Consider the following 288358-nt stretch of genomic DNA (forward strand, 5'->3'; position numbering starts at 1 on the left):
ATTGATGCCGCATGTTTGCGTTGGCTCCACCTCGTACCAAAATTGTTCGGAAATAGCCGCAACAATGTTTGTACGGGGTGATCAATTTGCACAACGCGAGGACGAGCTGAAGTTGCACTGATGGACGACGTGTTCTCAGTGGGCCGCCGAGCTTGATTTACAAAGCCCGGTGGGCCTCATCAGTACCTGACAGGGCACAATCCAATACAAACACCCAATACGACCTCTTTATACTGACCTTGGCTGGAACTTTCCGTCTTTTATCGCCGTGACACGGCTGGTAGGTGACTGGAAGGGATTTTGTCTAAGAGGGGTTTTTTGTTTTTTGTTTTTTTCGACAGAGTTCTAGGACAATCGAAAAAAGAGGACCTGGACAAACGTTTGACAGATGGACAGAAAATTGGGTGGACATGTCCGTCCTAACGGGGCAGTGAAAAATCTCAAGGACCCACGCATGAAATTGAGCCGAAATTTGGACATATAGAAAAGGCCATGTTGGGCAACTTCCAATTTCAGATGGGCCATGCAAAATTGTTCCGATTTTTTTCTCTTTTTTTTTTTTTTTGCCTCTGCCGTCAGACATGGGGGAGAGGATGGTGTCAGAGTTTGATCATCATTTTAAGGAATCACCATATAAAAAGGGCAGTCAGACGAGTTATTTGGGTGGGAAAAAAATGCCCCAACACAATTTTAACTGATTGAAAGGGAGTTCAGTGGACATTTCTACCATGATCCACGTCCAAAATTGAACAGATGGAATTTCAGTTTGTTTTTTTTGGGGGGGGGGGGGGGTCATGGCTTTTATGTGGGCGGGGCATGGTGTCAAAGTTCAATAATCATTCTCATGTATATTTGCCACCTCAAAAAAATACCCACCTTACACCAGTTTCATGCACATTTCTATTACAAACAAGAGGCAGCAAAAAAAAAAAAAGTGCCTCAAGGACTGATGCTTGAAATAGAACAGGAAGCAATTATGTTTGAGTCACTCACTTTGGGGGAAAATTACAGGGCTTAAGAAAGATGGGTGTCGTAAAATAAAACGGGTTTTTTTTGCATCTAATGTGGGCGGAGCATGGAAGCAAAGTTTGCTGAATATTTGCCATCAAAAACGGGTGTCCGGTGCTGCAGCTCAGCGATGTAAAGGCAAAAATAATATTGACGTGGATATGCATCCATCCATTTTCAGCACCTGAATCAGGTCAAGGGAGGCTGCTGCAGCTTCTCCCAGCTGACTTTGGGCAAACTGGTCACCAGTCAGTCACAAGGAAGAGATAGAGACGAACAGCCATTCACACCATCAGTGAGTGAGAACCGATCCAATGCTGCCTCGTACACGAGTCAATTTTTGACAAGCCAGATTAATTTTTCATCATCCATTTTTCTGTGCATGTGTTAAAGATCTACTAGGGTTTGAAGCAAACAAGAAAATAACCACACCATGTCATTTTCTTTTTCCAGTGCAAAGGGCTCGCTTGGATACAATTAAATAAATAAATAAATAAATAAAAAGAAAATACCTTTCAAGGATGGCACAAAACTGTTGATCAGGAAACCAACATTCAGTCCAAGAACTCATTCTTGCGCATTTTGTTTTTCACAACTCACTCAAAATTTGAATATTGTTGAGGTTTGTCCTGGATATTATTCCAAACCCACAAAAAAATTAATAGGCCTCCGCATGATCCATTATAAGAACTTCATGACATGTTTGCCATTTAATAGTGATATTATAACTACAGTCATGTTTGCGGCACCCACAAATTTATATATTCTCAGAGTGCGCTCGGCCCGCAGACAATCGGTTGCCTATCCCTGAGCTCATGTATTCCACGAGCACTTGTAGTTGTCTGTGGCCACATAAAAAATAAATAAAAACTCTTCAAATGAGCGACCCAAGGTGCAGCGGGGTTTTGAGTCCTCAATTTGGCTGATGAATTTCGGTGAAGCGGCGGCATTGATGAAAGGTCTCTTCGGTGGTAACAGGGAGCTGGTCCTGTCGCCACAGGCTGGCTTTGCTTTAAGGAGAGTCACTGTGTCAGAGAGGCCGGTAATGAGGGCTGCACTGTGCCGCGAAGCCGCTCGCACTTGCGCTACAGTCTTGAGGTTAAATGATATGACAGGCTCGCCTGCCTTTAAAGTTCAGCGGGATTTTTTTTATTGCCAGCACTGGGCACAGAGTTTATTGAAATGCTAATGTAATACGGCTGCGGGACAGCTGGAAATAAACTATCGCCACGATGAAGATTTTTTATTTTCTTTGAGCAATAAAATCTCAGAGAAATTTATTGCAAAAAAGGTTCTGCGAAAAAACATTTTTTGATCAAGAAAAAATAATTGACAAAAACGAATGGTTGGGTTAAAAAAAAAGGAATGTTTTGAGGAGACAGTCAGTTTCAGGGTTTTTTTTTTTTAATTTTTTAGAAACAATTATTACTTTTCATGAAAAAAAATGAAAAGGTTATATTGTTTCATGCATCCCTGCCCCCAAAATCTTATTTTTGGCCAAAAAAACCCCAAACCCAAATGCAAAAAAAAAAAAAAAGAAAGAAAAAATATATGTTTTATAATTTTAATAATAATAAAAATTTATGTCCAATAAAAATGTCAAAAACTGTTATTTTTTTTCCAAAATAATATTGCTTAGAAAAAAAGAGAGTACCGGTAATCTGAACAGTCATATCTTTTGAGAAACAAGTATCAGATTTCTTGGAGGAAAAAACTTTTTTTTTTCTTTAGAATACTGTTGATGATATAAAAATGTAAAATTTTGAATCCTCAAGAAAAACTGTTGCATTGTTGCCAAAATAACATTTTTTAACATAAATAAATACCAGAATAAATATTTTTTGACTGCACTAATTTATATCAGCAAAAAAATACCTCGTTTATAGCCTGAATATCTTTTTTTTTTGCCCTCCAGTATTTTACAATTAGTGCCGTTATTTAGTCTGTCACTCGTTCACTTTTATGGCCTCTTTACATGATGTTGTCCTTTCAAGCCAAACGTGCATTTATTTTAAAGTTTGTCGTAAAGCGTTACGGCTCGACATAATGTCGTCTGGCACGGTGCTCACAGTGAGCGCGTGCGCGATCTGTGGACAAGTGGACGATGGCAACGTGGCCATTCTGTCAATAGGCGGGGAGTCGTTAAGGTTTTATCGCCGCTCTTTAATCCTCTCAAAATGGACGCTCTTGCGCGTGGGGCCGCACACACACACACACACACACACACATGTTGTTTTGTTCGGGGTCATCAAGGCTTCCTGGGTGCTACCTCGTGGATGCGTTCCAGGCCGAGCGCTCACATATGCTCAGTGCTGGGAAACTTGCTGACTGCGGCGTAACAATGCAGAGCCCCGTGGAGCACATCTGTGAAGTTCTGGCCCTGGTCGACACAAACACACACGCATACACAAACATGCAGAGCAAGGAGGGTGGAGTGAAAAGTATATTTTTCATTTTTACTACTTTTTACTGAGGGTGGGTGGGGCAGGGGGGAGAGCCGCTGTGTGTTTTAATTGCTGCTGCAGGCTGCACTGGCGAATCACCGGTGAGCTTATTCATCATTACGAGTCTCCAATTTCGCTTGCTTTAAGGAATCAATGAACTCTCACACTTTGAAATAGTCAACAACTCCTTTGAAAAAAAAAAAAAGAAACAAATAACAAATAGCTCAAAAGTGTAATGTGTTTTAATTCGACTTCATTTGTTGACGACTTAAAACTGTTAACTAACATAATGCACATGGGTGTAGGCCACCGTTTTGGCTCTAATCCACAAAATGTTCGTCAAACTTAATGCCATAAGCTTCACAGTTTGGCTCCGACTCCTTCGATGTCTGCTCGTGATTGGGGCTCATTATGGAATAATTTGCGAGTTGGAGTTTGATCCATCCATCCATCCATCCATCCATCCATCCATCCATTCATTTTCCGATCCGCTTCATCCTTATAAGGCGCTGGCGCCTATCTCAGCTGTCTTCGGATAGGCGGGGAACACCCTGAGCAAGTTGCCAGCCAATCGGAGGGCACAGAGAGACGAACGACCGTCCGCGCTCACACTCACACCTAGGGACAATTTCGAGTGTTCTATTAACCTGCCATGCATGTTTTAGGAATGTGGGAGGTAACCGAAGTACCCGGAGAAAACCCACGCAGGCACGGGGAAGAACATGCAAACTCCACGCAGGAAGGTTGGAGCAAGGATCAAACCCGCAACCTCTGCACCGTGAGGCCGACGTGTAAACCAGTCAACCCACGTGCCTTACGATTGACACTTCAACCAAATTTCTTGTTAACTAAATAAACTGGTACCAGGGTTTTTTTGTTTTTTTGTTTTTTTATCTTCTATTGGATATCATTTGACCGAGAAGGTCTACTTAATATTATGGCTGGTGAGTCATTCCATAGCATACCAATGATCCTTGGCTCACTGTCTTTTGTTGGTACAATCTTTCTCCCAACACTACGCTTTCAACGATTTTGCTTTAGGAGAACACAAGTGTGTCCTACAAACGTACTACATGTTTTAGGTGTCTCTGATGAGTCAATAAGTGTTTTCCAATTCCCGCAGAGCGCCTTTTGCGCTCGCTCTGCTCCCCACCGGCAGCTCGCTTGGCCACACGTAAAATGATCGATGTGACAAATAGGGGCAGGTCCGGACAACAAAGGATTGCACCAAACGAGAACTCAATGAGCCTATTTATAATGGAGGCTTTGTCCATTCGAATAACGATCCCACGGCGCAGGGCCAGCCGGGTTGTTGCTGCAGACAAACAGCAAAATAACCCCTGGGCGGCGGGCATTGTGCTGTCGCGCAGGTTGCTCAACCACGCCGGTTTGGGTGGGCTGGTCATTTATTGTATTGTTTGTGCTGATGAATAAAGGGGTCCGTGCGAGATGGTCTTCGGCGCGGCACACAGAGGAAATGTGCAATGCTTTTAATGACGACATGCTTACATTGAAATCAAGGGAGGACTTCCCGTTCAATTCACTCGATGGTTCCTCGAGATTTTTTTTTTTTTTTTGTGCCCTGTTTTGATAGACATGTCCACCAAATTTCACATTACAAAATTGGAGAAACATTTTTTTTTTTCGAGAATGGGCCTGTTTACATGGTGCTACGCTCCACACACATGAGATGGCATAGAAAGAAAAGCTATGTGAGTTTAGCGCATCTCTCTTGGATACCTGCTTCGGATTTGGGCTCATTTGGGCCAATTCTGTATTTGCACTGAGTCAAAGTACAAGATCTGGAATGTGTCCAAAACTGCTTGCTCTCAAACAAAATGGCCAACTTTCTCGTAAATTATGCCATATAGGTTCTGTTGCAAATCCACCCAATTTCATGTCGACCGGTGAAACTGGCCATGTTTTGTAACTTGGTGCCTAAAAACTCTATCTAAAAAAATAATTTCTTCATTTTATTTACTTTTTTAACCCTTTCATGCACCCTGTAACCTAATAATATGGTAAGCTGTCCACTGTAGTAACCGCTGTCCTTGAAAAGGTTAATCTGTTTTTTGTTTAAAACACACACATAAAAACAGAAATAAGCATTATTTCTGTTGTTAGTTTTGTTTATTTCCATTGTGGTTGAATAAACTTCCCTTGACGATTGCCAATTTTTGCAAAGACTGCCTTTTACGAACGCTATGAAAAAAAAATGCTTTGTATTGGTGTTCCAGCTGGTTAAAAAAAAAAACCAAACCAAAAAAAAAAAGCGCACTCGTCATCATGTGAGCAAGAGATGACATTCCGAGGCTCATTCCTTCGAGTTACAGGCCAGGCTGCCTTGGACACGTTAGCGCTCCATTGTCGGGTAATTGAGGTCTTATCACTTGGCGAGATGCGGTCACGAGAAAACAGACAATCAGGCCGGCAGAGCTTTTTCTCAAACGGAGAGATTGCCATCGCCACCGCCGTATGATCGATACGGTGACTCAAAATGCAGTTTTTTCACAACCTTTTTTTTAAGTCATGTAACCAGCAGAGGAATTGATCATGCGGTCAACCCTTGCTATTATTCACAAAGAGCGAAAAGGTGCAAAGAGTGCAATCCAGCCCCTAAACATTTTTAAAACCCGAACATACCTGAAACTACGACCCCCGTAAAACAGTGCAGATGTCATGGTTTCCATTCCGGGTCCCGGCCTTCCTGTGTGGAGTTTGCTTGTTCTCCCAATGCCTGCGTGGCTTTTCTCCGGGGACTCCGGCGGTCGAGAAAAAAAAAAGTCCACTGTGAATCACAGGCACATGCTGCACAATATTCATGCCCTTCAATTAATTTCATGTCTCTTTCTGCCAGTGGTTCATGAAAACTGGCACCTTGTACAATAGAAATAAACACAACTCCTTGAAACTGTCGGAGTGATCACGAATCAAACCATAATTAGGCCTGGCCTCTCTCTTTCTCTCTCTCTCTCACACTCTCTCTCACGCGCTCGCTCCTTTTTTAATAGAAGCCATGGAAATGTAACACGGCCCCGCTAATGTCAATAAGTGTGTCACTGCATCCCACTGCTCTGTCTCGCCCAATTACATTAAATTAATATGGCATAATTACAGCGAGAAGATTGAAGGAGAAATTTAATGTTTCGCAGCGACCGGGTGATGGTGATGATTGTGGTGGTGGTGATGGGGGGGCTGTGGTAGGGTGGGGGGGGGGGGTAACATTGGGACTGGATGAGGGATGGCTTCATTTGGCCTCACTTGACTGCGCTGCGTGTGTGTGTGTGTGTGTGTGTGTGTGCGTGCGTACGTACGCGTTGACGTGCCTGAGTGATGCCGCCGCGCTGATAGCTTGTCAACAAAATTCACATCAGGCAGCGTCTGCGTTAATGAGCATTCTGACGATCCACGCTGCTGACTTTTAATTAATTCCAAGACGACACCTCGTATGACTCGCCGCCTAAGTGGTAAACACACCATCTTACCCACGTTGTACACGCAACAGCGGCCATATTTGTCGTGGTAGTTTGACGAAGTTGGATCCGCTGTGTCCTACTGGATGTTGCTTCAGCATGTACCGCGAGATAGTACTAATTCTTCCTGCATAGGATGTCAAAAAAACAAAACAACAACAACTTGGAATCGACTATATTTAGCTATTTCTCATCCAGCTGTGATTATTTTAACAACGTAACGTCATATGACAACGTAATGACGAAGAACACATTTGTTAAGATGGGATCAGACTGCATTGAGTCACTTTTCATATGAACGATCCTGAGAGCGGCTTTCTATTCATTTATTTATAGTTACCCAATCAACAAGACATTACAAAAAAAAGTGACCCATTTGACCCATTTTTCTTCCGTAGGAGACCGTGAGCATAATTAACAAGCAATATTTTTTTGGTTTGTTTTTTACTCAGACCGTAAAACTTGACGGGCTAGTGAGTTTTCGTCCATCACTGGAATCGTCGTTAACTCTCAGTCAGTCACTGACGGACTCCCGTTTCGCTGACGACTGACGGAAACGTACCACGTGCGCCAAAGCTGTAATGGGCTAATCAAGAGATGAAGAAACAGAAGGATAAAGAGATAGCTCGCCTGCGATCTGACCACCCATGATAGATTTAGCAGAGACAGGAGCATGCTTAAAATCACAATAAGGAAGACAGGCTGGCAGACCGGTGAGATTTAACGACGAGCCTAAAATAGTGGTGACGAACTGTAATTGAGTGATAGCGAAAGCACCGGTAAAATAATGTTGGCGAAGCAACGCGCTGACAATGGCAGTTTTGGTTTGGTTTGAAACAATGACGCACTGACGATGACGATCAAGTGGCCGAAAATGCAAAATAACATTTTTTAAAAAGTCACAAATCATTACTGGTCTTAAAGAGAGATTTCCAAATCTGTCATAATGTTGTCAGAAACACCGGATTTTTACCTCAAAATGCCCCCTCCAATACAGAAAAAATAAAAATAAAACTAACTTGATGGACAATGGCTTTTCAGATCAGGAATTAGCTCGGATGTAGCTTTCTTTTAGCCCAACAGAAACGCTTGCTTCAAATCCCTCACCGTTGTCACGGCTACGGCTGAGCGCTTCTCCGATGAATCGGAACCAAACTTGAAGCAGACGCACCGAGGCTGACAGCTCCCAGTCGTGCGTCTTGCAAAGAAGAGTCGCTTCCTCTGATTGACAGGCCAGTTCAGGCAGGTTAGTGGCGGCTGCGCTCTTGCATACCTGTTCTCGAGCGTGACGCCCTCTGAGGGAATGAGAGTAGACAATAACGCAGAGCTTCCCGCAGAGGAAGCAACCAACAATAAAATAAGACTGAGATGCAGAAGTGGGCAGTTTACCTCACATGGCATCAATAAGCAACCTGGGCACCTGTCCGTCATCGCCAGTCTGTCATTTTTTTTTCCCCAAGTCAAACCCAAGTGTAATCGTCAGTCGGTCACTCCTTCATGTCATTTTAACCGTACTCCCGTCATCGCTTCCGTCATGACATTTCGCCCGTCTGCCAAATCCGTCGATCATTAGGTTGTGTTAACTCACGAGAATGCCTCTCGTCAAAAATGACTCAAAGCTACTTTCGTATACCTCTTAGCTCATTAATTAATTGTTCTCTTGCCAGTCTGACTGTACTTGACGCATGATTCCAATAACATGCTGTAATGTCTTTTTGGTGAATACCGCCACCTACTGTACATTTATAGTCAATGCAGTATGCTCAAGTACGCCAACGTTATAACAAACACACAGGAGACAGGCGGGGGCGTGTTTCCGTAGGTCGTCAGTGGATATGCGCGTCAGACAGCGACGGACAAAGAGTTCCGTCGCCACTTGACATTGTTTGGTAAGTTTGTCGTCAGTCATCATTCGTCAGAAAATTGTCAGTGACGGACTGATGGACTGTCCACCTCTGTTGAGATGTGAGGATGTTTGAAAAGGTACAGTAGACTACTTTGACTCTTGCCATTCATGTGCAGGCTTTTCAGTTTGGTGCCAAAGACCAGTGCTACGGAACACAGCACGGAGCAACTTTGTTGCTGTTACAATAGGAAAAGGTTAACAGAGGCTTGATTTCTTGGTCAAGACGTGTGTGCCAAGAGGAGAATGAAACAGCAGTGAGGTCTGCCTTATTGTGAATTCTAGCGGGCGTTTGAATGGTGACTCATTCATTCACAATGTTCCGGGGGGAAGTGAGCTTTAGTACACGACGACGTGCGGCTGTCAAAACTTTGTATGAAAAAGTGCAATAACACACGCCAATAATCTTTTGTTTTATCTGGTTTTCAAATTCCCATTGTGAGTCCAGCTCGATACTTTTTGAGGGCATGACTTGTGCTACTTGTCACACATGGGAAAATCAAACCTGATTCATTCCTAATTGTGTTTTTTAATCAATCCTGCGTGTGGTCGCAGCATACAACCGAGTGTTTGTTTGTGGCTGAGCTAATGTATCAAACCCCGGGGTAATTCATTACAATTAGGGGCGACTCATTAAGGTAAGTAATGCTACCGCATCAGACCAACGGCAATCTAATCAAAGACACAAGTCGGGCCTTCACTGGGGGAAATTCATAATAGAGAAGGACAACAAAAGCTAAATGTCATTTGAGGGATGTTTGGAAGCACCTTGTTCTGACTAAATTGTCCCGCAGGACTGACACATGGACTGACACAGAATAACAATGAATACCGCAGTACACCTCAGATGGGAATCGCGTCTCACTGATTAAGGCCATGGCCAAAAAGAAATCATGTCCATGTATTTCTTATTGGTTTAAAAAAAAAAGAAGCCCATTCGCAAGAAATGTGGGTGTCCACACAGACGTTGAAACGCTGCAGTATGTATGCCAGGCCTGAGGTGGAAAGCTGCCATACGAAGTAAACCAAAACAGAGAACGGAAAGACTGGTTGATGTAAACATGGATTAACAACAATGGTGACGGACTCAAAAAGTCAATTGTGTGCACTGATAACAAATTTCCGCCAAGGCCACAAAGAAATCCCGTGTATGTATTTCTTATTTGTTTGTAAAAAAAAATAAAAAATAAAAAATTGCCGATTCGTAAGAAATGTGTGTGTCTACACAGACGCTGAAATGCTGTAGTATGTATGCCAGGCCTGAGGTGGCGCTGAAGCGCTGCTTTATGAAAGCACCGTTTGATGTAAACATGGACTACCTTTATGTACGCTGACGACGAACGCCCGCTTTGGAATGCAAGCCCAGATCGCAAAACCAAGGTAAGTCCAACATGGTGATCCACAAGTGTTATTCACGTCGTTGATCGTTTGACCGCATGGTTGCACAAGAAACATGTCATCGTCTCAGGAACGATATAATTTGCCGGTGTCGAGTGGAAACTTTTCCTCTTCAAAGCAATCTCACTTAGGCAAGCAACGCCCTAAGCGCGCACATAAACACAAAATGCATGCTTTTTGAATCGTGCGTTTCCATTTTCAACAATTTAGATCGGTTGGTAATTTGTAAAAATAACGAACTCACAGGAATTGACAAATAGTATTGATTGATGGCTTCGGCAGTCCAAGCAATGCAAACATGCTAATCAAGCTGCTTAAATTCAAGATGCTTTCTCCAGATACAAAAAAAGTTGTAATGGCTCTATTTGACAAGTTGGTCAATACCATTCCAATTCAAACACCATTAAAAATGTATCATAACAACAAGAAAAAAAGTCCCGATTACATTTATAAATATTTGTATATTTTCCAGGGTTTTAAAACTAAAGTCAGTCGCACTTGTTTCGTGGGCAATATATTTAATATGCTATGTACATTCAAGCATAATTCTACATGGCTCTCCTAATTCAAAATTCTTCTGTATGGACTTTTTTTTCGTAGTCAGCCGTGGAATTTTGTGCAATCCCGTATTGTTGGAGGTGCGTGAATGTGAAGCCATATCGGCGCGTTTGTTGTCGTAAGTGCAGAATACCTGGCTGCTTTTTTTTTTCCTGCGCTGACACAGGTGTTAACTTTTAACTGCTACTTAAATTTATATATATTTTTTTCTTTTCATCTCAACTGATGGTGGAGGTGGATCAATGTTATATCACTACATATACTTTGTCAGCACCTCAAGTGTGTGTGTGTGTTGGGGGGGGGGGCAACTAAACTAGTTTTCTCTCCATCTGTTGACCAACAGAAGAAAAAGCTCTGACTCAGGCATTGTTAAGCTCCATTAACTGAGAAGATGCCCCTAAAATCTGGACTCCAATTAAGAGCCAACGCTAATTAAAATCATTTTAGAGCTTAGAATGTGCTGACTGAGCTTTGTTGTTGCCGCGACCAAACAGGAATGACATGAACGGACAACAAGCAGAGTCCTCCTGAAGCCGTTAACCCTCCTGTTTGTTTCTTTGTCAAAAATGTTCAATGTTTGATGGTCACTCAAGTTAATATCTCAAGTAAAGTAAATGGTTTTAAAATTATCAAATTAAAAAAAAACAGGGCCCTTTATTTTTGGGGGGTATTTATTTTACCTTTTTTTTTTCTCCCATCACTTGTTGAGTTGTGATCTCTCTCTCTCTCTCTCTCTCTCTCTCTCTCTCTCTCTCTATATATATATATATAGATACCACTCGACTACCGGGCCGCCTATATATATATATATATATATATATATATATATATACACACACACACATACATACACATACATACAGTATGGCCCGCCCGGTAGTCCAGTGGTTAGCACGTCGGCTTCACAGTGCAGAGGTACCGGGTTCGATTCCAGCTCCGGCCTCCCTGTGTGGAGTTTGCATGTTCTCCCCGGGCCTGCGTGGGTTTTCTCCGGGTGCTCCGGTTTCCTCCCACATTCCAAAAAACATGCGTGCCAGGTTGATTGGAAGCTCTAAATTGTCCCTCGGCGTGAGTGTGGGCATGGATGGTTGTTCGTCTCTGTGTGCCCTGCGATTGGCTGGCAACTGATTCAGGGTGTCCCCCGCCTACTGCCCGAAGACGGCTGGGATAGGCTCCAGCACCCCCCGCGACCCTGGTGAGGATCAAGCGGTTCGGAAAATGGATGGATGGATGGATATATACAGTATATATATAGCAAAAATCCGAAAAGAGCAACAAGGAAGGTCAATACGATACCATGGACTGTACATTCAAACACAATTAAAAAAACTCCAATATAAATGAGGCAAGGCAGGTTTATTTTTTGAGCAGAATTCATACACAAGGCTATTCAAAGTGCCTTTCAGTTACAGCTACATAAAATTCAAAGAAGGCAAATTAAAATCATTAAGCTTATCAAAATAAGGAGTACAGATAAAATACTTTCAGTTGGCTGATGCCATTGAACTCAGATATCATCGTAGACATTAGTTTTCATTTGAAGAACCCTGCCTATGAGGTAACCTAAGACTTTTGAGCAGTATTGTGCCATCCACCCATATTATGGTACGATGTGCTTTTATATCATGCTTTTTTTTTGTTCGGCAATAATTTTTATGGGTTTCTACAGTAGACTGCGGCAAGGCCAAAGTGGGACTCATTTTCAGCCTGGAGTTTCAGGGCTGAGTCAGACTGGCCCAATTTAGTTTACGACATTTTAATGAAGCTATACAATTGTACCCTTATTAGTGTAGCAATCTAAGATAGCTTAACATTCCCGCGAATGCTACTCATATCGTATTTGCTCAAAAAAAAGCATGCAGCCATTGTTTGAACCGCTGATCAAAATGACATTTGAATGTGCTGACAAGATCGTGATCAGTGTTTCTTTGCATGACAACATAAATAGTACATTGGTTTGGTTTGGTTTGTTTATTGAACATAAAACATATATACAGTAATAATTTGACAGAAAATAAGGTAGATAAAAAAAGAAAGAAATCAATCTTCATACAACACAGTTATTATGTTCAAGGGAGTAGGAAGATTGGGTAAAAGGACAAAAATGGAAGGTATGTGTGTGTGTGTGTGTGTGTGTGTGTGTGCATGGGGGGTGTATTTATCTATCTATTATGTGTGTGTATATATACACAGTATATATATATATATATATATATATATATATATATAGGTATATTGTTTTTTTTGGGGGGGGCGGCATGGTGGTCAACTGGTTAGCATGTCCTCCTCACAGTGCAGGGTTCGATTCTTGCTCCTATGTGTAATTTGCATGTTCTCCCCGTGCCTGTGTGGGTTTTCAACGGGTACTCCGGTTTCCTCCCACATTCCAAAAACATGCGTGGCAGATTAATTATTGTTTGCCTTTGTATGCCCTGCGATTGGCTGGCGATCAGTTCAGGGTGTAGGCCGCCTACCGCCCGAAGATAGGCTCTGGCACACCCACGACACAGGAGAGAGAGAGAGAAATCCAGATTACTCACTCCAGGCCTGTGCAGGTTTTCCTCGATTTACCATAACGCACCATGGGCTTTGAGATATGAGCCATTGTTTGAGTAAATTGAAAAGAATACAAGAATCAAGGACCTTCCAATATTTTAATTAATATTTGTCTCGATTTAATTAATCATTTCAAAATTGGATCACAAACCTCCACAAAAAAATGGGCTTGAACAATGACCACAGATATTTTTCTAAATTTCGGAGTGGAAGTGTGTAGCGCCCCCGCAGGTAGTGGAAACCACAGTCAATTCGGCAGATGGCATCTGCAGCTGTTCCCAGGTAGACGAGCCGGCAGGAGATTGGCCGGCATTCCCTCCGGAAGCGAGGCCCATCTCTGCGGGAATTCCCGAACCGCGATATGCCACGCTGACGGCCAACCTCGCCGAAGCAAAGCTTTCATACTTCAGCCCCGTTTTCAACCGTGTGCTCGAACCGCCAAGTGAGCCGCGGGAGACGCACTTCTTATTTAATATATTCCGATCGTGACGCACGCTACCTGGCATAGCGGGGAGTTCAGAAATGACACGGGTGGTGACATTGGAGTCTCAATAATAGAACAGGACGTGACAACTCACGGAAACGAGTGACAACTCAAGGAAACAAGTTTATTGCCATTTGAAATCCCGAGGAGTCAGCAAATCACCCAAGCTAATAATAAAATTAATAAGAGGCGCTTGAGACTTCAAAGGCGGGGAAAAAAAATCATAACTTTGTTTTGACACTCCAAAGACAGAGGTTCAACTTTCACACCGACTCTCAAATAACTTTGAGTCCACAATTAGAATGATATTGTCTTTTTTTTTTCTTTTTTTTTTTTTATGTCACTCTTAATTTGCCCAGATGGTGAGTTTCAATAAAAGTAGGGGGTGGTGGTTTGGAACAGTGATTTTTTTTATTTTTACAAATATGTAAGATCATGTCGTTCCAAGGAGAATTTTAATGTTCACTAACTCACTCTATGGTGTTAAATTTTGGAATAATGTCATTTACGAGATTTTTTTTTTTTTTTTTTGCGGGTGATTTTTTTTTAATGCAACCATCTTAATCATTTGAAATTATGAATTGCTATTTGTTTGTTATATCAGCAATAACACATTTTTTACGATTCCGAAACACGTTTTTTGTCATGATTTAAAAAACAAAACGTAATCAATAACATCATTGTGTGACTAAATGTTACGTTTCATTCTAGTTTTAAAACATATGTATTTTTGTGACTTGGCATTCATGTCAAAGTTCGAGAGCCAATACTTCTTTCATTAATTCAGGTTATTGCATAATTAATTTCCTCAATGGTAATGATGCTTGTAGGTCAATGCTTTTATCGTAATAAAGCATGATAAAATGTTGTTACAGCAACGATAAGTTTGAACATTTTTTTTTGTTTTTCTTCACAATAAGGTCTAAAATCAATGTCAACTTATTACACCAAATTAACCTCATATTAAGTGAGGGCCCAGCAGATCTGCAATTATTTGGTCAATCAGCTCCTCTTTGGTTACACAATGAACAAAGAAACATATTTTGTTCTCCCCCGCCCCCTTCTTTCAAAGTGCCAAATCACTTTCAATACAATACAATAAAATACAATACATGCTGATTTATATAGCGGCAGCTGTAACAAAGCACTTAACAAAACAGTTGACATAAAGTAAAATAATAAACACAACACATAACATAAAACACGGACAGTCGACATGATCACTTTAAAAAAATCCGGATAAAATAGTGAAGGTTCACCACTCAAGACAAACTGTTGGCCTTTTTTTCTGCAGTTTTTAGCTGGTTGTAGTTGATTCACAACAAGGTAAAAAAAAAAAAAAAAAAAATTAATAAGAAATCTAAAAATATGATATAGAGTCAAACCTCATGAAATGGCTTCTCATATTCGTCAATATTTTTTTTCAAGCTCGTACATGTTACAAAAATACAAAAAAGAATTGTACATCTGTAAACTATGTCTTAAATACCCCGCACTCTAACAATGTTGTCATGGTTACAATTTTCTGTATGTTTGACACATACTAAGAAACCTTGGCGGAGGTCTCCACTTTGCCATCCTATTTATCAATACCTTTGTTTTGTTTTTTCCATTATTGCGGTTTTGCTTTTCAAGTGTGAAAGCAGGCCAGGGATGATGCAAAGTCACGTTTTATCGCTGGGATAATAAAATAAATAAATACATAAAATACATGACAAGGGAGCCACGTTTGAAAAGCAACATCAAGGAAAAGTGCACGTCCGGCAAACATCAATGTCAAATAGGAGAATTCTGCGGAGAATACAAACGAGCGCCAGAGATAAATAAGAGACTCACTTCACTTTGTGCGTGGCGTCGTTAGTAGCGTTGCATTCTGCTCAGATAATTTTGCTCTCATCACATGTTTGGAATTATACAAAGAAGGCAATTATCCTAGTTATTTTCCGTCACCGTGACTGAAGAGCCCTAGCAGCCCCCCCGCCGCCCCAAAGTACGATATCATATGTCATTATCATACAATTTACAACATTTGTCCGTATGCGTGTTGACGTCTGAGCGTCGCGGTGCGTAAAATTGCAACAGCGTTCCATAATGGCACTGGCAGGGAAAGCAAAGAATGAATCAATTAATCAACTGCAACTCACAAGCAAAGTAACGTTACAACTGTAATTACCACCAAGGTTCTGTTAAGTATTTTATTTGTTATTTTGCTTTCTGGCTCTCATGGTTTCAAGGCATTGATGGACAAGCCACTCAAATGTGATAAAGTGATCAGAATTGCTTCCTTTCGTAACCTCATTGAACTCATTTACCACCAGCTCAGTTCAAATGAATCTTTGCACTCTATAGCCGTCAATGGCATTGAATCCGCTGACAAAGTATTTGTTGACTGCAAGTTTATTTATTTATTTTTAAAAGCTGTTGCTGACAGCAATTCCAACGCCTTGTTCCATTGGTTGTTTTGATCGTGAAATGAGATATTGGCTCGTCGTCATAAACCACAATGTGATTGGACATCGCGTCTCGGTTCAATGCCCCCGCCCGTCCCTTTGCACGAATGTAAACATGTTACAACGGCACGAGAAATTCGTAGGTTATTGAACCAGGTTATGCCAGCAGAAATGCAGTAGAGAGGTTACGATTAGCTCGGCAAGTAAGCATATATTCACGTTTGTGCGCCATAAGCAGCTCAGGAGGCAAGTTTAAGCACATTTGCAAGAGTAATTTCGAAAACATGAGGAGAAAATGCAATGACTTAAAAAAAATTACGGGGATGGCCCAATTCTTTCTTTTTGCTGTGAAGAGTCCCCTCATTTCTTGTTTTTTAATCGGACTGGAACTGTCTGTGGTACCCAAGTCGGACTGGAGCTATCCATGGTAGGGTGACTAGTGTTCATTCGAAACCAGAGTGATTCATGGCACCTCATGAAACGGTGGGTGTCAAAAATCACATGACTGAACAAAGTAAGGGATAAAGCTGAAAAATGAGTTTTTAGTGGTTCCGATTATGCTAGACTTGTGGTAGTAATCAGATTTTATGGTTTAGTTTGGTTAAAATTTGGGGGGTTAAAGGGCACGGCTACACGGCTCTGATCGCTAGCTGCAAGCGACTGCTGATCGCTGTCAACACTGTATATCCTTTGACTTTAAAAAAAAAAAAATTGTGGTTCTGAGACTGGTCAAATGTGCAGCCTGTCGTGTACACCATCAGAAAATCTATAATAATAACACACACACACACACACACACACACACCCCAAACCTTTTTTGTTTTTCCCCTATAGTCCTTGTGAAGGACTTGGAATTCCATGTTTTTTTTTTTTGGGGGGGGGGGGGTTTGTGAGGTGGTCGGTGTCAGATTGGGGTTAAGGTTATCCTCGCTAGTGGGCAGAGCAATGGCCAGCCGAGTTGTTCGAGTCCATGGTGCTGGGAACTGTTTTGTGAAAGTTCTGATGATCCTTTTTTTTTTTTTTAATTCCGCAAGCTTCTGCAATCCTTTGTGTTGTCCAACAATAAATCGAGTGGCTGCCTGCGGTCTTTTGGGCCCCGAATATTACTCAGTGCCGTGACGAGCTGCCGCATCTTCTCCTGTAATTAGTCCGGGGGTTTTTTTCTTTCTTTTTTCGCGGTCCGTCGAGCCTGCTGCTTGAGAAGCGGCGGATGCGCCGAAATGACGTCCTCCCCAGTGGAAGTAAAGTGGAAGCAATAAGGCGCGACAAATAGTCGTGACGCATGCCGACGTGACCGCGGATCCCCGTGGACCGGCGGCCCGCTTCGCGGACTTTATTGTCATTGTTTCACTCTTGCTTTTCGTTCAGGTAACATCATTTAATGTATCTGGTTTGACGATTTACCAAGAAACACACTGATTTTTATTGAATTTTTTTGGGGGGTCCCGCTGATATGTGCTACACGATTGCTAAAAGAGCCAAGATTGGAGATCAGATTTTGAGCCTTCCTATGGCAGAATTTAGACTAGATTTGGACTCATTTGTGGTGTAAACACTGTGAAAACCAGAGCGCTATCTGGTGGTCGCAACCAAGAATTCAATTTGAAGTTGATTGATCCCACTAGTTTTGCTCATGGGATGTGTCACGATTACGGACTCAACATGCTGATAGCAAGTTGTTTGTTTGGTCACTTGACAAGAGACATCAGTCGTTCGCCACATCCTTTTTTTTTTTTTCTTTTTTTCTTTCACATGACACTCTTTAAGACGAATGGCCGCAGTGGATCTGCGACCCTCTGGTGTGTTTAATAAATTAGACATTGATGAATTTGTTAGGTCACCATCACCAATGGCTTCATTAAATGTCAGTCTCACCGGGCCATCAATTATTCACATTCCACCCCGGTGTTGAGTTGTTAAATTTCTCACCAAGTTGACGACGGACTGCAAAGTCCTGACATTGGAAAGTTAAAATCATGTAGCAGTTTAAGCCCCCCCCCCCATTTTTGGTTGTTGTTCTCCCCCCCAGATCGTGGTGTTGTCATTCATTCCTAGGAAGTCCAATATCAGAGCGCTGAGTATGATGGTGAAAAACAAGCAATTGGCACGCTACACTTGCACCACGTGAATATTTATGTGAGTGCCCAATCCTGGGGAGCCAGGATGTGTTTTTTTTTTTTTTTCATACTTTATGTATCTGCTGCCTGCTGATATATCTCCCGGCACAACTTTTCCAGATTGCCTCATCTATCATTTGAACTCGCATGTATAAAAATGTGCAATCCCTGCATCGGTCGCACTGTGGCAAGTGCAATCTGGAGGTTTTGTTGTTGGCAGGCTAAGGGAGGCCAAGAGGAGTATGAGGAGGCCCCCCCTCCCCTCCCCTCCTCTGAAATTCAAGATTTATTTTATTTTTTTTTATTCCCACATTCACTATGCCAATGCTTAGATGTTCCAAGTGGACGCAGGTGTAAAAATGAATGCAAATCCTCCCAGCGGTGTGAATGCTAATCTACCGTATATGCTCAAAGTGTCGTCGTATCATCCGTTCATATTAGCATGTAGCGAAGAACAAAATCTTGGTTCCACATCCCATTTGTGTAATATTTATTTTAACTTTCTATTCTCGAAGTATTTTGTTGTCACTTATGAACAAAAAAAATGATAGTCACTCTCTGTTTTTGTGGCTCTATTATGGATCACTTCTTACAAATTGTTCGGTTCATCGCTATTTTGAAGGTGGCTGTTGTGATGAATACCTGGTTGGAAAATGGATCACATAAATCATTTTAGAACAGTGGACCTTATTTTTGTTTTTGTTTTTAACAGTTTCTGACTGATTTTTTTTTTTGGTGTTCTGTTTGTGTCCTCCACCTGCTGCCAGGCAATTTAGTGTTTGATATTTCGGATCTAAGTAAATCAGGCCCTTCGAGCTGGATACGGACGATATCACCTTGGAGACCATGAGACAACTCTTTGTGCACTCCATCCTTTGAGCTACTTGGGGCATGTTACATGACCACCAACATTTTACCTTTCATCTTTTCCTGCCTGGCCATTATTTTATCCCATAAAGTGGCCCCAACAGCCCATTAAAAAGAAATAAGATCAGATAAGAAAACCTTTATTTGTCTCACAATGGAGAAATTCCGAATTTACAGCAGCAAAATTGTGAAAGGGATAAAGTAGAAGACAAAAAGGATCAAAATAAAATAATATAAGCATATATCAAATATAAATATATATTTATATCAGCATATATACAAATGACTATATTTGAATTTGTTTTTTCTAAATAAACTGCCATTTCATTTGGTGTCAATCTTGGAATTGTTTGGTTGGTGGACTGAAAAGAAAATTACAAAAAAAACAAAACATTTTCAATTTCATGTAAATGTTTGTAATTATTTACCCCCTTTAATTGTTATTCCCATCCGGAATGAATCATCAAACAGTCATTGTTGTCCTATAAGATTAGCCTTCTGTGTGTACATACAAGGGTGTGAAATGAAATAATGGTCCAGCATGTCAATCATCCACGGAAGTGGGCAGCGCTGGCCTGATGCAAATCAGGACCACTCCAAAGGTTGATAAACAAACTCAACTCGTCATCAGCCGTCCTTTTCTCTTTCTCTCTCTCTTGTGAACTTTATGACATTGTGCCAAACACTTCTCTAATTGATTGAAGAATATTTAAATCAATCAAAGCACAGCGATTGAGTTACTTTCAAGGACATGTGGTCAGCAACGGAACAACAATCAACGCCGACGATTATTGTTATTGTTGTGACGTGTCAGATCCTTTTACCACCCGTGCTTGTTTATTAGCTCCTCTTCAGAACGAAGGGGATTTCTAATTAGCTGAGATGATGGAAGCAGCATGAGGTCAAACGCTTGTCTTTTCAGCGTCGCCGTGGCAAGAATCGTTTGATTTTGAAGGGTACAGCCGAGTTGAGTGGATCAAAACTCAAGCCGTAGTACAACCTGTCAGACTTTGTTTTGCTACGCTCAATGAATGCTTATTTTGAGGACTGCGCAGTACGGTCATGTTCATCCCGGGTGACAATTTCCGCCGCCTGGAATTTAAAAAAAAGATTAATAATGAAGTAAAAATCTGGTCCTGAAATCGGTTTTACTTAGCGACATGAAGTTTGGTAGGCATGTCTATCGTCAGCAGAACTTCAAGTAATTCCCAAAAAGTCTCGCCCAGAAAAGCAGAGCTAGTCTGCCGTATTGATCAATCATTTTTCTGTTATTTTGGTTTCGATTCTCAATTCTGCATGGTAGTGTCGTTTGACGTTCACCTCCAGAAGCCATTTTCACTTTGCACCGTATTTGGTAGGCATGTTCATCATGATAGAGCTCATGAAAATCCCTCATGAGCCCAGAAGCAGGCAGGGCACCAAAATGGCAAAGTAAACGTCTTTGATTAAGTACAAACCAAAATCACCCAGCAGTATGTGGACAGCATAACGTAACCACAAAGAACAGGGGCGGGCTGGACGCCACAGTCTCAGAGCGTTTGACGAAGGAGAAACGTGTCACTGAGCAACCGGAACTTAAATACAGAAAGACGGGAGGCCACGCCCAACCCCGTGACAATGTGAAGCGCAACGGACAGCAAAGTGCAGGTGTCAAAGTCAAGGCCCGGGGGCCAGATCTGGCCCGCCACATCATTTTATGTGGCCCGCAAAAGCAAATCAAACATGTCAAGTTCCATGATGCTTGCTAAAGTTTGATCCAAAATTTCAAATTGTCATATGTAATCCACAATAACAGTCATTATTCTTAGCTTCTGATTTTAAAACTAGTTATTCATTAATTTGTTGTGCGCTGTAAATGTAATATGTGCAGGTGATTAAACATTTATATGGTTTCCCAAAATTCATAGGGAAACTGTAACTACAATGCGGCCCGCGACGAAAATGAGTTTGAAAAGTTTAAAGGACCCAAACCCAGTCACGACACATTGCCAAGGTCTTGAAATATCCACATTCCAAGCCAGTTCCACTTCGCAACATGAAAACTGATGCCCCCCCCCCCAACCCCCCAGCATCATGAGTAGACCCACAAAAAACTCCCGAGAACACATTTTTGAAAAGTCTCCCTAGTCTCTTGTCTGTTGTTTGTTGTTTGTTGTACGCTAACCAGATGGGTGACGCAAAACATTTTTCATCATGATTTTTCCACGTGGACTCAGCGCTTGGCGACTTAATGTAAAACGCACATTTCGAAAAACCTCTTGGAGCTTGACCAAACATCTCGAAAATTCAGTCTTCAACTTTGGTAGTCATTTCAATGATACTTATCAAGAAGCCAGGGCCCAAAACAGACTCATTTGGTTTCAAGTTGCCCCTTGAAGGATGCTTTTGGAGTCCTTCGAATACATACTCGCCCTGGAGATGTTCCAATAACTACAAAATTGAACACACGTGTACGAGACTGATGGCTGATGACAATGAATTTTTATCAGAGCGTGTGGGCGGAGCACGGCATGCTATTTTGATGACTCGCCATTAAAACGCAAAACCGACCAAACGGAGCATTTCAGCAAATGAGAACCCGACTGATTTTTAATGCGGCCCTTAAATACCGGATGAGCCTCGCGTGTTAATTCTGCGTTCAAAGTGGTCTCAGCGGAGGCGAGCGCATGAAAGCAGCAGCAGCAGCAGCAGCAGCAGCTGCGGCGGCGATGCGGCCCGTCGCCCGCCGCTGAGGAGGGAGGTCATCTGGCAACGCTTGAATCAACATCCCAAACGCAGCAGCTCCATCAAGCACATTAAAGTTGCCTTTCTTTGGCTTCTCCCGCAGGCTTTGCCGGGGGGAAACGGCGCACTCGCATGCGGGAGGCGCAACGTTACACAGGTGAGCTCATGCTAATGATGCTTTCATTAAGATGAGATCTTATCACACCGGCAGGACTTCAAGCGGCTTTTATGTGCAGAATATCTGCGGGAAAAAAAATGTCGGGTTCCTCATTTTAGTGGTAGCAGTCACCAGTGGCCTCTGGAGGTTTTCGGATCATTGCAAATTGCCAGGTATGGCTAGCACGGAGTAGGCCGATGAAATAGTCGAAGTATAAAACCACCACCGTTCAAAAAGACACAGGAAGTCTGCCATTTTGGTCGGAAGTGGACATTTTCGGGTCATTTCAGTTATACGGGATTTTGTGGATGGCGAACGAATTGGAACCACAACCACGAGGAAGACGGACGACACATAATAGCAAAATGTTTTAGTTTACATCAAGGCATCTTTGTTGTGTCTTTTAGGGGGTAATTTAATTGGGTTTTTTTTTCCCCTCTGGGCTATTCCCACACAGAATAACCAATCTTCTCTATTATCGGACAGGCGTCAAAGATGTCAACTCGTTTAAAGTGTGAATCCTCACGCAGCACCAAAAAGATGGCGCAGACACAAGAACAAACATCATTTATTGATACCAAATTCAAACTGTGCCCGTCAGGCTTGTCCGCATCATCTGCTTAACTCGAAAGAAGACAAACCAAAGTTTTTGCAACAGATTTCTCCAAATGAAAAGACGAAATTTGCCGAGTTAGTAATTGACAAAATCTGTTCCCATTTATCCAAAAGATACACAAAAGATAAAGCTGCTTACTGAACCGAATGCTAATTTTTAAAACCAAAGTAGCTGCCAAACGGTGATTTTTGCAACGCTGTTCCATCCCTCGTGTATTTCAATCCCCACATTGTCGGCGCGTCTGCGGCGTTATGTGAACGAGCGCGCAGACGGCGACAGCTCGGCGAGGACGCCATCAAGGCAATTAAGGTGCAACTCGTCACCGAGCGCTTCCTCGCTGTCAGGGAGCCCGACTGCGCGGCCCGCATGTTTAATTCAGGTCCAAATAAAAGCTTTCAAAACAAAGACAAATTTGCGTGGCTTGGCTTGGCGCTGGAGTAAAAAAAACGGAAAAAAAAAGAAAAAAATAACGATTGACACTTTGAGTGCGGCGACGTCCCTCACCGGTGTGCTTCTTTTCTGACAAACTTTCTCCCGCCTCTCCAATTAGAATGACTTTTGGATGGGTGTCAAGCGGCATCTCATTTCCAGGGAGAGAGAGAGAGCTGCTGGAAAATAAAGGTTGTTGTTACTCCCTTTGCCGCGCAATTATAGCCATTTTTTGTCACTCCCCGTACAAGATTATTAGCGCACTAAATGTATTTTTAAGACCGTGAGCCTTTTTGCTGGAATGACTCTCAAAACTCCTCAAAGTGAAACCCTCTCCAATTACGCGGTTTCATTTCACCTCCTCGACTGCTTTCGCTTCACCCTTTTTTTTTTTTTATCTCGACTTTCTGCAGTCACTTTACAAAGCTGAATAACTCGATAAACTTAAGCATTTAAATGCTGCAGATGACGCAAGCTAAATGCCAGGAAACCAAACCAACAAACCCAAAATAGCCGTAAAAGCACACAAAGTTTCACAAACATTTCGCTTAATTTAATGAATTGTACATTTTTCAGAGCCGCGGCCAAGGGACTGATGAGGTATGGGCAGTTGCTGAAGAAAAAGTCATCCGATATGTGTTCAAGCTATTGAAACCAGGTCCAAAATGCATTTTCAACAAACTTTGGTGCCACGCTCCGTCAATCCGCAATGACGAAAAATAAAACGAATTATTGATTGATTTTAGTATCGGCCATCTGTCTTTTATATGTGGTTCAAATATAGGAGCAATTTGAAAAAAATAAATCTCTCGGTCAAGTTCTGCTTTGAAAGGCAACCTGGAAATGGTTGAAATGACTCACAAATTGGCCACTTTAAACCTGAATAGTTTGTTTTCGGGCATGTTTTTTTTTTTGGAGGGTGACTTTTTGGATCAGAGAACTCATGATAGTCAACACGACCAAATTTTGCATAGTGAAACAATTTTCAAAGGATGAATTAAAAAAAAAAGGCATATCTCCAGCAGCTCAATTTTCCCCAAAATTCTACTGAGCCAATTTAGGCGGATATCAAACTAAAATGGCAGACTTCCTGTGTGTGTGTGTGCTTTTTTTCGGCTTTTTCACAGGTCTACTCATGACTTGGAACCAACATCCATCCATTTTTTTTCCGGTACTGCTTCGCTTCCCTAACATCGTGGGTGTGCTGGGGCCTCACCCAGCTGACTTTCCGCGAGCTATGCTACACCCTGAACTGGCCCGCCAGCCAATCGCAAGGCCTATATCGCCAATCAAACAATTCACACACACAGCCGCAGCCGCGGACCATTTATAGTTTTCATTTAAACGCGACTTCTGAACTGTGAAGCGGATGTACTAACCGGTCCGCTAGCATGCTGCGACACGCAACAAGCATCAGAGAATGACAGCTTCGACTGAGCAAACATGATGAACCCGGTAACTACTAACAAGGCCTTCTGACAAAAAGGGCAGCTGCTGTCACACCAACATGGGCTGCCTCGGGACCGGAAATTTCAAATTGATGATAGGATCTCATGGAGCAGCCTGCTCTGGTCGGTTCCCGTGATCGGCGTTTTGGACTGCCGTGTTTAGTGGATGCTCATTTAAAGCGTTTTCCCCGGTGGAGGTTCTCCCCGTGTTCCTCACACGTTATCATCATCATCATCATCATCATCCGCTTTCCTCTCACGTCAGATATGTGCGCAGAGGCCAACCCCCTGACAGCTTCGCGCGTTCATTAACACGTTTTTCTTACTCGCGGCGCTGAGACAACGACAATTAGCGATCTGCTGATTCTGCGCTTTGCGGCGATCCGGACGGAGAAGCCCCTGCGCCCCTCTGCCTCACTGGTAATCTCCCGCCGCGTTTACATGATTCGGACAGCCAATTAGTTTGGAGACGAGTCGACAGCGGTTGATTTCAAGCCGCAAATGCACTCGGACTAATTAGCAGCGCTGTTGTTGTATTTGACCATTCATCACGCTGTGTTCGGCAAGGCCTTTCGGTGATTAGTTGTTGTTGTTAAAACTTGTGCACGCAAGTGGGGTAAAGTATTAGGATGGGAATGTAAAGGCGGCGTATTATGCCCCCCCCCCCAGCCCCCCAAAAAGTGGCTTTTTAAATGATCGTCTGCAAATAGTTGGGTCTCTTGAGTGACGACACACCCCTTACAGTGTGAAATTAAACAAATGCATCGTCAGAAAATGTGTCTGAAAGCAAACAAGATGGATCAGATGGTCGAGCATAAACCCCTGCGGGATTTCAGAGAATCTCATGAAACTTCAGTGAGCAATGAATTGTGTGAGACTTCAGCCAATCTCGTGAGAAATCAGTGAAACATATGAAACTTCAAAATAATGTATTTTGCTCGAGACAATTATTACATTTCAAAACACTTGGTTTCTGTTACTTATAATGTTAGAAAACTGAGATAAATTATCACCAAAATCTATTTGGACATCTCTACTTATGCTCTAAAAATGTCACTATAAGCGGAAATGAGAGGCTTACTTTTATTTTTCATGCTGTCTGTATTTGTTTGTAATAAAACAAAGTAATAAAGGTGTTTAATTTTGAGCCAAGACACCCAAGGACGCTAAGCTCCACCTACACAAGGACCAGAGTATCGCACTGATGTGCCCACACCGCAGTGCTTGTTGGCCATCCAAAGTCATGAGAATGTCGCGGGGGGAAAAAGTGCCAGCCATTTACGGCACGAAATACTGGGCTGTGGGTAGTGTCCGCGCCACGGTTGGTCAACCACAACTCCTGCCGGGCTCACAGAGGATTAGACAAAACATTTGATGTCAAAAAAGCTAACAACGCTAAAATCCTCAGCCAAAGGCCGTGTCATATCTCCTCATGTTCATATCTATACATGTCATGCAATCACATCAACAAAACCAACAAAACGGTAATGCGATTTTAATTGGGACTCTTAAAAGCAGATACACATCATTTCGCAACATTCGGTACATTGTGAAGTTGGTCTCGGATTTTATTTCACATGGAATTAAAAGTCATAAAAAGTCTTCAACTGAATTTGCCTCAAGCTGTCATGCGTAAGGTGAGGTTCACTTTCAATGTTTTAAATGAGATTAAAAAAAAAATGCTTGCTTCCTTTTTTTGTCCTGGATGATTTTTAGTTTGAGTTTACCTCCCTAAACGTTTGCCGCCTAGTGGCTGGCGCGCCTCCATTCTGGACCTGAAAATAAATTGTACTTTGAATGTGTTGTGACTTATATTGTGTTCATGCAAGTGTGTGTGTGTGTGTGTGTGTGTGTGTGTGTGTGTGTGTGCGTGCGGGCGGGCGTGCGCCGCCGCACTGGCTTCATTTCCAGTCAGTAATGGAAAGCCAAGCTAATGAATACGAATTGAAACATCTGCAAGTGCATCCCTGCCTCATATTCTCTCTCTCTCTCTCTTTTTTTTCTTGCCTGTTGTCTGGCATGACGACATTTCCCCAAGCTCTTGGTTTCCCGCCATCAGCACGTCCATGTGTGTGTGTGTGTGTGTGCGTGCCAGCGAGAAGGTCACGTCTCTTGGTGAGCGCCTTCATTGTCCTTCAGCTGCCCCTCTGACACTAATCTAGATGCATCAATTTTAGCTGCATTGCAACGGCACGTGCCGGGGGATCAATCAATTGATTGTGTAATTTCATCAGGCACCCCACTCGGACGCCTCACCTTTAAAACGCCGCCTTCCTCCCAGCGCCGAGGCAACCCAAGCGCGACACGGCCCATTTGTCAACGTTCCCATTGAGAATGGGTGTTTAAAAATTGTTTTTAGAACGCGGCGGCTAAGGGTTGGGGGTCTCACGTGACACTGCTTTAGTCGATGGATTTATGATGAAGGCCAGTAGAGATGGGGGTCATAAATTTCACTCCGGCGTGATTTGTGATTCTTTTAAGGCGGTCGATCGAATAAATCAAAGAGGGAGGGCTCAAATTGCAGAACGTTGTTCGACTCAGTGTAAAAATGCAAAAATGCCCAACATACTCCAATTTAGTGCGTAAGGGACACAGCTCATTTTCAATGTTGACTGATGGCTCAAGGAAGACTCGCTGGAACTGCACAGCCTCTAATGGCCACTAGAGGCATCATGCCATAATTTACAAGAATGAAAATAAAAATATCACGACAGCGATGGTAGAGAATCGTGTCAATTGTTGAGATTTACACATTTATGAGCCAAACAGAATGGCATTAAATTACCAGTCAGACATTTTAAATGGTTGCAAAAAAAATAATAATAATAAAAGAGAAGGGGAGAGAGATCAAATCTCTTTAGGCCAGAGATGGGCACTTTACTCCATTTTGTGAAGGTTCTGGACCAGTCTGGAACAGGAACGGATCCCACAAACAAGATCAAGTACAAAAGGTTTATTTACAATTTAAAATCGCAAGACTGACAAAGTACAAAATAAATCGCTGGGAGCAAGCTAGGGTGAAATGACACTACGAGCAAAACGAGCTTGCAAAAGGCAAGAGAAATAAATAACGCTAAATCACTTCTCCAAAAATGACACGGCATAGCCAATCAATAAATAAAACTAAAAGCGCACTGAGGATAGCAGTATCAAAAACAAAAGAAGAAAACATGAAAAACAAAACAGACTACGACAGGACCAGAAACGAGATGCAGAGCGACGAATGTCTCGAAATAAACACTCGTACGTGAGACGAGAGCAAGGCGAATTATCCGACAACCGGTGACGGCTTGACAGTCTCTAACAACAGGTGACAGATAATGACATGATGGGGAACAAGTGCGGAACAGGAGGAAGAGCCCTCCGCTGCCATCTGCTGGAGACAATACAAAACAGAACCATGTCATATTTTTTTCTCCATCCCCTTCCGTTTTCGTCTACTCCCAGCCCTAGTACTTTGCTCCATACATTGAGCAGTGCCGATCCCATCTTGAATGGCGCCTTTTGCGACAACCCTAAGCAGGGTACAGCGAACCCTCATTTATCGTGCGGGTTACGTTCCGAAAATAACCCGTGATAGGCGAAATCGGTGAAGTAGTCTGTGTAGCCTAGTTTCGAAAGACTTGACCAGTCGCCCGATGTTCCTTTCGTCCCACAAAGTCACTTGGGTAAGCGACGTGGGTGCGTAGAAGAGCACACACGTGACCCGTGAGACCTTTTACGCCCCCTTTAGTGCGACTGCCACATTCACTCTCAAGGAGGCCGCCTGCCACGGTGTGCAGGGGGAATTCTGTCTGCCTCACCTCTACGGCTGCATGCGATCAGAATAATAATGGTGAACAATTCTCTGCCCTGAACAAACACTTTTGGTCATTTATCCAATTTTCAGAGCAAAATAAAGTAGCTACAGCAATGACTCTTAAAAAAAACAAAAAAAACCCCAACACATTGTTAACTCGGGATAGCCTGGAGGCATTAGGGGTGTTCACACGGCACACATTTGCTCCGGCGCTGCACCGATGTATTTTGTTACGATATATTTTGCACCGCAGCAAATTGTGTGGAGCGTTCACACGTACAAAGCCGCTGAGCGTGTCTGCAACGGCACAGCGTCGGTGCAGCCCCACTTGCGTTCACACGGCAGTTTCTGCAGCGGAGCAAAACGACAGAAAACAAATGAGCTGTCGTGTTGGTTCTTTTTAAAACGTATACACAACTCAAGCGACTACTGGACAGGCACGTCCTTCTCCTTCTCGGTCTCCGTGCCTTCTGCTCGAGAGTGACCGCCCCCGAAAACGTAAATCAACGATGACTTCAATGACACTCAGAAAAGCAAACACATCATGCGCCAAACAGAAAATCAAGAGAGGAAATCACTAAATAAATTATATGGGGGGCGGGGGGTTGTGAACACACAACAAAGGAACAAACTACACTAACAACTCCGAGACAGTCCAGTCTCCTACAAAAGCCAAGTCTTGTGTCATTATTAAACAAACACATGACGGAAGTCCGACAGAGCACGAAAGCAACACATTTTCGCCGTACGTAAACTCTTCACAAGCATTTGCTCTGGAGCAAATATAACCCAGTTGCGTTCACACGTGCAAATTTACATCGGTGCTGCTTCGCAAACGAGCATTTGCTCCGGACCAAATTTTTAAACCACCTCCCTGAGGTGGATCAAATTTGGTCCGGTGTAAGCCTTTTTCCGGGGCTACGCCGGAGCTAATTTGCACGTGTGAACGCTCTACTGGGGCAGCCCCGGTGTAGCACCGGACCAAATCTTGCCGTGTGAACACCCCTATTGTCTCGAATTCTTGCCTCAGCCTTGATTTAAATTTGACTTGAAATTAGAATGTGGCAAATTAAAGATATTTCTTAATCGTACAACTTCTTCACATATAAACGTAAAATGATATGATTTTCTTTCCGTGGTGTACATTTTCCAGTGAGGGCTTAATACACCTTTCTGGTACGAGGTAATTGCACTGCAATTACCATGATCTTTTGTTTTATGACATTTTTTTGTGGGAGGTGGGGGGGGGCTCACTATCATAAATATAATCCATTAATATAATGACTTTTTGATCGATTTAATTTGATTTCACTTCTTCAGTGGTTTACCTCCCTTTATAAATGGCACATGTTAAAAGTGGCATCGAAACTTCACATTAACATCCACTTACGTGACATTATTAATTAATATTGCTGCTTTTTTGTCTCTCCCAGAGCAAGTCCGAACTATAGAAAAAAAAACACACAAAAACATTACTCAGCCTTTTAGTAAACGTCACATTATGCAAATGGATTTTTTTCTTTTTGTCCTTGCCGCCGTGTATGAATCCCCTTTGCCGCCGCATGTTTTCCATCAACATGACACGACGCACTTTTTACGGCCGCCGCTTCCGCCCTCGCACGCATTTGCTCATCTTTGCACCCACCCTCAGCCTTTTTGACGATTTGTTATACTTACGTCTTCGAGCACCCCGCACTCACACTTTATCTTCAGCCAAATCTCTGGATCTCGCCATAGATAATAAATGAGTGGAAAATGGACTCCACAACAAAAAACAGGCATCTGCTAAATCCTGTGAATATGACACGGAGTTACCCGTGGAAGATTGTGTTTGTTAAAAGAGGATTTACGGTTAATAAAGTGATCTATTTTATAATGGCTCCAGTGCTTACTCTTCCAAAAATAAATAAATAAACACAACCTCCAGCCAGTAAAGCCTGAAGGGATTAGTCTCTAATTGTTGCCCAAACATTTATTTAAACGCGGCCTGAAATTAGACTCTGCCGAAGTGTAGCTCGACGGCATCCGGACATCATCTTTTCAATGCCTCGTTAACGCGCGGCCAATAATGGAAGGCTGAACACCCTTGAAAGAATTCTTTTCTTTTTGCTCACATTTGCTTGTCTGCTCTCAGCCCAAGACGCATTAGTGTGTGATGGATGATTCTTTTATAGGGATTTTTGGTGATTAATTGATCAAATCCGCCAAGGCCGTTTGTGGCTCACCGCTATGTCAAGTAATTGCTTCTTTTCAGACGGCTCAAGGTACAATGACTCGCATATTTTCGAACTTCACTGTTCGGCTCAAATGAAGACATCCGGGCTGTCATGTGGCTCTTTTACCATCCGTCACTCCTCGGATGTAAATCCTCGCTTTATTAACTCACTGTCGAAGGATGCGCTTGCCCTGTAATGAGAATTGATAAAATTGCTAACGCGATAACATATGGCAAAATAGCAGCTTTAATCAAGAAAGCGCTAAGGCAGAAAAAAAAAGTATGGAACATAATGCCATATATTGGGGTGCAAATTCTGATGACAGTTCAGTGCTAATGTGCTAATGCTTATTAAGCTAATAAATGGCAAAGTGAAGTAAGCACAAAGGCATCGCTAAATGGTAGTTTGGTCATGTTGCGCTAGAATACTGGTGTTGTGGGATGAATGTTCAAAGAATTCCAGGGAGTACCAAGGAATTTGTTTGGTGGTTGACACCAAGTCAACTATTGTCGGTGTAATGATCCAAAAAGACCCAAAACTGCTGACTTCCCGTATGACTTAAGGTGTGGCTTTTTGAAACTTGGTTGTACACACATAGTACTAAATACCATACCGCAATGTGATTGCCTTCGGGGGAGGGGGGGGGGGGCTGAATGTGGGACCTTTTACGCACCAAAGTAGCAAAATGGCACCAAGCAACATTTGCAGTATGCCTTTATCTCGTAACATTTTCAAGCTACATCATTTTAAAATAGTGGTATCAAAACTGAATATTTTATTGGGAATAAAAAAACAAACAGATTACGCCTAAAAAGTCAAATCATGTAACTTTGCTTGGGCCTTAAACAGAGCTTTACAAGCTGTTGCTCCGACATTTGTATTCCTTCTAAATCAAGTAAGGATGCAGCCTAACTGAAGTGGTAAGGCTCAACTCTCTGGTATTGAGTGTCACATTATAAAAATCCACCTATTCATGCTTTGGAATTAGTCGCAGTTCCAAGTGTCCACCCCCACCCCTCATAAAGGTGATTTGACGTTTAATTTGGAATGTTTTTGTGGTTCATTAACCATAAGGAGACCCATAGGAAGAAGGCTTGACTCTAATCTTTGACAGTTTTACAACAATTACGTTATTAAATGAAAAGTCACTTTCATGTTTTTTTTTGGGAAGCATTAAATGTATATTAAACTGGCAGAGCTTCGGTACTGAGTCAAAAAAACACCTGCTGCTTCTAATGGCGGCTGGTTCTTGGCACCAGTAAGCCATAAATGGCAAGCTGCTGTTTGTCGTTAGCGGTCATCAGACACGACAATAAAGTATTTCGTGCCCAGCATAAAGGAAAAGGATATTGACTGTGAGTACTTGATTTTCAAAATCTACTCCTAATTTGAAAATGAATATTTAAAGTTTGGTAGTTAAGCTCTGGGTTAAATTCAACACTTGAATTAAAATCAATGTACAGTATTTTGTGTTTGACTGTTTTACCTTTCATCGCTTTTCGCCTCAATATGTAACTCTAAATGCTTTTTATTAACAAAGTATACCGAGAATTTTGTTTTAAAGTGGCACACTGTTGAGGATTTTGTGAAGAAAACATGACAAGAATAACAGGATGAAACGTGGCACATGTTGTTTCATCCCGTATTAAAAACCCTCACTATTTTTAGAATTTTAAAATAAATAGCCACCCTATTGAAGCCTTGTCATTTTGGTGTTGTACCGGTCAAGGACCCGTCTGATGTCTATTCGTTTTGGCAGGGAGTTGCCTCGTGGATATGAGCACGTCAAACATTTGTGGCCCATTAACGCCGCCACAAATGCTCCAAGAGACTGACAAACGGCTCAGCCCCCTGGCTAGAGCTTGTGTAATCCAAGCGAAATGCATGTAGCATGAGCGTATTTCCTCTCTGTTGCCAATTTATGTCTAAATGACTATCCTTACACTCAAACTTTTTGGAGTCTGCTTAAATCCGAATGCCAGTAAAACAGAGCCCGGGTGCCCCGAAATGCCACAGGAATTAAAAGTTTCTTGTTGGACAACCACTGGGTGTTGTGCATGTATTGCCGCTATGCGTTGCGCTCGTGTTGAATGAGCGTGTTGATGCAGCGCACTGTGGCATTACTGTGTGACAGAGGCCACTTGCAGCGGGGAGATGAAAGAAGTTGTTTTCTATACGCTCGGCTGGTGGACGGATGTCTCACTTATCTCAAGGCCGACATATGGGAAGAGAGTCATGGGGCGCCATCAATCTCCATCACACATGACTTTATGTGTGTGCGTGTGTGTAAAAGAGGCCACATCAGACAGTTTGTCAGCCTGAATGATGGACGAATACAGTAGAACCGATAACATAGTACATGATACCTTCCACAGTGTTGGGACATTTTTTCTGCATAGGAAACAATGAAAATGGAAATTAAAAACAATTTCGGGGTCAAACTGTTGCCATCATAAAGAAAGTGTGGGCGAGGTTGCCGCCCAGCTAGGTCAATTTGAAAGGGATAAAATTACAATAACAGGAAAATGAAGTATCGTTTATTGCTCTTGGGCATGAGGCAGGCTACAATTACACTGAAGGACATAATGCCCAATTTGTATGTGAAATCCGAACTTTTTACATACTCGTTCACATGATGTAACAAATGCCACTTCTAATGTGAAATGTAACACATTTGTGATATGAAACGCATACAGACAAAGTGCCGTGCACAAAAAATAAATAAGACGTGTGTTTTTACAGAAGTAAATTTGTGCTCATTTTATCTCATATCGTCAAAGTAGCAAGGCGGGAAGAGGTAGAAATATTTTGAGGATATGAGACAAAGCTATTCCTTCTCTTCATTGAATAAAGACATCTACGAAAGGTGATGTCACGATATTGCTGTAATGTAAACTCTCCGCATGGCGGGAGCACTACTTTCACTACAAATGTCTACTTTCCGATTCATGTTTTAAGTGGGATTCAAAGTCAAATATGAAGACAACATCTGTGACTCAAAACAGCTTTTCAGTTTCACAGATGATATAAATCGTCTCTTGAGCACTCTCCCCTGCCCAAATTGGGCTTTTGAAGATGTATAGGTCAGATGTGTGCGGATGAGTGTTTATACTACAGATGCATACCAAACTTGTGCGATTTTAGAGCCACATTTGAAAGAGTCCCAGGTCGGATTTAAAAAAAAAAAGAACGAATTCTACTGTTGTTTTGACACAACACTCTATATGCAAACAATAATCATATTTATGTCATTAATGCTATCCCATTATGCCGGCAGTCTTTTTGACGCAGCTAATTGCAACACTGCATTGTACCGTTTCCTTTTTCTTTCATATGACGCCTACAAAGGCCCCTTCACACCCTATAGGCCGGATTTACAAAAGACATCAATAGACAGCGCGCTGATCTAATGGGGATCTAATGGGAATGGTGATCATGTAATGGAATACATTTTGGCCTGAAGTGAAGATGAAAGGCACAACATGAAACACTGCTTCAGAGCCGTCGCAGAGAGAGGGAGTCTCTCTGGCCACACAGCATCACACCACATGCCGCCATGCCGCACAACGTTACGCAACACGGGCCGACACGGTGAGCCGACCCGCATGTACGTTGGATCAAACACAAAATGAAATAGGATGATTAAAGCTGCAAGCAGATTGCACATCCTTCTTTTTTCCATGTTCACCTTATTCAGGTTCGATTTTCTAAATTCTACAAATTTCCATGTGCCCAAAAAAATGTATCCTTTTTTTCATTCTGCATTTTCCATTTCAAAAGTCGCCACTGATTCTAAATGACACATTCAACGTAATCGATCAGCACATTATTGTCATTTGCAAATCTAAGGGGCTTGATATTCGTAGACAGCACATGGGCTCTCAGGCATATAAACGTAGACGCATTTTGATTTCGGTGGCCCGGTGGTCCAGTGGTTAGCGCATCGACCTCACAGTGCAGAGCTTGTGGGTTCGGTCCCCACTCCGGCCTTTGTGTGTGGAGTTAGCATGTTCTCTCTGTGTCTTTGTAGGTTTTATCCAGGTACTCCGGTTTCCTCCCACATTCCAAAAACATGCATGGCAGGCTGATTGAACACTCAAACTTGTCCCGAGGTGTGAGAGTGAGCACGGATGGTTGTTCGTCTCTCTGTGCCCTGCGATTGGCTGGCAACCGGTTCAGGCCCCCCGCCTACTGCCCGAAAACAATTGGGACAGGCCACCCCCTTGCAGCCCCTTGTGAGGATGGAGTGGATCAGAAAACGGATGGATGGATGGAGAATATTAAAATCTTAACTGAGTTGATTTTAGTGGAAAGATGTACAAAGTCAGTTCTTGGACGCAATGTTGGTTTCTTGTTTAGCAGTTTTGTGCCACCCTTGAATGCAAGCGTCAGACGTGACTGCGAATGGTTGTTTGTCAAAGTGTGACCCTGTGATTGGCTGGCAACCAGTTCAGGGTGTAACCCCACCTACTGCCCAATGACAGCTGGGATAGGCTCCTGTGACCCTGAAGACCAGGTCCGTGCCCCCCCCCCCGCCTCCCCCATAGCACTGATGAAAAATTTCGAGCCCTTCCAGTATTTACAGAAGTTGTTCACCCGTCAAATATTTCCAACCCTAACCTTAACCCCTAATACTAACCATAACTTGTCTTCCCTCACCCTGAACCTAATTCTTAACCACAAGACTCTTATCCAATCTTCCATATGCATAACGGCTTGTCTTATATCTTTGAATTGCTCCCCAAGCAGGGAAAACGCACCTCTGAGAAAGAGCAAGAGCCAATCACACAGCATTATGTCAGATAATCACATGAAACGGAATGCTACATGTCGACGGTGGAGGTCAAGGCTCGCTTAGATCTTTTGAACATGTACAATCTGGCCAGGTAGCTGGTGAGCATGAATAATTCTGCATAATCGACACCAGGAGCCCCCTCATTCTTATCTCGCATGCACTCAACAGGCTTCTGGAACAAAGAAGGCACCTTGGTGAGTCTTTGCCAAGGATCATCATTGAGTATCTTTTCCAAGGGGCGGGGGGGAAAGGCAAAGAGACGACATGACTCTTTGGCACACGATAAGAGCGGAGGCTCATCACGCTGGAGCTGCTTCAGTCCACTTTTTACACAGGGTTGCTGTTTTACATTTAACACCGTCTCCTCCAGTGAAGAAGCTTGTCACTATGCCCTTCTTTGAAACGGGACTTCAAAAGTAGATTCAGTACAGTCGGTGAACTCGCTCGCTTGAGGGACCAAGCCCAAACTCGCTTGCTTTGTTGGGCTCACAATGTTGCCCTAAATGTCAATCATTCATATTTTAAAGTTGTTAAATTACTGTCATAGCTCCCCCAAATACAAATCGTGTTTTTCTCCAGTGAATAAAAGTATGCTTTTAGTCTTGATACTTCGGAGATGTTGGCAAAATAACCGGCACATTGCCAACTTGTTCAAAATGCTTTGGCAACTGTTTTCAACTATTTAAAAGGCAAAACAAATCATTTGAACGCACAGAAAGAAACACTTGCATCCCTTGCAAAAATGCATTTATTACACGAGTAACTCAACCAATCGGTTGTCAATACTTTTCAATTAGTCTCTCGTTGGGTTCTGACCTCTGACATTTCGTATGTGTTCCAATCGAGTCTTTGCTTGTACAACCAGGCCACAGTCTAATGAGCTACTTATTGCTCATTACAGCATAAATAGCCCACTAATTGTTGTCATTGTGCAGCATTTTGCGGCACCGCGGATAAAACCTGCTCCGCTAGCGTCGCAGACAAAGCTCGGCCCTCTTAATCGCATCGGTTATTTCGGGAGGCCTTAATTTATGCGACACCCTCATTTGGTCCCTCCGAGGGGCGGCGTGACATAACTCCGTAAGTCACCACTGACGCTAACAACAGCCACGGGCCGCTGGTCAGCTCTGTTTTTAGACGACTGCGGAAAGGCTGCAGAGAGGGGGGGGAAAAAAAAAGAAAAAAGATGTCACTTGTTTGCTATTAAGCGCTTTGTTTACGGCCTGAGGGCGGTCAGTGGCTCGCCAAGATAAATAAGCTTCTCGGGACGTCGCCGCTTTAAGATTGCGTTGCAATGATGGAGGTGATTTTTTTTTTTTAATACACAGCCTCATAAACATGCTGTCACTGCAGCACATTTAACTGCGTGTGTCATTTTAAAAGGACTTAGCTGGTGTATGGTTTCCATTCCAAATTTTCCTCACATATTTTTTTGGGGGGGGTCATACTGGTGGGTGCTGTCTTTGTCCCCTTTGGATTGGTCTCAAACAAATGTTGAGAGCTGATTGGGCTTCAAATTGCAAAATGAGCATTCAGTATTTACAATTGCGGTCTACAAGCTTCCAATTAAGGTCAAAAATCGTTAAAATGTGGATGGTGTCTGCCGCAAAACAACATCAACACCAAGGTAATGAGAGCATTTAAACAATTTTCTTCCAAATTTAAGGGATTGCTCTTCTATATCAAAGAAGAAAGAACCACTTTAAACTGTGTCTGATCCATAATAACGTGACAAGTTAGCACCTCCTCATTTTGAGTGCCGAGCCACAATATCCAGTTTTATTCTCGTCCAGAGCAAGGTTGTTATAGCTAACAAGAACAAATCAAATGACTAAAACTCAAATTGGTCAATCATTTTCATTAACAAAAGATACGCAGTACAGTGTATATATGAAAACGCTTTAAAAAAATCTTGAAACTGAAACTAACCCGAAACACAAACCCAATTCCTAAAGTAATAAAAACTAATAAGAACGTAGTGTCGGAAAATAAAACTACCGTATTTTCTACGTCCCATATGTGAAAATATTGACAAAATAGGCCATTCATTGAAGGTGCGCCTCATAATCCAGTGCCCCTTTTAGTGTGGAAAATACGGGAAATAAAAACGTCTTAAAATGCTAATCTCTTATAACCCTGTTCCAGAAAAAGAAGTGGCTTTGGACTTTACCCTGTTAGGGCTCGCGCAACATGTTTGGCATAGTTTTAACTCTGCCAAATATATTTACTTTAAGGGTCGTGCTTAAGGACCCAATTGGATTTTACCGTTCGCCCTAATTGAGCCCTGGTCCCCAGTAAGTGGTATTACCCTCTGACCCATCGAGCCGCCTCATCTATTCCAGAGCAAGAATCTGACTTATTTTGACTGATGTACAATGCTAGATGTCAAAGGTAGTGTTGGCGACAAAGTCAATCGTCATTTCCTTAAAATTATATCGGAGCCATTATTCTTCAGATTTTTAATTATATCCAAAAACAAATTTGTGTGGTAGCTGGGTTCTAAAGTCAAGTATGTCATGAATTTTGTTGTAATGCTTGAGCCTTGGTTCTTGGTGTGGCTGGGCTCATGTTAATAGCAATGCTCTACAGTTAATTGAGCATGCGCGGCTATGCTAGTTCAGAGTTAAATAAAGAGACGGCCCGGCGCAAAGAAGATTAGAGGCTAATTAGGCCACAAGTTGAGGGAATAGGGCTATGGGATGTCATGAAAGGAGGCTGTCAGTCAAGGCGGCGGAATTCAAGTCATTGTGTGGAGTACAAAGAGAGGGTTGGAAATGGGCTGTGATGTCATTTCAGTCGAAAGTTTGCCCACGCGGGCCTCAAGAAAGATAGGCCCGATTCAAGATTCAAACCCGGAAGTGCTGACACTGAGGCATCGCCTTCCATCCATCTTTTTAGTCAAATTAGTAAGTGTCTGAACTCAGGAGAGAAAATCTAAAGAAAACCGGAAATGACTGAGCCAGGAGGAGTGGCCAAGATGGTTAAAAGTATTTTAAAAGAGTATTAACTGTTTGTTTGTTTGTTTTTGTTTTTTCATTTGTTTTCACAATGAGGTCCTGATTTTTGACTTTGACATTTGAGGTCTGCACAATAAATGGTCTAAACATTACATTATGGTAGATCTTTTTTTTTTAAATTGATTTTATTTTTTCAAATCAATAAGATTTGCTTCTAAATAAGAAGATACATTTGCTGCAATACACAATATCACTCTATGAAAAAAAAACAATTGTCAAATGTTATTGTTGATAAAACTCTTGCTTCGGGTCCCTGCAATTAACCTGAAAAAATGCTCATCAAATCAAGTCATTGATCTCCCAAAATATATTTCAAGGCTCGATTTGTGTCATAATATTAATATGATCACGCCTATCATCAGTTTTACATGGCAACCATCACCTTGCATTATAAAAATACACAGAACCACTTGATATAATCGACAAAATCAAGAAATTGGCTGTCATTCTTTTCTGTACTGTCCTCCTCCACCAGCTCAATCCAACTGGAGCCTCTCTTTGTTTCTGTTCCGCTTACTAACATGCAAATGACCCGGCACGTAACGCACGATGAGTGAACTTTAGTTTCCCAGTGTGAAAAAAAAAAATAGCCCCCCCCCCCCCAAATGACTCACACGATTGTGTGCATCGGCCTCCATCAACAAGCGTTCCCCTCTGCGGCTTCCTATGGAAAATCCAATTTTACACACCACGGCCTTTTGGAGATGACTTTCCACGCCGTGCGCGCTGCTTTTATGAAGACATTGCAATTTTATTAAGCAGTAAATACAGTTCTGTGTCACATACTATGCATAGACACACATACAGGGTTCCGCAGGGCTGTTAAATAGTAGCACTTAAATAGTAGCCCACCCGTCGCGGATGGAGGGCAACTCCGAGTTGTTGCTAAAAGTGCCCGACGTTCACGATACAAAATGTCCACCCCATGATCCGTGCAAGCCATTATTTCCCTCCTGCTTTGATTTAATGTATGTTTTGCCAGGTAATTGTCGCAGTGAAATGTTCCGCATCTTGTCATAAAGAGTGCGAATGATACTTTTTTTTTTTTCAACTCTGGCTCGTAAACATGCCGGTGAGGTAACCCTGTGGCGGAGCACCGATGTCATTTTATTGTAGTTTTTTTTTTTTTTTTTTTTTTTAACAAATCCAACACGCCCAGTGTCATTTCATCGATGACACCGTCCTCGGCCCCGGAAGCCTTTTGTACTTTCATTCCTCACTTTTTCCTTACCGCATGGCTCCCGTTCATTTTTATTGGTTTGACTACTATTACATAATCGCCAACTTACTTATCAATGAGTATCTTCAGCCTGAACGCTTAATCGGACAGATGACACCTAAACCTGTGTTCACTGTCACCTTGCGCAATAAAAATGAACAAAATCTAACACCATGAATGTGACTGCTCCTTTCGCCAGTTATTCACCACCTCGTGCACTCGAACTAAACGGAACAACTATAAATCACCCAGGCAGTAAAAAAAAAAAAAAAAAGAAGAAATGAAGAAAAAAAAATAATGGCGTCCTGGTATCGTACACAACCTGTATGTCCCTGCTCCTCTCTCCATTTATGATGGTCGCCACCCACTTGCGTAGAGGAAATGAACATGGTGATTTGTGACAAGGAATCATGATGATAGCCAACACCTTTCAACCGTAGTAGGCTTTACTAAGATAAGATCAGAAAACCTTTATTACTCTCGCAATGGAGAAATTCCCAATTCACAGCAGCAAAGTTATGAAAGGAATAAGTAAAAGAACAAAATATAGGAGCTGCTGGAAAGGCAGCCACTCTCGCGGCACCATCTTGAAGTCAAAATAACAAAATAACACAACACAACACATGAGACAGTCGTGCAATCTTAATCATTATCATCAATCAGATTCATGCCCATTCAAAAAATAGTCGGCTCTGTTTATGCAGTGCATGTGTGGTATAATCCACACCATCACTGCACAGCCGAAATAACACAGGATGACTCGGAATAATCCCCAGTCTCTGAAAATTACGTCATGTAATGTCCACGTCCGATACTATCATTCATGTGATTGCCGCTCTCGCCAATTATTCACAATATCTACCACTTTATGTCGTCGAAATGAATTAAAAAAATAAATCAGGTTGTGATTTGTTGTTTCATTACATTTTGTTCACTAACTTCTATACGAAAAAAAAATGTATATATATTTTTAACCTCATTTGGTTTTAAGACACATGTACTCTAAATGAGGCAGTTCCAAACTAACGCGCATTCGTCTCCCGGTAATTTGCGCGGGGACACGTCCGCGCACATTTGCTCGTGTTTGCTAAATACCCATCAGGCAGTGATGTGGATGAACATCACTGACATTTTACTTACGTGAAAATGTAAAACGTGTCTCGTATTGTAGTTTTTTTTGGTTTTTTTTGGTTTTGTTTTGTTTTTCTCCGAGTGCCAGTGGATAGAACAATCCGGCTGTGAGATAATGAGCTAGACTGCTGACTTTGGAAAAAAGAATGGATGAATAGATAACAAAATTACCTGAAATATTTATAACCTCTGCCTCTTTCATCGTCTGCGTTCCTCATAAGGATTTAAAGGGCCCTTGTGGGACCTCTTAATTGAGTTTCCTCTCACAAAAGAATATGAAAGGCTTCATTTTTGTAACCGGTCCAACACTCCTACATTCTCTACACCTCTTTTCATCTGAAGAATGGACTGATTAAAACAGGGAAAGTTGGAGCGCATCATAATGAGCGATTATCAGGCCCTGGTTTTATGCGGCAGGTGATGTATTGTGGGGACGTTGGTTGACTCTGAATTTTGGGGATTTGGAAGTGAATTGGGTCCAACTCTTCCTAACGTAAAGCCGAAATAGATAGACAGGCATTGATTTAAGTTGGGGGAGGGAGCGCAGTTGCGATGGAGTTGTGCTCTGGGCAGGTCCTTCTCATTGCGCTTCTCGCTAGCAAACATAAATCCAATAAGTACATAAATTCAAGTCCTTCATCCGCATAGTTTGAATACACGCAATCAAAGGTGCTTTTAACACAGCGAAGTGGAATCCGTTGAATCCGTTCTTACGTTTAATTTTTTCTTGTATAAAAACTCTTTATACCATTAAGACACGCCCCTTAAATTACATGCGTCTTGGAAGCAATCTCTTCCTGTTAGCACAATAAATACTGCACCTGTTTAGGTTTGCCAACCTCATCTGTTCGTCCACATGATTGTTGAGCAAACGTTCACAATACCCAGACACAAAAGCATGACTCACATGTGAAGCCAGCGTGTTAATCATAATATATCTAGAACAAAACAACAAAAAAAGTCAGTGACTGATGGTGCTTTATGCGGAACAAATGCATCCATCCATCCATCCACTCGGGCGGACGTGTCCGAGGACAAGCCCACAGCGGATTTGCGTGGCGAGGCAAAGGAGCGACAGAACGAGAGACCCAACTCTCCACAGATCTCATTAGAATGGTCATAACATGGCAACAAGAGAGGAAGGAATATTCATCGAACCCCCCTCCCCCCCCCTACTCATAGCCTCCGCGCCAGCTCTTGTGTACCACCAAGCCGCCGTCTTGGGTATTCACCAAGCGTCCGTCATCAGAGCAGTGTTGAATATTACGCATGGGTGCAGTGTGTGATGTGAATTAAACTACCGCTCATGAACTATCGCAAGCCAAAAATGTATTTATAAAGCCTTTCTTTATGTTGCCGTTTAGAATGACCAAAATGACATTTATAACGAACAAAACTCAGGTACTCCTGTCTATACCTAACAAAATTACAGTGCCTAGTTGTAAATTCATCTACTTGTATATTTTGGGGGATCCCATCTTCCTTTTAATCACATAAAAATACTGCTTTGATGCCGTTTCGGGGCATTTGGTGCCAAGGAACTGAGTTGAGGTGATGGGAGGAGCTTCATTTATACATAATATGAAAGTATTTTGCCACCATCTTGTGGCATCTATAGGTAACTTTTGAGGTGCGCGCAAATGAACTTGGAGAGTTTCACGCTACAGTGTTGCATTGAGTTTCAAAGATACAAGCCGGCACTTGAGTTGCACGTTATGTGGAGTGCATTTTTGTGTGAAAATGAAACGTTTTCAATAACAGATTTCGGGGGTTTTGGGGAGAAGGGGTGAGACGGATTAATTGCATTCCCATTCATTTCAATGGACAACGATGTAAGATATGATTGTTTTGAGGCATACGTGTGGTCAGGAAATAAATTAAAACTGTATCACAGGGCATCATCGTATTACTTTCCTGTCATCTTAAACAAACAAAATAGCAACTGATATATTTAACGAGTAAAAATAAAGCGCTCGTGCCATTTATAATTGACAACATGGAGGTACTGCTTCAAACAAAATTGAGGTTTCTACCAATTCTAAATGACGAAGACCAAGCAGTTAAACTAAATGCACACTCACTATTTAGCAAGCAGATGCCTTTGTTATTTTTAGTCTTTCCAAAGTGAAGGCAAGTTGTCTTGCTTCTAGTCCTCTGATGTTCTCATTTTTTAAATTTAATTTCTCACACTTTTTGGACAGATATCACTTTTTTTTTTTTTTTTTTTACTAGGTCGTGTTAGCCTTTGCTTCAGTTAGCATTCAGGTTGCTTAAAGAAACGAAAACATGAATTTTCAATGTCGTTATCTTCGAAATGTTTGCACATTCATAACGTTGTGATTCTGCCGTCATTCAAACACAACATGCCACCCCATGGGGACTCTTAATATCTTTAAACTCACAAACTCTCTGTTGTTGTTTCTGATGTTACATGAATGTGAATGATATGCTAATTAGGGACGACGCGTCGTACTTTCATTTGGATTAAAGCATCAAAAAGGAATTGCGCTGTACAAAAAGAAAGAACTATCCGTTCCCCTCACATGAATGTTGACAATTTCAACACAGCCCGTGATGTGTATCTATATTTCAATTCGCGGCTCATAATTACACTGCCATTGTCTGCCGGCTTGTGTTTGTAATAAATGCAGAGCCACGATAATCTGTCTTGCCGTGATAGCTAGCCTCATTAACATGGGCGCAACATTTCGCAGAGTGTTTTCATGTAACTGTCCTGCAATAGGCTCGCTGACTTTTTTTTTTTTCTTTGAGCAATGTCTTCCTTGCAAGCCAGAATGTGAAGCGCACATGAAACGCTGTTTGGATACTCGCAGATAGGCCTTTTCTGACAAAAAAAAAAAACAAAATGCAGAGAATTGTGGTGACTGGTGGGGGAAGAAAAGAAAGGAGAAATATCAGGGTTACTCTTTTTTGGATTCATAAGTCAAAAAGCAAAATTGAGGAGTACTCTGGACATGTACATGTGTGGACGAGGCGAATTTGGGGAAGTCCTTTGGGGGAGGTCTTGTCTTGTGGGGGGTACTTCGGAAGTCTGTAGTACCAGACCCTCTAATATGGGCTATTTTGTTCAAGTATCTTGGTTGTTTTGTTCATGAGTGAACAAAACGTTCCCACCCTCACCTTTGTCTGTGCGTCAAGGTGCATATAAGCTGCCAAAATGAGTTAACTTGGCTGGGTGAGATTCCCCCCGGACTTCTCCCTGGTTTGGTTTTCCAGACTAAACTCAATCTCGTCTGATCTTGGAAAGTGCTGCAAAATTCCAATTGAATACATTTGCCTCAAAAGGTCGAAACCGGGGTTGTCCAACTCTGGTTCACGAGGGCCGCTATGCAGTCAGTTTTAAATGTCTCCCTCCTCCAACATCCATGCTTCAAACGATGGTCGAGTGGTTAGCACGTTGACCTCACAGTACAGAGGTCGTGGGTTCGATCCCGGCTCTGGCTTTCCTGTGTGGAGTTTGCATGTTCTCCCCAGGCCTGCGTGGGTTTTCCCCCGGGTACTCCGGTTTCCTCCCACATTCCAAAAACACAGCTGATTGAACACTCTAAATTGTACCTCGGGTGTGAACGTGCGCGTGAATGGTCGTTCGTCTCTGTGTGCCCTGCGATTGGCTGGCAACCGGTTCGGCTGCGTGCTGCCGTCAGTGCTCTCACACGCACACTCACGCACGCACGCACGCACCTACAACAGTCATGCAATCATCAGAATTGGAGTGTTTGGTTCGGCAATACGGCTGGCCTTGGCTTACTGATCCTTATGAAAAGTTTTTTTTTCTGGCGCGTTTCCTTTTCATTTTAATGACAAAAGAGACTTTCAACCTCTTTAAGTTTTCAATTTATTTATTTTTTTCCCTTAAAAAGGGCTAAATTCAATGTGATACGACTTGGAGTGCATTCTTCCAACTTTCAATTTGAAAATCAAGAAATAGATTAATTTTGAAGGTTAAAAACATATTACTAATATTGATGAGAAAGGGCATTCTCATGAGGAAAAAAAATGAATGTTTTGAAATGAAAGTAAATATTGCATGTTTCTTGCCGGTCACGTTCACAATAATGCCAAATAAGCTTAGCATGACTTATCTGTTCTAAAATGTGTATTTTCTGAGAAAAATATTTTACGTTTATTTAATTTAATTTATTATTAAAAATAAATAGCGGTTGGAGAATTTTTTTTTATATTGTAGCATTAAAAAAATTGTATGTGTGTCTCTTCCAGTGTATTGCCATTTTGTTTTATGCTAATTATCAAAATTGTACGATTGAATCACAGCCCTGATGTTTACACCTTAGTCCCATGACACATCATCACCACAAACTATATATACTTGTAAAATTGAAATAGATGGAATTTTTTTGTAGCTTAGCAGCAAAAACAAAGGACAAATCCCATTATTTTTTTTTAGGGTCTTTTTGTTTCATTGTATGTCCGGTTTCAAAGCCTCCCTAAAGGTCCGGCAAGGTGCTTTTCATCTGTCCGAAGCTTCTTTTGACACACCAAGTTCGCCGGGGGGGGGGGGGGGTCAAGCCGAGCAGGCGAAACCACTTGACACCAAAACATAAGCTTTTTCGGCCTTTTTGTTGGCTCGGATTTATTAAAACAGCCAGCTTCTGACAATTCTCTTTAGAAGCCAGTGACTCAGTTTTTTTTTTTTCCTTCATGTGTGCAATGACCCTCTGGAGGCTTTCAAGCGGCTCCACATGACTGACAGGTGGACTGATAACTGAAAGCAACCAGAGTTGAGGGATGGCTCAATACCAAGGAGTATTAAGAGCTGAAAATTGGAACTTCGTTCTCATGAGACGATATTTTTTCTTACTTTAGTTTTTTTTTCTAAAATGAATGACTCATGTACCCAAAATTATACGTACATTTTTATTTATTGATGTATTTTTAGATTGAGTGCTACTTCTGAATTTCAGGTGCTCACAATTCAAGTCAAGTCAAGTCAACAGTATTTATAGAGCACTTTCAAACAGCCATCGCTGCATACAAAGTGCTGTACATGGAGCAATTTAACATGCACAATAAACAGTAAGACAAATCGGTAATAAAGGCGGTAGAAAGCACCAAACAGTAAAACCAAGAACAAATCTAAGTCATGCTGAGTCGAATGCCAAAGAATACAAGTGAGTTTTGAGGAGGGTTTTGAAGATGGGCAGCGAGGAGGCTTGCCGAATGTTCAGTGGGAGGTCATTCCAGAGAGAGGGACCAGCAACAGAAAAGGCTCCATCCCCTCTGAGCCTCAGTTTAGTTCTTGGTACTTCTAATAAGGTCTGGGCCACAGACCTGAGGCGCCGGGCAGGTGTGTAGGGGCGGATGAGCTCAGAGAGGTAAGGTGACGCGAGATTATTCAGAGATTTGAAAACAAATAAGAGTATCTTGAAAATAACTCTAAAATGAATGGGGAGCCAGTGAAGGGATGCCAGAGTAGGAGTTATGCGCTCCCTCTTACGAGTACCAGTCAAGAGGCGAGCAGCGGCATTCTGGACCAGCTGAAGGCGCTTAATGGAGGACTGGCTGACTCCAAAGTAAAGGGCATTGCAGTAATCGAGCCGGGATGTGACAAAGGCATGAATTACTGTCTCAAAGTGTTCATGTGAGAGGAATTCGATACATAATTCTGAAATAACAATTTTGCTAACATTTAGGGTAAATCAAATCAACATCATTCTATAACTTTTCTCCACGAATACATGTTAATGACCCATCCATCCATTTTTTGAACCGCTTTATCCTCACAAGGGTCGCGGGGCGTGCTGGAGCCAATCCCAGCTGTCATCGGGAAGTAGACGGGGTACACCCTGAACCGGTTGGCAGCCAATCACGGGGCACACAGAGATGAACACCATCTACGCTCACACTCACACCAAGGGACAATTTGTTCCATTAACCTCCGTGCATGTTTTTGGAATGTGGGAGGAAACCGGAGTACCCAGAGAAAACCCACGCAGTTAAGGGAGAACATGGAAACTGCACACAGGAAGGCCGGAGCCGGAATAGATCACTGTACCTCGACGCGCTAACCAGTAGACCATTGCAGCACCGGTTTTAGGTTTATCTCAATGAAAATCTTTTCGAGTTTGAGAGACCCCATTGTGGCTGAGGTAGTTGAAATGTTACTTTCCAGTAATTTGTATTATAAAAGTAAGAATCCCATTTTTTCTGTCGTTGTGTTTTGAGCTGAGGGAAACCAAAATCGCATTGGAAAGTTGTCGACTGCGTGGATATTTTTAATATTTTTTTGTCCCGGATGAGTCTTCTCCAAACGCGTTCACCACATAGCATCATGACTTAAGCATCATTGTTTTGATGGTAATGAGTCCGGAATTAGACCGTTGGCCCACTGAACTCACTGTACAATTGCTCACCCACGAAATACTCCATTGGCATGTATGTAATTCCTCTTATCCTTCCGGCCTACTTTGGAGATAAGTGCTGATAGTCCGTGCCGGTAATGCTCATGAAATGCTTGTGATTATGCAAATGAATGTAAAACAAAAAAATACACCCTTTTTGGTAGAGAACACCCACAATTTGCCATGGTCCTCCGCAGATGGTGTGCATGATCCCAAAAATGTAATAAAATGGAACCGCCGTGACTATCTCGCATCCTCATCAACATTTAGAGTGGCAGGTCAAGCCTCTCATCACAGATTGCCTCCACCGTGGTCAAGTATCAACACAGGAAAGGGGCTGGCTGCCTGCAAGTTTTTTTTTAAACTTTTTCTTTTTTTCAGTTCTTTTATTTGGGGAAGAAAAAAAATGTGTCACAACCAGGGGTCCTTCAAGCACAAAGATTTTATCCAATGACCACCAAATTGAATTGATGTTTAGTCAACACATGGACGACACTACCGTCAGTTGCAAAATTGTTATATTTTCGTCATTGTGTGTGGGCGGAACATATTTGCAAAGTTTGATGAGCTTTCCATCAATCACGAACCTCAACTTTTTAAATATTTGATGAAAATGAATTTGTGAATTTGGAAAATCCGCTCATTAAACTGCAGACACAAGTCGACCGTTCTTGCTCGCTGTCTCACTCGTGCGAGTGGCCACAAGTGTGCACAAAGATATTGTAAATTGTATGTTTTACTTTTTATGGTCAATGCGAGAGCTCGTTGGTGACTTTGAGCAGGTTAGATATGACCCCCAGGTCGTTCTTTGCCTGGTTCTTGTTTAGCCTCATTTTAAATGTTTTCTTGAGATTTTCTCTAAATTTGGACCAATATTAAATAGATGGATGGCATTATGTTTCTTTGTTGTTGTTGTTGTTGGGTTTTTTTTCTTGTGGGGAGAGCATGCTAGCAAAGTTTGACGGTTCGATCAGAAAAAAACTCAGCCCCACATGGGCAGAACCAGACCAAACGTGGCGATACGGAATTTGATTGCCATGTCTATTTTGTGTTGATTCCTAAAAAAAAAAAAATCTCAAGAACCAATTCCCGAAAAGATGCCGAAAGTCTCTGCTGTTTCTATTGAAAATTGACATTTTAAATTCCTTTTCGGCCATTTTCACTGGTCCTTCAAAGACTTGCCTGAGAGATTTGGTCCAAAGTCTATCACATTTGAACTTCGTATACCAGACAGATGGGCGCTGCACAATTTGTCAGCTTGTTTGCATGCGCCATCGAATGCAGGCGAGCGGGGTGTCAAAGTTGGATGATCATGTCAAGGATTTGCCACGAATGGGCTTGTTTTGCCACTGCGCACGGCTTTAATTTACATGAAATCAGCATCATTCTAGTTTTATGAATAATTGAGCAGCCTGATTTTGACCTGCGTGCATCAATCAGCAGAAGTTTACCATCACTATCTTACAACGCGACACTCTGGTCTCCCTCTCTTGCAGTTCCTTCTCGTATCATCCAGATGTTTGGAGATCAATACTGTACCTCACATGCGGGGTGCTTACATACGTATCTGCCGCTCCCTGCTAAGGTTTCTTTTATCTAAAGAAAAACATGAACCTATGGTCCATGCATAATGCATGTTTAGGTGACATCACAGCCGCTGTCAATGATAATCAGATGGCACCCATAAGATAATTTGGGAACTTCCGAAGAGAATCATCATACTTTCAAATTTCTCCCCCGTCATGCAGCGCCGATTATAGTGCCATCAATCTGCAGCATTTCATATTTGCGATGCACAATAACGCCAGCAAAACAAGTGTTGCTAATATTTCACACTGAGGAGGTAAATCTGTGACTCAATGGAACCGTCCGTGATCGGCATGATTTCATTTTATGGTGATGTCCCAATTTGCTTTTTTTCATTTGTCCCGTGACATGTCACGAAATGTGAAAGAAAAGTGCGACCCTGAAAACAAACTTTAAAACATAAGAGAAACGGAGTCGAGCAGAGTTGTCTTTAACTTGTGCACAAGGAGAGTGAATGAGTATCATCCATGACAATCTCCAAACAGCTCTGGAAAACACTCTGCCCCTTACATCATATATTCCTCAATAATCGGATGGAAATAAGATCAATCAATGAATAAAAATAAAACATGAGTTAAAAAGTCTAAAATTTCAAAGAAAACATGGTTCAAAATTTGAACAAAAATCTGGAACCTGCATGAAGATGATTATTATCACCTTCAGTGGCTAATAATCCACAAGTCTGCACATTTCCACGTTTTTCGGCAGTTTACATAGCATTTTTTTGTTCGTGCAAAGCTATATCCAATATAGATAAAAAAACAGGTTTGTATTATGTTTAAACATAACTTTTGTTGTACCGTATTTTCCTAAAAGGCGCACCTAAAATCCTTCCATTGTCTTAAAAGCTCACAGCGCGCCTTAAAATCTGATGCGCCTTGTGTATGGTCATTACGGTAATATCTCAACCCCAAATGGCTTCTTGCTCGAGACATGCTGACAACGCAGAGTTCAAACTTAAGGTGATCGGCTATGCAGTTGAACACGGAAATAGCGCAGCGGCAAGAGAGTTCAACGTTATTGAGTCAATGTTATAACTTAGTGTTGGTTAAGTAAACTATGTGGCTGCTTTTTCAATACGTTTTACTGACATCTGATCGTTGTGTTGGCCTTTCCTTGAGCATAGCCCCATCTAGTGGAGGCATTGTAGATTGCTTCTTATAATGCGGTGAGCCTAAAATATGAAAAAAATGACAAAATAGGCCAGTCATTGAAGGTGCGCCTCATAATCCAGTGCGGCTTTTAGTGTGGAAAATACGGTCGTTTTATTTCCGGTGGTGGGGGTGTTTCTGGAATTTTTAACTCATTGTTAGCCCCTTTTTAATATAATAACTGCTCCAGAATCTGAAGGCCTTTTTTTCGTGAAACATTTTGTGACATAAGCTACTCACCAAATAAATGTACTTGGTTGTGTAATTTCACACTTGACGGGTAGGCAGGCACTCCAGAGACCCATTTGAATGTCTTTCGAACATCCGTCATTGCATTTATTGCAGACCATGTATTTGCCGTCATACGAACCACATTTCAAAAGCATTATTTGTGCAGTTTTCACTGCAAAGTACAAAATGGCCTCCAGCTGATGCAGGCGATTGTTTTATAGTCGTACTTGTCACTTTTTATTAACTAGTGTTTATGGAACATGATGTTGAATGGCCATAAATAGTCAGATGAGCACACGGCGAAACTTTAAATCTCTGAACGTGCATCTTGAGAAAAGTCTGCGGTGCAAAGATGAAAAAGTAAAAAAAAGAACACAAAGACGACGTGATGTGCTTCAAGGACGCCATCTCATTGCTTTATTTGTTTGCCTTCTCCGACTTCAACAAGCAACCTCTGGAGGCGGCGGGGCCATGTATTTTTGTGGATGGATGAAGTCCTCACAGGGGCTGCCCGGAGAACGCTCCAGGCGAGTGTCACTCCCCATTGGACGCCGCCCTTGTAAAAGCGCCGTTTCAAAATAAACAAGTCACGGGCTGACGTCTCCAGATGCTTTCATGTCACAGATTCCCCCCATTTCAACTCTCTTGACTTTGACAAACTCGGAAGAGCTTCTGGAGATGTGTCTGCATGTGACTGCCGTGCACAAACAAAACATGGAAGTCTTTTCATGTGGTTCATGCTAATTAATCAACGGCTACTTTGTTATCGTGTCTCGAGGGGCAAGGGTTCTAATCGGGTGGGATTTTTCCATTATACGTATCATTTAATTTAGATTTTTGCGGAGGGGGGGGTTGTTTTGTTTTTTATCCAATAAGCTTGGATGTGTTTTTAGAACATGCTTGTTATTTTTTGTTTGTTTAATGCTTTGTTTTAGTGTAGTATTTATGCAATTTAGTGTTAGTTTTATTTTATTTTTTAATTTATATTTTTAATGCTTTGTTTTAGTGCAGTATTTATCAGATTTAGTATTAGCTTTATATTATTTGTTATCTTTATTTTTTATTTTTTTTAGTATATGGTGTATTTGCCAATGCAAGATAAAAAAACGAGGTCACGAAGTATTGTTGAATAAAATATGATTCGAATTGACAGCAATAGAATGAACCCAGAAAGCTCATGTATAATATTAATTGGCAAAGATGAAAATGAAGGACATATTTGGAAATATTATTGCGGTCAGCATTAGTTTATTGATGTTATTAGAGAGGAGCGTTGGCGCAGAGCGCCGATGCGTATTTGGAACCGAGAGTCGCCGCTTGGAATTGAAATGGATTTCCATGGGACAGGAGAAGTGAACCAATCTCTTTTTTCGTCAATGGATGCTACAGCTTCTTGTTGACTTTGAAACTTAGCTTGTAGCCGACGTGTGCACATTTTGAGCATGACGTCTCTGATCCACTGGTTAAAGGACACTTTGATTCTCTCCTCTTTCATCTCAAACTGCTTCAAACAACAAAGCGTGTGACGGAAAAGCGGTTAGGACTGCACGACTGTCCAAGTTTTATGTTATGTGTTGTGTTTATTATTTTACTTTATGTTAACTGTTTTGTTAAGCGCTTTGTTACAGCTGCCGCTGTTGTGAAAGCGCTATATAAATCAGCATGTATTGTATTGTATTGTATTATTAGATTTGGTGAGTTAGTTTTTACTTTTAAAATAATTTTCTGTTCTTTATTTATTTCGTGAAGAATGTTTTAGTTTTTGTTATCTCGTTAGTTTGCTTTAATAAGAATGTTTTAGTTTTTGTTATCTCATTAGTTTGCTTTCACTATAATTAACCTTGTGACTGGCTAGCGAGAAGACACCTGCAGTGAGAAACTACAAGACTTACAGCTAAATACACTCAGAGGCCAAAATATTTGATTACAAACTAATTGCACTAAACTTTACGTTCGTCATAGAAAAATGGGCTATTCAGTCATAATTCAGTCATTCATAGTTTCAATATGTGCGACGGCATGCAGCATATATTTGATTGTTGTTGATTATGCCATTGTTGTATCAATAATACACACTTTTTTTTTTATTTTGAATACGATTGACTGACTAATCAGGTGGGATTTGCACCCCGTATACTTATATTGTCCCTCCCGGCATGGCGTAAATAAACACCAGGCGCTTACATATTGTGTATATACAGCACACATCACAAATACCAAGTGGGAAAAAAGCGCTTTTATTTCGGGGAGAAAGGAAAACAAAAGAAAAAAAACAAACACAGCACTGGGAGTGAAGTTTTGCGCTGCTGCGATCCCCTTGCTGCAAACTTCTGAGACACCCCCCCCCCTCCTCCCACCACCGTCTGCGTAATTGCACTTCACTCTCAGATGCCTCGCAACATATTTGATACATGAGCGAATACCCTGCCTCTAAGTTTGCCACTCTCATCACAAGTATTCCCTGGAAAGTCACAACACGAGCTCAGTAGAGCATCGATTGCCTGCTGGAATACATCTCGCATCGGAGGATGACATCATGGGTTGGGGGAGGGGGGGGCCCTCTTGTGAGACTTAACACCGGATGTGATCCAGTGCCGGAGTCGTACCCAACAATACCAAAGCAATCACGCTACGAGTGCACCAATTGTAGCTTTTCGGGACTCGAGTTGTGTTTCGTTGATTTACTGCGCAGTTAAAAGTAGCTTTAAATATGATTTGTTGCATCGCAAGTCTCGTCCGCCAGCTGGGGAAATCTCACACGGCAACATTGTTCCCTCTCCATCATGTGTCATAAAATGGACTCGCGACAGAATACGTGTGAATTATTCAGATTGACGGTATTTATATTTCATGTCAGATTTTTGTTTGGAGTGATTGCATAATTCAGATTGAGGAGAAAGCTTTCCGCTGCTAAAAGAAAGAACAATGCTCCGTTCGGAGTTTGATCCCTGTATGGTTACGTTCGGAGCATGTTCCAACAAAGTGAATCAAGTGACATCTCAGCTTAGGGTCCCCCCCCCCCCCCCATATGAAATAATCATGATAATTAAAGCTGAAAGCAATGATGAATGGGTGTTCACATGCTCAGCTGCATGGCAAATGTTTAAAATAACCATCAAACTTTAATGGCATGTGGAGCTCGCGTTTAGCTTAACGATTTAGCCTCACGCAGCCGCCGAGTTTACCTGATTCCAATCCGGGGCTCGCTGGGGTGAATTCCCTTCCAACAGGTTTGTCCGAGTCACGTTTGCTGAAACTCGCCAGACCCATGACACGACTTTCACGAAATTCGACCGTTCTGCATCGTCTTCCAAAGGCAGCTTCAGAACACAGAAACATTTTGTTTTTGTTTTTCAAGCATAAAACACCCAATCCGATGTTTGCTTTTAGCGCCTGGAACGCTTTTACACCTACGGTTTGTTTTCAAGCTTTCCCTCCGGATTAATAGAGCCCGGGCCGTCTACTCATCTTTGCCTGTGTTTTGGCCATCAGCCACGCCGGCATTAGCGCCAATCAGTATTCACGGGGGCAAGCGGCGGTGTCACACAAGCCATCAGGGAAATTTGCTGAGATACAAGAAACTCTCAAGAGCCATTAAAGCGTGACGTTTCTCCGACGAGTCGATATGTGACAGATTGATAAATGAACAAATTATCTGCGCGGCACTGTGGTCGTAGCTGAGCATCAAAAATCCTAACATATCAGTTTTTTTTTTTTCCTCTGACTCTGGCAGCTGTCTGCGGCGTCAGAAAGAGATTGTAAAAGGATGCTGACGCAAGGCTGCGGATTAATCACTATTCTATTGTGTCGGCCGGCCACTCCAAGATGGAGAACCAACAAGCTTTGAATGGAACGTTGGCCATCAATTGCCATTTCTCCTGAGTGTTGTGAGAGTGTGATGGCGTTGGAGGTGGAGGGGGGACTTGGGAGCCTTTGCACTACTAAAAGACCTCAGAGCACCAACATCAGCATCTGATTGTCTTAAGAGAAAAAAAGGAAGCGCTCACATCGTGACATATGAACGTGAGCAGATGCACACAATTGTGTTTTTTAATTTCCATGAATCAGTAATTTAGGCTATGAAAAAAAAGTACAAAACAATTTTGAATGATGCTCTTTCATGTAACGGCTAGTCGACTGTAAAGCCTCTTCTTTCTCGAGAGCATTTTGAAACAGTCATTAATGCCTTCGTCACATCCCGGCTGGATTACTGGAACGCACTTACTTAGCAGTCAGACGATCCTCCATGAAGTGTCTCCAGTTGGTGCAGAATTCCGCTGCTCGCCTCTTGACTGGTACTCGTAAGAGGGAGCACATCATTCCTACTCTGGCATTCCGTCACTGGCTCCCGAAACGTACATCTTAGACTTCTTTTCAAGTTCCTGTAATTTGTTCTCAGATCTCAGACACTATTCGAGGTACCGAGAACTAAGCGAAGGCTCAGAGGGGATCGAGTCTTTTCCATTGCCAGGCCCTCTCTTTGGAATGACCTCCCACTGAACGATCGGCAAGCCCCCTCGCTGCCCATCTTTAAAACTCGCCTTCAAACTCAATTTTATTCTCTGGCTTTTGACTTGATTTTTAGTTTCACTGCTTGTGTGCTCTCTTGTGTCTTTGTAAGTAATTTGTTTTATTGTTTGCTGTTGGATGAAATCTTTTTTTGCCCCATGTACCGCACTTTGTATACAGCGGTGGTTGTTTTCAAATGCACTATAAAAACAGTTGAGTTGACTTGAGTAATGGGAGTCTCCTTGCCCAAACTAGCCCGAATTAATAATGGAAAACAACGAGTTGTCTCCCTCAATATTTTCCCAAGGTCTTCGTACTAACACAGCAGCTGTTGTTCCACTAAAGCTACCTTTGCCCTGTGATTCCAAACCATATTCGTGTTCACAGATACTAGGAAAGAGAGCCATCGTGTATGAGTGAAGCGCGAGTGCTGCACCGCCTGAATAATAGCAACCACGGGAAGTTTTGGGGTCCTTTGCGTTTACCAGAACAGGCTGTTTTTTTCTGTAGACACAGTAAGAGATTGTGGCTCTTGGTTATTTCAGAACATCCCCTTCCAAGTAACTGTAAACATTTGGATGTGTGTGATCATGAAGAGGCTTGATGTTCAGTGGCCCAGCAGAGCCTTGTATGTTGCATTCCATGAAGTGCTTTGTGCAAGTTCACCTATTACTTTCAAGAAATTAGAATGTTCTTGGTGTTTCCTTACGACAAACAAACAAAAAGTTGTATTTTCCAGCATATCTTTGGATTCTTCACGAACAAGCCTCAAGCTTAGAAGCGCTTTGGCATGGCGGCCACGTCGTGTCTAGACCCCACACCTCTCATTCTTGCAACTGATTTGATAACGTAAAAAAAAGAAAATTATAATAAGTGTCATGCCCATGATGCAACGTCAAGCAGATCTGCTCATTTGTCTGTCTCGCCGAGAAATCTCAGCCATACAAGTTTTGACATGTTTGTCATAAATATTTTATGAGTGAGCCCGCAGGATCCTGCCGTCTAAAAGCTTGGATTTTTTTATTCATATTTTTTTTTCCACCCTCTCCAAACCACCCAAGGTCAACCTGCGATCGGCCGTATCAAGGACCGGCGCTTGTGTGATCGCCGCAGACAGACAAAACGGAACCAGCGGCCGCCGCAATGAAATCTGACATATAAAGGAAACGTATTCAGCTGGCGGTAGTGTGGGGGGGGGGGGGGGGGGGGGGGGAGAAGGTGCGCGTAACCACAAGTGCACTTGTTTATTTGCAGGTCAATGCGTTTGGCCTACGCTGCTGCCGCCGCCAGCTTCTCTCGCAGCTCCTCGGTTATTCTGAGCAAGTCTTTCCCAGTCTCGTTTCGCAATGCTGGCGCTTCACGTGAATAATTCAAGTGCACATTGTTGCCTATTGATATGGTCGGAATAAAAGGCTTTTTTTTTGTATGCTTGTTGGTTTATCCAGTGAGATAACTGAAATCAAACTGATCATCTTGAAGATTCCCATGAGTCCAAGGTCGATATTGTGAGGTGAAATTACTCTCTTAGCTGAATCTGATACTTCTGGTGTCATTGCTGTTTGTGTATTGGGTACGAACAGTCGGTCACATTCCTGAGAAGGTTTGAACAAGCTCCAACCAGATGATACACTCAAATGGGCCCCAATTGGAAGTAAGGATCATAGACAATTGGGTGACGAGAATTGACAAAGTGGGTTTTTTTTGTTTGCTTGTTTACACAAGCTAATGTGAGTCAGGCTTGGCATCAAAGTTGAATGACCCTGAAAATGATTCCCCCAAATGTCCCTCTGTAGCATCCCTTTGGAAAGTTTCAACAAAAATAGCCCCCCCAAAACCAGTTTCACAGATGAAAACTAATTTGATCCCGAACGTGACCCCACAAAATGTGCTTGGTAGTGACCCTGTGGAAAGTTAAGAACAATAAGCCCCGAACCACCAGTCTCACCGATCGACAAAAGTGGCATATAGAATCACAAAACCTCGCAAGTACACATGGCCAAAATAAAACAGGAGTCCATTAGGCACAAATTCCAAGACTCATTTTTGACCACCTCCTACTTGGAGATTCATCCAGATGAGCCCCCGGTCACAATTAGGTCTCCCAGACGCTAAATGATTCCAGCTTGAATTCATGTTTTATACTCGTCTGACTTTCTGCCATTAGCATCCTTCAACGCCTTAACGCAGGGCACTCCAATTCACACTTTGACCTGTTCTCGTATGGGAAAGGGTTAGAATATTGTGCTCCAATGTAACATAGCCCACGTCATTATGCTGCCGTAGCTGTGTGGGCTGACATAAGCAAACTCAAACTACCTGAGATATAAATAGACAAGAGTCCTGTCCGCCACCATATGTGCCGTACACGCTGAAAGATTTGTATTCCATAAGCTGTTAATAAAGCCGTTCTGTTGGGCATGATAATGAGATTCATATATTCACCCGCTGACCTTCTTCCGTTCTGCTCGCAGGGCTGCGTGTTGATGTGCGATGGCCGTAATTCAAGGTCTGGCAGGGATCTTGGTGTCACGGCGATTATCATGTACAGATCACATTATTATACATTTACTGCCCTCACTGTACAGATGGACAGGGTGCGTGCCGTTGGCAATCACCAGCTCTGGTCACACCGGAGTGGAATGTTATGCTGTTAAATGGCAATTCTGTCAGGATGAAATATTGTCCAAAGTCAGCATGTTTTTGTTCAGTTACAACCTCAGAGATTGATTGATAGAATCCAATTATGATCTTGAATCCAGAGTGGGCTTGGCGCGTGGGAATCACCCGTTGTGATTTTTTTTTTTTTTTTTTTACTCATTTTGCTAGCGACTGGGTTTCATTTTAGCGGTAACATATCACCTCATTGAGAAGCGCGCCTTGCCCTCCATCACAAGTGACATCCTGTCGACGGATGTAGCAGAGAATCCGGTAATTTTTCAGAATAAAATTTCAGATTACGAAATGAATAAAACGGAAGTAATGTCAGTTATTTATTCTTCCTGTGCGGCCTGGTAACAAATGACCCATGGACCAGTACCGGTCCGCGGCCCACGAGTTGAGGACCACTGAGTTAACACACGTTTCACACCGAAAACTCTCGACACAAACACTGTTCCGCCCTTAATATGCATTATTTCAAGAAATACATTTTCAATTGGATGGGAGTTACTATCAACCGTCCATCAGTGATCCAAGCCTCTGTTTTTACAAGTTAGCGTACAGTCTTGCTCTGTGGTATCACCCGTCGCTTACTTTAACTGCAAAGAAAAAAAAAATGTCATGTACACTCAGCTCCCTATAGGCAAAAGTTCCCAGTAAGGATTGACCGAAAATGTACTGGCCTGTTGTAAAAGTCAAGTGTACTGAAGCAGAACACCTTCAGGGTACCGCCCCACTGACAAGCCATGTCTCCATAAAAGTACAATAATATTCTTTCCCCCCCCCCCCCCCCCCCCGAGATGATGGACACAAAAGTTCACATGACAGCTTGCCAAAGCTGCTCTGAACCTCAGATAATCATTTCCGTTCTCCTCCTCGATCCGGTGTTGGCGGGAGATGAGCGCCGCTAGCTGGCACGGAAAAGACGTGGAAATGAAGCCAAGCAACTGACTTCTATTGGCATAGGAGGAGAAGCCACAGTTCAGAAAGGGAACACGGCGTGCCCCGCAAAAAAAAAACCCAAAACATTAAAACAACAACAACAACAACAAAAAAGAACAATTAAAATCTACTGCAAACAGAAGACGTGTCACAGTTGGCAAGTTGAAGCTCTAATAACTAAAAGTTCAGTCTGTTCATAAATATCAAATATACAAAGTTGCACAGCGAGCATCCCAAACACAACCTCTCAGTAGTGCCCTTTGGAAAGTTAAAAGAAACACAATTATTTTGACCAGGTTTTCGCTCATCACAAAATTCAGTTCGTGTCACTCTTATACACAGAAAGGTCTCAAGCAACCATGCAAGAAGAGGAAGTTGGCCATTTTAGTTTCCAATTTTCTTTGTACCATCACGGCGACACTGTGGGCGACGGATTTGTACGTCGGCCTCACAGTGCAGAGGTTCCAGGTTCGATTCCGGCTCCGGCCTTCCTGTGTGGAGTTTGCATGTACTCCCCGTGCCTATGTGGGTTTTCTTCGGGTACTCCGGTTTCCTCCCGCATTCCTAAAACATGTGTGGCAGGTTCATGGAACACTATAAATTGTCCCGAGGTGTGAGTGTAAGCGCGGATGGTTTTTGGTCTCTGTGTGCCCTGCGATCTTGTGAAGATAAGCAGCTTAGAGAATGGATGGATGGATGGATGTATACTTCATTCCATGGCTTGTACTTCGGCAAACTCTTTACGGGATTCCCCCAAATGATCCCCAACCTGAGGTTGCACACTCATTCAGAGTAAAAGTGAGCGGACCTCGCAACGGTACCTTGATGTGTGACATATTTCTACTCACTACCAACATATGATCATCATGACAGGGCACACTTTTAGCTGTGTTTACTGTTCAATCAAGTTGCCTGGTAGGAGTCAGCGATTTCTTTTTTGTTTTCGAGCAAAGAAACATTCCAGGTGGTCAGACAGGAGACCCGTCGCTGTGCTTTTTCGATTGGAATGAGAGAAATGAGATTATGCAATGTGTACGTGTTAATATTAAAGCCTTGGGTGCTGCTATCGCCTAGCTAACAGACAGGTGTGTGGGGGCGCGCGTGTGTGCGTACAGACAGACAGTTAGCCTCAAGGAAATGGTTTTTCGGCAAAACAAGAGCCATGTTAGATTCCGCGTTGGATCAAAAGGTCGATCCTTTTAGATTGATTGAAATTGGATCAGCATCAATATGTATTGGTTGATTCTACAGAGAGAGAGAAAGAGAGACCATGGAGAGGAGCTACTACATTAGCATTCGGTTTATTCTTTTGTCATTTTTATGTCTATGCTCACATTCAAACCCACACAGACAGGACATTAACATTACTATTAATGAACTCCATGATCGAGAGTGGTTGCTCAATTTCACTCTATGAGGAGGAGAAGAAAATGGAGAGGTCATAAAAGGCAGTCGCCTTTCTTGAAAAGCGGTCGAACATTTTGGCCTCACAGTCGGGGGCTCCGATTGACACCAGATACATGCCTACTGTCACTGTGGTCAAAATAAGTTTTCCAAATTAGGATGATTAGGATGCATGTTGATATTTGACCATGACAATCTTTTTCTTCCTGTGCTGTGGCTCATCATTTAAATAACCTGTATCAGATTTGGTTTTATTCGCAGACTTACCGTACAGGTGTTTTTGGAAGGGATTATTGCTCCTGCCCCCGTCCCCTGTTTTTTTCCGCACCCCTAGCCCTGGCTGTCGCACCCCTAAACCGCAGTTGGCACTACAAGTTCTCCCAAGTGTCATCGTTTTCAGAACAGACTCCAGTCTGAACTCGGTTAGACCTCAGTGAAGGTGTCATTCGAGTAGATATCAGGGATGTCTCTGACTGCTCATTATTCTCATCCGATTGAAAGGGCTTATGCCCTCGCGCGTCCGGTGGCCATTCCCCCCGAGAGCAGACCTTAATCCTTCCTCTTGCCATACAATTCCCCTTTTGCACCGCACAGTTGTTCAACTCTGTTTCCGAAGCAACTCTCTGGGACTATTCCAAAGAAAATGACAAAACGTTTCTGTCTAAAGTGTTTCTCGGGTCTGCTCATCACTCGGATTTGGCCCCCCTTTGACTTGCTTATAGCCGTCTTAAACGAGACGGCGCTGAGAATGTGCCATCATCGCAGATGAACAGCATTCATCTTCTCTATCGCACCCCGCGGCCCGTCGCAGGTTTATTAACCTCATTGTTTTGAGGACACTAGTTGGCATATTCATCTTCTTTTTTTTCATGCCACCATTCGTAATTATTATACACTCCTCCCCACTTTTGGGGGGAAAATGAACTTTTATTCATACCGTCAATTAAGATTGTGTGCCGTTTGTCTTGGCCAACCGGGAACACAGCAACCTGAGGAATCATTCCGCTAATGATGACCTGTCAAGCGTGCAGCTGTCTGGGATAAATCATCATTGTCGTCGCCATCTCGTATACAGAGACTCCCCAAACACGCGGGAAAAGCTCTGACAAATATTCGGTGGGGGAAAAAATAAAGAAGAAACCTCAAACTTTGTGCTGTCAACTCTGTGAAACTCGACACATCCAGTCATTAGACTGAATTGGGATGCCGCTATGAATAAACAGACATAATCATATGTACGGTATTGCATAGGCAAGCGACTCATTTGCCAATATAATTTTGGGTTTTTCTTTACAATAAGTCGCTTGCAAACTCTTTGCTCTCGTATACGACAGGGCCGTCAAACTCATTTTTGTCATGAGCCACTTTTGAATTACGACATTGAAACCACAAAAATATTGAATCGCATTGTCGCATTATTACTTTTACGGGAAACAAAATTACCGCAAAATCTCAGCGTCATATTTTACACATCACAGTTTGACATTTCGGTACATTTTTTTAGCAAGGATCATGCAAGTTGACATGATCCCGGGCCTTGAGTTCGACACCTGTGATATACGGTGTATATATTTTTCAAGGAGATGTACAAAGTACAACTAAAGAGGCATGTTTAGGAATGCTAATTTGAGGTAGGTCATAGCCTATAATTGGGGTAGCAATACATACTGGGGTTTACAGAAATCTCAAACACAGTCAGCCCCCCCCCCCCCTCCCATCCCCACTGTAAAGCAAACCTGACAACACGTAGCTGATAATGTTCCAAAAAGTGAGAGTGATAGGCTCCTGGGGAAAGGTCCTCAAATCCTGCGGCTACAGCAGCTGGTCATTTGTTTAAATCACCCAAAAAAAAAAAAGTGCATCTGGTTCCGGAAAATGAAAAAAAGAGTAATGTGGATGAGGAAAAAAAAAAAAGAAAGAAAGAAAAGCAAGCAGATGCAGCAATGTTGTGCTTCTGAATGTTTCAGGGCTATGAGAAACTGGATGTTGGAAACAAATGTTGGCCAGCAGAGGCCAGAACCTTCGTTTTGCATCCCATCATCATTTTTGGTTGGGACTTGCGTCATACTTAAAAAGTATAAATAGTTGGGTTTTTACACCAGCACTCAACCTCTAGCGGGCCTATCTAGCATGTGTGTGTGAACTGATGAAGGCTGCTCAGATGAGAGGAGAAACGTTGTCCAACTCAGCCGGAACATTTCAATTTCATGAAAATTTGATATTTTGGGCGAATGAGAATGTAATAATAATGACATAAAAAATATAAATATAGATTGCCTTCATTTTTGCAGCATTCGTCTCATAATTTAAAAAAAAGTAACAATTTGCGACATTAATATTACTTTTTTTCATACTGTGTTTTCAGTTTGACTTGACTGTAATAATTATTGCATTATTCTGATCATTCAAAAACCAAAATTTATCATGATACTCATTTCCCATCTGTAGAAATTGTTACGATGTTTTGTATGGTGCAATTAATTTTTTTTTTTTTTTTTTTAACATCGCGGTGTCTCTTCTTCGACTACGACTTTTTTTCTCATCTATATTTATTAGGAATGTGTGAACACACCAACTCATGGTTTGGTTCACACTTGTGTCAAAGGCTTCTACAATTTCGTCCCATCAGAGGTGTCTTTCTTTTTTTTTTTGGGAGACTGCCAAGCGGCGCCATCCATCTCGTGCTCGTCTCCACCACCATCGCCGTCTGATTAGTCCAATTTCAAATGTTTAATATCCCGAGATGGATCCTAATGTTGATTTGTCACATTCAATTACGGCGATCGTATTTAACCTTCAGCCCCGTGACTCGCTCACTCGCGCCAGTCCATCATTATTTGTTCAGCCAACTTTTAGACAAGTCTCCATGAACTTTAACCGCGTCTTTCTCAACTTGCTAACTTGATGCTGAGCTTTCGGCAAAGGGGGTCGGGGTGGTGGGACGTACCGCAGTAGAAAATATTTTGGCAAATACTGTATGTGTTTTGTTTTTTTCTACTGCTGTTTGATGAAACACTTTTTGTAATGGTGTGCTGGATTTTACATATTTTTTAATTCAGCCCTTGTAGCCAATTTTACTTGGCAACATAAATTTTGGTTGGCGTGTATATCACGAGTAGACACACAAATGTTTCAAGTCGACCACCGATTGGGTTTGAAAACCGCCGTTTGAGGCTCATTTTAGTTATTTTCAAGGAAGCATTTAAAGATAAAATCCTATTAGCGATTTTGTCCAATTGCTAGCAAATTTTGTGTTCTGCGCGAAAACAAAATAATTTGAAGAACTTGGCTCCCGCTTGAAATCTTTGATGATTCACACCACAGAGCCAATTTCACCATGCAATACATATTTTGGTAGACTTCTCAGTCCTGAATAAACCCACAAAAATCTCTCAAAAAACTTTGGCTCAAAATACTTTTTGGTGAATTTTAGCCATTTTCAGGATGGTGTTGAGTTTTTGTTGGATTTCCTGTTAACACACAGTTGAGAGATGGGCAATGCCAAGCATTTGAGTTTTTGTCTTCAGGACTGGGTGAAGCATGACGATTCACTCTGATGAATTGGCATTAAACACAAGAGCAAGCCCACCTTGAGTCCAATGAAGGTCTCCATCTGGAGACTTTCCCGACTGTCAGAAATGAATTGACGCAAAAGTAGATTGAGCCAAGTGTTATTGTCGTGTGAATAAGTCTTAGTTAAGAGTTGCGGCAGCTGCTTGAGTCGGCATCGCAGCGGAGGGATGTCGGAATTTACGGTCGGAAGGAGCTCAGGGGGCTGAAGGCAATTGAACATCTGCAATGGGAGGTGCGCACTTTACAACCCCCTGCGTTAAACCCCCCCACAACCGCGCATCCACGACCACCCCATTGTCTTGATACAAAAGCCGTGTTGTTTAGCTGTGGGCGTGCGTGCAGCGCAACAAAGCTGTGATCCTTGCACGCAATCTGTCATCTTGAACCATGGCGAGGCATTGTGTCATGATTGCGAAATGTGACGCCTGCAAGTGTAAGACGGTGACAAGAATGTCATCTTCACATTGGCCGTGAAAAGTCAGGCTGGTGGTTTGGCTCACTTTGACATTATATTATTTCAGTGCCAAAGTCATTTCAATCATGTGTCATCGAAAAAAAGAAATCGACTGATAATGCCGTGGTGACTGCACTGAAACTGCACACCATCGGTGCTTGTGATCACCAAGAGGTTCAAGTGTGACGGCAGCTGCCGCGTTGGAGGATCTGGCATGCTGCATTCTGTGTGTCCGCTCTGTAATATCTCCTCTTTCTTGTAAAACAACAATTATTGGTTTCTAGTGCAATTGTGTGTTTGGAATACAAAAGCAGCTCCGGCTTCGTGTTAATGTGACAGCAGCGGCCAGTTAGATGACCTTGTCTACTACATTCCGTGCCAAGCTGACTTCCTTTTCATGCATAAAGAGTTATACATTAGTGTTTTCGAGTGTAGCTTAACAAATGTTTGTTAGTAAACCAGAGATGGCACCCGTTTACTTGTAGCGTTAGTGTAATAGCGGCTACCATGTTAGCCAGGCGACCTTGTGTACTGCATTGCATGCGTCCGCTCTGTACAACCCCTCCTCTTCTCTGCTTGTTTCCCAGTAAAATTGTATGTTTATGACCCCAAAGTGGCTCAAGTGTGATGCATGATGAATAATCTGCCTCAATAACCCCCCCCCCCCCTTCCTTCCCAGGAATAAACTAGAAAGGCAGTGTTACTCACTGTCAAGCAAATATTTTCAGCGCTCCGCCAACACAATTGGCCATTTGGAGGCATTAAATTCACTCACGTTCACTCAGTGAGGTGACGCACAACGCTAACGCTAACGGGGTTGCGAGGGTCCGCCGGGCTTGCTATATAAGTAGAGTCATAGGTTAAGCCTGTGTGGGGCTTAAGGAAACCTATTTCTCTTATCTGCCTTGGTCACGAACCGGCAGCAATAACATTATCAAGGCTCTCTTGTAAGTGCACGGGAGCGGAATTACAGCCAGTGAGGAGATCTGAAACGCCACACGTCGTTGTCCAATCCCGCTCTAATCGGGCCATTGTTGGGTTGTCTTATCGGCGCAGCGTGCCATGAACAAAGAATAGCTTCGGCCCGTCCATAAATAATAACTACAAAGGCGCCGCCGTTAGGTGTTGTAGTTGCGCTGCCTTCCAATCCCTGTTCTGGTTTAAGAGTCCCTGCCTGTCACGGCTGGAGCAACAAGTCCCCCACCCCCCTTTCGCTGACTGACCTAATTTGCGAATATGTAAAAGGACATGCGATGCCACAACGTGGCTTGTTAAACATGCGCATTGGAACTTGTTACTTCTACATTGGCCAAAAAGAGCTTGAAGTACGGTGGTCCAAAAGGCCCAATAAAGGACTGTTACGGGAGACCCGTACTTCAATTTCACGGGTGAGTTCGTCTTGAGAAAAAAACAAAAAAAACAAGCAAGGTTATCGTCAATAACTGTCAAAAAGGAGCAATTGCTCGACTGCAATTTGTAATCCGTGTGCCGTAGGCCTTCGTTACGACCGTGCCGCACCATCAAATCTATGTTTAGCTATGGATATATGTCCAGGATGTGTTACACTGCCCCTAGTGGGCAAGACACCAGAAGGAGGAGCACACCATACGTTCAATTCACGCCTGAAATCAAGATGCAAAAACCGTGTCATTCTTTCCATTCTATTTCAATTTAAATGCAATTGAAGAGGGGGAAAGAAAAAAAAGTTTCTCTACTTTTGAAATGTTGCCTGTCCTCTTTACATTGCCCCCAAAACAAGATCAACGCGTCTGGAAAAAAAAAAAAAATTTGAAAGGCTGCTGTCCCCGTGGAGCTTCCTCGTCAGGTCATCATTGCGCACGTCTACGTTAATGTTGAGTGTGTGAGTGTATGTTTGATTGACATGAGACCGTCCAGTGAGAAATCACAGCGCTGTGTTTCCTGAGAGCAGACAAGGTGATAAAATCTGCTATTCCTGTCAGCTATGCACCGGTGAATTGTTCATCAGTTCACCACCTTTTTTCCTCTGAGACTTTCCCCCCTCTTTTTTTTCCCCACCTCCCCCCTTCTCCCCTCCCTCTCCACTCAAAAGCCGAGTTTGAAAAGGGGTGGAAGCTTTGGTGTGAGCAGAGAGGCCACGGGGGAGTGAATCCCAGCAGAAAAGCACACCGGGGAAAAAGAGCAGCTTCAAACGGACCGGGGTTGAATTGTAGAGGGGTTAGAAAATTGCAATGATTAAAAGTGAAATGTTTGTTTGAAGATAATGTTATTTCTGAAGAGGATTTGGAGCAAGAGACGCAATTGTGGGAGAGCAACTCGGAGGCATTTCCCACAATTATACGGACGTGTTTGCAAAGACAAATCGTCCAGGTCTGCTTTTTTTTTTCCTTTTGCTGCTCCACATCGTACTGATATCGGAAAAAAGGATTAAATAACTGTGCTCACTATGTGTATGTGTGCGCCTTTAAGAGGCGGGGCCTGGTGGGGCTGTGTGTGACATCAATGAGTCTGTGTGCAAGTTTCAGAGCGTGAGCTGTGGCCAACAGCAGTTCCTGCATAAGTGTTCATTGTTTTTCTTTTACCGGACTCATTGAACAGCCGAGCCAAGGTGCTTTTGGTATGAAACTTCACGTCAATTTAACCTTTAAATATCTTGTCTTTCTAACATATTCAATTGAATCTTGCTTGAAAAAGATTTGCCCAATCATTGTATTCCGCTTCCAGTTATATTTTACGCAACATCCCAACTGGGATATATGTAAGTTGGGTCTGTACGTCACGGTCACAATTGAATATTTTATGGCTACAATTGTTTTTGTTTTTGTTTTTTCTCCTCCTTTTTTGTAATGTCTGGGGCTCCGTAATCCTGCGCAAAGATCCCGTGATTGCGCCCCGCAGGGAAGCAGCGGCAACGGGTTAAAGAGGGCAGACGGCTCCGGTGTGAGCGGATAACAAGACGTCTATTTATTTAGGCGGCAGAGACACCGCAGGTGCACATTAGCATGCGCCGTCAAACGCTGCCGGGCCGGGCCGGGCCATCCAGCGCCACATCTGGACAAGGTTGTTACCTCTGCTTTAACCCCCACAAAAAACGGCTTAACACAGAATGTGGGTGTGTGTGCGTGTGCATATTTTAATTAATTTTTTTTACTTGAGTGCTTGGTGCTCAGGTACCAAGTGCTCCAATATATGACCCAACATTCGACAATCTCTTGCAAAGGAAGGGGTGATTGAACTATCTTCATTTAATCCAAGCACACTGCAGGATGGTTTGATTTTAAAGCAAATATCATTTTGGCCTGATTTTCAGCAAGTTTATTTTTTGGCTCTCATGTCCCACTTCTTGACTTCTTGCATCGGCACCAGCTCAGTGTGGGAAAAAAAAAGGATATTTAATTCAAAAATGCAGTTTTCTGAAAACTACGTCCAATACAAAAAAAAGTGATCCTAAATTGAAGTGTTTGGTTGACACATGTTTAAGCGGCCATCCCTAATGTGGCTTTGCGCCTGAATAGCATCCGTCCGAGAGGAGCGGACGGATTTCTGCGACACTAATTCTTCTACCTTCCTATGTCTTTGAGTTCCCCTCCGCTTGCACGGTTTTACATAAGCAACCCCTCATTGAATATTAATGTGCCCGCTCGATGCTTTTTGATGATCCGTTTCTCATTTGGATGAAGATTTACGGAAGCGCGCCTCGTTTTCACGCCGCCTCGCGCCCCCGCCCGTCTAAAAAAAGTCAAATGCCAACCAGCTTTTCGGACGCCATCGAGCGCGACTTCCTTTCTTTAATCTCTCGAATTCAGGATTAGTTTCACATTTTCGGGAAGACGCTCCCGTTGGGTTTGCGCGGCAGTTTCCGGGAATGCCGGCGTCTTTTGTTTCGACCACTGCGTGGAGACAACAGATGGAAAAAGCTTCATTCCGCTTTTGTTGTTATTTCCTGGAGTGGTGCAGAGCATTGTTAGGCCTCCCATTCAGGCAGGGAAAAACCTGCCTGGTAAGGTCCCTGTTCAGTCACTGCGGAATAAAATGGAGGCCCTGAAAACATCATTGCCAAGTTTGATATCCCTCAGCGGGGTGAAAAAGGTTTTGTCTGGTTTTGGTTGTTTTGTCCGGCTTTTTATCAGGCTTCCCATAAAGGCAGGAAGACTTGATGAGCTTCGACGAGGGTGGTTGGTACTAAAGGCTCCAAAGAGCTTTCAACAATACTGTATGTGATACGCATCATTGGCTGTTGGCAGTTGCTTTGGTCATGTTTTTGTTGTTGTTGTTGTTGTTTCTTGGCACTCCCCCATTTTATCGGATGACATCTGGCACCACATCAAGGCAAGTCGTCAGGAACGACATGCCCGCAATTCATGATGAGGGCTTAAAAGGCCTGTTCAGTTACCTGGCGTAAACGCGGGAGACGTTAAAAAGAACGATGGCTATAAATCGGAAAAGAAGTTCATCCTGCATCAGGTTCCCCGCAGGAAAAAGTAGAAGGGCCGATGAAGTCCAGAGAGCCATTCAGTGCCTGCGGAGTGAAATGAGTGAATGTGAAAAGGCACTTAATGGCCAAGTACGGTGGCTATTAGGGGTCAGAAAATGCCATTCCGCTTTTTGCATATATATATTTTTTCCAGTCAATGTCAGGTTTCTCTTCAAGGCTGGTAGGCGAGAGGAACCTATCCAAAAGAGATGATGAAGACTTTAAGGTCCATTCAGTCACCTCACAGTAAAAATGGTAAATATGAAAAGGCACCAAATAGGATCCGAGTCGAGACTGAGTATCCTGTCTGGCTGGCGGGCAACAGCTTTATCATCAGCGCCATTTAGAGTAATCCGGTATGGCTGCGAGGGGGCTACCTCGCCTCAGGCTGCTTCCCCGCACACCCCCACCCGTTAGCCGCGGCGGTGACATGTGAGTACACTGAGATACGAAAGGAGAGAACAAATAACTGGAACGGGCCTCGATCATCACGTAATATACATTTAGATGGTCACGATAACTCAGCCGAAGGGCGTCGTACTCATACGTCATGGTTAATAGTCTCCCCGCAACCAGAGGAAACATTTATTTGGAATGATTTACCCTTTGGATTTACCCTTCGGAAACTCTTGTCAGGGCCACTCCTCCACAAGTTCTCCATTTGAAAACGACCCTGAGAGTTTGAAATGTGGAGTGGTAAGTCATATTGCGTCCCGCTGAATGCAGTATTGATGCCTGCTGTCCCTCACAGGCTTCAAGCACTGCAACGGATCAATTTGGAGGAAGAATCTGCTCCCATCGCTCGTCTTTCAGGCACTCTTTCCCTAAATTATTTGGGGAAAATGCTTGTAAAGTTAACAAATGTTTTAAAAATGACACGAATAACATGAAACGAGCCTTCGTCCGGTCCAGTCAGTTTTATGTCATGCTGTACTGAGCTATGAACATGTTTTAGATTGTCGCTGAGTTGCCAATAGCAAGGTTTGAGCAACCAGAAGCCAGAAGACAGTTTTCTTGTTTTGTTTTGTTTTTTAGGAGAAAGGTGTGATATTATAATGAGGTATTTCCCAACAACTGCAGCCTGTCTCATTAGTATGCCGAAGCAGATTTCCTATTTCTCTACACCACTATATAGTGTGTGTCAAAGATGGGATGAAGACTATCGCAAGAGGAAAGGTCACAGCAATACACTTGCCCAGCTCAAATCGCCTATTTGGCGACATGGTGGTCAACTAGTTAGCACGTCGGCCTCCCAGTGCACAGGTGCAGGGTTCCATTCCGGCTCCGGCCTTCCTGTGTGGAGTTTGCATGTTCTCCCCATGCCTGCATGGGTTTTCTTCGGGTATTCCCGTTTCCTCCCGCATTCCTAAAACATGCAAGGCAGGTTGATTGGGCCCTCCAAATTTCCCCTGGGTGTGAGCGCCAATTCTTGTTTGTCTATGTGTGCTCTGCGAATAGTTGGCAACCGGTTCAGGGTGTACCCCGCCGACTGCCCCAAGACAGCTGGGATAGCCCCCCCCCCACCCCCCACGACCCTTGTGAGGATAAAGCAGATTTGAAAATGAATGGATGGAAGTCGACTATCTAATTTTGTGTGCCGCAGAAGCCGAAACGTAACGATGTCATGCGAATCATGAGGTCATGCGTACTGTACATGCACACGGTGGTACCATTCAAACAGTGAGCCTGTCAGCAAGAGGTGACTGTGAGCTCATGCAAAAGCCTCATGTGGCTAAATGTGCAGAGAAGAACGCAAGCTTTACATCATGCCAAGTAATCAAGACAAAAATCAACCCCCTAAAGTAAGGGCAATAGCAGCTGTGGTGCGGCATAAAAAGGAAGCGAGGGCAAGTTCAAGGAGTTGATTCCTTCCCAAAACTCCCGGAGAGGTTAGACTGTGAATCCCAATGTTCAGATGTCTTATTTCATATTCTCTCTCTCTCTCTCTCGCGCTGTGTCTCTCTCTTTTTAAACTAATAATTCCACAGGCTTTTCTTGTGAAAGTCCTTAATGTCAAATAAAGAAACTAAATGATAAAATTGAATGAGGCATTAAATAGAGTCTGGAGCTGCAGGAGCACGCTGGCCCGACATGATTTCTGGGGTGAATTCTAATAAGAAATAGATCCCGGGACGGCTTGCTGTGTGCGAGGGAGAGAAAGAGAAGGAGGGAAAGGAACTTGGGGAGTTCATTGGCTGTGTGAAAGTGTTATGAACGTTTTTTTTTCTTTTTTAAATAGTACACATGGCTTTTTGCTCCAATGCTAAATCTGCATTTTGAAGGGTCCTGGAGGGCGGAAGTCAAAAATATTGATGCAATTACAGCAACTACTCCTGCATTGTGAGGATACTGCTCATTTCAACTTGCAAACCAATGTCAGAATGGGGAGTCGCACACATTTCTGCCACGTCGGATGGCGTGAATATGCTCACAGCATGCCGCATGGTCGCATAATATCACGACTCTTGTTCAAATCATCACCCGGCCCCATTTATATTGCCCTTTGGAAGGTAATCGACGGGCTGGGTGGCGTTGGAGGGCTGGTGTGTTTTGACTGACGCCCAGCAAAAAATAAAAAATAATATCTATAATATCTCCTTCCGTGCGGCCCGGTACCGGTCCGCAGACCGATGGTTGTGGACTCCTCGTCTAGAGTGGCAAATTATTTTTAATTCAATTATTTAATGTGTACGTGTCGATGTTTGTAATTTGACTGTTAATCCAAACGAGTCAACCGAAGCGGCATCAACTTCATTAGTACATCCTGAGCTGTTGCTCCAGTAGAAGGGGTGGGTGGGGGGTGAAAAAAAACAACCTAATTGCGCTCGATAGCAGTGACATAAAATGAAATCAACGTGGCACACAAAAATAAATAAATAAAAATTGAGCACGTTTCTGCTGGGTGTTAATGTTGACAAGAAGTAACCCCAGGGGAATATATCGTCTCTCTGAAATCATCCCCCAGTAACCAGATAATTAAATCTACAGCCAGCTAGTGGCCTCACTTCGTCGACGTTCAACAGGCAGCGTGTTTTCTCTTGTGGCGCAGCGTGAAAGGACAACAAAGCAGGAGGCTGCATGCAGTTCCTCCTTGATTTATTTATTTCATTTATTTTGAGCAACTACAAGAAAAAAAAATTGCAAAAAATGTTCTTTGTGGTACTCTTGGAAGAAAAAAAAGTGCTCGAATGAATTATTGGTTACGCTCTTGCGAAGGGCAATATAAGTAGGGCCGGGTGATTATCCCCTTCCGGGACGGGGGTCACCACAGTGGACAGATATTCAAAAGTTACTGTTTCATACTTGCATGAATCTATCTACTATCGTCAGTATCGTTTTCGGTCTATTAATCTTACGCGACAGTACGCGTTAAGGTGTAGTTTGCATCGACTGATGGTTCGCATGATTTCACAGATGGCATGATCTCATGGTTAGCAAGACCTCAGAGTTGGCATGGTCGTCCATCATGTATCATCTCACACTTTGTTTGATCTTATGGTATGCATGTGCTCCAAGTTCCAAAAATAATCTCTATCCACCTATTGAAGTTCAAGCTTTACTTTAGACATGTTTCCATCCAAAAGGTTTCTCTTAGAGAAATACGATATGGAGACTATGTGTTCTGCTAATTGCCATGTTACCGGCCCTGCAGCGGGAACATTTTATTTCAATTTATTTTTTTTTGTTTGCAGCTGCCGCAGAAGGTGTTCGTCATCCTCTGGCTTAAACAAAGCCCATCTGCCATCGACTGCAATTGCCGTTGTTTTGGTTTGGGTTTTTTTTTGCCTTGGGTTATTTTTGTGGGGCCCATGCCAAAATAAAGACGTCATGAGATAACAATGGCCGTGGCTAGCAGCTGTGCAGTGATCTGCCTGTGATGAAAATGCATGTTTTTCATTTTGTTCTTGTGTTACGCGTGTCTTAATAACATACCTGTGACAATCTTTCATCATAGTACAAAGTGTTTTACGACAATTGAAAGTTATACTGTATATAGGGGGCGGATGGCATTTGCAATTTCCATAATATACATGTACGTGCAGTGTACATTCTCTCTCTCTCACACACACACACACGCACACAACCCTTGAGAGAGTAAGCGGTTCAGGAAACATAATAAATGTAAATATAATTTTTTAATTATTATATTTGCGGCTTTCCTGTTGATACGGCTTATCGGAGACAGCGTGGATACGCCCTGCACCTCTTGCCTGTGTCCGTCTTCTTACCACTTAATTGCGCTTAATTAGACATCAGGATTAGAAAATATTGCCACAAGACAAAATGAAAATGTCGACAATGCGGGGACTCATTAGCAGTACTCGTCCGGGGAACTAGCTTTGATTAGATTGTTCGTTTCTTCAAGGCAAATCCAGTCATACAAAGGCCGCCTGCAGCAGCCAATCTCACGGTGGCATAAGACATGCGATAAAGCTGGCAGTTTTTCCTGTAGTCATTTTTTTGGACTCCACTGTACAGGGAACATTGCTTTAATGGACGAGTGGGGGTGGTGGTGTTGGCGGGGGGGGGGGGTCTATTAAAGCCATTTTGCGGTTGTATTGAAACACTTATTTTTGTGTGAGCACATAACTCCTACTGTGGCTCCCGATACATTTTAGAGTTCTTTTTAAGATCCTATTATTTGTTTTCAAATGTTTCAATTGCCTGGCCCGACCTTACCTCTTTGAGGTCCTCCGCCCGACTCACCTCCCCGGTGCCTCAGGTCTGCGGACTAAGACACTATTAGAGGTACCGAGAACCAAACGGAGGCTCAGAAGGGATCAAGCCTTTTCCATTGCTGGTCCCTCTCTGAAGAATGACCTCCCACTGAACGTTCGGCAAGCTCCCTCACTGACCATCTTTAAAACCTGTCTCAAAACTCATTTTTATTCTTTGGCTTTTGACTCAGGATAAGACTTGATTTTTAGTTTCACTGTTTTTGTGCTTTATACTGTCTTTATGATTACTTTATTGTTTGTTGTTGTATGAATAATTTTTGCTCCATGTACAGCACTTTGTATACAGCGGGCGTTGTTTTAAAGTACTCCGTAAATACAGTTGAGATGAGTACAAAGGGACCAAAGTTGAACTTTTTGTGAGGTGTATGTCTTGTTACATCTGGCGCAAATGTACTTTTTAACACAGCATTTCAGAAGAATACCACACCATGAATCAGACATTGGTTGCGTTAGTGTGATGATCTGGGGCTGCTTTGCTTATCAGGACCTGGACGATTTGCTCTGATTGACAAAACCATCAATTCTGCTCTTCCCAGAAAATCCTGAGGGAGAAAGTTTTTAGAACTTCAAGATCAAGCACTTGGCATAATTGATATCGCATGACTCTCTCTCGGGATTGGCTCTAAGTAGTCCGCCCTAAAACCATTCAAAAGATGAGATCACAGCAACACGTAATGTCGGTGTCACAGAAGTTCGTAGAATCCACTCAGCATCCAATTAGATTGCTTTTATACTTCTTCCACACACAAATATACTGAGAAACCAAATAACCATCTTTTTCAAGTAAAGGAGATTGTGTTAAAAAAATGACGTTGTAGTACCATGGGAAGGCCGTAGCACTTTGTAAATCGTTTGGGAGTGCCTTGCTGTACTGAGATACATTAACATTGCTTCTACAGTTGTTTTCACTTATTTTGCTTCGGTTAATGGGATTTGTCAGTCAGTTTTAGCATATCTCCTGTCGTCATGTTTGGGTGTCATTTTTATTCTGCAAATCGAATGTGACGAGACCAGAGCAGTCAAAAGAGGGACACACAGATGACCCAACAATGAGTCAATTATAGGAGATGGCTGTGTTGACAGTTTAAATGAACACGTATAACTTCATAATTACGGAACGAGCCAGGCAAAGATTAATAGCTCGGGGAGCTTTTAAAGGCGGCGTATGAATCAACACTTCCCAGCGCAATTACTCTGAGAGTAATTGTGAAAGTGATGACAAGTCGAAGGGAGGCAAAGTAACACCATCTAAGAAATGCCTCTCTATGCCCCTATGGGTACAATCTTTGCGCGCCTCCACAATCGTCTCGATCCTTAGGACGCGCAACTCCATTTCGCCTGGGTAAAAAGTCATCGCCCAGACTGCCAGCAATGAGCCAAATGGTGACGAATATGTTGGCCGTGAATAGGAAATGATTGTGTAATTAAAGCTACCTTGAAAAAGTATTCCACCTGTGGAAAAGATTGCGGTCTGCAGTCCATTAGGATGAGGAGGTGAAGGATGAAGTCGGGCCGGCGAAGTGGGTTGAGTGATGGCTGCTATCTGAGACTGTCACTGGGCCGCAGAATGTGACGTTTGATTAAGGCTGACCCAGAAAACGCAGACGTAGGAAGTTATCTTCTCCCCTTAGCCGAGTATTCAGTCGAAAAATGAACTCGTCTGGCTTTGACAACAACTACGTGTTGATTTACAAACTGAAGGGTCAGTCCATTTAAATTTGAACGTAGTTGAATTGTCATTCGCGCAGATTGGACAAAAAAAAAAAAACTGGGGACAGAAAAGTCAATCAAAGTTGCCTTCGGAGAACTCCTAAATTTTCTGGGAGGAATTTGGTGCTTGTTCATGGTTTGCTATTCACGCCGTTATGTATTCTGCTCTTTGCTCTAAGATGGCAACACTTGTGGTAAATTGACTGTGAAAGATGTTTGACAACTGTTCTGACACTTGCACAACACTTATTTTTGGTGGGATGGAAGGATTTTTCCTTGTATTCATTTGTTCCAAAATTCTAATCATCAATAACATCCTGCACAGAAAGCAGGATTAACCAATGTTATCGTCGATAAAGACGATCACATGCCAGTGGGTGCACTTGATCAACATCATAGAAAGTTCCATCCCTTAAAATTAGCAAGCCTTTTTTTCTGGTCCAAGACAGCCAATGTACTTGAGTAGTTTTAGCTGCTGTTAGCCCATTTATCAAAGTGCTCACATTATGTTACTAATGTGAGGCCTCGTCACCATGCATTGTCAAAGTCTAGTTACCAGGAGCAAACTTCCTGACTACCTGAGACTTGAGGGTTCCATTGATCCTTTTTTTGAGGAAAGACCAACAGAGCCATTTTTGTAAATAAGTAAGCTAAACCAATTGCTAATAAGCCATATCGCTCAGCCTACATTTAAATGTAAGAATGTCCAAGTGGGAGCTATCTCATTAGTAATCATGGGAAAAAAAACTCTTGGGAGAGCCACCATCTCTTGACATGAATGGCAGGTCCTTATGCCCTCATTTGGAGTACCTCAAGTTTCCCCTCTGGGTCCCTGTGAAGTTTAACCTTGCGTGGATGTGTGCATGCATTTATGAAGGACTTCAAGCTGATGACGTTCTTTAGGAAAAGCCATCCTTCAGGAATGGGGCACCACATTGGCCAGTCCTGCAAGGGACCAAGGCCCTCCATGTGTATTGTGATTGAATAACGGGCGCTTTGTAATTGACTTGTCATGCACAATTATGTCAAGCTGTAACCTTTAATTAAGCACCCGTCAATTTTTTTTCCTCACATTTTGTCAAAGCGAATGGATGTGCTATAAATGCTCAAAGTGAAAAGCGACTGGACCAATTCAAAAATTTTCAGGGCATTAATTGACTTTCTGATGTCTTTTCATTTGGCGCCCCAGCCAAGTCTAAATGTAATTGCCAATCCTTTGCTGATGCTTAACTGCTGTCTGGGGTGTTATGAGATTGATCTTGAAAATTTGAATACTGTTAAGTTGTCAATTTCTACATTTTCCAAAAAATTTTGTGCACACTACGACCTTCGCGGAGGACAAGGGGCATGCCGCGAAGAGTGAAAATCTACATTTGACACAGGAAGATTTGTACACAAGATGGCACGTTCCTTGCTAAACAATGGACGACGAATTCCAAAAACCAGTAAATAGGCATATCTGCGAACGCCAAACCGTGAATATGCTCATTTGCGTTGAATGATGTGACATCTTTTTCCTTCCGAGTACTCCACAGCTGAAGCGTTGCTACCTTTTCACATCTGTGCCCTCGTGCATCATTTCAAAGGGAAAAATCACATGAAAGATGTTCTCACAGCGGCAAATATTGATAAACGGAGCAGCTGGCCCTGCCTTCAGGTGCCGCGCTCGCGTTGTCTCTCGCAAACCTCTTTTTCAGACCGAGCCAGGAGGGTTGCCCAAGCAGAATGTGGGTCATTGTTGTCGTCGACGTCTAGGGAGCCCCGACGTGCATCTTGTGCAGGTCTGAAAGGACGCAATAATCCAGCCCCAATATGTGCCAACACGTTTTATTCATCCGGTCCCTCCAGAGTTGCGCTTCTGCTCACGTTTGACATGATGGAGAGCTGTCATTGTGTGCTTCCAGTCTGTTATCTCATCCGCTTAATTCAGGCCATGTTAATCATTGGGGGAGGCGTGCGGGGCTATTGGAAGAACCATTTATGAGCCTGCGTGATCTTGGCTAAAGGACGGCACAAGGCCATCGGAGTGTGAAGTAACAAAGTACAAATACTGTGCTGTAGTATCGGCTTGACAGGGGGTCGGGAGTTTCCTTTTTATTCCTTTCGTGCCGTCTCAACCTCTCACACCGTAAGAGCTAGAATGAAAAACAAATATGGCGCCATGAGTCGCACTTATCTACGTACATATAACTTCTAATCACAAACATCAGTTTATAGAAAGATAAACACAAATATTTACCTTGTTGCAACTTTCAACCGGGCCAAGTACTTTTAAACTCTTACTTCTGTCATCGGCGAATCTGTTTCAGCTTTTCCGAATCGTCCGATCTGCACTATCAAATCACCGTCTCATCAGTCGTTATCCCTCTCCGTTTTCCTTCAAAATAAGACTTCTGCTTAAAAAGAAGTCAAAAGTAAAGGTCTAATATTGCAACAATTTGGCATATACTGTAAACGTGCAGTCCTTTACACTTGTCCTTAAGTGTATTTTTCCCCATGTCCAGAGTGTTTATTTCTGTCACGAGTTTTACTCGTAAATAAGTTCATTCTACTCTACTCCTTCATCAAAATATACTTGATACTTTTTTTTTTTTTTTAACCTCTGTAGTTACAACATAAAAATGACAAATTACAAACACCAACTGCAAAGAAGTCGGGACGTTGTGTAAAATATAAAGAAAAACAGAATACAATGTTTTGCAAATCATTTTCTACCGACTGTACACCCCAACGACAACATAGCTAATGTTCGAATTGATGAAAGTGATTTTACTCTCTCATTTTGAATTTGAATTGGGGAAAAAAAAACGCATTTGGAATTTTACGCATGTGAATTGAAAGCTGAGTGTCACGACTGGGGATGAAGTTCAAGGCCCATTCTGTCAAGAACAGACCTGTACATTGTATGTGTCATATAATTTATGCAATGGCTCCTGTAGCGAGTTATTCATCGTGGTAATATCCAATTTGCACAATGGAAATAAACAGAACGGAACAACTCAAATCCGTACCTCCAATCCAATCCCAGCCAAGCTGGAATGGCTTCGTGTGAGTTGGACCGAAATGAATCACCGACATTGCGATTCAGTCCCATGCCTCACAACAGTTGTCTGCCCTCCTCCCCCTCATAAAATGCAAGTAGTATTTATGATGGTGTGGCTTTCTTTTTTTTTTTTTGGTGTGGGGCGGGCGGTGGAGTGGCGGGTGCTGTCACTCCAGCCGCCTGGTCCCGGGATTTTTCCTCTCTTGATGAATCTCAATTATGCCAAGGTCACCTTTCATTGTGCTGATCTCTGGGCTGCGTTATTGGAACTGGCAGCGTTTCCGCACCATCGTGGCCGCGCATATTGACAGCCGGCGCCCCGTCTGCAAATAAATAAATAAATAAATAAATAAATAGAACACCAACAGCTAAATAAATAAATAAAATGAAAGAGAGTAAAAATGCTTGCGTTCTTTCTAATCACGGCACGTCTTTTGACTTGATGGTGTGTAATCATTTTGTCAGCTGGAATGTTTGGAATGTGAGTCCACAACGCCTCGTTATTGTTTTTCTTTTTCTCGACCCATCTGTTGAGGTTGAGGCTGGGCTTCTTTTGCAGTAATTGTTAAAAAAAAAAAAAAAAAAAAAAGCACAAATTAATTCATGAAGCTCACTGAATTGAGGTCCGAGAGAAGCTGAGTTTGTGAATGACACCATGTGTGATGGTTGTCCAAAATTCCAAAAACATTTTTAAATTAATTTCCAAATTTTAAACCATCATGGTTCATGCAGGACTGTTCATAAAGTAAAAAAAATCGCATCTAAAAACACAGTTTAAACAATAAGTTAATCAATTAAAAACAGAATAAAACACTAATGCAATCTGAGTCTCATGCTGAGTGGAAAGCCGTGGAATGAAGACGTGTTTTAAGATGGCTATTAATAACGGCCAGGTACATAGAGGTGGAGGAGTTCAGAGAGGTCAGGTGGGGTGAGACCATTTAAAGTTTTAAAGACAAAAAAAAAACATGTTCATGTTCAAAAACATGATTTCTTTAACATTTGGTAGCTCTACATTTTGCCAAATAGACACCTGTTTAGAGTTTCACTGGATTTGAGGCACTTTTTTAAAAAATGTGTGCTGTATCACCATGACGACGCAACATGTATGCTCATAAATGAGGCGGCACAGACGCTATTTATTTATTAACGCCTTTGGGTCAACAGGCGCCTTTTTTTTATTCCAGACAAGACACGCTAGCGGCATGCGTAATTGCTTCCCCCCCCCCTGTTGTGGCATCTGCAGAGGAGGTGGGAAAAGAGACGCTTTGCCACACAATTGACGCGTTGACAGGCGGCGGTTAGCTGAAACGATAGGGCCACGACGGCTCCCTGATATCACTTGTTAAACAAGCGGCAGACAGTTTACGTTCGGCGAGGTGTCTTATTTGTACCGCCGTCCGCACATTCCTCGCTCGGCTGAATCTCTTTGCCAGGCAGAAGATTCCCAGCGAAGATCCAAACGGCAGCAAGGAAACCAAATTGTTGTTGGGTAACTTGGTAGTTTTGCCAACGCAACAGTAGCAAAAAATAACGTCATCCTGTCAAGATGAAGATGCACGCCGGATTTTGTGGTATTAATATTTTCAGAAGTTGGAGTCTTTTCTCAGGCCTTACCGTCTACAAGAGTTGTCAATCAGACGAATGAATTCATCATGAAGGCTGAAAACTGATGTGAGTACTGCAATAGAGCGAGCCACGAATCAGTATCCGAATATGTTTTGAATGTTCCAAGGATGCGGAGGAGAAAGAATGCGTACCATGCGTGTTTTGCTCAAAAAGTGCTAAGGATTACCTCCTCCAAGGAAAGCTGTTATCAGGATCCATTCAGCCTCCATCGTTATTTTGGTTGATGTTTAAATTGACCCACACAAAAAGGCTACAAAACCTTTTCAGGGTCTCGATATGCCAGAAACCGTTGCGATTTTGTTAATAACGTGTATTGTGCTGAAAACTGATGTATTTTGTACGTACAGTAATCGCTCGTTTATCGTGGTTAATGGGGACCAAAACCACCTGCGATAAACGAAAATCCACGAAGTAGCGACCCCCCCTACATGTACATGTCTATGACTATAAAACATATTTATAAGGCCAAATTTAATGGTATACATGCATGTAGAAGTATATTTTGTAGTAATTAACATTACTTAATGCTGTATACTAATAGATTTAAACATGTATAAGTTAGGTTAGGTTAGTGTATGAATAACAAAATACAATAAACATATAAATGTAGTACTGTATATGTTGCTCTATATGACTCGCTGTTGTTTTGCTGACTTTAGCTGCTTCTCGCGGACAGTTTGTGGACTTTTTTTTAAAAATATGTTTGAAAAAATCCGTGATGCACTGAAGCCGCGATAAACAAACCGCGAAATAGTAGGGATCACTGTATATCAAAAAAAAATGTCAGTAGTGCCTAGGGCAAGTAAGAAAAATGAATGATCTCTGAGACTAGTTTCACAGATTCATACAAAATTTGGTTTCTGAACACGATGCATGAAAATGTCCCAAGAACTGATGCCCAAGGTTTAGGAGAAAACGTACAACCTGCTACTACATCATTTTTTGCCAAGATCATTCCCAATAAGTACAAGTATCGTAGATGCATCTATTTTGTGATTGTTACTGAAACTTTCAAATTTGACCCACAACATAAACGGAGGGTCAATTTGCCCGTGTCTCGCAGAAGTTTATCATGAAGCACTTGAGCGAGTTTAGTCCGGAAAATGGCGGGTGTGAGGTGGAGGACATACATTTCCACGGTTGAGTGGTGTAATCTTCATGAAATAGCGGTAAATAGGCAGAGGAAGCCTAGCGGAGCCGTCGATTAATGCTGCTATCAAATGGTCTGGGACAAAGAAGGGGACGGCTAATGAGCTGGAAAAAGCAGGGCTGTTCACGGCATTAAATGATAGGAGCCGCACCCCCCAGTTCGTCCACCACCGACGCCGCCGTCCACCATGTTGACACGTAGCGGCAAAGGCGAGACAAATATTGGGAGAAGTCACTTTTAGCGGGGAGCTCTGTCTTGACGTGTTTTCGATGGCTTCAAGGCGTGCTGCTGTCCAATTTGTCTCGTTCCCTTCGACTCCCTCCCTGCCCAATTTCTGGGAGGTCATTTACTGGCAACTTTTTTATTTATTTTTTTTACATCCCAGAAATTGCTTGCACATTTGCTCCGCTCGCTCTCTCGCTGTCTCACTCTTGATCTTTATTCTCGTAAGTCCATTTCATTCGACTCTCTTCCCATCAGTGTATCTCTCGCTCACCCCTGCTAGCATAACCATTAAAAAGAATGGGGGATTTTTGCCAGAGCTGTGATGTCATCAAAACAGGGCGTGTCTTGTCCTCATGGTCCCCACAAACCCTTTCCACCCCCTCGTAGGACTGTCCTCGAGGTGTCAGGATGGACGAGATGAACTCAACTCGATACGTTTCAGCCTTGCCCCCCCCACCCCCCTGAGGCCCATATGAATTTTTGATGCCCGGCGGCCTGGTGCACACCTTTTGCTCGCAGTTTCTCATGTTTAATTAATCCAAAGTTCAAGCTGTAGGACACCACTGCCAAAAGGAATTGAACGATGATGAGGAAAAAAAATCAAACAGAAGGGCGATATTCCTCGTTTATGGGTGGTAGGAGCAGAAGAAGGTGCAAAGACGAGGAATTTTCGCGTCATCCTGTCATACCTCTCTGGGGAATAAAGGACATCATTGCATCTTTGGGGTATCATGTGGCATGTTTGGCTCAAAATTGGCTCGCTTAAATGGAAATGGACCATTGACTCAAACATGGCATACTTCAAACCAAAGTGATGTGTTCAGCCTCAGGGGCTGAATCTTACCCCCGACATTTTCAGGGGACCCTCAAATGTCCTCCTCCAACCTTCCGTGTTTTATCGAGCATGGGTTCTTCTTTGCAGGGCTTTTCCCGATAGACATGCATGTCAAATTTAATGTTGGCATGTAAAATAAATAAATGGCCTTGGTGGCTAAATGTTCAAAAACAATTGGGGGTGAGGATAAGCGGTTCAGAAGATGGATGGGTGGATGGGTGGCGGGGTTGTGTGATTTCTGGTTTACAAACACAAATTGATTCTGACTGGATCTATCAGCTTTGTCTTCTGACAACAAAAATGGCATTGGCGTCTTTACTTGACTTTATTAAAGAAAAAAAAAATGGAAAGCCAACATAAAAAAAAAGCAAGAAAGCTGTTACCACTGCAAGCGTGGACATATTTATCCTACTTGAGCGGAGTGACAGTTGTCTGTGCGGCCGTTTCATTTTTACACGCCACCACTGCCGCAAGAACGCCCAAGAAAAAAAAAAAAGTGAATTAATCAAATGCGGAGTGGAAGGCAAGGGTTGAGAAGAGAGGGTAAGGAAGAGGCGTGTCACCGCTGCATATCCCCCGGTGATGCCAGGGATCTGAAGGGACAGCATAAATAAATAAATGGGTTATGTATGACCGAGCGGGCCCCGGCGGGGGTTCCGCCGGGCGACTAGCTCGGCCTGAGCCAGGAAGATGCACCAAGACAAGTGCATAAATCAGCACGCAATTAGGACGTCGTGATTTCATTTATGGTACCTGCGAGCGGCCCCCGTGGCACATGCTGGCAGATGTCATTTCTAGCCAATTGATTTTTGCAGCCGGTCCCGAGGCCCCTAGCCGTCGCCCCATCCCCTCCCCATTCTGCCTCGCAAATGGATGACAAAAACACGAGCCAAATGGCCGCCCGGGTAATTCCTGCATGATAGCCGTCAAATAATGCAAGAATAAAATCTGACATGGTGGGGGGGTGGGGCAAGGACAAGGCAAGGTGCAACCCCAAGAGCTATAAACACCGTTTGTTTGTTTTTGTCTGAAATGAAGCGTGGACAAACGTTCCTGAAAGGTGCCTCCTATAAATCAATTGTGTTGAATATTGACCAGCATGCCACCCTCTCTCTCTCTCTCTCTCTCTCTCTCTCTCTCTATCTCTCTCTATATATATATATATATATATATATATATATATATATATATATATATATACACACACACACACACAAATACATTTTCCCCCCGAATCCGTTTACAGTCATACCTCGGTTTTCGATTATAATCCGTTCCAGAAGGCTGTTGGAAAACCGATTTGTTCGAAAACAGAACCCACGCCCTTTTTTTAAAAAAAAGAAATCTTTATTGAACACATCTGCTCACAATGGAACACTACACGAGGAAGCATCACTTCCTTCATTTGAATTGAGCTGAACTGGAACTGAGTTTGAGACCCCTGATTTAGATTGTTCAATTTATCTACCATACATGTTTTTGGAATGTGGGAGGAAAGCGGAGTACCCAGAGAAAACCCAGGCAGCCACGGGGAGAACATGCAAACTCCACACAGGAAGGCCAGGGCCTGGGATCGACGTGCTAACCAGTCGACTACCGTGCTCTCGCTCTCTCTCTCGCTATCTATATATTATTTTGAATGTAAAAGCTACTGCATTACATTGTGTCATTGGAAGGTGCTTTACCCACGAATGACAAAACCACATAAACAATGACACTGATAACTTACAAAAGAGATGGACGTGGCTGGTTTTCCATAGCAGGTCGGAGGAACATTTGTCCAGTGACAAAAAGCGTCTCTTTTCCGAACAGTATCTATTTACTTTTCATCCCAAAACCTCAGTCTGGAAAGTATTGCTCCCCTTCACGCTTAAACAATTTAATTAGTTCTTCTAACTTCGGCGGAACCGTTTGACTCAATCACAAGACACAAAGGATTTGCTGGGAGAAATAGTGTACCTTCAATTCCATGGATGGATTATTGAGTTAATAACATTTATTCTCGATAGCGTTTGAAGCAAATAGGAGGGGCTCTTTGAGAGGAACGTGGTCCTTCACGTTACCTGAAAATTGCTTTCAAATTCGAAACCTTATTTCAAGCACTTTGTTTCTGCAAAGGCTTCGCAAGTTGATATATAAATTGATATCGTACTGTGTGTTTGTATGTGACAAAAACACGATCTGTCGCACATGAGCTCGGGGCGGCTAAGGCAAGAGCACAGATATACTGTGGATATGCTGGAGGCTGTAAATTTCCCCAGTGTGGGACAAATAAAGGATATCTTATCTTATCTTATCTTATACCTTCTAGCTTTGTTGATATACTTTCATTATGTCACCATTTACATGTGTTATTTAGCCGTAGTGTACTGAGAAGCCACGACCTGTGATACAAGGTGAATGTGTCGCGGCGCTCCCAATCTATCGCAAGTAGCAGACATTTCCTGTTCTTCTTTATTATATATCCATATTGGGCTGAGTAGCTTGGGCATGCTAGATGCGTATCTTTTCACGATGTTATTGCTACACTGAAAACTTCCATTTCCTTACCTTTTTCCTTCTTCCATTGACACATCTACTGTTACTATCCTATATGTAACAACGTAACTTGCATCTTCTTCTTTGATCATTTACTGAAACAGGATGTGAGAGACGTGTACAGGTTTCTACCGCTACGTCGCTAAAGCTACGCTTACGTTACACGATGTTCTTGGCAGCCACGGCAGCCCCATTTCTCGAAATGTAGTGCACTGTGGGGATTGTATTTATTTTTTTCCTCAGTGCATTGAAGTCTTGCTACCTTTTCACAGTATCAATGATGGGCTATGCGGGGAATGAGAAGACCGAGTCCTGCAAACAGCGCTCATAGTTTACCACAGTAGCCACTGCATCCCAGTCGGTCACTGATGGTGTCCATCTCACTTTTCATGTTCTATAAAGCCTTTCTACTGATAAAATGTGGGCACTGAAAAGCTTCAGGATTAGTGATCAATATTTCTCCCCTTTTTTTCGGACATGTTTGAATCCAACAGTAACCCAAAGAGTGTCGGAGCCCACATTTGAATCCTCTGAGGAAACCTTCTTTTTACACTTCTCACTTCCATCTCTCCTTCTGTCTTCTGGAAATTCAAGCCTGATATTTATGGCCTCATTAGAAGAAAATCACAATGTGTGCTTCTCTTCTCTCTTCGCTGTGTACAGGTGAATGTGTATGTTGTGTTAATGGACCCGAGTACAATCAATTCCCCCCCCCCCCCCCCATGTATCCATTATTGCTGCTGAAACAACACACATTCCCCCCCATTGGACTAATAAAGGTGATCTGATCTGATTTGTGATTCGTAAGTATGCCATGGCAGGCATTGCTGAAGAAGCCACAAAAAGCGTGAGCATCCTGTCTCACTCACGACCGACAGCCTTTTTCTTGACTGGCAAATGCTTTGTAGGTTTGCACAACAGTCACTCTCTGTCGTCGTTTGGTCGTCCATATTTTGTTTGCCTTTCCGAGTCCTTAAAAAATGTTGTCGGTTGTACGAAGTGTACAAACTTTAATGCCTTTGTCTTTGAAGTTTCGGCTGTTTGCTCAGAGTGACGTTCAAACACATGAAAAACATAACCAAAGTTTGTTTGTTTATTTATTTATTTAGTTAGGCAGCTGCTATTAAAACGAATATGGTCATGTGTACAAATGTTGCATGTGTTAATCCAAATTATTGTTGCAAATCAGTCATAAAGTGTGATAAGGCTCAAGCAAATGCCAACAAAAAGACAATTTCACAGAGGTTGAACTAAACCAACATTAAAACAGAGGGCAAACATTTGAGAGCCAGACCTTTTATTATTGTTGTACTCTACAAAGATTACTTTTGCTGGACATGCATGAGAAAGGAAAAACAAAATGCCAGTGGGGCGATAGATGCCAGCATGTTTTTTTTGGGGGGGGGACAAACAAGCAGAAAGTAGTAGAAAGTAAATCAGTCTATCCATATCCAGATACACACACACTAATTAGACATCTGTCATTCTATTCATTGACATGTACTGACACCTACCGTATGTTTGTTCGCATGCAAACATACAAGTGAGCATAGAACTGCAAGTTCTGTCCATTCCAATGCATCATGTAAAATTTCATACAAGGTTTGAGCACTGCACTAACAACGCCCTTCAAGTTAGGGGACACCCTCCAAGATTACATTTAAAAATGTTGGAAACCCATGAGAAAGGAAGAAAACAAAATGGCAGCGGGGCTAAAGACGACAGTGTGTATTTTGAGCCGAATGAAAAGAAAAAGAAAAAAAATGGCCATTTGAACTATCTTTTTTTGTTGGTATTGTTGTATTTCAAAAGCTGAGCCAAGCGTTTTTTTTTTGTTTGTTTGTTTTCTTTTTAGCTGTGCATCGACGTTGTTCTTTCAAGCCATATATTTGGAGTCCCCTCCGAGACCTTTTTCAACACCACATGCAAGGAGAGTGATATTGCACAGTAAGTAAAAAAAAACACACACACACACTGAGGCTAGTGCATTACAAAGAACCAAACAGGCAGCGAAATAGCAGAATAAAAGAATAAAAGCGATGAGATTGATAAAGCGGTGAGGATGATGGGGGAGTAGGAAGAGGTGCCCCCCGCCCCCCGCGGAGTATGGATCCACCAGAGAGGAAGAATGGGAGGCCATTGCTATGGCTTTAATAATGTACACAGGGCGGCCTTAGTGGTCAGCCACAGGGGGGGTGACATTTAGAGTCGGGGAATAGAGTAGATGAGGTTAAGCACCTGCAGTGGACTGGTCACAGTTGGGAGGTGGAGTGGGAGGGTGGGTGATACAAGGATGTCGATTCATATTGGCTGGATTAAAAAGCAGCCATTCAATATGCCTGCGGTCGCATCATAAAAGACTTCATGCAAGCGAGTGTAGAAGAATGGTCGCTCAATGGCTACAGACACGCACGTAGAACCTAACAAGTGCTTGGCCGTAGATTTCACAATGCTAATGCGTACCACCGGACATCGTCGATATTTTCACGGAGCCTCACTTATGAGATTTGATAACACTAATGAAGTCTAATTTTAGTCATTCTGTGTTACTTTATGTTGTTTGAAATTGGTGATATTGTTGAATACAGATGTTTGAAATGAATTGGTGAACTCTATAATTACCTTTCTTGTCCGTCGCAATGCTTCAGAAGCAATGGATTTTATTTTATTTATTTATTTTGTGGTCAACCCCACAACTGGTCCATCGAAAAAAATCATGCACTTGTCAAAACAGGCCCATGACACACACAAAAAATAATAATAATACATTTTAAAAATGGAAAAAGGTTGGGGGGGCACTGTTTTAAAACGCAAAATGTGAAATCATCCTTGGAACTTATCACATGATATGATGAATCGCTGGCGTCAGGCGTAATCCTTCTTCCTCCACGATCATGACTTTTCAGGACACACCAAAATCTCAACTCAACTTTAGTACGATAGCACTTGAAAAGCCCCGTTGCTTCATACAAAGTGCTTGTATGTAGAGTAAAGATCAATCAATCCATTGCTTGATCGCACGCTCGCATGCACACTTTTGACACAAAATGTTATGTACAGTCCTAAATAACAGCTTTATGTTCTCAACGGAAACTAGCACAACAATGTCATTGTGACTGTTTCCAAAGCTAAACAACCTTTGATGAATTTCCTCCCCAGCATGCAGCCGCAATCTCCCGTCCTATTGAATATGTGACCGAAAAACAGATGGATTCTTTGACCTTCAAAGCAAATCAACAACACGGTGATGATGATGAACCCGGCGTGCGGTTGTTCATCATCGACCGCTCGGGTTGTCCTTCTCCAAAATAGTCCCGACAGTGAGCAAGGTCTGGACGACTGCTTGTAACAAAGCTCCCAAACTTTCACCATTAATTCTGCCAACGGTAGAGGTCAAAGCGAGGAAATACAGACTCAAGGAAATGTTTTGTTCATTTGCCCATTCACATATCAATAATAAATGAAAACATGGAACTCCGCTTTTCACTGGGGATGGGGATCTAAGTGTATTTTCAAACCTAATTGTTATTTTATTTTTTTTAATTTGTGTCCCCAAAAAAGGCCCTAACCGCCTAAAAAAGAAAATGGTAATTGTAGTTTGCTTGACTCTAATACTTGGTGATCTTTTTCTTTTTATCTTGCACCCGGAAAAAAAAAAACCTACCATGAAAAAAACTAAAACTAATACTAAAACTAATAAACACTCCACTAAAATGAAGCATGTTTGACAACATTTTAAAAACTAACAAACCTGCTTTAGAAACGAATTAAAACGAGCTGAATTCAAAAAGCAAAAGTCAAAACGAATTAAAAACGATGACAATGAAAAATCCCAAACTATTAATCACCCTTTCGCACAATGTCCATTCATTCAAACACAGAGAGCGGTGGACAAATCGACAAATGAGTGTAATCCCGCTCACAATCAAACATGTTGAAGCCTCTCAGTGCATCCAATACGCCCGCTCACGAGGGACGCGCGCGAGGACGCTCTTGCGCGCTTACTCAAAGATAACTCCTTTAATTAGGCCTTGTTTTCAAAGGCTTCCTTTCAGGGGGGACGTTATCGCGATCATGTTCATTCCGTACGCCGACCAGGCAGTCAGAGTCCAACTCGATTGACTGTAAGCGCGCACTTGCGCATCGCAGTTTTTGTACGGCGTGGCAGATTTACTCCTGCCGCCTTTCCGATTAGCACGGGATTTCCGCTGCGGCCGCCGGGAGCACTATTTCACTCGACGGATGACATGTGCCCAATTATTAGGTCCTCTAAGCAACCTCAGTGGCTTCCCGGCCCGGCCGTGTCTCATCGTAAATGAGCCGCCATGCCGATACTCTGCCGGATGATCAATGGTTGACTCCCTGAAGGACGATAACAATGCCACATTTTTAGGTATACTTTGATTACTACTGTCGCACGCACACATACACACACATACACACACACACACCATTGTGCAAAGAATGATGTGTTGGAATCTGAGCATCACAAACATATCTACCCATTCACACACATAATGAAAATAGCTGATTGTGAATACAGATTGGAGGTGGTCTAAGTTGTGGCACAGGTGATGTAACGGGATTTAGGTGGATTTCATCAAGCAGGCTTATTTGCCGAAGACACGTTACCTCATTGTGGATACAATTATATTAACCTCCATTAGCTGTTCATACAAAGTGTAGCGAACGAATTCTGTCGTGGAATGCGTGCATTACGGGTGATCAATCGTTGTCGGCTCCTTTTTGCCGCAGGATATGTTTTACCTGATTGTGATGGCATGGCAGGCGGCCCGGTGATCGAGTGGTTGGCGCATCGACCTCACGGTGCAGAGGTCGTGGGTTCGTTCCCAGCTCCGGCCCTCCTGTGTGGAGTTTGCATGTTCTCCCCGGGCCTGCGTGGGTTTTCTCCGGGTACTCCGGGATCCTCCCACATTCCAAAACAATGCATGGCAGGCTGATTGAACACTCTAAATTGTCCCTCGGTGTGAGCGTGAGCGCGGACGGCTGTTCGTCTTTGTGTGCTCTGCGATTGGCTGGCAACCGGTTCAGGGTGTCCCCCGCCTACTGCCCGAAGACAGCCGGGATAGGCTCCAGCACCCCCAAGACCCATTTGAGAATAAAGCATGCATGTCTATCGTGATAGATCCATCCATCCATTTTCCGAACCGCTTGATCCTCACTAGGGTCGTGGGGGGTGCTGGAGCCTATCCCAGCCATCTCCGGGCAGTAGGCGGGGGACACCCTGAATCAGTTGCCAGCCAATCGCAGGGCACACAGAGACGAACAACCATCCACGCCCACACTCACACCTAGGGACAATTTAGAGCGTCCAATCAGCCTGACATGCATGTTTTTGGAATGTGGGAGGTAACCGGAGCACCCGGAGAAAACCCACGCAGGCCCGGGGAGAACATGCAAACTCCACACAGGGAGGCCGGAGCTGGAATCAAACCCGGTACCTCTGCACTGTGAAGCCGACGTGCTAACCACTGGACTACCGGGCCGCCTCGTGATAGATTGACACTGAATTTTCGCCCAACGCTGCATACAGTGAAGTTCTCCATCCCTACATGTTTCAACAGTGTGTATGCCTAACGATTGTCTCTCTCAAAGACAAAAACGCCATTATATTATGCGTTGGAGATTGTGGAAGGTGAACGCTGTGCGTGCGAATATCGAGTGACGGGCCATGCTCGAGCGGATATCGCGTCAGAGGGTATCGCCATCGGAGCAGTTTAAGAACACATTTAGGTCACAACTAATCAACTCTCTTGCTCCTGGCTCATTACGGTACACCGCCAGCTCATAAACAAAAGGCCGCATACACGCTCACCTGTTCGCGCCCGTCCCCCCACCTCACCTACCCACCCAGCCTCCATTAGGTCTGCATAATGCCTGCTAATTATGTTTGCTCATCTATAAGCCTTCATTATGCTCCGAGCTGATAATTAGCTGGGTGAGAATTCACGTTCGCCGTCAACTTGGCCGCGAAAGTGCCTACTCTCGTCCCCCCAGGAGCCGCCTGGCATTATCTAGCTTTAAGAGCATGCGTACCAAATAGAACAACTGGAGAAAAGGAGACCAAGGTAAATCGAAAATAATCCAAGATAATCTGTGAAGGTGCCAGCAACACGACGGAGATATTATGCACAACGCTGAAATCGGTATTAGGCTCAATTGTGTGCCAATATGTTCCTTGACAAGTGGCCACTTTGGGGTCTTTTTGTGCAGAACGAGAGATCTGGATTTTTAAAATCCAAAATTTTCAAATAAAATGTAGTTTGTTGTTTCTTCAACCTGCAAAACTATGATCACTTTGCAACTTTAAATGTAGCAGTTATGTCTACACTGAAAACAAAAATATATGCTGCATTCATTTCATTGGATTTCATTTTGAAAGAAATAAAATCATCAGACCCATTTTTTTAAGTACATAAAAACATTAAAATACATAAATAAATCCAGATGATTCTATTGTGTGCAGCGACTTGACAAATTAAAAAGTACGAAATTCAGCACAAATCGTTTTCGGTGCATCATGAAATTGATCTCAAGAACGCATGTTGGCAAAAAAAGCAGTTAGCCTTCGGTGTTGGTTTGAAGCAACCACCAAGGCTCACTTGGCCCCGTTTCCAGGTGTCCTTCTAACTTGTTTTAGAGCTCCAGATTTTATTTATTTATATATTTTTAAGTCCATACATCAAGTCGGTGGTGTCGCGGTACATTTACCTGCCTTCAGTGCAGACATGGGTTCAGTTCCCACTCAGTGATCGTGAATATCAATTCCAGGAAGCACAATAGACAAACCTTAGAATGGGAGATTTTTGCGATCCATGGATGCCAGACTTTAGGAGTTTCATCCACGCTTAAAACCAAATCCTTCTGGAGCTCACCATATGCAACAAGGCATGGTCAAAGTTTCCGTTTGAGTGCGAGTTACAGTCAACGACGAAACCCAAATTCAGGGATGAAACGTTCATTTTCCACAGAAGTGGACACAAATAAAAGGCCGTCGTGTTCATTGTTGCGTCAGTGCACAAGTGTACCGTTCTGCATCACGAAGGAGACTCCAGCAATGTGTCTTTTTGTTCCTGTGGGACGTCACAGCTGAGTGAAACCGAGCGGATTCTTGAGGGGACTGCACCCTTTTCCGGGCCATCAATAATGCATTACACACATATGTGAACACAAATGTGAGGTTTGAATATGGCCGTCTGCTGAGTGGCATTTCCTCCCATGCCTGGCAAAGGCGGGCCTCTGCTCGGGGTCAGGACCCCAGGGACGGGGGGCCCTGTTTGCTGGCCAGGAGAGAGGTCATTTATGGAGGCGTGGTTGAAGTTGGAAAAAAAAGGCGCCGGCGGAAATGCCAACAGATGACATCGGTGAGTGAAATGTCATCCACAGATGGTCGGACGATGGATGGTCTCGCAGTGGCGTTATTGTAAAATGAGCAGGAATAGCACCTGTTCCTGCCATCTCTGATGGCCTTGTGACACGCAGATGCAAAAATTGAGAAAGAAAAAAAAACACAAGAAAATATGAAACAAGAGCAAGCAAGATGCAACATTTATTCAGGTCAAGCGTCACATGGGAGCGACAGTCCATCCCAGTTGACTTTATGCAGACTTATAAAGCCATTCACACATGCAGTCTGCTTGTGTCTTGTCACGGTGGTTTCGAAGCGTTTGTGGAGCACCCTATTTCATGATGCTAAGGGGCAAAATTGAAAAAGAAGCATAATTTTGCAGAATTATGTGTATGAAGAAAGCCCTCAAATTTCTTCATACACAAAAAAAAAAGAAAGCGGAATTTTCAAAACAAAAATTCAAGGCAACAATTCGACACAAAATGACACTAAAAAGCCTGCTTTAAACCAAAATGGCAGATTTCCTCTGTCATTTACAGCTTGGGTTCTTGATTTATTTATTTATTTTTTTGTGGGTTCGCTGATGATGAACAGAACTACCAAATGTCATGGTACTCACCGAAACTGGCTTTCCAAAAGCATCTGAATCTCTTGGACAAATTTATCTTTGAGGACCATCTCAGTTCAAAACTTCAGCACTGGAAATCCCTTCAATCTCTGACAGCTTCCCTTACCTCTATGCTTTTTCAAACCAGCAGTCTGGAAAAAAAAAAACAAGTGAAATTTACATTTGCATTCCAATAATCATAAGTGTGATACAAGAGAAGTCACCTTTGGAAAATAACGTGATTGTTGTGTTGTTGTGTTCAAATAGCTACAAACAAGAAGGAGGGAGAGAGTGAAAGGAAGAAAGAAAGAGCCTTTGGTCTTGCAGAAACGCAACAAGGAGGCTACACGCTTTGCATCACTGGCTCGCATCTTTTATGAGCTTATGGCTTCACACTGTGTGGAAAAAAAAATCCCACCCGGCTGCCAAGGATTTTTTGCTTATCAGGATGTCACGTTGAATCGCGTTCCCCTTCTGTGATGTGATTCTCGTCGATCAGAGATGCCGCAACTTTGGTTGAGCGGCGCAAGAAGGCTTGCGGGGGCTTTACTTGTCGGGGTCAGGCGTGAGATCCAACTACAGCAGGGGTGAAACGGTTTGATTCATGTGAGGCAGGAAAAGGTATAAGGATGCTTGGAAACCTGAAGTCAGAACAATCGGTTGAATCTAAACATGTTCAACAGTGTATAATGATGTCACGGGATGCTGGGAAAACGAGTAGCCGGATAACTGAAGTCCCCCCAACCTCCTTGAGTAAAACACTTCTGAAATATTCAGAGCGGGCTTTACTGACTTAATTGCAAGTAAGGAAAACGGGTTCCTGGTCAAGTTAGAACATGACAATATGGCTCAACGATCGTCTCGTTACTGTCAGAAAATATGAATGTCGTGTTTCCTTGACGGATGTGTGTCTACATTATTTTGGCTGACTCTATATTAAAATACAGAGTTGTTTATTAAATACAGTCGAAACTCATCACGGCGTTCCCCGAGGGACGTAACGAATCTGTACGTTAAAACGCTAGTAAGTTGTAACCATTTGCAATAAAATGGCCACCAACTACGATACGGTCTGAACATTTATGGACATATGAACATGTAATGCGGTATAAATATGTCAAGTAAAATTACGTGTATATGAGGTAAAAATGATTTTATTAGACATGAAACAACTGTAGCATTCCTACTCCATCTCTGAAAACATTCAGTCTGCAAATGTTAGCTGCCATACGCAACTGCCAGTGCCGCCGACGTCTGGCAGACTCCCTTTCGAAAGTGAGAGACCATTTCAGACTTCACCGACCGCGAGATTTGCTTCTGTTTACCAGATATGTGTTCAGATTTTGTGCTCAGAACCGTGCCGTGCCTCCGTGAGTTACGGCAGGAAGGACACTACCGGTAATGTTCCGCGTCGTTCGGTATCTTTGCTAAGCAACGGAAGAGAATCCCGCGCTGTACATTTTGTTCATAAGCAAAGTCGCGGCGGCAGTTAGCTTCCCGCCGTTCGTTGTAACGAAGACCTTTTCACTATTTTGTGAGAAAAATCATTTTCAAGTTTACATTATAAAAATGTTCGATGTAAGCCTATTGGAAATTGAATGACCTGAAATCGGGACTTTGAAATGTGAACGTTATGGGGATACAAATGTTGTCAACGGGGTATGTTAAAACAAGGTTCGACTGGAGCATTTTAGGCCATGTCGAAAAATTCCAACCATTTTTTTTTTTTGTTGTTTTTTTTCGTAGCGGAAACAGCAATTTGATGAAAAACAAATCTAAATGCTGTCAAAACAATGCTTCAAGGAAGCAAAAGCAATGCTTTCTAGCTAGCTCGCAGCATCGGCATCAGTCGGGTGCATGACTTGGTTGTGACTGTCATTTTCTTTAATTTACTGATACAATTACTCCAACTTCTAACGTCAATGACCGCGTGTCAAAGCGTTCTCAATGTAATTTGCTGCATTCATTCATGAGTTAACCGGCTGAGCTTACAGATGACTGACGGAAAAATCAACATCATAAAAAGCGGAAACGATGCCTGAAAACTAATGCCATTCAGTCTGTTAACGCATTTAAATTAGGGACCATAATAAGATGCATAAGGAATACATAAACCCACTCACACTTAGAGTACACAAATCCAGTCGCTTTTGTTTGGCAGTGTACACTTGAGGAGCAAATAAGGCTTAGCCTTTGTTGGCGCAATCTGGTTAAGAGTTTATGCAGAATTCACGGCAAGTGTGCAAAGTCAAACAGTGTCAAATTTATGCTAAGTGCGCACATGCCATTGTGTACGAAAGGATTTAAATTCTATCCGCCCGGGCGAACAAAGACACAATGCCTCAGGTTCTTGGAGGAAAAAAAAAATACAAATCAATAAAATAAATACAATTAAACACTGTCCGTAATTAGTAGGCCAAGGGGAAGATGCTGTCCAGCGACATCATCATCACGCGCGGCCGCAGTGTAAGGGACAATTTGAGGCAAAGTGGGATGTTTTTAGTTCAACAAATGTCCCTCAGAGGCAGAGTTGCACCAGAGGCGATAATCATCTGCTTTGAGTCAAATCTCAACAGGCAGAGCCCAAGAAGACGAGTTTTCTGCTTTAGTGAATTTGGCGAGAGCCTCGCAAAACGCTGGAAAGGAGCTGAGAGGAAGGCCTGCCGAGACAAATTGAAATTTCAACAAGTCTTATCATCTTCTCGCTTCTTCCATCCGCGGTCAACCACTTCTGCCACTGCATCCTGTTTATCAAACCATCAATGCATCTTGATTTGTATGGCACTTTTCAAACAGGATAGGCAACTCAAAGTGCTTTACATGAGTTAAAAACAACCCGACAACCCACCCACCCCGACACCAAATTAACCCACGAAAATCAAGATTCACAGACACACACACACATACACCCACATTGACCATTACTGACATTACTGAGTTTTACGATCATTTTGGCCATTAAAAGGCCTTTAAAGACAAACTTGCCCTAGAGATCCAGATTTTATTATTATTTTTATTTTATTTTTTTACAACGACATATAGTGTCTATAAAGAGCTTAAAAAAACACATGCCTGAAAAGACACAGTTAGTCTGCCGTTCTGTCTCGGCAATTGGCCATTTCTGTTATCTTATGCGACCCATTTTGACCAATTGCTCCCAAATTTGAACCACCTGAACCAGATAAATGGGTGATGGGCTGTTGTGAAGGATCAACGTATTCGTCATTTCGTCAGGGGGGAGAGTGTTGGGGACGTTTCCAGACTTGCCATAAAACACCATCCATCCATCCATTTTCTGTTGCGGGGCTTGCTGGAGCGCATCCCAGCTGTCATTGGGCAGTAGGCAGGGGACACCCTGAACAGGTTGCCAGCCAATCGCAGGGCACACATAGACGTACAACCATCCGCGCTCACACCCACACCTCGGGACTATTTATAGTGTTCCATTAACCTACCATGCATGTTTTTAGAACATGGTAGGAAACCGGATTACCCGGAGAAAACCCATGCAGGCACGGGGAGAAAATGCAAAGGAAGGCCCGAGCTGCAATCGAACCCTACACCTCTGAGTTGTGAGGCCGACGTGCTAGCCAGACGACCACCGGGCCATAAAGCACGAAACTCAAAATTCTTTAGCACCATCAAGTCCAATCCGCAGTAAATGTTTTGTGTTTGCGACATGTGTATCCACTTCTGCCGGCTGGTGGCAGAAATGTGTAGACACGTCTCACACGTTCGATAACCCACCTCGTGATACTCTCCTTCCAACTCTGTGTACTCGCACCAAAGCTTCCAATCCCCCTTGCCACTTTAATCTTCTATAGAATTCCAAGACGGGAGGCGTTTTCTTGTGTCGAATCGGAACGGTGAATGGGCTCTTTTTACAGTAGCGCCGAGCTCGTGCAAGCGCAACCATAGTCTAATCTCTGGAGACAAAGAGGAGCAACAAAGCATGAGGTCGCCGTGAAATGAATAAGCTTTTAACACCGCTGTTGATAGAACGGCTTTTCGGAGTTCTTGAGACACTCTTACCTGCATAAGTGGGTCAGCTCGGAGGTGTTTTCGCGGCAGATATGAGATCTGGGCTCCGGCGATTGTGACTTGATGGGTTCAATCACTTACTGAGTGATGCTCATCCATAGCAGGAGGGAGATGGAAGGCAAAAGGGGAAGCAGACAGCAAGTAGCCGCGTCCTTCACTTGAAGATATGAAATAAAGTGGAAGGTTTAGGGTCTCATTGCAGGATTAGGGCTTCAAGGTGGGGTTTCAAAGCAGCGTGATGGGTTGAAGTTAGTGCTTCAAGCGAGGTTTAGGGTTTTAAATTGGACTTTCAAGGCAAGTGAAGGGTTTTAAAGGGAGATTAGTGTTTTAGCATTTAAGCTAGGTGAGAGGGTTTCATATTCAGGCCTCAATCCCAGGTTGCGGCGGCAAATGTGTGGTTCAGGACAAGGGTTAGGGTTTTATATCAGGTTTCGGTTATGTTTTTTGTTGAGGTTACATTTGGTTTGGTGCCCTCGTGTGCCCTTTTTGTCTCCACCTGTTGTCGTCATCCGTGTCCCTTGTGTTTAACCAAACGGTTCCCTCGACCCTTGGTGTCTTGTCCAGGTGTTTCTCGTTGTCTCGTCACTTTGCTTGGATTTAGTTGCCTGGATTCTGTCAGTCTTTCGTTGGATCGTTGTGAGCTGTTAGTGTCAGTGTGCTCCTGTCACAGTTTTTTGTTTGTTGATACTTTGGTTCCTTGTGATTTTCAGGACTTTGTTCTAGTAATTCAGTTGTTTTTTTTGTTTTTTCCAGTGTACCCTGTTTGCATTTTTGTTGAATACATCTTGGTCAGTCCACCCCTGCTCCTCCCTGCCTCCCTGCTTTTTGGGGTCTTCCCATTACCACCTCGCAAAACTTGACAGTTTCACTTTTATTTCTTCATAAATTGCTCTGATGCCCTTTTGCCAAAATGCTGATGCTATGAATGAGAAAAAGCATTTATTCGAACTTGGCTGTGTTGAATTCAATTATGTCACTTAATAGGTCAACTCATTATTCTTCTTTTTTTTTCCCCAGCCCATGGGGGAAATCTTTTTTTATTTATTTTTTGTTGTTATTTTTGAACAAATCAAATTCTACCTTGGGTCTCCAAAGTCTCTTTTATGACTTCTTACTTGTGTTTTGTGCAGAGTCAACATGACACCTCTGCTGATTTCTGCTGCATGCGACATCACAACAAATCAGCCTCAACGTCGTCTCGTCAATATTTCCATTACCAGTCAGACAGCAGCCTCTTGTCAGACATGTTTTTCTACTTGTACTTTCTCATCTTTTCTGCTTTGTTTCACGTTGTGATCACATTTTCTGATGAAGTTGCTTCAGTACTGTCAACGTCCCAAAGGGAGGTGGAATAAATGCAATTTAAAACGCGGCTTGTTTTCCAATCGTCTCTCTTCTCGCGTTCAATCGCAAGCGAACACTGAGCCGGCGCTAAATAAACACTACCAGCGGAGATAACTCGGGTTCAAGAGCAAATACGCCCTACCGAGAGAGTTCATGCAGGATTGATAGCGTTCTGTTGAACGTTAGGGTTAGCATTTCAAGTTGAGCCAGAATTAGGGGATCGATTCTCTGAGTTCAAATTGTAATCAAAGGTATTAACGTAGTTTCTTGGACAAGAGCTAAATTCATTAAAAAAAAAATGTTTTTTTGATTGATGCTTGGACCAAACTCACACAACCGTTAATCCAAGGCACAACCCCAATCTTTTCTCTAAAGTCTGCTCTCGAATCCAGTTGGGTTCTTTCCCCTTACGATTAATTGTAACAACAACAAGACGGTCATTGGAGTACCAGTCCCAGGGAGGAGATGAAGCAACTCAGGTCAGTCCCTCTTTCGGAGGTCAATAGGTACGATCGCTTCAGCCTGGCGGAACCTCTCTCAGGGGTTGGCAATCAATGCAACCTGACCATTGGAAGTCGAACTTTCAGTTTAAAACATTTCGAATGGACATTTGGTTCCGGGTATTATTTTTTCCTCCATTCAAAACATGCAGACAAATTTAAAGTGAGATGAGGAAAAAAAGTTGATCGTTTCAAATGATCTCATTGACTCATGTAATTTTTATTCAGGAAGGATAAAATATTATGTCGATAAATTAAGATGTTTTTTTCAACAAAAGAAGACCAATTTGTGAAAGCGTTTGGGGGGGGTTGTATTTAATGAGAAGGAATGTGATTATTTTTAATTGAAAAAAATGTAAGTAATTTTGAGCAAACAAAAAGCACGCTTTCAGATTTTTTTTGTAAAAAGTCACAAGAAAATTATTATTATTATTATTTTAAGGAGAAAAAAATCCCAATCGTAGTCACTCAACTCATAAAGTTGAATTGAAAATGAATTTTGAAATTTTCAAGAAAAATATCACATATGTAAGAGTTGTTAAATATTTGTCTCTTCGGTCTGATTTCTTTTAATCGTCTGCGTAGTATTTGGTGCAATCTGTCCTTTCCATGTTCTTATTAGCTGCTAAAGCGGAACAATGAATTGCCCTTTAAGTCCCCCTTTTTATTTTTATTGTTTGAATTTATCTTTCACAAGGCATTTAGTTGTTCATTGTCTGCTGTTATCGCAGGTAATTTGCGCTTGTTTTTGTTGTGGCGTGACATTTTTAGACTGAGGCCGGCGGTGGCGCAAAGACGGCACTTCCTGTCAGTCCCACGGGATCTTTACATGAAGACTCGGGGCGATGATAAAAAGGTCAGTTGTGGCCCGACAAAGGCAAAAAAGGGTGAGAGGGGACATAGCATGTGTTAAAAAAAACATAACAGGAAGCAGGCGGCAAACACAGATTTTATACCAGTCCAGCGGGTGCAAAGGCAACATGGCCGTGGGGGATAGAGGAAGCAGGAACATCACAATAATAACCCCAAACCAGTTCGGGGCTGTTTTTCAGTGAAGGGAAGATGGTAACGTGTCAGCACAAAGCTCTTACCCACCACCAGGCTTTGATTTTGGCCACCAGCAAATAAAAGACATTGTGAGCTTGGCAGAGGTCATTGAGATTGATGGGAAATAAGGTTGGCTATTTTTGAGGGGGGGGAGTCGATGAGGAAAGATTTTTTTTAAGTCAACTTAAAGAGATTTTTTTTTTTCTTAAGCCTTTCATGCAGCCTGTAACCCGATAACATGATAAGCTGTCCACTGGAATAACCGCTGTCCCTGAAAGGGTTAAGAAAAAAAAAAAAAAACAATCTTGCAAGAATAGTCATCTATCTTTTTTTTAAATAATAGAAAAACAATAATAATTTTTCAAGATACATTATAAACTCATGACAATTTGGTTACATGTGTTAGAAGAAAATGTGAGTATTGCTTGTCACTGCCCAAATTAAAAAAAAAAACAACTCTGCATGTGCCTTTTAAAAATAAAGTCTGATTTAATTCCAGAAAAAAAGTTGTAAATTAAAATAAAATAATTTACAATATTGTAGAAAAAAGTACACGGCCAAAAAAGTTTTGGAAAAATAAATTACAAGGGGGAAAAAAGAAAAAAGCGCAAATGTTTCGAAAACAAAATTTTGTTTTTCCAAGATTAAAAGGATCATGATTTATTTTTCTTCAAAAATATCGAATCTCATGGCAATAAAGTCACATTTGAGATCATGAGGCAAGAAAATTCCTTTCCGACCTCTCTGTATCATGTGTGTCACTTGTACAGAGCCTGTTCCGCTGTGATTGGTGACCAATCAGATAAAGTTCCACCGCCGCCTCCAAAAATAGTCGTCATAATTTGAACTCGCACCCTTGACATGCATTCAATGATTTCCTTTGAGGTATTTTTTTTTCCAGCACATATTTAGAAAAAAAAAAAAATTGCGGTTGCCGATCGCACACGACACCTGTGCCCAAGTCCTGTAAGTTGGCGCAAACGTGTGCTAATTGCTAATTTGGCTGACCTACTTTAGCCTAATGACGGATGACTTAATTGACTAATTAAGTAGCTAACAGGTGTGTGTAATTGCCGGGCGCTCCAGAGACTTGAAAGGGGGACGGTGGCCATCTATAGCTTGATGGGGGAACATGTTGGTGATTAACACTCTCCACTGTGCAGTCTACCTTTTTGCTTTTTAATTTCATGGAACAACACCATGCCGATGCTCCCATTAGGGCTGTTGAGTTGGGGTGTTGGCTTGAGTTGTAACTAATTACAACTAATCAGAAGCAAATTAACACCAGCCATTTTGGTTTGAAGCGGGCTTTTTTTTTTTTTGGGCACCAAATCGGGTCACATTGAAAAGAAAAAATATACTGCAGAATAAAGTTTTAGAGGAATGTCATACATTAGCCTTTAATACTTGAGCTAAGGTACTAGTTTGCTCAACTTTCAAAGCCCTTAGTGTTGTCAAACCAAGCTGCCCAACACGAACCCTAACCTAAACCCCAACCACTAATGTAATCCCCTAACATCACCACCACACCATTTTAAAGATGATGTCAGCATTTTCACGACCTCAGATTGGATCACAGCTACTTGTATGGGATTCCCCTATGTCAGTCATTCCCAACTTTTATTCAGCCGAGGCACATATCTATCTATCCATCCATTTTACGATCCTCTTTATCCTCACAAGGGTCGCTCACCAATTACCGGTAAGTTAAATTTCGTTCATTTCCCGCGGCACAAACGTGCCCCGGCACACTGGTTGGGAATCACTGCCCTATGTTACACAAAGCCGGTGACGAACGTGACGGACATGATTTAAAAATAATTTTTTTGAGGCAGACTTAATTTTTTTTTTTTTAATAAACACTGAACTTTATTTCCCTGTAGCTGTCACTCACACTTTAGCCTTAAGGTCCCAAACACTCGTCCTAAACCCAACTCCCCCAGATCCAACCCTAAACCTCATCCTAACCACTGGAGGAACAATCGACTGTCGCCCCCTCCTCTGTATGAAACTAAAGAGAGATTTCACGTCGCCTCCTAATTCGCGCGCAGATAATCAACGCGTGAAATTACATCACCGCATTCAAAACACACGCGCCGCAGATGGGCTCGGCGTGGAGCACTCGCATACACGCTGCGAGAAAAGCAATCAGCAGCGACACACATCCAAAGGCAGCTGTCAGAAAAAAAAAGAATAAAAATCCACAATGCTGATTGCAAACAATCCGCCTTTGTTCTTCATCAAAACTTTGCGAAGGAAAATGTACTTCGCTCCATGCCACGCTAATGTGACATCACATGACCGGTCGGGTAAAAAAATTACGGTAGACTTGTTTGATCAACAATTCTACATCCATGATTGCGATGAGAGGTGTCGTATAATTTCGTACATAATGCAGTCAGAGGTGGGTCGAGAAGCCAAATATCTACTCAGAGTAAAAGTACTGTTACTTTCAAACAGGGGTGTCAAACTCATTTTTGTCACGGGCCACATAATAGTTGCAGTTTCTCTCAGAGGGGGTTATGGCTGTAAATTTTGTGAAACCATAATGTTGAACCACTGTTAAGGAAATATTCCGCTAGGAGTAGTAGTAGAACATTGTTAAGGAATTTCATCTTGCTATGAGAACTATTGACACTAGTCTCTGTCCTGAACATCTGCTGAAGTACTTAAAACAAAGAATGTAGTGTGAAGTTTAGGTCCTATTTTCACTTGGTTAATTAACAGCCCCCGAGGGTTTTCCTGCCTCCACCACCTCGTATAAATCCCTGAAGGCTGTCAAGTGCCCTCAAAGAGGAACCCTAATCTCAAGATCTGTGACCAACAGCAGTGGTCTATACTTCGTCATCGTTTCAAGGTCGAACTTTGCTTGACCTTCTTTGTCTCTAGTTTTTGCTTAGGTAGGCTTAATGGTTATGGTGTTATTCCTCTCTGCTAGTTGTGTTTGTTCAGGCACTTGAGAGAAACAATGTAGAATGCTGTTAAAGGTATTTTCTGCTCGCTGTGTTTACAATCACCTTTAGTGCCCTCGAACCCCACCGCTCCCAACTTCTTCCAGCCACGCCGGGTTAGATGACATGTTACTTTCTTTGTTTCAGGGATTTGCATGAGAGGCGTACCTCCCCGCCTCTCATTATCATATTGTCCCTATATAATCTCATGTATGTGTTTCTTTGGGGCTTCCGAAAGAAATCTGAAACTCTCGGAGCCCAAATCGATTTGTGCTGTGCTGTGATAAACTGAAAAAGTACGACGTGGTGTTTGGTCTTTATTCCACCTTACAGAGGTATAAAAGGACTTGTGTCCAAGGAGAGCAAGAAGCAAAGGAAAAGCTGACTCTCCTCAACAAATGGCGTCACGAACAGGATCCCTCTGGAAAAAGACAGACACCGGTTCCAAGACCTCCAAGATCAGGCAGTAACCAGGGGCCCCGCTAAATAAGGTAAGACACACCTGTTCCTGTTATTACGGGCGAAGTGTCAAGATTCGGCTTATGTCCAATCAGGACCGATCAAATCAAACTGCTCTGATCCTGAATGTGTTGAACCAAGTATAGTGATTGGATCTTGTAGGTGGCAAATAACAAATTGATAATGAGTTTTAAGAGATATGTGAATTGATAATGAGTTTTAAGAGATATGTGACTATGGAAAAATGAAGTACTGTACAGGAAAAAGGAATTAAAGGATAGGTGTGAGGTATATTCAAAACAATATACCGTCCAAACTTTGCCACTGAGTAGTAGATAACTGAATTGGCACAGTTATTGAGTCACCACGTAGGCGGTTTGAATTAGGTAGAACCGTTGAGACGTAGGTTTGGCTAGTAGCTGACGAGCAAAGACCAAACTGAGTTAGTAGGCAATTAAAAAATTAGTGGTTAATTGCTGGAGCAGGTCCAGGTAATTTTTATTATTCTGGATGCTGTCAAAATGCAGGACTGCCGACTGGAGATCGGGGCCTGAGTAAACAGCTGTATTTTTAGGGCAAGTTAGGGACAGCTCCATTGTTACAATTGGAGAATTACGTGACGTCACACGGTCCATAAGGGAGTATATTGGACGGTGAGTATGATAAAAACATGGTGAACTGTAAGATGGACGGAAGGCCTGAAGGCAAGAAAACGGTTAAAATACCGTCTGGTGGTAAGTAGGAAAGAAAGGAAGGTGAATGCATTGCGCAGAGAGAGAAAAGGGCGAATGCACTGCACAGAGGGGTAAGTAAAGCGAGAAAACAAGGTTTTAAGAATAAATTGTAAGAATAAGACAATAGTTTGAAATATAAAAAGCTAAGTGAAATTCAATTCGAGCTATACTAATAATAATAATAATATTACTAATAATACATTTTATTTGTGGACGCCTTTCGAGGAACTCAAGGACACCTTACAACAAGCAGTTAAAATCACGAATACGATGTGAAAACAACATCAAATAAAATAAGGAAAAATACAACAAAAAGAATAATGGCTTTATGGTCCGAGTGAATAGGCTTGTCCAAACAGATGTGTTTTGAGGTCAGATAGGTATGGAGGGGCTAGGTTATGGATGGCTTTGAATGTGAGGAGTGAGAGAAGAGCGGAGCCGGCGGATGTTTCTATGATGATAATGTGCAGAACGAGTGATGTGGTTGATATGTGAGGGGAAAAGAGAGAGTCAAGTTGACAAGTAGAGGTTTTTATATATATTGCATTTCATGGGCGGTTTGACCACTGCCTTCGACATCGGAAAAAGAAAAAAATGAACAAACAAAGTAACTCCGACAAAGTTATGATAAACAAGGCAGCGATGATGCCTCCTCCACCGCATGGGGTGAGGAGCGCTAAATTTATGACCCCACTACAAGTGCCGAGCGGCCATATGAACATAGGCGAGGAAAGGGGGATAACACATACTAGCCATTTTACTGGCCCCCATTGTGTGCCAAGCTTCCCCCTGATCTGCCCAGGGTGGTTCATAAACAATTGGTAAAATTAGAAAAATGTATGCAAATTAAACAGGATAATGAGAGCATGAGTGTTTGGGATGCAACCACTTTTATAACCAGGGAGACTGAATTGATGAGGCAAATGTTGCTGGATTTGCCTAAAATTGACTATGACGTACAGTCGTGGGCAACAGACTGGCTTAAGAGTAAGTATTTACCCAAAGAGATTATGGACCTTTTAGAGGGAATAGCCTCTTGCAAATTGACTAGGTTGAATAATAGAAAATCAGACGCGCTGAGTTCCCTTTATCCAACAACATTGGGTCCTCTACAACGATTGGCGTTTGAATTGTTATCTGAGGTACACCCAATGACTTATTTGGTTAATTGTATAGATGCTTGGGTGACTGCAACTGGGAAGGACCCCAATAGTCATCCATTGAATCAAGCTTTGTTCAGGCAAGCAGTGCTGGGGGGTTGTCCGTCTGATGTGCAGAAAATGATGACTAACTCTCCCACTCTCCCCACTTCAGATGACGTGAACTGGCAAACTCATTTCCTGTATTATGTGCAGCAATCTCGAATGAGAGCCGAGGAAGAGACTGAGAAAACATCCAAGCTACAGAACAACTCTTTGAACCCACGAGTAGAAGAGGCTAAGAAAGCCACCAGTAATGCATGCAAAAAAAGATAAACTTGGGAGATCTAATCAAATGTCAATCAGTGTCTCTCAACAGGCTCCACCACGGCTGATCACACCCCCACCGCAGGTCCAAGCCCCACCTCAACATTACGACCTGCCCACAAGGCAGGGCCGAGACGCATGGCTGGGGGGAGGTCCGAGACGGGAAGGTGGGCGTGGACGAGGAAGTCACGGGAGCCAAGCTGGCTGTTTCATTTGTGGTGATGTGAATCATTGGACACGGAAATGCCCGCACCGCCGGCACCCACCTGTTCATCAATCAGGCTATGATCAACAAGCCCCGACTCCTCCTCCACAAAACCAACAACAATGACAGGATACGGCACCCCCACATGGACAATACCCATCTGCTCCATGGGTAACCGAATCCCCAACAATAGGGATCGCTGCTGGCCTCACTGAAAGACTGTCATGAACTTGAACATGCTGGACCACACTTGCTCCCAATGCCTGCTGATACAAGGCTGACTGTTGCTAAAGTCAGCCGATGACCCACCACTGAACTCTGTCTTCCAACAGTATCAGCTTTGGTCTCCTTAGACTTCCTCCATATGACCTTACCATCCACTGATCGGTCCTTCCCACTGCACAATGCTTTTGACAAACTAGAGAATGAAATATATCGCATGGCCTGGTTGGATGAAACACAAGGCAATTTATTTAATGTTCCCTCCTCCTCAATTATTGTAGGTCCTGAAGGGTGTGGCAGCCAGAGTGGACCTGTCAGAGGATCTCATCTCATTGACTGGTATCTATGGCCGCGCTGCACGTACTGTTTTTGCCGTCTACTCAAATATACAATAATTCTCGTTTGTACACATTCTTCTGTAATCGATTTAGATAAGGTTGTTCGATATACCACTTTCAGGATCGTATAGGGACTTTTCTCATTCTCTCACCTTGGAGTTAAATTACGCTACACTCGTTTGCCCCACGTATTCACTTTTGTCTTCTGGAATTTTTATTCAAGTGCTTAAGCAGCTACTCTACGCTTTTCGACCTACGGATGGCGTTGTACTTGTTCGGTATGGTAATGTTCTTCTCGATGCATCATCTAAGATTTGCTGTTTGGATGCCGCAAGGTGGTTCCTTTGACGTTTGGCTTTTTGCAGTTTCAAACTATCGCATGGAAAAAATTACAATTCGCTCTGCCTTTAAATTTTAGGGGAGATTGAACACATCAGAAGGTACAGCGATGCCGGTTTCTCTTGTGCGGCCTGATTTAGCTGATTTACTTGGATATTTCCGAAAAAGAAGGCTTTGTTTCTGTAGTTCTTTTTCAGAAAAGAGAGGGAGGGGGTGAACGACAAATTTTGACATACGTCAGCATGCAATTGGACCCAATCGAACAAAAACATTCAGCATGCGTCAGATATGCGGCAGCATTAGGCAAATGTTTGCAAAAAGTGGATCACATTGTGTTGAACAATCCCCTTACGGTCCTTACTTCTCACGCAGTGGCGGCATTTGTCTGTTCTAAAGATTTTACGATGTCAGCAAAACGAAGTGACAAATTGGACAGAATTTTACACAGACCCAATCTGACATACAAATCAGAAGGAATCAATGCGGCAGATGGAATGGTTGAAGGCGCACCCCATTGTTGTGCCGACCTTTCCCTGAATGAAGAAAAGCTCAGAGAAGGTTTGTATGCCGCACCAATATCGGAACCAGATTATAGCGTGTTCACAGATGGCTGTTGCTTTAGACATCCAACAGAAGGGCTGATCTCGGCCTATTCGGTAATAATCGATGATGGCCAACAAACAAGACAATTTAAGATACAAGAAACTGACAGAATAGAAGGGAAACAGTCGGCCCAGAGAGCCGAGCTGGTAGCAGTTATAAGGGCACTAGAGAGGGCGCAAGGGTTAAGGGTTAACATCTACACGGATTCAGCATATGTAGTCGGGGCGATTTTTACAGAGATGCCCCTCTGGCGAAGGAATGGGTACAGAACAGCAGCCGGAACATCAATTAAACATAGTGTGGAAATCCAAAGACTCGGAGAGGCTCTGTTAAAACCAAAAGAAGTAGCCATTGTTAAATGCAGGGCACATACTGGAGGGACTTCCTATGTAGAAGTGGGAAATGACAGGGCAGATAAGGTAGCGAAAGAGACAGCGGGCTACAAGGTGAGCCAGCCAGTGATGGTAGTAGAACCAACAATGGGGAAGATGTATGATCTGGACATTAACCACCTTCTTGCAGATCAAGAGAGGGCATCCCCTGAGGAGAAGAACTACTGGCTATCCACAAACAGGGTGGCCAGGGATGAGACTGGTTTGTATCGGCACAAAACAGACGGACGCCCAGTTCCGTCAGCAGATAAATTGAAGACTCTAATTCACGAGGCACACGGTCCAGCTCATTTGGCAAAAAGGAATGTGGCAGATAAATTAAGATCCTGGTATCATCCTCGCCTTCTGGATATGGTAAATGAGGTAGTTTTGGGGTGTGAGGTCTGTAATCGACATAATGTAAGGAAAAGTCTCAGGACGGTACCTGGGGTGTATCCGCTACCCCGGGGTCCAGGTGAGGAAGTCGTTATCGATTTCACTGACATGATAGATAGGATTAGAGGCAAACGATACCTTCTAGTGATGGTGGACGCTTACACTCGATGGCCCGAGGCTTACGCATGTGGCAAAGAAGATGCGATGGCTGTAATCAAGATTTTGGTAAACCACTACGTTCCAACGCATGGGTTTCCGCGTGTGGTTCGATCGGATAATGGTACTCATTTCAAGAATAAACATCTCCAACAAGTCGAGCAGTTGTTGGGGCTTAAGCATAAATTTGGCACGGTTTATCATCCACAATCGCAAGGACTGGTTGAACGAATGAACCAAACGCTCAAACTAAAACTTTCCAAGATAATGGCATCGGCAAAACTGAATTGGGTCGATGCGCTGCCGATCGCGTTACTTGCTGTGAGGTCCACCATTAATTCTGCCACAGGTTTCACACCTTTTGAGCTGGAGCATGGCCAGGAGTTCCCTGGTCCGTGGCGATCGATGGACCAGGGCACTCTTCGACAGATGGTTCCCCATAAAGCATACATGGACTCATTGAGTGTTCTCGTCTCTCATTTCCAGAAGCAGACTGCACTCGGGTGTGGGCACCCGAACGAGCCAGGCGTGAAACCACAGACGTATCCGGAGCAGGTGTATCTAAGGGTCCTCAAGCGGAAGTGGCATCAGCCGAGATGAATGGGACCACGCAGAGTGACACAAAGGACCCATCATGCTGTCTACCGGGAAGGAATGCGTCAGCCCCAAGAAGCATCTCCAACTTCAAAGTGACATTCGGAAGGACAACTGGACGTGAAACCAAGACAAAGTTCTCAGGGGGCCCAGAACTAATAACATATCTTTCTGATTATACTGGTTATTTTGGTCTCTATTTCTCTACTAATGTGGGCACTGGTGTCAGGCTTCACTGAGACTGTTATTTCCGGCTGTAGTTTGTTTGATAATGCTTGCACAAGGGGGAATTTGTTGTTCCGCTTTGACGACGGATTTTGGCACTGAAGTTTTGTGATCACAATATTGATTGTGATCAAGAGAGGGATTTGTTAAGGAAATATTCCGCTAGAAGTAGTAGTAGAACATTGTTAAGGAATTTCATCTTGCTATGAGAACTATTGACACTAGTCTCTGTCCTGAACATCTGCTGAAGTACTTAAAACAAAGAATGTAGTGTGAAGTTTAGGTCCTATTTTCACTTGGTTAATTAACAGCCCCCGAGGGTTTTCCTGCCTCCACCACCTCGTATAAATCCCTGAAGGCTGTCAAGTGCCCTCAAAGAGGAACCCTAATCTCAAGATCTGTGACCAACAGCAGTGGTCTATACTTCGTCATCGTTTCAAGGTCGAACTTTGCTTGACCTTCTTTGTCTCTAGTTTTTGCTTAGGTAGGCTTAATGGTTATGGTGTTATTCCTCTCTGCTAGTTGTGTTTGTTCAGGCACTTGAGAGAAACAATGTAGAATGCTGTTAAAGGTATTTTCTGCTCGCTGTGTTTACAATCACCTTTAGTGCCCTCGAACCCCACCGCTCCCAACTTCTTCCAGCCACGCCGGGTTAGATGACATGTTACTTTCTTTGTTTCAGGGATTTGCATGAGAGGCGTACCTCCCCGCCTCTCATTATCATATTGTCCCTATATAATCTCATGTATGTGTTTCTTTGGGGCTTCCGAAAGAAATCTGAAACTCTCGGAGCCCAAATCGATTTGTGCTGTGCTGTGATAAACTGAAAAAGTACGACGTGGTGTTTGGTCTTTATTCCACCTTACAGAGGTATAAAAGGACTTGTGTCCAAGGAGAGCAAGAAGCAAAGGAAAAGCTGACTCTCCTCAACAACCACCTTCACATATTACATACACAGCGAGCACCAAATAGATGGATGATTAGTTTTTACATCAGAAGTGAAGAATAATGGATTGCTCAAATATTAAAATTATGACATTATTTAAGACAATTTGGACTTTAGCAAGCATCATGGAAGTTAACGTGCTTGAATTGCTTACGCGGGCCACATAAAATGATGTGGTGGGCCAAATCTGGCCCCCGGGCCTTGACTTTGACACCTATGCTTTAATATTAACACATCAACAAATTTCTAGATTTTTTTTTGAGAGGGGGTGGGGCTGATTCCAAATCTGCCCTCTTTTTTTTTTCTTTTGTCAATAGCACATCAGGTTTTCATCCATACATAATATTCATGTCAACAATAATAGAATATAATTTGCAATGAATAATATAAATTAAGATTGAGGTTGAGCGACAGGTGGAATTTTTCTCTCAAATGTCATCGCTGTAAATTACAAGACATGGAAAAATCCATAGTGCACAAGGTGTTATATAACTATCTAACGAAAAAAAAAGAAAACATCTCAGCTGAATTGATTATCGAAACATTACAACTTTTTCCAAAAAAATTTAAATAAGAGAGCAACTTAGCATTTAGTGCTGCGTGCGGTGGTTGTTTAATTGGCAAAAAGATGATGATTGACATTGATGCCCTTGTGCAATTGTATCAAAAGCAACCAAGCAGGTACATAAATGGGAAACCAAAAATTTAACACGCTCAGAAATCGCACGTTTCACTTTGCAAATGAACTTTTTGTTGCGTGGACTCCCAATTGATTTCTCCACTAGGCCGCGTAATGGCACAAACAGCGCCCTCCAGTGATGCCACCAAACAGGAGCGCTTCAACCAAATCCTTTCAAGATAACATTCCAAGCACTGAATACTGTACTACAACGTTCTGCTTTTCTTCCCCGGGAGTTTTGGGAGCCGACGCAGGGGAATGAGGAAACGTGTTTGTGCTGTATTCTTTCCATTGTTAAGATGCAACAAAGATGAGATTTCGAATAGGGAATCAACACACGTGCTCATGGGATTAAATGCCTGCCTTGATGTGAAGAGAAGAAATGTAAAACATCTCCCTGGGAACAGGAAAGGCAGGGATGTGTCAAATTCCTGGGATTTTATTTTTTTAATGATTTTCAAGCAATTTTGAATGCATGGAGGTCAAATTTGCATGGCATCTCAATTCATTGAATCAAGCAAGTCAAAAATTCTCTTGACAAGAATATGTTCTGTGTGCGCGCCAAATTTATAAATCCAAAGCCAGTCGTCCACAGTGAAATATTAAACTGATCTCTTTCGCTTCTTAAACCAAGATAATGAATGTTATTTTTGCTGATTTTAAATGTGACACGTTTGTTTGACAAAGAAAACTGAAATTGGGTAAACATACTGGCCTAGAATTCCCCAAAATATAAATCATATTTGTTATATACTGTATATATCCGGCTTCTTTCAAGTAGGAAAAATATTCATGTGTAATATTTTAACAGTGCGGTGATGACTGGTTAGAATGTCCGCCTCACCGTGCAGAGGTGCAGGGTTCGATTCCGGCTCTGAGTGGCATGTTGTCCCCGTGCCTGCAGGGATTTTCTCCGGGTACGCCAGTTTCTTCCCACATTCCAAAAACATGCATGGCAGGCTAGTGGAATACCGTATTTTCACGACCATTCGGCGCACCGTATGGTTGGGCGCAGTCTCATTAATGGGTGCTATTTCTGTATTTTACACATAGACAAAACGCACTGTATTATTGGGCGCAATTTTAAAGTGGTAAAACATACGCCAGCTTAAACATACGGCATGCATGCGCGCACGCTAAAAACACGTTAGCTTGAAGCATACGGTAGCATGCCAAGACATACAGATACAAGCTAAAAACACGTTTTTAAAAAGGCAACAGAAAACTGAGTTCCGTTGTATTTTATTTAGCCATCGTACAATGTACTCACGTTTTTCGATCAATCATCACCCAGAAATCCATCAAAGTCCTCATCCTCTGTATCAGAATTGAACAATTGTGCAAGTACCGGTAATCCATCAAAAACGCCATGTTCCCTCTCGTTGTCAGTCACTCTCATTGCCATGTGGCTCCACAGAAATGATGCCGGCTTTGCCAAAAACTCGAACAACAGTGCAAGCAGACACGTTCGTCCAAGCAGCCACAATCCATTCGCAAATTGTGGCGTAACTCGCCCGGCGCTGCCTCTCACTCTTTGTAAAGTTGTGTTTGCCATCGATCATTCATTGTTCCCATGCCGTTTGCAACTTTACTTTGAACGCCCGGTTGATGCCGATGTCCAGTGGTTGGAGTTCTTTAGTCAAGCCTCCGGGAATAACGGCAAGCTCAGAGTTCATTTGCTTGACTTGGTTTTTCACCGCTGCTGTGAGATGGGCACGCATGCCAAAAGCATAACCGATGGCTTGAAGTTTGAACTGAGCTTCGTAGGGGTGTCTCTTTGTAGAATTTATTTTCGGGGGTTCTTAGAAACCAAAACCGAAGTTGTTTTGCAACAATGCACATAGCCACACTCTATACAGGTGTTGGTACCTGCTTGTGGCGTCCCTTTAGCGTCCACTTACACGCCCACCCTTCACTCATTGGCGGACTTCTTCCCCGCATGCCTGTCGTCACTCACGTCTGCCTTTTCTCTCTCTCTCTCTCCATATATGTATATATACGCGCCCACCCTTCACTGATTGGCCGACTTCTTTTCCGCATGCCTGTCCACAGTCACTTCCGCCTTTTCTCTATATAAACAGCGTGTCGGCTGTCAGTCAGGTTTTGGAACTCAGCGCATACACAAGACGCTCCGCATCATAAGGCGTCCTGTCCATTTTGGAGAAAATTTAAGACTTTTAATGGCGCCTTATAGTCGTGAAAATACGGTACTCTAAATTGTCCCAAAGTGAGTGTGAGTGTGAGCATGGATGGTTGTTCGTCTATGTGTGTTCTACGAATGGCCGGCAACTGGTTCAGGGTGTCCCCCGCCTATTGCCCTAAGAGAGCTGGGATAGGCTCCAACACGCCTTGTGAGGATAAAGCGGATTGTAAAATGGATGGATGGATGGGTTCATACTGTCATGGGTTTGGATCCATCTTTTGTTTTTGTTTCAGCACTAGCTGGGGTGGAGGCCGTTCCTCTTCAGTTTTCCAATCAAGCCTGGCCAGGTATTTAAGGACTACCAAGCTGCCTAGTCACTGTCAGATTATTGACCTTGCTTGCTGTTTTGCTCAAGAGATATTTTCTAGACCTCACGTTCATAGTGGCTCATTTTCCGATAGTTCCTTGTTTTGGTTTTTCTATTGTTCTTGTCTGATTTATGTTTCGCGATTCAGGCTTTTTCCTTTTTGTGTGTATGTGTGTATTCTCTCAAATTTACCTTGCAAGGACTTAATGTTCTTACTTGGTTTTCCTGGCTGTTTGTCTTCAACGATTTCTGTTTACAATTTCTTGGCCCTTCTTTTTTTTCTGTAACTAAATATTTTTGAAACGTAGTTCGTCGGAGTGTGTGTTTACAGGATATGCACTCCATCTGGTTTGTTTCGGACCCTTGTCACATACTGAATTCAAGAAGGGTTAGCTTCTGTTTTTAAGCTTTCCAGTGTCACCCCTTGACCAAAAATAACAATTCTCATAGCCCAAAATATTGCCCCCCCCCCCACCTCCCAAATCCTTTGCCCTCAAATGGCAAAGCAGAATATTAATTCCGGCATTCATTGACAATTCTACCGTTCTAATCTGGCGTCGTGAAGCCATAAAAGAAAAGTGAGAGGGAGTGGGGAGCAAATCTCAGGTGTAATATAAAACCAAATGCATTATCTGACAGGGCATTGATGAATGTCAAATCCATCACGCGGTGCCAAGCTGGAGGGAATTGATCTTTTATTTTTTTCCATTTGGCACTTTTTTTTTCCCCCCTTGCTCAGGCTCCCTCCATTACAAATGCATCAGTGTGCGCCATAATACGCGTGTCCGCTTCTCCCCGAATGCAAGCTCCCCAAAGTCAACTGAAGGTTGTCTGCAGCTCATGTAAATGAAGCTTGATTGGGAGAGTTTTTTTTTTTTTAGTGTGGCTCATTGTTGGCCAAAACACCCCCGCCCTCACTTGCCCCCCTCCGCCCCTTACTGCCCATCATCGGGCTCCACAATAAAAAGTTGTGTCAGTGCTCAAATTATCCCAAACGACTTATTGCTTCCGCCTTGCCGGCGTGCCGTCACGACTTGCGCCGTTTGTTAATGAACCTGGAAGGTTCCCAGATGTGAAAATTAACTGACAGCCTCGCTCGCGGCTTCGCTGCGCCCGCCAAAAAGCAATATGGCGACCCGGAAGAGCGGCGGTTTTCCATTCCAGTCTTGTTGCTTCACTTTCTCAGCATGTTTGGCAATGCAAAGTTGTCCTTATCATAGGGACCAGGAGCTTTTATTTAACTGGTGGGGAGGGCGATAAACTCTCACTAGCGTCCAGGGAAATGGTATGCCCTTTAGAAAATTACAATATCAGTTGTGTGTCTTCCTCTTGGAGAGTTCAACATTGTTAGTTTGTCTTTTTTATTATATTTTTTTTAGACGAGTGTTATGTCAATAATTTGTCTACTTTTGAGGATAGAGCAATATCGATGTTTTTTTTTTCCTCCATGTCGCAGAGTGCAATATCAATAGTTTCATTTTTAGGGCTGTGCAACACCAACAATGTGTCTTTTAAATAGGAAAGTGTCATCTAATTGGATGTCTTTTTTTTTTTTTTTTGTGAAGTGCAACACAGTCAGCTGTCTTCGTACTACTGTATTTTCCGCATTAAAAGGAGCACCGAAAAGCCTTCCATTTTCTTAAAAGCTACGAAAAATACAGAAATAGAGCAGCGGCAAGAGAGTTCAACGTTAACTAGTCAATGTTATAACTTGCTGTTGGTTAAGTGGACTGTGCCGCTGCTTTATTAAATAGGTTTTACTGACATCTGATCGTTCTGTTGGTTTTTCCTTGAGCGTAGCTCCATCTAGTGGATGCATTGTAGATTGCGACTTATAATGCGGTGCATCCAATGTATGAAAAAAAAAGATAAAATAGGCCATTCATTGAAGGTGCGCCTCATAATCCAGTGCGCCTTTTAGTGTGGAAAATACGGTACTTTAAAAGTCAAAATCAAGACTCGGGCCTGGGTAATGTCAGGAATACAAAGAAATTTGGACTCGGTCAAGTCGAAAAAAATATGGCACAGTCCAAGACAAGTCCGAATCACACGCCAAGGAGTCTGAGTCCAGTCCGAGAACACAAAAAAAACCCCCAACAACAACAAAAAACCATATCAAGTCCAAGCTCGAGTCTACAGCCCTGCCGTTGTAAAGACGCCTGGCATTTTTTTTTTTTTTAATTGTCGAAAATGGCATTCATTTTCTTGACTGATTAATAGAGTGGCTGGTTAAGTGGAGCTTTTTAAAACTGAATTTGGTTGAGCGATGGGCGTATCCCCTGGACTGGTAACCACTCCGTCGCAAGGCCCATAAAAACAAACCTGCCTCAATTCTCAAACAACGCCTGAAGTGCAATTTCTAGCCCATCAAATCCAACGCAATGCTCATCAAATAGCAAGCGGCGGAATGCGGGCGGCGGAATGCGACCACGCGGCAGTTTTACGTGATTGAGTTATACGGGAGAGCGCCGTTAATCTTTACGACCTTTTTGAAAACCAATGCGGCACTCTCCATTGGCCGCCACCGCCGCCCGCCCGCACGGCCCGTGTAGCCGTTTTCCGCCTGGACGCCCTTACGGCTTGACGCTGTCCGTCCGCTTGGCGTAGACGCTCGCAGACAGACGCGGAGGTGGACTGTTCCCAAGGCGGCCACTGTAGCCGACATATTGATATCTCTGAGACCGCTTCAACTTTGACAGTATATAGACTGAATAAAAACAATGGAGATATTTTATGTTACAGTCACATTGCAAAATGAATTATATTGATTTTTTTTCCCCCCACCCCTTCAACTCTTATCCCGCTTTTGGAAATGTTTTTACAAAAACATACAGTATATGGAAATCAAAATTTGTACAAACGTTCACTATATTGACTAATCATGGAGTTACTGTTTCTGGTTCTTTGCATACCGAGAGAGGGCGTTTTGATTCACCTTTCGTGTTTTCGCTCACCACTGTTGCCTTGATCATATGTTTGTGTGATGCCACGGCAATTCTCTGAAAATCGAAACATTGGAGTGACCGTTGAGAAGTTTCAACAACTGGAATGGTGTAAATCTGTTATCAGTTCAATGGATCGATGAGTTGGTTGGACAATTGGTGGTGTGCCATCAATAAAGCATCGTTGCCAAGAAGATGCGAGGCTGCTGTTGAGTCCAAAAAGAAAATACTTTTTTTTTTAAATTTATGATTATTGTTTTGTTTTGTTTTTTCAGGATAAAAGAATCCCTGCTGTTTACTCAATGTTGGGGGAAAAGAATTAAAGAAAATTCCAATTTTTAATTGATTTATTTAGTTAGTTTTTTTTTAATTCACAGTCTGTAAACAGGGAATTGTGTGTCGAATTGTAACCCTTTCATGCACCTTGTAACCTCATAACATGATCAGCTGTCCACTGTAGTGCCCACTGTACCTGAAAGGGATAAAGGAAAAAAAATGATGCAATCAATTTTGGTAGATGCTTGTTACATAACCTGTCAGGGGGAGGGGGTGGGGGATTGGAGCGGGTGAATACTTCTGCAAGGTACTGTACAACAGCAAACATAATCCAACAATGCATTGATACTTTGTGATTTATAGAGTGTCAACAATGACTCTGAAGCTCTTTCTGGCCTCGTCGTAATCAAATGCCACTGTCATTTCCAAATGTATGAAGCCAAGTAAAAGCAACATTCAACCCCACCAAAAAAAACCAAAAAAAAAAAAAAACGGGACGAACCGATTCTGTTTTCCAGAAAGAACACGGTCCTCTTGTGCTCTATTGGATATGAGTGACAGGCCAGCCTTGTTTTAGTCACCGTGCGGGAAATTCAACATTAATTTTCGCTTTCGCTCATCCGTGTCCAGGTCACAGGGAAGCCCAGGCTTCCTGGTCTCCAGCCAGCTCCTCCATCTCCACTTGGAGGACCACCAAGGGATTCCCGGGTCAGCTGTCATGGCTAGTCCCCTCCCTGCAGCATTTCTGAGGTCTCCCCGAGGCCCTTCTCCCAGTTGGGCAAGATCAGAATGCTCTCAACAGGGAGGTGGATTTTTGGGGGGGATTTCACTGCGAAAACTTCCATCTTTGCAGCCAAGCTCTTTCCACTCCTTATGATAAACATTCACAATTTCGCATCGCCTGTCTTTCTAGAATTACATTTTTGGTGTGATCGGTTTGAGAAATTAATTGTACCCGGAGAAGGCCAAAATCCCTCCAAAAACAGCAACTTCAACACAAAAGGGGTCAACTACTCCACCTGTGCACGCCACAGCATTACCTTGTCTCGAATCGGGCACACAATGGAACTTGTGAGTGCCACAGTTCACAAAGAATTTGGATCGACTTGCGCCTGGACACAAAATAGATTGTGTGAGTTGCTTCGTAGGAGTTTGCTTGGCTACCACCACTGAAAACGGCACGAGTCCCTGAAATACGGCACCCTCAAATCGAAATGGCCTCCGCGTTTCACAGCATGTTTTGTTGTTGTTGTTGTTGGCTATCGTCCTTCCTGTCATGCTAAACATGTAACCATTGGTGGCGATTTTCACCAGCGTTCAGGCATTCGCTAGATTTGGTGGATTTTAGAGCATGTTAAAGTGCCCCCCCTCCCCCACCTCCATTTAGTTGCAAGAATTGAAGCCGTACTCATGTTAATACCAAGATCCAACCAAATGAATGTTAATTGACTCTTTGAAGAGAACCGGTTCAGAGAAATCTCTGGGCTCCAACCAACATTATTTCCCAACCAAGACCAATTAGTTTCGTTTTGATAACGACGTCATATTGTCACCAATTCTACATATTCATTGGAATCCCACCAGCCAACTGTCCATACACGTCACATATCAGCAACCCTGCAAAATGAACACTTTTCCTCCCCGTTTCCCTTTTCGACTGCTCATCTGGACACTCTGAAGTCTCATAACCCCTCGAGGAGGTTAGCGTGGCCGTCATGGGATTATACAAGTTTAGGGAATAGCCCCCTCCCTCCCACCCACCCTTATCTCCAGCAGGCCTTTTGGCAGAAGCTCCTCTTGGGGCCCTTTCACTTCCAAGCCCTGCGCTCGGGATTGATCCATCAATGGAGATCCCTCCCTTGCCATTACGCACCCCCTTCACCTCGCCCCCTCCGCCTTGCCGAGTGCCCTTTCTTGCTGATAATGCCTCATTGTGGAAGCCATAAAGAGAAGTTATCTCATTTTCACCTGAGGTCATTTTTTTGTGGGGAGGTTGGGGGGCTGAGAGGGGGGGGGGGTGCTCTTTTCAGTTCCATTTCTTCCCCTAATGGCTCTCAACTTTGCGAGTCATTGTAGAATGCCGGGATAATAGGCTGGAGCCGTGGCGCTCTGGCGGCTCTAATTTGACTCAGAGTCACCATACATTAGTTACTGCATATGCGGGGAGATTGTCCATCCGGTGTCAAGTGAAGTTAATTGTCCGTCGACGTCTTCACCTCCTCCATGCGCTTATTAGTACCTCAAAGGCAACAGGGATTAATTTTCGCTGGCCTTAATGTCAAGAAGAAGGGAGGAGGGAGTTTTGATTTATTTAATTGGACATTGACATTTTTAGGCTCTATTTGTATAATTAGTGCACATGTTTGCGACGGGACCGCTTTGTATTGATTTATAAAACAAAAACCCTCCCAAACGTGTGCAATTTAAATGCAAATGAGCCATCATTTATTTTCCCCCTGGATGGCCAATCACATGAAAAGAATAAAGGCGACCTTTCGCTTTGTCTAACGTGTCATCTTGAATGTTGGTCAAATTAAATGAGGAACCATTTGCTTTCAACCACTTATTAGCATACGAGCGAACCCCTGCTATTAGCCGCGCGTGTTTTGCTGTGTGCTGAAGCATTTTCAATAAACTCAAATTACACTCGTGTGATTTTTTGTGATAATAATAATAATAATGAAAGTGATCCATTTTCATAGCTAATCATTTAAATTAAGATGATACTTTGACGCCATGCTCCACTCAAACTCCAGATTTTTTTTTCACCAAGTGGTAGCACAAAATATATTTTTTTAAGTACAGGTACAGTATAGGAATCTATTTTATACTATTTTATTTTGTGCAAGTTGAATACATTAAAACAATAGATTCAACAATTTTTTTCAGTGTACCGCATGTATGCTAACAACATCCATATTGTTCAGGCCCATTGTGAATTCCACAGCGATCCATTTGGAAACAATGCCTCCCAGAGACACGCCTCCAACTGAATCACCGCTCTGTATGAAATATAAAATACATATTCTTTCTCTTGAAAACGGAGGAGAGAATAGCACCCTCTGCTGGAACTATCAGTGCACTGTCACTGGCACCCTGAAGCAGAATCCCCGCCAAACCGGATGACATTTCCACGCTTCCAGCGCCACGCACTCATTCAAAGGCGGCGTAGCGTTTGACATTTGATGTGTGTACTTCCATCATCGGTGCCGCCATTGTACCTGTGCACACCTGCTCCTGCCTGTGCCGCCTTTATTACTCCTATTATTAATGCAGAGCAGGGCCTCGCTTGGCATTTTTATTGAATTATTTACAAGGTGGAATAATGACAGCGGTGCTCCCTGGCGCCAAACAAATAAATAAATCCCCGTCTCTAATCAAATCGGGTGGATGATGTATGCGGCGCGGGATGTTATTAGGTGACTGGATCGGTGTCACGGTGCCAGCGGGCATAAGTACAACTTTATTTCCAAGACATATTTTTGTGTCCTTTTCAGGTTTGTTCTTTTTTTTTTTGCCACGGACGACCAAGACACACCTTCAAGATGTCTTTAATCTGTGCTATGGTTGTACTCTTTTGCACTTCCTTCTTTGCTTTTGGTTGGCAACCTTTATAGTAAATCAACAGTAAGATGGATCGAGCCCTAACAACTCAATTCGTGAAAATTATAGTGAGCCGCCATAATTCGGCTGATTTGTATGTGTGTGTGCGCGTGTGTGTGTGTGTGTGTGTGTGTGTGTGTGGTGGGGTCAGGGGGATCTATCCTCCAATATTTGCTCAAAACTCACTTTGCTGTTTTTGTGCTGACACCCTTTCGTGACATCTTGGTGCCAAAAAACTGTTGAAGTGATTTGAGGAACTTTCATTTTGACAAACTAGTTATTTTCAGGGCGGCCCGGTAGTCCAGTGGTTAGCACGTCGGCTTCACAGTGCAGAGGTACCGGGTTCGATTCCAGCTCCGGCCTCCCTGTGTGGAGTTTGCATGTTCTCCCCGGGCCTGCGTGGGTTTTCTCCGGGTGCTCCGGTTTCCTCCCACATTCCAAAAACATGCATGTCAGGCTGATTGGACGCTCTAAATTGTCCCTAGGTGTGTATGTGAGCGTGGATGGTTGTTCGTCTCTGTGTGCCCTGCGATTGGCTGGCAACTGATTCAGTTGCCAGCCTACTGCCCGGAGACGGCTGGGATAGGCTCCAGCACCCCCCGCGACCCTAGTGAGGATCAAGCGGTTCGGAAAATGGATGGATGGATGGATGGATAGTTATTTTCATCTTTTGATAAGGAGGCAACTCATTCGGTGCCATCCATTTACTGATCCTTTTTTAACCTATCACGAGAAAAAAATTAAAATGCATAAAAATGTACCTGGGGTTGACTGCTTGGATTCTTAAAAACAACAAACAAACAAAACAAAAAAACATGACAAAAACGTCCTTGGCACTGAATGGATTTTAAAATACCAATTTCAGTTATCAATGGTACGGCTCAGTTCTTATCTTTAATCGATTGTGGGGGTTCACTCTACCTGTTTTTAATCATTTCATCATCATTTAATCCATGTTAGCAAACAGTTAACACATGAAATTTATCAGCTCTGTTGCGCCGTCTCCCCTCGCAACAAAAACGGGACAAAAACGCTCCACCCCTTGAAGCCTGCTTCTCCCCGGCAAACCCACAAACTGATTCGAGGGATGTTTGAAAGCTTCACGTTGCCAAAGACATCATGAAATATAAATGTAGCGCGCAACGGGGAGCGCATCGGACAAACGGTGTTATTCCAGAAGCAGCTGTAGAGTTAATTGGAGAGGCGTGTAGGCTTTCTCGATACTCGGTATGAAGGCAAGACTGCTTTGCTTTTTACAGAGTTATAATTCTGATTTATTCTGCCACCAAGGGGAGAGATTACATGCAGGAATGCGGTACACGAGGTCCTCTGACCAGTTGCACCAGAGAGACGCCTCGTGATCATAAAATACAATTGTTGACAGCACGGTTTCTCAAACTATTTTTTTTTTCCTTCCAAGGGCACCCTCATTATCCTAACCCAATTAAACATAACTACCAGTCTACCATGTGCACCGGCAAATACCATGGGATTTAATTTTTTCAGCTTCAATATTCATGACCCCTTTCATCGAAAGGAACATAACCAATTTCAATTGAATTCAATTCGGTATTTAGGCATCGTCCCTGCTGAGGTGCACTGCTTCCACTAACAAAGTGGCTGCGAACAGAGAGGAGTGAGTTTACAAAAGCACAGTCAGTGTTGCCAAATCAGCGGTTTGGTTGCTCTGTTTAGCGTCAGACCACTCCAATAAGTGTTTTTCCAAAAAAGTGACAACTGACATTAATTCCATCCATCCGTCCAAGAAAAAAGACAACAATGAGCGCAGTCATTTGCACACTGCCCAATGTGACAGTGTGCCACATGCTGCTTCACCAAAGCGTTATTATCCGATCACAACGATGCCACAGCCTACGCTGGTAAAATTGTCACCGCCATTTTTCGACTCGTTGCAGGTGGATCTGTAAGCCTGTGTTCTGCAGTGGGATTTGAAAGGCTGGTCAAAGAAACCGTTTTGAGGTCAGTGGTGGAATTGTGCGTGTGGCTGCGTGCTCGTGAGATGTCATGAGTTTCGTGCAGCCCTGGTGCAAATGTTACCTGAGCTGATCGATACTCTGTTGCACACATACACGCATAGAAATGTGCAAACGAAGGACAGCTCAGTGGAAGTGTAAGACATGGTGGCGGTGTGCTGCATTAAAAGCCTGAAAAAGAAGCATCTAAAGTGACAGTGTTAACAAAGTGTTGTACACAAAAGCCTGAAAAAGAAGCATATACTGAGAACGTAACAAAGCATGACAGCATTCTGCTCCCAAAAAAGAAGCACGGAGTGTGAGTATGAAGGCAGCATTTTCACAAAAGCCTGAGAAATGAGCATGGCTAGCATGTGCCTCACAAAGGTTTGCAAAAGATGCACAAGGTGAGAGAGCCTGACAGCTGTGTGCTTACGCCAAAGCCTGAAAAAGAAGCACATTGTGAGAACACTGATCTTAAAGTTTGCAATGTTAAAAATCAGCACATTACGCCGGAGTGGACCACCATCTCACAGCATGGATCACGGACTACCTCACAAATCGGCCGCAGTACGTGAGGTTGCAGAGCTGTGAGTCGGACAGGCTTCTCTGCAGCACTGGAGCGCCGCAGGGGACTGTTCTGGCTCCATTCCTGTTCGTCCTCTACACCTCGGACTTCAGACACGCCACTCCAACCTGCCACCTTCAGAAGTTCTCCGATGACTCTGCGATTGTTGGCCTCATTACAGAGGGGGACGATCGGGAGTACAGGGGAATGACGAAGGACTTTGTGGACTGGTGCCAGCAGAATCTCCTCCAGATCAACCCTAGGAAAACTAAGGAGTTGGTTGTGGATTTCTGTAGGAAACAGTCCTCACCGGCACCGATGAACATCCAGGGTATGGACATGGAGAGGGTGACCTCCTACAAGTACCTAGGTGTTCTTCTGAACAACAAACTGGACTGGCCTACAAACACGGACAACCTGATTAGGAAAGGACAGCGCCAACTCTTCCTACTCAGGAAACTGAGGTCTTTTGGGGTTCAGGGGTCGCTCCTTAAGACTTTCTATAACTCGGTGGTGGCCTCGGCCATCCATTATGGCATTGTCTGCTGGTCAGGCAGCATCTCAGCCCGGGACAGAAAGAGACTGGAGCGACTGGTCAGGAAGGCTAGTTCTGTTCTGGGTTGCTCCCTTGACACTCTGGAGGAGGTGGGCAACAGAAGGATGCTAACTAAGCTAAAAGCTATGATGGACAGTCCCTCCCACCCTCTCCAGCCCGCCCTGACAGCACTTGGTAGCTCCTTCAGCCAGAGACTGTTACACCCGCGCTGCAAGAAGGAGAGATACAGACGCTCGTTCCTACCAACTGCTGTCAGGCAGCTGAATAAAAAATAGCAACAATAATATTTAATAATTGAATGATGTGGAAAACAACTGTAAATAGCACTGCGATTTATCCATTTTGTATTTATATTGCACTTAATTGGACGGTGTTTGTTTGTTTTTTTCTTCTTCTTTCTGCCTACATTCTTGCTGCTGGAGGCTGTAAATTTCCCCAGTGTGGGACTAATAAAGGATATCTTATCTTATCTTATCTTATCTTATCTTATTAGCATCCCAAAAGATGTGCGCGAAACCTGTGCAAATGTCTGATTAAAAGTAGCGTTTGAGCCAAAATGGCAAAAGGGGCAACAACAACTCCGTTTCTCTCCTGCAGTGCTAATTTGCATCCGCTTGCTCTCTTTTTCAAACCGCGCTGTTTTCCGCTCGAATTGCGGGCGGTGGCAATCTCCAAATCAGATCTTCCTCTTAAACGATCACCCGGCGTCCCCCCGCCTCCCCCCCCGCCAAATGATAAATCGCCTGTCTCGGCCAAGGAATCCCAAACACGGAGCATTTTCATTCCAATCCATAAAGCCATACTCAGGATTTGTCGTCTCTTTAGCCTCCAATCATCTTTGGCTCTATGTGAGAGCGCTATTCTGCCGTCGTATTCTTCACATCTTTTAATCCGTGCTCCTTTTTCAGCCTTTTGTGTGTCACTTTCACTTTCAAAAAGACAGAAAAAGAAGCACCGAGTGAAATAGGTCAATCATTTGACAGGAATGTGCTACACGTAATCAACCTGTAGCTGGCGCCAGTATTGCGTCGATTGGTTGCCATGACAACTAAAATATCATTTATCTAGGCTTGTTGTTTTGTAAAAGTGTTTTATGTTTCCATGTGAACCTTCATATTTATGTTATTCTTGAAATCCTTTCAAGACGTTATTTGGACTGTTTTGTTGAGGATCGTTTCCGGTTCAGGGTCACGTGTCGCGGATGGCGAGGAAATTAGGCAGAATGGTCGAGAAAGATTGCGAGATGAAACGATACTGTCTGGTCAACTTCATTTGAGATTATCTACTTTCCATTAACAAGGTGCACACGGTATGTTATATTTTTTTGCTTATTCACGTCTCATCAAAGACATTATAGTAATGTTGATTCTTCTTTGAAATGTGTTTTAGTTTCCACGGTGTTCCACGAATAAAACGTTTTTGGACATCAGTTCGAGGCGCCGTCCTTGACCGGGGTAGATACACAACCTAATGGTGCACTCTGTAGCACCATTATTCTGCTGTAGTTTTTTTGCACTTATCTCACGCTATGCTTGTTTTTAAGGCTTTTGAAGTCAAAGTGCAATAGCAGTGGAAAATTCTGAAAAAGAAGCACAAACATTTGTGTGGCACTCATGCTTTGATTTCAAACCGTGACAAAGAAGCACAGCGCGAGAGACGTCAGCAATACTCCATCCGAATTTGTCCCAATGAAAGGGTGACAGTAGTATGCTACATGGAAGCCTGAAAAAGAAGCACTTGTTTCTACCTCAAAAGGAAACACAGAAAGAGAGAAGTGAACAATATTCAAGCAGAATTGTAGCAAGTTGTTGGGCAACTTCTTAATCTTTTTATTTTTTTGTGTAGCACACTTCTTTCATGCTATAACTTCAAACCCCTGGGGGGAAAAAAATCACAGCAGTGCTGTGGTGGTTCAACTTGAAAAAAGCCTGGCAATGAAGCACAACATCTCGCTGCTATGTGGCTATTATGAACTCAAAGCCTGATCACACACGTGTGTGAAGAAGCAGAGTGTGTGGCCCGCATCTCACTAGTCTGATATATTTACATAATTGTTCACGTTACTTATATATTAAAAAATTGTTCACGTTACTTACGCTGTGCTTCTTTTTCAGGCTTTTGTGCGGCATAGTGTAGCGTTTCCCCCAAAATGTCACCACAATTCTGCTATAAATTACTTCATCATCTCACTTTGAGTTTCACTGCTTACTCATCTCACTTTGTGTTTCCTTTTTCAGACTTTTAAAGTCAAAACTTGACAGCAGTGTGCTTCATGTCTCTTTTTGTGTGTCGCGTAAACAGACGGTAAAATTACTATTATTTCCAGTGGGAAAATGTTTATGTTGACCAATGTTCTTTGCTGGACTTGATACCGCCAGGAAAGCACAGCTCACAAGAAAGGTGCATTTGTCCATCCTCCCGCTATGAGTGCAAATAGGCAAAATACAATAATGTTTTCTCACCGCATCACCTTCCAGTTGCCTGTTCACAATCTTTCTTTCCCCACTGCATCAACCGGAGCCGACCGGGCTGTCCACAGGGAATCATCCACCCTCTCCCCGCGTAACTAAAGGTCACACAGCAAACAGCAGAGGTACGGCTTTTAAATGCACCGCTGCCCTTTAACGGCATCTGAGGCGGGACGCCAGTGCATTCTCCTCACACATGGACCTCACGCAGATTAGGAGAATACCATTGACAGCAGTTCAAAAGGGCAATCGGACAGATAATTCTGTCCAAATGCAAGCTCTTGATTGAGATTAATGACTCCAGCACCTCTCATATTTGATCAATGTTGTCACATGTTTCACTTGGGAAGGTTTGGCCCTTCATGCTAAATTAATGCTAACTTACTTATGTGAAGTTTTGAATGAGTTGAATGACGGGATGTGGGAGTTTTGCCTCATTACTTTGGAGCTGCAGTGGACACTCACCATTTGCCTGGCTATGTCCATTGTGCGGAACAGGGTGATTTAGCCTCACAAATTTATGTTTACTCTTGTAGACATTGTGATTCATCAGCATCTTTTACCTTGACTCTATTCATCGCTCGCTTCAGTCGGCAAGTGTTCTTCCACGACCGGTGCTTTGTGTCTCGCTGCACTTTTGTTTTTCGACTTTTTGGAGTCACTGTTTACTCAGTCAGTCGTTTCATCTGAAGAAGCAAAATCACTCCCAATGCTAGCCAAGTGTGTTATTTGAAACCATTCGATTCTGTTATTTAGTAGTTAGCTTGTAGCGAGGTTGCTGAATACCAACATGCTAATTTGAAGTTCTAAATAAGGTGAACAATGAGACCCGTTCAAGTGTGTTATTTGAAACCATTCGATTCTGTCATTTAGTAGTTAGCTTGTAGCGAGGTTGCTAAATGTCAACATGCTAATTTGAAGTTCTAAATAAGGTGAACAATGAGACCAGGTCAGTTATCCTCGTACTTTGCATATCCATGCGTAGCAGAAGTGACCAGACATCCTTTTTTTCCCCCTAGACATGTCCAATATAATATCTTCCAAAAGCCACACACCTCACCCCTGTTCACAAGCGCCATTCCCAAACATGGCTATTCATAATCTCAAAATGCGTACTCCCAATACATAGTCACTGAGAATGCGTATCTAGCTTCAACAAAATAGCAGCGCTATTGATACTAAGTTTGCATTGCTCTGTAAACAAGCCATTGTTAGCTGTGGCTGCTATGTTCATCTTAACCCTACGTAGCTGATCAATACTTACTAGTAGTGGTGCATGTAAAAATAACAACAGTTGGCTGACAAATGTGTCACGTCCGATGAGCAAAAGCTAAGAAAATATCGATGCATAATCAGAACATTACAACACGAGTATGCCCAGCAATTACTTTAATTCACTCAAAACACATTCGAATAAACTCCTACTTGATGTGCATCCTGTCCAGTCCAAAATTCTGTAATGAAACAGCCCTTCAAAGTTGTTCGAAAGTCATAAATTCAGAAAGTTAATCACACAGTTGGACTTCATCAACTTTGCATAATAAGATATTAGGCCAATGTGACACAGATGTTGCCTTTAGTCACACTCGATTCTGTAAATGTCAGCGACTCATCACAAACGACAGTCCAGATGCTCTTCGATGGCGCCATTATCATCAGCGTCTACACCGTCAATGCACAAATAATCATTAAAGCAGCAAGCAGCAATGGAGCCCTTCCACCCTAGTTTACAGAGCAAAGCCTCAAAATTATCAAACTTTGACACCGCACACTAGATGGAACCCCCCCCCCCCAAAAAAAAATGAAAACGCCCTCTTTTCTGAAAGACAAGTACCACCAATTTGGTGTTGATTGGTGAAACAGGTTTCAGAGGCTGTGATTGAGTTTTCCATTGTTGTCCTTGGGACCCTAAAATTCTGTTCATACGCCTCTCAAGCGGACCCCAAAGGAGTTCATCAGTCTCACCGCCATTTTATGGCTCACCCTCAAAATGACAATCAAACTTTGATGCCATGCTCTGTCCACATTTGACAGTGAAATCGATCATATTAGTTATGATTAATTGTGATGAACTGGATGTATAATAAATACTTTTGAAATGAAATGTCCTAATCATGATAGCATAATATTTAAAATACACTGCTGTGGCTTTTGCAGTGACCTAGTCCAACAAAGTTACTTCAGTGACGTTCAGTTGAGCTCAACTGAACGTCATTGTTTTCAGCTGTGTTTTCGTATCAGATGGAAAATAATATGTCAGCTGACTGGGACATGATTTAACAATGTTGATTTGTAATGTACTTGTGTGTGTGTGTGTGTGTGTGTGTGTGTGTGTGTGTGTGTGTGTGTGTGTGTGTGTGCGTGTGCGTGTGTGTGTGTGTGTGTGTGCGTGTGCGTGCGCGTGTGTGTGCGTGTGTGTGTGTGTGTGCGTGTGTGTGTGTGTGTGCGTGTGTGTGTGTGTGTGATAGACTGCACGGAGATGCAAGAAGAAGAAGAAGAAGAGGTCCTGCTGCAGTCAGGGAAAACATCTGCTCTTCATCAGGACCGATGAGCCAGTGAGGCCGCAAGCGAGCTGGCACAGATGGCGCTGAGGTCTCCGCACAATAGGCCTTGCCAACCATCGGCAGCAACGGCAGCCACCCGTACGCCCACAAGCGCGTGCGTACACTCAGGCACACACACGACTGCCCCCGACACACACACACACACACCATGTTGATATTTGGAAAGCTGAGAATTTAATGGGTAGTGGCATAAACTCCCTTACACAACTTGTGATCACACTGGATTCATCATAGTGGAGTGCAGTGAGGCAGCATCAATTTTTTTGCTGTTTCCTTCTAAAGTTCCAAGAAATATTTGTTTTTGGTCCTCCGGCCTTTTGTCTACCATTTTCAGAGTGGCTCTGGGTATCTGGCCTATCCCAGCTGTCTTCAGACAGCGGGGGACACCCTGAACTGGTTGCCATCCAATCGCAGGTCACATATAGACGAACAACCATCCGTGCTCACACTCACGCCTAGGGACAGTTTAGAGTGTTTCATTGATCTGCCACGCATGTTTTTGGAAATATGGGAGGAAACCGGAGTACCCAGAGAAAACCCACGCCGACACTGTATCCAAACTCCATACAGGAAAGCCGGAGGCGGACACGAACCCTGCGCCTCCACACTGTGAGGCCGACGTGCTAACCAGTCGAGCACCGGGCCGCCCTTCAGTAAGACATTTCAACCTAAAGTTTCAGTGGATTAGTGCTTCAGAAAAAGAAGAAAGAAAAATAACAACAATGAGATTTTTTTTTTTCGAAACTAAGAATTAAACATAGCTCACATGAAGCAACTGCTAACATCAGGGTTGATACTGGAGTGCCTCTAAAACATCAACAGCATACTAAGAAGCCTCATGAAGAACTCCGTGAAGCTTTGAAAGACAACGCCGATGCCAGTTGCACCGGTGAACATCAAATGTGGCATATTTCACGGAGCCGCTTTGTCCCTGCTGCACTTCTGCATAGGCCTGAAGCCCCTCAGCTACACCGGAACACAGAGCGGCTTGGGGTATCTGTTCAGAAGTGGAACAATCGCCCACCTCCACAACACGGGATGACATCGAGCCATTTGCAATCTCGACCAGAGGGAAGAAGATCAAAACGAAAGGGATTGAACTACCTGAAGGCCACATAACAGATGTGCAGAACAGCGAGCAACACCTTGGAATACCACAGGCAAATGGCAACCATCAGGAGGCAAAGGTCAGCCGCAGCTAAATAGCGTGAGGCGGATCCTGAGGAGTCGGCTGAATGGCAAGAACAAAATCCAGACTAATAACACCTTTACTGTGCCAGTAATCACTGGAGATTGTATGTTCTCCCCGTACCTGCGTGGGTTTTCTCCGGGTATTCCGGTTTCCTTCCACATTCCAAAAAACCTGCACGGTACGTTAATTGAAGACTTTGGATTGTTCCTAGGTGTGATTGTGAGAACGGCTGTTGTCTGTGTGAGCCCTGCGAATGACTGACAGCCAGTTCAGGGTGGTATAGGCTCCATCAAACCCGTGACGCTGACGAGGAGAAATGGCTCAGATAATGGATGGATGGATGGATGGCTTTATATATACATGTCTATATATAAAAGTATATGTCTTCTGTGTAAATTCAAACTCATACAAACAGCGAATACGAGCGAAGCCAGGAGGATAGAGTCCAGGCGGGATTTGCGCCAAAGCCGCCGCAGCCAAAGCACTGGAAAAGTTCCTGAATGACGGCACAAATCCGTACGATGACAAATAACCGCTTTGAAGTCCCACCGCGGCGAATAGGATCCCATTTGGCTATTTTGAAATAAGACGAGGGGAGCTTAAAACTAAACGAAAAATCACAGAGCCCTCCACTGTGTCACCGTTCTGGTTTTAGTCGTGTTGAAGCTGCGAGCAAAAGAGGCGGACGTGTGCTTATCTAAATAAGAGGGTCACGCCTGTTAATTTTGATACTTTCCTGCAACAATACTGGCCTTGACAAGCCGTCCAAGGGACTAATGCGAACAATAACGCCAGCTTCCCTCCCATCATGCATCACTATTCTGCCCGCGTGCAGGTGCAGGCATAAACTTAGCAAGGCGCCGCGGCAGCCTCAAATTGAAATGGACTTGCGGAGAAATGAGCAATTTCCCAGTGGAAGGATTGCAAAGTTGGCGAGGCCGTCGCCGCCTGACCTGTCATCAATCACCTTGCGGTGCGCCCCGAAAGCCGCAAAGGCTGCCGGGAGGCGCAGTCGCACTTGGGGGACACAACCACCTGAACGCTCACATGGCTCAATAGTTGCATTTCATTTGTTCTTTCACCTGAATCACTTTGCTTTGGTAATCACTCTGTACTTAAAAATGCATCATGTGGCTGACAGAGACATGTGAAAAAAAATGATGCAGAACACGATAAACATCAGTCAAAAAGAGAATGTTTGGCCGTTATTTATTTATTTTGACAAAAGAAGGTTACACCGTTTCATTTTGACTGTGGTAAGCAAGTGCCATTGACTGGGTAAAAAAAAAATAGCTAAAGGACTTTTCATTTGAAATTATGTAAAAGTCACAAAATTTGGAGAAACAATACAAAAATAAAACATACTATAGCAACAAAAGGCAAAGCAAAAAAAAATAGCATGGAAAAAATATTTTTCATGTTTGGTTTTTAAGAGAATAAAGAAAATAATTGTACCGCAACTAGATATGAAAATAAATTTGAGGGATCATTTTATTTTCTGTGAAAAAGGAAAAGATAGATGAAAAAGTTCACACAAAAGTTTACGATACAAAAAGATTTGAAGAGCCACCAAAAACACCAAACACAACACACACAAAAAAAAACCAATTTCACGCAATAATTTTTCTTGTTTTTAAGTCAGACACAAAATTTTGAATTTAAACAAATGAAATAATTCACTGCTTTTTATTATATTTAACTTTTGTTAAAATTTGAAAATGTATAATACATCAATTAAAATCGACTTGTGATGATAAACAGAAGAAATTGTTTACATACAACAAAATAACTTTTGTATTGATGATATTTCATGATTTTGGATATAAAGTTAAAAAAAAAAAACTAAACTTGTTTTGGGATAACATTGAAATAACGAAAACACCTCCAAAAGAATGTATAATCAATTAATGTTCTCACTTTTCACCATAACAAGAAAAAACCCGCAAATATACACAAGATTTCAATTGAAGAGCAAACATATGCACTTTAACAACCTTAAACACATTTTTACAGGGGATGCAATGGAAAAAAAAAACATTCTTTTTTTTTTCTTTTTTTTCCCGGTGTGTGAAAAGAGATTTGCGCGCTACATCAGCATCGGAAACCACAACCACACAGTGGTAATGAATTCGCCTTACCAGCCAATGGGTGCCAAGACAACTTGAACTGTAAATTCATTGTTGAGTCTCCCCAGGTAGCATTAAAGCTATTGTACATGGAGGCTAAGTTGCCGATTCCGCTTCCTGAACCACAGCCCGAGTCTTGAAATGCCCTCACTTGGCAGCTTTTTTCTTCTTCTTCTTCTGAACGACGCTAGTGGTGCCAAATCTCTTTCTGACAGCCTGCCAGCATAGTTCATGTCATTCACATCCAGACGCCCGCAAGCCGGGAAAGCACTGAGAGTAGAAGAGCTGCAATTTCATGGAGCGTAGAGGAGATTTTAAAGCGGCAAACTGGACTTTGTGTCGTTTTTTTTTTGTTTTTTTTTTAACTGTATGAGAATGTCGTGTCTCATTGCACCCGTCATGAAACTGATGTGTGCACCTTAAGTGGTCCGACAAAAAACATTTAAGAAATAATGCCTGCCAGGAAGTCTGCCATTTTGAAGCGGCCATATTTGGGTCATTTTGCCAATTTTGTTCAAAAGGTTCCCCACTGATTTTTTTTTTTTAATGCAGTTGCACTTATAGCAAGTTGAAATTGGGTTGATGAGTTTATACCAAATAGACTCACAAAAAAAGTCTCAGGAACCTGTCATATGGGTTTAAAGTGGGCAATTTTAAGTTCAAATTGGCTATTTTTTTCAAACGTAAAATTCTGTAACAGTTTTTAGGAAAGTTAATTTCACTTGGCAGCATACTTGGTAGACAGATCTTTAATAAATACACCCAGGAATAAGTCTAAAAGAAAAAAAATCAAATAGAAAAGTGAAAGGAAGTTGGCCATTGTAATTGGAAGCAGACATTTCAATTAATTCCAAAAATGCAGAGCTTGTTTTGAAAAATTAGCCCACATAGCATTTTTACCCCACGTTTTTTTTTTCAAATTTGGAAGGTGCCTTTTTCATGAATAGAGCGATAAAAAGCCATGCTTGAAAAGACAAAGGAACTCCACCATTTCAGTTTTAAGACAAGATAAGATAAGATAACCTTTATTTGTCCCACACTGGGGAAATTTGCAGTCTACAGTTTTAAGTGACTGATTTAGAGCAAAGGTTCAAGCGGTGGCTCGATACACCCTGTGCGAAAACCAAAAGCCACATCATGATACAGTATACCCTTACAAAAGTGGACTGAAGTGAACTGCTTGTTGGAAATATGACGATTGATGCAGGAGGGAGAAAAACAAAAACCCACCAGCTCATGCAGGGGAGTGGTCCTGTGACAAGTAGTACGTTACCCTCGTGACATTTTGCCAGCCAAACCAAACGTGGAGCTTTATTCTGAATTTTTCAAGCTGCAGTTGGAGATTTTATGACTTATTGTTGGCATTTGGAACTCCAAGTTGAAAAGGACAGGAGAGAAAATTGCGAGCAATACATCATTGCCAAACGTCACGAGTGAACCTTTTCGTTTTTTTTGTCCATGAAACGCGGCATACTGTAGTTCTGATAGCAAACTGCTGTGTTGGCTCATGTTATTTAATGGATGACTCCATGTCCTACTTTCCCAGTCTTGTGATGATGAACAGGGACGTTGTGTCGGTCGACAACAATAACTACACAATGCCCGTGTTGGGATCCCACAGGGCATTTGTCTGAATTAATGCGTTTGACTCACACAGTGTTCCTGACCTCAGAGGAGGAACAAGCACTTTTTTTTTAAACTTGTACTAATGGTGACTTTGCAGCACTGGCTGACAATTCTTTTAGCTCAATTTATCATGCGGCAAGAACAAACACCAAGAGAAGCAATTGTGTGACCAAACTTTGAATGGATTTAGCGTAAATCATTTCTTGGCCTGGAGCACTCTGGTGAGCTTGTTCCGGTAATGGGCATCAACCCCAAAATTTGGTTCAGTAGTGCCCCCTGGGATTTGGTGGGAAAATTCAGCCTGTGAAGCAAGTTTGACTGAACTACTATATGTCAAATTTGGTGGAAATATAGCACAGGAAGTGTTCCATTTTGATGCGAAGTAGCCATGTAATGGTAATTTTTGGTCATTCTATTTCACAGAAATCCCCTCTGACATTTTTCAAAACACAGCCTTGACACTATTTTCATTTGCCGAAATTTGCTAGGCATCACTATCATAGCAGACCCACAAAAAAGTCTCAAGAAGCCATCCCTGAAAAGACACGTGGAGTTTGCTATTTTGATATGGAGCAAACATTTGAGGTCCCTTTCGACCTTTTTATTGGACAACTCAGTCCCCAGTGTCAGTTTTTACTTTGCAACATGAAATTTGGAAGGCATGGCTGTCATGAATAGACCCACACAAAATTATGAAAAGATGTCACCAGTTTGTTTTCGAGAAGCCAATTTAGGGAAATTATCACCATTTCATTTAATTCATAAAATGTCTTTAGAACATCACAATCTTGAAGTCTGTTAACTTTGCAACATAACATTTCACCTGCTTGTCTATCATAAATGTATCACCATATAATTTGACGGAAAATTCCGGTCCTGAAACGAGTTTCCCGAAGCAACCTGAACCATCGATCATAGGCCCACAAAAAAAAAATTCTCAAAAAGCCTCAAAATAAATTGAAATTCAAAGTGGCCATTTAAGTGATTTTGGTCCAAACTTTGCACTAAAATTCATGAAAAAATTCAGCCCCCAAAGCCAGTTTCAATTAGCAACATAAGGATTGTTTGTCATGTCTACATATGAAGCAGCCATTTTAGATTTGTTTTGGCCATTTATTTAAAAACACCCCCATTTTTTGAAGCAATTTTCACGGTGCAACATGAAATTCGACCCGCATTAAAATCTTAAGGACCCACTTCTGAAAAGCAACAAGGAGTAATTTTCGGACCATTTTCGTTCCTCCGTCATTTTGGATTTGATGCCAGGAATTCTCAGCCACCCTGACAAATTAAAGTCGCCACTGATTTTCCCTGAGCAGAGGTGTGCTCTGTTGCGAATGCATCTCATCAACCGTAGACCTCCTCGTTATTCGGCCGGCGTCTTCCCGTCTGGCAGTCATTCAGCTCGCTTCAGAGCTCAATCGTGTTAAAAAGGGCAGAAGGCGGTGCAGGAGGTGAGCAGTGACTTTGACAAAGACGCGCGCCAGCTCCCGGTTGCACCCCCCCCCCCCCCCAGCACTGATCCGCACTCGATTGGGCACTTCGCATACCGCCGCCGGCCGGCCGTTAAATACACCCCACGTTCAGCTGACATTTCCTCAAGGTTGCTCGCTGATCGCTGGCATACTTGGGGAATCGTTGTGGACCCGTCGCGCAATGGCGATTTGCGGCCTGATTGGTCGCCTGTGATGCAATTCAAATGTCTTAGCTTTGTACAAATGGAGAGCGGGCGGGTGACCTTGACTGGACTTTTCTCCTGAGGCTCCTTTTTTTTTCTTTTTTAAAACAAGTCGCCTTGACTTGACTTGATTAGTCGCATTTTTTTCGCGAACGTGTGGGTTCAAGGTTATTGTCTCATTTGGACTTTGGCCAGATTTGTAGTCATTTGTCAGATTATTCCATACAACAGTGAATCCTCGCTTTTGGACGAGGCCCTCACGGAGGTTGAGAAATAAAAAATTAAAAAACGGGTTTGTTCAACCCTGGTTTTAGGTGGTGCCTCTGAGTTTTTTTGGACCCCGACCTGAAATCATAACCCTTGTTTGAGAACACAACCCTGGCTTGAAACAGTAACTCACGTTTAAAATCCTGAGCCTGTCTTGAAATCTCATTTTAAAACATAACCCTATTTGAAATGGTACTCTTGAAAATCTGACTTCAAACTTTACCCTTTTTTGGGAACCCTATTTTGAAACCATACCCCTGAGCTGAGACCTTAACCGTGTCTTGAATAGCTTGTTTAAAACCCAACCCTGTATCAAACTTTTAAATCTTAAATATTTCAAAATAATGTTGTAAATGCTAACATTCACTTGAAACCCTACTTTAAAACCCTACCCCTTGAGGCACTACTTTCAACCTTAACCCTGTCTTTGAAAGCCTTGTTTGAAACCCCAAACACGTCCCGAAAGCCTCCATTGAAACCAAAACCTCAGTTTGGAGCCATGCAACTTGAAATCAGAACTTTAATGCTTCCTTGATAGCGACTTCAAAATCATAACCCTGGTTTTGAAACTCTAACCCTGTCTCCATATCCTTCTTTGAAACCCTAAACCCGACTTGTTGGTCTCCTTCAAACCGCGCCTCTAGCTCTGAACTCGAATTTGAAACTCCAGCCATAATATAAAATCCGACTCGGACATCCGAAGCGTCGTTTGAAACCCTAACTCTCAAACCCCGACTGTTGTGAACAAAATTCTCCCGTACAACCATAACCCTCGCTGAACACATATCACACGCAATTGCTCGGAAATACTTGAAACCTTCCAACTATCCCGCATGAAACAGCAGACAAAGACTTCAAGCTCTTTCCGTCTTTGTTGCCCAAGAAAGGTAAGCGCTCATCCTGCGGCTGCATCATTCCTTTTCTTGACATGAATTATAAAGACACCCGAGCTCATCTTTCTTCTTCTTTCTTTCTCCTTCAATGCACTTGAATGCTTTGGGGGGCGGTCGGCTCGCTATTTGTCGTTCTGTCTGTCAGGCGCTCTTCTACCTTTGTTGTGGTCCCTCTCCTGCGTTTTAGCGCGGGAGACAGCCACCGCGGTCCTCCTGTCCTCCTGCCCCCCCCGGCCCCAGGTACCACCTCCACCTGCTATCTACTACTTGAGGGCATCCACAAAGTACCCCGCGGCTGCCGGCGTTGACAGGCGGCGATAAGAAAAGCGACAGGCTCAGAGGCTTTTTCTTTTCCCTTCTTGTGTTTACAGCGCGCGGCCTTTTCTCTTCTCGGGTGATGTCGAGACAAGCCGCCGAATGCGAACCGTTAATAATGTATGGCGGCGAGTTGCGGCTCTCAAGGCAACAGGACGTCGGGGCGGCTTTGAGAGGCTGCGCACCAGAATCATCACCGCCACCAACGCGCCGTAGCCTGCAACTCGCTCAACTCTGCACCTCCTGTCGAGGAAACCAAAGAGACGAAAGTGCAACCACTTGAGTGGGAATATTTCGACTACCTGCGTTGTGTTTGACCCCCGGCTTGAACATTTGAAGCACCAAGCCGTGTTTCAAACTCCGACCAGTCTTGGAGGTCGTGTTTAAAATAGTTCATCTGTCTTCAAATCCAAACCAGAATGCGGGCATGAAAACCAATTTGAAAGCTAACTCTTGTCTTGAAACACAACTTTCAAAGCCCAACTCTGTCTTGACACCCTACTTTCAAACACATGCCCTTGTTTGGAACCTTATCTTAATTTCTAGGGAGCTTGAAGGTCTGATTTGAAACCCAAAGACTGACTCATTAATTGCTGATACTTTTGAACCTGTAATCCTGTTTTGAAAACCTGACGCATGAAAAACTATCCATGGTATGAAATTCAAAATCCAAAACCCAAAACCCAAAATTTACTTTGAATCACCAAACCCTTGTTTCAAAATTGCCTTTGAAACCCCAACTCCTGTCTTGAAACTCTACTTTTGGGCACCGCACACTGCGCCATCACCTCCCGTGTGGTCCTTTCACCCCCCCCCCCCCCCCCGCCCCAAAGTTTGTTTGCTCGTTACTTCTCCGTCTTTATTAGCTCGCCTTTTATGTGCCGCCGACATTTTTCATTACACCGCCTCCGATGCAGCAGCCTGGCACGAGCCTCCTGAGTTGTTTCAATATGGATAATGTTCCTCTGGGGTTCCCTGGTATCGACGCCGACTGTTAGGATGAATCGGCGTCGAGCTAATAGACTTGAGGAGTTTACACGCCGCTCCGTCCTGTTGTTATTGAGCGTTTGATATTGGCGGGAGAGTAAAGTGCTGCAGGAAGTAATAGAGTGTGCTCGCGATGGCTCCCCGGGGCCGTGGGAGGCAATCATCTGGCTAAATGAGAGCGAGAGCGGGAGACAATTGACGGCTGACAAATGGCCGATTTTCAAAGTCTTCTTCCAACTCTTCTTCTTTTATTGAGTCACTTTTTGTTTCTTTTGTGCTTTCTTTGTTTTGTTTTTTTTTATCCATTAAATCTGCCCACCTCTCTGACCTGAAAGAATTAATAAACCCGAACCGAAATAATGGAATCTAATCCTGGCCCAGAATTTGACTTTGAAACCCAAACTCCTGTTTGGACCCACGAGCCTGTCTTGAAAGTCTCCTCGCAAAGCCCAACATGTCTTTAAATTCAAAGTGTTGAGCCACTGTTTCAATCAAAATTGACAACAGGTTCTTTGACCAAACCAAAACACAACTGAGGTCATTGTTTTTGGCAATAAAGAATTTGAATGTTGCTGTTACTAAACACTTTTTAAAAACCAAAGACCAAGTCCCAAAATCTTGTCCCCAAATTACTGATTGACACACATAAATGGAAGTTGAATTCCAGGTTGCACTACTGGCCATCCTTTTTTTTTCATTTTTATTTTTTAATGCAGATTATATTTGTCCCCCACATGGCTTTTACAAAATTTCTCACTTGACACGTATCATTTCGATAATTCATACATTTCCTACTTGCCTTTTTTTCTTTTGGCTTTGATGCCTTTGTGTGGCTTTTTCCAGCACTGGATTAGAAAACCAAAAAAATTCAACAAGTGAGGTTCGCCGAATGACCACGGTCAATTTTCTCAGGGAAAAAAAATACAACTATGTGGAGGTTCGCTGTACACTCAAATACAGTCAAAGAAATATGATGGATGACATATTTACTTGCACAATTATAATGCATGAGTTGAACGAAAGGGAAAAATGAAGTGCACTTTGTAATGAGATCATTTTGTGATGTCAGCCAATCCATCCTCGACCCGCGTTCTACCCACCTGTGTGACAAACGCGTCCGCTTCCGAGCACTCTGTGACACGGATGTCCGTCATAAACTTTGAAACCGGGCTCCCATCTGATTTATGACACCAGAGAGCACTTTGAAAAAGTCAAACGTGGCCCCACAAATGAATATCACCCAGACCCATTTATTACCCTTCCTGGCCTTTCAATCTCATCTATTATTCATTATACAATCATTTAACCAGGCGCTGTGATGACTTCAATGTTTAATGCGGGGCCGTAATCAATACGGTCCGAAGCCCTCTTGAGTGGATGGGGGGGGTCAATTGCGTGCAGTTACAGTAAATGATAGTCTAAGTTTAAATAGTCCCACTTTTTGGAAAAAAAGTCAAATAAAATAACCAAACCACATATCACTGATGTAGTCGGGGTTTCGATTGAAAAGGACTTTTGTTCGTAACAAATGGAAAAGGGGACATGGAAATGTGTTTATTTATTTTTCCCGGTCAAGTCCGACGTTTGTCATGTCATCTGCGGCTTGGCGGTTTGCCACTAGGCTCAAGCAATAGCAAAACCTGAACTGTGCAAAATAATACTGGAGCGAAGTCAGAATGCAGACGGCAACTGCTTACAAACAAACTAGCAAGAGGAACAAAAATCAGACAGAACCTCACAGTTTGAAACGCTAATCCTTGCTTCAAACACTAATCCCGTCTTCAAATCCTACTTTTGACACAGGAACACTGTCTTGCCATGCTAATCTTTGGTAAAGACCCCAAATGATGGCCTCAAACCCGAACTTGAAACCCTAACCCTGAGCTAAAATTGAAAGCCTTCCCTTGGCTTGAAACGCTACCCCATCTTTGAATCCCTACTCCCGCATTCAAAGCCCAACATCAATCCCTTACCCTGACTTGTCCCTCACTGACTTCTTCTCTCTTCTTTCGGACCTTATCACCTTCTTTTAACATCTTTCGGTGTTTCACCGTAATTAACACTTTGACATCGTTACTGCTTGAGCCTTTTAAGACCAAGCAACCGGACCGAGGATGCCCCCCCCCCACCCCCTTCTTTCGCCTCATGTCTGATCCGCTTGACCACAATTATCAACGCTGCCGGAGGCGAGTTCACATGTGAATTTTAATGACGAGGGCCCCGCCGACGGCACACGTCGGCAATTACGGTTCCCCAACACACACACACACACACACACCTATACACACACACACACACGCGTAATAACAGCTCTGATGTGCGTCATTACACAATAGCATTCATTCCCTGTAGCATCTGCGGGGCCCATCTGTAATGTGCTCACCAATGTCCAGCCTTCATTAGAAGATGGGTGTGTGTACATATATAGATACATATATGTATGCGTGTGTGTGTCCGCATGAGTTTGGTCCGAATGAGTCTCTGGCGGGCGAGCGTGTAAACACTGGAGTAGTGTGAACTCTGGCAGCCGCCGTTCCCATTTGGCTCAATTAGAGACTCGAAAGTGAGACAATCAATGGCATTGCCCCCTCCCCACCAAAACACCCGGCTGTTGGTCGGTGCTCACTAAAAAAAAAACACAAATTGGAAATAATCAAAGTCAGTAATTAGATGGTGGCCATCGGACGTTGTACAGCCTCAAGGTAAAAAAAAAGTAAACAATCAACTTTTTGTAGTATGCGCTTTTGTAGTGTTGCAACACTCGCGCAACAACTAAATTAATGGTCATGGGAATGTCCGGAGTTTTGATCAGCATGCTCGAGGAATGATGTAAAGCAGACAAGATGTTTTGTTGTTGTTGTTGTTTTTGTTTGAGAGTTGAGAGAGGGCAGCCCTTTAAAGTGTGCGGGAAAGTCGGGAAAAAGGCCCGCACTCTCCAAGGGCATTGGAAAAAAAGTTCAATCTGACACTGGAGAATTGGCAGCAGTCAGTCGCATGCTGTTTTTTTTTTTTTTTTTGGGGGGGGGGGGCGTTGGTTTCAAGCCAATTATAGGGCTTGAAAACATCTAATGAAACAATGCCACAACCCCGTCCTGAAGCCCCAAACCTGTCTCGACACCCGACTTTGAAAGCTTTAACTTTGCTTGAATCTAGTTTTGGGAAGAGAAACCCCCCCCCCCCCCCCTGAAAAAAAAACACAGCCCGACTGCTGGGAATTCACCATCGTCAGATTTAACCTTGACTCGAGCAACACAATGGAGTGATGACCTACTTTTCCTTGCCTAATTCAATTCATCCCGAATTTACCTTGAGGGTAACAAAAGGAAGTGATGGGAAATAAAGGGGAAAGGCGGGGTGGGGTCTCACGAGAGGAAGCCGGGGTGTTGGCTGGGGGGTTTAGCGGAACGCTGGCGTCGGTCCACAGAGAGAGAAACAATAAAAACACAAGTGGGGCGCAGGTAGAGGCGACGCTGCACTTTATTGCGGCGTTCATCAAACATTAACAATGAGGACAAATGCCGTGGAGGGTAGAAAAAAAAAATGGCGCTGATGAAAAGCCCCCAAATGCGTCTGACAAGGAGTAAATATTGAATTGAAAGATAAACAAGGTGCACGTCCTTCATTATTCATGCTGACGGGGGGGACACGATAGCATTGAGAACAACATCCTTTTATCTGTCTGCACTCGGAGAGGTTGAGGTCAGGTGCGCAGCCGCGCTGTGTTTGTTTGCGGTCCGGCGTGATGTCACATTATCGGCCAGTGAAATGACGGCACGGGCGCTCCTTCATGTTCCGTGTTCAGCGGCTCCATTATCCACACACAAACGCAACTCAAGGGGCAAGGCTGCACTATTCTATAGATGCGCTTTGTGCATTATTTTTGTTTGTGTGTGGGTGTTCCTCCATGCACACATTGTCTGCTCTCTCTCCAAAATAGGGAAAAGACACCGGAACAAGCGCCAACTTTGTCGAGTTCTGTTGTTGCAGTTTCAAGTCTTTATTCGCAACATGTCGCCGTCATGCAAGGGCCAAAACGTTAAGAAAATTAGCTTCCCTCCCCGCGCCATCTCTCTTCTGGCCGCAAATTGCCCATCTAAACAGCAATCTTCAACAGGTCATGCCGATACACAAAAATGCATGTCAGGGAGCAATTTTATTGTGGCGACACATGTCACAAATGTCAAAATCCGCTGATGCGCACTAGACGTGGTTCCCATCATTTCATGATAGGGGAAGCGGGTTCCAATGTGGTCGTAATCAAACAAAATCTTGCGGTGAAGTCCATCTTTGAAGAACAGCATGGAAATTTGCCCTTTTAAACTAAAAACGGCTGATTTCCTTGATGATACTTGGCAAGGGTTCTTCACAATCTTGCTCTGACTTGTCTTTGTTACTTTACAGCAGCACACAAAGGGCGTTCGGCCACTTGAGAGTCGAATGGCAGATGAGGCGTTAGCTACCTGCTAAGACTCAATACAGATGGATTTAATGGACCAAAGAGAGAAAAACACCCTGGATTCTACCACTGGAGATGGTACGACAAGAGATCCTGGAAGTTGAAGTAAGTTATTTTAAACTAAAAAGGAAAACCTTTCCGTAGGTTAAGTGAATGAATGAGGCTTTGTAAACAGCGTAGGGTGCAGACAAAGTCCACTCCTTTTACCGTTTTTGATTCTAATTGGGGGTTTTATTTGTTGTACTGTGAAAAATACCATAAGTAACCAATTTGAATTAATTCAGTGAGCACGAACAGCGAATGCAGATTTTGGGCTTCGGACCCTGAATTTTTCCACACCTGTCCCTTCCCCAAGTTTTTATCATTTATATTTGCAAGTTTAACTGGCACCAAACAAAAGCGCTCAGCGCCTCCAACTTGGCTCCGGCCGACACGCCAGCGTTCCTCCTTTTCATTAGGCCGGCCGCCTTGTGCGCGGAGGCCAGCCGTGGCGTGACCTCGGCGTGCGCCAGCTTCACCTTCCCAACTCACGTCATTCTGGGCCATTGTTTATATTTAGCTCACACTGACTTCAATGTCCTGGCAAGCTTTTCACCCTCTGTCAGGTACACCGGCCAAGTTCAACTCCATGCTGGACGTTGGAAAAAAAAAAAAATAAATAAGGGAGAAAAAAAGACATGTAGGCAAAACACTTAATCCACTCCATTTTATTTACATGGTCCACAGAGCTTTAATGTGTCATTTTGATTTCAAGCAACTTTATATTTCAATGCTCAAAAGTACTTTGATATTTCACGTTGATTTAAACAACTCATTTGGGGGCGAGCAATCGATTAGTTTCTTTTTAAGCACTTTCACTTATTATTCCGTCTATTGGCTGCCAATTGGTCGTGAAACGCTCTACTTCATTTGTGACACGTTTTTACACGCAGTTTATGCTCAAGCCTTCGAGATAATAAAACTGATTTTTGTTTTCTGTCCAGTGAAAACATCACTCATTGCCTGCTTTGTCTTTGAAGACGATGCCCACGTTATAGGTTGTACGTTTTGCACACCCCAGCTTGTTTTTCTTACTTCTTTTTATGGAATGTGGTAGCATATTTTGTTCTAGAATGCCTTGATAGTCTTGTAATTTTATCTTACCCTCCACACATTCACTGACCGCAGGATAAAAAATGGCCTGGGGGCATATTTTGGCCCACCTGCATTTTTTTTAATCTCCTTTCACGAGACGACACATTTTGCCTTGAGAGTCAGATTTCATTGCGCCTTGTACGTTTTGTAGCGTGTTGAGAGTAATGGACCCTAACCACATTCTATTTTATTCACTCTTTCTTAGTTAAAGTTGCAGTTCATTTTGTGCTCAATAAACAAATGTGAGTTGAGCATCTGAAAAAGTCTACTTACCTGCGTGCGTGGTAAAACTGGGAAGGGCTCATCAAATTAGATCTTGATGCTTTGATTGCTTTGCGGACACAGATATCTGGAGCAATCACGAAGGTAATATGTCACTTATGGTAACGTGAAGTCAGTCCAGCAGACAGCGACTCTAATTTGAAGAGTTTGATGCTGTCATTGTTATTGCTTTGTGTTAGCCTAGCGACCGGAAGTTAGCATGCTGTCATACCCCAAAGAGTCCATTCGTCTGTCTGAGAACTTACATTTGACCCGAACTGAGATCAAAATTGCTGACACTGGGAAGCACATTTTACTTCTGATTTGCAGCTATTGTGGCTTGGAATGGCCCGGCCATTTGGGAGTTTTCATGACATCCTGTGCTGGGTGTAGCAAAGCAACCCCCCGGATCATGAAAACAAGATTTCTGATTCTGGGTTCCACATTGAAATCTTCTTTGATATTCTTCGGATTTTTCTGTACACTGCACAAACGAAAGACACGCTTTGCCGGAAGCAGCATATTTTGGCTCATCATTCATTAGCAAACTGCTGCTCTTGTCTCAAATTTGATGGATGCCTTTGTCCAGACCACAGTTCATCTTCTTACACAAGGCGTTTTGGGCTGCGTGCAGCAAATGTGGATTTTTTTTTTTCCCGCCAGAAAGTTCTTCTCACTTTACATTTGGTTTTACCAATTTCTACCAAGTTTCTGAATAATTTGTTGAAAGAAGAACCCCCGCCCCTGTTCCCTTGAATAGAAAAACAAAGAGGAATGTTTGCATGCTAAGGCCCAGCATCGGAGGAATGGTGCTGAAAAAAATTAATAAAATAAAAATAGAGTAGGAATGTGTTAAAACGTCTTGTTAAAAAGCGTGAGCGGCCCAGCATGACAGCCAAAACCGCTTCTGACAAGGCGATGTGAAAAAGTCAACCAGCGGAGTCGGATCGCTTTTGAAAAATCCCGAGGAATAATTTAGCAAGCGGGCTCGTCACACACGCCGGAGCTCAACAAGCATGAATGCGTTCTGCATCCTTAAGCGAAACCCCCAAAATAAATATATAAATTGCAAAAAGACAAAAGTTGAAGACAGCCGCTGATGATATTCATATTGAATACTCAAGTTGTCGAAAAATTCCTCAACAAATATACTTTGAAAACAAGTGGAGCAGCATGCACACTGAAAATGCTATTGCAAAAATGTTCATGCTCATCATGTCTTTTGCTTTTTGCAACAATATTTTTTATTTATTTTTTCATATTTATTTCTTATTTTCATGTAATTGTGTGTGCAAAGATATTTTTTCTTATTTTTCATATTTATTTCTTATTTTCTTATTTTCATATAAATGTGTGTATTTTATTTCATTTACTGGATACATTTCTAGTCCGATCATTTTTAATGGTTTGAATGCATTATGTTAATTATTTTATTTTGGTTCATTCCATCTCATTTTATTTGCTTAATGTATTCATTTGCGGGCGGCCCGGTAGTCCAGTGGTTAGCACGTCGGCTTCACAGTGCAGAGGTACCGGGTTCGATTCCAGCTCCGGCCTCCCTGTGTGGAGTTTGCGTGTTCTCCCCGGGCCTGCGTGGGTTTTCTCCGGGTGCTCCGGTTTCCTCCCACATTCCAAAAACATGCATGGCAGGCTGATTGGACGCTCTAAATTGTCCCTAGGTGTGAGTGTGGGCGTGGATGGTTGTTCGTCTCTTTGTGCCCTGCGATTGGCTGGCAACTGATTCAGGGTGTCCCCCGCCTACTGCCCGAAGACGGCTGGGATAGGCTCCAGCACCCCCCGTGACCCTAGTGAGGATCAAGCGGTTCGGAAAATGGATGGATGGATGGATATTCATTTGCGTGATTCAAACGATTCTGTTTGTATTATTTTAGGTTAGCGATTTAAAGTCATCTGTTTTTGCAATTACAATGTATATTAATCAATTACATTAATTGAATTTTGTTTTAGTTTGGCGCTAATGAATCATGTTTTGGATCATTTTTGAAAATTTGTATACATTTTAACGTGATTAGAATTCATTCTTTTTAGTTTTATGTAATGTTATGAATTGTATTTCTTTTATAATTCTATTTGTGTTTTCTGTGTTTATTTTGCTTTATATTCAATGTTTTCAATGATTTTTTTGTAATGTATTCAATGTTGTTGTGTAGTTTAGTGGTACTATTATTTCTTTTTTATTTACTTTGATGTACTCATGATTGTTAATATATCATCGCTCTCCTGTGAAAAACACATATGTCCATTTTTGTCATTTATAAAAATGTGTCTACATTAGTTCAAACATTCAAAACGTGGACACCCCATTAATGTTTTTTTTTTTTTTTTAAATGACAAAAATGGCCGTCAGGGGCGGCCCGGTAGTCCAGTGGTTAGCACGTCGGCTTCACAGTGCAGAGATACCGGGTTCGATTCCAGCTCCGGCCTCCCTGTGTGGAGTTTGTATGTTCTCCCCGGGCCTGCGTGGGTTTTCTCCGGGTGCTCCGGTTTCCTCCCACACTACAAAAACATGCATGTCAGGCTGATTGGACGCTCTAAATTGTCCCTAGGTGTGAGTGTGGGCGTGGATGGTTGTTCGTCTCTGTGTGCCCTGCGATTGGCTGGCAACTGATTCAGGGTGTCCCCCGCCTACTGCCCGGAGACGGCTGGGATAGGCTCCAGCACCCCCCGCGACCCTAGTGAGGATCAAGCGGTTCGGAAGATGAATGAATGGCCGTCAGTGTTTTTCGTAAGACAGCGACGAGACATTGCGATTATAGCTTCCTGACAGCGACATTGATTACAACCCTGAGCATTTTCCTTCTTAAATCATGTAAATATGCTGTGGATGCGGCATCATGTCTTCCTGTAAGCGGTGCCAAGGCGCTTGTCATTATCAGCGGATTTACACGGCCAAACACCAATTTTCTCCTGCCCTCTTTTCGCTCACTTCTCTTTCCAACATGACTGAGGAGAAGCAGAATGGACTGTGACAGCCAGCCGAGGTCGAGCCCACCCGCCATCCGCCCATTCCGACGAATAGGCACGACTTATTTGCAGGGCTTGGCTGGGAGCCGTGAAGTGGTGGTGGTGGGGGGGGGTGCGTTGGGGGGGGGGGGGCAGCAGGATATTGACAGGATCATTTGCATGTCTGCCAAGTAGCAGGCAGGAGAGCGGCTTAAAGTGAAGTAAAATGGAATGCGATGGCTCCGATAATTCCCATTTGGTCGGGAGGTGCGGCGAGGAAACGGTTGCCGCCTGGCCGACGTCTCGCGCCAGTCTTGTCTCTCACCTCCTGTGTTGTTGAGTAGCACTTCACGCTGTTAAAAAAAAAAAAACAACAACATACAAGGAGAGTCAGACTAAGAATTCTCACCTCTTCTCGCACACTGAACAAAGCAAATGGCTCCGGAATTCCTTTGTGGATCGATTGTTTGGCCCCAAATTGAATAATAGCACGCCTGGAACTTTTCTGATACGGCACGCATGAAGGAAAAGTCAGCTTTTATTTGTTTGTAGTTGCACGTTTATGTTGTGTGTTACACGAAAGCACGACACAGATTCCAAAGCTAAGCGGATGTCCGGCGGTGAATGCAACTCAATCAATTCTATGATTTGGCTGTTGTGTACGAGCAGAATTTCATCTTTGCATTAGTCCGTCTCCGATGATGAGAGCTCCACATTTATCCAGATCCTCACCACGATTGAATGACTTCTGCCTTGGTTGCATGTGCCACACGTGTTGATGTTTATGATGTCATCAGACCAGCCTTAAAACGACACATGACCACACGCGCGTCTTAGACGTGACGACTCGGGTGGGCGGGAGCAACGTGCTTTATTTTTTTAAAATTGTTTATACGGCTGCTGTAAAGTTGGCAAGCTCCCGTTTGCTTTATCGCTTTTGCAAGCTTTCTCAGAAAAGTACGGCCGAGTATAAACGTAAACGACTTTGTGCCTTTATTGCTTTGCAAAGTCGTTTGGTTTTACATGAGGTGCAGTAATCCAGCTATTGACCCCCGCCAGTCGATACCATCATATTTCAATTAAGGCAGTTGGCAGCAGTTTGCCAGGGCTGGGGGGAATCTGCATTCACATGCTGCAGAGTTGAGCTGATGAGAGTAATGCGCACACATTATGTGGGTTGGCAACACTTTGCCAGTGTTGTATTTTTGCGTGATTACGGAAGCAAAAGAGAGGGAAAAAAAGGCCGCAGAAACACTTTGGGAAGAGTTCAGGATATGATGAGGATGAACAATTAATCTAGTATATTTTATATTCTATATATGGCATACAACTTTTTTTTATATGTAAAGATTACACTTGTTAACCAGTTCTTACTTCTTTTTTTTTTTTTAATCAGCGATGCAAGTAAACTTTTCTGGGTGAATTGTTTATGCTGTTTCGGAATCTGCCCTCGTTTTCATACTATGACTACTACTACGACGACTATTACTACTACTAATAATAATAAGGTTATATTTATGCAGTTATGAATTAAGGATTAGGTTCAGCAAAAGGTGCAATTTTTTTTTTTCTTCAACATCATAGCTATAATTTACCACGGAGGGTAAAATACGTATTGTGCATGCGTGAAAAACACAAATGAAGAGGTTTTTTTTTTTTTCTTAATCTGTGTCAAAAATATATTCATGGACATGAAAAGCTATCTCTGATTAGAATGTGCTGTTGACCAATGTAATTTAAAATGAATGAAATGCAAATTCCTTTTTTATTTTGTTGTTTTAGAAGCAAGAGGGAGGCTTCTTCCGCCGATTGGTCGATTGCTGCGAGCGCTCTGAAGTCACTCCGCCAGCAACTGTTGTATTGGACGCGCCAGGTGATGTCGCCGCAATACAGCTCTCGAAAGTGCACGCCATTCTCGCGCCATGCAGCGTGACGCGAGTGACGTGATTCCCTCCTTGAGCCTTCATCTCACATAGAACGGGCTTGTCCATGGTGAGCTGCGCGTTGCTAAGTGCAGTCAGAAAAGGCCGTAAAACCGAGGAAACCCGCAAACCTTCAGCAACTGAATTGATTTAAGAGGGCGCGAGATCTGTGCCTTTAAAAATAAGTTATTGCAATGTAACAAATAAAAATTACACTATGCTACCCTTTTTTGGATCTGCAGTTCGTAATTCGAACTAGTGAATTATAATAAGGATATTCTTAGCTCGAGGCAAAATTAGCACGCATGGAAAATTAGCATCACTTAAGGATGACTGCCAGAGGAACGTGACTTCCCGTGTGATTGACGTTCAGAAACTGCAGATGGCGCCCCCCGCAGGCTCAGCAAAATAAACAACAAAAGGTGAATGCGCCTCTTTGTGCTTTCTGGCCTTTTGCACACATCGGGACCCTCCGAGGCGGTCCAGCTTTTCTTTTTAATGGTTTATCGATGCAGCCTGGAGCCCCCGACTGTGTGTGAATGTGAGTGGATATGAGCAGAAAATAACGCGAATGTGTGTGTGTATGTGTGTGTTTTTGACGAGGCTGACAAAAGAGCCATGTGGAGAATGAGGAAGAGCCCAAAGGAAATAAAACCACATAAAGACGACATGATCAGCTCATCTTACAATAAGACGTGCAGACTTAGTGTGTGTGCACGCGTGACAGCAGTTTCACTGCCACTATCTCACGCAGCCTCTCGCTTGTTTTTTTCTTCAAAGGAGTCAAAGTGCGAAGCCATTGGCAAGATTCTTGTGGCTATTTGAGTGGATTCATTTGAGGCAGAGCTGGTCAAACTTTGAGGGGTTCGACAGTATTTGACTTTTAAAATGACAGTCCTGCCACATCATTAGTAGATCAGTATGAGAAAAAAAAAACATTACAAAAATAAATGATAAAATAATTCTGTCTTACTTAAGGTTTAGACTGTTGTTTTTAGAATTAAATTGTAATTATAGACTGTCATTTTTTATCTTTTTACTTTTTTTAAAAATTTTATTATTTACAAATAGTTCAATAATTTAAGGACATTATGTTAACTAAGGGCGGCACGGTGGGCCAGTGGTTAGCACGTTGGCCTCACAGTGCAGAAGTGAAGGGTTCAATTCCAGCTGCGACCTTCCTGTGTGGCGTTTGCAGGTTCTCCCCGTGCCTGCGTGGCTTTTCTCCGGGTACTCCGATTTTCTCCCACATTCCAAAAACATGCACGGCAGGCTGATGGAACACTCAAAAATGTCCCTAGGTGTGAGTGTGAGCTGGAATGGTTGATTGTCTCTGTGTGCTCTGCGATTGGCTGGCAACCGGTTCAGGGTGTCCCCCACCTACTGTCCGAAGACAGCTGGGTTAGACTCGAGCACGTCCGCGACCCTTGTAAGGCATGTTGATTAAAAAAAAAAAAAAAAGTAACTTTGGCCTTAAAGCCTAACCCTAGTTTGTATGCTGCGCTGAAGCTCTAATCTTGGCTTCTCACCCTAATTTTTAGAATTTAACTCAGGCTTCGGGACCTAATTGGAAACCCGAACCCTGGCTTGAAACTCAAAATAGAAATCCTTGCCCAAACACCAATTTGAAAACTCAAGGCTTCAAACCCCTACGATAAAACATTAACCCTCACTTAACATTAAGCCTGACCATGTCCTCAAACCTCATTTTTAATGCTAACCTGTCTCGAAGTATTCCATTTTTTCCCGGGAGACTCTTCCCTTCCACCCCGTCACTTTCTCTCCTTACATTTCACCGTCAGCGCATCAGAGGGAAAATAAAAAGACTCAATGGACTTGTAATTTCCATTCACGCTTTAAAAGGGATTAGCCTCTTTCTCAAGGAATCGTTTGTTTTCCTCCTTTACAACAGCATCCCCCCCCCCCCCCGCAGCTTTTTACTCGGGCTTTCCGGTATATTCGTCCTGCCCCCCCAGGACCGCCCCCCCCCCCCTCTAAAATGAGCATCACAAAAAAAAAGACAAACAATAATATAGCTCGGCACACAATGACAGCACAGGAAAGCGCGACGCCGATGATATGTTTGCGACCCATTCAAATGGATAAGGTCTCGTATTGGGGTGGGGGGTGGGAGAGGGAGGGGGTGCTGCTATCAGTGTGCCGTGCCTCCAAACAAAGATGAGTGAAACATGAGAAGCGGTACACTGCCATCTGGTGAGTGGAAAGCAAGGGGCTGCACGCACTTCAGAGTGTGTGTGTGTGTGTGTGTATGTGTGTATACGTGCAGTAACGGTCGATTCCGGAAGGTTGGTTGGCTTTGGTCAAAAAAATGTTGGGCCCCCATGGGTTACTTATTTGAGCATGAAAGACATGCAGAATTGCCTTTTCAGGGACCTCAACAAACCCGAAAAACTCATCCATTTATATATTTTATCGCTCCCAAACATGTAATGTCCCCCACACTGTAAAGTGAGAAGAAATACGTTCCAATGAATAATAATAATAATAATACATCACATTTGCAAGCGCCTTTCATAACACTCAAGGACACTGTACAACCAAGAGCAATAGTAAAACACAGATAAAATAATAGACAAAGAAAGAAAGATTTAAGGCGGGTAGGCAAGTCTGAATAGGTGGGTTTTGAGCTGGGTTTTGAATATGGAAAGAGAGTCAATATTACGAATGTTGGGAGGAAGTGAGTTCCAGAGTTTGGGGGCAGAGCGACTGAAGACTCTGCACCCCATTGTACTGAGACGGGCAGAGGGTAGAAAAAGGTGGAGGGAGGATGAGGACCTGAGTGAGCGAGAGGGAATGGAGATTTGAAGAAGATCTGACAGATAGGGGGGGCGCAAGGTTATGGATGGCTTTGAATGTATAGAGAAGTAATTTGAAGTTGATTCTAAGTTTGACAGGAAGCCAGTGGAGCTGTCGGAGGATGGGGGTGATATGATGGAAGGAGGGGGTTCTCGTGATGATCCGGGCTGCTGAATTCTGAACAAGTTGAAGTTTATGGGGGAATTTTTGATGGACACCGAATGAGCAACAATTGGAAGCAGCTCTAAGTAATTTTTATTCTTTTTGCCAATGCCATCTCATACAAGTGACACACGGGATCCAAATTTTCATGTGTGTTTGAGGTCCTCCAACTGGAGCGACTCCACTCCCCCTCACGAGTGGCCAACAAACAAAATCATTCAAATTTTGCACACACGTCAGCTTGAATGGCAGCGTACAAAGCTGAGGTGACTGGAGTGCAACCCCGCTCCGCCTGCTAAATCAACCCAACATGTTAATTTCACACGATCCAATCACGGGGGGGGGGATGATTGATGCGCGAGTTGACGCGCTTCCCTGGGCCTCCTGAGTCCGACCTTGCCGACGGTGTGTTGGCATGTCGGGCTGCTAAACATTTGAGGAGGTAACAAGTCATAAATAAGTCTCAAGTCTTAACCTTCAAGTTTCTATCAACTCCCAAGATGATGTGGCACGTACAAATCTTTTTTTTGGGGGGGTGGGTCAGTGAGATTTCTTCCACAAGACTCTTTTGCACCAATCCTAAATAACCACTGGCGACATCCGACCACGTTTCACCAATCAAATGGAGTCATGTAGTCACATGACAGCAGACGAAAGAGCTCTATTTTGGTAGATAGCGCTTGTTTGCCAGTTTTGGCCGACCGCTTTGCTCCACGCTGGGCATTCCATCTTTTCGAGGGTGAGGTCTTGAAGATACGGCTGGCGGGATATCAATTTGCTGGCAGAAAGTCGGCCTAAAGGATACGCCTGCTTGATCCACATCTAAATATTGCCGCAGGTAGCCTGAGATTTTACAGGAGATGATCTCGGCGCGCAGGCAATCAGATTCCGAGCTCCACGGATATGTGCATGGATGGCAGATGCGTTTCATCCATAAAAATGACAACAGCGGGCATCGAACGCCCCTTGAATCATTGTGGAAATCAATTCCTGAGCCCTGCGGGCACATTAAAGTCGTCAGTGGTTATCACCGGGTCATTCTGGATTTATTCATGGTACCCGCTTACATTGTCTGTTGCCAAACCAGCTAAGAGCAAGAAAAATGCCCCGGTCACGCACGGATCACTGCTTCCTTTTCCGCTGAGAGATGTGTCCCCGGCGAGATGTGAGTGCGCCACATTTAAAGGGAACAAGAGGAGCCGCTTTGATTGGCTGCAAATGAGTCTGTGTTCACGCCCACAACAGCGCAAACAGCCAATTTTGAAATACGCTTTCCTTCACCCTGTGAGAGTAGCAACACGTCAACATCTCCGTACAGATTTATGCTGTGTGCCAGGCTGGATTTGCGTCAATTGTGCAAATAAAACTGAAAAGTTTCAGTGGCTCAACATTGAAGCATGGCAGAAAAGAAATTGCGTAAACAAAGGAGTGCAACTTACAATGAGAAGTGGCATGACCTCCACTTTGAATGACATCGCAGTTTTCTGTGCAATCTCTTCCCAGTGAGACAATTGTGCTGTTTCACATGCGAAACAAAATTTTTAATCAGGCAGTATTGTAAAATCATGTCGCTCAAGTCCAGGTCAACTGCACTCTCATGAGTACTGAGTCCAAGTCAAGTCTTTCATAAGTTTCAGCCAAACAAGTCTGAAACACTGTGACATCAGTTTGACTGGAGTCAAGTCATGTGACTCAACGCTAATGTCCGTCATCAATGCCTCGTTATCAGCCTCTGCCACGGCAGCGGATGACAACGACGACGGCTGACTTATGCGAGAGGCGAGGGGCTATCTGCTGGCATAGTGGGAGACAGGTAACATTTAACACCATCCAGACGCCCCCCCCCCCCGCCCCCAACCCCACACACTTTCTCTTTATGACTGCAGAATGCGGCCACATTACGAGCCAAAGAGAAGCGATTGGATCACAAATTAAAACCCTTTCAACCCAAGCAGATGGCACTGGGGGGGGGGGGGGGGGGTTAGGGGGGTTGATAGGGATGCTGGGAAAATGAAGAACACAAGAGAGCATTGTTGCACTGGCGTGCTGGTGTCAAGCCAACGACAGCTACACGGTAGCGAGACAAGGTCACGAAAGAAAGATAGAGGCCGCCGATATGCTCGCTCGCACACTCGGATTTGATGGCTCTTCACTTTGTGAGCCTCCGTTTTGTTATCTGTGATTATTGCAGCAGCTTGGTCATTACAGTCTGCTGGAAAAAAAAAAGTCCTTTGAATTTCCTCGTTTGAAAATTCACATCGACTGCGCATAATTCAAATGTGTTTTTCTAATACCGTATTTTCCGCACTAAAAGGCGCCCCTAAAAGCCTTCCATTTTCTTCAAAGCTCACAGTGCCTTAAAATCCGATGCGCCTTGTGTATGTTCATTACGGGAATATTTCGATCCCAAAATGGCTCCTCGCTCGAGACATGCTGACAGCGCAGCGATCAAACTTGAGGCGATCGGTTACGCAGTTGAACACGGAAATAGAGCAGCGGCAAGAGAGTTCAGCGTTAACGAGTCAACGTTATCACTTGCTGTTGGTTAAGTGAACTGTGTCGCTGCTTTATTAAATAAGTTTTACTGGCATCTGATCGTTCTGTTGGTGTTTCCTTGAGCGTGGCTCCAACTAGTGGATGCATTGTAGATTGCGTCTTATAACACAGTGCGCCCAATGTATGAAAAAAATAGGCCATTCATTGAAGGTGCACCTCATAATCCAGTGCGCCTTTTAGTGTGGAAAATACGGTATATATTTTTTACTTATAGAAAAGGGGAAATATACATCAGTTTACCACAATTTGTTACATCTGTCTATCTGTAATCGAAATTAAGTACAGAGCGTGAGTACTTTGGACACCGCCATTGATTGAGGGACTCAATTATGAAGTTGGTGGCGGCAACGTGATGGATTGAAGCGTTCCCGATGAATTGTAACAAGCACACAAATAAGATGAACAAAAGGGTTCCACGTACATAAAGTCATTCCTCCGGGTATCGTTATTAGGGGGGGCTGAGAACACCGGGGAGATAATGAAAAGGATATTGATTGAATGATTTGCTGCAGCTGGAATACATGTACATGTACCACCACCAGCGGCGTGTCGGCTGATATCATTATTACACATCAATGCTCATCACGATTGCGCCTGAATATTAACTATTATATAAGTCATGTCATCTCCATGACTGGGCATCTGACCTCGTCCACGACGCTTTTTGTATTGTATAAATACAGTTCGGAAAATGAATTTTAGTGACCATAATTGAATTTTTAAAAATGGATTTTAAAACTCATCCATGCGTCCATGATGGTATTGATTAATTAGCAATAATGTCACCATTATAAACTTTGTGGTGTTCTTCTTATTATTAGTTATTTATTTTTTTATTTTGAAGACCAGACACTGCAGGGCAACTTCCGGGCTTGAGTCAGGACTTGAAGGTGCTTGACTTGAAATAGGTGGTGACTTGACTGCGCCTGAGGCAAAATTACTTGCTTGATACTTGAAGGTGACGACTTGAAAATGGCACGTGATCTGACCTCCATCTCGGCGCAGGAGTTCCTGAGACCTTTTTGCGGTTGAAATCATGACAGACATGTTGACCAATTTCATGCTACTAAGAGAAACCGGCTTGGATTGGCAAAAGATTCCCGGGGGGGGGGGGGGGGGGGGGGGTGCGACCTGATCATTATTTTAAGGTAGCAGGCAAACTGAAAAGTGTTTCAGTGGAATGCAAGCAGACTTTTGTGCATTAGCATGTGTGCGTCCCTGTAGAATGTGCGCCTGAGTTGAGAAATAAATCAGTCTCACTTTACTTAGTGCTGTCTAATGCGTGTAACGTTATTAATATTTGATATCAAAGAGGAGATTTGATTTAATCTCTTGCACACAGGAAGTTTTTTTTTTTAACTTTTACTTCAGAGGCTTTGGGAGATCTGACGCTCTTTTCCTCTGTCACCGCGGTTATAGTGTCTCTATTTTTTTTTTTCCAAAAATCAAACGCAGAGGCAAAAGAGACATGAGGGGCGTTTGGGAAGGAAGTGTGTAGCCGCAGTGGCACCAATGTGCAAAGATCCCAAGCTAACTTTGACATGAATCATTTGTTCAAAGGGCCTTTCTACCAACTGATCCGACATATATTGTTTCCAAACTTTAATTAAAGCTGAAGGCGGTAACGAGTGGGCCTTTTTTTTTTTAAATACACTTTTTAAATACACGTTTCTAAAATTGATCAACAAACTTGCTGAGCCCACATTTAATGGCGCGCACCAAAACCAGGAAGGAACTTGCCAAAGTGTGAGGCCTGTCATCTGCACAAAACGGCGGCTTCTAAAGCAACCTTTTTGGCTTTCTGTTCCATTTTGGGCATGAGTTCTTGCCACTTGTTCTCGTGTCCTGTTATGATGGAAATGTCCGCTCTATTTCGCATCAATGCTCGTCAGGTGTCACGAGGGAAACGACAGAATAAATTTTTTTATCAGTACAATACATTCATTGTCACCTTATGCAATGGCAAGCAAAAACAAGCACGGGTTCACTTCTGGAGCGCAAAAAAAAAAATCAAGTGTGAAAACATTGTTGTGCTTGTAAATTGCAGCCTTTGTGAATTATTTGTTCATTTTGTTTCATGTTCATGGGAGATAAGTGGCGCGCGGCATGACATCAAAAGACCCCGCTCATAAAATGCGCGATAGCTAAAGGGCGCCAGAGACAAAGCCACTGTTTTAGATGGCGGAATAGTTACCCTTTTGCAGATATTTGAACTTGAGCGTTTGAGACGATAGCGCGGCGTGGACTAAAAACAACTTTCCAGGGCAGCTGGAGGTAAAGAGCTCACGGTGATATCCAAATCAAGTGCAAAAAACTGGGACACAGATAAAGGTGCTTGATTTCTCAATGCAGGTAGTGAGTCAAAAGATGGCAAGCTGGGCGCCGAATGATCGCGCAACCTCATTAGTGCGTTCACGGCGCCATGCCAAAATATGCTGCCTTCCGTGTGTTAAAGGGAAGTCGCCTTAAAAAAAAAAAATATATATATATATATATATATATATATATATATATACAAGCAGCTGGTAATTTCCTGTGATTTAAAAGCATTTTAATGTAACTTCATTAGTGCTATAGTTTGCAATTTTGTATGCCACCGTAATTTTATGGTGAATGTTGGTAATTCATTTTGACTGTATATGACCGCAATTTGGACTACAGTGCACATTAGTGGGATGACTGTACATTATAGAGCCAGTTAAAAATTGTTTCTCCACAGAGCATTCAATTCTGCTACTTTTTTTTTCCATTCAAACAAAAAAATCATCTTTATGATTAGGAAAACAGTATATTAATGTCGTGTGTATAAAATTTGGCCTCGGGTGGGTTGGGGTGACTTCAGTGTCGTGTCCAAGGATACCGCAACTGTGGGCCTGTTGGATGGTTCATTGCGACATCCGCTCAAGCTCCGTCCAGACTTGAAGTCTGACAATTAAACTTTTCGTTAACTTCGGCTTGACTTTTCATGTATGTTACATACGAGGCGCGTCTTCTTCTGCTTCTGCTTCTTGTGCAAAGAGCACTGACTCTGACAGAACACAGAGCGATCATTTTCTATTTTCCATCCATCCATCCATCCATCCATTTTCCGATCCGCGAATCCTTACAAGGGCCGCAGGGGATGCTGGACACCTCAGTGATGAGATTCAGATTTTACAGGAGAGTTTTTGGAGGGTGAAATATGGCATGGCATGAATATTCATAGTTGTTTTTAAACTAAAAAATGGAACCACCTCACTGGCAAAGACACTTTGGGGTTAGTGTGGAATGCATGTGTGTGTGTATGGGTGTGTGGAAAGGAAGGAGGGGATGATGGCGGGGCCACCCTTGAATAAAACTTCAAAATCGCGTGCTCGTCAGCCATTACCGTTTAACAATAGCAAAGTTAACGACACCGTCAATTTAATCTCTAACCCGCCGTTTTGTCAAGAGCCTTATTAAGCAGACTTGTAAAAAAAAAACAAAAAAAACGAGTGGCCGACCAGCCCGCTACCATCAGGCACAAAATGGCTGCCGAAGTTTAACGCAGGGCACTTCATCTTCTGTCATTAGCCGTGCGGCTGAACCGTGAATGTTGGTCACCCGCTTTTAGGGCTGTCGGTGTGATTGGGACAAATAAAGTCATTTTAAAGCACTTGGCCTCATCTTCATAAAAGAAGAATTAAAACATTTTTGTTGTTGTTGTTTACAGCCGCAGCTCAAGGGCAACCCCTGCAGGCGTGATGCTAAAGGAGCTGACAAGTCGTCAAATGATTCTCCAAATTCCTCCTCGCTTCTGATCTCGTAAATCAGCACCACTATTTGTGTCGACGCTGGCGGCTCTTTAATTGCAGCTGATATGTGCACACACGTCTCGTCAGCCTTTTTTTTTTTTTTTTGTCATACAATCATCGCCCAGAGTCATGTGCAAAAAAAAAAAAAAAATTAAATGAAAACATTGCCCTCAAGCATTGTGCCACACTTCACAAGCCGATTTATTTTTGTAAGCATTTGTGTGTGTGTGTGTTTGTTTGGTTGTTTTTTTGCACAATTGGGCACATTGATCCAATAAGAAACCCGTATTGAAATCCTCATCTGAAAGTCCTGTTTTAAAACTAGCATCCATCCTTCCATTATCCAAACCAAACCCTTCAATCTGGTTTAAAATTGTAACCCTGGGTTGAAACCCCGAATCTGATTTGGAACATTTACCTTAATTGACTGAAAGCATACTTTGAAACCCTAACCCTGCCTTGAAACACTAATTTGAATCCCTACCCATGGCTGAGACCACAACCTGCAACCCCAAACCTGATTTGAAAACTTAACTTGAACAAACATCTACTTTGAAAGCCTAACCGTTGTGTTAATCCTAATTTGAATGCCCAAATCTGTCTTGAAATCCAAACCTGAAACTGTTAATCTAGTTTGAAACCCTGACCAGTGATTGAAACCCTGGTTTCAATCACTGGTCAGTCACAAGTCTAACTTTGCCTTGACAATCAATTGAAAACCCTTAACCTTGAACCCTACACCTGGTTTCAAACCTGAAATCTTGGCTTTGAACCCCAATTTGAAGTACCAAGCCTGACTTTAAAATTTGGGCACTATTCTCATAGACAGCACACACAAGCAATCAGGTGTGCTTTGATAGATTCCAAGTACCCACTTCACCGTGCAAACCAATTTAAGAAAGACCCCAATGTGCTTGCTTCACCATCTGAAAAAGCTTTGTTGCCTTCACTCCACCACGTTGACGCTTTGAACGTGTAAATAGCTGTGATCACTCTCACAAAAGCGCCACTTTTGTGAGAGCCCCTCTATTAAAACCCCTGGGCCCAGCCAGGCCCCCTCAGTGAAATTGATCTAGAACCACCACTGGAAAATGCAGACCTCCCTGTCTCAGGGCCGCAGGCCTGCAAAATGACCAACGGCAGGTCTAAACTCCAGTTCACAAAAATCTAGCCCCTTAAATGAAACCTTTTTGAGGCCCTTACCCTGGTTAAAACCTTTGCTATAAAAAACATTTCATGAATATATGGAGAACAGTCAAATAAAAAACAAAGTATGGTTGTCTTAGTTTGCAGTACAAACATTGAGAAAATGTCAGTTTGTCAAAAACGAAGAAACGTGACCACGAGCAGGACTGGAAAACGCTGCATTTAGAATGTTGAGCAGCCCCCCCCCCCCCCCCCATGCATTAATTCACTTCCTTTGTGGGAGCTCAGGTGCGCTCGGCGGTGGCTTGGCTTCGACCCTGTTTAAACGCATCCACGGGTTCTTGAATGCTCCGCTTTATGTCTCCCCGCCGCCTCATTTGGCTGCAAGGCGGCAGCTCGCTTGTTGCCCTTCGCTATCGCCGGTGTCCAATTCCATCACTGGCAGCATCAGAACGACTTTTATTTTTTTTATGGCGTTTCTCCCTTAAATCTTACGCCCACACCCCTCAAACCCTCCGTCCCCGACTGCTTCTCTCCAGATGGCTGGTGACGGCTGTAAAAGCTCGTCGCAAGGCTTTGACCCATCCTATGCCAACCCCTCACCACCGCCCCCTGCCCCCCCCCCCCCGCAACCCGCTGCCTTCTTCTTGGCCTTCCGACAGGCCCGCGTTTCGCCGCTCTCCACGGCTGATGTGGGCCAGCCGATAACAGTCTCTTTTATGTGTCGCTTAGCAGCACAAAGGGAGGCGCCCCATTGATCAAATACCAGAAGCTCAACAGGCTGCTTTGCTTTTTTTTTGCTTTTTTTCCCCCCACGACAGCACCAGCCGAGGGAACACATGGAAGAAGGGAGTTGGACGATTCAAGTACCAGGCTTCGACTGACACTTTGTTTCCATGCTGAAAAGAGCTGGAAAACATTGCTGTCTGGAGCTCACAAAGCGTGTGAGTGTGTGTTTGCGTCAGGCGTGTCAGCGGCACGGAGGAAGATGGTATACACTTATCAGCCAGTAGGGGCCCTAAAAGTCAAGTCTGTCCCGAACCTGTCCTGAAAGCCTCGTTTTAAAATGTAACCCTTGTTTGAAACCCCGATTGGAACTCTTGAACCAGTTTCAAAACAAGACTTTACGTTGATCTCATCAGCGGACATTTTGAATTTACATGCAAAATCGGCGATTGGTTGTAATGTCATCATTTGGCGAGTGATCGAAACCGCAAAATTAAACATTAGTCTTGTTCACTGTGGAGAGGTTCTGTGTTGCCATCATTAGTCATCATTGGCAAGGTATCTCAGATTTTTTTTTCATGATTAGTTATTTTTGGGGGGGGCGGGTGTTGTATTGACTGTCTATCAGCATTTTTGTTTTTTATTGGTACACGCAAAGGACAAAAGAAAAAATACTCGGCATCATTTCTTTTAAACATCAGATGTCACCACAAACCCTGGCAACAGAGCCACCCGCGAATCAATCGATACAAAAGGTGAGAGATGCTTACCACAAGCAGAGCTGATCAAAATGGCATCAGTGACGTGACCGCAAAAAAAAAAAAAATTTGATATCCTATTAATCTATTTATTCTAAGAATTTTTGGAGCTAAAATCTTTCCCCCGCCCCCTGCCCCCGCAATGCATATCAGTGGATCACAGTTGGCCAACTGGACAGTGAATGAACAAGTTGGTTAAATGGATTGGATATATTGGTCCTTCTTCTGATCACATTGCTGAACAGTTATTGTTTTATTTTTAACTAATCGATTGATGACACATATCCTAAGCGTGTAGAGCCTATTTAAAATCCTTTTTTGAAACGGCACCGCAAATCCCTGCTTGTCAACACACAATCGGCTTGAAACCCAAATTTGAAACCCTGACCCTGGCTTGAAACCCTGATTTGAAAACCTAACCTTTGTTTTAAACCCAAACGTGAAATGCAGGTTGCCGATCGACAAGAGGCCAAAATGCTCGGTCACGATGGAAATCCTCCATGCAAATACATGTTAAGGGGCTCCCGCAGATTGCCGACAGAATCCTCCCCCACCATGTTTCAGTCACCGAACTTGTATTTGATGTTCAGTCATCCTGAAGGTAACCTTCCATGTTGTCTCTCCTGCTTCTCGCCATTTTGGTGGCAACAGTCCCTCGCCGCCATGCCTCTGCCGCTGCGCCTCGGCTCACCCGGGCTGTCACCTGTCAATCAAACCCCAGCAGCGCCCGTGACCCTCCTTGTCCTTGGACTTGACGAGCAGGATGGAAGTTTTCCAGCACAGTTGATTTGTTTTCACCTGAAGCAGCAGCACAAATGCTCCCCCCTCACTCATCTCTCTCTCTGTTGATGTTATGGGAAAAAAAAAGAAAAAAAGCAGGCCAAAAATAACACAGGGGCGCGTGTGTGCCCACATCTAGCATCGCTAATTCCCCAGTATTGGCGGTACTTCTGGGCCTTCGAGCAAGAGCCTCTTCTGGGCTCATTGGTGGACGTTCAAGGAGGCTCTTCAGCCTTTGAATGCTCCACACAGGTGCAGAGACAAAGACCGAGAGCTATGTAGAGACGCGCTTAGTGGAGACGGGGATGTGTGAATTTGTGGAAGCCTTGCTTCATTTCTCATCCATCCTTTTGTCAACGTAACATTGTTTGTTAGCAGGAGGAAATCACACTTCGGATGTAACTCTTGTGATGACAATTACAAAAACCTCATTTGGAAGCCTCGCCCCGGCTGAACGCTCCGATTCGTAACCCCAACCGTGGCTTGAAACACTTTGACTTACAAGTTGATTTTGCTCCGTGAAAAGGACTGTCACTCATTTTATTCATATCAAATAAATGTTCCCCACTGAATTTAAGTGAAATGCAATAAATCTTTTGCACCACAATATTTTATTTCACGACATCGTTATAAAATGGCACTGTTATTGCAGTTTACTGTGCGTCGTACTTAACAGATCTATACCAAACAGTGAGACGGGAAGAGAAGTATCTGTCTCCGCAGCTCAACATTGCTTTACAGAGTCTTAATTCCCTCCTCCTACCCCCTACAAGTCCCAAGATAGCCCCTTTGCAGGACACAACCCAGTCAGCAAAGGCATCTGGCCCGGATTCGGTATGAAGCTGGCGCAGCCGGCCTTGAGTCGGCACTGGCATAATGCATGTGGGCCGAACACGGCCCAGGAGTGGCAAAGGAGGCACTGGCTTGACTCTGGCAAATCAGATGAGGGCCAGTTGTGGAGTGAAGTATTTGGGCCAGAAATCAATTTACAACTCCGGCCCGTATATGGCCAGCCAGTATTGAGCCACCCTTAAATGCAGTTTCAGATTTATTTTTTCAACACACAGCCTTGTTTTACAACCGATGCGGAATTCCATTCATCACACACACACACACACACACACACACACACACACACGCGCGCGCGCGAGGTTAAATCAGGCCTGCAGGATAATTTAAAAATGCATAAAAGACACAGAATTAATCATTTTAATAAGGTGCAAGTCATTGAGTATCCGCTAGGGGACACTGTTTTGACCAGAGAAGAAGACAACAGCAGCCTCAGTCCGTCGCTGAGACAGACCCATGACAGCAGACGCTATCAGTAGCACTCTCACATTTGCACATTTAATAGCACTCTCCTTAGTTTTTAAGGTGTAGGTAGGGATTACATTTAGATTTTATATGCACGTGTAAATGGTTTAAAACTTCCTTTCTTTATAAATCTTGTTTAATCATAAAGTGCATGACTATATTTTTCAATACCAATTACTTGTTAAAGTTTGTACAATCAATGGGATCAGTTGCAATGCATATATGTGAATGATAAAAGTAAATTGCACATTTGTTGAAGGAAATGTAAGGTGCTTCATGAAATGTTTTGTAAATTTCAACATCTTCCAAATGTTCTTGTGCTTCTTTATACCAAAACAAAGGAAAGACATGTTGTTTTGGTTATTTGTAGCAAAGTATGGGATCATTTTAATGGTTCGGCCCACTTGACCGACCGCTAAAAACTTGACCATGTATAGTAAGGCGTTTTTGACCGAAAAAAAACGACCATGTATAGTTAGGCATTTTTAGCCGAAAAAAACGACCATGTATAGTAAGGCATTTTTAGCCGAAAAAACGACCATGTATAGAAAGCCTTTTTTGACCGAAAAAAAACGACCATGTATAGTAAGGCGTTTTTAGCCGAAAAAAACGACCATGTATAGTAAGGCGTTTTTAGCTGAAAAAAACGACCATGTTTAGTAAGGCATTTTTGGACGAAATTTTTAGCCGAAAAAAACGACCATGTATAGTAAGGCGTTTTTAGCCGAAAAAAACGACCATGTATAATAAGGCGGTTTTGGACGAAATTTTTGCCGAAAAAAACGACTATGTATAGTAAGGCATTTTTTAGCCAAAAAAACCGACCATGTATAGTAAGGCATTTTTAGCCGAAAAAAACGGCCATGTATAGTAAGGCGTTTTTGACCGAAAAAAAACAACCATGTATAGTAAGGCGTTTTTAGCCGAAAAAAACGACCATGTATAGTAAGGAATTTTTAGCCGAAAAAAACGACCATGTATAGTAAGAAGTTTTTGACCGAAAAAAAATGACCATGTATAGTAAGGCATTTTTGGACAAAATTTTTATCCGAACAAACGTCCATGAATAGTAAGGCATTTTTAGCCGAACAAAACGGCCATGTATGTAAGGCGTTTTTAGCGGAAAAAAACGACCATGTATAGTAAGGCATTTTTAGCCGAAAAAAACGACCATGACGAAACTTCACATCGCTGTACAGTGGTACCGTTGCTTACGAACGTCTCTTCATATGAAATTTTCAAGTTACGAAACGCCTCAGCAGGAAAATATTGCCTCTTGTTACGAAAGAAATTTCAAGATACGAAAGGTTAAAATATAATATGGGCGGCGACTCGCAGCTCCGGGTTTCCTGAAAGCAACATATGTGTAGCTGTTCTGCCATTGGCTATTACTGAGCACCATCCAGGCATCCCATTGGCTAAGAGGGACCTCCACCATATGTGTCTACATGTGTAGATAGATAAATAGAGTGGTACCTCTATTTACGAAATTAATTGGTTCTGGAAGAAATTTCTTCACTTGAAAATTTTGTAAGTAGGGACACATTTTCTATGTTAATGGCCTAATCCGTTCCAAGCCTCCCCAAAATTCAGACATAAATGTTTTCTAGTTAAGAAATTTCTTCCAGGTCAAATAATTTCGTAAATAGAGGTACGTACCACTGTACTTTGAAAGCCAAATGCTGACTCGAAATCCCAAATTTGAAATGTGTATTGTAATCCCTTCATCGGAATGCGAGAGAAAGTAGAACATCAAAAACATGGGTGACTGTCATGTTTGCATTTTCCTTCACAAACTGATCAATGTGTGGTCAGAAAAAAAAAGTTATTTTCGTGTCTAATTTTCACAAAATCACACTGAAGTCGCCAACCAGATGGGACGCAGGCGTTGAGATGTGCTCTTCAGGCCGCAGCATGACATGACATGCATAGCATCTCATTAGACGTGACCGCTTCAGTGAGCGACAAGCGTGACATGAGTTTATCCGCAGGCGCTCAAGGACTCAACCGAACGATGTTAGATTGTTTTCGTTCGGGATTTTGGCCCGAGCGTATTCCTGCTTGTGTCACAGCGTGTGGTGGCGCTAATCAGAACCAAGTAGGACTTCAGTAACTTTGAAAATTATATTTCCCGAAATGTGTGTCCACGTTTACTCCGAGTTACTTGCACTCGCTGATTTTGATTGCATTGCCGCAATGTTGACGCGCACAATTTGGAAAGAGGCTCATCAGGCGCTCAAGCAACAACCAGCAGCCAATTCATAATGAGCTCATCGTTAGCGGTAAACAAAACACCGCGGTCACTAAACAAAACACTGTTTTAACTTAGGGTAAAACCAAATGATGCTCTGGAATATAAAACACACACATAACTGTTAATACACAACAGGGAAAAATAAACGCCTACAGTATCATGAACGATAAAATAAGTAATTAGCTGAGACTGTTTACGATCGCCGCAAAGCATTGGCGGAATCTCATTTCTTCGTTTGCAACGTCCTTGGTCCTCAGCCCTCTGTTTCCATGTTAGTGCTTCTTTCCAGAATGAAAAGTCCTGCTCTGTTTGTGCTCCTGTCACCCATCACTCCTTTTGCCCAAACTCCGAAACCTTCACTATCCCATCACACTCCAGCGTTCTGTTTGTGTGTGGAATGAAACCTCATTAGATTGCGCACGTGTACATAATATTGCGGCCAGTGAGTCGTAAACTAAGGCTCTGTTCACACTAGAGATCGATTCCAATTTTTCACCTATTTGCAACACGTAACTCATTTTTATTTCAGCAATTTTTTTTTCCAGATCCGACCCGGGCCTCTTTCGTATGCGGATATAAATCGGATATGTAAGCGATGCGTCTGCAGTATGAATGTTCATCCGCGCAATCTCATCAAAAGCCGAATGTGCGCTTCCACACGGCAATGACGTGACGTCATTTTTAGTTGAAACTTCCATGAAATATCACCCAAATATTTCTACTTTCTCCCGCCTCGCACCCCTGCCGATATGAGATAACAAAATGAGCCCCAAAACAAGCGCCCGTATTTACTTCTGTAAACACTGCGCCGCCTGATTTTCTTTGGGGGGGTGGATGTCACTTGTCGTCCTGCTTTGTGCGCATGCGTGTCACATCACAGACGCGTTCCATTCTCATTAGAAGTCGCATTTGTTTTCGTGACGCGAACGACATCAGAAAAATATCGGATTTACCAAAACATCCGAATTGGTCATTGTGCCTTGTAGTGTGCGATTACAATTAAAAGAGAAGTCACTTTTATCTGCAGGCATTTTGGACGGGGGAGAAAATGAAGAAAAACACCTCGTGGCGTTTGACACAGTGTGCATTCAAACCAGCCGAATAACAAATCGTCTTCAATCTGCTGATTTGAAGGATTTTATAAAAGCTCTCAAAGAAGCGCAGTGGGGCCGGAGCTGTAGAATTTGTTTCCTGTGCACAATCAGCACGCAGAGAGCGGCGGTAATTAAGGAGCAGTGCCCCACATGGATCCCATCCGGCAAAGCAGGATTTTAATTCCCAGCTAATTGAGGCTATGACAGGGATGACGCTGGGAGGGACCGGAAGTCCTGCCGCTCGAGAGACCGCCGGACGGGGTGATTTGTAAAGCTTTCGTGAAGGTAACCGGGAATCTGAAACCGACCAGACACCGTCTGTGTCGCCATCCCGCAGCTCACCCAAGGAAGTCGGGCAAACATTCCGGTTTTAGCTCGTCTTTAATGGCAGCCGCCGGCGGGTGGCAGAGGAAGAGAGTTGTTTGATTGATTTGCTTCATTTGAATTCGGATCTCGCCTGTGATCGGCGTCGACAGGTTCACACACGCCCGCAAAGAGAATAAAAGACGCAGAGAGAGAGAGAGAAGTATATTTAGAATTTTCCGGGCTTCTGCCTGTGCTGAAGTCTAATCAAGGCAGCCGTTTGTTAAAAAGGTCTTTTCTTCATCCTCATCATCATCATCACCATCACAATGATATTACAGTCGCTTCTTCTCATTCACTGTGATCTAGCTGCTGCTCGAAAATGATTGCATAGGATGACTTGGCATCACCCACTCGTGCGCACTCCGTCGGGTTCAGGTAAACTTTAAGGAAGGTGAGGGCTAAGGTTAGGGGTTATGGGTTCGTATCAGGGTTGGGCTTAGCGTTTGGACTGACAGAGGTAAGTAATGGTTTCGGAAATGTGAGGGGTTTTTTTTAAAGTGCTTTTGGGGACTGTTGTTGTCGGCGAGAGCCCGTGTGACATTCACTACAAGCTGGCAGAGTTAACCGAGGTGAAAGGTACTTTGAGATCTGTATTATTCTTATCTGTTCATCTCTTCTCTTTTCTTTTGAATCCACAAGAGGCGAGAACAAACGCAAACTGACCGCTGCGCGTGGAAATCTGCATAGCAGCTGCTGTTAAGGCCGCAACAGCTTTGACGCTCTTTGAGGTAAGAGCCATCAAGCCGCATATTTATGTGCATACATCTACTGTCTTTGTTGTGAGAGTGTGATCTAACATCTATTGTGTTGGGATTGTGTCGTTCTGGCGTTTGCGTTGGAGGCCAGAGGGAAAAAGCGCCTTAAAAAAAAAAGAGGATCCCATGGGTGAACAGTGCCCCCTAGCGAATGTGTCATGAATGTAACCAGATACTTTTGGCGGTTTAAGGCACGTCATGTCATTTCAAAGGCGGACTCAGCCACGCTTGTGTGTCTGTGTGTGCCGACGTGAATAAATTGATGGCAAGCAGAAGCGCAGTGGCTCCCAGGAAGAGGAGCAGGAGGGTAGGACAAAACATCGACACGGGAGAACAGATGAGCGTATCGGCGTTACTCTCATTAATTCACCAACAACAAGAGCGAGGACGGGTAAGACTCAAAGACGATGAGGACAGGGCAGGGGAGTCTGGGGGAATATCGGTCCCTTCCTTGTTGCAAACTGCTTGGCTGCCGTTTCCTCAAGGTCGCCGGGTTAACAGGCAGCCGGGCGGCATTGCAGCTGCTGTCTGCCAGCCGGTGGCCCGGAGGAGCCCCCAATCAATGCTCACATTTCAGGGCTGAAAATGATGAGAAGCCGGCCTCTCAAAGCAAGATGGATGAGGGTTGTAACAAAACATTACAGATCAATAATATTCGCAGCCTCCAGGAGAGAATACGCTAAAGAGATGCTTTTTAATTTCGTTTTGGCTTTTTTTATATATATTTTTTTTTTCTCTGTGCGCAATGGATGTGACACTCAGAAATACAGCTGGCCCGTTCACCTTTATGCTCCAGGGAGCAAGAAACAGTTTGGAATGAACTATTTCAGTGGTGCTGAAATTGTACTTTCTCATTGACGAGAGAGGTGGGAAATACACTGTCATGCAAGTCAGTGTTGCGTTATGCAACCAATGTAGTGACCAAACTCTCTTTTTCATTTAGTGTGAGGAACGGTTAGGTTAGGTTAGTTGAGTATAGCGTTGTGTGTTTTGATAGGGTTAGCGTCCAGCGTACTTTTAAGTGTTGGGTAGAAGCCAGGGTTTAGGTCACAGTAGAGTTATGGGAGGATCAGGTTCGAGTTTGTGTGTAAGGTGAGGTCAGGGTTTAGGTCAGGGTTTAGGTAAGGGGTAAGGTTTTGGTTCGGGTCGGGTTAGGTGTTGCTTCGGGTTTCAAGCAGTGTTCTGGTAGGATCAGGTTGGGCTTTTAGGTCAGGTTACAGTAGGTTTGGGGTAGGGCTCGGTCAACATCTGGTGCAAAAAAAGGATTACGGCGGTGCCTTGAGATACGAGTTTGCTTCCTAACATGACCACGGCAGTAAATTTAAAACACTTGGATCATAGAACGTCTTTCCCCATTGAAATGAACAGAACTGACATGAATACGTTCAGGTACAGAATACCCCTGAAAAAAAATCAACGGCAAAAATTTTGGTCATGTGTGTTTTAATTTAATTTTAAAAATAGCACTCTCTAATACTGCACACAGTAATGGTGTAATGCAAAGAATGAAAATGTTTTCAACAAACTTTGCCACATTTTTTGCTTCAAGTCAACAGACATTGTGCTGCTCCTCCTGGTGGGCAAGCTTTGGCCACGCGGTGCTAGCATAAGAACATATGGAGACAGTCTCAATAACATAAGCATTGTCAGTTAAGTTGGGTCACTCGTATCTGAAATCAACTCTGTGTTTTTATTTGCATTAAAAACTTTGGTGGTTGACCAGCTTCCTTCAAAAGACTTGGTTAGAATGCAAAAATTGGACCGTATGTTCCTTATTACCTCTACCAAGGCGCGCGTCTCCATTTGCAACATGAGCTAAGGAAGAAACCGTCCCAATGTTGATGCATCAAACCGCAAATCATGAGCGAAAGACTTTCTCCCGCACACATTTCCAACCCATCAAGTGGAAACTTTTCCAAGTTTACAAAAGGCCAACGAAGGTAATGAGACAGACAAGGTGACGGGAAGGTGGGGGAGGACGAGACGCTGTAACAAACAGGTAGATCGATAGGAGAGAAGAGGCTAATGGGCTATAGGCTTCGCCCGGCTTGGCTGATATCCACAGGTCTTCTTTTTACTGCAGGCTTTTTAAATCATTCCGGCGGTGACACGGGCACAAAGACCCGCCACCGCGCCGAGAGCCGTCGCTTGTCGTTTGAGCCGTTAATCATGCCGGATCTGCCGCGGGGGAGTGTGTGTGGGGGGGGGGACCTCATCTTCCTCTTCACGTCCGAAAGCTCCGTCGCCACGCTTTGAATGAACAAGTGTCCTCTGTTGCGGTGCTGGAATCGTACTTTCTCAATGAAGAGCGAAGGGGAAAATGCACTCATACGAGTCGTTTAGTTGTGGAGCCTATCCCAGCTGTCTTCAAGCAGTAGGCGAGGGACACCCTGAACTGGTTGCCAGTCAATCGCAGGGCACACAGAGACAAAGAACCATCCGCGCCCACACTCACACCTCGGGACAATTTAGAGTGTTCAATCAACCTGCCATGCATGTTTTTGCAATGCGGGAGGAAACCGGAGTACCCGGAGAAAACCCACGCAGGCAAACTCCACACATCGAACCTATGACCTCTACACTGTGAGGTCGACGCGCGAACCATTGGACTACCCTGGCTTTGATTCGTTTTTATTTATTTTCTTTAAAATGTTTTGTTTCAATTGAGTTTTTATTCTTTTTCGTGTTCGTTTTAGTTGTATTAAATTTATGGAGTATTTGTTGAGTGCCAGATTAAAACAAATGATAACTAAGAATTATATGTGTGTTAAGTAAATGAGAATTCTCAAATGACTGTTTAACATTTCCTTCCTCTGTATGGACTTAACCTCAATACGAACTAATACAGTCAGTTTTTGTTGGTTTTATAAATGTATGATGTCGTTTCAGTTAGTTTTCCATTTTTGTAAATGCTTTCTTGCTTTGATTTTATTTCATGAACAAAAATGCTTTTTCAATTTACTTCAGTCATAACCTTGGTGGCCGGTGGGGGGCGTAATACGTCTCTCTCATTGATTTCCAAGTGGTTAAGGTTTGAAAATAAACTTTGAGCGACGTTACAAACCCACAGCAGCGCCTAAGAAAAAGGAAGGACATATCGGGACAACTGTTGTTATGGTTAGACCCAATAAGGGTGCAATCTTTACGAGATGTTGCGTAAAGTAGGGCTAATAGAAGCCAATAAGGCTGCATCAGTGCTAGCTAGAATGCTAACTCTGTAAACGGCATCCTCTATTTGAGATACTCTTAAGTCTGCTTATTGGGCCGAGGTTAGGGTTCAGTTCTGATCTATGCTACGACGTTATGATCCACGTATGGTGTTAGAAAAGGCCAAAGATGTTGCCTTCCCGCAGGTGCTCAGTGAACACCAGCGCTGAAATATGACAGCTTGCGCAGTAAAGCCTTTTGGAGAAATAGAGAGATGGATATTTTAAAGGCAGGATGATGGGACTCTCTTAAGATGTGATCAGGTCCACTGACAGTGGTTGAGGGGTTCCTCTCAGGGTTCACTGCGCACACAAACGAGCGCCTTTGGCTGGGGGGGGGGGGGCTGCTTGACAGGCTGAGGGTGGGAAAATAACAACCGGGCCCTTAGATGGAGCGAGTGAAAATGTGAAAATACAAGGCAAGAAATAGCTGCATCGATCAGCCGAGGTGGAGGGGATTAAGGGCGACAGGCTCCATTTTGGATTGGATAGATTGGACAGAGGCGGTGTGGACATCGTGCTCCGTGTTCCACACTTGATTTCTGTCCATGCAAACTGACAGCAGCGATTAGTCTTCTTTGCCGTTAGCATTGAGCACACGCCCGCTGTTGGTCATTGCGAACGCCGATGTCATTTGAAAGTTTACGCACGTACAAATTGTGTTTGTGTCTATGGCGCAAGGTGGCGATCGTCATCAACGGGCGAGAACAGAATGAACATTACTTGCATGACACATACATTTGTAACCGCGGATGACGATCTTTAACTTTTTTTTTTTATAATCTTCAGTTAACCGGATAAAACCCATCGAGATCAAGATCTCTTTCACAAGGCAACGTTGACAAGAGATTAGCATTTCACGTCATGAAAATCACTGAAAAGTGAAAGTATACAAAAAGTGCCCGGTGAGCTAGTTCTATCGTCTTTTCTTTTGTGTATGTTGGCGTTTACCATTTTTTAAAAAATCTCTCGAGAAGAGCAATCATGTTAATGACACCGCTCTTTTTTTTTTTTTTTACTGGATTCTTTTCATCAGAAATGCAAGTATACATTTCTAGATTTTTTTTTTAATGGAAATCTGCCCTTGTTTCTTTTAATCCAGCACATCATGTTTTAATAATCATAATAAAATCATACAAAATGGAATATAGTAGTAATTTTTTTCAATTAAGGCTTAGGTTAAGCAACAGTTGGAAATTTTGACTTCATAAACGCTATGAGGTGCCGGTCAGAGATTTTCCAAGGCTGGATGAAGCCCAGAGCTACACAACAAACCATTTTGCCAAAAACAACAACAAAAAAATCACGCTCAAAAACGGACTAAGGCTAACATAAACAAACGCCTTTATGGGGAACCCGGTTGACAACGTGGCAACTAGAAACCATGTGATGTGGAAGACATGTCCGGACTTTTTTTTCTCCGGCTTTGGATATTTTGGGACGGCTTCAATTTGCTTTCATATTTTCACACTTGAAAGAAATGAAAACCAACAGAGGTTGCTTCTCGATCAAGCTGTATTATTGTCGTAGCGATACAGGAGAGCCACACACACACAAAAAAAAAGCATGCTTTCCACCGTGTCAACACGAATGGAAGGTCTGGTGCTGCGTCAGCAGCAGGAAGCAGAAAAAGAGGGACCGGGGCCAAGTGCACCAAATGCTAATAATGCTTCATTCGGGGGGAAAAAAAATTAAAAATACAAAATGTCATTATGTGGAGAACGTCCATAGTGGGTGAGTTACACGTCACACATCCACTGCACAACATCATGTCACATCATGAGCAATAAGTTAAATAAAGGCATCGGATCCTTGAAATACACGCACGATACAGGCGAGCTAAGAACAACAAAGGAGGAGGAGCTCCAAATGTCCCGCAGAAAGTCAAAAGTTACTTTTTCAGTTGGTTGATCGTCTCTTCTTACTTCTTCACTCAGTTCATTCGTCAAGTACTCCAGGAAGGACAAACACATTCCGTGAGGTGCAGTTCTGTGTTCTGAGAGTTGTTCAAAAGGCCCGCCCGCCCCGCAGGGGGTGCGGGTCCTTTTCCTTCTTCACTAGAGCCTCCTGCCCGTGCAGGATCGGCAGCACTGATCCCCGTAGAACTTGTGGCCGCAGACGCCGTGCTGCGGGACCAGGTGGCACCAGCTGAAGCGGTCAACGCAGGGTGGCTGGCCTGCAGAGAGACATTTGAAGGGTTTGACACAATCATTTCTTTGACAACTTTATTTTTTCTCGTATGAATTTATCACGACACTACGACTTTACTTCACAAAAAACAAAAAGAACCAAAAAAAAAACCCCATTAGGATAGACCAGGGGTGGGCAAACTTTTTGGCTCGGGGGCCGCATTGACTTTTAAAATTTGACAGAAGGGCCAGGTCAGCACGAGCTATGGTACATTAAAAAAAAACTGCGTTTGTTGACAGTCCATATCAAACATCAACAGAACAAAAGCATGAAAGTACGGTATTAATATACTTTTTTAAAATGACAACAGTGTTGTTGATGACCTATTTTAGCCTGTGCATCGCTGCAGATAGGTTGTGATCAGACCAGTAGAAGTAGAGCGATACAGAGGTACTAGGTGGTCGAAAAGATTGCCCCGCCCCCCCCCCCCGTGTTCTGCAACTTCAAGTCAATGCGCCACCTGGCGGTGAAATGCCTGTCATTACAAGTCCAATTGAAATGAATGCAATCATTCACATCGAACCTTAACTGTGGACCAACCTTCGGCGGGCCGGATTAAAAAGACCAACGGGCCGGATTCGGCCCGCGGGCTGTAGTTTGCCCACCACTGGGATAGACCGATGATCAAGCCCGGCGGATTATTTTCGCCCATCTTCAGCATTTTGAAGAATCTTTTTCATTCAACTTTATAAGAGATGCGACTGACCTTGGTAACGCTCTGCACTTTTGTGTTTGTTTGAAATAAAAACAAAGTTAAGTGGACATTGACCATTTCAGTGATTTTTTTTAACTTTTGGAAAACGTCATTTATGGCAAAAAACTATCGGGAGCTAGTTATTCGTTTAAGTTTGAATTTTTAATCAAAGATGTCTATTTCCTAAGATGTGAAAAAAATCCTGCAACAGTTTGCACATCTGAAAAGTTGTTCAATAAACATATTAGTTTAAAGACAAAGTTAAGAGTTGGAAATTTTAACGTCCACTGAAAACGAATACCGGCTCCAAATATCTGTTACCTGCTTCCAGATTACTAAAAACACTACTATTTTTTTTTCTGAGTGATGAGACATTGCAGGCATTCAATGGACTGCCCCACTCAGGAAGTCCAAATATGGGCGTAGTTTACAAGCCCCTTAAATGAGGTTCTTTCTCTCTTTTTTTTTGGAGGTCAGGTGAGTAGAAATCTGTATTTTCTTCAATGACGTGTTTTCCATTCATTTATGAGTGGATATTGATAAAAGTCACAAACTAGGGCTGATTTTTTTTCCTGTTGCCAATCTGTCTTCAATGTTATGCTCTATTTTGAAATACAAGGTGCTTTACATTTTTTTGTTATGATCTCACGTTTTGGACAGGTGTGATACTGTTTTGGCTGCCGTGTACATATCTGATATTGCTCACCGTGGTCCCAAGAGATGCTCAGGGAATTTTTGTGAACTCACAGACGCAAGGAAAATTAGAGGGGACATTGCTACGGAGCCCAAAAAGTTTGAGAAAGCGTGATGTAGACACAGGAACACCTTTGACTTGGAAGCACTTTACCTCTTAGCGTGGTCCCGACGGCTGTGACGCGGTTGCGGTGGTGTTGCGGCGGCGGGGCGGCACGGGGGCAGAACTGAGTGTTGCAGGCCCGCGTGGCGACCGGTCGCTGGTGGGCCAGGCAGCCGCTCGCCGGACGACCTTGATACACACACTGGACGCCGCGGGTCTGGACGCCCCCGCCGCAGGACACCGAGCACTCAAGGAAGAAGAAGAAGAAGAAGAAGCCATGAAGAAAACAAACAGAAGGCCCTCCAGACAGACGTGGGCAAGCATCTCCTCTGGTGGAAACAGGCGGCAAACACACACTGGCATCAAACTATCAGAGGTTGCCCTAAAGACTTGATGCATAATAGATGAGGGCCGACAAGACGCAACAAGTTGCCCGCAGTTTGCCCACGCGTTGTGTTGACTTGCTGACGACAGAGCAGTGCAAAGAGAGCAAACTCGGAACAAAGGCCACACGGGTTGTTCACATGGAGACACATTGCAAGATTTTTTTTTTTTCCCCCTGGAATTGTTTTGCGGTTTCTTCAAGAAAATTCACTTGACTGATTTCCATTCTGATGAGACCATTTTTTTCTGAAATATTTGAAAAACTGCGCTTGTTTTGTTTTGGGGTTTTTTTTTTTAAAGGGAAGCCTTCCGAAAGAATGTTTTTCCCCTCAAAACAATAAATGGATTTTTATTAGTTATTCTTGTAAATGTTTCTGAAAGTGTTTTATGCTCTTTTTTTTCCCAAAGCAAAATTAACGGAATTATTCTCAAAGGACTACGTAACTTTTTCTCAAAAATTTATGAGCGTTCTGGAAAAAAAAACGTTGTTTTCCTGAATTATAACTCTTATTTCCTTTCAAGCATAAGTCAAATCCGAAATTCTCTTTCGTGTCCCCACTCGTCTACACAGAATATTTTGGATAATATTATATTTGTGAAATATGAATGAAGCTGAAAAATCCACTCCGTTTTTATCCATCTCAGGTGGTTGACACTTTGTGCTATACTGCCACCTGCTGGCGACTGAAAGTGATGTCACCGTGCCCACAGGCTTGCGAACGTCACGGCTGCCCTGTTTTCTGGGTTTGTGTGTGTGTGTGTGTCACATTGATGATGGGTACCTGTTGCCATGGAGAAGAATACCAGCTTGACACCACAGCGCCAGTATTGCCCGCCAGGACCCGGGCCAGCTCGGGGCACGGACCTCGGTCGCAAGCCTGCTGGAGATCGGCCGAGTGTTTGGCGAGGTTCCTGCACCTCCTCACAGGAAACTCCACAAACCTGTAAAGGGAAGGAAAGCGACTGAAGAGGAATATTGCGGATAAATATGATATTCTTGCAAAAAGTTCTTACCGTCCCTGGAAGTCTTTCTCCCCGCAGCGGAGTTCTCGCTTCTGCAGGCCAGGGCCGCATGACCTGGAGCACTAAAACACAAGAGTTGCAAAATTTCGTCATCTCTGTGTTTGTGAGGATTTTTTTGTTTGTTTTTTTTGTTTTTTACCCATTGTCTATACTAACGCATTATTGCCACTGACGGCTATTGACGTCAAAGATCCATTTTAACTGGGCTGGCAGTGTGAGTTAATTGATTAAATCGTAATTTAACCACAAATTATGATTACTTAACAGTTACATATCATTTCAAATTCATCTTGCAAAATTACAAACTCGTCTCTCAGTCCTAATATATTATGTCACCATAGTTCCTTGACACCAATTATTGTCCTACTTTCCTATTTATACACGACGTTGGCAGCATCTTATGGCTTCTTACACCGGAAAAAAAAAAAAATCACAATTTTATTTCATCAAGTGGCTGCACAAAATAAAATCCAGATCCAGTTTTTAACCCTTTGAGTGACAGCGGTTACTACGGTGGATAGACAGTTTAGCATGCTATCAGTTTGCAGGGTGCATGAAAAGGTTAAGTAAATGCACTTAATAAAATTACATGGATCCAGTTTTTTTTTTTTGTGCAACCACTTGATGAAAGAAAATGGAGTAAATTCTTCCAAGTGAAAGTGATGTTTGTATACATTCATGATGGAGAAGTTCCGTCGAGGCTACGGCCTCCATATTTGAAGTGGGTCACCATCAAATCCGCGTCCTTACCTCTCCCCAGGAAGTAAGCGTCCACTGCAGCTTATCGTTCTTTGGGCAGCGGCGCAGGACGCAGCTCTCCTGGGCTTTGGGTCGCTGGTTCTGTCTGCACATGCTGTCGGGCACCACCGCGCCGGGGTCGGCGCTTTGGCAGAACACGCTTCGCTTCCTCAGTCCGCGGCCGCAACTCTTGGAGCACTGCCGGCGGAGGACACAATGCGGAGACGCGGTGAGACACAGGTGGCGTCCTCTGGAGGGTTCGTGAAGCGCATAAGTGGATCTCATGACACTACTTTTTTAACCTATCTTGGGATCCTCGAAGGCTGGGTTTAAAATAAACGCGCCAAGCAACCCAAATAAAATAGGGCAGTGTTTACCATAAATGTGTTCTTGTAAAAGTACAACCTTTGTCTCCCAAACATGAAACATTCCAATGCCATTTTTTCCGAGTCAGAGGTTCTGCTACTGGTCGATAAATCGCAGAACGGTTTGGGTCAAAGTCAACAATTTTGTCACATCTTCACAAGAAATACATGGAAATCACAACTCTCGTGAGTTTTCCCATACAGTACAGTCTGTCAGACTACTACTACAAAAAAAGTGCATTGTTTTGCATTCCACCTACATATTTTACACAATAACGTATTGGCAGTAAAAGAAGTAAGTGCATTGATAATTCAACACACGCTTGACTAGCAACGCGGAGGTCGCCGCTTGGCTGAAGCTCCATTAAGGACCCAAACATTAAACCCAATAACGCCATCGCTCGCAAATGAATGTGACCTCCAACGGTCCGGCAACACAACAACGCAGTAAACTTCAGATGGGGAGGACTGGGAAGCGCCACTGCTCATCAGGGACGCCAGGGGCGCTTTATGTGACTGCGCTGGCTCCCAACACACACACATTGACAAGCTGCCTCATCCCAGCAGTGCTTTTAACATTGTAGGCTTCCATTGGTCTTTTCAAGAATGCTTTTGACCGCCATCTGAACTCCCCAAACAGTCGCAAGACTCTCACAAAGATTGACAACTGTATGATGGCTGAGTGACAGCAATCTCTTGCGAGAAAGGGTTCTTTCTCTCTCTTTTTTTTAACAGAATTATGCATGGCCTGAATAAAGTTTGAACAACACATCAGATTCCCATGCAAGGGGGGTAGAAAACTGAATGTGTGAAATCCTGCATGGAACGCGCTAAATGATCCTACGGTGTGATTGGGAGTGTGAATGGGTTTTTTTCTATGTGTGCCCTGCAATTGGCTGGCAACCGGTTCAGGGTGTACCGCGCCGACTGCCCGAAGACGGCTGGGATAGGCTCCAGCACGTACCGCGACTCTTGAAGGCAATTCAGATAATGGGGGGGTGGATGGATATGTTTTGGTCAAAATATATGCACCGGTTTTCTCAACAATATGATACCTTTTGGGAGAAAAGTCAGGCTTTGACTTTTTTTTCACAGCATTATTTTTTTTCATCTTGAAACTAAAACTCATTTTGTCTAAAAAATGCAATGACAAATTTGTTTTTTATTCATGACAATGGTTTTTCTTTCAAGTATTATTTCTTGAGATATATATTCCTTTTTTTATGGAAAAACATATTTTGAATTTGTTTTCAACCAAAAATATACATCAACAACAAAAATGGATCCTCTTGTTTTTGGAAGAAAAGGAGTGTTTTCATCCAAAATAAAATCTCCAAAAAACTCCCTTTCTATGAAGTGAAAAGAAGAATTTTTACAACTTTTCTTAAAATACACATAATTCTAATTTGATCTTGTTTTCATATAATTGAATAACAACAATAATTAATAATAATCTTTATAATGCTCAAAGAAATCTCAGGATTATTGTGAGGTAATATTTGGAATTTGACATTTTTCTAATACGTAATAACTGTTTAAATTGGTGTTCATCAAATACAGCAATACACGAACAAAAATCCAACCAATATTTTCAGTCTTTTTTTTTTGTCAGATGACCTACGGTCCAGCAGAGGGCAGCAGAGCGTTGAAGATGACCCAGTCGTGTTTGTATGCAAACGCCGTGTGCGCGCGTGTTTATTTCTTCTTTTAAAGCCTTTAATTATGAAAACATCTTCAAAACATGTCACCATGTTTTAATTTAAGGCCACAAAAGCTACATTTATATGTCCACAAATGTAAAAAGATGATATTGTTTTTGTTGACAAGAAGTGGAGACGACTAAAACATCGAGGAAAAAGAAACACAGTTGATCTCTGCACAAATAAAAATGGTGGCGGAGTATTCTTAAGTCGACAGCAAGTTAGTTTGGTTCAATTAGGCCAAAAGAATGCTTGCTCTTTCCTCTTCCAAACCTATTCAAGAGTTTATAATTAGCATAACAACACAGCTGCACTCAGGAGCGCCAGAGAGAACACGGGCCTTCAACATAAAGATGCACATTTGACATTTGACAGAGGCTCTCGTGCTGACAGGAGTTCGGAGAGTCAACAGGTCATTCATAGTAGGCTGTTCAACATCCCAAGCTAGCAAGTTCTCATTCATGTGATACAAACCAAAAACTATGGTAAAAATACAGATAATATAATATAGAAGAAGGTCTCTTGACCAAATTAAAGATGGATTTCTTGTGAAGCTACTTTTTACGTACCGTCATTTCCCATTATTAATACGCAACTTTTTGCCGCCCCGAAAAGTTGTTCCCTCGTATTTTACAACGGTGGCTAAAAAGTATAAATATTTTTCATATTTTACATATATGTATGGAATTTATGCGCAAACATAAGGGGGCTTTTCATAACGTCACAAAGTGTAATTCGTTTTTATGGGTAACATTCTCACGCTAAATTAGTTTCCAATACTGATCATTTCAGTCGTGAGCCACCCTTAAGTGAAAAGTGTCAAACGTTGCGACATGTTGCGGCACGCTTTGAATGACACAAGGGAGTACCTGTGACCAGGCTCCAGTGTTCCACCCGGGCGGGCAGGCCTGCGTGTTGCAGGGCCGCAGCTGTGCCGGCGAGACGACAGGGCAGAGGGAGTGCGCCGCCGCCTCCTCACGCTGGTAGGTCACCTTCCTCATGCAGCGCAGCGTCCTGGCCTGCTGGCCCCCGCCGCACGAGCGACTGCACACCGCCCAGTCTCCTGTCCACCAGCTGAAAAGGAGAACGCAGAGAAGATTGGGAATGATGGTTCATTGAAATTGGAAAAACATCCAGTTCGCTGGAAAGTTCATGTTTGACACTTTTTTTGCTGTCTTGAGTTTACAATTGAACAGGTCATACATATTCTGATTTAATTTGTTTTTTTCTTCTTCAAGGCATTTTCATGAAGAAAATAAGATTCTTGTTTCTTTTTGAAATGAATCAGAGTTTACAGAAAATTACAACCTTTTTAACAAAAACGAATTCAGATTTTTTTCTGTTTGCTAATAACAAGCGATTTTCTTAACAATGTACTGTTTTTTTTATAAAGAAACTTTATACTCCTGAAGTGAAGCTTTTATATATATAATATATACAACTAGGAAAAAAAGAACTTTTCTATTGATCATGTAACTTTTTGCAAATAAGATTACATATTTCATTTCTAATATGTAATGAAAATATTTTTTTTCAAAAATACAACTTTGCCCTCCAAGAAAAAAAAGTGTTATTTTTCTCCAAAATATCACTTTTACAGAAAAGAATTTGGCTTTTTTTTTAAATGTTGCTCTTTATCTTTAATTTTTTTTCTGAAATGGAAGACTTTTATTTCAATTTTTTTTTTTCTAAAAATTATTCATGTTTTTTTTCCCCCAATGTCCCAAGGGACAATTTCACAGCAGTTTCTTTATTCCTCAATTTTTTTTTCACATATATTGAGCGTTTTCCCCACCTATTATCAGAATGAGATTTTATGAATGATACCCAAAAACGAATCCTTCTTTCGCAGTAGCCCTTCACGTAGATTTAGACCTTAAGCTGTTCCTCAGTGTCAGAGAATACTTATCTATGCAATGTTGATTTCGGACATAGTCAAACGCAACAAAGTTGTCTTTTAGCACAAACTAACAAAATCCATTTTCAAAACGATCAGATCTTTTTGAGTCCTCCACGTCTTTGCTCCAAAATAGCCGCCGTCTTGGCACCGCAGCTCAAGGGGGAGATTACTGCAAACGAGTGGTCTGACCACCGCCGGATTTTAGGCGGGAGAGAGATGGCGAGTCGTGCAGATGGCTCAGGATGCTGCAAAAATAAAAACGACCTCGGGGCACGGAGGCACTTTGCCTTCTCTTTAGAATTCCGCAGACAAAATTTTGGTGGGGAAAGAGTTGCTTTAAGGACCGGTTCTTTTCTCCCTTTGCGTTTTCCCCGAGATTATAAATAACAACAGATCACTGCGGCTCAGCTCACCCTAATTTGCATCTCGCAGATGCTCCGTACGGAGATACCCGACCAGGCGACTATTTTGGTGGTGTCACGCCTTCCTTAAGTTAGTATTGATTTTGATGGGAAACCAACAAGTATCTTTCAGGAATGTATTTTTTTTTTTTGCTGCTGATTTTGGTCGAATGAAATGCTTAACCCCCAGAACTCATCCACACAACGTCAGAAATAGATCAAATGTTCAATTCGCAACAAAGCCTTCCCTGAAAGTGCACAGAAAATCATCCAAAATCATTTTTGGATGGAAGTAAAATTTCATTAAATTTCATGTGGGTTGCTTCCAGCAGTCCTTCAAAGATTAACTCATCCTTTTGTTTGATTGACTGAATTCACGTCCACATACAGTCTACCAAACAGAGAGATGACACAAAATTCCGTTTTTGGAGTTTTTAAGACTTGTGGCATGGCGGCTAAGTTTGATGACTTGCCATAAAAACACAAAACTCATACTCAATTTTAAAAATCAGCACCTAAGCTAGTTTCACTGAGTAATATCCTGTAGACTTGGGCCCCCTGTCTCCTTATCTTAAGTCAACAGTCTCAAACTTGGGCCTTAAACTGGACAGTGATTTCAAACTCGATCGGCAAATTGGTGCCGTTGTTAAATCCAGCTTCTTTCACCTTACACAGCTGGCCAAAATAAAACCTCTCCTCTCACATGAACACTTTGAGACAGTAATTCATGCCTTTGTCACATCCCGGCTCGATTACCGCAATGCCCTTTACTTTGGAGTCAGCCAGTCCTCCATTAAGCGCCTTCAGCTGGTCCAGAATGCCGCTGCTCGCCTCTTGACTGGTACTCGTAAGAGGGAGCGCATAACTCCTACTCTGGCATCCCTTCACTGGCTCCCCATTCATTTTAGAGTTATTTTCAAGATCCTCTTATTTGTTTTCAAATCTCTGAATAATCTCGCGCCACCTTACCTCTCTGAGCTCATCCGCCCCTACACACCTGCCCGGCGCCTCAGGTCTGTGGACCAGACCTTATTAGAAGTACCAAGAACTAAACTGAGGCTCAGAGGGGATGGAGCCTTTTCTGTTGCTGGTCCCTCTCTCTGGAATGACCTCCCACTGAACATTCGGCAAGCCTCCTCGCTGCCCATCTTCAAAACCCTCCTCAAAACTCACTTGTATTCTTTGGCATTCGACTCAGCATGACTTAGATTTGTTCTTGGTTTTACTGTTTGGTGCTTTCTACCGCCTTTATTACCGATTTGTCTTACTGTTTATTGTGCATGTTAAATTGCTCCATGTACAGCACTTTGTATGCAGCGATGGCTGTTTGAAAGTGCTCTATAAATACTGTTGACTTGACTTGACTTGACTAATATGAAATTTGGTTGGCAAATCTGTCACGAGCAGACCCATTAAAAAAAAAGAAAATGCTGAAAATACCAAATCTGTCAATTTGGTTTGAGGTCACCAGAAAGACAAACTCGTCATCCAGATTTCGTACGATGATGACCAAATTGGAATTACATTTACCAGAAAAAATGATGACGGGCACTGCAAAGAATTTGAATTTTTTTCATTTTCGAACCTGGCGGGCCAACCCATTCCTGAACATCCTTTGTGGGCGGTACATGGAGGGCAAAATCGATGATAAAATACTAAATTCAAATAAGTCCACATGAAAATTCAATCCTCAAGATTTTGGCCGATGGCTCCCAAATTTGAAACCATACTCCGCAGATGAGTTTTCCGAAACATTTGAGTTTTTTCTCATTGTGTGTGGGCCAAGTTTGACGGCTTGCCAGGAACACAAAACTCAAAAACTCAACCTTATTCTAATCTCAACCAAACTCTTGAAGGCCTTCGGGTGCCTCTGAACCTTCACAACTATCTTGTAAAACTGGCACTTCATCATCAATCATACACAATCCCCATTTCCATTTTGACGATGAGGAATTTTGTGCAGAACCGCAGTCACCACTCTTTTCCCTGATGGCCAAACAGCAGCGTGTGTGTGTGTGTGTGTGTGTGTGTGAGGGGGTCTTAAAGTGTAAAGCAGGTCTGTGTGTCTCATGGAGGGCTGGTCTGACTTGGCCTGGAGAGACAGGCCGGTGGCCCCGCGGGAATCACAGCACCATAAAACATGTCAGCAGACAAAAATGCAAGAGTGAGAAGCAAGTCATCCACATTAAGCGTAGAAAAATAAAACAAAACACTTTTTAGAAGACGCACTGTATGAATGAGGGGGGAAAAATATATAATATACTATACTACTTTACAGGGCGAAATTGACACACTTAAAGAAGGCCTTCATGAGAAAAAGGAATTGAAGAGGAAAGAAGGCCACACACCTCACACTGAAGCACTTCTTTGACTGGATTGGATTATTTCTAGCCGTTGCGTTTATTTCTAGTGAGCAATGTGGCGATTAGCAGTAGTAAGTGGTGAGAAGAGCGATCCTGTATATTCTATGACACGTATATTATGCATACATGTGCCCATGTGTAGAAGACTGGACTATTTCAGAATAGTCCGAGTTGATGTTTAAAGAATTATTTCTTTGTTGTGTGTTCACAAACACCCGCATAGAATTTATTTTGTGATTTCGAGGGTTGATATTATTTTCGATTTTCTTAGTGCCATTGAAGCTATCATTAATTTCCGTTTTTCTGGGGCGGTCTTTGAACGCCTCTCGAGCCATATGCGGAAAAGAAGGTGCTTTGTAGGATAGAGAGGCTTCTGCTTTTGTTGGAGAGTTTTAAAGAATTAATAAAGTGAACGTTTGAAAAAAAAAACACTCTGCAGCTCTTTTTTGTCTCGGGGCTGCAACACAAGTACTGTCTGACTGTGCGTCAGGCGAGTCACTTCGAGGGAACAGTGCTTGAAGTGGAAACAAATAAGTGCCGGTACTCCCCCCTTAGTTGTCTGTTGCTAGGTAAATTAGGCAGTGGGCAACAGCAGAGCCAATTCACTTTACAGAGTGAATTCATTGAAAAAGAAGAAGAGAAAGCAAAGCGACGCAACAGCCGACAGATGCTGTTGTCCAGGCGGACACTCGCTGCTAGCCGAGGACTTGTGTCGTGCCATACGATGAAGGCGTAGGAATTAGCTAGCTGTTTCTTAGCAGCTTTAATTAGCGTTGTGTTGCTGTTGGTAGCAACTCTGGAATGGCAATTTTAAAAAACGGGATAATCCAAGCCAAAACGTCGAGAACGTAAACCTCTGTTTTGTTTTTTTTTATCTTCAGCATTTTAAAGCCGAGCAGAAGAGCAAAAACATGCAATACTACATGTATTTCCTTGAGCTCAATTTCTACTTTTCTATTCGTCTTTGGTGCCATCTTGTAGTTACAAATACAGCACAAATCTACCCAAAGAGCCATGAATTGGCGACTTTCTCAGCGAGTCTAAATATGCAAATAGAGAAGGGCTTGTTGTGTAGAACTCTCATCCCCTTCCAAACAAAGGGGCTGTGTTTGGACGTGCATTGGGGCACTTTAATACCTTTAGGTGAGATAAGAGAAATGCAATGCCTGAGATTAGTGGCAGGAAATGGTGTCTCAAGTGTTGGGAACAGAGGCCGTGTGTTGGCGGCGTCAGTGCTCAGCCCGGACTTGTCGCGGCAGCCCCAGCCAAGCGGCAACGTCCCCGAGCATCCGACGCATGCTTTGCATGTCTATTTTTTGGCCTCGCGGCTTGGACGCGCAACACATAATTGCAGCATTAGTGGAAGTGCTCGCGCTCTCCCTGACCCCAAAACGCCGTGCCTTGCCTCTTCGGTGCGGCGCACATGTAAATCACTTGCTGCGGAGGAAAGGCCTTTGGTTGGGGTGCTGCTTCGACTTGAAACGCCACCGCAGCGCTCGAGCCTGCGTGCGCGCACGCCCTCCTTTTTGGAAGCCAACGCAATTTGACATACAAGGTCTAGACATTGGGTGGGCTGATCATCCCTGAAGGTTTTGCTGAAGTCAGAAGTTGGTTTTCAAACTAAAATAAAATGCTCCCAGGAAGGATGATGGACACGTGGTTCGCACATCTGCTTCACAGCTCTCAAGTTCAGGTTTTGAATCTTAACGTTCCGAACAATTCAAACACACCCATGTCAAGTGAGCGGTTGTTTCTCTGATTGGCAAGCAACCAGTCCAACGTGAACCGCGCCTGGCAAAGTCCATTATGATGGGCTCCAACCCAATATTCAGTTCTGAAAAATCACCTACATTTCGCATATATGATGGAAAAAGTCATCTGAATACTTTTCAATTCCGCCGAGGTTTGTGCGGACATTTAAAAATAAGATTTGTGGTACATTTATATTCAAGTATGTAAAAAAGTGTTCGTTGTGTTCAGGAAAGATTTTGCTCACAGATATCAACACGGTCAGGTCAATCGCATCAATCCAGACCTGAAAAAACGTCTGAAAACACTAATGTGCATTCCAGGCCAGTGGTAGGCGATGTCATTTTGTGGAGAAAGTTGAGCTCAAAAGTGAAATCTGTCAATGAACAAGTGACTTTATTTCACTCTGTATGGAGAACGCTGTCAAATTGCTTCGCCTTGTTATCAATAAAACCGTGTACTCTGGAGGGTTGATTGATGTAAACTGAGGCTAACGTTTTTAGGACTTTTTTTTAAATTACAGGCTGCAATTTAGTGTTTGTGGATGGTTGACTGCAAGAGACTGGAGGGAGAAAAATATATATAAGTAGAAATGCAAAAACTGCTTTAGGAATTACAGTGCCACTGATGCGCCTGGCTATCGGGTGACAAATTTTCATCCACATCACAACGAATACATTCTCTGGCGGCAATCGGCTCAACACGCCGCCTGTGATCAACATGATGCGCGATGGGAGGCGCCCATTGATCTGTTAAGTAGAGACCTGAGCCGCAAACCCTCTCGGTGAGTTTCTCAAAAAAGGAACCAAGGAGAGATTAAAGAGTGGGCAGAGGAGGAAGGCAACGAGACCACGAACAAAGTGCAGACTCCCCTCGACCGCAATGCGTGAGGGTGCCCGAGCCTGTAATAAAACCAGCGCAACATTTGGCGACATGGAAGCACGCGCCGCAAACGCACACACGCGCGCACACTTACTATGCAGGGCAGGGCTGCGTATTGCAGAGGTGCGAGCCCAGCGTAGGTCTTGTGAGCGGATTGCACATGGTGGCGTTGACGTGAACTTTCTGGTCCTGCAGGCAAATGGCCTTGGTGGAAATGCGACCTGAAGGGATGGAAAGAGGAAGAGTTTTTCAGTATGGTATGGGTGTTCTCAGAGATCCTACGTTGACTTAATCACTTCAAAATGTTGTATTTATTGAATGGAAATATTGTGTCTTTGTCGATCTATGCCAGCAATGTACAGTGACATGCGGTACGATAACCGTATTTTACACACTATAAGGCGCACAAAAAAGCATTCAATTTTCTCAAAAGCCAATAGTGCGCCTTATAATTCTATGTGCCTTATATATGGATCATTATTCTGATTTCTTGGAGGTAGTATTTAAAATGTTCTGTAAAGCACTTTGTTAGAGCTGCAGTGGTCGTGAAAGCTCCATATAAATAAAGCTGTATTGTATTGTAATGTATTCCCTTTAGCATAGCTCCATCTAGTGGATGCGTAACGCAACCACAGCCACTATTGTGGCTTCTATTCTCTGCGACTTATAATGCGGTGCACCCTACATATGCAAATAGTTTGAAAATAGGCCATTCATTGAAGGTGCGCCTGATACGCCGAAGGGCCTTATAGTGCGGAAAATACGGTAAACGATCCTCCAATAAATGGCATCAATTCAGATTACCATTCAGAAAAAAATAGCCTTGCGTTCAAAAAAAGCGGGCCCAGATTTCACACCAAATCCAATTTATGAGACAATTGAAACAAGATCATCATTATTTCATGGTGGCATTTTAGCTTGGTGGCGTGCCGTGGCGTTTTTTACGAGAGCCTCAGCTCAATAACGGTCTGGAAGCTTTGTACCGATTAATCCAAGAGTCTAGCAGAATATTTGGGTGTGGGTGTGGGGGGGTCACAAAAATAATTAAAGGTCATGAACATTTATTGTGATGAATTCTGATTTAGCGATTTGATTAGAAGGGGAAAAAACTGCCGCGTAAAAGAAACAAGCCATGAAATTCCTGTTTAGATTACTACCACATGAAAGAAAAAAAAAACAATAGCATACATTCAAGGACCACAGCGTCTAATGAAATCTAAGTATCGAGTGTGTATGAAAGGAAACTTCATTGTTGAACACGCTGCAAGTAAATAATGCTGGGAAGCATTTGAGGGAAGCGTCCAAGTATTTCTCTTTGGGAAAATGTATCCACACACATTATTTGCATTCAACAAGGGGGTGCTCAATAGACGTCTGTTCTCCCGAGTGCACTTTTTGTTTGTAATTGTAGCTGTCAGATGTGATTACGTGGGATCGAAAATCCTCCTTCAAGATCACATTTTAAATGGCGATGGACAGATGGATAACGTTGGAACGCTGGAAACCAAAATGTTCCCATTTTGAAGTTACAAAAAAAAAAAAAAAAAAAAACCACTATGAGACTGTAAAGTTCAGGTTGAAGAACAGATAGCGCCATGAATCCAAATTGTTAAGATGTGTTAGCCAATTGGACGCCTTTCTGGATAAAGTGCAACAAAACTGGAAACTCAAATGTGTTTTTGGCATTCTTGTCACTGTGGCTCTCGGCTCTCGGGCAGTTTGGGCGTGTCCGCTGAATGTGTCGAAAACGCGCCCCGCTCAACTTCCAACTGTCAATCAAATACGTTCACACATCTAGCATCTACACGTCCTTATTAATGTTTGAGTCGCGAAAATATACCCGCTTAAAGCCACCGAGGCATCATCATTTTACTCTTCAATTTCGCCAAATTGCTGCTTATAATGAAGCGAGTTGAATTTGAGCGCACTGCCACCATTGCATTCATATCCTGAGTTTGTGCTTACAAGTCAAGGCAAAAATCGCCTGAACGACAGCTGGAACCTCCAAAAATTTCTCAGTCAGGTCAAAGTACATAACCGTTGAGAATTTTTCAAAAAAATCACACCGAGCTGTTCTGTAAATTGTGGCGTCCGGTGAAGATGACGTTTTCAAGCTGTTAGCATAGGCTAGCTAGCTAGCGAGCATGCACGCTGTGGTAGTTGAAATGGGGCAAGTCATTATAACTAAATAACTCACAATTACACGATAGCAACTGATGGGGAGAAAAAGACGCTCATTCGGGCTATAATGAGAGTGGGGCAACTCAAACTGGATGTCCAGGTGAGTCCCGAGGTGCCCTTTTCGCGACGCCCCCACAAGAAATTTTGGAAAGCTGAAAAGTTGAGAAGTAGTTAAATGGTCTATCTCTGCAATTGATTACTAAACAGCACCTTTTGCACGTTTTCAGCATTTATCTCCAAATCACTTCACTTAACACGGCATACATTGTTCTAATGTGGTATGTGTTTAATTTTACCTTTAGGGAGCGATTAAAAAAAAAAGTGGGCCCCCAAGCCACGCTTTGGGATGGTGGGGCAGGAAATTTATATTTTCATTGAATTGTTTTCTTTCTCTTCCCTTCCCCCCCCCCAACCCTTAGGGTGTGTATTTATTATTTTTGCCAACCGGTTTTGCCATTTGTGCTCCATCTTCCACTCGCAGTCATTCATAACAGAACTGCTCGAGGCACGCATGGCCAAGACCCATCCAACCTGACCGCCGCCCGTAGCCGCGAACGAAGGCCAATCCTCAAAGACAAACGCGTTAAGCCGACATCCAAACTCATCCAAGTCACCTCCGGCGCAGGGAGCTGAACAGTCGGAGCGCACCACGCCCCAGCTGTAATCTGGCTTCCTCTCGGTGCGAGGCAACGTGTACTCCCAAACCACTCCGGGATTCTTGCCTTGCAGGAGGATCTAAGAAGAGGAAGAGGAAGAAGGAGCCATTTATTATTTGAAAGAGAGACAGGAAGTCAGGCACTGGTCACATTTGCGCCGAAATTTTGTTCTGTGGGCAAAGACCCCAGAGTGTATCAATCTCCATCCATGTGTCCATTTTCTATCACGCTTATTCATATTCGGATCATGCGTAAGCTCCCTGGACGAGTGCCACTTGGAAAGCACCAATAGATTTATGGACTATTGTGAGTTTTCACAGAGCCTAACATGCAGGTTTTTGGATTATGGGAGGAAGCCATCGTACAGGGTTGTCCAAACCTTTTTTGTTTGAGGACAGAAAAACGGAGGGATGAAAGGGCCACTTTTAAATTCTTCAATTTTTTGAAACGCACCCATCTCCAAATTCAGAACCAAAAAAAAAAAAAACTTTAGTAATGTGATCATTTTTCAAACAGTTTCTGGACTCTTTGTGCCGTCTTCATAAATCAGCCACAGAGCACCAATTGGAAAAAAATATTTTTGCCTCAAATTGAATTATCTTTATTCACTACAGTTTTGTGAAGATAAATTGTGTCATTCTTTTCTTCATAAATAGTTTATTTGAAGCTTCAAATATAGAGAAAAGTTCTACAGTATATCAAATGTCATTTTTAGGTGGGTCTTTGTTTTTCTATTTTTTTTGTGGTCATATTGCGAGCCTCAGAAAAATGGATGGTGGGCTGCAATTGGCCCTCAGCCAGTAGTTTGGACACCACTGCCATCGTTCCTGGCAAGGCAAATTTATTTATAGAGCGCATTTCATAAACAAGGCAACTCAATGTGTTTCTCACAACAAAAAGCACAACACCAAAAAGCATTTACAAACCGAACAACTGAAGACATTCACGAAGCAAGGAGAACAAAAGTACTTACTGTATGATCAGAAAATTGCTTATTTTCGGTTGATTGATTTAACAAATGCCAGGAAGATCAAGACACGGCCGTGGAGCCTTTTACTTCCCGATGCAGAACATTTCATCTGTCCAAAATGGTTCCTCCTTTTCAAACTCTCCGAGCCCCCCCACCCCCACGCGGAAGGCCAGCTCTGCCTAGCCCATGTGACCATGTGTGACTCCGCTGGTCTTAAGCGGTTCAGACTAGACATGTGTGTCAGGGTGCAGATAGATAGGAAGATGCTAAGCCAGGAGAAAAGGTCACAATGGCAGAAGAGCTTAAATTGGATTTATGTGCCAAAGAACCACTGATACCGAACCATACAAGTATGAGTCAGACGTGTTAGCAATTAGGTGACCCTGCTGCCTGGTGTCAAATTCATGAACTGTCAAACCGCGTCATTTTTTTTATTCAAAGTGAAGATAACATGGGTTTGACACAAGGTGGTAGACTTTACGCCCTCGTGGTTTGCCCGCCTGCCTTGCAGTTCTGAGATCTGCGTTGGAATCTGGGCCGCGGAGGAGTTTTAATGTTCTCCGTGTGCTTTGCATGAATTTTTCCCAAGTACTCCGGCTTCTGCCCACATTCCAAAAAACGTGAATGTTAGGAATGGCCGTGTGTCAATATGTGCCGTGAGACTGACCGGTGACCAGTATAGGGCGTGGCCCGCCTCTCCTCCAAAGTCAGCTGGCAGAGGCTCCGGCCCCACCCATGACCCTAATAAGACTTAGTGGTATGGAAAACAGTGGAGATGGCTGGATGGACTACAAGGGCAACAAATGCCTGGGTGAAAGTCTCCGCAACCCTACGCTTTGGTCGCTATACCAACCAGGAGTGTAACGGTATGCCAAAAATCACAAAACTGCACTGGAGGTCTGAGTGGTGGACCAAGAGGAAAGTCGATAACGGACGTTGCTTTCAACCGCGTCCGGAAATCTTAGCCTTGGGCTCCGAGCGAAATCATTCTTCCAGCACGGACATTCTTGTGGTGTGCCAGGCCTGGGCCTGCAGTGTAATTTCGCTCCAATTCTTTGAGCTTGATGAGTGGCGCGGTGGAGATGCGGAAAATCTGTGGTCTGTTGTCTCTGATGCGACCATGTTTTGTACTTGTCAAACATGACAAGGATCGTACACTGTCTGCACCTTAAATGTGTCTATTTCCACCACGTGACAGCCGGCCCGTCAGTCATCCCAGTTATTTTCGTCGGAACTGTCACCGCACCACTGCTAATTTGACGGAATATGCAGATTAGGATGTTGATGGTTGTGGAAGAATGTTTATCTTTGCTGGTGTTTGGCTTGGAGACCTATATTTGGCTTTGTCCAAAACAATTATTGGAAAAGTTGTGTGGTGTTTATCTTGGCACGCTATGTGAGCGCCTATTGTGTGTCTTTTGACACAGAGGGAGTTGTTGCACAGATGGAAAACTGCAAAATACACAATTGTGTCCGCATTGTATTGTTTCCGCAGCTGTTTGCGAAGGATTTTGGACACCGCTGCATTTGCATTTTATCTCATTGAATCGCCACAGATTGTGTACCAAGTCCTGTGGGATGTTGTGTAAGTTTGCAAAGTATCTCTTTTTTTTTAAAGTGTTGTTTGTGCATATGCTTCAGTACAATGGTAAGAAACAATAGCGGATTTAGGACAGAGCCCTGGGGAGCACTGTCGAATGATGATTTGCTAATTTTATAACTGTAACATCTGAAAATGGGTTTCTGTCTGAAGGCTAAAAAGAATCATCCGTGAGAATGAGTGAAGGTATTTGCGACCCGTATTACAACCAAGCGACAACAGTGGACCAACGCTCTACAGGCTGTCTCATAAAAATCTCTAAATGCAACGTTTTTGTTAAAACTAAACAAACCCCAAATTGGCACATCGTTTGACATTTCTTTGCAATCCAAAGAGCCACATGTACTGCACAGATTCTCGAAATTTGGTTTAATTTGTTTTATTTGAAAAATTTGACAAAAAAATGACGAATGGACAGACTAACAAAAAATAGTTTCGATAATTATTCAAACACCCATGATTTCAAAATTGTATAGAAAATTTAACAAAACTTTTACGGAATCACCAACTATAGCTTTATTTCAGAAAAACAACCCCCCCCCCCCCCCCACCTCCTGCCAAACAACCTTTTTTGTTTTTAGTTAAAATAAACTTTAAAATATGTTTGTTGTTTCCATCTAAACATATTCCTTCTCACAAAAATGCAATGTTAAAACAATTGCATTTTTGTGAAATCGACCGTGAAAATGACCGGTCAGTGTAACCTTGCACGGTTACAACTCCAACTAAAACGTCAATGGCCAATCAATTGTACTGTTTGCGTTTGTCTGCCAAATTCTGAACTGATGCATCGGTCACGGGACCCAGCGTGCACTTGCAGGCGTGAAGTGATTGTTTCAGTGCGCGGTTTTTCACCTCACGGGGGTTCTCGAACACGGATCTGACCCGGGAGGCGCTCGGCTTTCGCTCTTGTGTAAACTGGGCTCCAGGCCAAAGTAAATTGGTGATATTGAAAGGAACGTCAGTAAAGTTGATGCTTAAACTCGAAAAAAATCAAGCGGGGCGAGAGTAATCTTTTTTGATTTTCGGCAGTTAATCCAAAGGCCTCGAATGTAGTGATTGCCGAAATGAAGCACCTGGAGGTCCGCGAGTCATATTATTCTTGCAAACATTGCAAGATATTTTATTGAAAAAATGTGACTTTTTTTCTCCACTAAAAAATTGTATTTGTTGTCATGTAACTTATTTCTCAAAAATAGAAGTGTATTTAGGAGTGCTCAAAGTTCTTAGGTTTGATTGTCGCTTATGAGGTGATTCTTGAAAAAAAAGAAATCTTCTATAAGAGACCCCGTGAGGCAAAAAGTTTGCGTTCTCTAATGATCACATTTGCTGCTTCTCATCCGTGAGTCTGGGCTCAAATTAGACGTCCAAATAAATGGCCCTCCGAGGTAACCAGGAATCAATGGTCAGTTAGGAAAGAAAAGGATGTGGCGGAGGTACGCTGGGAAATGAGCGGCGCGCTGTCCAAATAAAGAGCCAGCATGGGCCGAGAGAGGAAGTTACCTTCCCCTCTCACCAGGCTTGTTGCCAAATTCAATGATAGCAGTGTGTCGGAAGAATCACGCCACGTTGTCTCGGGACTCCACACACATATACATATCTATATATACATACAGTGCGCATATTTTGAATGGACAATAAATCTCGAGTAGAGTATCCAGTTCCACGTCGCATTTTATCTAAAGAAACTAGATTAGGGCACAGGTGTCACACTCAAGGCCCCGGGGCCAGATCTGGCCCACCAGATCATTTTATGTGGCCCGCCAAAGCCACATGAGAATGCCGTCTCATTCAACATGTCAAGTTCTACCTTGATTGCTAAAATCTGGACCAAAATTTCAACTTCTCCTACGTAATAAATAAGAGAGATATTGTAAGCATTTTCTTGTTACCAAACCCCTCATTAAAGTGACTTAAACAATCATTGAATCAACCATTATTCTTGACTTCTTGAAATGCTTTCAAAGTCATAACGGCCCTCCAAGGAAAACGGTCACTTCAACGCGGCCCTTGGCAAATATGACTTTGACACCCTCTAGACTAGGGGATCTTTGCAAAGAATATTACAGTGTACGATGTTAAATATATAGATTATTTGCCAAAGGAACGCAGGCACGTATGCAGTAGTTAGCATTGGCGGTGTAACAGTACAATGGATGCGAAGATCTGTTACGTAACAGACCATATCAGGTAAAAGACAGGAAGTTTTGCTAGGAAACAAACAGATTAGCGCAGCTTCTGGCTAGCAGATAGCATGGCTAGCCGCATGTTTCCGACGGAGACTTTAAAGCAATTACAAAATGAGATCATCATTCAGACTCACGAGCTGTAATGTTATTAAATGCGCTTTATATTTACTTTAATAATTATTAACGTTGCCCTGAGGTTGGCTGGCAACCAGTTGAGGGTGTCCCCCCGGCCTACTGCCCGAAGACAGCTGGGTACCAGGCAACTACAGTACAGTATGTTGATCATCATTTGGATATGGAAGAAAAATAAAAAAGGTGCCGTTAAAAGAAAATTGTGGATTACCACAAAATGGGGTTTATCGTGTCAAGCTTGACGGCATTACACTAAATTGAACAGCAGCATTCAGCGTCAACGATGGCGATAAAAATCAGCAGAAGGAAGGGATTTCGTGCTCCCTCCTCGCCTGACCTTAAATCATCACATTCAAAGAGCTCAGTTGCAATATTCTTAATCTTTTAATCTAGCCGCCATCGCCACTGCTGCCGCACTCTCAAGATCCTCTACCATTTTTTTTTTGTAATTATAGGACATACTTAGAGAGATTACAGCGGTGACATCTGCAGATCAGTATGAAAAGACAAGACTGACTGCACATTAAGCTTCCCTTTCTTTAAAGGACAGCTTCGGGTTGTTCAAACATTAATCCTCCTTTCATATTTCGGCGATGTCTCGATCAGTTATAATCATGTAAAGCAAACATGAAGCCCAAAAGGGGACAAAAGAGAAGAGCAGACACAAAGCTACTAAATGTTGCTGGAAAATGATTTGGGTTAACTTTTTGTAGTATCCACAAAAATTGAAAACCATTAAAAATGCATTTTTTAAATCCACATCTACATAAATTTGCACAATCCTTTATGTCAACACTCGCATAGATTCAAAGCCTTAACACACAATGTAGCCCAGCTATGACGCTACCGTTTATCTGTCGTTTCGCAGCTCACGAAACGGCAGTTGTCAAATCAAAACATGATCTCAGTTGTTTGTCAGTTCAAGCTCTTTAATAGCCATGCGGCAGAGAATAAAAAACAAACACAGGCATGCGGCTAAAACTCTGTGGTTGCCACTAGCTACCCAGGCTAAACTTAGCTCCTCCCTGACAAACAAAGAAGTTAGAACAGTTGACCTGTATTGCGGCATACATACTAAAAGTCAGGACTTTGGCAGCATTTAAATTATTTTATTTTTGAGAAGTGAACTCTATTCCCTTTTTTTTGTGGCCAACATATATTGGAGTAGGGCGGCCTGGTAGTCCAGTGGTTTGCACGTCGGCTTCACAGTGCAGAGGTACCGGGTTCGATTCCAGCTCCGGCCTCCCTGTGTGGAGTTTGCATGTTCTCCCCGGGCCTGCGTGGGTTTTCTCCGGGTGCTCCGGTTTCCTCCCACATTCCAAAAACATGCATGTCAGGCTGATTGGACGCTCTAAATTGTCCCTAGGTGTGGGTGTGGGCGTGGATGGTTGTTCGTCTCTGTGTGCCCTGCGATTGGCTGGCAACTGATTCAGGGTGTCCCCCGCCTACTGCCCGGAGATGGCTGGGATAGGCTCCAGCACCCCCCGCGACCCTAGTGAGGATCAAGCGGTTCGGAAAATGGGTGGATGGATGGATATATTGGAGTTTATCAGCATTTTTAAAAGATATATTGATGTTATTTGGGATCAAGGTTTGGGGTGCAGTAGTTGAAACCAACCATCTAAACGATGTTAAACATGACTGCCCGCCTCTCTGGAATGCGGCGGCTCAAGGACAGCGGCATCGTTTCGCCTTGATCTAAATGCAGCAGAATATGTTTCCCTACTCTGGATGCTCTCGTCACACAAAAGCAAACAACAGCAAGCACTCGACAAAGCCCGGCCACAAGTCAAACTCTCTTTTCTGAAATAGCTGCAAAAACATACAAACGTGGATGGCCCGGTGACCAGCGAGTGGCGCAACTTTTGGGAGGTGTTACTCTCGAAAGATTGGCAAACAGCTCATTCTTGAATGAACAAGTGTCCTCACGCTCACCTGGTTTCAACTTCTGGTTTCTACAGCCAGAGTTCAGAGTTCAAGGGAAAATAAGAGCTTGCGCTGACACAGTTATGTGCCGAGAGCAGCCCCCGTGATGCCTGCCGCTTCGGGGCAAGGTAAAAAGGCACACCGTCCTGCTTTATCGTCTCTCGCCCTCGATGCAGTTTTCCTTCCGTTTTCTCGCTCCGCTAACCTCCAATCACGTTTGCAACAAAGGCACTATTGAGGTCAGTGGCCGCGGGGGCCACACGGCCGTGGCTTTGGACGCTTATGGAGACGCGTGACTGCCTCTTTTACATTGAATGTGCCAAAGCTCAGAGACAGCACCACTGATGTACAATGTTGACGCACAGTTGAGGTGTGGGTTTTTTTTGTTGTTTATTTTTATTTTTTATTTTTTGTCAAAGACCCCCTCAAGATGTGAAATTCAAAATGCATTCTAAATGACTGAAGATGGTTCATAATATTAAAAAAAAAATGGAAAGAGAAAATTCCTGTCTGAACTTGTGTCACTTCATGAATTCTCACAAGAGCTCAGCCCACATTGTGAAGCCGGAAATGTCGACTTTTTATGACAAATATAAAAATTTAAAAAAATGATAGAGATGTCTCTGTCTTGGCTGCTCAGTACAAAATAGGATGTCGATACATCTGATTTGATGCAAATATTGGATATCAGCCTTACCTCAAACACCAGCGTCTCGTTGGTGGGTCCGGCGGCGTACAGGCTCTCGGGCTTGCTGAAGGAGCGCTGGTAGCTGAACGTGGCCCCTCCGAAGTGGAACTTGCCCGGCCAGTCCACTGTCCAGTCTCCCGTCAGGTAGTACTTCCTCTTCAGGGAACGCACCGCCAGATAGCTGGTAGACACCGCCATCTCTTCCACTCGAATGCTCCGGGCACCTGCCGGGATGGTTACCATGGAGTAATACTCTGGGTAAAAAGAAAAATAGGCAGGATGAGACGTGTGATGCTTTTTGTGCTGACATCTCGGGCGAAAAGTGGGAGAAACTTACCATTGGCCCTGTGCTGCAGTGTGTACATGCCTTTGTAGAATTTGCATGTAGAGTTGCTTCCCTTGCATATGCCGCACGCATCCAGAGAGGCCTTGGATCCTAAAATCTGATCGCAACCAACTGCCTGCACACAAAAACAAAAGGGGGGATTTTTTTTTGTTGCAGTGGGTGCAGAAAAATCCATAAAAGTAGCAGGGGCTGTGGGTGCATGCATGGGTGGAAGCATGTGACACGTACAGTAAAACTGTTGAACACACCGTATCATTTCTTTTTCGGCCAAAATTGATGAAAATGGCCAAAGATCGTGAAAATGTCGGGGGGGGGGGGAAAACAAAAGAAAGAAAGGGAAAATTATCCACAAAAAGAGTCAAAATTTACCCAAAGAAATTAATGAAATGGTTCAAGATAGAATAAAAATAACAAATTCTCAAAATTGACAACAATTAAATAGTGGTTGAAACATGAATAGATCTGCAAGAATAATCACTATATTTACAAACAAATCAGCAAAAAAAACAACAACAACAACTTGTATATAAGTGAATATAAATATAAGTGAAATTGTAAAAATACATAAAAGAGTAAAAATTACCACCAAAAAATAATTCAAATTTCAAAAGTGAAAATAGTTTTTAAAAAAGTGACATTTTGACCTAAAATTTTGATTTCATTTTGAGTTGAAAACTCGTTCAAAATAAATAAATAAATAAATACATACATAAATGTCCAAATGGTTTCAGGATTTACAGTAGCCTAGCTGGAGTTAAAAACAGCAAAAAGTTGCTAAAAAAACATATAAAAGTGGAAAATCATAGAAAGAGAGCGACATAAATGTCAAAAATAAGGGAAGAATCATAAAAATAAAATAAGTGAAGACTTTCTTACAAATCCATGAAGACAGGTCAAAACATCGGGGAAAAAAATAAAACAAAAATAATTGTTTTTGAAAAACAGTACAAATACATGCTCACTAGTGAGCGCTTTAAGTGTTGAGCAACAAGGCCACACAAATTGTATGGAGCAATTTCAGGATTGCAGATTACAGTGCATTCCACCCTGGCTGTGTTTAATGCCCTTTGAATACACCCCCCCCCCCAAAAAAAAACCAATTAGATGACATCGTGCGGAATGGGCCGTAAACTGACACCGAGCTTTCGACCCGTTCGAATGCTCAAATCCAATCACTCTCCTTTAAAATTTCTCCGTAGAAACTGACACACAGCTGTAATTATTTTACTGCGATGATGCTAATTCACATGCGCCTCGTCCAAATTGGGAGATCGCATTGCCACATACGGTTCAGTAAGGCACGCCACAATGTCTATAAATACGCTGAACTTCACATGCAATTCAAGTCGGTGCCAATTAAAGCCGATGCTTGGTGGCCCACCAAAAGCAATAGCGCCTGTGGAAACGGGACAAAATAAGTGTCAACGCGTCGGTTTGGGTTGGACCGCAAGACAATTGCGTTAAGATCATGGTCAGAGTTTTCAAATGATTGTTTGGAAATGCGCTCTTGACGGCTGCTGAAAGGTGACACTTGAGGTCTACCCAAGTCGGTGAAAGAGACGACGTTTTAGTCCAAGCGGGACGAAAGGGATTGAACGGCGGTCACTCTGTGGACTGGCCTGCTACAGCATTTGCGTTTTTTTCTCTTTTTTAAAGGGAATCATGACATTATGAATCACTGATAGAGATTTTTGTACCTCACAAGCGCCATCGATACAGAATTCACCCATGTGCTTTTACGCCTCGCAAGGCAACTAAAATGACTGCGAGAAGTCAAAACTTTGTGCTAAACTGGCTAACAAAAAAAACAACAACAGTCGAAGTTGTCAGAAATGGTTAAAGTTCTTTTGCAGACACTCATAAAACATTGACAAAAAATTTGTAACACGCTCTTGGAAATCAGAAAAATAACACTCATGAGTACTTCATAAAAAAATGCATCTAGCCATAATTAAATAGAATGTAAAAAATTAACTAGCTTATTTATCATGATTAATTCATTATGCGCCTCCATATGGTTGATGCGCTGTAGCCACAAGGGGGTAGTGTAGTGCAGACGTACAAAGTACACAAAGAAGAGTTTCACAACGAAGTGACCGTGTAAGATGCTGCAATATATTCATCGCTTTCGCAGAGTATAAACAATATATGACCAAGAGCCGATTTATATTGCCCTTCTACATGTGTTGCTGCATTGTTTGTGTTCAGACATTCGCTGTCTAAAGTCATTCAGTGTTATTCAATAACCCATTTATGGCATTTTATGTTAACATGAAGTTAAACGTATTGCGCAATTCTCTTTGTTTTATGTTTAGTTTGACCGTGAACTTCAACAAATGAATGACTTCAAGCAAGCACTTGAACTCGTTTTTGAAAATTCGCTGCCACGATACAGTGCTTGCATTTCAATTTTTTGCTTGCAAGTCAAAAAGTTGGTCTGGTCACTCAAAAGGTAACGCTGTATTTTAGGGGGGTGGGGGGGGGGGGTTCTTCTTCTTTTCATTATGCTGAATTTTAAAGGTCATCAAAGCATTCGGAATCATTGATAGAATCTTTCGTACCTCACACACGCCGTCGATACAAACATCGCCTTTGTGGTCGGAGCAGGAGGTGCCGTCTTTGACCTTGCTGGACATGGCGAAGAAGAAGTCAAAGTCCTCGGCCGTGCAGTACAATTTACAGACGTCTTCGTCTGCAGAGAAAAATCCCTCAATTAGGCTGGAAAACAGTCAAACAAACCTCCCAAGGCAGAACATTTTCTGAAACGGGTTCCTTGATTCGATAAAGAATGAAAGAATAAAGTTTGGTAAAAATGTGTAAAAATATACTGTGCGTCCGTGCGCGTGTGTGCGAGTGTGTGTGTGTGTATACTGTACTTATATGTATGCATGCACAGTGTAGTGGTCAGGATTCAGGCGTCTGTGCAGTTTGCATGATTTTCCCCACGTGCCTGCGTGGGTTTTCTCCGGGTACTCTGGTTTCCTCCCACATCCCAAAAACATGCATGGGAGGTTTATCGATCACTCGAAATTGTCCCTGGGTGTGGTTGTCAGTGTGAATGGCTGTTAAGGGGAGGACCCCGCCTACTGCACAAAGTCAGCCGGCGACCCTCGTGAGAATAAAGTGGTTTAGATTCCTTGCAATCATAAGTTGAGGAACACCGTCCCGAAACTGTTTGACTATTTTCTCACGCAGTTGTTCACAAAGAGGTGAACCTCCCTCCATCTTTAATCGTCACTGACTGAGCAATTCAGGGAACTTCTTTTTCTACCCAATCATGGCACCCACCTGTTCTCAGTTATCTATTGGATGTTCCAAACAGGTGTTTGATGAGCATTCCTCAACTTTCGCTGTCTTTTTTGGCACATGTCCAAGCTTTTTTTTTTTTTTTGGAAACACATTGCAGACATAAAATTGCAAATTAATGATTATTTGCTCAAAAAAAACAAAGTGAAAACATGAAATACCTTGTCTTTGTCAGGTATTCAATCCGGTATTGGTGATTTTGTAAAGAATAATAAGTAAAAGATTTTTAAAAAACATTTGTGAAAACCACCAACAAAAAACCCCCCAAAGTCTTGTGAAAAATGGTCAAAAATGAGGCAAAGGACAACCAAATATGAGATCTATGTGTGTGTGTGTGTGTGTGTGTGTGCGTGCGTGCGTGCGTGCGTGCGTGTGTGCGTGTGTGCGTGTGTGTGTGTGTGTGTGTGATTAGTGGTGCTCCAACTTCAAGTGAGGTCTGAGCGGGAAAACACTGACGGTGAAGTGTTTCGGGGGATTTCTAACATGGCTTGAAGCAGAGTCTTTTCGACAAGTCTCAGCAGATGGCAGCGAAGGTGACTTGGCCCTCAGTTCCCGTGGCAGTTTACAATCTTCCTCCCTCCGTAACCTCCTATTCATCAAGAGCTTAAACAGGGCCCGGGACGGCGGCCAAACAGATCGCTGTCCTTCAGCGCACGACGCCCCTCCCCCTTCCCCTTTTCCTTCCCTCTCCTCTTTTCCAATCTTTTCCCAGTATGTCAAAGGCTTGCAAGTGGCTGCATGCCTCCCGTCGGAGGTGGCAAAAGTTCTCACGTTTCAGATACTTGTGTCAAAACAGACTGGGGGGGAAAAAAGTGGAAGTGCCGCTTCAATCGGTTTGATTGAGGAAAAGTTAGAAGGAGGTTGAAAAAAAAAAACAGCGCATTCTGACAAAAAAATAAGTATATCAATGTAAAGGTATCTGTTTTTGAATGTAGGGTGTAAATCTACAAAGTCTGTCAAATAAATACTCAAGTAGAGTACTAATACCAGAAAAAAAAGAACCTATGCAAGGACACCACTAGCTGCCATGCATATCACATCGAGTGATCCTTTGCCCAAAGCTTTTTGGGCCACAGCCGCAGTCAATGGAGCTTTCGGCGCGGCAGGAAAAAAAAAAAATCTCATTAAAGGGATTTGGGCTGGAATTCGGAAGATCAAGTGAATTAAGACCAGACAAAGCTCATCGGCAGCAATTCGTGCTCCTTTGTGTGTTTAAGACGAGCCGCTCCGGCCAATCGGATTGTAGCTCTTTGCGCTTTATGTCGAAAATATTCCCAAGGATTCAATTACGGGGAACTAATTAAGAAAGTACTTAATGTTGGACGGACCAACCGTGACGGGACTGAATACACTCTAGTGGGTCTGCTCAAAATTACTTTTGTAGAGAACCTGGGATTTATTTAATTTATTTATTATTATTATTATTATTAGTCGTTTTTTTTTTTTTTTTTTTTTTACAAAGATCCCATTTTTCTTTTTAAGCAATGACAGTGAGATTGAAGACACATTTTGCTCACTTTTTGGGATTTACTTTATTTTCTAATGACACCAAACAAGATTTGAAAACGTTTTTTTGTTTTTTTGTTTTTTTTTGGTTTTGTTTTGGGGTTTTTTGCCAGCAAGTTTTTCCCTTTTGTCAAATAACATTTTACTTGTTTGACAAGTTTACATTAGAACGCTATGAACTTGTGCAAAATATTGGCAGCTTGAAAACACATGCTTTCGGTTAAAAGTTTCCGACATGTACAAATGTCTTATGCAAAGAATAAATTGGCACCATTGGCTTCGGTAATATTGGCCTTCTCTCTGCCTCTTTTCTGGTCATATTTTAAAAAGGTGAAAATGATTAAGCTCATGCTGTCTGTCCTTAGCAGGAATTCAAGCGACATTCAAGTGGATCCAGGTACGTTCGTTAGGTCGAATTATAGTCTACTTAAAAAATGTATCTGGACCCAGAGGACCTTATTCCATGCAACCGCTTCATGAAATAAAATGGAGTAAATCCAACCAAAACGTTTTTGGTTTTACCCCAGTGAACGGGGGCGCAAACGTTACCGTCCACTTTGGTGTACGGCTTCCACTTGTAGTACCAGCCCCTGAAGGGTTTGCTGTTGTGCTCAGCACATTGCTGCGTCCGGAAATCCACGCTGTTGGGCGGGCACGGGCGAGTGTTGCACAGCTGGTTGTGGCGGCCGGGGCCGTAGCAGAATTTGCCGTTATGCTGCGGCCTGGAAGACACGATTGTCAGAATTGATTGAAAATCGTGAAAAACACAGAAAAATTTTGCGAATACATGCAAACAAAACAGAAGAACAAAACATTATCCCATTCATCACCACATGTTGGACAAAGCTTGATGACTTTTAGCAAGCTTTGGGTTTCCCACAGCCTTTAATTCAAACATTCCGGCAGGACCGCCGGTGGAGAAAATTGACTTTAGCTATTTACGTTAGTTACCAAAAAGTTTCTGACTAGCGCGCACCCGGAAGACTCCTGCCGATCTCATAAAAACAGTCATGTTGCTCAACTTGGCGAGGATACTAAAGAATGCTGACTAGAAACAGAAACCCAACGGGAGGACAGGAATATCGAGGAAACACATGCATGTGTGTGTGTGTGTGTGTGTGTAGGTGTTGGGGGGCTGGGGGTGGGGAGAAGCAATATCATCCTGGATTCCATTTAACGGAGGAGTGATGGAACGGTGTTCCGAGTGTATTCTATTGGGGGTGAAAGGGAGTTTGTGGGGATCGCCATCATCACAATCTTCATCTTATTACTGCAGATAATCACAAATGACCGGCCATATGCTTACACGGCATACTCAAGTGCAGTTTGCCTCAAGGAATTCTACCGTGATCATTTGATAGCATGTGTCATCATCGTGCTTCCAAAACAAGACATGAGCCAGATTGTTTGCTTGGACTGACAACCTCCCTTCCGCATCGACACCCCTACGCTAAAGCAGCCCCTGACCAGCAGACCCTGACCTCAACCCTACTGGGAATGTGTGTTGCATCCTCAAAAACATGAAATGAAATCTATGACTTGAAATGAATGACTTCAAGATGGCGCCGCGAGATTGGCTGCCTTTACAGCAGCTCCTGTACTTTCTGTCTACATTTTTCCTTTCATTACTTGGCTGCTGTAAATTGGGAATTTCTCCATTGTGAGATGAATAAAGGTTTTCTTAATCTTATTGTTATATTTCTAAACTACACTGTAACCTCGATTTAAAGGACTGATTGAATGAAGGGGTCATTCGTTACAGACGATTGTCCCTTACACACCAAGTACTTTTTTCTTAGTTTACCTTAAAAACCATCCCATGGGATGATATTTATTTTGACTAGGTGGTGGAGCTCAAAAACAGTAACCAGGAATTAAATTCTCATGTCACTGAGGAAGAAGTCAAAAGGGCAATTGAAAAAGTTCAGAGTCAAGAAAGCCCCTGACAATTTTGAATTCTTTAAATGGAGCTGCTGATAGTAAATGTTAACTTTCCAAAAAACACTGTGAACCAAGACACACTCTCTTGGGAGCAGTAAATGATCAAAGAACACATTTGCAGCACCACTTGGTTTAAAACAGAGTTCTTTTCCAAACGATCTAACCTGCGGTTTGTAGAGGCTGAAAATGACCTTTGGAGTCTGTCAATAGTGTTTATTGTTGCTGCGCTAAATAGAGATAAATGGAAAGATAAATAACTTTACTTCCTGTTAATGTACTTGCGGCCAACAGTCTAATGAGTGTTCCATCATGTGGTTTATTTGTGACGCATTTTGAATAGTTATCCTTCAGCTTTACATGAGTCCTAGTTGAGTAAACCGTAACCTTTATACAATTTTGTTTGCTGTGTTAACACTTGTCCAAAAAAGAAGAGTGAAACATACAAGAGTTCCATTAAAATGGACTGAAGCATGAAAGCTCCACTTAAATCTGCCTAGCAACAGGAGGAGCTAATGTCTGGTCTTCACCTGGAGGACCTTCCTGAAGGAGAGTCTGGGGCTCCAAATCAAGCACCACTCAGCCTTTACCTCACCTCTTTACATCGAGTGTTGTGACAAAATATGCACGGTCAGGTCAAGATTGTGACCCTAATCTCTCGGGTTTGTTGGCCGGGATTAGGGTAGACCGCGTTTGATCTGGCAGGTGCTACGTGGGGTAGGGGGAGGCAGGTGGAGGACGTGGGGGAAGCAAAATTCATTTTCCACCTTTGGAGCAGCTACTACAAGGGCTTTAATCTGCCGAACTCACAGTAGAAGACGCTCGATGAAGATAACTTTGGCCGCGGCACTGAGGCAAAAAGTCTTCAGGGGGTCAAGTTCAAAGATAATTCAAAAGTGGCTCGATGAAGATGAAGAGAACACAATAATTAGGCAGACTCGACAAATACTTTGCCCTTCATGTTGCGACAAGAATTCTCAATTCGGCGCAGACACCCGCAGCGGCTCCTCTTGTTTTATGTTAAGAGGGAAGAAATTTCATCTGTGCTGTATGCATACAGCACATTTGACAACAAAGTTGTATTCAATTCAATTCAATTCAAACACACAGTTAAGAGATGCACATGGCTTTGTTGTTAGCGTTGCTTTTAGCATTACCATTCCTCATTCCACCAATAGCCGAAATGACATCATCTTGGTTTTGATTTCCAGTGCTGAAGACGTCTGATAGCAGGCATTTGTGGTGTCCGCCTAGCAAAGAGGTGCCTTGTCTGCGCTGTGCTCAAAAACCCTCGACCCTTCTTGCCCGTTTTTGTTGTTGTAAGTGGATGCGTGTTGAGTCGATGGAGTCGTGCCCATACATTTACAGACTTTGTGCTGGTTTTCGTGTCATTTTGATAGGACACGCAAAGCTGACAATTTGAAGCAGCATATGGGGTGTGAATGACATTGGCGAGAGGCAAATAGATTCGGGCTAATCCATCTGGTTGTGGTCTGATTAGGAGGAGAGGGGCGCTGCCAAATTAATCACTGAGATTAACAGCGGGACAATCACACACAGATGCAAACACAATTGAATGAGTTCGCCACGGCACAGTGACTCACTGAGATGCAACTGAGATCAACATTTAAGGTTTTTGAAATATGGAAGAAATGCCACCCAAAGACGATTGCCACATATCGTCTATTCAGAAATGGAATTTTGGAGCTTCTGAATGACCTGAGGGCTGACTTGAAGCCCGATTAAAATCCCTTTCAACTCTGCACTTCTGTGCATCTGGGTCATTCCAGCGCACTGTGGCAATTGGTGCTGGATGCTTCCAGACTGATCCAAGTTTTGAACGCAAAGTTATGCAGGAGGGGGGAAATACCGCTACATCCAGTCGAGTTACATCCAACATGGCATACCTTCCATGCAGTTGTAGTAACGTGTTTGAACGAGTACATACGCACACCGCTGCTCACTGTGATCGACCTGAAAATTATCCTGATCATTCAACTTACCCAGGAACTGTTTTGCATTGTGAAAAAAGAACAAAATCTAAAATGAAGTATGTTCCCTTTAAAGTTCGGACACCTTACCTCCAATGTCCCACTGACCCCATAACATTCATAGTTGCAGAAGCTGTTGCAAGCCTCTCTCTCTGCCGCAGGAATGATAAACGAACCAGACAGCTAACCGGCTTGCGAAGGGCCTCCTCTGTGGGCCCTTCTTGCTCAGCCGAACGTGGCGTATGGGTAACGTGTATCATATGAGCAGAAAACATCTTTGATCCCCGGCGGGAGGGATTAGGAGACGGGCCGGGTGCGCCCGTGTCTGCCTGGCTGTTAAGCAAGCGCTGATGAGCCCAGTGAAGTGAACGGTCCAAATATTTAAACTGACCTCGTTGTGTGTTTGTAAAGGAGGAGGGCACCTGGTGAAACCTTTGTGATGTACTAGAAAAAAAACAAAAAACTGTTCATTAGCCGATTAAGACGCTCTTGTGCTCAGATCTTTTTGTCGGGACATCTTTATCTTCTACTTTTACTTGTGTTTTTGTTTTTGGAATAGATTTATAATTCTTTTACTTACTTCTCAACGTTGCTATTATGTAAATGCTTTTCAATGTTAAATGTTAAAACTATGCCTTTTGCTACATCTATGACTAAGGCCTTTTAAAGCATTTCTGACTGCTACATTTTTAACTATGTGAAGCACATTGAACTACCTTGTGTATGAAATGCGCTATATAAAAAAAGGTGTGTTAATTTATCTAGCTATCTAGCTAGCTGTCTGTCTCTCTCTCAAGCTAGCTAGCTAGCCATCTGTCTGTCGAGCTAGCAAGCTCTCTCTCTCTCTCTCTCTCTCTCTCTCTCTCTCTCTCTCTGTCTCTCTCATACATACATACATATATATATATATATATATATACTGTATATTATATCAAGTCAAAACAAATCCAACAGAAATATTGCGCCCCTCAAGCGATCATTACCGGCCATACTTAACCTTCAGCCCACCTGCCAACTGTTTCAATTAAAAAAAAAAAATGTATTTGCTTGACGAAACACAAATGCAAGAGAAAAAAAAAACAAGAAAAGTGCTGCCAGCCATAAAATTTGTCTTGACTGTTGCTTCATGTTCATCGGCCAAGAGCCCAACGAGCAAACCCCGGCAATTAATTCCACCATCTATCTATCTATCCCCCACGGTTGTACAACACGGAGTAAATCAGTCGTATAAGCAACCAGGCATGACTCCTGTAAATTGGCTCGGTAGCACTGCCTGCAATTTGTTTTTGAAAATTCAGACCCCAAAAGCTAAGCGAATCATGAAATTTGGGAGGGATCGCTCTCATGAGTTGACCCCAAAAAATTCTCAGGAAAATTTGCTGTAAACCAAATCGCAAGTCTCCCATTTTGGTTTGAGCCAGCCCTTGCTGGCTCATCTTTCATCATTTCCATGGATCTTTCAAAGACAAAGTAGTCAGAAAAAAACTATGTCTCATTGCTACCAAAATGTAAGCACATAATTGACTTACAGTGTGGGTGATGCTATATCTTAAAGCCTTTTGGTTTTTGGCATTGCATGTGGCCGTAGCTTGGCAGTGAAATATGATGACTCGCTTTCAAACACAAAATTCGGGTAAGTCAAGTCTGCAAGGCTCCAATGTCCTTGGAAAGGAGCAAACAGTGCGTTACAAAATGACTGCTTCCCCCGTGCGAGTTAAGAGGGACTTACAGAGATGTCGGGCACTGTGGGATGTGCGGCATTACGTTTGTGCGAGCGAGCAGCCATGCGGGACGTTGGCAGCTCTCGGCGCAAAAAGCTCACTTTTGAAGAGGTTTTGCCCCACCCTTGTCTGGAGCATGGGGAGAGATTTTCTTGCTGTCTGGACTGTCAGCTGACTATGTGTGTGTGTGTGTGTGTGTGTGTGTGCTGACAGCTACCTGGCAGTCCCTAGATTAAGGTGTTCTAAAAACGGATGAAAAAAAATTAAATAAAAGTTGTTCTATTTTACATGTTTTTTTCTTATATGTGGGAGCAGCCCGGTTTGCAAGGGTGACAACATGATGACTGCCGTCTATAGTGTGTCTGTGTGCATGCGTGTTTACCGTGGACTGGTGCAGGAGCGCTCCCTGTACATGACCCCACCTCCGCATGTCCTTGAACATTCCGACCACTGGGACCAAGGAGACCACTGGCCGTGGACCGCCTTGGGGCCGTGCTCCCCATATTTGACACACTGGCCGCGCCAACACCACTAACAGAAGACAATACACATCAATCAATTTTCTCTTCCTTCAGCCTGTGTATAAAAAAATGGAGACTTCAGGGGGTGTCAATTCAATTTCCCCTCATGGGATTATAATGAATGAAATGATTAAAATTCAATCAAATAAATACATTTTCCCAGGCAGTCTATCCGGTGTTAATTATGGAGCGCATCTACTCACCATGTCGGGGCCGCAGCTGGTGCCCTCGGCGGCAGGCATGAACTTGGTCTCACATCGATGGCCCGTGCGGTGACACCACAGCGACTTGCAGATGTCCTGCCAGATGAGACACACAAACACAACAGAGGACTGGATGCGGTGAAATCTAGTCCACCATGACTATTGGTTCTTTTCCCTGAGTGGCAGAGGTGGAAACTACGAAATCTGAAATGTACTTAGGTGCAAAGGAAAAATGAATTATGAATACCAATTATGCCCATTTGGACCCCATAAAAATCTGTTTTTCAAGTCTCAAGATCTCACTCTGTTTTCAAATGTAGGGATTGAAAATTAAGAATCATCCGAAGAATCGATACTCAAAGAAAGAACAGAAAAATCTCATTTACTACAGTTGTTGTACTGTAGTAAATGAGTGTAAATGTATTTGTACTTCTTTACTTGCCATCACTGCTGAGTGAGCATCAGCTGCTCCTCGCCAGCGTCAGAAGGGAGGCTCATTGTCGGGCCCGTGGTGGACCCCTGCACCATAAGCCCGACAATGAGCCTCCCCTAAAAAAAGCCTTCACGTCAAACCTAATCAGTGCGCTTCTTTAATGAAACGGGCTATAATTGTGTGTGTCATCTGACCCAATAATACAGAAACGGAGCGAGTGAGTGAGCACAGAGGGAGAGCCTCGCATCGGGAGACAGGCTGCCGGCGCTGGCAGCCAGCCCGTGTAAGCGGCCGGGACGGAGGGCCGGGGTGAATGAGCCTTCCAGAATGGGTTAGGGTTTCAAATTAGGGTATCGAGCCTGGGTTGTATTTTCAAACAAAGTTTAGGGCCTCGAATTAGGGTTCTAGGCATGGATTTGGCTTTCAAGCAAGGTTTAGAGCTTCAAATTGGGGTTTTAAGCATGTAGTGGGGTTTTTAACAAGTGGTAAGGTTTCAAGCCTGGGTTACAGTTTCAAAATAGGGTTTCAACTAAGTGAGTGTTTCAAATAACACTATCAATAATGTGTTAGGCTTTCAAACTAGGATTATCTTTGAAGTTTTAATTCATAGGCCTTTTAAATTAAAAGTTTGGGTTCAAAATTAGGTTATCAAGATAGGATAAGGATTTCAAATTAGTGTTTGAAGTTAAAAGTTTCAATCCACATTGTGTTTTCAAAAAGTAAATGTTTGGGTTTCAAATAAGGTTTATGTGTCAAGCCAGGGTTGGCGTTCCATAAGCGGGTTACGGTTTTAAACACAGTTTGGGATTTTAATTTGGGTTTCGAGCAAGGGAAGGGCTTCAGACAAGGCTTTCAAGCATGGCTTAGGGTTTGAAATAAGGGTTTGAAGAGGAGGAACATTCATCGGTTCAGATGACGGCTGAATGGATCGTGTCAAACCTGTGTTAGGGTTTCAAGCAAGGGTCGTTCAAGCTTGGGTTTGGGTTTGAAGCCAAGTTTAGGGTTCCAAGCCTACCAATAGGTTAGGGCTTCAAAATCGGGTTTAAAATGATCTCAATCCAATACGTTGGCGTTCCAAATTCGATTTTCAAATTTGATTTTCCAAATTTGTGTTTATAGGCAAAGGTTCAGCCTTCAAATTACGGTTTGAAATAAAGGTTTTAAATACGGATTAGGGCTTCCAATCGGTGTCTCGAGCCAGGGTTGGGGTTTCAAATCGAGGTTGAGGGTCTAAAGTTAGGGTGAGGGTTTGAAGCCATTTTTGCTTTCAAGCGAGGGTTAGCCTCAAAGTCGCTGTGCATCACACAAAAGGCAAACCGTTTTTATGGTTTTTACCTTGCCGCCCTCATTTTCAATGAAGAAACCCTCTTCTAACAGGTCACGATCTCATCAACACCATGTGAAACAGCTCCAAAAGCCCTAATGAAGCGTTGAGCGTTAATCCGCTAGCTATAGCATTTGTCTGAGTCTATTTCCCAGCGGTCAGAGACCCAAGCAGCATTTCCATGTGAATAACAGCGAACATAAAGACTTCACCTCGCCCACAGTGCTCGACTGGCGTCGAAGGGCTCTGCCCATTGAGGGAATTTAAACCAGGAGTAAAACACAGGGGGTTTTCCTGCGCCATTTGACAAAGATCAGGGCAATTAATAAAGTGCTCATTTAGTAGGACATCACTGATGCTGTGAGGACAACAGTACTTGGATCCTTTATGACAGGGGTGCTCATTATTGGGGTTTCCTAATGGTATCAAAGACTTGTTAATGTGGGACAGTTCTGGTCCATAAGAAGTCCAGGACTATTCTATAGATGTTGTTTTTCATGCAATGCAAAGAGTGAGGCAAGTGTGGGAAAGGCTTGAGGTGAAGTTCAAAAGATTTGTCTCAGGGAATAGAAGAAGAGAGCCTAGAATCTTACTCCAGACCGAAGACCATCAAACAGTATTGAGTTAGTACAGAGATAAGTTCAACTTTACATGAGGTGACATTCAGAAAAATCTTGACCTTGGTTTCAGAGAATTTCTCTTGGGGACTGGAGAGGAAAAGGTTGAAGGTCTGGATTTAGTTTTAAGGAATTTGGTCGGGGACTAGCCAGAATTCTGCTTCTGGACAACAATTTTAAAAGCAGAGGAACCACTAAAGTACCAAAATATGGAAATGGCTCAAAACAAGCTGAGGATCGACAGAGCAAAAGATTTGCGGGAATAGCTTGAAGTCCTTTTCCGGTGAAGTTCAGAAGATATATTATGAACTCTATGTTAAGGACTTTTTTTTTTTTTTTAATGGGGACTCAAAGAGCTGAAGATGAGACAAAGCACTAATGAACCAAAACACTGCAAAAAAAAGTGCTTCATTAAAGCCAAACCAAAGATTCCAAGAACAGAAGAGCCACTAACAGATGAAAATTTGAAACTTTGCATATGTTGCTGGAGATATGAAAATACTGCCACCAAACCCCATGTGAAGGGTTTGTAAAAGGCTTGTGAAGTTCAGGAAGGTCTGCATTTGGATCTAACCCTTTCAGGGACAGCGCGGCTACTACAGTGGACAGCCCTATCATAGTATAAGGCTACAGGTTATCATTATTGGTCGAAAGAAAGGGTTAAGGATTTCCCCCCCCGGTAAAGACGAGTTCATTCTGTAGACAAAAACAATCAGAGGCTTTAAGATAAGAAGACTTGTCGGAATGACCAATGATCGATGGCTAATGACTAATGAAGTTCACGAAAGACGAAGTTTAGCAATGCCTGGATGGAAGTGATAGTCAGGAGTTCATTCGGGGAATGGAAGCACTAAAGAGGTATAAAATCCCACAGCAGACCAGAGACTCAAATATGGTATAGCACATGAACCCTTAAAAGACTCAAATATGAAAAATTGAGGCTGGTTAGACTGCTTTGTTCACTGATGAGATGCCTTCAATAAAAAAAAAAAACACCAAGCCCCTTTTCAAAAGTTGAGTAGAGAAATAACTAGAAGTCCACAAAAGTTGAAAAAGATTTTCACGCGCTTACCTTAACAAAGTCAAGGCGGCATAACTTTGCCTTGGAGCCAAATTGCCACTTGCACTGCGTGTCAGCATCATACAGCTGCCCGGGAAGCTTCTCGGGATATTTGTATTGACCGATCTGCTTGGGCTCGTCCACCAGACAGGACGCCTGAGTGGTTCTGGATGGACACGCCATCGGGCATCACAATTACAATCGACAAAACCATCCAAGCAAATGGTGGGATCGCAACGATGCTTACCCAAGGAACCGGTTGAGGTACTGGCGGCTGCAGATGGACCAAGAGAAGACTCCGTTGTTACCGGCGAGGGTGGGGGACATGATGTTGCCCTCGGTTTTGCGACAGGGGTTGCCCTCGCCGTCATGTATCATCCCGAAACTGAAGCAAAAAAAACCCCAACAAACAAACAATGGGTATCAAGATTGAGTTTGCTGTTAGGGTTTAAGAGTTTCAAATTCGGGATTCAAATGAGGGTTTCAAGTTAGGGTACAGATTTCAAATGACAGTTCCAAGTTAGGGTGTCAAGGACACGAGAGTTTTGGAGACAGGGTTAGGTTTTAAAACAATGGATGATGTTTCATATTACAGTTTGAAGCAAATTTTTAAAGTTACAAATGTAAGTTTGGATGTGCATTCGATTTTCAAGACAAATTTGCGTTTCAAATGAAGGCTTTAAACTAGGGATAGGGTGTCAAGTCTCAGTATGGGTTTTCAATTTGGCTTTTGATATGGATGACCTGTTAAGTCCTAATTACCCCACGGGGATAAATAAAGTTTTCTGAATCTGAATCTGGACAAATGAGAGTCATTTCAACTTTTCTTTCGGGTTTTCACCTTCTAATGTAAGCAATACAAAAATGAGGGGTGGGCATCCGCTAAATGCTTTTCACAGCTGGTCTTGATACCCTACCCTTACAAATTGTGAGGCTTCGCTATATTTGTTGCATTACAATATTGTGTTTCTGCCCCAATTGATCTCATGACTCAACATGCTTTCATGCTTTTTTGACACTGAAGCAGCCTGGTGATGAACAGGAGAAAACACGTTCAAGGTTTGTGTTGGGCGAGTGCCAGGCAAGCAGATGCGTTTAACCGTATAAAATAAAATAAAAACAAAAAAAAATTTTTTTTAAACAATGTCAATTCAACCAATCAAACGTATGTCTCGATGGAAACACAAACACAAACAGAGCGGCGTCCGCCCTGGGCTATTCTCTCCAGCAGTCGAATTTGGACATAATGTTGGCAGGTCAAAGCGCGTTTGTGTCTCCGCGTGTGACGTTTGAGGCCCCTCTCGGTCGATAACACGGAGGCTTCATCTGCTTCCAGTTTACGATTGCAATTTCTGCCACTTGGTTGCTTCAACGTCGTGACTGTGAGGCGCGACGGACGTACTTGTGTCCGGACTCGTGAGCGATGGTGAACGCCAAGCCCAGTCCCGTGTCCTCGTTGATGGTGCAGCTCCTGTACTTGCTGCACATGCCGCTGATTGGAGCAAAACCTGAGGACAGAAGAATGACTCGGAATGAAGACGAAGCAAAAGGAGTATCGATTTCAGCTCCGCAAGGTGATGAACAGGTTGTCGGACACCATTTTTATGGTGAATGATGGTCAAACTTAGACACAGATGCTGCACCCCGATTAACCCCTTCATGCACCAATAATGATAACCTGTCACCTGATAACATGATAAGCTGTCCACTGTAGTGTCCGCTGTCCTTGAAAGGGTTAAATCGTTCAAGAAAAAAAAAAATTGAAAGTAGCATTTTTTTAATAGCTGGTGTCCGGGCCCGTTTTGCTTTTCAAATAACAAAAAAATTATAAAAAATATATTTAATGTTCATGCCATTTTCCATCCATGTAAATAGGGTACACACCCCAAAAAAAGTTTTGCAATCTAGCGTAGACCATATGCCTCGGGAACCTGCTTATGATAGGGGCTCATTTGGACAGAAATTCCCTGGTAGGTGTTCGTCAAAGGTGTCCCGAAAGTCACTCCAAATGGTTGTTTTGGAGTTTTTCATAGTCCTGGAATTCTACCATGGCTGCTTCATAGGAAAATGGATGTCTTCCTGTTCAAGTTTAGGCATAGGTCCTTCAGACCTTTTGTGGTGCCAGTTAGGATAGACATCCATCCATCCATCCATCCATTTTCCGAACCGCTTAATCCTCACTAGGGTCGCGGGGGGTGCTGGAGCCTATCCCAGCCATCTTCTGGCAGAAGGCGGGGGACACCCTGAACCAGTTGCCAGCCAATCGCAGGGCATAGGATAGACATGCCCACTAAAATTTATGTTGATTGGTCAAGCTGGTGCTCGGGTCAATATTTTCCAGAAGATACCGTAGCACCTCTTTTTCATGGTGAATCTTGAAAACAATCATCACATTTGACACCTGCACGGGGGGGGGGGGGGGGGGGGCTTCTCAATTGAGCATCTCCCATCTGGCTTGAATTCTTACTTTCGAATGGGGCCAAATTTTGGGCAAGTTCCCTCGTTTGAGTTTATCGCAGCCCTGAAATTCCCTAGATTTGCTGGTTGAAAATGTTTTCAAGCACGGGTCCTTGTATTTATTTGGTTCTTCCCAATATATCGTCATAGACATGTCTGCCAAACTTTGTGTTGATCTGTGAAGCTGGTGTTGGTTAAACTTTACTGTTTAGAATGTTTTCTAAGCCTTCTTTATAAACAGGCATCGGTGGCATGCGTGTTCTTCAAGGGGTACTTCTACATCCACCTTGCTTAGTCAGTGGAGACGTTTTAGTTTAATCCAAACCAAAATAACAGGAATGAAAATGTGCTTCGGACCGCAGTCTGAACCCAAATGACTTCCAAGCAGACATGGGAGACTCCCTGGGTAGGACGGTTCAGACTTTCCAGCAATTACCCGAGGTCACTCCATTCGTCCATCCATCCGTCTCTGGGGGGTAGCCATGGAAAAGGCAAGAAAAAAAAAAGGACTAAATCCTGGTCTGGTGCCGACCGAGTGGCACTTGATGCCATGCCAGATTTGTGAAGCGATACTCTACCAAGGCCCTATAAGAGGTGGTACATTAAATAAAGTGATTCATTTTTTTTCCAAGCTTGAACCTAATTTGAAACCATAACCCTGACTTTAAAACCTAACCCTGGCTTGAAAGCCCAAACCGAGTGGCGAGTTGAATAACTTGAAACCCTAACTGCTGTGATTGGCTGGCATCCAATCCAGGGTGCACCCCGCCGCCTCACCCAAAGTCAACTGGGAAAGGTGCCAGTACAACCACGACCCTGATCAAGAAAAAAATAGTTGAGGAAATGGAAGGATGGATGGAAACCCTAAAACTGTGTCTGGAAATGCTAATTCTGGCTTGAAAGCCGAAAAACCCTAACACTGTCTTCAAACCCTAACTTTGCCTGTAAAATCTCGCTTGAAACCCTAGCCTTCGATTGATACATTGACTCAAAACCCTAACCGTGGCTTGAAAACCAAATTTGAAAATCGTCTTTTAGCTTGAAACACCAATTTGATTCCCTAACCTTGGCGTGAAAACATTACCTACTCTGGCTTGAAATCTGAACTTGTAACCCCAAGCATGGCTGAAAAGGCCAGGCTAGACAACTTTATCAATATAGCACATTGCATCTACAAGATAACTCACTGTGCTTCACACAACCAAAGGCACAAGACTTCCTGCAAAAGAATTTCCAAACAAAACAGCTGAAGACATTCAAAGGCAAAGCAATGACAACAAAGGTATCTTCCTGAAATTAGTAAAAGAATGCACATTGACACAATTTAAATGTATTTACAAGCAAAAGGTTAAAAGACCTTAGTCATGTATGGTAGGACTTGGAGCTGACTTCATCTCTGTTGAGAGTATGGCAAAAGTATGTCATTTAAACGCCGAGCAGATCTCAACTCTTGAACGTGCGACATTTCAAAGCCAAACTTTAAGAGTGTGAAGCACCTGTAGGAATCCTACTATCCGCGCATCAACAGGAGCGAGTCAGCAACTCGCTCGTGGTAGCTAAACCTAACAACCTCGTGTTTATAGAGCAGCAGAAGGTGGTCGAGACCTTCAAGGGTAAAAACAAACCGAAAACGGAGAACGGGAAGTTGGTTTTGGCCGGCTGCCTTACCCAGGGTGTCGCAGGGCTCGTTCTTCCAGGAGCAGATGTCCAGCCCGGTGAGGAGAACGGCGTGGTCGTGCCGCTTACCACTCTTACCCACCAGGCCTGACTGCCACTGGCAGAAGCTGTTGAGTGACTGGTCAGCGTGGTGATTGATGGTCAGGCCAAGCTGTTGTTGAGCAGAAATACATGAGTTGAATCTTGTAAAAAAAAAAATAATAATAATAATGATAAATAATCACATCTTAAAAAATAGTTTGATCCCCTGAATAATTGCCATTCACCAAAAAAAACTATTTGTAATTCTTTTTTTCTATGTATTATCCTGATCATTTGAATTCGGTGTGTTTTGGTGTGTTGAAGGGAAACATCTATTAAAAAAAAAAAAAGAAGCAGCGTTAACGGAGCAAATAAAATTTATTTTATCTATCTACTCAATTTTCTTGTTTGTTTGTTTGTTTGTTTTTTAATTAGTCACCTGATCAATCGGTTGTCGGAAACGTATTTTGACAAATATCAGACTCAGCATCAGGTTAAGGAAAATCCATACCAGTAGGGCTGTGGTTATAGTATACTATAATTAGCAATTAGTTGTATTCATTTAAGTGAAGACATTGATCATGTTAATGATTTTTCATCATAATTAGGAAACTGATGCATATCGATTTGCAGCATTTTACTTGGATAAATATCTGCCAATGTTCACCTTTCCAAATAACTACTACTACAACATTCTTGTAAATCACAATTGTCCCATCACCGGTGAGCTATTTTTTTTTTTTTTTTTTTAGAACAGGCCCTTGGGCTATTAATGTGGCCCTTGGGGGCTACCTGGTGCCTGCGAGCACCCTTATTTGAGCCATTCACAGCAGGGTTTGGTCCCTAGCCTACAATTACTGTATATTTGCAGAGTGACACTACCAGCCAGTTCACTCACCGGGTCCTGTTCCAGTAGCAATAAGCTAACTACCACAATGTTGATGTCTGTCCCGATGGTGCCGTCTTTGAAAAGACTGGAAACCTGAAGGGGGGGAAAAAAAGAGCACTAAAAGTGGCTGTTAACTCAACAAATGAGCCAACTCTAAAATCAGTTACCACCCTGTGTGTGCCTGGTAGCATGTCGTCACGGCCCAATACACACAGCACGAACCATAGACGAAAATGTGGAAAGTCTTTGTCATTGATGCACTCGTGGTATTGAACGAGTGCTGCATTTAGGAGAACGGTAAGAAGCCACCGGCGCCACTGAAAGCGCTGCGAAACCACATTTTTTGAACACGTAAGGCAGAGCTTGAGAATGGGTACGGTCCAACCCGTAGGGGAGTAACGGTTGGCATTCTCTTGGTCTGATCCTACTCTAAGATTAAATTATGTTCTGTCGGTGGTAAAATTCACCAAAGCCGATGGTCCTATGACTAGGAGACAGACAAAATGTTAACGAAGTACTTGGTCATGTTGCCACTTGTCTGTCCATCTAAGCCAGACAGGCCAATGGAAAAAAAATATAGCCCCGTTTCATTTCCACCAAGCGGTATGGTTCGGCTCGGTTTGGTAAGATCCGCATTTCTCTGCATTTCCAATGTAAAAGGTCCCAAAATATCCGATTTGCATCTGTAAGTAGGTAGGGAGGTAGTTTGCAGGTAGGTAGGCAGGCAGGCAGGCAGAGTAAAGTAAGAGCGGTTGGTCGCAATGTCGTAAGGGAGAGTCAGGAAGAGTGAGTTGCGGAAAAGCCGTGTCATGTAAGATTAGTTTGGAAGGTAGATTGTTAGTTTCCATGGTTAATGGTCCTAAATTATCTAACTTGTACCATCTCCCATTAGGATACCAGTTGCTGTAACCCTTTCGGGGACAGCGGTTACTACAGTAGACTTATCAGGTTACAGGGTGCATGAAAGGGTTAACACAGTCCAGTCTTTATTATTTGGTTGAAACATGACAAATGATGCTTAAGGCCCTCAACTGCCTTCCCTTTTTGACACTGACCATGTTCATGACGGTGAGGACGTAGGTGGTGACGTTTTCCCGGCCGTGTTTCTCCAGCATCTTCCGGTCCGCCACCACCAGGGTCTCCACATTCAGACCTCCGACCCGGTTGGAGTCAATCGGAGACCGCCTTGGCCTTCCTGGGCCCTCATCGTCGGCCATGTCAAACTCATCTGGCATCAGGAAAGGGTCCTCAGTGGGAGGCTTGGGAGTGTCTGTGAATATGAGAAGCATTGTGGTCCAGTCAGCCAGAAGAGTATTTGGGGTCCCCCATGTTCGTTGTAGGTGTTATTCTACACTAAGCATGCCTTCATGGACCGTGCAGCGTTATTGTCTTTCTATTTTCAGGCTAATTTAATATGTATAATGAGGGTCAATTGTATTTCTATACGGTTCAACAAGGCAACAGTGGCCTGACAAAGCATTGAAGAGTATATGGGTCAGTGGGTATGTAGGCTGACCGAGCCCTACACCAAACCTACTGTGACCTGACCTAAAAGCCCAACCTGATCCTACCAGAACACTGTCGGCAAGGCAGTGTAGGAATTGAGGGTATGGGAAGGAAAGCGAAGGCAAAGTTGGTCAGTAAAATTCAAAGTTCAAAGCAAGCACGGTGAATCAGCATTTAGTTGTTATGCTGCAGGCAAATGGTATAAGATGTCAACAGAACTGACACTCGCCCAAAGTGTCAATACTTTTAAATCCAGGTTGAAAACAAAGCTCCCCCATACCTATGTTTCAGGTCTTCAAGGCATTTCTATCTTTTTTTTTCAAAATCCTGTTCTTGCGCTGTATGTTGTTTTAGTAATTACTAATTTTAGTCAACTTTTTACAAAAATATCTTTAATTATTCTGATTTGTAAATGCCTTTGAATGTTGACAATTTAACTGTGTGAAGCACATTGAGCTCCCTTGTACATGAAATGCGCGAAATGCTTGTTATGCTTTTCCTTGTCTTACGGCAGGTATAAAAAGTCGACAACCCCCTGTTAGAATCCTTAGTGTACATCAATGAGACCAAAATATTATATTATAATTTACAAGTAGAAGGAAATGAAGTTCCCTTACATACATTGCTTGCGGCGCCCACAGAAATGCTGCCTTTCTGTGTGCCCGTTTTGGTCGTCCTGGTGTTGAGGATAGTCCTGGTGCGGTCGTTGGACCTGGTGTTGCGTGGATGTTCCGAGACCCGACGGCTCGCCGGCTTGTTGGCGGACCACGTGTTCGGCGGAGCGTTTGTAGACGACGTGCGGCTGGTGACCGTCGGGTGCACTGTAGTTGTGATGTTGGGCCAGATGCTGAGGCAGAGGCGAGATCAAGTACTCGTGCTCAGACACACGGATCAAACCTGACTGGGAGACAGACACAATGCGCACTATCAGGATTTTAAAACCCAGTAAGAAACAGATAACTTGAGGGGAATCCATCCATCTATCCATTTTCTGATCGGCTAATCCTCACAAGGGTCACAGGGTATGCTGGAGTTTATCCCAGCTGTTTTCGGGCAGTGGGCGGGGTACCCCTGAACTGGTTGCGAGCCAATCGCAGTGCACACATAGACAAACAACCATCGGCGCTCACAATCACACCTGGGATCAATTTAGAGTGTTCCATTAACCTGCCATGCATGTTTTTGGAATATGGGAGGAAACCGGAATACCCGGAGAAATCCCACCCGGCGGAGAAAATGCAAACTCCACACAGGAAGGCCGGAGCCAGAATCAAACCCTGCACCTTTGCACCGTGAGGCGAACATGTTAACCAGTCGACCACCGTTTTTAAATTATTGTGAAAAATGGATCTTCAAGGCCATACCGCCTAGTCCAGCACGTTGCTTTGCGCTTCTGCTTTTGGCAGAGGTAATTAGTTAAATTTAGGGTTGCTGGGTCAGCAATTCATTGTCTATAGCCACTAATTCCCATCAGAATTGCCAACACACACTGTAAGACGTAAACACACACATCAACCCACTGACCCACTGGCCTTTGGCCTTGGTGTGAGTGAGCGTGTTTGGGTATCTAAGGGTGTGTGTGTGTGTGTGTGTGTGTGTGTGTGTGTGTGCGAGACACAGTCGACTAGCAGGTTGCAAAATAAACAGACGACCGACAAAAGAGAAGCTGGTGTTGTCAAAACACGACTGGGCTCGCTGTGGAGCTGACGCTTTGAGCCTGAGTCGTTCTAATTTGTGTGGAACGTAAACTTCCTCTAGCCTACATTTCACGCGGACGCATTACACGCTCTGGTTTGACAGCACAGGGGCGCGTACGGACACACACACACACACGCACACACACACACACACACACACATACACACACATGAATGACCAAGGTTCTTTTCCAGACAGAGTCAGCCATGAGCGATTTATTCACAAAAGAGGAAATAGACGATGCTCAAGCATATGAAGTATATGACAATATATTTGAAGGGAAAGTGTATATAGCATCAAGTCCTTCACTAGTCAAGAGCATAGTGAACATGAATTCAACAGTTGACATCCAATCAATGTGGCGGAGTCTTAAAATAGGAATCAAAGCTGAGCGGTAAGGACAGAGAGGAGAGGTCAGGATGCTTTTATCAGTCACTTTCGCTTTGCTCATCTCTTCATCCCCATCTGGAGTTTTTACAACGACGTCAAGCGATATCGCTGTCATCGTTGCTCGGAAAGTTTCCCTTGCCCTCGAGCGGTGCTATGTGACTTTTCTTCAAAAGGATTAGCCGTTTGAAGCCTAATATATCACACGCCGTATCGGCCGTCTTTGCTGTGCCTCGCGTTTCGTTTCATTTGCCAACGTACAAAGGTAAAATTAGTGACTTTCAACCGGGAAGACTGTCAGTTAAAACGTCAAAAGTTAGTGGTTAAACTTTTTAGCTCTCTTTCTTCTACACATCAAAAGGTCTTCGAGTGAATGAGTCTGGACTAGATGTGACGATTCGGTCATGAGTAAGGCAAGGGAAAATTGCATTCGAAAATTATTGACGAGATGATGAATGCGCATCAACCTGCCTGGTCAATAATGTCATCTTGTTCATGCACAAGCCAGCTCACTGAATATCCTAAACTGGCCTCTTTATAAACTCCTTTTAAGGTTTCCGTACCATGACATTATGACGCAAATGACTAAGTGCTTACACGCCATAAAGACAAGGGGGAGGGCGGGGGCCAGGGGGAACCCAGTGGCCAGAAGCCCCAAACCAGTGATTACTGCACATCTGTGGGGAGTCATGTGACCAGAAGAATTATGGGTCTTGTAAGGGGAAGAAGCACAAGGTGGTAATATTATATTTAGAAGAGCAAGGAGACCGGCAGCGGTGCGCGAGTACGTTGACAGAAAATAATCAAATAAATGCAATACGATCCGATGAAACCAAATTCGAGTTTTCTTCGTGGCTAAAATTCCAAAATGTATGCTTGGCACAAACGTAACACATAATTTATTATAGACATCAAACCTACAGTAAAGCATTACAGGATTCATAAAGCATTCAACAACAATTACAGGTTACGAATAATAGTTAAAGAAGAGAGGATTAAGTCGTCAACATGTCAAGATGTATAAATTAAACATTAATTACCGAAATTGATTAAAGTTACATAATGTCTGTAATGTGTTGTTTTACCAACCCCGTTCTATTTACTGAGCGGCATTGCGAATCTAATCGTCATTAGCATGACTCTGTGACATCATCAGCATCACAATTGCAACGTTACTTCCAGTTCTGCGTGTAAAACTGGAACAGTCAGAGTGCATTGATAGTCATTTCCATATGTATGGACCCTTAAGGGTTAGGCCATTGTGGCCCAAAATAGGATAATGAGGTGGGGGCGACAGAGGGTGTGTTGACGCTCCTCTCCGTGGGTGACAATGCCATCTCAGTGGGATCCTCATCGCGAGTAGAGTGAACCACTCTTTATCCAGACCCACCAATTTGGGATATAGTGAGAGAAAAATAATCAATATTAATGAATAATAATTAATAATAATTAGTTCTATTAGACCATATATATGCCCCAAATTGTGGGACCAGAACACTTTCAATAGTGATGGGAAAATGAAGCTTTAAAATGATTCATGAACCAGTTATTATGTTTATTGAGCCCTCGAGATGGCATTCGGTGTTCAACATGGGGCTGAAAGCACATTGACTCGTCATTTCTTACAACACTTTCTTGAAGTCACCAGTGCCATTTAGTGGAGTAAAAAAAAAATACAACTGGTTCATGAAGCAAATTTGAAGCTTCATTTCCCTATCACGACTTTTAATGTCATTTCAAACTCATCTTACAACACAACCCTTAAAAATGAATGGCTTATAAATGATTTTCTGATCAAACGTTGACTTCCACCCTTGCTAATAGTGATCCAGACTTTCCTCTGCATCATCTTGATCAGTTATTCACTTATTTTGCTTGAGCAAATGCCACAAGGAGATTTCTGAGACTGTGGAATACAGCAACAGGCTAAAATAATGTTATCATTTAAGTTTTTGAGTGACTATTGCCGCCCTTGTAACTTTGGAGCATCTCCTGAATGGGCACTACAAAAAGCACATGCTTTTGCCAGGGGAAAATGTTTCTAGAGTAAAAAAAAAAAAGAAGTTCTGCACTTTATTTAACCACATGGCGAACAAATCCCATTTTTGTACGACTGCAGTTGATGTGAAGGCAACACTAGTGAGTCGGATTTTGATGTATGGCTTCAGTTTGCATCCATTTGAAGTCCTCCACACCGCCCATTAGTCTTATGTGAGAAAGATGACAAAGGACACACACAAACACACAGCATCCCTCAGCCATTCGAGAAACCCAACCACGCACTCCCCCTCTTCATCTTCCTCCTCTCAAGCTGGCATCTAACAGTGGGCACTACATCACTGTCAGAATGCAGACCACCAGGGAGTGGCTCCAGTCCGGAGAGAAGGGGGACGGTCCAATTTGTTGGCCTCTACACAAAGTGGACAGGTACAAATGGGCCAAATGCTGGCCGGAGATCATTCACTTCATCATTCATTGCTGCATTCAAGGTTAAAAGTTGAGCCTGCATTTAGGGTCCGCTTCAAATGCCGACACCAGCGCAAAAGGGGCTTTTCAACATTGAAAGGATGTGGGCTGTAAATCTAGGGTGTTACACTCGGTATACACAGGTGACATTCTGCATCCGACACGACTTCGGAAGATGGCGGAACGAGCCATGACAAAGTTGAACACCTGACAATCAGTGTCCGCACATCTACGTCAAAGCCAATTGTTGCAAGCCCTTTCGCGCTGGCTTCCCGGTGCAGCCGAGGCATGACAGTAGAGACAATTTCCCAGAAAGGCACTGTGAAACCTGCTTGACCATTAGGCTTTGAAAGCAGATTATATGTATGGACGAACACTAAAAATCCGAAAAAATGATGGCTTGGATGGTCAGTATGGCTATGCACAAGTGACAATGTCTCACAGTGGGGAGTTCTTGCCCAAAGGAATGTCGTGAAATAATTGTTGAGATGCAGAGGCATTGATTTGCTGTATGTGACGATCACAAAAAATTGAAAAAAAATCTCAGATTGTTAGTATGCAAGGGGCTCGTATCATAATGTGCGCAGCCTCAACAGCTGTTCAGGTGTGGCAATATCTCGCTTTGGAGACTTTTATCTAAAAGGGACTGCGGGAATAATTGAAAAAAAAAATGAATTTGTCATTATTCTGGGAAGGTAGTATGAAGGGCCTTTCTTGTTTTGGGATTGGCGTATGTATTAATATGTATCCAGGAATGACGAACACTGTAATTCTACTACATGTCGAAATATGGTTAAAAATAGTCTAGATGGTCACTTAGAGTTGAAGTATAAGTGCCCCCACTCAAAGACTACACGACACCCAGCGTCACCATGGGGGCGGTGGGAAAAGCCGCAGCACACCACAGGGAGTCGGGTGCGTGTTAAGGGCAGACGTAATTCTTAAGTTCGCGTCTGTGATCTTGCAAAGTACAAGAATGCCTGGCGGAAGTTGCAACTTGCGGCACCGTGTCAACGACGAGAGCAGGGGAATGTGGTGGTGGAACAAAGGACATTGAGGGCAGAGGTTGGATTCACACTGCCATGCCATACCAATTGGCATCACCTTCATTGAAGCATTTACACAGTTTCATGTCAAATAAGCACTTAAATTGGGTGAAACGTAAATTTCTTTTGGGTGTGTTTTTTGGGGATACTTTTCAAAATGTGAACGCCGTGAGGTTGTAGAATGTGTTTCTGTTGTTCTTACTGATTCTATCCTCTCTGCTGCTGCTTGGGATACATGCCGTGTTGTATCCATCGTACTCTGAAACAATATATATATTTTTTTAGAATTTCCGAACAAATCGTTGAAACAATACGTTGGATGTGAGTAACCAAACGCATAAACACCAAACCAGGAACTTTAATTATGGCCGTTATGCAACACAGTCCCCTCAGCGTTGATGACGATTTGGGGTTCAAACGGTTCAGTTACCAGGACATGAGAAAACCTCTTTTGCCCAACATGCGAGCCGTGTTAAATAATCGTCTTTTTTTTTCCCCCGTGCAAGCGCCCTAATGACAAGTTCACTTCACTCAAGTACCGAGCCTTTAAGGACACGCAGAAAGTAATTAAGATATATGCACAATTAACAAGGCTCTGCGGGATGAAATCCCTCATCATCTAGCGCTGCTCTTAATACCGTCTCATTTGCTACACTTCCATCTGTTTGACCCCCGACCCGGAATGCTCCAGCATTGGTTCAAGTCCAGAAGCCCCAGCTGACTTCCCCTCTTTAAGAGACAACAACATGAAGGACGAGAGGCTCTTATTCTTCCTTTCTCCTCTCTGTTTGCTCTCACCCCATTTCGCTCTCCCAAAGGCCCTTTGACATGAACAGTCCATCTTTCAAAAGAGACGATATGACCTCCCTGGGAGCTTCCAAGGCTGGACAATGGCTCCACATTATCCCGGCACAACATTTTCTCTCACTCGCACTCTCTCACTCGCCATTCATGATGTCACCCTCTTTTCTTCCCTCTCATGTGTCTTTCTTCCTTTGCCGCATTGTTTGTAATCCCACCGTAATCCCCCCCCCCCACACCCCCTAGCAGCCTTCAATGCAGTCGCTCCTTATTTTGTACTTAATCCAAAGATTCTTGGCAGGAGAGCTGCATAAAAGCACGGGTGAGATGGACTCTCACACAACACACACACACAGACCATAGTCCTTGGATAAAGATATGGAGTGAGATGTCAATATTCATTCAACTTTTGTCCTTGCGATGCCCTTCGAAAGTACTGACGAGTCCTCTGGCATTCAATAGGGGCGGGCCACATATGGGCTGCTAGCCATCTATTTGTTGACCCCCAAACTGTTCGCCTTCACTCTAGGCACTTTCCTATTACAAGTTCCAGAACGGCTCGGCCCCTGGCTCTGCCTCGGTCTCGCGTGACCTGGCCTCTATTGCTTCTCCATTACAGCAGGCACGAATCAACTGGGGCGGGTTTTGCAACTCAGAGATAAAACCCGCGAAGTCAGGTAAACTACATTGACCCCACACTTTAGCTAACCAACAACTGGTCAAACATGAGCTAATCTTAATGTCGGTTATGTGTTTGTGAGAACAATAAAGTAATAGACGGTACGGTGACTCGTTTGGAACCAAGATGATGCGATTGTGAATGTGTTTGTAAAGCTAACTATTGCAAGTTCTGATAGTGAGTGCATAGTGGCTAATGTATGAATTTGTGACGATGGCATAACTTGACTGATGACATGCTTATCCGATGTCATGACCTAACTCGACTTGTGTCTCAATTTGATGCGCTTGATTTTTTCTTTTTTTGCCACAATAACTTGACATGACTGACTGAAGACTTGAGACTTAATGACTTGCATGATCACCTCTGTTGCATTGCACATGCCAGGCTACGAGCTGGCAGCGTAACTCGAAATGCCACAGAGCAACAAGGACTTCCAGTCCTATGAAGCATCAGGAAACAGTGAATAAATATTACAACAGGAGCAGACTTACCAGCCCCGAGCACGTCGATATGGCCGCCGAGGAGGACGACAAGTCCCGGACAAATCCCTGATAGAAACAGTCATGAAACCCTTCGCTTCTGGTGACTGTGGCGATGCCATCCGAGCCCAGCGTCTGTACTGTGAAGCCCGGGCCAACCACCGAGGACGGCTGCAGCTCCAGGTGCAGGTCTTGGCCAAAGACAGAGAGGCGGTAGTGCACAGACGAGGACCGCGACGCAGACCTCCTGCTGCGACGGCCCCGCCAGCTCACATCATGGTTCAGGTATTGTCCCTGAGCGTCTACCTCCACTGGGGTGGCAAAGGCGTAGTCTGAGAGGAGACAGAGGACCAGAGGTCATATACAATGTCTTTGTCTTTTCGAGGGCCAAAACCAAGAGGTGTGTTCCTAAATTGTAAAAGTCAAGGACACAAAAACAAAACTAGTGAGAATGCCACACCACTGACAAAGGTACAAGGTCCTTGAGTGTTTATTTTCACGTAACTGCTATTTGTACCTTAAAGCCCCCAAAAAAGTTTAGAAAGCACCAAACAGCCTCTTCTGAAGAAGCAGACAGATACAGCAGGTCCCACAGGACTATTTGGAGCTGCAAAAAAGATGTGTGCCCACTATTTGTGTCAAGAACCTAAACGCAGAATCCATAAAGCAATCCAATCCAAGTGACAGGACATTGTACCCCTTAAAAGTTCAATAAAGATCTCTGAGAATGTATGCGGTCCTTGTCTTTGAGGAAGTTTTGCACCTGGGTGCTATTTATCCCTAGTTGCTGACACTTCTGTGTGTCCTGTGATTGACTAGCGATCAATCTAACGTGTTTTTTTTTCCCATTTGCCTTATATCCACAGGGAGAGACTCCAACTCCTTCTGACCTTCAACTAATGAAGCCTTGGCTACTGAACAATGGCTCATCATGAGCCATTAAATGAGTCATTCAAGATTGAAAAAAACAAAAACAAAAACTCTTTTTGTCCCAAAATTAGGGTTTTAGGACTCCCAGTTTACAAAGTACTTCCTGGATATTGTCAATTTGTTCTTGAGCAACGGCATCGCTGCAACCCGCAAACAGTTCAGGGGAGAGACTTTTGATGTATTTATTTTTTTGTTGATTGGTGAATTGGAATTTTGTGTCAGTGAGATGTACTGAATGTAAACATTATAAAATTACCTTCCGCTTCAGGATTACCGTAATCCCCGCGAAGAGCAAAACGTGCATAGCAAAAAAATAAATAAATAAAAAAGTAATTGATGAACCACCAAAGTGTTCATATTTGCCGATATTAAAGTTTTGAAATCCAGATATACCACAAACGAATCATAAATCATTACTCGGTATGGGAGAGTCCCAATACCGATCTCATTTAAAGGTATTGGTTATTCGTGAAGGTTTTCTACGGGTACTCCGGTTTCCTCCCACATTCCAAAAACATGCATGGCAGGTTAATGGAATACTCTAAATTGTGAGCGTGGATGGTTGTTTGTGCCAGAGGATTGGCTGGCAACCAGTTCAGGGTGTCCCCTACTGCCTACTGCCCGAAGACAGCTGAGAGGCTCCAGCACGCCCGCGACTCTCGTGAGGATAAACGGATTAGAAAATGGATGGATTGGTGAATCCTGGAGGCTGCCGATACCAGCCACCAATACTTAGTGTCAGGGGGGAAAAAAAAATATGACATCAATAAAGTCCTCCTCAGCAGTAGATGGCACTATTGACATACTTCCTTGGCACCAATGATTATTTAGAGAGAACTTTGGCAGCATTTTGTGGCATTCTCAAAGCATTTCAGACAGAGTGCATTTAAAAAAAAAAAGGGAATCTATGAGTTTGACAGAAAATAAAATGTACCACAAAAACAAGGTGGCTTGATCAATTACTATATTACAGTTATAGCAGGGATACAACAGTCCCTCAACTCAAATTTAGATTTTTCACTCCAAAATGTTCCCACACAAAGAACATATCGGGTAAAGGACAGGAAGTGTAATTGCTGTAAACAAATACAGTGAAACTGAGCCTCAGGCTGTCAGATGTTATGATAATAAATCAGACTGATGCATTTCCCAAAAAGAAAAAAAGATTTAAGCTGTGGTATATTACCTAAATTAAGCTGAATGGCAATGTACTGAGTTACCGCCTCCTCCAATCATACGACTGACTCGTCGGACATACAGCACATAACACTTGCTGTATGTCACATACAGTTCCAAACAGGAGAAGGCAGCAAACAAATACTTCATAGCTTCAATTACAATCCCTGTCAGGGCAAATAAATTCACTGTTTCCTCTCACACTTCAACACTGGGAAAAGACCACCTCTTTTTCAGCCAGCCCCCAATAAATTAAAGTTCATAAATAGTCCCTACAGGGCACATTTTTTGGAACCTCACGACCTGCTCGACCCCAACACTGCCACAGTGCCAATTTCCGAATTATTTCGAAGCATTTCCGTACTTGAGCCATCGCAAAGATTACCTATATTTACATTGGAATTTCTAAAAATCAAGTGCAGTTCATACTGAATGGTTTTTTCAAAATTAAATAATGGAAACCCAAAATCTGTCGCTGTGCTAAAACCCTTATCACCTGTATCATGTGTTAAAGTAATAATATAATCCCTGCAGAAGTAAGACACAAGCTCGGTGCCACTTATACCGCGCCAGCTAGCTAGCAACAGGCTTCGGCTGGCTAGCTAGTGCGGTTAACCACATTGCTCGAAAGTCAGTCATCATTTGCCACCATAGTGGCGATTAAACTCCACTTCTGACCAGTATCGTTCTCACCAAGGCATTATGAGAAAGGATGGAGAACCCGTGCTAATTGCTAAGCTAACCTAAAACTGACACGCAATCACTTAACACCGGAATTAAATGCTTGGGTTATTGAGTACGGGGCGGCCTGGTAGTCCAGTGGTTAGCACGTCGGCTTCACAGTGCAGAGGTACCGGGTTCGATTCCAGCTCCGGCCTCCCTGTGTGGAGTTTGCATGTTCTCCCCGGGCTTGCGTGGGTTTTCTCCGGGTGCTCCGGTTTCCTCCCACATTCCAAAAACATGCATGTCAGGCTGATTGGACGCTCTAAATTGTCCCTAGGTGTGAGTGTGGGCGTGGATGGTTGTTCGTCTCTGTGTGCCCTGCGATTGGCTGGCAACTGATTCAGGGTGTCCCCCGCCTACTGCCCGGAGATGGCTGGGATAGGCTCCAGCACCCCCCGCGACCCTAGTGAGGATCGAGCGGTTCGGAAAATGGATGGATGGATGGTTATTGAGTACATTTTTCACACAAGTCTGAGTGGAACCATGTTAAAGTAGACCATATTTGAATTTGAACCTCAAAATAGCAAGCAAATTAATACGTGTCTGGACACTGGAGAGAAAATTATACCCTACTCAATGAGAGCTAAACAGACCAGGAATAAATTATGTTCACTTTCGGCCACCGCCATCCAGAAAGATTGGCCCGATACGCGTAAAAGTATATGAATACAGTATAAAGTATTTACAATATCAGTTATGTTATTTGTTGCTGAGACTGTCTGGAAACCCTACTTTAAATCCCTACTCCGGTCTTGAAACCTTAAATCATTACCAGAGTGAATGCTGTTTCTTTTTTTATGTTTTTGTGATGAAAAAGCCTGCAGTGAGGCAAATTGAAACACGAATGCATGCACATCCGAGGCTAAATTTCCTCCATATTTACATTGGGTGGCCTATTTGTCATCGTAAGGTTGTAGCCAGCCAAACCAACTGGACAACCCCAGCAAGTGGAGCACTCACCGTGATTTAACCCGTGGCTGGTGGAGGAAGAAGAAGCAGAGGAAGAGAAGTAGTTGGCTGACACAGTGTGGATGGAGGCGTGTGTGCAGCATATGTGCAGAGTCTGCACACACAAAAAAAAAATGCACAGAAACAGAGAAGTATAGTAACAGGTGATGCATAATGACATAAGTCAAACTGGGGTCCGAGGCTTTTATGTTGAATTGTCAGTATTGTATGAGGGGGTCCTTGGAAAGAATTGCTCCCTGAAGGGGTTCCCCTCTGAGAACTTTTGACATAAATGACATCAATCACATGTGAATCAATACCTTGATGAGGCTCCAGGTCAGCAAGGTGGAGAGCAGCCGCACTGGAGCGCAGCCGACCAGCGGCATGGGGAGAGTCCAAACGATCAGAAGCAGACAGTCCATGGCGGTGGTCTTGGTGGTGGTGGTGGGTTCAGGGCGAGCTCACACCTCCCCGCGGCTCCTAAAAGTGCGCACGAGATGCAAAAGCACGCCAAATATTGCTATCATCGCGCAGTGCGCGCGCATCGTGGACCCCCCTCAGGTGAGGTCCACTTGTGTGAGGCAGGTAGTCCGACTCTCACTGAATGAGTGAGCGAGTCCGGGTGGGAGAGCCGGCCGTGCGCTTTTGGCACCAATGAGCGCTCAGCATCTCGAGAGCACGCGTGGAAAGACGTGGGAAGAGAGGTGCGCGCGACTCGGAACGCCCACACTCGGTCGTGCGCGCACGTAGACGCACCCGCTCGAGTTGTCACGTGCGCGTGGACGTCGTGAGAGCGGTTTACGTGACACGCCTCGAGTGTCTTATATGCTCCGTGTTCGAATGGTTGAACACTTTCGGCGTAAAGTGCTCTGCATTTGCATTGAGACCACAGCCAATCCAAAACGCAACAGTGGCAATGCTGACGTGCACGTGTCAGTCAGTATGTACATTAATCCTGGTTTGCATATGCATTCAAGCATGCATAGTCGTGTTGCTTTTTGGAAATGGCATTCACAGCATTGCATTTGAAGGTATGTGCATGCTGAGACAAGCATTCCCGAAGAATGCAGTATCCAATAACAAACTTTTTTTTTTAAATTACAGTACCTAAATTAAGGAAGGAAGCAAAAGAGCAAGAAGAAAGGATTGGAGGAAGGAAGGGAGGGAGGAGGGAAGGAAGGATAGATGTATGGAAGGATGGAAATAAAAACAGAGATGCAGGGGTAAAGGGAGAAGGCAAGGAAAGGCGTCTGTGTGTTGGTATGAAAAGGAAGAAAGAAAGAAAAGCTGTATGAAATAATGGAAGGAAGAAAGGAAGGGATAGAGAAAAGGATGTGCGAAAGAATGGAAGGAAGGAAGGAGGGTGGTATGAAAGGGATGGTTAAAGAAAGGAAAGGAGGAAGGGAGGAAGGAAGAAAAGCAGGAAAAAGGAAGGAAGGAAGAAAGAAAGAATGGAAGGGAGAAAGAAGGGATGGAGGAAAGTGAGAGGAAGGATATGTGGAAGGAAGGAAGGGATGGAGAAAAGGATGCATGAAAGAATGGAAGGAAGCAAGGAAGGAAAGGGGGAAAGTGGGAGGAAGGAAGGAAGGAGGGGTGGTATGATAGGGACGGTGGAAGAAAGGAATGAAGGAAGGATTCACGTATGCAAGGAGGGTAGGGAGGAGGATGGAATGAAAGATGGAAGGAAGTCCAGAGGGAAATAGAAGTTTAAGGAAGGAAGGAAGGGACCACACACAGTTTTAAATGAAACTGATGCATCATGACAACTTGACAACATTTCATTTGTCACCGCAACCAGTGAGGATGCAAAGTTCCAATGTGATGCACACCTTTTTGTGCATCTTTTGGCTCTCCAAAATGTGATTGTTTTGCGTGAATGAAATTCATCAAGTCGCTGCCTGGGCCCGAAATATGAAAAAATTCAATCCAGAGTGACATACTTTTCAGCATTTCAACAGCTGGAAACATTGTCGGTTGGCGCTTCGTGTTGAAAGGTGTGTCATGTCAACGATCCATGAAGAGAGTTTTCATTTCTTTCTCCTGATCCTGCCAGGACTATTTTCTGTAGCGGAAGACATGTAAGCCTTCCACACATCTTTCCATCAATTTGAGCATATGATATCAGAGGATATGATATCACGTTACACTTCAGTGGTACTGGCAGGCGGGGCAAATTCTTTGCGGTTTGCCGGCGTCCTGTGGCAGGTGTTGCTGTGAGCGGCTGAAAATATGAGTTGTGCTGCGGTTGTTGGACATGACGGGTGCGGTAACGCGATAATGCAAAATGAAACCAAATCTGCAACGGAAATGCTACAACAGACATGCTTGCAAATCTCAAACTCAGACTGAATTTATTCCTTTGTGTGAATTGTGACTGCTTTTTCCATAACTTTTACCACAAAGGAAACTGTCCCTGTAATCACACCACACCTCCAAATTGTCGTTTCTCACCTCCTCTACGTGTGTGTGTGTGTGTGTTTGGGATTCCCCCACTTAGGGTCTTTGAAGTCAAAGAGGGAGTGATCATGTCATCAGTTACCAGTCAGGTGACAGGTTCCTGTACCCGTCGACACAATTTGATGATGTCACAGCAGAGGTGAGAAGCAGGATGTTTGATGTGTGCTTGTTGCCGGGCAGAACATCTATTAAAAAAGCAACAACAACAACAACAATTTTAAAAAAGCTTGACAAAAACACTTTGAAAATACATGCCACTTACAAAAGTGAAATATCAGAATAAACCTAAATTGCACTCCATCCTTTAACGGTGAACTTAATTTGACCTCTCAACTTTTGAAGGCGCACATCAAATGGTTTCAGTACTTTTGGGCTACAGTGCCTTTTGATATCAAAGTTTGACTCAAAACTGTTTGGGTATAGTAAATATAATTGCAAGCGCTATATTAATGGTGAAATGTGAAGAATTTGAATTGTTTTCATAAAATACTTCTTACATAATAAGAAGATACATAATACTTAATACATAAAATACATACTTCTGATGTTTTGCGTTTAAAAATAGAGCATGAGGTTGCGCAAAAGATGAGCTTCCCAACAGCGGTTCGTTTGGTGTAAATAAAACAACAATTGTGTTGCTGGAATGAGACGCTCGGGTTGGCAAAAAGCAACAAGTTTGATTTTGACAGGTGGCTTCTTCTTCAGTGTAAAAAAAAGGATGGAGTGAGAGCAGTGGTGTGCTGCCCTCTACAGTCAGAAGGCAGAAATTCATTTAGAAATACGCAATCATCACAATGTTTTGACACATTCAGGCGAATGACCCATCAGTTATCATACTGTTCCACATAAAAATCTGCGATATATATGGGGAACACCAGAGTACATTTATGATGACAGTCACTTGTTGGCATGTAAAGGGAGCAGCTTGACCCCTCCTGCTCTCCCTGAAGGTGGGGAGTACCAACTACAGAATAACAGGGAGCGTTTGTTTTGCGTTAGTTTGACGGCTGCACTCTGAAGGGCTGCAGGCATCAGGTATCAAGTGATAAAAACGAGGCTCCGTGTTCTATTAGTCAGCACTTTTGCATTGACATACAGGAGCTCTGGCGTCCACAAAGGACTCCTGCTTTGTCTCTGCACTATTAGCCGGCCAGGACAACTGTTGACAGAAGAAGACATCATTTTGCAACATGACAAAGAGAATGTGTGAGAAAGCAACCGCCAGGGAAGCTCAAAATGAAGCAACAAAGGTTGAGTCGGCTTCGGTAGGGGATGAAGTTTGTCGTTTCAATTTGTGGAATGAGGAATTACGTCATTCAAAAAAATTGTAGAATTATGGATTTACCCGTGGGTTGACCAATGATGAGTCATGGTTTTGGCCGACGGTGTTTCTTGGGCTGAATCGTGGGGCCCTATTTTCGTGCCCAGCGCAACTCTAGCACAAAGTGAAGTCTAAACTGTGCGCATGGGCGGAGTTTTCTTTCTTTTGGTATTTTCGTAGACAATTTGCGTTTGCGGCGTTGTGGGAGTGAACAAAGTCGACTTGCTTCTTGGCCAATGAAAGCGGCGCCACTCATTCCTCTAAATTCAGCACAGGAGAGGCGCACACATAGTCTTTGACATTGCGGAAGCAGAAGTCGAGAGTCTGTACAGAAGATTGAAGCGCGCAAAGTATGTTTACAAGGAACTCCATTAGCAGATGATGTAAAGTTTTCCAGGGCTATCACAGATCACCACTGTGAAGTGGGCACTTTCCACCCGAAACTGCTTTCCACCCGAGCCAGGTTTTTTGTTTTTTAATATACTAAAGATGATGATGATGATGCTAATGGTTCAAAGAATTTATTTCTTCAAGGACTCCATGATGTGGTCACATGCATGAATGAAATATGATAACATCCACGGCACAAATCCACCACCAAACACTAAATCCACTAAAATCCCATTAAATCATCTGCACCGCAACTTAGATCTGCTTTTAGATGGTCTAAAGTCTAGTCTACTCTATGCCACCAAATTGTCAGGTGCGTAGAAAATAAAACACCCTTGGTAAGCCACAACGCCCAACATGGCGCAGCACAGTCTGCCAAGTTCCTAGACACACTAGACACTTGTCCCAGCACAAAAAAAAAATGAAGATGCACAAGTTTTTACACCAAGGGCACATGTGCCTGTTTCTGGAAAAAAAATGGCCTGGGATGCTTAGCATGTTAACCGGCTGTGAATCCTGGGTTGACCCTTGGTATTTGGTGGGGTTCCCCTTGTTGCTTTGCAGGTTGCCTTCTGTTGCTTTTGAGCATGAATTCTTTTGGGGTTTTGACTCAACGGTTGCTTCATCGGTTGACACATGATGCTTTTGACCCATGATCCTTTCTGAGTTAAAGAAATTCACCCACAGTGCTTGTGCGTTGACCTACGTGGCTTTTGACATTAGGTGCTTAAGGGGCTGGCTGATTCATGACGCTTTGTGAGTTGACCGATGATGCTTTGTGGGTTGAACCCTGGTGCTTTGTGGGTTGACTCATGGGTCTTTGGATCCATAGAACTCCATGTATTGACCCATGGTAATCTGTGGTTTGAGCCACGGGTAGTTTGCCCCACGACGCTTCACCCGTTAACCAAAGTTGCTTTCTGACCCGTGATACTCACGTGTTGACCCCCGTGGTGCCTCGTAGGTTGACCAAAGTGTCAAAAATGGCGTGCCGCATTCCCCCTCGCTCGCTTGACATCTCGTGCTTTGATTCGCTCCGCCAGATCAGACGCTCAATTTTTCTCACCGACGGCGCTGGTCGCACATTCAGCGAGCTCGATGGGCCGCGAAAAGCTGTCGACGCACACCGTCCGGGCCTCAGTGACTCACTTCAGAGGTGATGAGATAATGAGGTCCGATCCAGGAGCTCCTCGGTCTCGTGTTCCTCACCACGCCACAAACACAACTGAGCACTCAGCGCCTGCCAAAGTAACCCCAAAATCCACCCCCGACAACTCCCCCCCTTTCCCATATCCATCCCAAATCCATCACAGTCAACACACAGCATGGCCCATATCTGTTGGCCGGATCCCAGCTGAGGGAGGGATTTCCCAACTTTTTTCCCCCCCAGATCCCACCCACATCCTTGGAGGGACGTGACAGAGTGCAGGTCCCCGTGGCGGTCGCGCTTAATAGACGCTTGTCCTGCCTCTTTTGTCCCAGGGCGCCATCTAATTGAGATGATGGGCTTGACCCAAAAGCCATACGAGAATGACGGATTTATTCTTCGGCAACACGGTGAAGCAGCGGTTGGCACGTCTGCTTCACAATTCTGGGATTTGCGGGTTGGATTTCAGTTTCGCCTGCATGGTCTCTGACTTCCTCTCACATTCCGAAATTATTTGACACGATCAGTTGTCCACTGTAGTAACCACTGTACCTGAAAGGGTTAATTTACAAAACAATAAAAACATGTTTTTTTTTAAAATGTATTTATTTTAACCAGTGACTTAACCCTTGACACCGAATCACCTAAATTTGCTCTTAACCTAAACCTAAACCCTACTGCCAAACCCTAACTTAACCGCAAACTCGAATAAATGTCAAACCTTCATATCTTAATCCCAACCTTAATTTAACCCCCTCAACGTCCCCCCCCCCCAAACTGAAATTGTGGAAGCAGAGGGGTTGAACAGCGTCACCACAAAGAACAATCACCACTCACCTGAGATGCTTTAGGTCAAACCGGCCACCCAGAACTCCCCGGGGGTCATGATCCGCAGATTGTGGGTCTGCAAAATAATGATGCAGTAAATAACGTTGTATCCTTTAAGAAAGTGCGCACGTGACGTATCATCATCACTTAAATTCTTTCTAGAATACAATGCATGTAATAAAGTTTAAACTTGTATTTGTTTTAAATTCACAAATCCAATATTATTCTCATAATGTTGCATCTTACTAGAACAAAAGAGGACAGCATTTGTAGACGATCCCGACATCTCGGTCGAGACGCCTTGCACCGTCGGACCTCGCAGAATCGCCATCGCGGTCGTCGGCGGTCACATGCTTTCTCACTCGCTCTTTTTCCTTCCTTCAGACGGACGGGCAGAGAGACGGACAGGCGAGGGCCAAATTACAGGATGGAGGACAAACATGTCGGGTAAAAATACACGCAGGTTCATCAGGCCGCGACGGGGGCGAGGCTGTTTTTAGAACGTATCTTCTCGCGGATAATCTCATCCTCTTCATTTGTGGCTCCACTGGAAAGGAAGGGCCATACTTTGTGTCCGTATGTGTGTGTGTGTGTGTGTGTGTGTGTATTTAAATATAAATATGGATCACTTGTTTTGGGAAATGCACCATGAAGTGGAGGGCAAGCCGAAAGAACGAGAAAGATATTTATTTTTGTATTAAATGACGCCAAGGTCACGAGATGGCTTGGGAGCAGACCGTTAAAAATGTTGTTTTTAGGGACAATGGAAAAAAGTCTTGTCCTGATTCGCAAAGAGCGGTTTGACATTGCTGTTCCTCAAACGGCCGGTCGCCGCATGATCTGATGATTCGACGATCAACATACAATCAAGGAGGATTATGCGAGAAAATAAAATTTTGGATTCCCCGTCGTAAATTTCAGTGAGGATCTGGATAACTGTTGGTTAGTTAGATGGGCAGCAGAAATACGCAAAAAGTACCTAACCATATTTCTGCCAGACTTGCAAAGCCGGCTTGGGTGATGTGCAACATTCATTGGTTGAGCGTTTAGCTCGTTAGCTCAGTTACTGTTCTTTGTTGTTTTACGCTAACCCTTTCATGCATCCTGTAACCTGATAACATGATAAGATGTCCACGGTCCCCGAAAGGGTTAATTTTTGGATGAAGTTAGGACTGTTAATATTCACAATGTTTGAAGCCAAAGTGTTAGATGTTGGGAAACTAATCCAGTCAGGAAAAAGAAGCCTTTGCCTGGCACGACTAATGAGTGTTATAAGTTCTGCTTTGACTATTCTTATTCATTCCCAGCTGTCTTTGGACAGTAGGCGGGGGGACACCCTGAACCGGTTGCCAGCCAATGGCAGGGCACGCAGAGACGAACAACCATCCATGCTCACACTCACACCAAGGGACAATATTGAGTGTTCCATTAACCTCCGTGGGAGGAAACTGGAATACCCGGAGAAAACCCACGCAAGCCCGGGAGCTGGAATTGAACCCGGTATTGCTACACTGTGAGGTCGATGCGCTAACCACTGGACCACCGGGCAGCCTCTGACTCTTCTCAGTCTCAGCATTTAAAGCTGTCATATCAGTTGGTTTTTAAAGACTCACACATTTCGTTTTCTCTGGATCAATTCGAGTGGAAAAGGACAATTTTGTAAGACATGCTGATGTACGTTAAAGGACACAAGAAATGTCATCTCGCTTTTTGGGTCTCATGGCTTATTTTGAGAAGTGACTGAGGGGATACCTGACTGTCTCTTCTGTCCAAAGTTGAAGACAATTAAGAGTGAAACCGAACAAAACAATTTGTAGGATGTAGTTCACTCCCTCGCACAAATGAGAATCGATAAGAGACTTCAGATAGAATCGTATCAATAACGTGTATTGGTAATTCCATCTGAATTGCTACATTTTTAATCAGTTCCCATCCCGAAACTTTAGAAAGCGAGACCATCTGCGCTTCGCTCTCCATCAGTCTCAATTACGCGGCAGATTTGTTGCTTGTCCCCAGACGGCTTGGGAAAGTCGAGCAACAAAAAGTGCTAAATTGGCAACGCGGCGTTGCTCTTTACCTTCCTCCGCACTCGGTCATCAATGGAATGAAGGTCGCTCTCGGCTCCACGGATGAAAAGTCAACCCATTGATTGATTGATTGATTGGACAGAATGGAGTAATGTGAGACCAGGGAGCATCAACAATGCTGATGCAAAAGATTCCCAGAGGCAATATATGCCCCCCCCCCCCTGCCCCCAACCCCAAACATGGCTTGATTTAACCCCTTCATTCACCCTGTAACCTGATAACATGGTAAGATGTCCACTGTATTGACCGCTGTCCCTGAAAGGGTGAAGAAAATTGTTAGATGTCACTCTCACGTCAAATGACTGTGTTACTTACCCCCAAAGGTCTGATTGCCCCCGGCAAAAAAAAAAAAAAAAAAACAGCATTCGGCACCTCCGTGAACGACCAGTGGGCAAACCAATCGATTTTCCTCCTCCAAGGACAGATCATTGTGACCCACGTTGCCTTTTCTTGACATTGCTTCCTTCTCCACACAACAGAGAGCAAAAGCAAACGAAAGAGGGAGGTCAGTGCACACAAATGCTCATTGTCCTGACAGAGCAGGATATGTGTTGCAGCATACAACCAAATGAGCTGACTCACTTCAAGCTCGCGGCCAACAACGGAAGGTTCTCAAAGGTTGCACTGAAGCAAAGTCAAACATGAGTTGGGGGATAACCAACAAATGAAGGTTTTGACCTGCCCGGTGGGCTCAGTTGTGCGGACCCAAACACTATGAGAGCAAACGGGGATTTAAGCGGACGCTCAGGGGGGATTGAATCTTTTCCGTTGCTGCTTCTTCTCTTCGGAATGACCTCCTGCTAAACGTTGGGCAAGCCCCATTTCTTATTTTCTTGTATTCTTGTTTCTTGAATTATTTTTGCTCCACGTACAGCACTTTGTATACAGCGGTGGTTGTTTTAAAGTGCTCGAGAAAGACAGTTGCCTTGAGTTAAGTTGAATTTTAGATTCTCTGGGGACCATTTGGATGTCAATCTACACCTACTGCCCCATAAAATGTTTTGGTCTTTCGACAAAAGAGGAAAATATGGCCCAATATGAAAGGATCGAGAGCAGGGGTTCTACTGTGATGCAAATGACCAAAAAAAAAAAAAAGCAATTATGAAAGTCCGTGAACATTAAATAATGAAAAAAATATTTTTCCATACGTTTCCTGACGGCGGCCCGGTGATCCTGTGGTTAGCGCATCGCCCTCACTGTGCAGAGGTCGTGGGTTCGATCCCGGCTCCGGCCTTCCTGTGTGGAGTTTGCATGTTCTCCCCGGGCCTACGTGGGTTTTCTGCGGGTACTCCAGCTTCCTCTCACATTCCAATTGGAATGCGGCAGGTTAATGGAGCACTCTAAATTGTCCTTAGGGGCTGAGTGTGAGCGCGGATGGTTGTTCGTCTCTGTTTGCCCTGCGATTGGCTGGCAACCGGTTCAGGGTGTTCCCTGGTTCACGGAGGATTGGTGTATGACGACAGGATCGTATTATTTGGGTCTCTGGAGCAGACGATCCACCATGACGCATCTGGCAAGAAAAAAAAAAAATCAAAGTTGACAAAAAGTATAGTCTGTACTTTCTGGATGGTGGGCGTGGACATCTTTCAAGGCCTTAGTTTTCACCGAGGCATAAATGCGGACGTGCTGTACATCAGTGGGCGTGAAAGCACTTCACGTGTAATTTGGGCCTTGAACGTTGTGTGTATCTAAGACAGGAGATGGTAAGTATGGTATGCGGCATTCACAGTGTCGGTTGATTGTTTTGTAAAACGAAAGGCAAAGTGTCTCTTGCTGCACCAAGAATCACAATCAGCCATTCTGGTTTGTAAATGCGGAGAGACGACTGCAATCTTCCTTGACGAGGGCAAATATTGTCTTTGACGTGTACAAAAACGTGAATTTTGAATGTTTGTTGAAGAGTAGATTGTCTTTGACGTCCTGAAAACGTGCACGTTAGGTTTGTTGAGGATTAAAATGTCTTCCTTCTCTGATCTCTACAACAGCCCAAAGACTTTTATTGTAAGAAGAAATTGTCTTTGATGTTTACCAAAAGAGGTACTGGATGTTTGATTCCTTGACAATCTGTGTGTTCAGTTTATTGAAGACTAAATAGCACACTGGCTTCACTGACAATAAATAAGTTTCATTTTTGAAATTCGTACATGTGATTTGGTGTGAATAACATCAAATACAATTTCGTCTTCATCGACTCTAATGTATTGTGTATGGAACCGTACATACATGGGTCATTGTAGATCAAAGACAATTTAGTCTTCAATGAACCAAACATTTGTTTACAGTCAACAGCAAAGACAATATGATACAAATTGTGGATCAATGCGCTTTTCTTATTATTTTGGATGGAATGCCCATGCAAATTAGCCTATAGGAGCTACTTGTCATGGTTGAGTTGTACTGCATTGCGGCGACAGCGATTATGAAGAACAATGACAGTCTTTGACTTGTCAACATGACGTTAATGGCGTGTGATGGTGGCACCGCTTGCTGTTTTTTTTTTTTTGCACGCGTTCTCATGACCATTAAAGGGGGCTGCATGTCAGCGTGACCAAACACTGGCGGCGCTACATAATGACAGGCAGAGCATTGCACATGAGCTCATCAAAGACCCCCTCCCACAACCCCCACCTATCCCAGCCCAACACACACCACCTCCTCCACGTGGGGTCTTCAAAGCCAACAATGGAGGCCCAACTTGTTTCGTCTGATGCCACCGACCACTTTCAAGCGCCGCCGGGCCCACAGGAAGCTCGTCATCCAGGCAGCGGAGTGCGAGGGAGTGCGAAGTTGGGGCGGGCAGCGTTAAGGGGGTTGGGGCAGGGTGGGGGGGGGACTCCTGGGTGTACATGGGGTGGGGCAGTGGGGCTCTTGTGTCGCAATTTTCCGCCCTGATTGGAGAGAATGAGCGAGCATTCTGTGCCTCAGCCGAGTGGCAACGACTGGTTGGATCAGCCGTTTGGGAAGACTCTCTCACAGCCGGAGATGTGACATCACTTTGATGGACGGTGACAAAAAATATATATATACAGGTATATATATATTTTTTATTACAGCTGGCGTTGAATTCTACAAAAACAAGAATATTTATTTGGTACTTAATTTCATTTGATGTTTTGGAAAACTTGTCAGGCCGCGATCGTGTAGTGGTCAGTACCCTGCGTCGTGGCCGCAACAACACTGGTTCGAATCTTGGTCATGGCATGTGCAAAAACCATACTTAGCGGTCCGGTGGTTTGCGCGTCGACCTCACATTCAATAACAGCTGCGGCCTCCTTGTGTGAAGTTTGCATGTTCTCCCCGGGCCTATGTGAGTTTTCTCCGGGTACTCCGGTTTCCACCCACATTCCAAAAAACATGCATGGCAGGCTGATTGAACACTCCAAATTGTCCCTTGGTGTGAGTGTGGGCACGGATGGTTGTTCGTCTCTGTGTGCCCTGCGATTGGCTGGCAACTGGTTCAGGGTGTCCCTCGCCTGCTGCCCGAAGACAGCTGGGATAGGCTCCAGCACCCCCGGCAACCCTTGTTAAGAGGATCGGAAAATGGATGGATGGATGGAAAACTTGTTAATCAGAATATCATTCTGGTCTGCGGGCATTCCAGTCCAAGATCATCTGTCAGTCTATCAATCACCATTGTAAAGAAGAAAAGACTTAGACCTGATCCCTGAAGCAGTCCTACCTCCAACTTAAACTGCTCTGTCACACCTTCAGCACACCTCACCGCTGTTCTGCTAACATCTTCCATGTCCTCAACTACACTCTGCCACACGGGATCTCCTCACACACAACCACAGTTCCTCTCTGTTACAGACTTTTTCAAGATCAACAAAGACACACTTCTGTCCTGAATCTAGCCTCCGCTACTCTTTCCCATGACTTCACTTGTGTGACGAATCAACTTGATTTCTGCATAATTTCCCACAACTGTGCACATGGCCTTTGTTCTTCAAAAAGGGCACCAGCACACTTCTCCTCCTTTTCGCCGTCATCTTATCACCCTCTGGACTTCTATTGAACAACCTTGACCAAAATCCTCTCAGCTACTTCACCTGAATGTGTCACGCTGGGGTGAGGGGTTGTTTGTTTGTCTGGTCACTTCCTGTTTTATTTTGAAAGAATGTTTCAATGGTCCTTATCTCTCTTTGCGCCAGTGTGTTTCGTCCTTCGGCGTGCACTGCAGCCTCTCGCCACAGATCTGACCATCTGTCCTTTCCTTCTTTCCGCAGCCTTGCCTATTTTGAGTTTTCAGCCGCTGATCCTCAAATAAATATCTCCTTTACTCTGAACCCTGCAACCGTGTCCAAGCCTGGTATGGACAGGATGCTTTCATACCTTTAGTGGTATGTTTTGGAAACCAACAGCTTTTTCATTTTTCATCCTCTTTCGTACCGACATGTCTCTTACTAATCACTGCTACTTCCTGGTCCACCAAAATTGCTTCTTCCCCTCTTCCTTCTCTCATTTTCCTTATTCATCAACTCCTCGGAGTACTCGTTCCATTTATCCGCTCCACAAATTGCACGGTGAGAACACATTTCCATCTCCATCCTAACCTGCTGCACAGATTTTCCATGTCTCTCTGGCCGTGTAGATATTTTCTCCCCGTTTACGGTCCGACCTGACATACTCTCTTTCCTCCATTCGTGTATTTATGCACCAGTTCCCAAATGCGTTTTATGCAGCAATCTCATTAAATAAAACTTGAAACAAGACGCTCGGGTTCATTTCTGAAAATCCTGTAAAGATGGCTTTCGATAACAATGACTTTGGGTAAGACGATGGCTAGAGATTATTGTCGACGTTTATTTTTATTTTTTTTACTCATGGTCACATCCTGCCGCACTGGCCCCGCCAAAACATCAAAAGCATGCAATTTTCATCATGGAGTCCACCCTGCGATACCGCATCATCTGGTCTGCGGAACGCAACTTTGGAGCAAATGTTTAGCATGCGCGGACCTACGGAGAAAGAATCATTTTGTTTATGGGGGGGGGGGAAATGCAGTTGGTGATTCAGAATTTCTCAGCGGGTAAAATCTGGAAGAACATCAGTGATGAAAATGAAGACAATAAATTATACTGTCTTTGATGTTTAGGAAACTTTGGATGTTATGTTAATTGAAGCCAAAATTGTCCTCAAATGTTGATGAAAATACAAACTTTAGCTTAGTTGAAAGCTAAGTTGTCTTTTGTGTTCCCCAAAACAAATATAACAGCATAATTAAAAGCTATTATTTTCACGTAAACGAAAACACATACCACTAAAGCTTCAGCAATTATATTTTTCCTTTTTTATGAAAACAAGAGTGCTCAGTCCGCTTAAGACGTTATTAAAACAATTACAGTAAGTTGTATTTGTTTTCAAAAATGTTAGCCGTTTTGAAAGTTAAATTTTTTTATGCGATTTATATGCATGTTAGGGTCACTAAATTGTCTTTAGTATTTATCAAAATTGATTTGGTTCATTCATGTATCCACCCAGTCTTATTTGATGTTTCACTAAAACATGTGTTAGGCCCATTGAAGAATTGTCTTTGATATCTCGGAAGACATTTTCGATTCATTGATGACAAAATGTTTTTCAAAAATGTTCTCAAAAACATTTTTCGCTTCAACAAAGGTTACAAATGGCATTTGATCCTGACATTGCGTTGAATAAAGACTCTAAAGTCTAAATTGTTTTATGTTTACGGCGGTTTACCATCTGCAACAGATTTAGGAGAATCCCTGAAAAGATTGTGTGTGTGCACCTCATCAATTCTTGCTATTTACCGCTATCTAGTGGTTGAATGTAGTACTCACAAGAATTACAATCACCAAAACGTACATGTTGTGCAAAGCGGTCATCTTTGCATGATCTCACAAATATAAGATACAATAGCATCGTCTGTACAAAGGTAAATAAAGCAACTAAATTGTTATTACTTTCAAAAATTGCATTTGAAACAGATACACTACCAACCCAATCATTTATACAAATGATTGGGCATCACAGACACACACGCATATAAACAGTACTCACGTACAGGCTTGTTGCACTTCCCGACGTTGCCAGTAGGCGCCACTAGATAATAGTTTTTTTTCTTTTTATCATGGGGCATGTGGGCTTGCGGTAGGAACGCCAGCGTCCTGCGGAATTCATTCAATGTTAAATAGCAGATGGATGTCGTTGCCACGGCAACACATTGTTCCTCCTTTGTCAGTATCACGTTAGAAAAAAAAAAAGTTGACACAAGGTCGACAGCGGTAAGCAGCTGCGTCGCTAAGTGATCTGATTTTACTGTCCCTGGCGGACGTGCTATTCGGCGGTGATTCACGATGTTCCCAAATATGGCCCTGCGTAATATGGCAAGTTGATCCATTGGTGTCACCTTGGACCGGATGTGGAGTTTACAGCACCAACGTTTCAGGCAACGCAAAGCATCGATGTGGGAATTGACCCGTGGGTGTATTGTCCGCAGAGAAAAGGACGGCCGTTCACGCCTTTGGAAAGAGGCCCTGATAATTTATGGGCAGCCACTTGTTGATTTCTTTTGTGGAATTATTTAGGTTTCCATCCATCTAATCTTTCATTTGTCATCTTATCCGTCTGCCGATCCATGAATCAATCAGGTTGCCTTTCGGCATTCGGCTCCGCAATGGTCGTATCACTGATTTGAAGCATTTTCTGATCAACCGCACTGAACTATCTGACGACATGATCTTGCTTGCTCAACCATCTTGTTCCAGATGTTCTTAAAAATCAAAAGGGATCTCGCCCACGACAACAATCACTGACTCCTGAACAATACGACTGAAAGGAAGGGAAGTTGCGAGCTAAACTGCCACGTATTTGGGAAAAAACAAAAAACAAAAAACCCGCACCCATTGTACTCCCAGTGATGGTTATTTTATGTCTTAATAGCATTCAATATTATGGATCCCCGCTGTTTGCTGGGAGGCGTCTTCACCCCTAAAAATAACATTATCTTTGTTTCAAGGTGCACAGACCATTAGCGACAAGAAGAAAAGTCAATTAAAGCGCTGATTAAAAATTCTCTCCAGGATGTCAAGCGCGGGCGACATCTTATTTTCTAGCTTGGTCTGACTAAATAAGATGTTTTTTTTGTTTGTTTGTTTTTTTAACACAAATTAAATGTTTTCAGAGATTGTTTATCTCCTTGCCAACGTGTGGCAGATGCTAAAAAAGATGTTTGCTTCGTGTGAGATGAAGTTTTGTACTTTTCATTATTAACTGTGGCTAGCTTCTCTTTATGATTTAAGTGCATGCTAGGCCTGTCTGTCAAGAATTAGCCCACAGAAAAGTCTCAAAAGCCATTGTAGGACACCGGAAGTCAGCCATTTTGGTGAGAAGCAGACATTTTAGTGTCATTTTGGTCCCTGTTTTTTCACAAATCCCTAACAATTCACACCCAAAAGCCAGTTAGACTGAATTTTAGCTAATATGTCAAAAAAAGCACTGATTACACATATAACTGTTGATAAAATACTAAACAATATGCAGTAACACTTTTAAATAAGTCTTTACTTCTCCTCCTTGTACTACACAACCAAAACAAAAAGTGCATGTAAACATGACACATTAAATATTTAACATGTATGCAAGCAAAATGACGCGATTCACATCCAAATTTGGTGATTTCTAAACATCACTTTGCACTGGATTAACAGCAAAACATGCTTCTGACAATCATAGGCAGCATTTCAAGCAGTACATTGTAATGACGATTTCAAGGCTTCGTTTTAGCTTGCCTCAGATTAGCTTGACACTGGCTAATAGCAAGCATTGCGCTGTAAAAATCACAAAGGAGATGTGGTTGTTTGGATGTTGCTACTGCCAAAAATGGGAGAACCCCACACTAAATGGTGAAATATTTTAGTTGCCATCACTGCATGTGGGTATAGCACAGCGATGACGGTTTGGTGTCTCACCATAAAATATAGACCTTGAATAATTTTTCAATCCCTGGAATTAATAAATTGCTATTTAACAATCCGTCCCACGAAAGCCTTTTTTGCTTAGAAGGATGAATTTGGTAAGAGTTTTTTATCATGATTAGACCTACAAAAAAAAAAATCTTGTTGTTGACTTTCATTTCAGTGTGTTTGGGTTATCTCTTGAAAAATTCATTGTCAATTTCAAATTTTTATTTTTATTTTTTCTCAATTCAGATGTAGCCCCATGCATGTTTGTAGATGTGTATCATAAGTACGTAGTTGCACAAATTAAAAAAAGGGCCCATACTGTGAAACTACTAGAAGGTCAGCTATTTTAGTTTAAAGAGGCCATTTTAGGATGATTTTGGCCATTATAATTCGCCCTTCAAAACTGAAAAAAAAAACAATTTTCTGGCATCAAAGTGGATTCGTTTTTTGTAAACGCATATTGTTTGAAAATGGAGCTAACACTAGAAGTGTCTAGGCATAGCTTCGCCTGCTTTATCTTCGCAACGCCAATTAAATAGCAATTCGTTCAAAGCTTGTCTCGCTAACCAGCCCAACGCGGTTCTGCCCAGTGTTATCAGGACTAAAAAAATGCAATAGCTGCCCTTAATTGCAAGATTCTCAGTCTTCCTTTTTTATGCAAAGTTAGGCTTGAAAGACAACAAACAAACCAAATGACTAGTTCATTTGCTACCAGGCCCTACCATTTAGTTTTCAATCCACCGTGTGGTGTTTCACCACTACAAAAAAAAAAAAAAAAAACAGCGTCTGGGCTTCTAGCTAACAGAACACGGGTCGTCCTTGCAGGGCTTCACGTCCCCCTGCAACAAGAGGCTCAGGACGGCTTTCGTCAGATAGCTGGAGGTGCCTCTCCGACCTACAGGTGGCGTGTTGTAGAAGGCCTGCATGTCGTCCTGGAGAGACATCGGTGGAGGAGAGCGGTGAATTGATAACAAATTGAAAGAGGGCAGAAGGCTTCCTACCTGCTTCTCGGTGCCTTCTGAGCGACTGCGATCCCGCCGGAAGTCGGCAAATGCTTCTTTGACGAGACTGTCCAGGTCCACCTTGTCAGCAAAGTCCACTTCAGGGTTTCTCTCCAGCACAATGGACACCACCATCATCAGCTGCGCTCACACAGGGACAGATTTAGGAAATTGGGAACTGACCTCAAATTGTCCAGACGTAGTTGTTTACCTCCACGATGGTCTGTCTGTATTCGGGCAGGACGATGCTTTTCAGTGTGTCCTCCACCAGCAGAGAGAAATTCATCTCGTACATGGTCATGTCAGACAGTGTCGGTTGCTACAAAAATGAACGGAATTACACAGTAAGAAATGATCAACCTTTGGTACTCCACCTCAAAGACGCTTTATAGCATCACAATCGAGTCCCCGCAGCATGTACCTGCGGGAGGTGTGTCCCGCCGACCAGAATCCCGCCGGGGGTCCTCTCCAGGATCTGCCAAACCCGGTCGTAAAAGCCCAGAGGGGTTCTGTTGAGCGAGCCGTCAATCTGGCGGCGGTGGAGCCACGACCTGCGGGAGATTTGACCGGGCCGAGCTGAGGAAATCGTCTTCTTGATTTGACATGCATTCAATGAGATAATTTAAAAAAATATATATTATTGAAATCCCCAGAAGTGTTTTGGCTGATAGTGGAAGATGGATGTGGACAAGTTAAAAATAATTGAAAGTGGAGAGGATTACACAATAAGGCTTCAAGATAAGGAACAGAGCACGGATGACGCCCGCGTTTGAGTACCTGCCCGTGTGCTGAGGCTGCAGCACGTCCAGTAAGAGCTGCTTGATATCGCTGGGAGAGAGCTGGTAGATGTCCTGGGGGGGCATGTCTCCCGCCCGGATTTTCAATTCCTGTTTCATTGCCTGGACAATCCACCTGTGGACACCCCACACGGAAAAGGATATTGTGCAGTACTAAGCTGACATTGAGCTAACCATGACGCAACCAACACATTTTGCTTTGCTTCAAACGAACTGTTAACGGTTCAATACCTCCAGGACTATTGTTTTCCATTGACAGGATGTCTCTAAAACTGTACTAGATTGTTTCTGCTTTAGCACTGACACCAACTAGGAGAAGAGATCACAGAACCGACCCAACTCGGATCTTGAGCATGCCGCTGAAGAGCTCCGGGCTGTTGGAGATGATCCAGCCGATGTGGATGACCAGCTCTTGCTGCAGGACTGCCTCGCGCTCGCCCCCTAGTGGGCAGCATTTGCTGTAGATGATACCCTGGATGACGCTGGGAGACAGCGGGTTGGAAATCACCTCCTCCTCGTGGCCAAACACGCCCAGGGTCACCTGGGAAAAGACCCGCATCGAATTAGAATGTTCTCCAGATATCCAGGGAGGGTGGGGGGTTGGTTCATGCCACAAACATGCAGCCATCTCCATTCTCCATATCCATTGGGCAAGTATCACGAGTCACAATCACAATCCTCAGCGTTCAAATTCACCGACAGCAACCGAGAACTGTTCCTTTAGAGCAATCGCGGTTACTCTTGAAGAAATTCATCATGAAGATTTCGGCAGCGCTCGAAACTGCTGATGCCCGCTTACTGACTAGAACGAGGTGAAGAAATCAAAGTCAGCACTGAGAGTGGCTGCATTGAATGATTTATTCTTCAATGTTTTCCATTAACAGCAAGTCCCAAATGACTCTCCAGCTGGTCTAAAAATAGCACAGACTCGCAAACTAGGAGATCATCATTTTTCAGGACTGGCTTCACTGCACTGCATTTGCTCTTTTTAAATGTTCCCAATTAACCGCAAGTCCCTAAAGACTCCCCAGCCGATCCAAAATGCTCCTGCCTGAGTAGTGACCAGATTTAGATAAGAGATGATATCAATGCAGTCAGGTGGTGCGCAGATGGGATTTTTGAATTAGCGCACCAAGCTGTCAACAAATGATTGTGACTCGAGGTATCTTTTTGCTAATTTGGTCTTTAATTAGTGCTCAAGTCCCTACTTTTTACAATAGCCTACGGGCCAATGGTTTGGATGGGAGATGTTTAATTTGAAATTATGTTTTTTGCAAAACTTTAGGAACTGGTTAATTTCGCTACTTGGTGTCCGACATGTCATTATGTCAGTTTTTGCACATTTGTTGCCTCCTGTCTTTTTTCATAGCCTTTCCCTGCTTCTTATCTTTGTATGCCTTCTGTCTCTCAATCCTAGCTACAATGTTTGGGTTTGTTTGCATTTCAACGAAACATTGCTCTTATAATAACATTGTAGGTTAAAAAAAATGGACACTGTTCCACTCAGCCTAAAAAGATCTTTATTTTATAATTAGCCAATGTCGGGTTAGAGGAGATGCCTTTTATTATCGTCAGACTCGCTATATCACAAAACAATTATTTGCCACAACTGGGAAACCAGCAGGCAACAACTTCATTTTGTTCCTTTGTAGAATCGAAATGTCCTCCTCCAAAAATTCTGCTGCCTGAGAACTGACCAGACTACTGTACTAACTAGTCGTGACTAGATGAAGAGAACACAGTTCCCCAGTGTGAGTCTCTATTACCAGCAAGTGACTAAAAGACGCTGAAACTGGTCCAAAATGCTGCTGCCGGAGTACCGAAAAGAGCTAGGCTAAGAGAACATAGTTAATGTAGTTAGCTATGACACACTTCCGAATGCGACTAGGATCCGACCATTGCAAAAAAAATGACAGTTGGCCACTCACCAATCACTTTTTTAAATCCAAGAGGGTCAGTCAAAGAAGACGTAGGTCACTACAGAAAGAGGATGTGGCGGAGAATAAAGCCCCCACCACCCCCCCAAAAAAGCATGTATTGAACGGCGGGGCTCCATTCTAATAATGGAAGCGACATGGTACATATGCCACTCAGGTATACTTTTTTCCACGATCTTCAATATTTCACCCACGGGTAAATATGTATCTAAGAACATGGTTAAGTGCTGTTGTAAAGACGATACATGTACCGTTTATACTCATCCTTATTACGTGAGGCCGTGCGGTGGGCAATCGCTTGTCACCCGGGAATTGATTTTTCGTCTGTCGAAAAGCTTTCATGCATTTTGATTGGCTATAATTTGACACGCCACCACTTCATGGAACTGCGGTTCATATTTGTCATTTTAAAGAGGCTTTTGAGACATGTTGTCAATAGAGAACACCTAATAGTGAAATTTAATAGAGGAGAACAATAATCTGTTCATTTCGTTCGACCAGACAGCAGCATTCTAGACCAGCTCGATAGAGAACATCGAGTAACAAATGCAGTCTAGTAAAACTTCAATTGGCGTTTGAGCAGGTCCTCAGGCATCAGCATGGGCCTTATACATCATACAACTAACATTTTGGATGAGAAATAGAGTCTCTAGGGAGTTTTGCTTATACAGAGAATATTGAAATTCTGTCGGCTGAGTACCGCTCAGAACTAAGAGGAGAGAATCCCAAATTTGCAAGTAGCTTGTGTCGAGGCAATCTATATGCAGATGCACACCGTGAGCTACTTGAGCATAATGAAAGGCTAAAAGTGCTCACACAGGTATGAAAATAAATAAATAAATAAGAATGAGGCTAGATAAGCAAGGCCCTCGAAAGGAGGAGGCTAATCTTCAAGAAACACTTGACGCCAGACGATGGCAGCGGCGAAAGCACTTTCCAAGGGGTCACGAGAGGATCAGCGGGCACGTACACGGCCATGAGATGAGTGATGAATAGCGAGTGCACATGCAGTGACCAGTCACTCCCACAGGAGAGGAAGCCGCACGAGGGGCTCCAATGTGATTTCACTCCCCCCCCTCAGTGAACATTAAAAATGAAAATTAGGATAATCAGAGAGCCAATCAGTCATTGATGTGGAGTTCGAGCAATTTCACTCATATAAAGTGCAATAATCACTTCCGGCGCATCATCAACCGATAACAGAAATGTATAACTCTATTGCTTACACAGCCCTAAATGGAACAGAGAAAGGTGCATTTAAAAAAATGTTTTGTTCGTTTTTTTTTTTCTTACACCAGTAGGAAAAAAAAATCCAACTATATTCTCATAATACTACTACTACATTTACATGATTTTTGTTTTCCCCCCGGTATCTTCCTGGTGCCTGTGTGTCCACTTACCTGCTTGCCATGCACTAAAACACTAGTAATACTGGGAGCAAGGCTGTCCACCAGCTTAGTTAACAGACTGGCGGCAAGACGGACAACGGACCTAGTGGACGAAAAGACACTGGACGTCAGACAAAACAACACCACGTCAAATTTGTCTTCAATTTACGGGAGTCACGTGTTAAGTTAGAGAACCAGGGAACACCACAAGCCAAACCAACAGGGGGCAGAAATGAAAGGTGACAACTGTGATGCACTTTTTTTTTTTCCTGGGCAATTTTTAAAATCGGAGTGAGATTTTTGAAAATGATTATGAAAACCTTCCACATCTTGAGTTACTGTTTGTGCTGCTGTCTTTCTTTATCTGTAACATCACTGGGCAGCTTTTTGAAACTGCCCGTGCAGTTACTGGACTGTCTACATGCCAATCAATATAGGGAACGTCACCCTTGTTCCACACTAGTTTACACGTTCAGAATAATGTGCCAGGCAAGCTAGTCATAAAGGAAAAAAAAATAATTACATAAAAATAAAATACATTTGAATAAAAGGAAAATACTAAAAGGAAAGTACTACTTATCAATAAAATCTATTTTGTAGACATGCCAAATGTAGAAAAATAGCATTTTAGTAAAATAACATTTAATACATGAAGGTATTGGATTAAACAAAAGTACAACTTTAATAACAAACACTATTATTTAATAATTTAAATATCAAGCTGTCCGAAAATAAAAGACTCGTAAAATACAGTTCAATCTATTACAACTTAAGGAATTACAATGTAATTTAAATAACTTAACATAACATTTCCTTATGCAAATCATTCATTAAAATGAATTGAAATACAATTTAAATTTAATTTAACTTATTTACATTTATTTTAGAGTCAAATCTGAAAAGCATCTCGCGGGCAAGCAATTAAAGCACATTGGAAAAAAATGTATTTGGCTATTTCATTCATTCATTGAGTTTTATGTCAAATTAAATAAACGACATGATGCAAAAATAAATAAATAAATCACAAGTTAATTACTAATTCATACTTATTGCACCTATGACTTTTATCAAGTGGTGCTCCCCGGTAAGCCAACTTTCACACGCGTAGGACATTTTCAACTTTGACTGATAAGGCAACCATTTTTTTAAAATTTGTCTTATTTAAAAAACATAATGAGTGAATGAATGACACAGTCAGCCAGCCTTCTCCAATTATTCATGTAAAGCAGATCACTTATGCTCCATATTTTAATGCTCACTCATTGCATTTGTTAAATTGGCCGTCAGAGCGCCTCCTCTTGCCTGCCTCTGAGGGTAAAATGCAGCGCACGTTGCCACTGGCAACCAGTGGAGACGAAGCCCTCCTCACAGAAGAAATCAAATCATTTCAATAATAAGCCAAAATGAATGATGAAAGTGTGTGTGCGTGTGTGGAAGTATTCAGCACGGGAACACAAAAAGCGCACAGATGAATGAAAAGCAACTGAGCCGCGGCGTTTATGAGGCATGATGTGGTGTCAATCCGCCGACACTTTGTTGGCCAACCTATTTCAAGCTCCACTTGCTAGCCGATGTTAGGGAAATGAGAAAGTAAATTGAACCCGAAGCACTGATACCATTTCCAAGCGGGGCTGTAGAGGGGGGGGGGGGGGGGGGGGGCAGCTTGGGGGCTTTCTCCTGTCCGCCTCTCTTTGGCATAATCACATCTCGCTGCTGTGTGCGCAAATACGCCTTCAGCCAATTAATACAAACGGTATACAGAGGAAAGTTGTCGTTGCTGTCAGTCAGACTACAACGCACGGACACACAAACACGCACGCACGCACAGCCACACGTTGATGCACACTTCTACAGGGTTTGATCTCCGATGAGTCAGGTCAGTAGGATTTAGAAATTAATTGAATATGATGTACAGCGGAATCTCTAAGGAGGAACGCAGGTCATGCACACATGATAGGATTTGGACATGTTGCACACAGGAAATTAGAAGGAGATATGAAATGAAGCAATGAAAGGATGAGAATAAAGAGATCGTGGCGCACTTTGACCTGACTGTTCCCCACACTTGGTGCAAAAAAAAAAAAAAATGTTAGGGCCCTCCATGAGCAATGTCAGAGTTTGGTACACATTGCTTGCAGTAGGTCGGGGGGGGGTTTCCAGTGAGGGTGAGTCTTTGCCAAGGCTTCCCTTTGTCACTGATTCTATTCATAACCTTTATGGACAGAATTTCTCGGTGCTGTTGAGGCATTGAAGGGGTCCAGTTTGTTGGCCTCAGTATTGCATCTCTGCTTTTTGCAGATGATGTGGTTTTGTTGGCTTCATCAAGCCGCGATCTGCAGCGATCTCTCACTGGAGAGGAAATTGGAATGAGAATCAGCACCTACTCGGACGGAGTGCCCACTCCAGTTCGGAGATGAGATGTTGCCGCGAATGGAGGAGGAGTTAATTTATCTTGGGATCTTGATCATAAGCAAGGGCAGGGAATGGATTGGAGGATCGGTGGGGGGTCTGCAGAGATGCGGACTTTGTGAGAGTCTACTGTGGCGAAGGAGAAACTGAAGTGAAGGCAAAGCTCTCATTTTAACGGTCGATAAGGTTCCCACCCTGATGTATGGTCACCAGCTGGAGGGCACAACACAAAGAATGATTTCTTCCACAGGGTGGTCTCCGCTAAAGATAGGATGAGAAGCTTGGTGAGGTGTTCCAAGCATGTGCCATCGGAAGGAGGTCACGGGCACGACCCAGGAGACTTTGAAAGGACTGTGTCTCATGACTGCCTCGGGATCCCCCGGGAGAGCTGAACAAAGTGGCGGAAGGCGACTACACCCTGAACTGGTCGCCAGTCAGTTGGAGGACACATAAAGAGACAAACCATTCACACCCACATTCACACCGTCACATAATCATGCTGGAGCCTATCCCAACAACCATTCACACTCACAGACATAGCTCGGGACAAAAAACATCCATGAAACATGAAGATTTTATAACGAAATAACGAAAAATCATTTTGACTGCAGAGGTTCCCCTGTACATGTTCCAAAAGGCTTCTGCTTAATTAAAAAAATAAACCCTGTCGTTGGGGTATACAGCCAACAGGGGCTGCCGCTCTGTGATGGTTAATGAGGTGAAAGCAAGCGAACAACTGAGCGAGCTAGCATGCGAGTAAGCTCACCCGGCCAAACTCACATAAAGTAGGCATGACTTGTATTCTCGCAACATGGCGAATTCATCTCAACGGCTGTTTTGAACCTAGACTTTTAGCCCGGCGGTAAGCAAGCCGCTAACGGCTAACATGCAGAGTCCGCATTTTCCCGGCGGGACCCGTTACCTGCTTGCCCTTCACGAGTATGGAGGTAATGTGCGGCGCGATAGAGCTGGCCAACTTCTTGGTGATGGCGGCGGCATCGCGCACCGCCAGCCTGCGCGTCGTTAAACACAACAACCCGTTAAATGTGCGTGCGTGTGTGCGTGCGTATGCGGGTGTGTGAAGGTGTGCTTGTCTGTGCATGGGCGTGTAATCATCAGACCAAAGTTTTCGGCTGCCGGCTTGTCGGTAGATCCTCTCCAGCTCTTCCATCAGGTCCTCTGCAAGTTTGACAGCAAGCAGGGAGGGGGAAAAAAAGAATCATGTGAGTGCATTGACTTTTTTTACAGCTGTTCAATTGTCAACCAAGATAGCATTTCGCAGCCAGAGCAACAACGCAACCAGCGGTCACAAGATTGACGAGCAATGTTCAAACTTTGTTTTTGTTGTTTTTCAAGCCCCTCGTCTTCTCGGCTCAAAGCATCCCGCATTGTACGTAAATTGGTATTTTGTCTTGTAATATTACAAAAAAAATGTCCATCAAAATATACACATTTTTAACTTTAAAAATGCAATTTTATTCTCTGAAGAATTACTTTTGAACGTAGATCTTGAAAAAAAACGCAACTATATTCAGTTAAAATATTTTTTAAAAACTCAAAAATGTTTTTTTCCATCATGGAAAAAAAATGTGTGTGAAAAATATTCTTTTTCTTTAGGATAATTATGATTTCATTTTATTTTTTTACCTTATGCCTTCTTTACCCAAAAATAATCACAGCTGTTGTACTGGATCACATTAGATTACTGTATACTCATACATGATGCACCAAAAAAAAAAACCCCTCATAATAATTAACAAAAATAACAATAACAGTATTTTTTGCTCCTGGCATTCAACAAGCTGAAGGCATCTCACCATCCTTGGTGAGGAACTGCGATCCTTCCCTCCTCAACAGGATTCCGGCAAGTTGAGCCTGGCTGGCCAAGCAATCGCAATCCTAGATGATGGAAAAAAAAACACAAGATGCAGTTCATCCATATTGTGTACACAAGAATACAGAAAGACCCTCCGCATTTTTTACCCACTCGTGAAAAGCCGCCATGAAATTGTAATGAGGTGACTCGGCTTCTCGCATGGCGATAACGGATAATAGCGTGTATCGCCTTATTTCCATGGGAATTAAATGAGGAATATGCATGAAATGAGGAAGATAAACAAGGCGTTCTCACGCATGACGGCAACGAGGTCGCTCGCTCTCAACTATTCACCTGCTTCCACTTTCACAGGACACTTCATTAGGGACTGTTACACAGTATATAACACAATCTATTATGCCGTAACAAAGATACCCAGTGGACCCAACTTTGACATTGTTAGAGGTAAAAACTGATACCCCGCCCATTTTAATTGGGTCACTCTTTAAAAACTGCCTTAGCTAGAAATATACCTGGCAAATCCTTTGTTGTTGAAAAACAGTGTCGTTTTACACCTACAGTACACCATTATCCAACATCCACATATCCATCCATTATGCGAACCGCTATATTTTATTCATAGCAAAGCATGATTATCATTTCAGTTGAGAGGAACCCCGGCTTATGATTTTTCCCCCCTCAAAAATATATTTTTAAAAAAGGTGTTAGAAGCTATATTCATATTACACTTTAATATGAATTTGCATCCTGAAAAAAATCTTGCCCTTATGTTTACAATTTTTTTTGAAGCTATACAACTTCATGATTTTACAAAATATATTTCTTGAAAAAAAAATGAAATTTCATTTTTTGAAATTGTAATATCTATTTTTTTCTCCAAAAAATTAACAGAATTGCACTTCTGAAAAAAATGTGTCTATGCTTAAAAAATATGAATACATTTTCCCAAAAAATGAAAAAACTGCATCTATGCTTGTAAAATCAATACATTTTCCCCCCAAAAAAACAATTTTGTTGGCATAATATTACCACATTTAATTGCGAACGAAATCTAATTCTGAAAAGAGTCTTGACCCTGGAAAAATAAAATATGACGTACAATATTACAAGTGGACTTTTCTAAAAGCAAATACTTTGCCCTTATTTCAGACGCAAGATATTGCTGTGCAAGGTGAGTGGGGAAAAAGCTGCACTGTCAGTGGACAAATATGCTAAAGCAAACGGCCACAGTCAGCATGCATATCTACTTAAGACTTCAATGTGAAGCGGAGTGTGGGAAGAAACACAGTATTTTAAAAGTGCCATTTCTCTTCCCTAATCACACGTGTGACCCCACTTGGGTGGCTTAGGTTAGTTGAGCTTGTGCGGGTACCGCCAGTGGAGTCTTGACTCACGTGGAACTTCTGGAGGATCTCGTCGGTGGGCTTTTGGAGCCATTCATCCACGCTGATCTCGGGCTGCTGCTCTAAGTCAGAGGCGTTAGGTGTGCTCGTCTGTCGCTTGACTTTGGAGTGTTTGGGAAGTTCCAGCTCCTCGAAGCTCTTGAACTCTGGGATCCTTTTTTGTTTTGTTTGCCAGAAAAAAATTGTAGATGTACCTCAGGTGTGCCTAATAAAGCGGTCAGCGAAGGCACAGTGCGAGTCACGGTTCTTACTCGGCCTCGTTGACACGCAGGAAGTCCAATTGCTCCACCACGGCGCCGGAGATCAGCGTCTGGGTATCACATGCTTGACATCGGCATCGTCATTGTCATCAATCTCAATTTCAAAATCATGGTTTCCTTCAGAGGGTCGTTATGATTCTCAACCCAAATAAATAGATCATTGTCTCATCTTACACATACGCAACAAAGTGATGATTTTGGAATTAGTGGCCAGTAAAAATTGTTTGTTCAAATATTTTAAAATGGGGGACTGGTAACAACAACAACAACAAAAAAAAGATAAAAATAACTCGTTTTAAAAATTGAAGACAATTTATAATTTACGGGTTTCAGCACAAAACATGAAGTCAAAGCACATTATTTGTTTTCGCGGGCCACATCGAATGATGCGATGGGCGAGATGAGGCCGCCTGTGTCATATTAAAAAGTTTTTCATCTTAAAAAAAGCAATCTGGTATTTTAGGGCTTCCCCAATTCAAATAAATAAATAAATACAAATTTAGCTATATTTTTGCTTTTTCATAATTTCACCCTAAAAATATATTGTTTTTATTATTCCCAGAAGATTATGACTTTTCTTTAAACTTAATTTACATTTCTATCTTTAAATGAATTTTAATTTTTTTTAAAAATGCACAATTTTTTTAAAAATAAAAATGACAATCGTAAAACTATGACTTGTTTTACAAAAATAAATACATATAACAAAAAGGTTTACTTCATTTTCAGATATTAACTGTTTTGCTTGAAAATCCTAAAAACCTTTTGGGGCAAAAATATATTCATTAAATATAGATGTTTTATCGATCGATCTAGAAAGAGACAGAGCGAGAGAGAGACTGATTTTTTTTTCAAATTTGGACAATGGACTGCTTTAAGCTTGTACCAAAATCAAAACACATTTAATAAAATAAAATAATGAAAAAATCTCCTAACTTCATGACTTTTTATCTCAAACGTGATCTTCTTGTCACATTGTACCTTTTTCTCCTTGCGAATAGTCATCTTTTTACCTGAAAAAAAAATTATCCTCATCTTCATCGCATGCTTGAAAAGACGCCCAAACCTGAAGTCTGTCCACGTGAACTTTCACCCCTCCGATGTGGCCCTTCTTGAAGGACGCCAGCATGTCCAAGACCGGGTTGAAGCGACTTCCCCTGTACACATGAGTCCAATCAAAAAGCTGTCATGGCATTGCCACAATCAACAATCAATCGATCAGTCATCTGGAATCACCAATGCGGACAATCTCTCTTTTCTAAAAGTTGGAATTTGGCTTTAATATTCCATAGGGAAATAGTTTGAAATTTTCATTCAGATATTAAAAAAAATGCAAAAGAAGCCCCTGTAGGAGATTGTAAATGATATTTTACTTGATGTTGTCCTCGTGGATGAGCACCAAGAAGAGAGGGCGTCCCTGCATCTTCCAACACTGCTTGATGAACTGGAGGGCGTTCTGCAAAAACGGAATAACATTTGGAAAAACATTTCGACATTTTCCTACAACGAAGGAGCAAGCAAGAGTTTTTAGAGCACAAAATCTTCATTCAGGTCACATTTTTTTTGTTTTTGTTTTTTCTCTTGGAATACAAGACTCAAAATATTACACAAGTATAGTACTTGTGTAATATTTTGACTTTTTTTTTCAGTTGATAATATTTGACCTGATTCTGAAAATAGTTTTGTTGGTGAAAAAAAATGTGGCTTTATTGCCATAACAGGCTTTGTTTTCTTGAGAATATACAACTTTTTATATCTCAATTAATAACAATAATAATAATATTAATATGTATTGCTTTTTATTTTTACAAAATGACTCCCAAATATTACTACCCACTTCTCAGAAAAAAAAATATTTTAAATCTTTTTTTCTGGAAAAATTTGTTTCCTGAAAAATATAGCACTCTTGATTTAAAAAAGCATTTCTTCCGTAACCGTATGCCTCTAACACATTTCAAACTTTATTTCTGTAATATTCAGACTGTTTTTGTTCCTATACATTATATACATACAGTATGTGTAAAATTGCTTTTTTTCTTCACAATTCTACAACTTTTTTCCTCAAAAATGACAAACCTAATGTTGTAATAATGTTATAATATCTTCCCAAAAATGTTGTCTTATTTCTCAGAAATATTGTACAGTTTTATTTTTGGAAAAAAAGACTATTCACATAAAAAACCCTTTCTTTTAAAACTAAACAATTTAAAAAATAGTTACTCCTTTTATCTAAAGAAGACAACAGGATTGTTTTCTTTAAATGTTAAGTAAGGTTCACAGAATGAAGATTTGGAGTAATGTCAGAAAATATCCAAGAACTAAAAATGAAGAACATCTAATGCAGCGCATTTCTTTTCTCGTCAGCATTCCTACCATAAGCTGCTAATGATTGATACGTTTCGCTCTCATCGGGTCATTTGACAATTTGATGTGCGCCTTTATAACGGCTCATTTGCACACTGCATTATTTTTATTACTGGGGCGATGGTAACAGTTTCATGGCCAGTCCGTCGTTTAAATAAAGGTTTAAGACCAGTTAGCACACTGTAAACCTTTCGCATTTCTTTTTACCATTTTGACCTTCTATCGGAGCGGGGAGAAGGCCACAGATGTCGGCTTTGTCGGAATACACTGGCGACGGGTGGCCATTATATTCTCAACCACGTGCATGCGTACCTTAATGTCGTCAATCAGCAGCATTACGTCTTGAGAAAGGTAAAAGTCGCTCAGATCAAAGACAATCGGGTAGCACACCACCGTCTTCCCGAGGATGCGGTAAATCTGCAGGGCACACACGCGCACAATGAGATGGACACTCACAAGGAATCACGTATACACAACTGTGGCCGGCGTATAAAACCAGCCATTCATGTCACAAAAGCATGGGATAACAAATTCACAGCCACGCACACATTGAACCCAAGACCGGATTTACCATCCGTGCGTATGCACGTACACACGCATAAATTCACACAGACGCAAAGTAATGATGATCATGCCCTCTGGCAGCCAGCCGTCCTCCCTCCATAAACGTATCATTTGAACATTGTCTTTGGAATGAGTTGGTGGGAGGGAAGGAGGGGGTGGGTCGGGGGGGGGAGGGGGGGAGGGACTCATTCCTCGGGTGGCGGTCTTCATCAGAGTAAAGCTGATCAAGATCTCTTTTCGGAGGCAGACATTAAACTTGTGCTCGTAACGTGTAACATGCAATTTTTGTTATTGTAAAGTGTCCTTGGGTGTCTTGAAAGGCGCTTATAAATCAAATGTATTATTATTATTATTATTATTATAATAGAGAATATGCAAACAAGCTGTTAGTCTAAGTGTCTTAACATGTTAAACCAGAGGTTTTCCTGCATGTAAAACTCAGAGAGAGCCAGCTCTCCAAAATTATTGGCTCCCCTGGTGAAGATGTTTTCTTTCGCTTCTAATAAATTCTTTTTTTGACAATAAAACAGGACCAAAATGAATTAAAATTACAAAAAAAAAAAAAAAAGGAAAATCTAAGTTTTAATTCAACTGAATTTTTTCAGTGGTGGTGGAGGGGGGGGGGGATACATTAAATATTTCTTTTTCTCAAATCATCCCTGGTGTAAATATTTTGTAAAAGCCCCTTTTGCCAACAAAACAGCACTTCCTCTTTTTCAATTATGTTTCACAAGATGGAAGAATACAGGAAGAGGGATCTTCGCCCATTCCCCTTTTGGAAAATCTCTCAAAATCATCCAGTGGGCTAGGTCCACTCAACAGCTTCTCAATGGGGTTGAGGTCTGGGGAATGAACTGGCCATGGGAGCACCTTGATTCTGTCTGGTGAACCAATTTTCAGTCGGAGAGTTATGCTTCTGCAACAAATAACTGCAATTTATTTGAAGGCTTTTAACACATCGTACCTACGAATAGGACTGATTAAAAAAAAAGAAAAAATACGTTATCTTTTTAATACAGCATTCCAAATTCTTTATCAAAAGTTTGCATCCTTAATGCAAAAACATTTTTAAGTTGTTTTCACCTTTTTTTTTTACAAAAAAAGGCGATTAATCAAAAAAAAATGCTCACCTTTTAAGTACCCAAAGTACCAAAAACAAAACAAAAAACAAAAAAAATGTATTTTTTAAACTGGTATTATATATTAATTCCAATTTACTTTGAGAGATTATAAATCTCTTAGAATATACATTTTGTTCTATTTTCATCCACACATGCACCCGTCCATCGAAGAGGGCACTCCAAAGTCAATACTTTGAGCTAAAAAATTTTATGCTACCTTCATGGGAGTGTCTGTAATTTGAAAGCAGGGTTAAAAAAAAAAAAAAAAAGGTTTGTCGACACTAAATGAATTCAACATGCACCAAAATTGACCCTGGGAAATGAATTATTGGACTCCCTCAGCTGCAGCCTCCGAGCGCTCGTCGACGCTGTGGCGTGTGGGAGGGAGCCGCGAATGTACAAGTGAGCATGTGTTAGCACGTGTTCACCTTTGAGGTCCCGATGCAGCCCACAGGTCGATCCGGACGCCCACTCAGGCCCAGCTTGTTATTGACGGCCAGGAAGCGGTACGCCTGTAGGAAGATAGTAAGCTCGCATTAATAAACACAAGTGGTGGTAGGGGCAAGTCATTCGGGCTCCAGCTGTGATCGTCCCCATTGTTGCAGAAATTACCTTCGCGTAGCAGCGCGCCCACCCACCGGCATTGTTATTATCTTTAGTGTTTATGAGATGTGGCGCTAATGAAAAGGTGCCCTACACACCATTAGCGGCGTCCTTAGCGGTCCCCCCCCACACGGGGCTGAAGGAGAAGCAACAGCAACGGCAAGAAGGCACTGTTGATACATAGCATCTGGGATGGGGGAATGCATTGAAAAGAGACGGAAACTCGGCCACCACCATTGTGTGTGTTTTTATCGCCATTGTTATTGGCCGGGATTGCATTTCTTGGTGGGGGGGAATGTTGCTCAAGAGCCACAAGACACCAAAGAAATATAAACTCTTTCAAGGGGAGAAGTAAAATTGTTGCAGTTTTTTTAGAACTAAAAATAAACTGTATGACACTTTCATCAATAAATGCGTACTACACAGGTTGTTGTTTTTTTTGTGGGTTTGATTCTTGAAAGTGGCCCAGATGACATCCAGTACCCCAAGTATTCCTTCACTTCTTGAAATGTTTGTTTCGAAACTCAGTCTTTCTTAAAAACATTTTCTCCTCATGATCATCCCCTAACGAGGAAAAAAAAAACTATAATCTATGAGTATTATCGGCAGAAATAAAGGCCCCAAACTAAAATTTTGCTTCGGAGCCCAAAGTAAGCACGGGCCAGCTCTGGCACTCAACACACGTTTGAGACAAATATAACCCCTCGACAAAGTGCATCAGCAGTTCCAAGGCTGTTCTGCAAAAGGGCAATGCAGGGACAAAAGGTGCCGGCCTTCTCCTTTAACGTGATTCCGAAGCATTTAAAGATGCCGTCGAGCTGAGCAAAGTGGAGTGTGTCCGCTCGGCTGCTAAAAAGCCTCTTTTGTATTGTCGGCTGTCTGAATGCACCATATTGGAAGATGCAAAGAGAATTGAGTTGGACATTGATTCCCCGTGCCCCCCCCCCACCATCTTCAGCTTAGAGGTGTGAAATCCTCATCTGCTATGTGAACAGAATACATCATCGGAGCAGCTTCCTTGCCCTTGAGATCCACTCTGAATGTGACATTTAAAGGGTAGGGTGATTATTATTATTATTTTATTTTTTTCTTGAATTGAAATGTTCTCCCAAGTGTGTTTTGTTTTTTTGTATCTTGATACAAATGTAAAGTTCATGTTTTCTTTTTTGGAAACATTAGATACTGTCGACAGTTTAAGAGGCATTCATCAGAGGCTAACGCTTATCTGTGTATCGCACAAAGCTGCAGCCCTGCTTGCATTCTGGCGTTGACATGATGGGGCTTCTTTGTTTGATGATCTTAAACATTAAAGTGGGGAAACAAAATTAAAAAAAAATGCGGAAAGAGCTAATACCTTTTTTGCAGCACTGTACTTGCGTAGTGGATATAAAAAGTCTCCACACGCTTGTTAAAATGACATATTTTTGAAATGAAATCGACGTGCATTATTTCCAAAACTTTTTCCACCGTTGTGACCTCGGAAAATCAACTGAGATTATGTGGTTGCAAATGTGTGCACACCCTCTTATAAACAGACACGAGACTGCGTTCAGAATTAGCCAATCACATTCAAACTCATGTCAAATTTCACAATTGATGGGTGGCCAGCCACTCCAATAACGCGATTCTGTAGAGACAAGAAAGCTCTGTTTTAAGATACAACACGATGGACAGCCGGCCCTTCACTCTCCCGGAAGTGCAGTTCACCAAGTCAGTCAAAAGGTGGTACTGTGCTCCTCCCGTGCAACACCTCTGCAAACACAGTGGCTAAAAGGTTGTTCCAATTAAAATAAAACACACTCTTAAGTAAAGAGCAGGACAATGTATTCACCAAAAGGAAAAAAAAAGGTTCGTTGAGGATGAAGCAGAATTGCACACACACACACACACACACACACACAAGCACACACACACGCACACGCACACTATGGTGAGAACAACCTCTGCACCCGACTCGGCTCCCATGTGGAGAATGCCAATGAGGCAGCTGGTCTGCACGGATTTTAATTCACACGAGTGCATGACATCACAAGTGTTTCCTTGCTTGTGTGAAGCACATTGAGTTGCCTCGTGGAACATATGGCCTACATAACTAAAGATGCCTTATTATAGCCGCATATTTTCCTATAAAAGGAGCAAAACCTTGCAGACAACTTGATCAAAGTTGAATACTTGATGAACTGTATGTAGCGTGAAACATTTCTGCAGTCGAAAATTGGGTGTGCACAGGGTCCTTTTATGTTTGAAAAAGTTGTAACTCTAGATCGAGAAATCATTAGCATGCATGCCAGAGTCATCTACAAACATATTAAAAATAATCGCCCAACAACTTCGTTATGACGAGTGAAAAATGCCGAATGCCTGAGTAACTTTGGGAAACGAGTCGCCACGGAGGCCGGTGAACAACAACAAAAAAAAAGTTCACGTCAGGGTAAAGTAGACTACGCTGGATGCTCTACGCTATGTGCTCCTGTGTGTTCCACTGTGTGATTCACAGTATGCTCCACACAGGCGCACACAGTGTGCTTGCGCGGTCGGCTTTCAAGCGCTCTGAAGGATTACACAAGCGGGCAGGCTGAAGCTCAGGAAAAGTCCATTAAGCGGCAGGCAGAAAATCGAAAAGTGTCTTTACAGTTATCCACTCTACAAAGTGCTCTTTTAATTTGTAGTCTGTACTAAATCCCGCCGCTTGCTCCGCGATTCCAGCTCTGACCCCCGGGCGGGTAAACAACGAGCAGAGTGAATTTCGCACTAAAAGGCGTTGAAGGATGCAGAAGATATGTGACAAAGTGGCAACGACGGCCGCCGCAGTTTTCTCTTAATGCTTTTCTTCATCAGCATCATCATCATCGCCGGATCATGAACTTCACTTTCTGCCGAATGATCTCTGAACGCTTTGCCTCCTAAGAAGTACTGCAAGTGATTATTTTATCATACGCCACAGAAGATGCATCCAAATGCAGCCTTCTTCATACCAAGTCTATAACTGCAACAATGCAAGCTCACAAACACACACACACGCACACACACACACACACACAGACACACACAGCAAACATCGGGAACAAAATGGCCAATGGCAGCGGCAGGGAAAACATCGACTGTGGGTGACAATTAAACATTCTGATTGTTAGTTAGCTAGCAGATCACTACATGAGATGATATGATATCATTGTTCACAAAAGCAAAGAAACAGGCAATAGCTCGTAAATTAAGTTCCGTAAAATGTTGCTTTTTACTTTTTATTTGTTCCTGCTCGCATTGTAAGTGTGTTGGGCAAGGTCCTGCATGTGTGTATTTCATTTCATGAAACCCTGACTGCGGATCGTATGATAAACAAAGACTTCTCAGCCATGTGAGCTGTGAGTTGAAAGGTTGCAAGTGTGTAAATGTGCGTGTTTGTCGTCTGCCGTCTGCGCTGGAGTGTTGCCGGGCTCACGTATCCTATTTTTACCTAAGATGTGTTTCTGGTAGAGCATCCAAGTACGACTTTCTTTCGGGGAAAATGACGGCGGTTGATCCGGGCCATTATGTTGATCAATCGTGGCTAAGTACGGCAGCGCTGAGAGGATCAATGGCATGGAGCTGACAGCATGTCTTTGATGAATGTGACAATCAAGATGAGGAAATGGCTGCTGACATGCAATCTGACTGATTGCAACATTGATTAGCTCTGCGGCGGTGTCGATGCAATTTTTGTTTGGGGGTGGGGGGGGGGACTCTTGCAATTACCGTAAACACAAAGCAAAGGGGATGTAGCTTAGCAATGTTAACTTGCTAGTGCCACTTGATCGCAGAAGGCAATCACGTACACAATGTTTATGACTCCACTTGTTTAGAAGTGAATGAAACCCGCTCATAACAAACCAATGCAAAAATGACTTAATCAAACGATGATTAATAGGCCAGCCATGTACTTTGCATAACAGAAATGACAAACTGTCGGCTTTTTGTCCCTAAGTAAGCAAAAACGTCATCATACACGAGCTGTTCAGAATCAGAATCAGAATCAGAATCATCTTTATTGGCCAAGTATGTAGAACACACAAGGAGGTTTGGTCAAGATGTGACCTTGTCGACTTTAAGGTCCTTGCAAACTTTTAATGGCTCTAGTCATGACAAAAAGCCGAGCAAATTCCATGTTGCTCAGGCTGAATTCTCAAGTTTGATGCAAAGATTCCATGAAATATCATGTCGTTATCTCTCAAATCCGCTGCTTTCAGGAATAAGTCGGTATGCGTGTGTGTGTGTGTGTGTGTGTGTGTGTGTGTGTGTGTGTGTGTGTGTGTGTGTGTGTGTGTGTGTGTGTGTGTGTGAGAATGCATTACCTTGACCAACTCCTTTTGAGGCCAGATTTGGATGGGCTCCACCTGCTGCGGGGTCTGCGTTTGAATACCGTACGTGTTCAGAAACACTTGCAGTCTAAACACAAATATTAAAAAAATAAAAATAAAAAAGGATATGTACCATATGTCTTCTTCCATAACATCCTCACTTAAAATTGTTTTTGTACTTTGTTTAGTTTAAGTGCTACAGTAGAGGAACAGAGTGTGATCACAAATGTACAATCGCGACAACAAACAGGACGACCGGAAGAAAAGTCAAATGCACAATGTACCTCTGGCTCTCAGCGATCAGTGAAACATGGACCACAACATCATTCTCTATGGGGCCCTGTGAGAGAGAGAGAGAGAGAGACACACACACACACACACACACGCACACACGCACACACACACACACATACACATACACACAAAATGTGAGGTTCATGTCAACAGCTAGGTAGTTTGTAGTTTAGGCCGGAGGAAAGGTGGGTGCGTAGGAAGATTCGGTAGAAAGGCAGAAAGGTAAGTAGGGCGGCCCGGTGGTCCAGGAGTTAGCACATCGACCTCACAGTGCAGCAGTCGTGGGTTCAATCCCGGCTCCGGGTGGGTTTTCTCCGGGTACTCCGGTTTCCTCCCACATTCCAAAAAAGCATAGCAGGCTGAGTGAACACTCTAAATTGTCTCTAGGTGTCAGTGTGAGCGCCGATAGTTGTTCGTCTCTGTGTGCCCTGCGATTGGCTGGCAACCGGTTCAGGGTGTCCCCTGCCAACTGCCCGGAGACGGCTGGGATAAGCTCCAGCACCCCCTGCAACCCTTGGAGAATAAAGTGTTCATTTGCCGTTCATCCGGGCTGAAAGCCAACAAAAGTGCACAAAAAAGTGCACCGGTTTGACGGAGGTCGACTGACACTGCGGGAGATGAAGTGATGTGAGCTGAAATAAGAATCCAGAACAATTCGGCATCAACTGACAGCGGATGGAGGCAAAGTGCACCCTCAATGCTCGCGGAATTGAAATGAGATGTAAATCCTGAACCAGCAACTGCGGATGATGCAGTAAGACAGTCTATTCTGCGTTGAAATGCTGCCCTGCATCCTCTGAAGGCATCAAAATGAGCCTTTCGTCGCTAAACCGTCATGATATTGTGTCTTTTTCTTTTTTAGTAGGATACGAAAAGTTGTTTGGTCGCTAGGGAGAAAGTAGGTGAGCGCTGGCTCACACAAAAGAAGTCAGATTGTCGCTCCTGGAGCTTGCATTATTCACCTGCTGTATATTTCATGCACATTCTTTCCAAAAAGTCACTTCAGCAACTCATTGAAGGAGTGCTACACGGTCAACGGCTTGATGCGGTGGAAAAGTAGAGTGGAAGCAGACAAAGTCGGCTGCGAGCTGCAGGAGGAGGTTGAGCCAGCAGCCATGAAAAATGAATCGCGGTACTCAGCGTGGCACCACTGACACTTTCCCACAAGCAACACATTTCACATGCAAGCTCTACCCCCGGACACACTAAGTAATTTTCAGCAGCGCACAGACACTGAAACCCGAACATCAAGCCGGGCTAACACCAAACCGTGTTTTGAAACCCTACAACAAGGGTGTCAAACAAATATTTGTCATGGGCCACTTTGGAGTTACGTCTTCCCTCGGAGGGTCGTTACAACTGTGAAACCGAATAAATGTTTACGGAATGATCTCATCGTATTATTACTTGTCCACAAACAAATGGATGGATGACTAGTTTTGTAATCACTCAAGCCAACTAGGTGTTTGTTCAATTAGGTTGAAAGTTTCTTTTTTTCCAGACAATGGTCTCTTTTGGTGAAGAGGGAAATTCTTACCGAGCTGACAGTTTCGGCTGTCATTTCAACCATCATCGAACCTGTCACTGCTTCCTTGTGACGAGTCTTCAAAACAGCTATTTGATCGCTGTTTGTTCGATTATTGTTCAAGTGAGTGTAGACAGGGTAACAAGATGATTGCAAAATTTCAACGTTATTCATCACACAATCACAATTTGACATTTGGGTCCAAACTTTCGCAAGGATCATGGAAGTTGAGACATGAATTGCTTTGGCGGACCACATAAAATGATGTGAGGGACCGGATCTGGCCCCCGGGCCTTGACTTTGACACCTGTGCCCTAAAACATCAACCCGGGTTTGAAACCTTCATTTGAAACCTAAACCCTAGTTTTGCAAACCTCACTCAGGTTTGAAACCTTGACTTTAAACCCTGACCCTGGCTCTCTACTTTGACACCATAACCAAGACAGTAGAACTAGTCCACACATTCACACAATCAGAAGTTAGTGTCGGCTAAAGGTCCTATCATTAAAAAATTGACAATAACAATTAATGTTGACAACTAAGCCATAAATCCGTCGGTCAGGGGACACTACCTGGAGTCAACCATTTCGTCGCATTTGCCAGCTAAATTCCAATTTTAACAAACTCAGGAGAACAAGAAAAGTCCTTCTTTACTTCATCATTTATTTCATTGCCTTCTACCCGTCCTTGTTTTCCGCTTCCTTGAATTTGGTCCTAATTATCTCGTTTTGTGCACCATCCACCATTTTTTTCCCTTTCTCTTCTTATCCAATCCCATTCTTCTTTTTAACCTTAATCTTGCCCTTCCTCATTTCCTGACGCCGAGCTCTCTCTTCTCCCCTAGGGGTAGGGGGGAAGGAAAAGAACCATTATGCTTCTGGTGCTTTGTTCGCCTTCCCCTTGCTGACAATCAATCTGTGGCCAGCGGTAAATCTGTGAAAACAAACAAGGGATTTTGCCAGAGTGTGGACTGCGGAGGCACCTGAGCCCCAAAAGCGAGAACAACTTCAGTCCTTCTACTTTTTTTCTAACTTTTCTATTGATTGATTGTTGTTTTCAAGGATGTGTTTTTTCATACTGACAAGTGGCCAAAATAATCTGTGGCAACTGTCCAAAAAAAATAAATGTAAAAAACTGTTAGAAGTAGTTCAATATCTAAAAAACAATTGTAAAAAAAAAAAGTAAGAAAAATGAAAAAAAAGTTTAGAATACAACTCATGTAAGAAATGACATGAAAATTTAAAAAGTGTACTCAATGAAAAAAAAAAGTTTTTTAAAAATTAAAAATGGGTCAAAAATTGAGAGAAAGTGATCCCCCAAAATCTGTGAATCTGAAAAAATATATAACCCAATTTGAAGGTCCAATTTAAAACTCGAACTCTTGTTTTAGTTCGTAAAATGAAATGCTAATGTTTCTTTGGAAACCCGAACTTCTGTTTAATTCCCTCATACGAACGAGTCTTTTTACAAACTTTTCGCGTCTGGCTCGAAAAAAAAAAAGGTTTTAAAAATAAAATGCGAATAACTTTTTCAATAGTAGAGCTGGTGTCCTTCTCCCCTCCACTTAAAGTTAAAGCACAATTTGTTTGTTACCTCTTCATAATGAAGTATATTTTCACTTATTTTTATATTGCAGTGTATATACTTTCAACCACTCACCGATTAGTGAAGCTCATATAAATGTTATGTGAGCAGATATCACACTGCGACTGCTTCACTTATTTTCATGTCATACCTTCTTTTGTTTTGTTTGTTTTATTTCCTGTCGTGTGGTGTTCGTTGACAGCCTGCCACTCAGCCCAATTGATTGGCAGAAATCTTCAATCATCGATTTGAAACAGAAAAGTTTGCATTGAGCGTGTCTCTCTTCCAAGGTCACGTTGCCTCCCAGTCTGCGAGTGTGGCATCACAAAGGAATAAAAAAGACTTGCACAAAGTCGAAGCGGGAGAACGCCGCCGCATTCCTCCCATCTCCCTCACCGGCGCTCTCCGTCTCCATGTGAAATGAAATATAATCCCCTTCCTTTCATGCCGCTGGCGGCTGCGTGCCGGTGCACAGAGATTCGTATTTTTGATGAGGGCATTTGAACGTGTCACAGGTTTAACATCAAAGAAATGATAAGGCCTGGACGGTGGGACGGCAGGAGGGGGCGCAAGGATGGGTTCAAGGGGTTGTAGGATGATATTGTGGGGCTGTAGAGTTGGTAAAAGACGGAGGGGGAATATTCTACCGACCTTGAGAAGCTTTAAGGGGTACGTACACTATGTGGAAAATATCCATGCATTCTAAGGCATATTCCTACAATATCCTGCGGTGAAACAAAAAGATAAGAGGCCTGATTCGTACGATATAATTATCAAGTCTCAACTTGGAACTGCTTTAAACCCCAGTTATATAGAATAGACTCAAAATCTTGAAACACCAAGCCTTTTTTAAAACCCTCATCCAAACTTGAAACCCGACTTTGACATAAAGATTTTACTGTACGTGCGTGACGGCAGCACAGTACCGAGCACACATGTATATGCCATAATCCTCTACCAAGATGCACCTGCATGCTGGAGGGTAGTGATGCAAGGATGAAAAGTACAGCAGGTTGAAATATTTTCTCTCCATCGAGGCATTTTCGCCCCCCCCATCCCGCATCAATGCAATGGTTGGGCAGTAACCATGACGACATTGCAGGCAGTCTCAGGTGCGTGACTGAAAAGAAGCAAAAATCTATCATGGTGCACACAAACAAATGCAGCAGGTGCCCCCATGAATGCCAAATGACGTGATGTGCGTCTGGCATTACTAACAGCGTGTGGAAGTCAGACATGACATAACGTACCATATTTTTTCCCCTTTTTGCACGTTGCTAACATTTTGCAAATACACAGCAGCATTTTGCTTTAATACGGCGATGCATTGACAGTCAGGCCGGTACGCAATTTTTCAGGCGGATGCCAATTCCGCTATTTTTCAGAACAAAATTAATAATCGATTAAAATATATATCATGACTTCTTTTTTGATCCCTTAATAATGACAGCAATAAATTAAATATTAATGACAGGCATAACATTTGACTGTTTTACATCACAGTTAAATGTGTATTTCATGTATATTCTTTCTAAAAAGTCATGCGTTTAAGTATAAAATAAAAACAAGCAAATGTCAGAAAAAAAAAAACCCCGGCCACTTTTTCCTGATTTTGAAATAGCTAATATCGACTGATGAAATTGATGGGCTTATTAATATACACACGTGTGTGTGTGTGTGTGTGTGTGTGTGTGTGTGTGTGTGATTGAAATACAGTAAGACCCCCCGCCCCCCACCACCCCACCAACACAATAAATGTAATACATCTTGGGCATGTTTTTACAACATTTATGGTACTTCGATGTTTTGTTTTTTAAACAATGAATACACATTCATTGTGAGCAATGCGTTTTTTCTAATTTTTGCCAATTTGTCTTAAAACTCCACGATAATTATCAGCTTTACAGATGCCACATCTAGCTCTGTAGACATTTGTTTGAAACAATGATTTGTTTGAAGGACACCACAACGTTAGTTTCGACAATTATTAAAAACAAAAAAATCATAAATCAAATGTAGAGTCCAGAATATATAACACCGAATGTGGGAAAAGGCACCATATTTTATTCCAAAGGGATTCATAAAAAGAAGGAATCTTTTGTTGGAGTGTGGGGTATATTACAGGGCAGGCCACAAATGGAGAAAAAAAGCATTTTATGAAATCTCAAAATAAAATTGGCCGTCCAAGTCAATCGGTAATCATCACTGGCGAGGAAGAACTATCGCTAGTTTTACAGCACTATTACTTTCAATGGGTTATATGCCATTTTATATGCCATTAATGTGATGCAACGTGGCAGCGTTCTGAACATTTTATTTACAGGACGTGGCGGCGCACGGACAAATGAAGACGACTACGTCGTCACGTGTGATTGCTTCATTTACTCACAGCGGCCTTTTTATGCGCCACTCCGTGAAATGCATCGATGCTCCTCTAGCGAAATGGACTGGAACGCATCACAGTGAGCTACACGCGCACATGCACACAACCATCTCGAGTGCTGACGCATCCGCCGTGTTATATAACAAGACGTAGTGACACCTACTGGGTAATATGAATGGTGTGGCGGCCCTGAAACACATCCATTACCTCCCTTTGAACTCACAGTACGATATTTTCGACAGACATTTGGTGGAAACGAAAAAATATCCAAGAATGGCGGCTTCTTACTAAATAGACAGCTTCCTGTTCATTTGCATGTAATGGGTTTTTGACACTCTTCCATGCATCCTGTCATTCTAAATGGGTCTTCTGAATTTCATAACAATCAGTGAGCACTTACCAGGGGGTTCAAGCGAGTTAATTGTTTGGGGTAACATCTGGGACCCTTTACACCAGACTGTCGTTAAGACATTTGCAGTGGCAAATGTTGGTGAATTTCTGAGCATTTTCAAGACCTTTAAAAAGGTGAGTTTGTTGCTACGGTCAAAACGAAAACCAAAAAATATCTGTGTGAATTCTTATTTCTCATGTGTCATGTCTTGAAGAAAATCCATCCATCCATCTTCCGAACCGCTTGATCCTCACTAGGATCGCGGGGGGTGCTGGAGCCTATCCCAGCCGTCTCCGGGCAGTAGGCGGGGGACACCCTGAATCAGTTGCCAGCCAATCGCAGGGCACACAGAGACGAACAACCATCCACGCCCACACTCACACCTAGGGACAATTTAGAGCATCCAATCAGCCTGCCATGCATGTTTTTGGAACGTGGGAGGAAACCGGAGCACCCAGCGAAAACCCACACAGGCCCGGGGAGAAAATGCAAACTCCACACAGGGAGGCCGGAGCTGGAATCGAACCCGGTACCTCTGCACTGTGAAGCCGACGTGCTAACCACTGGACTACCGGGCCGCCCGTCTTGAAGAAAATGTACATCAAATTTCATGCTGAGCCGTGATCTACTTCGTCAAATCTTAGGTTAAGCACCTGCCACCCGAGACCCCAAAATAAGCAAATTTCACCCATGTACTGTATATATTCATAGATATAAATGCCAGAGCTCACACTTGCATTTGCTATTTTTTTACCCTTTATCGTCACAAATCAATTTGAATGAATTCATTATTGTTCTTTTGCCAAAAACATGTCATTGTCTAAAAAAATGAAAATTTAAATTTGATCATAATTGTAAATGGAGTGCACCGACACAGCAACGCAACCACGTCCACCTGCGTATAGGTTTTCCTTTTGTGTTGAAAATAACTTACTTTAACCTCCAGCATCCCTTACCTTTCACCGGCCAACAGTAGAACCCAATATGTTTATTGTCATTTGGTCACATTTTAAATCCATTTGTGTTCTGTCACACCAACCAGACAGCGCTAAGCTAAATTGGGATATATATATATATTTTGTCAGACAATGGAAGCATTGAGGTCTGACCTGGTTGGAGTAGCGCATGCTGACGTTGCGTTGGTCCTGGCGAGGTACGTAGCGATGGATGGGGTCAATGTCCTTGGGGCTGATCAGTTCGTCAACTGGGACACAAGGTCATCGACACGCAAATAAATGTTATCAATAAATTAATTTTAAAATCAATTATATATACATTATCTTATTGTACTGTACAGTTATCACCCCTGCCTCAGTTTGACCAACAAAATCTAAAGCCTAGAGAAAAACTAAAACTAACACTAAAGCATTCGGAAAAAAAAGGTGCATCAGGAATCAATTTCACAGAATCTTATGACATCTAGCCGTCCATCAATTGTATTTACTGTATCTTACTTAGCAGCTTGGCAATGTTGTAAAGAGCTTGGCCCCACAGAAAGAGCTTGCCGTCACGGCCGGAATTGCTCGGGAAGCGCTTCTGACTGCCATGCTTGCTTTGCTCGGCCTCCACAAAGTCTGCGGGCACGTAGTAGTACTTGGGGACGACAGCGTGGCCTAGAGTGACAAACCGATCACTGAGTCGTCAGTTTGAGGAAAAGGATTTTACCACTCAATAATTGCCGCATGAATACTTGCCCTCATAAGACTGAAAGATGATCGGGTCAAGAAGGTCTTGGTACTCTTTCACCTGAGCCTGGTTCCCCCTGAACACACCTGCAACAAACACACACACACAAGAATATTGGGATTTGAGTGGATGTTATGCTTTTTCTACCAACAAGAAAAAAAAAACATCAGCATCTAAATATTAAGATTATTTATCAGCTCTAATAAAACTAAATGCCAGTGCAATGAAGAAAGGGAATACAGATCTTTGAAATGGCATTTCTCTTGAGAAACTTTTCAATTTGTTTAAAGGCCATTCATGAAATTTCACACCTTAATTCCACTAAATTCGGCATTTTAAAAAAACGTCATTCGGCTCATGCTCCAGGCACCCTGGGAGCCGGTCAAGGTGTGGATGTGAGGAGGCTTACCGTCAATCATCATGAAGATGAAGAATATGGGAAACTCGCACTCAATCCCATCAAAGAGCTGTCGGGACAGACACAAAAAGAAAAAGGGTGGAAGTGAGGATTTATTGCTTTCCCATTTCAGCGAGGTGAGAAGGTCCACTTTCAAGTGGATGACAGCACAAACTTTTGTCAGATGATGAGTATTTAACCAGAAAGGATCAAGATAAAACACAAAGCAGGTATTGTTGGGGGAGGAATACATGTATTTGTATTCGGATCTCCTTGTTTGGTACAGATACGCCATATTAGTGAAGGCACAGGGAGTGGAACAAGCCTAACCTCAACGACGTAACAAGCACAGTGCAGTTGTTTGATTTTAAAAAATTGCATATGCGAGGAAGTGATGAGCACATCTTTACAGTTCTGACGTTGGGGGTTTGAATCCGGGCTGTGGCCTTTCCTGTGTGGAGTTTGCATGTTCTCTTCAAGGGTTTTCTCAAAACTTTACACAGATGTGATCGGCTGGGCAGATATATGCATTTTATGTATCATTGCTGATCGGTTGTAATATCATAATTTCCAGATCGAACAATGATACAATGATGTCACTGACTGGATCTGCAAAAAAAAAAAAAGTAAGAAAATATATATACACACTGTGTGTGTGTGTGTGTGTGCGTGTGTATATACATTTTTCCTTCAAAATTCTACACACAACATATAATGACTATGTGTAAAATGTCTCAATGCAATAACATAGTAAGCTGCATGGATGTCTTCAAAGCGTCGACTCGCCAGTTCTCCTAATGTGACTTCCTGGCGTGAAGGTGCAGCCATGCGTGTCTTTTAAATGTGTTTGTGTGGCGATAAGCGGCCGTTGAGGATGTAGGAGGATGCTAGAGGAGACGTGATAAGATGAAGAGGGAGGTGACGGGAGGAAGATAGAAGAGCCGAGTTTGAGACCAACGTCCGTTGAGGTCATGGGGTTTATTTTGCGCTTGAGCCACTTGTCTGATTGGTTACGCTGTGACACAGATGGGCTGTTGCTCTCTCTCAATGCTGGCAACTTCTTCAGTTCACTGGCTTCGGCCCTACCTCGGCCTTGGTAGGATTGCTGATATTGTTGCAGAAAGGGTAGCGTACTTAACAAATAGCATAGACACTGAAGGCAGTGCAAAATTTCCGGCAATTAGTCGGGGGCAGGGACTGAGCCCTACCACGAATAACAAAAACCTGTGAAGAATTTCGGACTCCTCTTGGCTGCAAAACACTTTCAACCGAGACGATCATAAATTAACACCATGTGAAGTTAAGTGTTTAAAATTAGGGATTCAAGCCTCTGCGAGCATTTCAAATCAGGTTCTCAAACAATACTTACGATTACAAATGAGGTTTTAGGGCTTGTTCCCCTCAGTCAGTAAAATAGAGTGAAATTTTCATTCAACTAACCAAGACTAAATAACTCATGTCCTACCTTCATTTCAGCAGGTTTGTAGTATCGGCGGTCCTTGTCCTCATTGGAGGTACGGTATCCATCGCGGAGGAAGCGCTTGAAGCCGTATTTGCCACGCAGCTTGCGGACGATTTTGTCAAGTGTCTGGCTGTAGAGGGCGTCGTCGTCCACGGCAAAGGCAGGGTAGCTGATGGTCGGCAGTAAGGCTGCGTCTGTGTTCTACCAAACAGAAAAAAAAAGTGTCTCTCCAATTCTACTATATTTTTTTTCCAGTAATTTTTTTTTCAATTTCATTATGAAAGCTTGGTGGGAAAATGACTTGAAGTAATACACAAGAAAAAAATATAAAAATCAATTCTAGGCACATGCACACATGCAATGTAAATGTTGCAGGATTGATATCGGCACTCTGGTTGCCAGTTAATCGCAACACTCACTACCATGGCCCAGAGGAAAAGAACTCAAAATAGGCCACAGACTGAAAAAAATTTGAGTTTTCTGTTACGTCGAGTGAGCGTGCAATATAGGTGCGGTTTCATTAATGACATTGCGCTTATATATTCCTGATAATGCCACAACAGAATTAAACACGACAACCCTGAATAATGAGTCCAGAAAAAAAAAGTCCATGTGGCTCTCCCTGTTGGTTGTGTCTTGCCGCACCCGAGGCGGGTGGCCGAATGTCTCGCCAAATGGAATATTGAATTCCAATCCTCCGTCACAGGCCAAAGGGTCCGGATGTCACACTGATATTTTAGTCATTTTGTGGTTTGTTTCTTCTTCAAGCCTCATTTTCAAACATTGAGGCGCGGTGCCGAGTTCCTGACACCCGCTGACACCTTGACGTTTGTCTGATGTGCGCAATTAACCTCTCATAGCTGTCGTCACGAGGCTTCTATTCCAAGTCTGACGGGAGCGAAGAGGATGGGGGGGAGGTGAAGAAGATGAAGAGGGGATTAAGATCGCAGCTGCTCCGAGAAGCGAATTGAGGACGCCTCCGAGAGGAAACACTTCAGCTTTTTAGAGTCCATTCAGCACTCAAATGCACCAGGATTCATCTCGGGGAAAAAGTTAATCAGCTCAGTGGAACAGCTGCTAATTAATAACCACCGTTTCGTGGTGAAAGCCACAGCCCCACTAACTCGCCCATGCCCCCCACCCCCTTACACACATCGACTGCTTCAATATATTTTCTTATCAGTGCTCCTCCACTCTCAAGTTTTCTCCCATTTTGCCATGAATCTTGTAAACTTGAACCTTGTAAACACAGATGTCATTTTCCTTCGCTTATATTTTATAGTTAACCCACATTTCAAGGTCCAACTGTGAGATTGATGTAAGGACGTACTGTATGTATCATAATGCTTTTGGTGTTATTTTTGGACAAATGTAAAACACCAACTATAAACAAAATAGAAATAAAACGAAAAACAAGAAATAATACACAATTTCCAATTTATGCTTTGTGCCAAGGTCAGATGAATGAACATATCACATTTTTGAGCCTCCAGTAAGTCCTCTTAAACGGTTTGCTCCCGATTCGGTTTGAATGCCGGGCTGGGATTGGATTGGATTGGATTGGATAAACTTTATTGTCAAATGTACTGTATGTGAAACATACAGCACAGATGAAATTGAAAATGGATTCAGCTGCTGTTCACACATGGGCACATGTGCAACATATGAGTCATACGATGAAAGTGACGACTTATTATTCATGATCACCATCGCCTTGTCAAATAGAAATAAAAATGACTAGTAGAAAGAATCCACCCCGATGGTCCCTCCCACGCAAACATCAGTGGGTGGTTGGTGTAACACTGTGGCTGCACTCACGTGAGAGCGGGACTCTCGAGGAAGCAGGGAGCACAACGTTTGTCTGTTTCGGTTGTGGGCGTCCAGATCCACGAAGATCACCGACCAGGAGCAACCCTAAAAACACACACACGCACACACACTTGTTTAAAATACTAAACAACATTGAACAGATGAAGTGCAGCGTGGGAGTGCTCCAACAACAGCGAGTCAAGAGTCATCCCATCATTCCAAAACATCCCGTGCACTTAAACGCCTCACCAGCGATGGTGCTTTATACTTAGCGAGTGGTCAAGCGTTTAGAACCACAAAACACACACGCAAACACACACACACGCGTGCGCGCACACACACACACACACATCTCCACGCTCTCCACCTGCTAAGCACTTTTTAATGTAAGCACAGATGTATTATGGATGATTATTGCCTACATGGACCTCCATTTGAAAAAAAAAAATCTCGGACTGAGAGGGCTTTTAGTCAAATCAGTGCGGTCTGCAAAGTGCAAAGGATTGTAGGGGTGCTTGAGGCCAGTCGTTTTGGCCAATGGTCGTCAAAGTGTCGCTTAAAATTGGCTTCTTTAAACATTATGTAATAATCAATCACTTCAAATGTGTTTATCTGATGAATTTTTTCAGTGCTTAATTGTAAATACTGAAATGTAAAAAGAAAAAGATACCACTACTAAATAATACTAAAATAAAAATATAAATATATATTGGACAATTACCGGTATGTATTCATTTCGACTGTATAAAATAATGTCACAGAAAAAATGAATTATTTATTGTGTCATTATGAAGACAAACGCGTATATTTTTGACATGTATTTAGTCATGTTCCATTTTTTTTATTCATATAACTGATTTTGAATTGATGAATTGATTTATACAAATTTAAAGACAGGCACAATTTCTTATTGATTTTTTATTTTCAATATTATTAAGAAAAATAATAACAATTGTGTATTAATTTGATTGAAACAAATTAAGAATTGGTTAATCAATTTTATTACCAATGATAAAACTGAAGCAAATTGTGTTATAAAAACAGTGTACATTGAAAAATTTACATGAATTCGATGAAATCACTGAGATTTTTACTCTTTTTTTTTATCATTAACTATTTCACATATTTTGCAAACACATTTAAATACAATTGACCTCATAAAATAACTTGCCCCATGTGTCTGTTCATAAAACAGTCAAGTCGTCTGATAAAAAAGAAGACAACAATTTTAACTCAAACGTGCGCCATTTTTGAGGGGAAGAGTTCAGCTGTCAGTCCACAAGCTTGGATTTCAAACTGCAAAATGCGCACCGCTTTGAAGGCATCGCTTGGTTGGAAATCAAATGAACAAGATTAGCTTTAAAAAAAAAAGAAATAAAAAAAGGATTCAATAAAATACAGCTGAGATATACTAAAATGTTGACTTATTGAGAAAAAATAATGAGTATTAATGACAACTTCGAATTTAGCATAAAAATAAATGTGTGATGTTTAAGCAGTGGATTAAATGACACGACAAGGAGAAGCTTCTCTTGCTCTCACCTCATATCATTTTTATCATGATGAGAAAACCAAAAGTTCACGAAGAAAGAAAAAAAAAATTAACACCTCGTCTCACATTCATGTCGCACAAAGACGGCGGGAAAATGACAAATTCACACGCCACAGTGAAACGTGATGATAACGTCCGTCCGCTGCTGTGAGCCAGTCGACTGGGAAATCAGCATCGACAGACATGGTTAAGACAGAACCCGTTAATGAAGTCTTCTTCTTTTTTTTTTTTTTGTGGGTATGCAGAATATAACAATTATGCTATCACGATGGAACATTTGTGGTCTATACACTCGCAAATATGATGTGGTACATTACAGGGGCCTTTATAAAATATGACATACAGTACATATGCCACGTTAGAATATGTGATACCGGCCGTATACAGGTCATCACCGTTACAGGGCTTTTTCTGCTTGGCTCTCGACGAAGGCGGACGCTTCTGCTCTGCTCCCTGCCCCCCCACCTTTTTTTTTTTCCCTGCTCGCCACTTAGTCTTCTTGTGCTGTCTTTTTGTCCAACTTTTTTTTTCCCTAGCCTCCTACCGTGTTTTCATCCGAAGAACTAACTATGGAATTAGTTGGCTGGTCTCTCGATGTAATTGACAAAAAATTTTCGACGGAAAGAGCGGGCAGTGGGGAGCCTGCTTGCCCTCCGGGGACACTTGCTGCCAGATACGCCCTGGATCCATGGCGAAAGTGGAGACCGGTGTGCCTGACAGTACTGTCCGTGGAGGACGTGGAAGACATCTACATTATTGGCCTTTTGATAACAGGTATGCTGCTGTTTGGTGTTGGCAGCTTGCTGTTCTATCGCAAAATTCAACCGACGGGAGCAGCTCTATTGGAAGTGAAGAAGCTGCCGGTCACTCTGGATGGCTTGCCGCGAATGTCCAACACTCAGACTCAAGCGGTGACTGAGCTCAACCGCAATATTGTTGCGGTTTGGAGCGACTCCGCGCGATCGATAATACCATGGAGACGTTGGAATTTTCGTTTCGAAAAGGAATTGAGGTTTGGCTGATCGGCGCCAGTGAGAGATACAGACCAAGGACTCAAGGCTGTCTGGAATTGTTGGCGGCCGTCTCTCCAAAACAAACAACGCTATCTGGCCTTTCCCCTGGATGGAAGTACGCATGGAGTCTAGGGCCCCCCACCACCAACCCCCCTCCTTCTCGGCCATGGACTGATAAGCCGGGACTGTCTTCATGATGAGCAGACCTCGACGAAGCAGCTATGACCTGTACACGCATACACATACACAACTGGACAACCACACGCGCATACACATCCTTGTTATCACCGTCTTCATCGCTCCGATTCTTTTTCCCCCGTGACGTGGTTCGATGATGCGGAGCGCAACGGTGACCGTGCGGCTGGTCATCGTCAGCGGCGTCGCGGTTACCCTACCCTACCCCCCCTTCCCCCCTTCCCATTCACCCCCTATACATGTTATGTCTTGTGACTTGTAACTGTCTAGTGCTTATTCATGTGCTAGGGTCTTTTTTTATCCTGGACTTAAATTATCCTCGGAAGAGGATAGTTCGAGCGTGGGTTTTTTTCCCTCTCCCTACCCAGCGTTTTTCCTTTCTGAATTCTGATTCTAATTTCCCCATTGTGGGACAAATAAAGGATATCTTATCTTATCTTATCTTATCTTATCAAAGAGATAACCATGGTATACTCGAGGTATATAGGCCATTACGTATATAATATGTATTATAGATTGTACCACATACAATAAAGATGTGTAGACCTTAAATATGATGTAAATATGGTAGATTGGTGTATACCTGGTTTCCAAACAGGTTAAATCCATTGATGGCCTCCAAAGCAGCCTTGGCCAGCCCCACGGAGCTGCACAGAACAACATTTGAATTTGATGTTAATTCAACGGGATACATTTTTTTTTGCACTTGTATGACAAAGTAATTTTTTTAGACCTTTGTTTTTATCATCTTTTTACACCTCACAGTTTTGAAATGTCAAATTTATGTTTATTAACAGTACTTAAAAAAAACTATGCACAATAATACCCCCTCCATCGTGGGGGTTACATTCCAGACTACCCGCGCGATATAGAACTACCCTATTTAAATAAACCCAGGGCATGTTTTTACAGCATACATGACAACATTGTTTTAAAACAAACACATTTATATCAGAGTAGCAAGAGAAATGGACAAGACAATTAACCTACAGCAGTCATTTTCTGTCGGCGTAAAAAGCAGGATTGAAAAGGTTTGCAAATGAATAAGTAGGCTTTTCAATCTTTTTGGCAGCTCCTGTACTTTTCACCTTACGTTGTGGTTTTCCACCCTTTTTTTTGTCCTTTAATGTCTGTTGTGAGTCCTGCTAAGTTTTAGATTTGATTTTATTGCGTTAGTTTTACTGTGTTGTGTAACACATTTATGTTCATTAATTGTGGTTAGTTTGCTTTCCAACTGACCTTGAATGCAACTCGGTGCTGCCGTTGTTGTACTTGCTGCCTCGCTCCCACATGCCGTAGTCTGGCACCCTGTAGGCTCTCTCCACGCAGAACACCAGGTTCTGGATGAAGGATACCTGCAAAATATCAGGAGACAAAAGTTGTAGTGGATGTACTGTGATCTGCCTTCAGTGTGAGAGTTCCGTTCCAGAACCATGTGAGATGGCGGGAAGGAACTGAAACGAATTTGACGCCACCTTTCATGCTATAAATAAACAGACCAATTACAAATCAACATCAATAGAAGAGTCCAGGGCACTCGCTGTCACCCATACATGCGCAAAAGATGTATAATTACCGTGATTGCTACGGTGGCCAGTTATTAATGATAACTGGCACGCTACGCTGTACAACAGAAAGAAAGAGTCACAGATTGTAAAAATGATTCCTGGCACTAACAGTGTATCCACGTGATTCATTCAACAGACAGTTCCTCATGATAACCGCTACCTTTCACCGTAAACGACAAGCAATAGCCTACAAAGTCAGAACAGGTTGAACGATTCTGTTCTGCTCGTTTGAGCTCTCGTTCACAATCAAGTGACGACTCTTTCAAGGGTGGGCAGTGCTGCGACAAATTGAGCAGATGCCACTCACCAATATGCAAGGCTGAGAAGTTGAAGAATTTGGAATAGGTACTTTGCCAAACAGAAAAGGGCCATAGCAGAGTCATACACCCCAGAAAAAAAAGTGTGTGGGTGAGTGTGTGTGCATGTGCGTGTGCTTGAATGATTGGAGATGCAATCTAAAATGACAAATCTGGAGGGAGAAGCAGAAGCAGGAGTTGGAGGGAGTGAAGGGGTTTGTCTTTCATGTTTTGACCCTCACTAATAAGACAAGGCAACAATTCTTTTTGCTCATTTCTGCCGTAAGGATGTTGTCAAGAGAGAAGCGATTGCAATAGTAATACTTTGCATGACAGATGCTTTTACTCTCTGGATTATTTCTAGTTGTTCTGCCTATTTCTATTGTGCAAGGGAGTTATTACCCCCCCCCCCCCCCTCAAAAAAAAATAACTGTAGAGAAGAGATCCCTTTGAATCATGATTCCCGTGTTGCCAAGTGTGTTGTGGACATTTTTATTCAGTGATGTTTTTGTTCAACTTATTCTATTTATATCAATTGTGCAAAGAAGTGGTCGTCATGAGCATGGATAATGGATAATTATAGCTTATTTCTCATCACTTGGTCTTGGTGTGCAACATCGGGGGTATCACGAAAAACTGATGAGAGGAGCCATTATAATAATATAATTTTAACTCCGTGGATTATCTCTAGCAATGCTGTTTTATTTTTATAGCGCACGTGGCCAGGGCCAATGGCATGTACAGTTTATTCACGATAAAATGCACATTGGCTCACTGATAGAGTGGTCGTCTCCCAACCCAAAGGTTGGGGGTTCAACCCCCAGTCATTGCGACCTTGTTGAAGTGCCCTTGAGCAAGAGACTGAACCCCCCTAGCCCAGTTGATCCCAATGCTGCGTGATCAGTAGTGTGTAAAAGCGCTTCGAGTTTACCATGACGTGGAGTGCCTCTGGGCTGTGGATTTGAACCATGGTGTTTTTGGATTTGTACTGTGCCAGGCTATGTTTATGAATAATAATTATCAAGAAGAGTGATCGTGTAAAATTATACGATGCGCAAATGGTGTTTTGTGTATAACTGTGTACTTTTTTCCTGCTTATTTTAGTTGATTTGTTGAAAGGAGCTGAGGGGGTGTTTTGTCTTCTCGTTTGGGGCTTTATAATTAGATGGACGGATAAAGGGGATTAAATGTTTAGTATCTTAATGGCATCTTCATGAACAGTTACACACACAAGCAGACACACACAATATCTGGCAGGCGTATGGACGCATCTTCAGAGGACACGCGACAGCTTTCATGACAGCTTTTCGGCACACGCTCAAAAACAAAGGAAAGAAAATCACCGCATTGCAGCTTCCACTTCGAGCATGAACCCAACCCAATGGGGAAAACGTATTTGGTACTTCCTTTAGCATTATATGTGTTAAATTCGGACATGCATATAACTTCAAAGGAGTGCATGAAATTGTAGTTCAGAAGAAAATTGGCATAAATGCACCTTCGTCTTTGAGGGCCACCTTAAAAAACAGAGGAAAACAGAATGACAAGAAATAATAGACTTTTCAATTTTGACGATGTAGGATCAGTTTTCACAAGCTACATGTGATCTAAGCTACTGTACATGCAAATCCACATGAAAGGGAAGTTGAACTACACTGAAGCGACTCACCAGAGAAATGCAGCAAAGCAAAGCAAGAATAAAATGTAGGAAGTAGCAAAACTACATTTAAGCTACTTCAGTTGGGTGGAGCCTCTCTCAAAAAAAAAAAAGTACATTTAAAATTTTTGTCACTGGACTATTTGGGTATAAATGAACACTAAATCCTAAAATGTTCCAATCCTCATGTTTTTTTCTATCACTGCAATGATATGACTGCAATGGATGAGTTCAGCAGCAGCACTGTGTTGTTCTTCACAATGTAAAAAAAAAAAACTGTATGTACCGGTACTAAACAAACGATGCATTATTATAGTTAGCGTCATCATTCTCCATAGTCCTGTAGAATTGATTATTAAGTATGCACTTTGTCAAGGCAGAATTAATGATACGGCTGTTGTATTGGCTCTCGTCTTTATATCTTCTTTGCAGTCACATTTTAAGCAAAGGCTCCTATTTAAAGCACAGGCTCATTAGGTCCGGATGTGCACTGCTCTAATGTAAATAAGGATCACATCGCTGGCGAGGCTTTGGCTTGTGTGCATGCCCAAAGTCATTTTAAACATCGCCTAACTGCTGCATGCCAAGTGTGAGCACCGTAACCGCAGCAAAAAGCACAATTACCAACAAAGAAATAACTTCTATCTTTGCGGAGGCGTTGAACTCTGTTGTAAACCAAAACAGCAGCACCAATTGAGTACATAATTAAGACTAATAAACACCTCCTGAGTAGTAAATGTAACTATCTCACTTTCAAAAACACAATCGATCACTTTAAATAGCTGCCTACTTGAGGGAATTGAAACACGATTGTTAATTTGTTTATTGCTCTGAAATGAATGTTCAGACATATTATTACCTAACACCATGGATGGCAATGTTGACATGAAACAGTTAACTGTTGAGCACATTTGAACATTGAAGCAAACTAAAATAGCACCACCCAAAAAAATAAAATAAACCACCACCTCCCTCAAACGGACAGTTAGTAAATTTCCGTAGCTTCATCAACACTATTGTCCAAACAAACTCAGGAACATTGAAAAGTTGACGACTTAGCACATTTGAGTTCTGTTTCGAACCAGAACAGGAGATGTCTCCTAAAAATTAATTAACGCATCTGTCAAATAACTGCCTCCCGGGTAGGAAGTGTAATTATCTCACTTTTTAGACACGAGTAGCGTTCATGTGAAATAGGTAACTGCTGAGTACATTTGAACACTGTTGCTAATCAAACCATTAGCACCAAACAATCTACATTTAGGATAAATTAACTCCTCTGTCTAAAGATAAATAAATATGTCACTTCATAGATGCCAGCATTCACACATGGATGTGAAAGGGTTAGCTGCTCAGCACCTTTGAAATCGGCGATCCAAAACAGTAGCGTGGAAGTAGGTAAACAGCCTGTCGCTAGTGAGTACCTCATCGGTGTTGTAGATAATCTGCAGGCCGGAGCAGATCATCTCCACCAGGTAGAGCAGGAACAAGGAAACGGCGTCGATCTGCGCCGAGCACACAAGCGTAGTCACTGAACATTTCTGGTGATTTCGACGATCGCGATGCAAACACAAAGCCGCCCCAAGCCTTCTTTTTTGCTCCTACATTTCAAAAAGCTGACACAAAGTCTCCTCAAATGTCACTTTAAGTACATTAGTAATGCAAGTATAAATCCACCTAGCATTGTGACCAGATAGGCTGACAAAAGTGTTTGTTGAATTTGGTCAATTTATTTATGGATGTAAATAAATTTTTAATCAGATGTACAGTAAACTTAAAAAATGTAAATTCAACACACCATTTTTTCTTCCATGTAAGAAGTTTTACCGTGGCTTTTCTCAATGGTGATGCCTTCAAAGACCAAAAATAGTACCAACCTGCAGGTGATGGTATTGGTCATAGGTGTGGATCTCGTCGCCCGTATGCACATTGAACATGGAGTGCAGACACTTGGAGGGGGTGGGGTCCTGCTTGAACTGCTCCACCTACATACGGGCACACAAAAGGGGGTCTCTGTGCAAAAGGAATCGCTGCGTGAAAGGAATTCCTGTGTAAGAGGGATCTAAAGTATCGCTGTGTGGAAGGGATCTCAGAGTGAGCAGGATTTCCCAAGTAAATGGTGTCTGTGTGAAACAGATCACTCATTGAAAAGGATCTCTGTGTGAAAGGGATCTCGGTTTTAAAAAAAGGTCTCAGCATCAAAGAGATGTCGGTATAAAAGGGTTCTCTGAGTGAAAGCAATGGTGTACTTTTGAAAGGGATCTCTGTGTGGATCCCGAAGTGAAATGAATCACTGCGTGACATTGATCTGTGTGAAGGGGCCTCCATGTCAAGGGATCTCCGAATTTAAGAGATCTCAGTGAAAAAGACATGTAAAAATAAAAGCTCTTCGTATGAAAGTGATGTCAGTGTGAAAGGGATCCATGTAAAGGAATCTGTATGAAAGGGATTGCGTTGTAAAAGGGATCTCCAGGTGAAAAGGGATCTGTGAAACACACCTTCGTTTGAAAGTGATAGCTGCATGAACGCAAATGGGGTCTCGGTGCCCGTTACCGACGGGTGAAAGGAATCTCGGTGAGAAGGATTTCTGTGTGAAACAGATCTCTCAATGAAAAGGATCAGTACTTGGAACAGATCTGTGAAAAAGATGGAATCTCGGTATTAACTACCTACGCATAAAATGGATCTCTCAATGAAAGGGATCTATGAGTGAGATCTCGCAAGACAATTCCCAATCAATCAAATTACTTTGGGGAAAATGATTCAATTTTTGAGCAGGGATACCAGCAAATTGAGCGTGTAACACAAAAAAGTTAATATAGGAGTGTAATGTTATTCTTATGAAATCACGGTAAATCCACCCAAATTCATCTCATGCATTCCTCATGACTCTTAGTTTGTTTATGTCCTCCTCTGTCCCATCCGTGAAAAGGGCTTTTTTCTTTTTCAAAATTCCAGGGGGCGCTGGTGTGTGACTTTGCTTTTTTCCTGTGTACGTTGGGGGTAAGGTGTGTGTGTGTGTGTGTGTGTGTGTGTGTGTGTGTGAGTGCGTGTATGTGTGTGCATGTGTGTGCGTGTGCGTGTGGTGGCGACATGAAATCACAGCTGGCCGCCAGCAGTTCCCTCTGTCACACAGAGTTATAAATAATTGGGCTTTTGTCCCACTTTTCCCTCATTTGTTTCTTCTCTTGCTGGCTCGCGCCATCATCAGAGCAGCCACTTACTCATCCTCCCACCGTTTTTTTCCTCTCCAAGTGTCATCACATTTCTTCCTCCTGCCCCAACTCCCACTGTTCACTGATATTCGAACTGCCTGCTCCTCTTTTTCCTTCTTCAAATTCAAAATGTTTCCCCTGAGGCATTTTTTTTTCACTTTTGCTAATAGGAACAGGATAGGAACGAATAGGAACAGACCATGTTAGAGAATGTTTTGTGAGACTTCTTTTGTTTTAGGCTTTCCGACAATTGGACTGTTGTTGGTTCTTACTGAATTATCTCTTTTCATATTTTTATTTAATTTGCATTGTCATTATTTTATCGATGTGACTATAACTTTTTTGAATATTACAGCAGATACATATTTTCTATATTTGCATTAATTTTTCATCCCTATTACATTCTTTTTTTTAAATTTTCAATGACCATTATTACTTACAAAATGAAGAGCACTGAAGTCCAAGATTTTCTTTCACTTGACATTAAAATTGCCAAAAAGGGCCATTTTTTTGCATGATTTTGTCTCCTTTATTTGTCTCATTTTTTCCAATTATGATTTCCTTTATAATTTTTACAAATTCCTTTTTTATTTATTATAAAGTAAATTTTCTACATTCTCCTTAAGTTTCCCTCCAAATCTGGATATCTTTGGCATTGGTGGGCAGACAAAAAGCCAGACCCTCAAAAGGCAGCCTGACGTTGATGTTGCAGCACGGAACAGAGGTCTGACATATTCAGTCAGACATAAACTATATTTTTGCTCTTTTTAAAATTATAGTTATGGTTGGCACCAACGATTGACAAACCGCCCGGTCATAATATGTACTGACCTTATGAGCCTGCCTCATGTAACAGTAGAGGATTCCTCTCATGCACTTAATGGCCGAGTGCTCCAGTTCGTGGGTGCGTCCCATGTCGTCGTCGATACGTCTGTAGCCCCAAAACACAGTGCAAGTTACAGTAAGTGTTCGATTTGGATTCTTTGAAACTCCACATCCACATTGAGCAAGAAACAACTCCGGGCTCACTGGTCAACTAACCCCAACACAAACTGCGGAAAGAAACGTCTAAAAAAATACAGAAACATGTCCACATACGAGGCACCTGAGACTGCATAGCACACACCTAGCTTCGACTAGCGCTGACTTAGCTTAGACTTAGCTTCAGCTACATGCCCCAAGAGGGACACGGGAAGAAACAAGAGGTTTTACAATAACCTAGCTAAGATCTACCACACAATACCAACGCCCAATGGATGGCTTACAAGCAGAGCAAAGTAACCCCCCAGAACAAGAACCACCAGACATAAAAGAGGCCCTAGGTCAGACACGTCAAACCGACAATTTCAATCGGGCATGTGTACCTAATGTTGTGGTCAGTGAGAGTGTCGATGCTGACAACTCATTAATCAGATATTGGTGCCGTTTCACAGACTCGGATGACATGAGAGCAAGGCGCATGTTCATTATAATGCAATTGAACAGTGAATGAGATCATGTCATTGTGTGACACACACACGCGCGCGCACACACACACAAACACAGCAGAGAAAGTAACGCCACTCTGTGGGGCCGTCAGATGAGAATCATCTAAATTAAATCCCAGTGACAGTTCTAATAGAATGCGGCCATGACTGATGGCTCCGATCCGCCGCCGGTCACATACCAACACTCTATTTTTAACATTCCCCCCACCCTACCCCTTCCATTTCCCTTCATTTTTTCTCTTCCCTTTCTTCATCACATCTTCACTCACTCTTGTATAGTCCTCATGGCTCTGTTAGTTTGTTTTTGTCCTCATCTGTCCCAACTAAAATAGCCAATCAAAGACGAGTGCAGGCACAGAGAGCATTGAACGTTTGGTAAAGTGCCTCAGTGGGGGGTGGGGGTGGGGAGGGAGACAAAACTAAGCAGCACTGTGTGTGGGGGGGAGGGCTGATGATGTTGCCTAAAAATATAACATCCAATTTTGTTGTTCTTGTTTTTTTTTATATCCGACAACAAAATGTTGCTCCCCCTCCCCATTTGATTTGATTCATTTCTCGTCGCCTCCTTTTCTTCATAAAAAAAAAAAGTCTTTGTTTTATAGAAAATAAGTGCTTGCTGGTGGAAAATATCCCCCCCCCCCCCTTCTGTTTGAGTCCTGGCCTTTTCCCAATTTAAGCATCTTAATTTTTTTATTTTTTGTGAGTGTGTGTGTTGAACTTGTTCCGTGGCCAACCTTTTAATAGGATTTTTTGTGGGTGGGGGGGCACAAGTCTTCTGGGAGTAAATCTATGGTAATGATGAGGAACAAAATAAGCTTGAGGAGAAGTTGCAGAGCATATAGACATAGAATTGTATACAAATACTTTGGAAATAAACTTGTCTCACATGCTGCTTCACCCAGACATTACTATCTCCTGGTATAACGTGATACTGACCGATAGGCTACGGACAGCGCCCAGGCTCCTGCCGCGCAGTACAGGGAGTCCCGCACCTTGGCCTCTTTACATGTGGAGCAGGTCTTGACGGGGAAGAGGCCGGTGGTGGGACTCTGGTAGTTGAGTATGGTAGTTTTGACTGGTAACAGACAGGAAAAAAAAAAAAAAGTCTTGATGAAGTCACACTAAGAGGCACAACTGACGATGAAACATGCATGAAGGTGAATTACTGAAATTTGTCAACCACTTCATCAGCTTGAGTCCATGATATTCAAGCTGATTATACAGCTTGAGGGAGAGAAGATAATGAGTTTTTTTAACCCCCTTCCAAAAAACGCACACGCACACACACACACACACACACACACACAAACACACACTTCAAACAGCCAATCAGAATTGTGATGGTATGAGATGTTGCAAATGGCTGGACATCTCTTACTGCCCCCACATTGAGTTTCTCGGCACATGACTTTTCAGCTAGTCTTGGTAAATATTCATGAATTTCAAGCAACAGTTGGACTACACCGTGCAGTATTTGTATAGTATTCAAGTGTACAATTTAATTTTTTTTTTTTTAAAGGATCCTCTCTGAATCTCCATACATCTTTTTTTAGAATTGAATATAGCCCCTGAGCAGAAGATTATACCCACCATTGGACTAAACAATAGATAGCAAATATTAGGTTAACCTGCACAATGTAATGAGCCCCCCCCCCAAAAAAAAATCCTGATCTGATGCCTTGTATTTTTCAGCGCACCATCCAATGCATAATCTTTTCCACTTGCTACAATACGATCTTGCAAACGCAATAACGGTACAATATGCAGTTTTTTTCTCCCTTATATGGAAACAAAGAATACAGGACGTTTATCAACTGCAGGATTTAACTTTGAATAGCAGATCCTTTTATCGACCCTGCATCAAAGTATGCAGAAATATGTCGACATTCAAGCCTCTGGCATGTTAATTAATATACTTTACGCACACACACATGGCAGTAGTACAACTGCAGAGGTGACTAATCTATCTCGGGGGGATCACGTCATTTTTCATCAGCACGTTAGGTGCCACAAATGGCAGGCGACATCCATTCTGCTGGTCGTTTGTTACACAGTCAGAGATAGTGAAAGATTTAGACCAAGTGAGACACTTGAAAGATGAGCATACGGTCTCAAAAAAGTACAGAAGTCATTTCGATCCACCTTCCACGCACTAATTAATTGATGGAAATACATGTGCACATCCATCATCAAAATGGTTAGATGCCATGCAGAATTAAAGGAAGGCGGAAGTGTTGAAATAATGCCACAACAACAACAACAACAACAAAAAGATCGAAGAGAGTAAAATACACAGAAAACCCCCCCACCATAAATCCCCCTCCCAAAATTGTGCAGGTTAAAATAAATCAATTGTAAATCCCTCAAAAGGTGCTTAGGTTAAAAATAAAATAAAATTGACCATGTATTTGTCAAAACTTGTGCAAATGAAAATACTTCTGTAATTCCACCCAAAGTCACGCAAGCTCAAATAAATGGGATGCACATCCAAAGAGCTGTGCTAATGTAAAAAAAAAAAATGCATAAAGATGCAAAAATAAAAGCAGGATGTTAAAAGTGGTGCACATTAAAAACCAAACAACTGTAAAGTTTGCACCCAAAGGTTACACCGGTAAATGATTCAAAGTGGTGCATGACAAAATAAGACTATTTACCACAAGTGTACCAAATGTTAAAATTAGACTCGAATAAA

At 42.9% G+C, this 288358-nt stretch overlaps 3 protein-coding genes across 7 annotated transcripts in view; 1 reads left to right on the forward strand and 2 right to left on the reverse strand.

The window, feature by feature from the left end:
- The first annotated feature begins 10151 nt into the window (after window positions 1-10151).
- Window positions 10152-116089, forward strand: LOC147207945 (uncharacterized). The gene is made up of 5 exons (XM_086106485.1): window positions 10152-10208; window positions 22086-22139; window positions 85876-85967; window positions 97168-97295; window positions 115971-116089. The coding sequence occupies exons 1-5, from the start codon at window positions 10152-10154 to the stop codon at window positions 116087-116089; spliced, it is 450 nt and encodes a 149-aa protein (XP_085962611.1).
- Window positions 116090-170097: 54008 nt separating this feature from the next.
- adamts18 (ADAM metallopeptidase with thrombospondin type 1 motif, 18) lies at window positions 170098-227612 on the reverse strand. Its single transcript, XM_086107621.1, has 24 exons — window positions 227300-227612; window positions 226992-227094; window positions 223215-223534; window positions 216265-216544; window positions 215193-215407; window positions 214147-214230; window positions 213219-213378; window positions 210496-210601; window positions 209341-209478; window positions 209106-209259; window positions 205660-205755; window positions 205318-205466; window positions 199835-200007; window positions 197035-197165; window positions 194465-194588; window positions 194137-194381; window positions 186581-186701; window positions 183880-184006; window positions 177360-177564; window positions 174438-174623; window positions 173679-173749; window positions 173447-173606; window positions 172332-172527; window positions 170098-170776 (listed from the first exon to the last, which is right to left on the reverse strand). The coding sequence occupies exons 1-24, from the start codon at window positions 227399-227401 to the stop codon at window positions 170658-170660; spliced, it is 3765 nt and encodes a 1254-aa protein (XP_085963747.1). The 5' UTR covers window positions 227402-227612; the 3' UTR covers window positions 170098-170657.
- Window positions 227613-242715: 15103 nt separating this feature from the next.
- Window positions 242716-288358, reverse strand: part of phkb (phosphorylase kinase, beta) — a 52176-nt gene continuing 6533 nt past the window's right edge. For 3 of the 5 annotated variants that reach the window (XM_086107631.1, XM_086107630.1, XM_086107632.1), the window contains 28 exons: window positions 286603-286741; window positions 285011-285110; window positions 282842-282949; window positions 282389-282469; window positions 278683-278798; window positions 278027-278090; window positions 274693-274788; window positions 272878-273075; window positions 271425-271482; window positions 271024-271101; window positions 270784-270942; window positions 270439-270533; window positions 263437-263492; window positions 263147-263240; window positions 258644-258727; window positions 256843-256947; window positions 255540-255622; window positions 255233-255323; window positions 254158-254216; window positions 253898-254060; window positions 252484-252565; window positions 251589-251845; window positions 245268-245473; window positions 244913-245047; window positions 244557-244686; window positions 244347-244454; window positions 244136-244276; window positions 242716-244066 (listed from right to left, as the gene is read on the reverse strand). In XM_086107631.1, the coding sequence (XP_085963757.1) occupies window positions 243929-244066; window positions 244136-244276; window positions 244347-244454; window positions 244557-244686; window positions 244913-245047; window positions 245268-245473; window positions 251589-251845; window positions 252484-252565; window positions 253898-254060; window positions 254158-254216; window positions 255233-255323; window positions 255540-255622; window positions 256843-256947; window positions 258644-258727; window positions 263147-263240; window positions 263437-263492; window positions 270439-270533; window positions 270784-270942; window positions 271024-271101; window positions 271425-271482; window positions 272878-273075; window positions 274693-274788; window positions 278027-278090; window positions 278683-278798; window positions 282389-282469; window positions 282842-282949; window positions 285011-285110; window positions 286603-286741 (3224 nt within the window). In that variant the 3' untranslated portion in view covers window positions 242716-243928. Of the gene's footprint in view, window positions 244067-244135; window positions 244277-244346; window positions 244455-244556; window positions 244687-244912; window positions 245048-245267; window positions 245474-248269; window positions 248361-251588; window positions 251846-252483; window positions 252566-253897; window positions 254061-254157; window positions 254217-255232; window positions 255324-255539; window positions 255623-256842; window positions 256948-258643; window positions 258728-263146; window positions 263241-263436; window positions 263493-270438; window positions 270534-270783; window positions 270943-271023; window positions 271102-271424; window positions 271483-272877; window positions 273076-274692; window positions 274789-278026; window positions 278091-278682; window positions 278799-282388; window positions 282470-282841; window positions 282950-285010; window positions 285111-286602; window positions 286742-288358 lie in introns of all 5 variants that reach the window. The other 2 variants (XM_086107633.1, XM_086107634.1) reach the window with 2 other exon arrangements.

Source organism: Hippocampus guttulatus, chromosome 3 (assembly GCF_054856545.1).
Source record: "Hippocampus guttulatus isolate MCC_2025c chromosome 3, RoL_Hgut_1.0, whole genome shotgun sequence".
Classification (NCBI taxonomy): Eukaryota; Metazoa; Chordata; class Actinopteri; order Syngnathiformes; family Syngnathidae; genus Hippocampus; species Hippocampus guttulatus.

Bases quoted from the DNA above. Each gene is read 5' to 3' on its own strand.
- LOC147207945 (XM_086106485.1), top strand. From the start codon at position 10,152: ATGTACGCTGACGACGAACGCCCGCTTTGGAATGCAAGCCCAGATCGC. The intron at 22,140-85,875 runs GTGAGCTCATGC...TTTTCTTTTTAG, and splicing joins GGAGGCGCAACGTTACACAG to CTGTGCATCGACGTTGTTCT. The intron at 97,296-115,970 runs GTACTTTCTCAT...ATCCGTGTCCAG, and splicing joins TCAGACATGTTTTTCTACTT to GTCACAGGGAAGCCCAGGCT.
- adamts18 (XM_086107621.1), bottom strand. From the start codon at position 227,401: ATGGACTGTCTGCTTCTGATCGTTTGGACTCTCCCCATGCCGCTGGTC. The intron at 194,589-197,034 runs GTACGAAAGATT...TTTTGTGTGCAG, and splicing joins GTATCGACGGCGTGTGTGAG to GCAGTTGGTTGCGATCAGAT. The intron at 170,777-172,331 runs GTAAAGTGCTTC...GTCTCTCTGCAG, and splicing joins CGTCGGGACCACGCTAAGAG to GCCAGCCACCCTGCGTTGAC.